Consider the following 272,788-nt stretch of genomic DNA (forward strand, 5'->3'; position numbering starts at 1 on the left):
CTGGGAAAGGTGTTCCAGAAACAGGCAGACGGGGAAAATGTCCCCATGCAGACGAAGCTACCATGAGGAGGACAGAGCGCGGGTTGGGGTCAGGGACAGGGAGGGACACTCTGGGCACTGGGGACAGCAACATCCCTGGATCACAGAGGGGAGTAGAGCGAAGCTTCCCTTGGGGGCTGCGGTGCCAAGAGCCCAGACGCAGCCAGAAATTAAAGTTTTTGACACGGGCAGGTGCTGGTGAATTGCCACATGAATGCCATTGCCACCTGTCAGCACCACGCACGAGGCTGGGCTGGGCAGCGGCTGCCGGCTGCACCTTCAGAGGAGGCTTCGGCATCCCCATCCCACCCCAGGCACAGCTTGGGCACATCCAGCCAGCCCCAGCCCTCCCCAGCAGACAGATCTGTCGGTGCAGATGGAGTGGGGAAGCCGGGACGGGCTCCTGCCACCCTGGAGAAACCTGCCTGGCACGAGCCAAGGACCCACGTGCGGGCAGAAAGCACTGGTTGTTTCCCTGCATTGTGCGCTTCTCAGCTCGACACCGGGCTGGGGCGGGTAAGAATGACTCAGAACAAAGTGAGCAGCTTCTAATCTCTCCTGGGACTTTTTATGTGCATGTGTGTGTGCACGAGAGAGAGAGCAAGAGTGACTCACGGTGGCTTCTCGGGAATACAGCGTGGCTCAGAAGCAGCGGCCGCCCCCGTGTGCGCGCCCTTCCCAGCACTCACATGGGCAGAGGGCAGCGGGACACGGCCGTGCCACCGGAGGTGGCGAGCTGGCAGAAGGACAGGGCACGGCCACTTGTATCAGTGCTTTCAGGACACAGCATTTCCTGCTGCCCATGTCCCATCGGGACCCGCCTGCCCGAGGGCTGGTGAGATGTATCCCTGCTCTTCCATGGACGTGCCCGGGGCTGGTCAGTGCCGCATGGGCTCACAGGGTCCCCCCCAAATGAGGGGCCAGAGCCTTGTGCAGCACCCAGAGCACTCAACCTGCAGTCCTGGGAGCCCATGAAGCAGCAGCTGAGCAGTGCCAGGGGTAGAAACAGCAGCAAATCCAGCTCCGAGCTCCCTCAGCACGGCCCCAGAGCAGAAATGCCACCGTGGAGCAGGTCCGAAAAAGCAGCCGGCTGTCCTCCCCTCTCCCTTCCCCGCATAAGTGGGTCAGCGCAGCGTTTCTCCTTTCTCTCTCGTTTCTCACGCTGGAGGTGTCTCTGAATGACTCAGGCTGTGGGAACGCAACGGCCGCGCTCCTGGCTACAGGCACCCATGGGGCCACACCCGGGGGAGCCGGGGGGCTGCACATCGGGGTGCTCGTGGCTGGAGGGTGCTCCCGATGCCGCTGTCTTCGCAGGGGTGCTGCTGAAAGAGCTCAGCTCCTCATTTCAGAGCAGCCCAGGGAAAAGCAGAGCAGCCTCCAGGCACACAAGTCCTTCGTAAGTCACCTAATTACCCTTGGCTGATTAAATTAAGCTCAGAGCAATTGCTGTGCCGCTTGTTGCTGCTGGGTCAGCCTGGAGAAGGGTTCACGTTCCCTCTGGGTTGTCCGGTTTTTGATGCTTGGCTCAGCCCAGCTGCCACAACCCAGCTACCAAAACAGGAGGCTCCTGGAGTAAGCCCCGAACCGCTGGGGCTGCTGAGATTCAGGCACACCTCCCCTCTGCCCAGGACGTGGCTCTGCCCCATGACTGCTGTGCTCAGGGCACGGGGAAGGGCCCGGCACTGCCCTTCCTCCCCGTCCCCCAGTGCTCAGAGTTGCTCAACTCGGGCATCCCCGCACCAGCACGGCTCCTGGTGAGCCACAAAAAGGGCTAAATTTAACAACAGGAATTTAGCGTCGCTCCACGGGGATGACTGGGTAAGGGAAGCACTGTCCCAGAAAAATCCTCTCTCGATTCTCACAGAGAAGAAGCTGATGCACGGAGCAGATCCTGAACCCCCTGCCCCGCTGGCTCCCATCACTGGGATGCTGCCCTGAGCCAGGGGATGCCACCGTACACAGCACCCACGGGTGCCCCCAGCACCAGCCCCATCTCTTGGGGCTGGCAGGGTGTCTGCTGGCTGGGAAGCAGCCCCACGAGATGAAGAGGGAGATGGACCAGGGCAAGGTGCTGACCAGAGAGGCAGAAAACACGCAAGAGCTGAATGAGCAGAGTGTTGTGCATCCAGTGATTGTTATTTGCCTTCTACAGATGGAGAAACTGATGCAGGACTTGGTCACCTGGACTACAGTGGCAAGTGGGAAGGAGAATGCCTGCATCGCCCAGGTGGCCACTTCGGTGCCATTTGCTGCGCTCTGGGCTGGCGGCACCCAAACCAGCACTTCTCTGCAGGAGGGATGGACGGAGGGGCGGCCGGGGCTCGCTGCAGCTCAGCACAGTGCTCTGCTGTGCCTAGGCTGCTCAGCTCCCATCTGCAGCCAGAGATCCCAGCTGCTGGCCAGAGGGATAACAAAGCCCCTTCCTCTGCGGTGTGGAAGTCAAGGAGGCTGGGGCAGAGCTGAAAATTCCCCCCAGCATCTGGGGGGAGCAAAGGAGAAGGGCTGTTGCCCCCACCCAAAGCAATCGAGTGGCACGAAAAGCTGGAGCCCATGGTTGGTTTCATTTCCAGAAAATGAGAAGAGAGAGAGAGGCATGGGCAGAGAGAGAAACCCCGCTGAAAATCCCCGCGCTCTTGCTTTGACGGGGCTGAGCTGCAAATTTCCTATCCGCGAGCAGCAGCGTGCCCCCGGCCGGCCGTGGTGCCGGGGCTGTCCCTGTGCGTCTGCGTGACACCAGCGCGGATGTCCCAGCCAGGGGAAGGGGAATTCAGGCGTTGCTTCTCGCCGTACTAAAAGCAGCGGCTCCATCACAGCCTCGGCAGAGCATGTGGACCGGGACCACGAGGCTGGCGGCGCCTGGACGTCACCCCGAGCCACCGGGGTAGCAGCCTGGGAGCCCCCCAGGTCCCCGTGTGCTGGGGACATGTGCTTTCAACAGGGGATCCTGGCAGCTGGTGGGCATGGCCAGGTACGGTGCCTCTCTCAGCGGGTCTGGGCATTTTGGGGGGACTTGCTGGGAGCAGATGGGTTTGCTGGGTGCGTTACTGCTGGGTGCGTTACTGCCCGGTGCTGCTGCACGTGGCCGCTGCAGAGCCCACGTAGGCTGTGAGCAGGGGGTCACCGGCCCTGCTGGCTGGGAGGGATGGGAAACATTGGAGATGGGGAAAGGCTTTTGGGGCTCGCACCCCGACCCAAACAGGCTGGTAACTTGCGGGGAGCCCCAATAGCTGTGGGGTGCTCAGGTGCCAGTGCTGGGCTCTGCAGCTGCCCCCCGGCCCCGTAACACCCCCGGTACTGAGCAGGAACACGGCAGCCCCCGGCCCCCGGCAGCACAGCCCCTGCCCTGCCACAGGAGGAAGCTGAGTGCCTGCAGGATGCTGCACGTGGGCTGGGAAGGACGGGGCCATGCTGGGGCAGCGTGTGGGGCTGAACTTGCTGGCACCATGGGGGGAAAGACACAAGGACAAGGCGTGCCGGGACCCGGCCGCCACATCTTGTTTTCCCAGGGGAAGCCGCTCCGCTCGCCGCCAGCCCTGCCCGGAGCCGAGGCCGAGACCCAGTGGAGACACGGTGCCGTTGGCCGCCCAGTAGTCGGTGTAGGATCTGTGCGACCATCCCACTAACAGCTACATCTGATTACTGGGTCACCAACGGGCCGGCACCACCGCACCTGCCCTGGGCGGCGACGGGACAACGGGGACTGATGGGGGGGCTTGGGGTGGGCATGGACGCTGACTGGTGCCACGGTGCTTTGGGGCTCAGCAGTGCAAACACGGGGACTTCACACTGGGCAGAGAATAAATAAACGTTCAGGGCGTGTTAATTCCTTCTCCACACGGTTATTGGGGCGAGAGCCCCCCCCTACACACACACACGGGCACTGAGGGGGGCGCCCGCCCCTCCATCGCCTCACGGCGCTCAGCGGGGCGGGGCGCTGCGCACGCGCAGTGTCAGGCGGAGCGGGAAGATGGCGGCGGCGGGCGGAGGTGGGCGGCGGGGCGCGGGGCGGGCGCGTTGCCATGGCAACGGCGGGGCCGGGGGGCGAGGGTGAGGCCTGGTCCGGCCCGGTTAGGCCCGGCCCGGCCCGTGACGGTGCCGGGGCTGCGTTGTGTGCCCGCAGGCCGACCGGAGGACGCGTTCACCGTGCTGGAGCTGTCCGAGTACGCCAAGAGCCGGCCGTGGTGGCGCAGGGTGTTCGCGCCCAGCTCGGGGTCGAGCGCCGAGAAGTACAACGTGGCCACGCAGCTCGTCATCGGCGGCCTCACCGGCTGGTGAGCGGCACCGGGGGGCGGCAGGCGGCGGGGGGACCCTCCCGGGGCCGGCCACACGCAGGGCTGAGCAGGCCCGGGGCGCTGGTGGCTGCTGTGGTGCCCTTCATATCGCGCGGCCCTGCTGGGGCCGCTCTTGCCTGCTTAAAAAAGGAATAAGGGGTAAAAGTGCTGCTTGTTCGGGCCGCAAAGGAGCTACCCCTGTGCTCTGCCTCCCGTGCTCCCTCCTGGAGTAACGTTGTTTGTGCTGCCCAGTCTCCTCCTGGAGGTGATCCCTGTTAAAGGTACCCCACCGAAATCGCGTGCTGATTTTGGTTTAAACCACGTGTTTCCGACTGCGCTTTTGGGAGATCACGATGTTGAAGAGATAAGAATCAAAGCTGTGAAAGCCTGAGATGCTGTGGTGAGAAGTAGAGAGCTGCAAAGTGCCACATCTGGCCAGGCACAAATTCTCCTCCTTTTTCTCTGCTTGCCTGTGGCCTTCTGCTGTCAGCCCGCCTGGCTGCGGACCTCAAGCAATCAGCACGGAAGGCAGGCCTGTCGGTAGGATAGGATGTGTGATGTGCATGTGTTTGGTGTCGCATTCTCCTCACTGAATCCTGGTTGATTTGCAGGTGCACTGGATTCATCTTCCAGAAAGTTGGAAAGCTGGCAGCAACAGCTGTGGGAGGCGGCTTTTTCCTGCTTCAGGTGTGTATGAAGAGTGGGCCTGGCTTTGTGAGAACGCTGTTGGTGGGGAGGAGGGGTTGTCTTAGTGCTCCTTACTTGCTGGGACGTGTGGGGTCAGCTCTGTGTGCCTGCAGATGCCATGGGCATATGTTCCCTGGCACAGGTCAATGCCCCGTTTTCACAGGTAGCATAAATAAAGCATGTTAGAACTGGAGACATGCTCAAAGGCTGCTCATGGAGTTACTTTAGAGAATCGTAGAAACGCCCTAGATCACCTCAGGGTTATGTCTCAGCTTTTAATAGCCAGGGCTGATCAAGTCTGTTGGTCTGCAAAGACTTGTTAAAGTTTCGTGGCTGATTGCTGCTGACGTCTTAGAGGGCCAATTCAAATCCATGAATAAATTCCCACCCCGTTTTAGTAGCAGCAAAGCAGGAGCATTAGCTTCAGGATCGCCAAAAGGTGCTGTCTGCTTGGGGCTGGCTAACAAAGGCCAGGCCAAGGCACACGGGCACTGTTGCTGCAGAGCCACCTGAGCGAAGTGGAAGCAAGCTTGGGCCATGGCGATCTGCACTGCTGCTGCAGGAGGGGCTGGTCACAGCTGGCTGCTGTAGCTAGGCCGTTTCCTCCAGCCTTTTCTTCTGGTTTCTAAGGATTCAGAAACTGAGGGGAGCCTCTCAGATGCTGAAATCTGGTCCGTACGTCCTGCAGGAGACAGAAAGCTCTCTGACCTCACGCAGGAGTCTTTGCTGGTTTGCTCCTGAGGCGCTGCATCCTCGGTGACTCGTTCTCACTCTTCTGGTTCTACTCGTTCTGCTGAAAGCCAAAGGCTCGCTCTGAGCAGGGAGAGTTTCACCCCGTTGAATCATCCTGACCAGATAAAATACTCAGGGAGGAGCAGGCTATTAATAGCAGCGTCCAGTCCACCCGCAGCAGCAGGAGAGCTGCGGAGCGTCCCAGCGAATACGTGGCAGTTGTGAGGGGGAAGGGGGGGCAGCTTTACGCTGCAGAGGCTGACACAGGCTAAGCTGCAGCGTGTGCCCTTCTGTTAGAGGATTACTGCGGGAGGCAGATGTTGCAGGACAAATGGAACCACGGGCACGGTGCTTTGTCCAGTTCCTGACCTTGTGTGCTCATCTTCTCTCAGCCTGCTGGTCCAGGGCGTGGGGACGGCGTTGGTCAGGGAAGGGGTGGGAGGGGATTCTGTTTAGCCAGGATTTCACTCCAGGAGCTTTCTTTCCACCCCTCAACATTCCAGATCGCAAACCACACGGGATACATCAAAGTGGACTGGAAGCTAGTAGAACGGGATGTGAACAAAGCCAAGCAGCAGCTGAAATTTCACAGCAGCGGTAACAAAATGTCTCCAGAAGTGAAAAGCAGAGTGGATGAGGTGAGACAGTTCTCCCAGGGGGTGTGCAGGTGCCCTGCTGGAGGCACAGCAGGAAACGGGATTGAATTCTGGGCTCCCGTGGATCCTCCGCCATGCAAATACCAGGAGGGAGTGCTTGTGTAAAAGCAAAACTAGTGAGATGGCAAAGCTGCCTACATGAATTTGAGGCAGACAGGGCGTCTTCTAGGCGCGACGCCTACTCACCATTTGTTGCGGCAAAGTCCTTGGGGTTGGAAGAAAACGTGCTGGGGTTGTGGGGAGCTCAAGAAGGCTGAGCAGGAAAGCTGAGCAGGTCTGGCGGCAGAGTGGCCTGGTTACTCCGGGCTCTGCCACAGCGTGATCTGACTCCCACGTGCCATCAGCAGCCCTTCTGTCAGAGGATCTGGGCTGTGCTGGGGTTGTTCCACAGTTCACGTGCCACAGATAGAGCGGGGAGGCCGTTAGGGAGGATGCGGAGCTGGTGCTGAGCAGTGGCCGCTCTCCTGGTGTTGCCCACCTAAAAGAACAGCCTGAGAGGGGCCTCACTGTGGGGAGGGGGGTGAGTGGCTGCGGCTGTTGGAGAACACTCTTGGCTCTTCTCTCCCATGCTTAGGTGATCATATTTCTGAAGAAGAACGTTATCCTGACTGGAGGCTTTGCTGGAGGATTTCTGCTCGGAATGGCCTCCTAGGAACTACAGTTGACTCCCTCTTCGTGCCCAGCCTCCCTTGCCCTCCTCTCCTTCCCGTTCCCTTTAACATAGAAGTCATGTTTCCATGGATGTTTCCAACAGGCTCAGCCCCCTGCTCACAGGTTCCAGCCTTTATTTCTTCCAACACTGCTTCTGACTTCCAGCTTTTACCTGTCTGGGTGCTGGGATTGGCCTGAAAGTTTTTGCCTTGCAATGCATCATTGTGATTTCTTTCCCCTCCACACACACCCAGTCCCACGTTCTCAGATGACGTGCAGCCTCCTAACCATGTAGTGGCAGAGAAATCTCTTAAACGTGCTTCTTTTCAGGTGTCCAGGACCTGTGTGTTTGTCTGCCAGTACATGTGCACAACAGCTGCCAGCTGTTGGCTGTTATTTAGCTTGCACTTTCTCTGCTCCGCTACCTGGAAAGCCTGTGCCTCCCTCTGTGCAGAGCTGGGTGTGAAATGCAGATACTCCTGCATGTCCTGGGGTGGCTGCAGAGGAGTCGGGGGCAGCTTGGGCTGTGGGTAAGGAGCACGTTCGTGCTGTGTGTGGCGGTGGGGTCCTGCCCTCCCCCTGCCCCGCACGGGGGTGGCTGTTTGGCTCCTCGCCTGCTGTTATTTATAGCCCTTACTGGAAGTGCAGCTCTGGCACTGCAGATGGAAACTGAGCACCACGGGTGGCTCTCCAGACTCTCCCCTTATCCCGTGTTCTGAAAGCAGAGCTCCTTTCTCGCTTGCTGGCTGTCAGCCCTGTGCTGAGGCGCTCTTGTTGTGCTGAGCAGGCTCACAGGGTGCTTGCCCTGCCCGTGTCAGCCTGCCTGCTGTGGGCAGCATTTCAGCTGTGCCGCTCTCTGCAAAGCACCCCGGGGCTCAGAGTGGTGTTTGTAAGCCCGTTGTGGCCTTCTCTGGCCACGCTGGGGTTGGTGATGCCCTTACAGACAACCACGTGGGGTAGGATTGTAGATGGCAAGTGTTTAGGGAAGTTGTGCTGGTCCAGGATCCCAGTGGCCAGCTCCATTGCGGTGTGTCTGGGGAGGAAGGAGAAGGTGAAATGTGGTTAGAACTACTCTGAGCGCAGTCCCCTACCTGCTGTGGGGTACAGACTCCACCTGGACTCTTCAGGGCTTCCAGCATCTGTCTGCACCCTGGTGGCTGCCGTGGGCAGGGGGCCAGCTGCCTTCCTGCAGCATCTCCTGGGACTCGCAGAATCCTTTGAGTGCATTTGGCAACAACTCCCATTTGTTTCTTCCCTAACCTGAGGCTGTGGTTACGAAGATGCTGTGCGGAGCAGCTCAGCCTGCCTGCCTACCTGTCACTGCGTACAAAAACAGGGTACTGTACATAACAAAAAGGGTGGGGAAAAAATGGGCATGCCCTTGTAGGAGTAGACCATTTCCGTGCTCTTTGCCTTGGTTTTGTTTCTTTGACTTTACAATTTCCACAAAAAAAAACAAAAAAAAAAACCTGCTTGCTTAATCCCCTTGCTTATTTCCAACAGCTGCAGCCCTTCTTCTGCAGGTGATGAGGCAGCCCAGATGCAGAGCTCAGGTGTTCATGGGATGTCTGGCCAGGTGCAGTTGAGTGCAGAGCAGTACTCTAACCTACAAGAAAAATGAAAAAAAAAAGTAAAAAAAAAAAAAAAAAATCTTAGAGGTGTTCTGCATTGGCTGTGCTTGGTTGGCACTAGCACTTTCCAGAGTGGGGGGACTTGCATGATGTAGGGTGATGCCCTCCAGCAGGTACACGCAGGTGTCCTTGCCCAGGACGTTGATGTGCAGCCCACTTTTCGTGGGGAACACGCTAGAGAACGGTGATGCACGTGGGTGCCTGGGACACAGGTTGGCAGCTGCACCCCATCTCCCACATCGTGTGATGCCCTTCTGAACATAGGTTTTTGGCTCTCGGTGTGGGTACAATGGGGTTTCTTCCTCAAAGAGCTGCTGGAAGGGCTGGCACTGGGGGTTCTGCCACCAGAGGTTTTGGGCTGAGCACAGGCTCTTGTTCCTTTTGCTTCACTTCTGATTGAAGTGTCAGAATGGCAACGCTTTGATTTAGGTGAGGGTTTCTCACCTTCTGGGTATGAAGAGAGGCTGCAGGTAATCAAGAAACATAAATCGGTGTCTTTGCTCCTGTCCTACCCTATGTGGCCAGGGAGAATAAAGGAGCAGCTGGGCTCACAGCCTTTTAACGATGACTTTTAGGAAAGCCATCAGAGGCTGCAGGAGGGATGCGATGCAGCAAATAGGTCCTTGATAAGTCGGTGTCTGGGAGTGGAGTGACAGAAGTGTTTTCTTTTTTTAGTAACCCCGCACAGCTGGATGTGGCTGCATTAACACATTTGCATTGTGGAGTATCTCTTGTTCCTGTAGGGAAACAGCCCTGCTTCCCCCCTGCCTGCTGTGCTGCATAAACCCGCTTCTACCGAGGTGCATCACGAATCTTTCCCAGCAGCAAAGCTCAAAGTAAATCACGAGCAGACCTGAGGGCTGTTTTTCCAGCTCAGATAAGTCGCTTTCTGCCCCTTCCAGGGAGGGGTGTACTGGATTCTGCTCCACAGGGTCCCGACTTGCTGCTATGGAGAGCAGTGGCCCGGAGAGGGAGCCAAAACGTCTCAGTTCCTGCAGGAAGCAAGTGGTTGAGACAAATTCATTTTGTTTAGTGTGAGCACAGGCAGGGAGTGGACAAGGACATCAGCATCTGGCAAATCCTTCTGCTGTGCCAGTGTCGGGCTGACGGCTGGCGCTGTTTGACGCTGTGTGCCCACACTGGAAGGTTTGATGCTCTGTGGGAATGCATTTTCATTGCTGCAGGTGCCAAGATGAGGTGTTCCCCCCCACACTCCCCAACACACTTGCTCCTTTTGGTCTCGTTTCAACAACTTCTGGCATCTGTACCAGTATGGGAAGGTTTAAAACACACTAGGCTTTTGAAGTCTTTTTATATATTGTATGTAAATGCTTGTTGAAGTGATATTTTATTAAACAGTTTTGCTCTAACTTCCGTGTGAGGTCTGGTGGCTTCTCAGGAACCAGCACGCTGTGTCTTCGCCTTGCCCTGCCTGTTGCATTTTACTGGTGGGAGCAGTTGCAGCTGGTGCAGTGGCACAGGGCGCCCAGCCTCCCTCCTCTGCAGGTGACCGTGGCTGAGGGTGAGCTGCCTTAACAAATCCCTCTGCCTGGTGATCCTGGCACCCACTGCCCATGCTCACAGAAGCTGGGATGCCTCGGGAGTAGGAGGTGATTCTGCTGCCAGCGTGGCCTCGGCTTCCTTGCTCACGGAGTTTGTCTTCATGCCCATTCTATTCAGGTAGAGCAAAGACTTTAATTAGGTGCGACAGAAGCCTAAATATTTTTTTGATCATGTGTTGGTGATTTTCTTTCTCATGCTCGGATCAGGCAAGAGGGAAAAATGATCCACCTGTGAAGTGATTGAGCTGCTTCACATCATTGTTATGATTCTTTACTGCTTTTCAAGAGAACTGGCCACCCTGCCACCCCTCTGTTTTGTTGTCCAGTAAGGCCAGCTCCGAAATATTCCGTGCCCAGGCTGTGAAAATACCAAGCAGCTTCTATTTAAACATGATAATGTCACATGTAGCTCTGGATAGCGAACAGCAGCCAAGCTGCCCAGCTTACAGCTATGCTGGGTTCTCAATAAACAACCACACTGAGACTGCAATTTGTTCCAGTCATTTATTTTGTATTATGGTATTTCAGAGCAGTGAATACAGATGGTTTGCTCTTCTAGGCTTCAATACACTCAGCTATTGTGCCTAGACTACAGTGGTATTTTTATAGAAGCTGTATTTTATAATTAATTGTACTTGATCACAGCACAAAAGTCCTTACGGCTAGATCTAATGACAGAGTTAGTGGCCTAGTGGGTTCAAAGTCTGGTATGTGGGTGCCCTGGCTTGGCACCCACTGAGGTGCCTGGACTCCTGCTACAGTGGACGGAGAGACGTGGGCAGCTCTAAAGGGTGATGCAGGAACCTGTCTACCAAGCTCTTCTACAGGTCACAGGAAATTCTGCTGCACAGGTGAGAGCTTCTGAAAAGCCATCTCTCCCTGGGGTCCAGACACAAGACGGTTTGTGTGTGAGTCTGAAGTGCTGTACCAGAAGTGGGTGCCTACAACTGCTTGCTCAGTAAGTGGCACCTAAGTCGATTCTTGGATCTAGCCCAGGGCTTTGTGATAGGCCCCTGGGTACCAGCGTGCTGAGTTACGCTGGGTTTATAACATATTGCTTAAAGGTCTTCAATTAGACAGAAATTTATAAATTTTATATCAACAGTCAGATTTTCCAAATGAATATTGCTTTTTTTAAAAAAATCCTATTCCTGTAGCAATCCCTGAAATAAGGTTCCTGTAACATCTTTATTGTCATGCAAATAGCAGCGTGTAGGCAATTCAAATATAGTAATCAAAACCCTGTCCAGTGGGAAAGTGAGGCACTTAGGCAAAGTGACGTGTTGCCACTCATGAGCTATGCAAAACCTAGGAACGAACCCCGGACCTGATTCCCGTTCTTGAGCTTGAACCACTGGACAGGTGAACGTTGTCTGGAACTACTGCGTGATGGCAGCAATACCTCTGCGGTGTCAAGATGGACTTTGTTTTATGTGTCACGCTTAAACTCACTCTGATGAGCACATTTCCTGTACCTCCTGCTCTAGAAGCCAGAGTAACTTGGTTCCAGCCCTCCATTTTGAGAGCGAGGATGGGTTAGAGTAAGGTAAGCATTCTAAAAACATCGAACCGATTTTTCACAGACACAGTTGCAATGCGAAGACAATGTAGATGATGTTTTGGTACAGAAAATGCAGTCTGTTAACCAGGCCATCTCTTGGTACTGTTATACTTTTTGGTGCACGGGATGGTGTGTTCTGGGAGCCTTCTGGCTTTCCTGAAAGTCTAGAGAAGGCTCAAAAAAAACCACACATGGGCTCCGCAGGTGAGTCCGTGCTCTCGCACCTGCTGGGGCTGCATTGTGTTACTGAGGTGGTGGAGGAATTCTGTCTGAAGTAGTCTTAAGCTTTTCTCTCTCTCTTTCTTCTCTCTCAAAACCTGAACAACAGATGGAGCGGCCCTTGGGGTACCGGGCGCAGCATTTCCGCATCTCCTGGAGCACGGCTGCGCACTTAGACTCCACGTAGTTGTTCGCTGGAAAATAGAAAGGAGACACAAAGTCCACACAGGGGAAGAGGTGCTTTGGTCTCAGTGCCCAGCCTCACCAGTGACTGGCCCTCATCAACTAAATGTAGCAGCTGGGGCTTAGGCCCAGCAGGGTTCTTCCAGGCCCTAGGAAACCAAGACTGATGGATCCAGGTGGCTCGGGAAGGACACCTGCAGCCCCATCCGCCTGCTCAAAGCCCCTGCTGCTCTCCCTTGGGTTTAAGAGGAAGAAGCTGGCAACCTAAACAGTGTGGGAGGTCTGGAAAAGGAAAGCTAAGCTCTGTGCCATAATGATCCTACGATGGGTGCTCCGGGGGCTCTCTTAACCGTTCCTGTGCAGGTTTGTTTCTAGCACTACTGCTACGTTCAGGCACACCCTGCTACCCATCAGGGATGCATTCCTGTAAAGCACAAGGGTTAGTTATACCGTGGACAGCAAAACACAAAAAAAAGAAAACATTTGCAGTGGGCATTCAGCCTCACAGAGGAAGCAGGCAAGATCTTTTGAAGCAATGACCCGCTGCAAACCAGCAGGCTCGGAAAAGCCAGCAGCTCCCAGTGCTCCTGCTCCTGCCCTCATCCTCCGCACGGCACACACTGTGGGTATTAGTCAGCTAATGTTCTGTGTACATCCTCTATTAAATTAATTCTTGCAGGAAGAATTGCTTCGCTGTCTGTCAGCTCAGCTGCTTCATCTGTGCAGCTCAGACAATATCCCAGCAGGGCAACGCACGCACAACAGCAGCGCTCCAGAACGTTAGCTGAAGAAGTGGAGGATGGGGGTGTGCACGTAGCGGCCTCTAGAAGCTTCTCTGCTCACACTTAACCGGTCAGATCAAATCCGTACACAAACCTACGCAGGTACAACGCTTGGAGTAACCTCCACGAGTGTTATGAAAATAACATTGTCATAGCTGGGCCCACAACACTGTTCAACATCAGCTTTTAAGTGCAGTTACTGTGGGGAGTGAAGGCTGCTCTTCCCACAAGAACACTTCAAACTATCAGGACAGTAAGAGCAAATCAGGCAATCTATTCACACGGGGAGAGGATTATTTGAGCCCTTGCTTTGAGCTGAACACAGCTTCCCGAAAACAATCCTGGGAAAAACAGACATCTACCTGGCTGACTGCTGCCTTCCCCCTGTGCCATTCCCCCAGGCAGCAGGGGCTGTTGTGGCTCCTGCACTGGCTGCGATCTCCGTGTCTGCAGCAGGCTGCAAGGCCATCCCTCTGCTTCCCCACAGGTCTCCTACCCAACTCCCTGCATTTCAGCTAACCTGCCTGCGGTCTGCAAACAAATTAAAGGCAGAAATGAGTCGTCGTGGAACTGCCTTGGCTGCCCTGGGCTACTGCAGTGAGTTCCTGAGAGGTTCAGCGCACAGTAAGGGCTCTGCTGGGTGAGTTAGGAAGAACTCTTTTCCACGTGGTGGAGCTGCCTTGGCACATAGAAATGTTTTCTCTTATTTGTTCTATGGGGCAAGTTGTTTTCCAAGAAGCAACCAAGTTTTTTAAGAAATATTTTTCTCTGCAACTCGGGCTCCCGAAGCACATTATCAGGTAATCTCCCCCTTCACTACAAATATTTGGCTAAGCTATTACAAAACAGCTGTGAAAGGTCTCCAGAGGACACCAGTGCATCTCCTACCTTGAGGCCAGATCACATATACCACATCTCTTCCTGCCAGACATCTGTCTGACCTGCTCTTAAGATACGCCTCGAGCTAAACGCTCCGCAGTCTTCTGCAATCCGCCCACAGCCTCGCTACCCACTCTGCAAGGGAGCTTATTATAATGTCTAGCTCTCCCCGCCTACAGCTCGGTCCCAAGTCTACACACAGGCTCTCACTACTGGCAAGGAGAACGCTCCGTCAGAAATAAACACTTTGCTGTTACAAGCGCTCCGTTTTGTACTAATGGTGTCTCGTTGCTTACAACCAAGCACAACGGAACTCTCTTAAAACCAGACTTCTTTATAATTTGTTTCACTTTGCAATCAGGTCACGCTAATGTGCTTGCTTGCTTCCTCCTCAAGGTGAAGGGAGAGCTGGGTTAGGTTAAAAGAATCAAGTTCCACCAAAACTCAAGACACCAAAAAGACAAAATGACATTTGGTACCTTGCAAGCATTTCTGTATTTCACAGGCTTGTTTCTGGCAGGGATCCTTCTGGGACATGTTCAGAGAACTAAAATGATAGGAAAACGTTACTGTAGAAATAATGTTTGGGGGTGGGAGGGAAAGACACTGTCTGAGAGCCAGGGCTTTAAAGAGTTCCCGATTTCCCTCTCTACCACAGACAGTTCAGCAAGTGCCTACTGCTGCCTGCAGGTGCCTGCCGACACGGACAGGGGCTCCCCAGCCTGCCAGTGCACACACAACCTTCACTGCACACCTCTCCCAGGAGCAACTCGTTAGTGGCCTCCTTAGTGACAGCTCTGGGTCTGGCTAAAGGATGTGGGCAGTGAGTACAGGGAGGTTTTACAGTGCTGTGCTTGGAGGCCTTTTCCTTTTCTCTGGTCAGAACGTGTCCTGCTCCACCTGGAAGCACAAAGACTCCAACCACGACTCCCATGAACTCGCCTGTCTTTTTTTTAACAGTTCTGTGCCCCTAAGCCTTATGCTAAAACATGTGTCCGTGTAAAAGCCCTCTCTGTGAGCTCTACACATCCAGGAGTTTGGTTACTCATGTAACTGCATCTGGAGGAGGAGCTTAGGGAAGGAAAAAAAAAAAAAGAACAAAACAACATAGTTACGTGCGTACAGTAAAAATAACAACAATGAAGGGGCTTTTTTGTTGCAGGAGAAATCCTCTCAGAATTCCCCCCAAAAGAAACCACAATCAACCACAATCACATCCCCGAAAAGCAGGATTTCAGACAATCAATGTGACTTTCTGCAGCTGTGACACCTGTAAGCGTGATCTCAAATCAAAAGAGAAGCAGAAGCTGGTGGAGCAGCAGTTGGATGAGAGACCTCTAAGGGAAAGCATGGCTGTGGCTGAAAGCGGTGGTGGGACTCGCGCTCCCTCAGGGCCACAGTTCAGCTCTTGCCCCTGCCCAGAGCTAGGGAGGAGCTGCCTTTCAAACCTCAGCTCATTCAGCACCCAAGTAATGCTAGGACATTACTTCAGCATCCTGGCCAAACTCCACTTAGGGCAATTCCATTCTGCCTACCTAGAAGTCCCCCTGATGTTGCAATGGGACACGATACTCCTCTTCACTGCCTGTCCTAACTCTTGTGTGATGTTGCTGTGTGTTGTTTAAGTGCCTCCACCCCAGGGGTGGCTGCATTTCAGTGGAGAGAGAATCATTTATTGGACAAAACATACAAGGACATCTTCCTAGAGCGACTGCTCCTGAAAGACAAAAATTGGCATTAAAGGATGACTGGGAATAAACAGCACAGCACAAAGCAGGGGTAATGTCTCCACGTACCAGATTAATCACCAGGCACGAGTTTAAGCAGCAGTTCTTCAACACCACCGAGCTGTAAGCGACAAGGAAAAGTTCAATACGTCTACAGTTACCGGGGCTGAGCTAACGGACGTCAATAAAACAACAGTCCTTTGCCGTCCCTCAAGGATCTCAAATGACTTCACAAACAGGAATGACTATGGTCTAGTGTCGCCACCATCCTTACCATGAGATGGTGCTCTATCTCCCAAACGCGAGAGTTACTATCCCTGTACTGCTCACCCTGGGACAGCTGCCACATATGAGGCAGCCGGGATGGGGGGAGCTGGCTGGGTCGCAGCGCCTCACCCAGGGGAACCTGAACTCTTTGGATCCGAGCCCTCAGCATACCTTCCTCCTGGGGGAGAGCAACAGAGAGAGGAGGCAGTTACTGGCAGTGCAGCAGAGGCACCCGCGACAGCAAAGCCACGACCACGGCGAAGCCCGAAGCACACTTGCCTCTTCCGCAGCCACGAGCCACGTTTTGCGGTGCTCATCGCAGTAAACCCCCACGCGGCGCACCCAGAGGCGGACGGGAGGAGCCCCCGCGTGCCCTCCTTCTGCCATGCCCTCGCCGCTCCTCGCCGCTCCCTCCTCAGGCGCGCGGCATCGGCGGGCGCGCGGGCTCCTGAGCTCCGAGCACGCTGGCGGAGAAAGCTCTCCGAAAGGCACCTCGGGGCGGCGGCTGCCGTGCTGGGAGGGATGCTGTGTGCTGAAGGGTCCCTAGAAGGCAGCCTGGGGGGCTAAGGTGATGCCTGTGGGAGAGGAGGTCGCACGGCGGGTTGGGCGCTGGGATGTGCGCGCTGCATGGCGTCTGTAAGGCATTCTGGGGCAAAAGGTGCTATAGGTACACGGTTAAACCCTGTGGATATTGGCTTTGCTTATTCCGCTAACAGTCCTAGTAACAGTCTTCGTGTAAAATAGGGAGGAAAAAAAAAAAAGAAAAAGGAGAAAAGAAGAAAAAAAAAAGTGATTTACGCAGGAGTTCCGTGGCTAATGATGGTCTAAATCCCAAAAACTTGTGACAACGGGTGGAATTAGCTTAACAAGAACGAGGATCACTCTGGAGACAAAGCACGAGACTCCGTACGCTTGACTCTCACATTTGGATCTCGCAGAGCTGTCATTGTGCAGGGGCCTTCGTCTCATCCCTTAAGAGGGTAGCAGCATTGTCCATTCACACACAGGCTTCTCGTGGACAGCTCTTGCGGCTCTGCGTGGTTCAGACTTTGGGTGCTTACTGAGAGCCAAGGATAGCAGCAGGGGCAAAGGAATTTTGGACATGGAGGCGGTTCTTCCTACCAGAACGTTTGCTTAACGGCAAGTTTGTCTGTATGCCAGTTAGAGCAAGCTGAGCCATTAGCAAATGGAGGTCAGGGCAAGTGATTCTCTCTTTGAACCCTAGAAGAGGTAATCAGAACGGTACAGACAGTCTTCATCCTTTATCTAGGTTTAAAGTAGAACAGAATTAGGCTGCGATACATGTAACATCTTCCTGCTATGAAGCAGATGCAATACTCCTATCCCAGTGAAACACAGTGATCTTCCGAAAACTCGCGGAGTTACAAGGCATGTTTCGGACAGAAGCAAGAAAATCTGGGTACAAAATAAAGCAGGGAAGGTCAGGGAGAGAAAAACATCGTTATACATTGGGGTACAAACACAGCAGGACACACACGTCCACGTTGCCTCCTCTGCCTTACCCCAGCGGTTCTCTGCCTTTCCCAACCACAGCAGCACCGAGCGTTTTTGAACACAAAACACCAACCACGGGTCAGCCTGACCAGCACTGACACAGCATTGTAATTTACGCCAAGGAAAACTCTGATCGTTCTCTTATTATTTCTTTTCTCCCATTCTGTTTGTTTCCTTGCTTGACGTGTGGCAATGTGTGTGTGTTACTGAAAGCTCTGAAGACCATCCCGTGGTGTGTTACGGCCCTCCCAGGCACTGAAAGGAACGCGACAGCAGACTGACAAGCCTCACGAGGCCTTCAGCAATGAGCTGTGAGGGTTAAAGTGACACCCCTGGAAGTCCTATTCGTTCTGCTTTATCCTAAGTTGCTTTCCAAATTTAAGCCCACGTGTGGAAATCACTTTGCCCAACAGTGAAGTGCAGCAATCGCCGCTGCTCACTTTCAGTCAGCAGGATGTAATTACCCAGGCTGGAATTTGGCCAGGACACTCTCCTACTCTGTGGTCTGATGCCAAAAGCTCCATCATGTCCAAAAATGCTCACCAACTTGCTTTCGTGCCCCACTCAGAGCTGGAATTTCTACAGCTCATCATCCCCAGGACAAGAAGATGTTGTCAGCTCAATATTGATTCAGGTTTGGAAAAATATCGCTCCATAAGTGAACGCCACTGCTCCTACAGCAAGTAAGCTCTCCCGGAAGGTCTCCTATCCAAATACTAACCTGGTCCAGCCCTGCTGAACCTCACGCAGGAGGACTAAAGCACCACACGGATCTCTGTGTTTCCTGTGCACGAGCATGGTGGCAATGAGAGGTACAGGGCCGACAGAACAGGGTCTCATGCAGAGGACACCGTGCAGAATGGGCAGCAGTTAACAACATTGCCTTTTCACTCTTTGCCCCAGAAATTCGACCCAAACTTCCTCCGAGCTCCACAGCCCTGAGCTCAGTTGCCAGAGTTCACAGGCTCGCTCTGGCCTCGCTTTTCTCCAGCCTCTAAGACTGCTGCGAGGGTGCCCAGTCAGAGCCACGACTAAAATCTCGAGGTCAGGCAAAACCGTCACTTGGGTGTGGAGCACGGCAGGTCTGTCCTTGGAACTCGGACATCCGAGAGGAACAGGAGCTTTGAAAAAGCATGCGCTTAGACATTTGCACCTAAAACATCAAGACGGGAAAAACTTACACGCTTCCTACTTTTTGCTGATTTTATCAGAAAGCAATAAAGGAGCCTGAAGGAAGACAGAGTTGAGAGAAGTCAGCTTACTTACATTCAAAGCAAGTTGTAAAAACTGTTCCTTACACTGCTCGACTCGTTATCTACGCCCTGAAAAACCCATCCAACAAAAACCAATCATCTTAAATTTGCAGGACTGCAGTGTCATGCTTTGACGCTGATTTCAGAGTTGCCATCAACATAATTGCATAAGACTGAGCAGATTGAGGTTTGGGGCTGGGGAGATTTAGAGCCCAGCCCCATGGACACCCCCACGACCTGCAGGTTTTCTGTCCTCCTCGATATCGGGCCTTGAAGTTTGATGCTGTTCTGGGACCTGGTGGCTTCTGAGCCACACAAACACAAACAAATGTGAAGATGGCCAGCGGGAGGACTGAACCTTGTGACGAGGTTAATTTATTTGCTTGTAAAGTGAAAATATTAGAATATTTTACCAAAGCAATGAAAGAAATTGCTCCAGATGCAGTTCGGGCCATCCCCAGAGCTGGAGCTCGGCGTGCTGGCCAGCCCCCGGTTGTGTTTTAGGAGGGGACGGGGTGGGACTGGTAGAGGAGCTCAGCTGCCATGTGGGCACTGAGGGAAGCCGCGATGCTGGGGCTCAGTGCACGGGGCACAGCTGTGCTGACACGGCTCCACGGCTCCGCACCAAAGCCGCCCAGTTCATGCGTGGCTCCCGGGGAGCTAAACGGGAGCCGATCCTCCCCAAAAACCCAACCTGGATCTTGCAGTGAGATGGGGATGGGACGAGCAGTGTGCGGGGCTGAGGGCGCACTGACTTGTGCTGGAGCTTCTTTGTGGGGTTTGGACACTTTGGGGGGTTGGACTCGTGGGGTCTGGACTCTTTGGGGCTTGGGCTTTTGGGGTTTGGACTCTTTGGGACTTGGACTTGTTGGGGTCTGGACTCTTTGGGGCTTGGACTCCTGGGGGTTTGGACGCTTTGGGGCTTGGGCTTTTGGAGTTTGGGCTTTTAGGGTTTGGACTCTTTGGGGGTTTGGACTTTTGGGGTTTGGATGCTTTGGGGCTTGGACTTTTGGGGTATGGACTTGCAGGGTTTGGACTATTGGGGTATTGACTTTTGGGGCTTGGACTCTTTGGGGCTTGGGCTTTTGGTGTTCAGGCTTCTGGGGTATTGGCTTTGGGGGTTTGGACTCTTTGGGGCTTGGACTCCTGGGGGTTTGGACCTGTGGGATTTGGACTTTTGGGGTTTGGACTTTTGGGGCTCGGACGCTTTGGGCTTTGTGTTCTCGGGCTTTGCTCTCCCTGAGGCTCGGCCCCTGCCCTGCCCTGCCCGTGGCGCTGTCCCCCCCCCGCTCCTTCAGCAGCCGGCTCCGGGCCCTCCGGTGGGGCAGGGGCGGCTCGGAGGGGCCCGGCCATGGCTGGGGGGGGGGGGGGCGCAGGGCGGGGTCCCGGTCCCGGTGCCGTTCCCGTTCCCGGCCGGGGGTATTTTGGGTGCGCGCAGCCCGCCCCGCGCCGCCCGCCCGTGACCTACCTGCAGCCCGAGCCGCTGCCAGCCCCGCGCCGTGAGCGCCTCCGCCAGGACGGCCCCGCCCCCTCCCCCCCCCCCCGCCTCCCACCGGCCCCGCCCCGCCCCGCCCCGGCCCCGGTACGGGATGGCGGCGGCGGCAAGAGCCCGGAACCCCGGAGCCGCACCCGCGGGGGCGACACGGAACCTCCGCGGCGGGCGCACCGCCCCGCGCTGATTGGTCGGCGGAGCCGGCGAGGAGCGCGGTGATTGGCCCTCCGTGAGGGGAAGGGGCTACTTCCGGTGTGGGCGGCGAGGAGACAAGATGGCGGTGCAGGCGGTGCACCTGGAGGCCGACGCGTTCCTCGTGTGCCTGAACCACGCGCTCAGCACCGAGAAGGAGGAGGTGATGGGGCTCTGCATCGGGCAGGTACCGCGGGGCGCGCCTGGGGGGCGGCGGGGGTGGCTGGGGGGTTGTGGGGGGTGGTGGGGGGCGGGTAGCACAGGGCCCTGCCCCCCCCCCTCCCCTCCCCTCCCTTCCCCTCCCGTCTCTCCCCTCAGGTGGACGCGGGCCGCGTGGTGCACGTGCAGTCCGTCATCATCCTGCGGCGCTCCGACAAGAGGAAGGACCGCGTCGAGATCTCGCCCGAGCAGCTCTCGGCGGCCTCCACCGAGGCGGAGATATCCTTGGGTGCTGCCCCCCCTCACCCCCCCCCCCCCCCACCACCACCACCAAGGGCTGGGCTGGGCTGAGCCGCGGGGAGCTGTGTCTGGGTGCCCCCCCTGCAGAGCTGCCCCCCCTGCAGAGCTGCCCCCCCTGCAGAGCTGCCCCCCCTGCAGAGCTGCCCCCCCTGCAGAGCTGCCCCCCCTGCATCGTCCTCGGCAGCCTCCCCACCCGCCCCTCACCGCCACCTACAAACCAAATACACCCCCTGCTAGTCCTGGGGGAGAGGACTCCATCGGTTCCTTGTCCCCTCTGTAGGGATGGTTTAAGCTCTGCTCTGCTCGTGCAAAGTTTTTTGTTTTTTTTTTTTTCTCCCCCTTGCTCTGTTGCTTCCAAAAAGCGCCTTGACGCACACACAGGTTGGCTGAGATGACGGGGCGCCCCATGAGGGTGGTGGGCTGGTACCACTCCCACCCCCACATCACCGTCTGGCCGTCACATGTTGGTAAGAGCAGGCTCAGTCTTGGTTCTGTGCAAAAGCTCCTAGCTGGTTAATTATCTTAATTAATAGTGGGCTTTGAGAGCTGCACGTCCCAGCTGTCAATGTTTGGTTTCCCAAATGCCTAGACCATGGGGGTTGTGCTCTGGTGCTCGAGCTGCCCGAGCCCCAGCAGCCCCAGAGAAGCTGGTGCTGGTGCTGCTGCTCTTCCAGGCAGCAGAGCTAGAGCTGGGGCTGGGTAATAGCAAAAAGCTGTGGGAATCGTAGTCCTGCTGTAATGCTTTTTGACGTCTCCAAGTGTTAATGCAAAAACTAACGCTTTTTTGAAAGAAAGATGTATCTTACACCTGCTGGACGCTGTGGTTATATGGCTGATCTGCAGCACCAGGCTTATGTTACGATCCTTTCTTGTCTCATTAACTCATCTTGTGTTTTTAAGACTTGCATTTAATTGTATTTTAAATGGGATCAACATTTTTACATAATATCCTGGAGTAAGTACTTTTAGGCACAGGACTGTTATCAAACTCCAGGGTCACCCTTAGGAACCTGGAAAACCTTTTCCAGGCCTTCAGGTGAACAGTGCAATTCTCCTTGTCTCATTTCTTTGTCTGTAGATGTCCGCACACAAGCCATGTATCAGATGATGGACCAGGGCTTTGTAGGGCTCATCTTCTCCTGCTTCATTGAGGACAAAAACACCAAGGTAGGTAACCTAAGAATGGTGATTAAACCCTCCAGGTGCTGAGGAGAAACGTGGGCCCCAGGGCAAAGCTGAAATCCTGCGCTTGGCCTTGGGTGCAGCCTGCAGCAAGGGCCGAGCTCTGCTTGGAGCACAGTCAAAGCAGGGCTGAGCGGTGGCGTTTGGATCGTACTCCTGATGGCAAAGGAAGGTGCTGTTAATTACTGTGTGCTGAGCAGGGGTGGCTTTCTAGCCTGCAGTTGTGCTGGTGTCAGGGCTCTGGGACCGCATCAGCTGGCTGCAGTGCGTGCACCAAGAGGTTTCAGTGCCCTTCAGGCCAGCAGGCACAGCCTAGTGCAGCCTCCCAAAATGCTGCTGCAGCACGGGGTGAGCTGACAGCCGTGTCTTGGCCAGGCTTTCCTAGCAGCTCTGGTCTAAGATTATTTTTTTTCATACTTAGTGGGTCTATCAATGTTTGCAAAGAGTTCCAGCAGACCAATCCAAGCATAAGGTGTATATTTCTGCAAACTGTTAAATGCTGTTTGAAAATACTCTGCTCCCTGAAGGATTTGGGGGTTCTAGGCGATGTTTTGGTACTTGACATCTGACTTCCTGCTGCCTCTCTTAGACAGGCAGGATTCTCTACACCTGTTTCCAGTCCATTCAGGCCCAGAAGAGCTCAGAGTGAGTACAACAGGAATATTATGTTTAGTTGGGATTTCATTTCATTTCTCCTTTCTGGATTGTCTCAAGTAAGTGGCTTCTGGGTTCACGGTGAGCAACAAATAGGTACAGAGATGCCTGAACGAGGTCTCCTTATCTCTGCTAATGCAGGCTGCTCAAAGAGAATCTGAATTTGACTGATTTAGGCGAGATAATTTAGTAATTTAATTTGAAAGCTGATGTAGAACGCTGTCGTTTGTGTGTGAGTGCTGTACTCTGTCGTGTGAAGGCCCAGCTCCAGAATTCAAAGCTCCAAGGGGTCAGGCCCTGCCAGTTGTATGCGTGCTGTGCATCGTGTTGTCAGTGCTGGCCCTTCAGCTGCTTCAGTATTTCTATCAGTAGAATTTGAAGTAAGAGTGTGGCTGTAAAGGCTTCCATTTGCCTGTCAGTTGTGGCACATGTTCTCAGAAGTAAACCTGCAGTGAGCCCATGAGCCAGACTGTAGGTTTGTAAAGGCTTTTTTAAATTATTATTATTCCTTCTCTGCTGCTTTGCAGTTAATTGTGTCTGATACCCTTGTAGGTACGAAAGGATTGAAATTCCCATTCACGTTGTCCCGCATGAGACCATCGGGAAGGTGTGTCTGGAGTCAGCTGTCGAGCTGCCCAAGATCCTGTGCCAAGAGGAGCAGGATGCCTACAGGAGGATTCACAGGTAACAACCCAGGGCTGCAGCCCTCTGCAGGGCTCTTCACTGACACGTTCTGCTTCTGCTGTACCTCAAGTGCCTCAGCAGGGATATAGAAGTGAGAAGGATCAGCACCTGGTGTGCCTTTGTAGGAGCGCTGAGGGAGCACTCTCATGTTACAGTGTTGACCTTGTACTCCCGCGTGTGACTTGCACGTGAGCTAAGGGAACGGCTCCTCCGATGCAGTGAGAGCTAACGCACGTGTGGGCGAGTGGTGGTGCTTTGCTGATGTGTCTGTGTGTGAATAACTGGTGTTTAACCAGGGTAAGAGTGCTGAGAGGTCAGAAATGAGATTAAATGTAATATTTTTTTTCGTTCTCCTGCCTCTGGTGCTCCCCTGAGTGCCATTTCTGTGCAGGAAGGTCTGTTATCCTTGTGAACGTACGGGGCTTCTACCAAACAATGAGGTTTAGAAGTACGTGCACTGCCAGCTGTAGGTAGCAAGTTCTAGAGCCTGGACCTGCCTGATAAGCACTTCACTGCTGTTGTCACTCATTTGCTTTCTGCTTCTTCTTTCAGCCTCACCCACCTAGACTCCGTGACCAAGATTCACAATGGCTCAGGTAAGGATTCCTTCTGTCTGGGTGTGAGCACCGGGTGCTGTTCTGGGAGCTGGGACACTAGAGCCTTGAGCAGTGGCTGGATGGTGCTGCTTTCGGGGGACAGAGCATGGTTGTGTAACAGCCCTTGTGAGCCCCAGCGCTGCCTTTGCTATAAAGAGCAGTTAGAAATAACTATAAAAGCACCAACTTCTTGGTTTTTCATTTGCTGGGCAGTTGAGTTTCATTCACAGATGCCGTGTAACCAAAAGGCTTCCCTGTTGCATTGCTTTTTGTCTGCTAGACTTTGTAATACTTTAAAGGAAAATACCAAGGGTTGTAAAGTAACTTAATCCTGGGGTTTATAAATGCTGTTCTATCCTTGTGGCTTCCTTAAGGACCCTTGATCAGTCAGCTAAAATTGCCATAAACTTTATTTATTTATTTATTTCCTGCTAGAACAGCAAGGGCTATGTGTATGTAGTTGTGGTGAGTCTTCAAGTAGTGTGTGTGTCTGATCCATGCGTGCTCGTATCTCCTGAACGTGATGTACAGGAAGCATCCAGCATCTCAGCTCTTGCCAGGGAGCTTGGGTGAATTCTAATCCTCTCTCTTCCCTAGAACATGCCCCATTGCGCTCATTGTAGCGTGCAGTCCTGTGTTTGCACTGACATGTGTTCTTGTTTGCAGTGTTCACAAAGAACCTCTGCAGCCAGATGTCTGCCATCAGCGGGCCCCTCCTGCAGTGGCTGGAGGACAGGCTGGAGCAGAACAAGCAGCGGGTACAGGAGCTGCAGCAGGAGAAGGAGCGGCTCCTGGAGGAACTCGCTGCTTTAGAGTGAAGAGGGAAATGCAGACCCTTCAGAAAAGACTTTGAAAAACTCTGTAGGACCTACCTGTGGCTGAAAGGTGGCCCTGCATTGCCTTCCCGTGAAGATATTAGGCTGTGCCTCTTGTCCGGCCCCATGCAGCAGAGCACTGCTGTGGGATAAAGGCTCCTGTCAGCCCCAGCTTAACGGGAAGCAGGGATCTTTAAGTGCTGCATGATGCAGTGTAATTCTAGCTCAGTGTTGGGGTTAGGCAGCATCTCTTGGTAGAAGAGACTTCAGTTGTGGAGGGTGTTGTCTCCCCCCTCCCCTATATTGTGACAGAAGGCCTTTTGCTTTACTTGTATTCCAGGAGCCTAGGACAGGAGGATTAGAGGGGGAAGGAGTTAGTGTCCCCACAGTCGTATCTGATGCTGCCAACTTCTGCCTTTTAGTAGCTTCAGTTGACCGTGATCTTGTATCTAATGATGTTCTGGATTACTGGTTACCCACCCAGGCAGGTAAGCGGTGGGAGGGAGACCTGGAAAGAGACTTGGAAGAGCTTTGACATAGGGTCTGTGCTCAGTGTACTTCAAACCAAATAAATTCCAAAGTAAGAACTACTTGGAGTAGAACTGAAATGGATGCTATGCTAAATTAAATATCAATCAGTACCTGCACTTTTTGGACACTTCTGTCCTATTTCATGTGGTGTTATTGCATATTCAGCATGGAGATTCCTTACAAAATGGACCCTGCAGCTCTCCTGGCAGCCAGGATTGAACCTCACAAGAAGGAGGCAGACCCGCAAGGTGACCCACTGCATGTGAAACTGACAAAAAGAAGAAAGCAGAAGCCTTCACAGACCAAAGGTACACAGCCATGATTAAATTGCAACACAGTAGTCTGTTTTGTTATGACAAATGGTATAAAAAACATTTATTGATTATTCAAAACTTAATAACCACCTGAGCAAACTTGTTCACAGCAGACAAATGTGTGTTGAATCATGTTCTACACGAAAAAATACGTTAGACTAGATCTTGTCATTCTGTGGTCAAAAAAAGCATTTGAAGTTGTTTTTTGTCTACCTTTCCTTTTGCATCTGTTGTAGCTTCAATGAAGTCTCAGTGACAGAGGCACAACTGCAGTCAAAAATTAATCAGAAAGAACTCTGATCTCACAAGGAGCCAGAGAGCTTTGCAAAAACTCACACTTACTATAAAAGAGTTAAGGCACTGTTTAAGAAAAACAGCCAAGGCTTACTTGAACTGTGAGAGAATGCCTGAATTCATACCAAGGTCTTCCTGGATCACTTGGGAGTGATCCAGACAGAATCGGAGGACTTTGCTCACATGCCTGGATTTTTCTCACAGCTGGCAGTCCCAGTCAGACATACACATAGCACACACAGGAATGTACTGAACAGATCAGCTCCTCAGAAGGAACAGTAAATTAATAGTTCACTGGAGTCACTGAATACATGCTACCAAGCACTATGTGTAAATACAGATCAGACAGTTCCAGACAAACACAGCGAGTCTAGCCCAGGAAGGGTCCAGAACTGCATCTTCTAAGAGGAATACCCTGGCTGATTGATTTGCCACAGACATTCTGTCATCATCATTACTTCTGCTCACTTAAGCTTTAGGGTCATCTTTATATTTAAAGTACTTCAAACTAAAGTTTTGAAGTATTAAAATTGTCTGGAATCCTCCAAGACACCTTCTCACAGATCCCATGATAGCCCATCTACCTTACCGCTACATACAAACGTTAATGGCATCAAGAAATTAAGTGCATCAAGCTGTTAAAAGGAATCTTCGAGCCGAGTTTTTAAGGCAAAATCAGCACTGAGTTTCCGCATAACCTCTGCGTGGCTCAACCCCTGCTGTTCTCTTTTAGTAAGTCCGTAATTTTCTTTCACATACTTTGCAAAGGGTGTGAGCTGTGTCCTAGCAGGAGTGCCATCTTTCTGAGTGGGCTGACTCAGGACCAGCCGCCCCCCGCAGAATGCACACACGAAGCGCTCCGTGTCCAGAGACTTGGAATGACGTCCAATCCTGAAAGGGAGAAGTGATTAATTTCTCACTTGTGGTGGTCAGGACTTTTGGGAAAGGGCTCCCTTCTGCCAGCTCCCTATGTCAGACATTTAAGCTAGCATTATAGAACAGGAAACAGACTACATCCTTCACAGAGTGACATGATCAAATCTGTATTAAGCATTTCTCTACCCTAGAACTTTCTCTGCTTTTTAGCTTAGCTCCTTCCTCTGTCTCTTACTTTCAGCCTGGTAGTATGAAGTGCTACACCATTTAGAAGCACCTCCACAGCCCTTCAGAGTTTCCGCTCAGAGGCACAGTATTTTCAGTGCTTTGTTGCATCTAAGCAATTAATGCATTACACAAAGTAAATACTTCAGGAAGATTGTCATGATTTGTGAGTTTTTTAAAAATAGATCAGCACAGATGATTGTGAGAAAAAAATTCCATTCATGCTTTCAGAGCATGCATTTACCCCCTTATTATAAAGGGGAAAAACTGCTACTACTAATATAAATAAATTTATAAATAACAACAAATATAACTGGTAAGTACCATCCTCTACCACAGGGCTTGTAATAGGATCCGTGTCGATCATGAGATAGGGATAACAGGAAAAAAAAAATCCCAAGTTCACTCGATACTAGCACAGCTTAAGAGACTCCTAACTTATAGGGGCAGGAAACTGACAAATTAGAGACAAAATACATAATCATATACAAGATGAAAACATTACTCACGTGGTTTTGCACAGCACACACTCATAGATGAATTTGTATTTAATCTCATAGTTGTGGCATCGTGTTACCATTGGCAGTTCTGGGTGAATCATAGCTGATTTCCTGGCGTAGAATCTCCAGAATCGGCCGTGCCCATCGCGAACACCATTGATCAGCCAGGTGGCTGCATGGCAAACCTCGTGGATTAACGTGTCTCGAAGACGATCTGCAGGCAAAACAAACCAAAGACATTAAGATCAAACATGGGGAAGCACAAACCCCTATCCTTAGCTCACTACTTCACACCTCTGATGCTGCCTTTCTTATCTACCCCCAACCCCCCGATGAAAAACACCAAAACTAGATTCAGTATGGGAAAACTGCAGGCACATCAGGGCCCTGCACAGCAGCTTTTTGACGTTTAATTTGCAGACAGATGTCATCTGGTAGCTGCCAGGAGTAGTTAACAAGAATAAACCCAGAATAAACTCTGTGAAATATGTCTTCAAATCAGTAATGCAAACAAAATAACGAGGTTGACGTGAATAGACCTTTGTTCTCACGTCTTGTAAATTTGCCCAGCCTCTTAGAAGGGTTGTGAGGACAGGTGCTATAATCAATGGATTTATTTGTTTAAGATAATACAAAGTTTCAGACCAGGACCCAGCTCTAAATCTCTTACTCCTGTCCATGTTTTTAACCTCTGGAACATGCTTTCTCACATTAGAATCAACACAGATTTTCTTGTACCAACCTGCAGAATCACAGACTTTCTCAGAAAGCTCTATTCGAGCATAACGCTGTGCTTCAGGACCTTTTGTTTGCCCCGTTACACAATATCCTGCTGTTTTTCTCATTTTCTTGTTCCAGATTATTACCATATTCTCTGGTAACTGAAAAACAAAACAGTACACGTAATCTACCCTCTCCTGTCCCTCCCTTATGTTCCTCAGGCCTTCTGGCTTCCCCAGTACATACTGCAGTCAGTACTGTACGTCTCTATTTGTGCCTTTAACATCGCCATCACCAGCAAACCCTCTCCAGGGCTTCTTACTCCCATCACTCTGTATTTCTATAACCAACTGTGGAGTTTCACAATGCAGGATGAGACAGAGTCCCTTAGGTCCTCTGTTCAGCCTCCAACAATAGCTAACAGTGCTGCTTAAGAGGAAGTACAAGGACAGGTGAGGAACGCAACAGAACTGCCTCTTCAACATACTCTTCCCAACGGCTAGCCATTTGCAATACAATGCCTCGCTGAGACAGAGGTGACTTCTTTGCAAGAAATAGCTTCCCATTTTTTTATTGCCTTTTAAAATACATATGAATTTCTAGCATCCACAGTAGTCTCTGATCAGAAGTTCTACAGCTTAATCATTTACATGTCAAGTACCATCTGCTTCTGATTGTTCTGAACTTGCAATTTGCCATTTTTGCTTCATGTACATTCGCACTGTGAGAGGATGAATAATCACCTTCTGCTTATTCTCTGTGCTGCTCCTGATTTTATAAGCCTTCGTCACACCTCAGTTACCTTTTGTTCTTCTGCCAGTTTTATCTCATTTGAATTAGTTGAATGAGTTTAAGTAATTGTTCCAACAGTGTTAAGTGCCAGCACATATACAGGGCTGAAGCACCGGATTGCATGATCTTTCAGCCTGTTCAGCTCAGTTTTATGTAAAATTATGACCTTAGCCTGTCCTTGGTTAGCTCAACATTTTCCTCAGATACAGACACTTTCCTTCCTGAAGGAAGTTCTGTTGGAATTACTGAGGGCAGCACCCTTCCTTTCATGGACTTTTCCCCCAAGAGGAGGGCCTCCAGCATCCCAGAAGATGCAAAGATCAAGACAGTGGTTCTCTGAAGTTGAACTTTCCATTTGAAACACAATTTAAAACTAAAGTTCATCCGAAACTGTTATTAAAAGAATAATCAGCTTCTTAATCTGTTCAGCAATGACAGACAGGAACATGCAGTAGGAAAGCATGAAGACTGCACGTAGCATGACTAGGCATGAGGCTATAGCTCCTAACACCAAAGGGAAGTGCTTTTATCCTTCAGCTGCCTGATCTCCATGTACATTCCCCACCACTTGCCTTTTGCAGCTGTGAACAGCAAACAGCATTACCGCCCTTTGGTGGCTGTGAACTGTCAGAACAAGGTTACACAAGAATTAAAAAAAAAAAAAAAAAAGCCACAGTTCTAAAGCAGTCTGAACCGAGTGAAGCGTTGTCTGCTGTGGATGTCTCCCAGTTTCCAACTCATTAATTTTATGAGCAGATTGCAGCAACTCAGCTCAGCTCCTGAACTACTTGCAAGTATGTGGCAAGAAGCTGGGAACACAACAACCAGACCAGATACGACAGCCAGCAGATCCGCTTGTGCTACCACGAGCGGCTTGTGGCAATGCTGCAGTCTGCTAGCACATGCTGCTTCCGTAAGGCTGGCTGAGCAGTGATGGTAAACAGCCTTAAGCTTCTTTCAGCAGCAGAAAACCATAGCTGCCTTCACTGAGGCCTGCCACTGCACAGGCAGCTACAGAAACACTCCCGGCAGGCTGAGCTCATGACCATGCAGGTGCTAGAAAATACACAAAGATAAACATCAGTCACCTCTTCAAAGATGAAACTGATCCAATGCAACCTCATGTAGCAGTTTAATCTCATCAAGGACTCTGCTGGACACCATCCAAACTGCTCACTTAAGGATGGTACAGCATTACAGCTGGGAAAGCAAGCCAAGCTGAAAACTGCTGCATCACAGTGGTGAAAAATCCCTTTCAAAGAAATGGCTTGAGCTAACAGAAACAGAAACCATTATTATAACATGTAACTTCTACTAACTGAAGAAAATAAAGAGGCAAAAACATCAAAAACTGAGGAGCAACGTATTAACTAGGTTTTTATAACTGTAAAAATGTGAGTTGCTTTGTGTTTGAGTTCTTTTGTTTGTAAAGCCTACCTTCTGCTCAAAGATGGTGCTGTTATAGAGAGCGTAGAGCTTCTGTGTCAGCTCCTCTTTACTTTTCTTGAAATACTTCACATACTTGGAAGCTGGATTTGAGAGATCTTGCAAGAAACAGCCAGGCACTGAGCACACGTTAAGCCTACAAGAAAAGACATAAAGCAGTTTACTGAAGTTCAGATAACTCATTGAACAATAACGGTCACTTCATAGCCAATAAAGATCCCTGGGATGCTGCCATTGGCACAAACCTCTCCTGACTATTTTCACTGCCCTTGCCTCATGAGGCCAGTGAGGTCCACATGCTTATACTGTCTCCTTACCTCGTTAGGGGTGTGAATGTAAAGATGGAGGAATACTTACTTTTTCTCTGTCTGTGCCGAGCCTGAGCAACTGACTGACTCACTCCTAGGAATTCTCACAGAAGCTGTTACACTGGAAGGTGTTTCTTGAAGTGAAATGGAGTTTGATTTTGGTGTCTTGATTCCGTTCCCTTTTGAAGACTGGGCACCTTCACAGGGTGGCTTGATGTTTTCTAGTTCAACAGAAAAAGTCACAAGATTACGTGCTGTCAAAGAGTCGGGACCATAGACATAAACAATCAGGTAACAGATGATGAAAAAAGTCTTATGTTCCACTTCAGCACACTCTTTCTGTACATACAAAGGCCTTTACAACTGAGAGATAATTTGCTGTTGCTATACTATAAAAACCACCACTCTGCTGATGGAGCAGCAGAGTCCAAAATTGCAAAATGCTGGGTGGCACTTGCAAAGCATGTACCATGCAAATGAACAGAATTAGGTAATTAGCACTACCATTGCTTCTAAAATTTAATTTGCAAGTTAGCTAAGAACTATTTCTTACCTGTTGGGCTTGGCTGGTAGACAGATTTACTTGTGCTTATGAGCGGTTTTCGGGGTACACTTCGTTTCCTTACCCGTTCTATCAATGATTCAAATTCACTGTCTGAACTGTCTGATTCTAACCCTGTACTCAGTCGTAGTGGAACGGTTGGCGTTTTATTTTCTGTACTCTTTTCACAACTTCTTTCTTTCCTTCCAACGAGGAAGTCTGGACTACCTGTGGCAACTGACTCTTTCTGATTTTGTGGGGGTGGGAGTTTCATGCACCTCTGACTCTCTTTCAAGTCTTTCACTCCCCAATTTCGGTAGTCTTGCCATGAACTTTCCACAAAGACACAATCTTCACTGTCACTTAAAACCTCTGAATACTTTTTGGATTTGGACTTCTTTAATTTTTGGGAGCAAGCGTTTTCCTTTCCAGGAGTCATCAACTTCTTTGGGGTCTGAAGATCCTTAGGTGCTGTAATTCAAAGGAAACAGCTTAAAGTTTTGGTAATTTCACTTAGGAGATTCAAATTCGTCTTAACACAAAACGATTCCTTGAAACAGGACGGGGAAACACGAAAGACAGAAAGGCATCTTTGCCCTTTCTGTGTTACACACTGCCCACTTACTGTCATACTGAATGGACAGTCACTGAAAGATGTACTATCATAAGCTTTATTCCTGGTAAGAAAAGCTACACACGTGTGGGAATACAGCTGAACATTTAATATTAGAGTCTTACGAAATTAACAAGTGAAAGATAATTGAAAAAACACTCAGCCTTAGCTGATTAGAACATAGCCTACAGCATAAAGCACACACTTGCCAACAAGGCTTCTGACATCTGTGATGTGATCTGTCACGATCAACAGGTCACGTCAGATCTTAGAGTGATGACTGTTCACTTTTCTGGTCCATGTCACTTTCCCCTGCCTTCTCCCCCACCCCGATAATTCCTCCAGAAATAATTAATTAGCTTTTTGCAGTCTGCAGACGGTATTCATGAGGTCAGCAACGAAGGTTAGCTTTTGACCCAAGAGAATTTCTGCTTTATATTTGCTGTTGGACTATTACTTGCCCTTCTTTGTTGTGCTCCTTCTCACTTCATGGTCCAAGAAGAAATCATCCGAGTCATCAATGAAGTCCTTTAAACTGCAAAACAAGCAGTAAAACAAAGGCATAAGAAGGAAAATTGAGGAGTAAGATTGCCATATTAAAAAGTAACCTCCAAAATAAACATCTACCATAACATGTAGCAGTTGCTCACAAGTGTTACCACCTATATCTGCTAACAGAAATGGCAATACAATATGTACGCCTCCAAATGTCGCATTTTATGTAACCTGAACATATACAGACCAAACACATACCAGTTCCTCTGTTCACACTCACTTCCATACACTATCAGCGTATGAATCACTAAAACTTCTGATCATTTTTCAGTATTCAGAACAGCAGATACGATACTAATCAAAACTAATACATAAATTACTAGTTTGAAGGCTAATACGTAAAGACTGAGAAGTCATTAATTACAGCACCCACCTTGCATGTTCCTTTCTGGAGACTGGTTTGGGAGTTTTCATTCTAGATAAAACTGAATCAAAACGAAGATTAAGAACAAAGTTCTAATGATCATTTTATCACACGTTTTTTTGAGGAAAAACTTGCGACCAATATAAATTTAACCTAGACTTTAAAAAAAACAACAACACAAGAATCTTTTAAAAGTAGCTCCAATTCTTGAATCCTCAAAGCTCACAATAGCATTTCCTTCACTATTCAGTCCTCACCCATATCAGAAATGGGAAAGAAGTACTACTGTTTTGAACCTTGCAGAATCCAATGTATGTCAAAACACATCTCTAGCCAAAAACGTCCCTCCAACTGGTTAACAGTAACAGAACAGATGTTATGAGACATGAGGGAATTCTGACCAATTTAGATGTGTTTGGAACAGATAACGTTTAGAGAAAACGCTTACTGAAAGATACGCAGTAGGCTGAGAAGGTAGCAGGGACCAGACAGAATTGCAGCAACAAGAAACTCTTTGTCATGTCTGGAAGAGTTAACAGCAAACATAGCTGAGAAGAACAGAGAGAGCCTCATATACAATGCAAGGCAAAAGGCACATCCAAGACTGAGACACAAAATTCATGAGCTCTCACTGTGGCACGTAGCTACCAACAGTGCACTGTACAGGAGCAATGAAGCAGAAACAATTTAAGACTAACACCATGGAAGAAAATCATGCTGAAAAACTACTTAGTTATATGCAGATAAAAATACGACCTTTTCACATTCATTTAGAATACAAATGTGTGCTATTACTTACACATTTCAAATTCATCATCACTGCTTGATGAAAAGTACAGGGCAAGGCTGAAAAAAAAAAAAGTGGAATATCATTAAGAACATTAGGTCAACAGCAAGCAGACCTGCATCGCTAGCGCCCTGAAATCCCAGATGTATACTGAACACATACCAAATCTATACTGGAAAAAAACAACACAGTGAACTCCTCAATCGGGCTGTAAAGTTTTAAATTGTTTAAAACAAACATTAAAACTTGTATACTTAAGTTCGTATCAATATGTTTGATATTCAAATAATGATCGATCGCTGTCAAAATCTGAGACTGGACCATTTGGTGACACAAGCTTAGGACGTTATTCTGGTTTAAGCTCAGGTTGGGTAACAGACCTCTAAAAGGACAAAAAGTTGTTTCTTGTCTTATACATGGTACGTAATCAGGCAGAGAACGCTGAATAGAATTAAGTGTGAAACCTCTGAACACACATTGAGAAACGTTAATTTTGGATGAAGTGCACTTTAATGCGGTTGCCATGAATAATTAGTAGCGGTAGTTTTTAGTAAGGATATTTTAAAACTGGACTGCAATTGCCACGCAAACGTAGGCGCAAGCTGCAATGCTCCGCCTTACCAAATGCCTTAACTCATTTGGGGACAAAAAGCAAAAACTAAGAACCTGAAAATACACAACGTGTCTACTTAAAAGACTGCCTAAAAACATTCAGATGGCTTCTTTCAGTTACATTAAAGTTACTCATCCCTTATAAACCCTATGCAACGCGTTAAGGACCGCCCCCAACCCCCCCCCAAAACCAGCGCACGCCGTGCTCGGGCCGGACCCGCTTTCCCTACCCCCGGTCCCCCCTCACCTGCTGCCGAGGGAGGGGCAGCCCCGGGCCGGCCTCAGCGGGGTGGCGACGGACACGGAGCGCCCGGCCCGGTCCCCCCGAGCCCTGGGCTCCGCCATGGCGCCCGGCCCGGCCCCGCGGCCCCCGCTTCCCTTCCGGGGCACGGCCCCGGCCGCATGCGCGCCGCCAGCGCCAGCCCCGAGCCGGGCTCCCCCTCCCGGCCCCGGCCGCTGCTGCACTTGGGGCTGCGGCCCCCCGGGGTGGAGGCACCATGAAAGATGAGAGCAGGGGGCCAGAACGCTTCATGAATGTGTACGCAGCCCTTCTGAGCTTCTGCGCTGTTGGCAGTGAGATCTATACTTACCTGCAATTATTTCTGCTGAAATCAACAGCATTCTTTACAACAAAGCTGCAGGAATGCACGTAAAAGGCCAGAAATCCAGGATGCTCTCCTGACAGCAGCACAGGAAGGGTAGGAGAAAATGCCAAACGCTGGTCAAATCAGTCAAACTGGCAAACCAAAGCTTTATTTTTTGTTTAAAGTCTTTGCTACAGTACCTAGGACTGCGCCTCTATACATAATTAAACATCATTCCTGAAAGATCTGTATTTGGCACCAGTTTGTGTTTACCTCAAACACTTGTGGGGAGGATTAATTTCAAATCGAATTTGGTTTTCAAACAGAACAGGAGCTGCCATCATGAAGCCAATTAGCTGAGTTATTGGAGAAGCTTAAAAACGAAACAAAAAACCCAAAGTCCTTATCTAAACCAACACATTACAGAGAGCTCCAAAACAGAGGTCAAACATTAAAAGGCTGATATAGGCTCAAGTGGTTTATAAAACCTATAAAAAAAGACTACACCAGCAAATATGCCCTTTCAGTCCGCACAGTTTAGAATTTAACGCAGGGAGCAACACTCGCTAGCTGGAAATCTTGTCATGGGAGAACCACACGTATGCCAACAGGAGTACCCCAAAATCAAATGTTAAAAAGCTCCAGTTCCCAATCCGCATAAGAGGAGAGATTCATCAGCAGATTGAATCAATCCCTGAAATCATAACTGGTCGGGCAGTTCAAGCTTCCCCACCAATCACTACATCTCTCATACATACAGGTTCACATGTACACGGCTCAATCCCACTCAAATTCCTCATGGAATAAAAGGATCCCAGGCTCTATAGAGTCTTTCCCTATCATGCAAGAAGTAAGTCTGGCTGTGCTCTAATCACCATCATGTATCACTTCAGCCACAGAGTACCAGGCAGATTAAGTAGAAATGCACAGTTTTTAGCTCATCATCTCTGTAGAAGTGTTTGAGAGGCTCAGTTCCTGGAGAGTTCTGGGTGGGCGTACAGACAGTCTCTTCATGCAGATTCACTGGCCTCTACTGGCTTTATCATGTGGTCTGGTTTGTTGCCGGCAGCATAGTGATCCCACATCTGAAGATAAAGCCGCTCCAGGTCCATTGTGTACTGCTTGGTGTTGAACAAAGGACTGGATATTCTCTGCTTCCAGACTTTGCCACGGATTTTTTTCAGGCTACAAAAAGAGTTAAAGTCAGTCATGAGCAGTTTCAAACACTATTTTTAAATCTATTTCAGCAAACCTGTAACTGCCAGTACAACTGTTTCAAAAATATCTACTCTCCAACTTCCACCAAGTTCACACTGCCATTTCACCCCCTCACTGCCTCTGATCACACTGGCATTACCACTTCAAAAGAGCTGTGACATTAATAGATTAACCTGTCGCATTATCTATACTGCAGGAACGTTTTACTGCACAATTTTACCTTTAAATGACAAACTGACTAATCTTCAGACTGCCTAATCTTCAATTTAAAAAGAACAATAAGTGAACTCTTGCACTTCTTATCAGGTAAGAGCCTGCACTTGCGCAATTTCTTCAGAGTAGGCAGCACTGTTCCTCAGCCTAATTGGAGCACTATTGAATTTACTGTAACAGCAGAAGCCAAGTTAACTGCACAAGAGACCTCTAGATGAGAATTGCCTTGTTATTTTAAACATTAAAGTACCTGCAAGATTATTGGTAAGGCTCAGCGCTGTGCCCAACGACAGCGCTTTATATTCCTGATGTTACCACGTTACATGGTACAAGGTCACTTACTATTCCAGATCAGTTCCCAGTTTCACAGCTATATCTTCATATTCCTGCCTACTTTTTGCAATGAGCTCAAGACAACCAAGGCAAGTAAGCTGGGAGGCAGCAACTCGGGATGCAAGCGTTTCACCTGTAAAAACAAACAAACAAAAAAGATGAAAGAAATCAGCTTATCAAGTAACACGCTACTGAGTATTACTTTCCTTCTGCCTCCAGAAGAGGAAACGAGAAAATCCCTCAGGCCAGCTAGCTGTTATTGTTAAATCATAAATCACGATCAAATTTATCCGCCCTGTCTAGGTTCCCCCTTGCGTTACCTGGCATAGTGACCATAGGAGTCCCAGCCCACAGGACATCCATCCCAGTTGTGTGCCCGTTGCAAAGCGGAGTGTCTAGACAAACATCAGCCAATTGCCCCCTCCTCACGTGTTCTTCTTTGGGGGCAACAGGAGAAAAGATGATTCGGTTTTGGGAAAGACCCAAGTTTTGTGCATACTGCTGAATATTGGGTTCTCCTACAGCCGGGAAACGTAGCAGCCACAGCACACTGTTTGGAACTCTTTTTAGGATCTGTAAAAATAACCAAGAAGAAAATACAAACAGTTCTGTCAGAGACCTTTCTCTTCCTGGGTAATGGCAATGAATTGCCACATATCAAAGTGAAGTAAAAGACACCATCATTCAACATTTGAATCTTCTGAGATAACAGAGCAAGGAAAAAACAAATTACGATTTGGAGTGGAATGGCATTCTATTCCAAATACTGCTGAAACATACAGCAACTCTGAGCAATACTTCACAAAGTAGTACTTGAAGAATAAGTCTTGAAATTGGTTATACCATTTATTCATAGGCTCACACTCTGGAATATAAAATACCCCTCGAAGAACTCTCTGCAATGTACTTCCACACTGCCAAGGCCAGCTCTAACTTAAATATGCAGGCTAGAAAAGACCAGGATTACTTCTCAATGGAGTACCAGCACACTTACGCTGTCCAAGATTTAATTCTCACTGACTAGAAGAACAGATGTGATTTTAAATCAAACTAAAAAAAATAAAAATAAAAAATATCTATATCCTGTTAATGCCAAGCCCTGTAACATGAGCACTGTAAGGATTCAAATGGCTCCAGGTCAGTATTTTCCACAAAACAGTTGAACTTTTAACTTGCATGACATTTCTCTTGATTTTAACAGTAGAACTGCTATGTTCCAGAGGTCCAACCTCAGTCTTCGTATCAGATACACAGACACTCACATTAGCCCACATCTGTAAAGTGGAAGGGTCAATCTTATACAGCTGATTAAAGTTGCAGTATACAACAGCATCCTCTGGCAAGCCATATTGAGAACGGGTAGTAACAATTATAGTTCGTGGAACTTCTTCTCCAGTTGCTGCTTTGTTGTTAATCTAAATTGGAAAAGAGAAAAGGCTACTTGAACGCTGAAATCACAAGAAACAAGCTTATGCTCTATGGAATCTTTCTGAGGCACAGTGCAATGTGTTGGCATCATAACTTACTACAAGCATATCTTTGGCTTCTTCTATGAAAACAAAATTGTCTACTTACCCAGAACAAGAATTTAACTGGTACATGTAACATGCTTGTGACTGCCATGATGTTGCAACCACCAAGGAATAAAACGCTTGGCATTTTCATGCCCTGGCTATGTCTCTCTGAAATTCCAAGTAATTGTAAAGAACCAGCATCTAAAGAGGCATTACACATGGACTCTTCCCCTCCTTAAGGTCCCTTCACTGCCTTGAGACTAAAAATGAAATCAAGACTTCAAGGAAGAAGAAGAAAACAGTATTTAAGAAGCAAAAGATTTTTTGTTTTGAATAAGAGACAATAGGCATAATAGAACAGATAGAAAAAAGACGATTAAGATCAAAGATGCAGGCTAGTACGTAACTGTGAGACTATAAAGAACTGGCTGACAAGGAAACAACCAGCTCCTTTGGACTTAGTTCTGATTAGCCAGGATGGATAAAGGTGCATTTTACCGCAAAAACATACAAGGAGCCATATTTCAGCTGTATGCTTATATAGAACGCTTGTGACCGCACTAGGAAGCTTATAGCTTGTTCCTTCCAGTACCAAAAAACTAAACTGAAGGAAATTCACAAATCACAAGAAGTTATGTCAATGTCCAAACTTGGTGTTTTTTAAAAAAAGGAAAAATGCTCTACAAGGTTAGAGATTTTGAACAAAAATAACAATTGTCACTTTCACTCAAATCCCAGGAGCTGTAAGCACTGAGAGGTGGTGGCACAGTGCATAGTTCAGAAAGATATAAAAAGTAGCTCAATAAGCACTGTTGAATTACAATGAAATAACTTGGCCTATATAACCAAATAAAATCTTTTGATAGGAAAAACAAAACTGAACAACACCTTGTAAACACCCTTTAAGCTACAGGGAATAATCACGTCTTGCCTTCAAGTTCTATACAACTGACAATCTTTAATCTCTTCTACTCAACAAAATTAAATTGTTTTGGACTTCAGATACCTGTTGATATAACCCCTCTATTTTTGGGGAAAGATCATCTTCCAGAACATCTGTGGCTTAAACACATCTGGACTTTCCTTCAGTATGAGAACTAAACAAATCGACATGACAGAAGACAGGCATTTGCTTGGAGGTTTTTTGTTCCTTGTTATGTTAAAATACGCAGATGGTATTATAAAACCCAAGAGGAATGTCTTGAAGTGCCTCACCTGAGTAGTTGCTAGTCCGTTACTAATGTTGAATCCGTTGATAGTTATCTGAATTTGTCCACGATTAATCATCTCAATCACAGCTTCCGCAATTGTATTCATAGGAATGACTGGCATACTGAGGGCAGCATTGCTGTCTGCATTGTCTCCGCTATCAGGACACTTCATCTATGAAAAAAAAAAACAAAAAACTATAAGCATCAGAGAAAATAATAGCTTCTGTGTCTAAGATAGAACACAAACAGGCATAGCTCTCACCTTAACAATCTTGACATCGGGGAGGCTGTCAAGGAAAGCCTTCAAGTCAATACCATTCAAAACAATTCTGTTATCGTAAATGTGACCATTGGACTTGAAATCAATGACTGCTTTTTTCTGTTGAAAACAAAAAACAAATAAAACAGTTACAGGATCCCTTACCAAATACGTCATTTTATCACAACAGCTGATGGAAAACAACAGCTACCAACACCAGCTTTTCTTGCCCTCTCTACTTTCCTACATACCTTCAGATGGGGGAACATGTTGGCATGGTCTCCAATAAAGAAAGTGTTTGGCATGTAAGCTAGTTTCTCTGAATACTGCTCAGCTACCTCAACTGGAGAAGTTTCTTTATCCGTAATGATGTAATCCATGAACAATGCCCCACTGGTTCCAGGATACCCTAACCACATTGCCTAAAAAAAAAATAAAAATAAAAAAGCAAGACTTCAGTCCCAGGTGCACTGCCAAAATAAAGCAAGTTAAAATCACCACATGGTAAGTTAAGCTCAGATCTCAACTCATTTTTGCAAATGTTTCAGACACCTTTTTCCTTGTTTTCATCAATACAAGAAAGCTGTAAACAGGAACCTTACAGAATTAGAGTTCTCTTTTGGGACACAGTCAACTGCACGTGAAGCACAGGGGAAAAAAAACAAATCACAGTGCTTCAACACAAACAATCCTATTTGTCTCACATTTGCTAATCCTCAAAAAGTCTCTCCCCTTTAATAATGCAATATTCAAATTATTAATATTCAAGAGGTCTAGCTAAAAATTTTATCCTAACTAAAACAACACTTCTTTCAACTAGAAAGCAAATAGTCTGTGATTGACTCCAACTCCCCGCTTCTGTGACAATACCACTCCTTTAGACTCCAAGAGACATCTCTCCATATTGTCGCATTCACTATTTGAATCCCTTTTGGAACTGTGGTGATTAGCAAGCTACTTAAGGAGACCATCCTTAAGTTCATCCTGTAACACCCCAGGAGGGACGAATACCTGGCCTTGTTAACATTTTATTCAACTCAACATCAAAATATTAACGTTTTTCAGGGGGGGAAAAAGTGAGGAAAGAGTATAAAGGTTGCATCTCTGCATTCACTTTGTAGAGAACAGGGAAACAGAATGGGTAGACGCTGTCTGAATATTCTCTCACTGTGATTACAATCAACAAAGTCTCCGTCCAACCTGTTCTAAATTGTACTTGCATTATTACACACTTGAGTGTCCCCAGATCTCTGACAGTGATCAAACACGAGCTTTCATTTTTTCCACTCTGCCAGAGAAGAGAGAAATGAAGAAAAAAAAAAAAAGAGACACTCCTACTAAGAATCAGTGTTTTTTTGTTTGTTTGTTTGTTTTTGGAGATACAGTCCTCTTCAACTTAGTTACCTGAATAGGTGCTGGTCTCAAAGCGAATAATTCATTTCGGGCTCCTTTGGTGTAGCCATTCATGTTAATGAGAATGTGTATCCCATCCTGATGGATGCGGTCTGCTGCTTTTCCATTACATGGTATCTGAAGAATAAATAAACAAACTTATTTGTGCTTTCAATAACAAATGCAATTAGTCATTGGTATACCAATGGATAAATGTCAAATGCATAATTTGGTGAGACATAAGTTTTGTCACTCTTGGTTTTACAGAGGCATAAATCCTCAACTCATTCTAAACAAAAGAAAACACCAAAACTGTTGTAACAAGGCAAAACATGATTTTGCTATAGACAAACAACAAACAGGAAAATCTCAACTCTGCCAAACCCATCAAAAAAACGGTTCTGCTAATATCAATGTAGCATCTTTATTTATGAGAGCAGATCCTGAACAATATGAAGTGTTTAAAAACTATGTACAGGTTTTATCCATCATATAGTTTATATATATTATTCCATATACATAAATCCCAAGTTGCTTTAGGTTACTGTCAGTTATCTTGAGATAACGTAACAACTTCCGTGTATACTGAAATCCCTATCACATTTTTCACAAAAACCTAAACAAAAAACAAATACAAGCTTCTGATACAAGGGGAAAGAAGTCCCTCCATCAGGCAAGCCTCTGCCCCACTTTACTTGGGTAAAGTAACCTTAAGCAAGCTTAAATATATTTGCAGTTGTGGTGTCTTGATTTATCCATGACATTCAGGTATGACCATTATTTTAAGACCTAATGTAAAAGCTACTCAATATTGTTTAATATTAATTTTTAATAATATAACACAGGTGATAAGGCTGTATCCCTGTATCCCAGGTTAGGCATAATGCCAATACATCTACAAACCCCCAAATTCTTACAACTAGTGTTGGCCTAATTCAAGAAGTCCTTGCTGCTAAAATCTTAACCTGTAGGCTGATCTCTCTTCCTTTAGGTTTGCTAAGAGCATCAGAAAGCTCACCTGAGATAAGTCAATGAAATGATTTGCTTCAGCCATCACTTTTACACGGAAGTTTGTACCATCATCAGGACTCAGGGCATAACAGAATACCTAGAAGAGAAGGCATCACAAACTGAGTACCTGCAATAATTTATACCTTTGCTATAAAGCTCTTATTGGAAAGTTATTTCACAACAAAGTAATTTTGCTATAAACATATGGTACTGTAGTTTTTAATTATGTAAGTAAAATTGTATCTAGTTCCAGACAAACTACATTATATTTGTGTGGCAGATACCAGTTGAGAAAGAAGTAAAGAAAAAAAGGGCATTGAACGTATTAGCACCAGGCCTCAGCTCTACATAGTTCTGGGACAAGCATAATGCACTACATCTTGCATAAACAAACATACAAAATTCTCACCAATGCCAAATCAAGCAATTTTAATAAATGAATTTGAGCATTCAATTCTCTAAAAATGCCTTTTACAAGACATCTTTGAATTTGTAACCAGTGAGAATCATGTAATTATAACTCAGTTTGAACAGGAAAGTTAAGTCGTGGGAAATTTTTTTAGCAGATTATTTAAAAAGTGAATAGTCCTCTCCATTTAAGAAACTGCAAATGTATCCAAGAAATTCAAAATCTTCATTTTAAATCTTTATAAGCTATAGACAAAACAGAACCAACATGCAGAGAGTTGGTTACCTTGGAAGACAAAAGCATGGTTTTACTAAGACAGCAGATAAGCTTTTATTATTTATATTAAGGTCTGCAGAGCTTTACAAATCTAGAACAAGAAAGGCTGCTCTCAGGCTAATTGAAGGGGAAGTGGTACATTCCCTCCGCCCCACAGATAACTCAGACCGCTAATTTGATTGTTTCATGGAAGAAAACTGCTTCATAGTGACACTTCTGATAAATCAAGCATGCGGCTTCATCACAAGGATCTCAGACTACATAGACTGTGTGACCAGGAAAAAGTAGAGAGGACACAGGGAAAAGGAGAAAAAATACTGCTTGTAAAGCATTTGCAATGCAGAGTTAACACAAAATGGATGCATGTCTGTAACTCTGAAGTAACAAGGCAGTAGCTTGATGTTGAAACACATCTATTAAAAGAACAATAGATGAAGCTTAAATAAAAAGAAAATAAAAAATAATTTCCCATGGCCTTTGAATCCTACCCGCAGTAATTCTATGGATGGTTAATTCCTACCTTCTAAATAACACATTATCTTGTAAAAAGAAGAATTGTTAGGCTGCAGAACTCTCCCATCCCATGAAAAAGATGATCACTAACCAACACATACTACCAACAAAAGATTTGCCCTTCCCTAATTTATCTGCCTGCACCAAGGAAAAGAAGGTGCCTATTTCAGCTGTACTTTAAAAGCTTCAGCATTTAGATTTTTACCTCAAATTTGTCTGGGTTATGCATGCCTGGGATTGACTGCATTAGGTGTGATGTTGGATGGTTTCCAAAATCAGAGCTCACATAGCCAATACGAAGTCGACCTTCACTGGCCTTCAGATCCTTAGGATGCTCATATGGTGGCTTGTGAAGAACATTAATCTGTCAAGAAAATGTAACATAAATGTTTATAAACCCAGGAATAAAACCCAAATGCTAAACGTAGACAAAAAAAAAAAAAAAACACGTTTTTAAAATTAGTTTTATCCAGCATTTAAGTGGGCTATGAGCATCTGCTATTTCAAACCTGCATTACGTATGTTCCACTGCAGCCAAGTGCAATTTTCACAAACTGGGTTACAAGATGTCATGTGCCTATGTTTAGGCAAATAAAGACAGACACGACTGCTGAAAATTATTAACATTTCTGCCTTTCTACCCTCTGCGCATTCTGAAGTACTCCTCCCTGATTATTAAACATAATGATGCCACACCACTACTATCATTTCGCTCTTGAACCACAAACTGCTTGTAACCAGAACAGCGTTCCTGTGAAACATCAAGGCAAGCTTTTTGCTATGCTCACCATCTTCCCCAGGCATCAGTTTGTAACCACTATCTCTGGCAAGATTATGAGGCTGCAGAGACCCTAAATTCAAGCCAGTTTAAAAGTACATTATCTTCTAAGGTTTCATATCCGTACAATCTCTCATGCTAACTGGACCCTTCCACTGGCTGACAGCATTTTCCATTATAACTGGCAACCTGCTCACGCAGTCTGTTTCAACAATCAAAACTGCCAACAGCTGTGACCCTCTGATTCAAAGGGAAAACAAGCTACATTATTTTAATCAAAGAATTTGCCATCAACTGCAATGACACTCTTGGCAGCTTGAGGTGCTGTGCAGTTTTGTGGAAATAGCATAGTTAAGTCTTTACAAGAAAAGAAGACATGTTTAATGAAAGAAACTTTGGAAAAAAATACGTTACTGCACACAAAGTACCCCAGAGCAGAATAAAAAAAATGAAAAAATCTAATACTTCTATTTGAGATGCATCGACCCCGGAACACTGCTGCCACCATGAAGGTGAGTGCATTTGGAAATCCCAGAGACAAGCAAACAAAAAGCTTGCATGTTCCAGCAAGGAACATAAGAGGCAAGGTCAGGTACCAAGCCCTACAGATGCTGGAAAGGAGCAGATTTCAGGAAATACTATCACACAGCTGCCTGGATCTATTTTACTGTTAGGGAAACAATCGTTTATTCATTCTGCATCTCCACAGGTCATTGACTAGTAAGCCTTACAAAGGCTAATACTAACTACGTATTAGATTTTTGATAAGAACAGACAAAAATACTCCAGTCAGAACAGGCCTTTATAAAACCTCCTACCTTGTCCAAGCACAGATTTCCATGTCTCTCAGCAATAGCCTTCCTAAAACTGTGAGAAAGGGGATACAGCATGCTGTGATGAGGGTGGACAGAAGGCAGTCTGTTTTTCTCCAGCTGATCAGCCACAATGCTAACCAGCTTCTTCATTCTTTCATCATAATCTGTCCAGTCACACACGATCTAGAAAAGGTAAAATTAAAAAAGATTATTTCAAGAAGCTGAGACCAATGCTTCTCCCCAAAATGGAAGCAACACCTTCAGTAATTACTGTTGGTAACTGGACAGTCTTCTGATTTAAGACTTGTTTACTCTTTCACTATGCTTATGTAGTCTTTAGTTGAGGTGATCAAGCTTTGTACTTGATACAGAGGAATCTCGAGAATTATGACCAATGTCTCTCCTCTCTCACCTGCAAACAGTGGGCTAAGTTACAGTAGGCATCAGGGAAGTCAGGTTTCAGTTTCAGAGCAGTGCGGTAGGAGGCAATGGCTTCTGGTATATTCCCTGAATCCTGTAAAGACAAGGAATGAGTCAGTAGATACCAACACATTCAGGTTAAGTACCCACAATGCCCCACCGTATTCAAAGAGTGATTCATTCACATGTGTTACCTTGTGAATAGATGCCAGGTTGCTATGGGCATCAGCAAAAGCTGGGTTTATCTGAATGGCACGGGTATAGCACTGTAGAGCTCCTTGAACATCCTGCATTTCCTTCAAAGTATTTCCCATATTAGAATAAGCATCTGCAAATGTGGGGCTGATTCTGAGAAATCAAGATAACATACGTTATGAACAATAAAAGCTTCTCCTCCATTCAGGAAACATACTCATAGCCACACTTTCGGGTTTGCAAAGCAACTATCTGAATTTAAATACGCTACTGTAAGCCACATCCTGTACAGATCTATGGCACTTTCCTGTTATGGAACACTGGGACTATTACTAGAAGTATCCATTTACCTAATAGCCTCTTTGTAATGCATCAGAGCTTCCTGTAACTTTCCTTGCTGTTGCAGAACACTCGCTAAATTTGAATGTGCAGCAGCAAACTCTGGAAACACCTGGAGAGGAAAAAAATAAAAGCATAATCAGGCTTTCAAATCCCCAAATTCTACCATAACAGCGGAAATTCCTGTGCATTTCTTACTCTTCATTTTAGGACTCAGGTCTCTGAGCAGAATTTCCTCTGCTTATGATTAAGAGATGGAAAAAAAAAAAAAAAACACCAAAAAATACCTAAAACCCATACGTCATATTACATGTTCTCAGCTTTAATTCCCCACCTCCCGACCACATTCAACTGTACCTCAAGAGCCTTGCGGTAAAGGCGGACAGCTTCCTCAATGTTCCCCTGCTCCCGTTTGATGTTCGCTAGATTGTTGAGAGAATCTGCATGAGTGGGACAAAGTCGAAGAGCTGTATTGTAGCATTCTTCTGCTTCAGCCACCTTCAAAGGGGAAAAGAATAAAAAAGCAACTGTTGATACCGTAAAATTTATTGTAACAGCACTGTTTATAAGAAGTTATTATACAATCACTTGAACAGGTTCAAGGAGGATATTTCCTGGCTATTATCCTGATGGATATTAAATAACTTAAAAAAAACATAAATAAGGAAAAAAAAGCACTCCTTACACTGCCTTTCTCCTTCAAGGCATTGGCCAAGTTACAATAGGCATCAGGGAAGTGGGGTTGTAGTTCAATAGCCCTCCTGTAGGTGTCTATTGCTAGGTCTATCAGTCCTTGCTCATAATACACACAAGCAAGGTTGCCGTGCACAACTGCATGATTTGGACTCAAACTCAAGGCTCGTAGATAAGCTGCTACAGCTCTGTAAAACAAGAAAAAGAAGGTAAACAATCATCCGTGGAGCAGCAGTCATATTTATCTCATCATAAAAACATGCACAATGAAAACCTTCAAGGGATAGATACCACCATGAACACAAAACCCACGTCCCTGTTCTGCAAGATGTTACTGGAAACACAGATAAGTACTGCCTGAATCAAAAAGCCAATCAAGGAATGAATTATTATGCATGACATTTTAAAACTATGCTCAATTTTGTAATGACTGGCAGGCTAGAAGACAGACTTTGTTCTTTTTAGTTAAACAACCTGAGTTCCAAAACTGTGTTAATAATCAGCATTCACTGCTCCACACGAGACAGCTACTGTCTGAAACGGACTTCAGCCAAAGAGATGTGCAGTACTCCTCTTCAGAACTATTTTAATATGGCCTGTATCTGTATATACTAGAACACTTGTGACCTTTTCTTCATTTGCGAAATTAAAGTTTTATTCAAAAAATATTCTGCAATGATTTATTCTATAGAGGAACATGAAAAGCAAGAATTTCGTGCTTTTGCAATGCTTTTTTGGAGTATTCCAAGGAACTGATCCCATACTTTTCCCAGGCTGCTACTCAAACAAGTCAACAGATGCAATACTGTACACTGCATAGAAACACCACAGCCTGGATCTTCTTCCAGAAACAGACGTAAGATTCATTGTACAGATTAAAGGTCTCGAAACAAGTTAACTCCAAACGACAGCAAACATACTACTACAACCGCATGCAATAACACATTGTGGACACAACAGATACAGAATATTCAGCCAGATGCCAAACTGGAATTCAGCATTTTAGCTTGTCCTACATAAAGGGAAATTTTAGAAACACCTGCAGATCAGAGGTCTAGAAACACATAGTGAAAATGGTAGTTTCATGCCTTTCCTCACATACCTTCTCCTCACTCTTCTCCTGACTTTATTTCAAATCTATTTTTGTCTACACCTTCAGTAGTAAAATCTTAAAAATTAGAATTAAGTACAGGAAAGCAACAAGGGAATACATTCCACAGGGTTTATTTATTTTTAATTCCAGTATCCAGCTTTCCAAAGGCGTTTACTTTCTCAGCTCATGGCACATGTTTTCACTATGTCTGCCCAAAGAGATTTTACATCAGGAACCTAACCTATATCTTGGTATGTCTGACACTTGGCATGTATGATATGTACACCAACAGAGTGATTCTACTTATCTGCTTACCTGTCAAATATCCTTGCTTCCTTCAGGACATTTCCCAGATTGATATAAGCATCCAAAAAGTTTGGGTCAAGCGTTACAGCCTGGAAGTATTTTTAAAGTTTTGAGCATTAGCACAAAAGTTCTCTCTATGATACCTGAAGTTAGTTTTTGTTTATGTATATACACATGATTTATTTTTAAAGCCTGTCAAACTTAATCTGTAAGCACCTAAGACGATCAACAACCTAGTAAGGAAAACTTAAGTTATACAAATCAATCATAGAAGACTGAAGTTACTTATCTGAAGAAGGGACAAAATACGCTACCTTCAGATCATTCATTTGCTTACCTAAGCCATGACCTAGTTCCCTCAAATTCATGCGTATTAGAATAGAAAGTAACTGACATCAGTTGTGACTACTGCAGAATAAAATGTTAAACATTTATTTCATGTTAGGTTGATCACACTTAAGTCTCCTGCCCACCCTTGCTATGCTGTTATTTATTTTTAGGGAAGAAAAACCATAAAAAAAAAAAATTATCTACGTCCCTTATCTACTGCAAAATGAGACCTATTTTTAAAATTTAGGAAATAGATCCTAAGGTAAAAATAGAGCCAATCTCACAGGAACAAGAAGAAAGCAAATACATTGTGTGTATAGGGAAAAAAAATGTAACCATTTGACTAACAAAAAACATTTTCACTCTGCAGTAATAAGCTACAGATGTGTATTTGGAAAGCCACACTCCTACAGTCTTTCCCACGGGAACCATTATTTCCAGATTAAGATACTTGTTAATTATCATTTACTAGATATAGGAACAAAAAACAAGCAGTTAAAATTAGTTTTGTAGATCCGAGTCAAGAATACCAGGAAGAAACTGTCCACCACATCTTAAACGTGGTTTTAGGTCATGTTAGAACTTCAGAGGAATACAAATTGAATTCAGATGCTAACTAAAAGGTATTAGATCTTACTCTAAATCATTGTCTAATGACAAAGATCTAGAAAAGTCTGAAACAACAGTGGTGAAAAATAATCCTGGAGAAGAATGAGTGTCACTTAAAACTGTTCTCCTCAGTTACTCATAGGAAAGTTAAGAAGACCTGAAATAAAAACTGCTACAAAAAATGGTTTTAATCAGAATTGTTTCTCCTTTTTACATACAAAAGGAAAAAACAAAAAACAAACAAAAAAAAACACACATAAAACATTATTCCCAAACTGTACTTGTAAAAATTCTATTCTGGTAAAGGACTGTAAAGCAACTTAATGAATTTCTTATCTTTGACATGTGTGTGAAGTCCTTAGGGCAATTCTAAACATATCTCTTTAGTGGCATACAGGCAGTCTGAAACATCACGAAGTAAATTATTAACACAGGACGTCAACAGGATTATAAGAAATTCTGCTGATCACAATATGTTTTTTACCTACCAAAGTACTCATCCATAAGCAGACAATTAACTGCCTCTGCATTAAAATCTAGCAGTGAAGCTGACTGGCTTAGACAGTTACCTTTTCAAAGTGATGAATCGCAAGCCAGATTTCTCCTTGGGCATTGAAAACACAGCCAAGATTACTCCATGCCACTGCAAAGTTTGGTTGAGTCTCAATTGCTTTTAAGTAACAGGCCTTGGAACAGTTAAAGAAGAGAGATACAAGGGAAGGGGAATATTTGTAAAAAGAAAAAAATGAGAGAAAACAATTGTTAGTATGCATTCTCTAACCAGCCAAAAGTGACCCTGCAGTATAGGCTAGCTTGCGCCAAAACTAATGCGCTGCAAACTGCTGTTGATCCTGCGCCAGCGCAAACCAAAACCCAGGTGCAAGCCCACCATTTTTCAGTTATGCTGATAACAGGTTAACATGCTTTTAGACAACAGGTCACCAGAAAAATCCTCTTCAAAATAATTCACGTAGTTCAGAGGAAGTATCTGTCTCGATGTGCATAAAACCAAAAAAAACTACTATGCAAAAACTACTCAGCTAAGAAATAAAATGATTAAATTGTGACGAATCCTAAACAGGATAGAAATCACTCTGAAAATCAAAAAGACTACTGAAAAAGATGTAGCTTATTTTCAGCTTTTAGTCGTCCTTGTTAAGTGAGATGGCACACCCCATCCCAGGTGCTCCGGAGACATTCCATGAGCTACAGCTTCAAAACCTCAAATGACAGGATTGCATGAAGGTTTAGGTCCCTGTAATGCAAGCGCGAGAAGTCGCTGCGCATCCTAACCAGCACGGCGCCACGCTATCGCTGCGAACTGCTTTGCTAGATTCATCGCCCTAGGTGCAGCGAACGGCCAACCAGAATCATTAATCTACCAGACAGGCCCACACAAAAACTCGCACGTTAAATTTGATGTCTGGAGTCTAAAAGCGTTACAACCCAATTGTGTCCAAAAGGCCAGCGCCTGGAGCTTGGGCAGGCACCCAACCCGAGATTAATCATCCAGTCAACCGTTCGCGAGGGCTTAATCGCACGCAATGCGCGTTACCGCTGCGCAGCCTTTGCGCTACTGCAGGATCACAGCGCATCATCAGAAGAGCAGAACGCTGCAATCCAAACAAAGAAGAAAAAAGGAAAAAAATGAACAACCAGAAGAGTTAGAAGCTTTTACTATTAACTATCTCCAATTACTTCTTTAAAAAAATATTTTAATTTACTTTTACTTTATTTCTTTGAAAGAATTTGTGGCTACTAGTATAAAACATTCTTACATTACTTGCTTGTAATTAAATATTTTAAGCTGTTTCTGAAGCCACAAGACAGAAGATTCAGGCATGGAGGCAAATGGTTTTGCTGTGGCAGTTACAAACCCGTTACCATATTTCTCATCATGTGACTTTTCGGTGCGTTCCTTGCTGGAAGAGGAGGAGGAGGTGTGTGTCTGCCCTAGATCCAGGCCTCGAGCTCCCTTCAGCGAGGCACCTTACGCATGGAATAGGAGGTTTCACCCACCTGAAACCTTCTAAATACAATATCAGTGGTGAAAAACCAAAAACAAGAGAGAAAATAAAACAAGATCATTAGTAAAAGTTCAACAAAGCAATTGCAATTTTTTTGGATATGTCTTAACACATGGGAATGAGGACAATCTGTCTGTAACAAGGGAGACATGCAGAAGGGAGAGGGTTAATCAGGGCAATTGCATACAGCAGGGACTTTTTTTTTGGAAGAAAGGCTCTGAAATATCTACAAAGAAATTAAATTTTAGTTCAAACTGTAAGGAACTTGCTGGCTTGATCTTTCAAATGGACTGATAACCAAAGAAACACATTGCAATTTACTCAAGATGTTTTTCCTCGTTTATTAAGTTCTCACAAAACGGAATAACACTTTCAAACTAGGTGTCTCCAGAGCTCTGAAACAAAGAAGTCAGCAACCTAAGGCAGGCGCAGTGTCTTGGCCTATACCAGTCACACTAAAGCTGCAGTGAAGTGCAATTCGTGTTAGCTGTCCGCTTGGTGGGCTGAGAACCAAGTGTCTCAAAGACTGTTCAGACTCTTAGCGCTACTACGAATCGTTTCCAACCTGGATCTGACCAAATCGGTTACGCTGTGCTAGGATGGTAGGCGCATCCAAGTTGGTAGGAGAAATCAAAAAAAATCATCAACTTTGAACCTAGGCTCCCCTTACCCCATAAAGACCCTGCCCCTCCCCAATGGTGCTGCAGCCAAACAGACAGCTACGCTGTTCATACACTCCACTTTTTAGCATGCGCGTGGGGCTCGGAGCGACAGACGTGGAGTCCAGAGTGTTTCTGATTTCTCCACACTCCTCACCCCTGCAGCGCGGACGCGTAAGGTGGCTTGTAACAAGACAATTTCTTTGTGCAATCCGAGTTTTAACTTGCCAAGAATTTTCAACTCATCTTGGTGTTCAAATTCTCAGTTTAGGAAACGCAAGACTGCTAGAAGCCACCTTTCCACTACAGCAAGTTTTCTTTCGATCAGTTCATTTCCAAACAAACCAGCTTTGTCCTTCTGATTTCTTTATTTTAGGGAGGGGAAAAGGGAAGACATGAAGAAAAGTTATTCGGGGGTTCGCATACTGCAGCTATTGATCATTTACTAGCCTTTCTTCCACTATCAAGGGAAGGGAAAAGTTAAAAAGAATAAAAATCTTTAAAAGCCAATATTACAAGGTAACATTTGGATAAGTTTCTTCTCCACTTACAAGCCACAAAGGACTTTAGAAGAGCAGCATTTTCAATAGCACCTGCATCGTACAGGGATCTCGAGCTAACCACAGGCTCTCTGCTTGGCACCAGCAGGCAAGCCTCAGATTTGAAGGACTGTTACTTATTTCCAGATAAGAGCATGGTGGAGCCCCTGCCCAATACTTCAGAATGGTATCGGATAGTCTAGTTCAGCAGAAAGGCTTGGTAATGTTCCATTTCTTGACTTAAACCAACTTTTAAACATGGACATGCCATATCTTGCCCTGCAACTACTCTGGGGTGTTTCAGTGCCTTCAGTTTTCAGCAGTTTCTCAGACTGTCTGTAGATCAACGCAGATTTGAAGACTTGGTGCAAAGTTCAAGTTTTCAAAACACTGGCGTTTACATGTATTCTACTCAACACCTACCTTGGCTTCTTCCAAGCGACCCAGGGCTTTGAGCAGGTTCCCCAGGTCACTACGAACACAGTACAAGTCCTGAAAAAAATCAAAGTCATACCATCAGCTTTGGGACTTCACAGATGCCCCAAAGATCTTCACACAGGCCCTGCAACAGACCTCCCCAGTCCTCTACAGCTCGATGTAAATTCCCAGTAAATACATTACACACTCAAAATATTTTTTCATGACCTAGCATTATAACCAACAGATCTGACTGATTTTAGTACCATAAAAATACAACAAGAAGGAATTCGGAACCAGTTCGTACAATTTGTCTGTACAGAGATATGAAAGAACAGGAAGTTCAAGTGACCCCACAAGCAGCTTAAATTCTTGTGCCCTATGTTAAGTATTTGAATCCTCTTTTTTAATTTTTTTTTTTTTTTTGGGGGGGGGGGGGGGGCAGGGGAAACACAGTTTTATTTTATTTATTTAAAGCACTACTGCTAACCTGTATTCAATTACACTGTTACCATTATGGCTTTTACCTAGATCTCAAATTATACATATTATATACATATTATATACAAATTATACCTTGCTTCCTGCATCCTCAACAGTTTTACCTCTCTGTTTTCCCCCCATTAATCCATAAGCTTTGCCACTTGCTCTTTTTCTTTCATTTGTAACCACAGCATATACTGCTGGATACTGCAGTTGCAGTCTATTGTAAGACCAGGGAGAATGAGAACAGCTGTGTCAATATTAACAAAGACAGTTTCTAACCTAAGTAAAACTCAACTTTTGTAATAAAAACTATCTTACGGTACTCCTAACCAATGCATCCTCTACTAGTCACAATGCTCAACGTGAATTTGACGAGTTCACATAGGCTGAAGAATACAGCAAAAGATGCCAAGCTCTTGTTGGACTAGTTTTTCATTTGCTTTTGCAAGGAAAAAGGATGTATACACCAGACCAGTGCTGCCTTTTAAAGATTTTTGACAAAACAGGCACTCGTGTTGCAATAGCAAGCAGACACCACTGTGCTGAGTACCACTACAGAGACCATTTGAGCACAATGCAAAACAATCAGAAGATAGCACTCTAACACTATTTTCACTAAAAAAAGTTTTAAACAGTTATAACCCCAAATCTGAACAGCAGATGATTTTGTAGCAGTCACTTATAGACATAAAAGTGACACAGCAGCCAAGTCTGAAGTGCTACTTACAGGGTTGTACTGAAGGGCAGACACATATGCCTGTACTGCTCCTTCCATATCTCCTGCGGCTACCAGTGCAGCAGCCAGATTAATATATCCATCAATGAAATCTGGTTTGAGGCGTAGTGCGTGTCTGTAATGTTCGATAGCTTCTTGTAGCTGTCCACGTTCCTTGTACACATTGCCTAGATTCGAGTAGGCTTCGGCCAACAGCGGATTCTGTTTAATAGCCAAAGTGCTGAAGTGAGCAGACCTGGAAAAAATTACACAAGTTAGCAAAACACCTGACTTCCAGTGCTCGCCTGTTTGCCTAGTTATTTAGTCAACGTTCATGCTTAAGCAAGCCAAACCCACAGCCAACGAATCTGGATTTACAGATTTAGCTTCTCCTAGTTTAAACTATCCTCTCTCCTACTCCTCTGTCAGATTCTGCTGAAGAAAGAGAACTCAGTTGCAACTGGTAGGCTTCGAGTCTCCTCTCCTGCCTGAGCTCAATGCCGCTGGAGAAAGCATTGCAGATGTTCTGCTAAGCCTCTTCCAACAGTTGTATGCTACTTTTCTAAGCAATGTTTCATTCACTTGCCAGTCTTTTTAAGAAACAGGATATAACAGGCAGGTGTAGATGTAAAATTCTGTCCTGTCCTCCTCCATTTTACTTTCCCATATCTGAATTGTTACTGCAACCTCATCTAGAAACCTACCTAGAATAAATCCTGATTTCAAGTTTTTACTTCCTTCCCCACACACACAGATTTACCACTAGAACAGTTACAATTCAAAATGCTTGACAGACAAAATGCAAGGTCAGGAGCAGGCAGGCAGAAAGAGCACAGAGACAACCTTCACAAGACAGAATCCTTATCTAAGCAATACCATTCTGCTGCAAACAATCGGTCTTAGAATTAAAATAAACAAACAAACCCCACGCTGCAAGAGGAATAAAGACTTTTGTTTACTTGTGCAAATAACTCTGGTACATACAAGTGTGGCTGATACTCTGATGTTAAAGCATACAATATGAAAAAGTGAGAGTAACAGCAAGATCTGTTGTTTGTTGCAAAGCTAGCAATTCCCATTGGTATTCCTCTTACCCTGAAGAATTCAAAAAAGCACATTATTTTTGACGAGTCCTTACTGCTACCATGAAGTTAGTCAGCATTTGCATTCAGAGATAAAGCCAATGTTAGATGAGCATTTTTTTTTCAGCTGCGCTCGATGCTATTCCAGGCACAAACTCAAAAGAAAACTTGACAGAACCCCTCAATTCTCCTACCTGTCCAATCTGCGGCACTGGAAGTGAATGGATGATAGTAATAAAAGCACACCAGTATTATCAGGCTCTTGTCTCCAAAGCTGCATGCAGTGTCTCTCTGCTGCTTCAAAGTCTCCTGCCTGATATTCACGATGAGCCAACTCCGCTAACCCTTGGAAGGAAAGCATACGTTTCGTTGGTTCTGGAGAATCACCAAAACATTTAAGGGGGGAAAACAAAAAGTTAGATAATGGAAACAAAACAAAAGAAACAAAACAAAAACAAAACAAATGTGAAAAAAAAAAAGTGTTTCAAACTAAAGGATGAAGATGTCTGAAATTACATAAAACACTACAGCAAGTGACAGTTTGAGCTCTCAGCTCTTCAGGCTCCCACCTACTGCTATGGTATTTCTAACAGTGTGCGTACAAGCGCATGACTTCATCAGTTAATATCTGGAAACACGAATGTTCACAGCTATTACAAGACAGAAATCAACCACATTCCATGAACCTGAAAAACATTTGAAGATATTCCTGACGTTTTACTTCGGTTCATAACAGTAGCAGTGCAAGCAACAGAACAAGGAATTTCCTTACCCTCCCCCCAAATCTGTAAATCTAGTGCTTTGTAATATTAAAAGTTCTAAAAAATTAACAGGAAAATGAAGGACAGCAGACAAAGACTTCAAAGGACTTGAAAAGGAAGTTTTGCTATGCCAGTAGATCAGTATCGTGTAAAAGCCCTTGAAGACAAATGTGTAATGCATAACATTCCTTTAAACCTCTATACTGCCTGCGTTATCTACAACGAATAACAATTCCTCCATCGAATAAAGTGCTGGCCTGAGAAGGGTATCAGGTGAGAGACAAACACAAGCTTCAGTGGTTACGCTGCGGGCCTACAGAAGGAAGCACAAGAAGGAGAGGGTACAGGAAAGCAGTTCCTACTTCAGGAGGCTTAGCTGGAATGGGAGGGACAAAACGTTTTTAATATTTAAGATACATTCACAAAGAACAAAATACTTCAATAAAACACCCCATTTTAGATATAACAACCTCCTGTGCGAAAAGCAAGTTAACTGTCTTACCAAGACAGCTCTGTGTTAGAATACAGACAACTGCAGCCTGAGGAAAAAAACCCTCAACTGTTCATCCTAGAAAGTGCCTTCAATTTCTGCCTTTATACCACTTAGTCGTGCTATTAAAAGCTTTTATTACTGCAAGTATCTATTTTTCCTTCTGAAGTCCAGCATTTCCAGTACTCTGCAGACACTTAATTCCGTTTCCTCAATACTTCCCACCTGCACCTGGGGAGTTCTCTGTTTTTGATGCAGTGAAACAAATAAATCCTACCGAATGAAAGCAAATACCTCAATATCTGAGTACGTAACTTTGCAGTTACATACTACAAGAATCCTCTGAAACTGCTTTTTGAGAATTCTTAAAGAGGGCAAAACAATCACAAAGACATCAGGTTCAGAGTTATCACCTAGAGTTCATTTTATGAACTCAGGATTGACGGCCATTATTTCAATTATTTTCCTTATCTTCTTTTAGCGCTATCTGGTTTTGAAAATTAAAAAAAAAATAAAATATGACATGACCCAACTGAAGTTGTTTTTGCACATAATACTGTCTCTGTGTTATAAACTAAAGGCTCATTTTAAGCTGGAACTAACAAAACTACTGACTGTCAGATACTTGAGACATTACTACCCAAGCACCTGCAAACAGGTGAATCCCTGCTTTCTAGGACCTTGCTTCACAGCTCTCTGAACCACAGACTAAGTGAAAAGCGGACTTCAGAGCCTGGTTAACCTTCAGGGCAATGCACAGCCATAACTGGTACTCAGTGTGGAAGTGACAGCAGCACTGTGAGGGCCGCAGGCGGCTGACAGCAGAAGCCCAGCACACAGCCCTGCTGCTCCTGCTCCCTCCTGCGGCAGCAGCCACAGCACAGACAGGGGCAGGCTGGACAGAGGAAGCACGTGGCCCATGGGCAAGAGTCATTTCTCCTTTAAGTATCAATAGTGGGATTAAATTTCAGTGCTAAAGCAAAAAAAATTCGAAAAAATAAATACTAAAACCCATAGAGGTTTAGACTGGGAGTCTCACGAACACTTGGAAAGAAACTTCCAGCTGCTCCCTGAACAGCACGCCTGGCCAGCTCGAGCACAGAGTGAAACTGAAGTTGCAGCTCCCCAAGCAACAGAGCAAGGACACTGCAGAAATCCTGTATTTAACACACCAGCACCCGGGAATAACAATCACTAGCTGAACTGACAAAACGAGGGTACTAAAATTCTCTCTCGTTTATCGATATCTTCCCAAAACAATCCCTCCCTCGCTCCCCTGAGCGGAGATAAAGCAAATCAATCCCTGGGCATAAAACATCCAGCCATCTACCTCCGAATAAATATTTTAGCAGAAATCCCCTCGAGAAGCACAGTCGATGCTGGGAAGCAAACAGCTGCAGTCCCTGCGTTGCGAAGGAGCTGAACTTTCAATGAGGCTGCTGCAGAGCAGGAGTCACGCTACCCAAAGAATCCATAACGTGGCCACTGGTGGCTGCTCACTGAACCCATTTCTAAAGAAAGCACTAGCAGCAAAGAGCCACAGGCAGAAAAATCCTTTAGCAAGGCTTACTGGCGTGAATTTGTGCACCAATGCTAGCTGCACTACACGCTTTGACCGTGACCTTGGCCAAGCCCGGTGCGTGCAAGCCGCACAGAAGGCCAGCAGATTAACCACCCGCACAGCAGCATCACAGGAGGCTTTTTCTCCCCCACAGCCACCTGAGCTCTCCACTCGGGTGCAAGCTGCAGGCAGGCAGCAGCGGCCGCCCCCAGCCGGGAGGTGCTGGTGCCAAGGAGCAGGTGACAGCGGCGGGCAGGCGCTCGTCCTTCGCAGCTCCTCAAGGAGCTCGGGGCTCCCAGCGCTGCAGGAGCAGCAGCCCCGGCCGAGCTGCCCCCGCGTTACCTGCCTCTTTTTGGCTGCCCAGCCCTGCCGCTGCACCGCTGCCCTTTCCCCACACATCCTGCTCCCCCCAACGCTTTTCCGAGACGCTGTCCCAGATTTCCACGCTCTTCCTTCCCTTACAGCCAGAAGAGACCCTGAAAACCCGCAGGGCGAAGCTGTGCCGCCCTTTCACCCCCTCAGCAAGGCAGCGCACGGCTGTGTGTGTGGGGAGGGGGGCAGAGGGCAGCTCCGCCAGCAGCAGCACGCGTGCGGCCCCCGGGCGGGGGGGGAGCAGCTCGGGGCGGGTCCCTGCCCCCCACAGCCCCCCACAGCCCCCCGGTAAGCACAGCCCGAGGAGCCCCCACAGCCCCCCGAGGGCCGAGCCGGGCACAAAGGCGGCGGGTGCCGGCCGCTTCTGGAAAGTTCCGCCGGGAGCGGCCCCCGCGGGCAGGGAGCGCCGCGCTCCGGCCGAGGCAGGCGCGGCCCCGGGCAGGCGGAGCGGCCCCGGCGGTGCCCGCTGAGGGCAGGGCCCGGCCCGGCGGGGCGGCCCCGAGCGCGGCCCGTACCTGTGCTGTCCGCCACGTTCCCCACGGAGGTCGCCATGGCGGCGAGGCTCTGGCGGCGAGGCTCTAGCGAGGAGAGGGGGGGTGCCGGTGAGGCGGCACCGGGCGGAGCGGGGCCCGGGCTGCGCCCCGGGGGCGGGCGGCGCGCTGAGGCGGCGGCTCCCGAAATGGCGCTGGCGGCGGCGGCCAGCCGAATGGCGGCGGCCGGACCTAGCTCCCCGCCTCAAAGAGTCCGCGCGCCGCGCGGCGGAGGGATCCCGCAGGAACCGCCTCCGTCTCCTTCCGCCCCTCAGGCAGGCAGCGAGGGGAGGGCGGGGAGAGAGACGCGAGGGGAGGTTGGACGCCCGCGTATCCTTCCGCGCGGGGCCATTGCGACAAACGCGGCCGCACTGCGCCTGCGCGCGGGCGGGGCACGCCGGGAAGGCGAGGCCGGGGCGCCTCAGGGCCGCCGCCCGCCCTGAGGGGAGCCCTGAGGGGGGGGCGGGGGGCTCCGCGCCCCTGCCCCAGCCCCAACAGCCCCGAGGGGTGTTAGGAGGTGTCACAATAATAAAAGGAGCGAAGCTTGAGAGCGTCTGGAGTTTTTATTTACATGGCCCGAGCCGGCTCTGTACACGGTCTTTGTTTTGGGAGGGCTAAAAATAAGGAGGCTGGCTCCCGGGAATCATGCACTGAGAGCTATTTTGGGCACGCAAGTAGCCCGAAAAGTGCTGAAGACTCGAATTAGCAAAGTCTGATTTCTGGGACTAATTGCAACTTACAAAAAAAAAAAATAGGGCAGCTGTTCACTGAAGCACTCAAGGCGGTTTAGCAATTACCAAAACCAGCCTGGGATAAGCTGTTAGCGCGTCCGTATTGTGCTCCCAAACAAAAGCTTTCCCTTTAAGATACAAGAAATGTTTTGCAATTGTTTATCAAAACAACAGCAGGAATTTTACTCAGAGCAACCATTTTTTTCCCCCGATGAACAATGCATGAATTCAACAGGCTAGTTTTTATGATAAATTATTTTACATTATTAAAAATGAAGACCAAATTCATGAAGTCTTCATCTGGATTCTGGAACTATGAAAGGGCACAACCCAGTACTTCAGCAGGACGTGCTTATATAAAGATCATTCTTCACCACATACTTACTCAGCCTCACGTTCTGTAACTGATTAAAATATATAAAAAGGCTACTTCTTGTTAACACAGTCTGCACCACATTGCTCCTTGTACCAAACTGGGACAATATAAACATTGGAGCCAAGAGCAGCCTGAGATGACCGTCATCTCAGGGAAAAGGATTTTCCTTAGGTTATTCATCTGAGTCCAAGTCACTGTCTCCTGCAATGGAATGGAAATCTTCACTGTCTTCCTCATCCTCAGACAGATGGACCTGACTTAATACGCTTGGTCCACAACGCTGTTCCTCCTCTTCTTCCTCTTCTTCAGAGATCTCGTATCCTCCGATACTGCTGAAGCTAGTATCTCTTGTGTTGGATTTTGGGTCTGGTTCTTCATAGCTGCCATAGCTAGAAGAAACGATATACACTTATTACACCATAATTTCATATCAGCAATTCTCCATTTAACTTCTATCTAACTTCTGTAAAAGGTCCCTGGCCTCAGGTCCTTGTGGAACACCTGGAACCACTGCCTACTTTAATTCTGTCAATGGCCAGTTTTTAAAAATAAAAACCAGTTCTGACAAAACAATTATCTCCTGGCATTCTCACCCCACTTTGATATACTCAGGGTAGGAAATGCAACTGATTGCTCCAAAACCTTCCATCTGTCACCATTACTGGAGACAAAAAGGCAGACAGCATAACAATCACCACCAGAGCAGAGCCCGTTCACATCCTCTCCAGCCTCTTCTACTGGCTGTTGTCAAGGTACTGGGCTGGACAGATCATTTGCCTGACCCAGCATAACTACTCTTAAGAGCAGGTCTTGATCATTTCTGTTCTGACAGAGCTTGCCCATATAATCATCTTAGGCAAATATCAATAACATTAAAGTACAGAATTCCACGAGTTAAAAAAAGGAACAGAGAATCTAATGCTAATGTGGTACAGAACAGCCAAACAAGGAAGAGTAAGTCAGTACTTTCTCAAGACAGTGCAGAAAATAAAGCTGTCCTTGTCATTTTCTAAGAGTGGAACTCCTTCCAAATTACAGAATATGCATATTCCTGTTCTTTTGGACATGCATATTCCTTTCAAGGAAGGAAATGCTTATTCTTAGTGGAAAAAAACAAACGTGAAGTTAATCAGTTAATCAGCTAAATCACCTTTTAACTTCAAAGGCATCTCAGTTTCTGAGACAATCTATAAAAGGCTTTATTTGCACTGCTTTCAAAAAACACTATGGAAGTTATTTAACTTACAAGAAAAAAACACTATTATTTTAATTAACTAAGTTTTTTCATTAGAGTCTAACAGCAAAAGCAAAGTTCTGTCAATAAGTAGTAAATTGCAATTATGGCTGCAACATTAAAACCAGTAATGGAATAACTTAAACAACAATATATCCTTCAGCTTTTCACAATAAACACTTCAGAAACCTTTAAGAGAAAAATTTTGTTTTGAAGAAAGAATTGCTTTAATAAGATCCTCAGCTCTAATTACCTGATATTACTGTCCTCCATAACCTGAGATGTCTCCCCACCATCACCTTCATAAGACATCATGCTTTCTTCATTGTCCATGCCCATTCGTGTGTTCTCTTGAAGAACGTGAGGTTGTTTTGGTCTCACAGGATTGGTCTCCACATCTGAATCACTGCCACTCTCACTCAGTTGGATAGCTGTGTAATAAACCAACATTTGGTGATAAATCAACAGGTTTGTTCTGTCAGTTACATACCCATCGTCTTTCTGGAAAGGATCCAATATTGACTGTAAGGAATGTATACAAAGCGGTTTATTGAAAATGTACTAGAAATGGTATCCGGGAGGTCATAGCCATTTCTGACATTCAGAAACAACCTAATTTCCCCCACTACTCAAAAGGCCTGGTCTACTTGTCAGTTCTGAACAATTCTCCACTATCATCCCCTAATAATTTTCACTACTAGAACCATAATAATTTTCCTACTAGACCACATAGCCTACATATCCCTATTTTGCTTTCTGCCCTCTGCTGTATGTCTTTGTGATGGTAAGGAAAGAAGATTAGCTGGGTTTGTGAATGACCAGTTCCTATTCAACCTTTTTTATATAGCGAAGGAAACATACACGAGAAAGGATTATCTCCTTCTTCATCACTCCCATCATCATCATCCTCTCCATCTGACATGAGCAAGTCTTCATAGAGGACGCTGGCCTGAGGCTGCTGGGCTGATCCTTCTTCTTCATCAGCAAGGTCACCATCTGCATCTTCAACTTCCTAGGTCATACAGCACAGGGACAGTGAAGATCAAACAACATATAAACTACTGCCACTTCCAGCACATGCCTCCTATTTATCATACAGTTCCCTCCGAAGTATTCTCTCACTTCATAATGCTAACATTTAACACTACAGTTAAGTGTCTAGCTATTGCTATGAATACTGCTGTCTTTCAGGGTGCCAGACACAGAAGACAACCCTTTTTCTATGGAGACTTCCACCACAAGGACACAAGTCAACACATAGACTGGCTGGGTTTCTGGAAATATACTCACTGGGGCTGGAGTCTTAGGTTTCCCATCATCATCCTCATCAAACCCTTCAATATCTACGTCAGAGTCTTCCTCGCCCAGCCTACCTCGCCCCTGGCGCATCTGAATGGGGAACACAAATAGCAATACCATTGAGGAAGGTGCTATTCGACACAAGCCAAAGGGTATGACGGACATCCAGACCACAGTGATGGGTAGGGAAACAAGGGAGGTGGGAGGGTGGGGGGAAGTATGTGTTTATCTCACTCTCAGAGCAAGGATCCTCTCTCTTTATTCCAAGATCAGAGAGCACACAGTCTCCACACACCTTTACCTGATGTGCTCATCTGCAAAAAGGAGATTTCCAGCCTTAAAAGTGTCCAAGTTCTTTGTTTACCTAGCCTATTTCTGGAAAACCTGGAAAAGATCACTAGATCTTAAAAAGTGAATGCTTTTGTGGGATATTTTCAAAACGGACAGCAGTTTCCAACAATTTTTCTCCTGCCCTTCTCTTCCGTTCTTCCCGCAGTCACCACGAGTTCAAGGTAGAAAGGACATGCAGACTCTGTCCTAAAGACTTTAAACTGGAAATCTACAGAAAACTTGAAGAACTTCCAAATCTAGAAGGCATTCTCAAAGCCACAGACAACCGAAATAAAAAATGGAACCATTCATATTAAATATCTATTGGTCTGGATTGCTCAGAACAGCTCCCCTAGTCTTTGTGGTACCAACTTCAATCTCATGGCCCTCCTCACCTCCTTTCTCCTCCTGATCATTTAATTTTCATGTCTGTATTACTTTATCTCCTTCTGCTAGTCCTTCTCCTCTAACATACTTTTTTTTTCTTGTTTAATACAGAGTAACCACTAAGAAAAATACTGTAACCAGTTCATTTGTGTTGATTTAATACCTTTAACCTGTCAATTTTTTTTTATTTTACAACAAGAACGTATCTATAGTGGCAGCCTACACCTATCTCTTCCTAGGTGTTTGTACAGATTGTAATCACCACAGGATGAAACCACAGTAAGCTAATTAACGTCCTCCAAAACTGTAGGATACACTTCACCATTTCCCTATTCAGAATCAATAAGGGATTGCATATTAGCACTCCGCAGTGTGAGTCACCAGGTTTCTACTCCCAGAAGTAGTGAAGCATACAAATATCTGGCCTTAGGCAGATTCTTTTACAGTGTCAAATTTCCCAGTGCTCTTTACTTGTTTGCTTTCCCATCAGAGCACTGAAAATGAAGGAAATTACACAGCTTTGGAAACAGGTTCCCTTTTCTGCTCGGGAAGCCTGCTGATTTTTGTCACCTGTTTCCTACCAAGTAGTTGCCTCCTTTCAGTAATTTCCTTATACAACCCAACTCTCCAAGCACAGGAAAAAATGGAGGATTCTGAGTTCCTCGCTTCTCCGGGGTTGTGAAAGGAGTGTCCATAGCAGGCAAATTGCTCTCATCTTGACAGACTGAACCATCCTGAGGAAAGGGTTGGTATCATACAAATGAGGTGGCCAACACACGGAAACAGAACATATCATGTTCTCAGGCACTGAAGTGGCACTAAAATACTATCTAGAGAGGCAAGACTGGGATTTCAGAACTAAATGCAAAGTGTGTTTGTTTTCCAGTGTTTATATTACTAAACACTGGTTCAACAAAATAAACGTTTATTCTTAGAAGATCAAAGATGGTAAAACGCAATGGCTCTCAACCTCAGGTTTGAAGTTTGCCAAATAACAGATTTTAAAATGGAAAGCAGTACTTCTATGCAGTGCAGCCCTGCAGAGGCCAAAATTGTAAATGGATTCCAGAAGGATTAGACAGTTTATAGAGATAAGGCTCTCTGCAGCTCATAAAGACTGGTCCAGACACAACTCCAGTTTAAGGTGCCTGAGCTGCCAATTGCCAAAAGGGCCTCACTGTAAGAAGAATCACCACCGTACCTTCGCATCCACTTACTTCTGGCCCCTGCCAGAGACAGAAGACTTGATTACATCAACCTTTGGCTTTACTCAGTATGGCCTTTTTTATGTTTCTACAATGGAAGTGGTGTAACCACAAACACTGCTATCGGAACTGGAAAAAAAATACTTTATCACATATTGAAATAATAGAGCTTCAACTTTCAATCGATTCTGTGTAAATCACTGTCGCAAGATTCCCTAAAACTAACACGAGAGATAACCAGAGGTTTGGATAAAGTGCTCTAAAAGCCTGGAGTTTGCATTCAGTCTGACCTTCGAACAGTTAATGAGGAAGTACAGATTAGGATTTTGATGCAATGCCCTTTTAAATACACAGTTTAAATATCACGACAACCCTACAAATGTTAAAAGCAGAAGTAATACCATTTAAATTAGGCAAAACAGGCTTCCTAAGAATTTAAACAGACATGTAAACCATAGACAGCTCTCTACTTGCTGTATTTGCTTTTTATATCCTGGAGTCCAGCTCCTGAAGACACATATGGGGAGATAAGTATTAGTCATCACAACTACACTTGAACGAAAGCCAAGCAACCATCAGCAGACCTGCCATCTGTGACAAGTTTGGGAGTGTGGGAAGCAGGAATGTACCTTCAGCCAAGAAGCACGGGGAAAGGGTGGCCATCAGATGACAAGTTCAGGGGAGGCGCTTGTTTCAGCAAGCAGAGAGAAGGAGCTCTCAGAGACAGAGCAGGAGAAAAGACAACTAATAAGCAATTCACTGCTCAGGCCTCTCTTCCTCTCTCCTGATCACCAACTTGGAAAAAAATCAGAACAGATAACACTGCTCGTGGGAAGGAAACCATCAGACGGAGAGAAGAATGCTATTTTAGCCCCTGTTTCTCTGAGGCATCGGGATAGCTCTCCATTCCGTTTAATCTTGGTTGAAATGCATCAGTATTGCTCCAACAACTTATCTCCAAAGACTCCATTGCTGCCTGGCACTTCGCACTGCCCAGGAGGTCTTTTCTGAGTCATTCAGTTTCAGTATTCCCACCCCATCAAGTAAAATCATCATTCCTAGCAATTTCCTTCTAGCTTCTTGAATGGCACTTACTTTGTTTGTTTTTGTTGGTGACATGGGTTGTGTTTGTATTTTTTGTTGGTTGTTTTGGTGGGAAAGGATCGTTACATTAAATATTGCCCACAAATTTTAGACTGCTATCCTGGCTCCAGCCATGCAACCTTTGTGTATGTATTGCCTACACAAATTTTAAACTTGTTTTTCTTAAAAGTAATCTTTATAGGTCCTTAAATTGTTCTTGAACGTCAAGACCTTCTTTTCTGCTCTGACCTAACTAAAATTAAATGCAACTTTCCAGATGTAATCGCATCAGTCATTCACAGAATAGAAAAATTAGTCATCCACGGTTGGTACATACAGAATAACTACAACGAAAGCTTTGCCTTCCTACACTGGGAATACAACATTCAAATTTTGATCATTCAGATATTAGCAGACCAATCATCCAGGGCTTGTGAACTTCAATAGTTTTTCTGAAGAAACAAAAGACACGCCTCAGACACTAGGATGACATTCCCTGAACTGTTTCCTAATTTATCAGGCAGATTCCAAATCGGAGAAGCAATAAGCATTTTCAGCAATAAGAATTTAAGTCGCCCTTGATACCACAAAGGCAATTTTGTTTTTCAGGAATGAGTCTGTCATTACAAGTGAAAGAAAATTTTTGGTGATGGTTTTAAATACAGCCAAACAGCCCAAGTCAAGAATAAGAACTAAAGAAAAAAAAAAAAGCCTAAAAGATATACTGCAGACTGACTGAGAACAGTAAACAAGAAGCACCTCAAGATCAAATATCCAGGAAACTGAAACTTAAAAACATAGAAACAAACAAAAAAAAAAAAAAAGAAAACTTTGTGTGGTCACTTGCCTGTGGAGTGTAGGGACCAGGGGTCATAGGATCAAGACTTTCCAGATCTGCCTCCTCTAGCGCTGCTTCCTTAGCAGTAGAGATGTCTCTCTCAAGTTGAGTCAGGTGCTCATCGTACTAAGAACAAAGAAGTTTGCTAAGGTTACAGAGCAAAAAACTCAAACATACAAAAATATTACAATAGACTCATCCACATACCTCAGCTAAAGTTTGATAACAGATGTTTACGATCTCCTGGGCTGTTTTTGTGTACTGACTGTCTGGCCCTGTAGTAATAAACAAATCTCTTTATGCATTCTGACATTTGCTCAGTGCCAGCTGGTGAGACAGAAAGACTGTTTTTGGTTACACAGCTCTGATAAGACAGGTCCCTAAATCCCACCACTTTCTGATTTAAGGAGAGACATAAGGCAGGGTTCACATTCCGCTAACAAAGAGCAACCAGTTTGTTCCAGCATTAAAAATATTATTTGGGAAAGTTGTACCATGTCAGCTTCAAGTAAATTCCCAGAAACAAATCACTGAAAGAGAAATGTGTAGTGCACAAGCAGGAAATCCTGTCGAAATGTAACTATCCCAAATCCACAGAGCAAAATAGTAAATAAGGCACCATGTGACAGCAAAAACATTACTGTTTAAACATCTCCTTTCTCATCAAGAAAGGAAAGAAGCAATCAAGCTCAGGATTTATAGTTTCAGGCTTTGACAACACTACAAAACAGGTGCTCAGATATATTCATTTAAAGACAGAAGGCTGAAGCCTTATTTTCACCACCTACCATTGTACTTAATGCTGTTGGCAAGGATGAGGTTAACATCATCCAGGAAAGTCTCCCTGTTCTGGTACTTGTGTTTGGAGATATTCTGCAAGAGATTGTCACCCAGTAAGTAATCAAGTCTAAACATTTCTCAAGTGCCTGTTCAGTTCGTGCTACACACCTTGCAGATGGTCTCCAGATCCATTGGATTGGCAATGACCTTGTAATAATCAGGAACAAACTTTTTATTAACTGGATGATGAAATGGCCAAGACTGAAAGAAAGAAAACAGACAAGGTTAGAAAGCTTCCATGTAAGTTTATCACAGTTTGAGCTACAAATTTCATAAAGCAAGTCTCCAGAACAGATTAACATTCAAAGCATACGGGCAGTATTTATCACATGGCATCTTGAATCCAGTAAATTAACTTCAGGGGAGACACAGAATAAAAATGTACTAGTTGTAACTAGTAACTAGTTTAACTAGGCCCGTTGATACCTGTTTGATAGTGTAATATGTAATACAAAATAATAATCATACAAGAGATTTTTCTATTTACTAGCACTGTTTCTTTCACAATACAACTAGAGTACTCAGCAAGAAAAATCATTGTACAGTAAACAAACAGATCTAATCTCACAACGGGGGGCTATAAATAGTTTGTACAGCTCAGTATGGCATGATGGCACAGGAAAATTCTGAAATATTTTTCTAAACGTCAGAAATGAAATGAACAGAGAATGGAACCAAAGTATTAAAAGGAACAGGCATTCAGGCTAATCACTACAGTCTCTTGCTTTTTACTCCATTCATACAGAGTATACATCATAGATAAATCAGTTTTATTGGTTAAAGTGTTTTTTTTTGGTACAACACTGGGTGGACTTGATCAATGAGAAGTCAGCTTGTGTTTGGTTTGCACCTGCAAACTGCACAGAGCGCTTTGCAATTGACAAAAGAAAGTGCTGAAATCAGTAGGAGAAAAATGTGTTTTACAATGAAAACTGTTAATGAAAGCCAGTAACTTTTTACTAATGAGAGGCATAAGTAGGCATTATTAAGGAGTAAGAGCAGCAGGAAAAAGGACAGGAACCCTGCTTTCCCTTCTGCTCCGTTACTCCAGTGAATGGGGTCAGTACAGGAATGTCTGCCAGCCAGAAAATTACAGGCCAGCACCCTGACACAGCACTTTTTTTTTTTTTTTTTTTTTACAGTGCATTAACAGCCACAAGATGTATATGCCACTGCACTACACAGCCAGTAGACTATAATCAGAATATTTTGCACATCACACGCACACACACACACTCTCTCTCTCTAGTTAAGCTACATACATCTGGAACTGCCATCATCTTTTGAGTGACAATGTTATCCAAAATGAAGGAAAAGGCCACTTGGTCATCATCATCCAGGAGGGGATTAATTGCTTTTTCTAATCGAGCCAGTTTATCTTCCTTCTGCAATAGAAATTCAGAATGCCAATGACTGACCCTAGATTAATAACTGTTAATATCAGAACACTGTTACAAAGAGATTCCCTTTCACCTTTTTATAAAGACCCTTGTACTTAACAGAGGGTAACAGCCTAGATATAAGCCTGCACACAAGATAAAGGAACTAGAGTAACAAATGAACAACTATTTTTTGAGAGAGACTCCAACATGAACTGTTTAAAATTGTAAAAATTCAAATATGCCTTATGAAAAACAAAGTTCCCTTATCGTCTCCTTTTTAAAGCCCCATTTTTTGCCCACTCATGCCCTCTATCTTCAACCACACTGACCACCCCTCCCTCTTCACTCTGATCTCAACTCATTCACAGGACTTGCCTCTTTTAGCTTCTCATCGCACAGGTCCAGCATGGACTGAGATATTTGAGTCAGCGAGTGCTTTGGCCCTGCAAATACACAGCAAGTCCAGTGAGACAACTCTGGCCCTGATGGAAGCTTTAAGAACCCAAAAGGAGAAAAATAAGAAACAAAACACCAAACCAGATCAATGAATACATTCTGACAGTGTAATATTTCAAAGTATTAGAAAGACCAACAATAAGAATTAACCTGTAATGCTTAGGAATAAAGGTTATATTTTAGTCACAGTTAGCAGTCTATTCTCAAATATATTCTCAATATGCTTAATTATCGAAGTTCAGACTGGGTTTTATGACAGGAAACAGTTATTTGTAGCAAATATTTACACTTCCGGTATACATTTTATTAAGTTTTAGAAACCATATGGGAAAGCAGCTGTGGCTATGGAAGACTGGCCACTAAGCCCTCCAACTCTTCTGAGCTTTCAGAGTATAAACCTTAAAATATCTGTTTGTTTCATTAAAACCAGTCAGTAGAGCAGAACTGTTAAGGAAAGTGAGATGGACATTCAAGGAATACTCAGAAAACCACAGATATTTAAATAATTTAATGATTCCTCAGACAGAAAAAAAAAGTATTTGCAACAGAACTATGAAAAAATCTCTGTAATTAGGATAAAGCAGAGACTTAGCTGTCAAAAATAATGACAAGGAAGCAATAAAAGCACAAAACCAGTGCTGTCAGTATCACTCTGACTGCTGTGCAGCCCAGAGAGAGACTCAACACAGCTGGGAGATTTTTAGCTGCCAAATGAATACTTTTTGGACAAAGACTTTTCTATCAGCAGTTGGAATACAGTTGATCTATAGTTGCTCAATGAATCAGCACTTTTTCCCAGCAGCTTCATGCTCTACTGCAGAATCTATGCTTCTAATTTTTTAAGATAGTTTTCTGACCTTCCCAAATAAGGAAAAATTGCAACTAAAAAATGCAAAATCATTACAGTAAGCTATACTCAGAGCTGCATGTTCTAAGGCAACGGCTCCAAAAAGCATGAATTATTCCCACTTCTATTCAAAGATTCAGCATTTGCTTCAATATAGCATAATATTGAGAACATAAGTTGATGCTTTCTTTAGCTTCACCCTATATTAAGGGGATATGCAGAACCTTGCTTCAGTGCAGTTTGACTTAACGCATGCACCGATTTCTTCAGCCATTTGTAGGTCTAATAACTGAACTTCAATTACTACATTACAGTCATAATTCAGATTTTTTTTTTTCAGTGATGGAGCCCACTTTCTTATTTATGATTTAGTCCACTGACAGTTATGAAGTCCTTCAGGTATATCTGGAAAACGTTATTTACTGTTGTCATCTGACAGTTACCTTATTCTGCTCTTCTCTTGTTCTCATTATTTCTAAAAGTAAAAGCATTAGCAGAAACAGACTTCCCCTACGTTGTTAATAGCCTACCATTGTATGTCGCACTGTTCTTCACAATTAGTTCCAGGTGTTCTCTGAACTCTTCCCGTGATGGGTATTGCCGCTTACGAACATTTTCACGCAATGTCTGCAAATCCATAGGCCGAGTAATGATCTTATAATAATCTTTGACAACTTTTGGATTTACTGGTGTGTGGAAGGGATATGTCTGAGGATGAAAAGAGAAAAAGGAACGCTTGTTAACATAGTACTAGCACAGTTAATCTCAGTTTAACTTGCATAGTTGAACAGGTACTAACATATAAAGCTTTTATGCAATCACTTCTTTAATTGCACCAAGGAAAACAGGAGCTCAGCTCCTTGGTGGCTATCATTTTTTTCTTAAAAATGTTCTTTAATACCATTCTGATAAATATTCTCAGATGACTCAGATGAAATTTTTGGTTATGCATAACAGTAGTCAAGAAACTGCACCTTTAAATTCTCATTTCAACACAAATTTTCACTTTAACCTTTTGATTTTGCAAATTTCTGGTAAAATCTGAAGTAAGAAACAGAGCAACACTCTTAACAGCTTTTGCCAGTGCCACACACAAAAAGAAGTCCATATTGCTACAAAGAGTGATGTACATTTTTTTCTAGTTTTGTTGATAAAACACATACCAGGTTTTGAATCCATACAGAACTATTCAACGTTATTTTCTGATATGGACATTTGCATCTCAAAAAGATTCTGAACTGAAATAAATTATAAAGTAACACAAAAGAACTGGAATAAAGTTGTCCTCCAATAAACGGACATAAAGATGCATTAGTTTCTTAGCAATTTGTTTTCATTGATTATGCTACCTTAATGTGAATTGCTCATACGTAAGCAAGCTTTATTCTTGTATATTAAAACAATTTGCCTGTTCTTATAAATGAAAACATAACTCCCTTAATGTGAAACAAATGTAAGCCCATCTACTGACATTAAGAAATAAGTGTTTTTTCTGTAGGTGGAAGACTACAACATGAGTTGCATTTATGAACAAGATTTACAGTGTTCCTGTTAAGCATACGTGGTAAATCAACACTGAGATCTATTTTCTGTCGACTGCAGGAGAAATCAACATGCTCATAATAGCAGAGAGCAATCTGAAAAACGTACAAAGTTCTGAGGAAAAGCTATTTCCCAAATCTATCCAACTGACGCAGAAAGATAAAGCAAATACATGATTCTTTCTGTGCTAAAACACCACAAACACTTTCACAAAGCTCAGAGGCCTTACCTAGTAAACAACTGAGACAACCTACACGATTCAGTTTTCCCAACCACCACTTGCAATAGAGTAACATAGAAAACCGGGAATAAAAACATCAAGCAATACTAGTTTAGAGTCCCCATAGGAAGCACAGCCAGTGCAGGGGAAAAAGGGGTGACACACTCATCTGAGGAAAGGGTAGCATAAGTTTGGTGTCATTTCAGCTGTGCTGCTTAAGGCAGGTTTTTGGCCTCTTAACTTAAACTCACATTAGGAAGATCCCTCATATCGTTGATGATGCCCTCTAAGATGGATGACAGTGTCACCATGGGATCTGTTCGCCGTCGGTGGATGGATTTATGAGGACGCTAAAGAAACCAGAGACAGAACTGTTAAGGCAGCTCTAAAATGCAAAACATTAATATAAAGAAATCTTTATATTTAGTAGGTGTCTGTAGTTGCATGCTGAGGACACACAGGAGTAGTAAAGGAACTGAGCAGCTGATACAAACAGAAACAGATATGCCACAATCAGCTCAGGAACACCTTCACTCACATTCAGATAGTCGCAGTGAACGGTTGTTCCTACTCGCCGCTTCTTCTTTGGAGGAAGCTGCTGTTTAGGAAACTTCAGAACCAGCGATTTCCTGCGAACCTCATCCGCACTAGGTAAAAACAAAACAGCATAGAACTTCCTCTAGCTCTGCTGTGAATCAAGCCCATGAGCCCCCCCTTAGTAGTGGCCATGGTCCCATCTGCCATAACATCAAAGACACAACCAAAATAACACCAAAACCATAATCAAAATCCCACCTGCTGCAACACCAAAAATACGATCAAAATGCTGTGATTAATATGCATGTGTATATTCTGCACTAAGCTCTGAATTGTTTTTTCTTACTACCTATCTGTAACTTTCTTCCCTTACCTCTCAATCAGTTGCTTTCCAAGGACAATTTTTGTTCCTTCTACTTTGATGAGTTCTTCATTATCATTGTGAATGACTGTTTTTTCCAGCTCTTCCTCCTGCTCTTCTGTCATTGCAACAGGATTAGAAGGTGGGGCATTTGTTTGGTAGTAAAGAGGGCAGAACTTATTAGTCCTCATATGGCCAATTGCACCACACGCTCCACATTTCAGCTACAAAGATATAGGAAAGGTGACAGATCAGAATTTATACACAGACTCCCAGTCTAGAGGCAGAGAGGATCATTAAAATCCCCTAGTCAGAACTTTTGTATATCACAGAACAAAACACTTCTCCAATACCCAAGATTCGTTAGCATGCTTAACATGTGGATACGCTTACTTTTAGGTCTGGACGCTCTTTCATTTTCTTGGGCTTCTTTTCTGGAGGGCCCTTCAATTTCTCTTTTTCTTGGTTCCGTTTTAACCGTCTTAATTGTTCCTGGATCCTACGCCGCTCCTTCCGCATTTCCTCACGGTGCTGTTCATCAAATAGAGCAAACTTTCGTCTGAAGAAAAACAAAAACCAAAAATAAACAGAAGTTTTTCAATTGAGTTGATGATTTACCAGGTGTTTTCCTTTGACCTGGTACTGAATTTTCTTGGGACTTAAATCTCTATCACAGAACACTGGAGGAGCCAGGGTATCTAAAGTTAAGTTCTTTAGCTTCCAACATGATTCAAGTTGTTCAGAACTTCAATAAAACACAGTTTTCTAGCATAAACATACTATAAATAACATTAAGGTTACAAAATAATCTCCTTGTTTCATCTATTCAATCTTTAACCAAAACTGCATGGCTTTAGATGCCATACAAATAGAATGCCCAGTGCCACTCTGCACAGTGTTTTGAATTTTATATATCAAAAGTGCAAACTCCAAAGACTTCAGACACAGAAGAGAATGTGCTTCTACATCAGCCTTCCAGTATTTTAAAACTTAGACACAGAAAAGTGAGGCAAGGAGAAAAAAATCTTAGAGGTCTTACATGAACTCTTCATCCTTTGTAGTCCGTATTCGGCAGTAGGCATCAATAACAGAGGGTTTTCGAACTGTCTCACACCTCACATATTCCTTCCCATCCTCATCTCTAAATGTGCGATAGATTTTGAGGCGGCGGCCAGTGGCAGAGGAATTAAGGCTGGTTACAGAGGCAGTGTCATCATCTTTGTGAGAGTTTGCTGAAGCTCCTGAAGCTGATGTTAAAATAGAGTGTTTTATTTGCTTTTAATTTCTTCCATGCTTTAGAAACACTATTGATTAAACATGGTAGACAGTTCTAGCTTAAAAACTTCCAAGATACAAATTCAAGAAAACCTAAGGCAAACCTACGTGTTTCAATCTTCCACAAAGAACAATTACCAATCTGGGTTTTCAATGGCAAAAATAACATTGACCCAGATTCAGCAGAGCTCCACTTCGCTCACACACATACAAAGGAACAGACATTATGAGCACCCTCATACAGATAGCTCACTCACAGGTCACTTCTACTGCCAGCTAGGGAAATGTCAAGTTGTCTCTCAGAACTCACTTAAAATACACAAGTCTACAGTAGATCCAAGTCTGGCAGCTGCCCAACTACCTCATTTACCTCCAATTAACAAATTACACACTGCTACAGCACACAGTATCACAGACACTGCTATCAGCCTACGTACTGTGCCTATCTGTTTGACATATACAGCTGCGTATACACAAGATCCAATTAGAGTACCACAAACTGGTTGCAAGAACACTCTTCTACTTCTGAACCCATCTTCGGAAAATTACTTCAAAAATAAGTGTTGCGGGGGGGAGGAAACAAGGGGACACACACAACAACAACAACGAGCAAAAGTAAATACCTAAAGAAATACCAGAGTGAGCTTATACTTCAAAATAACCAAAGCTACCAGGCAAGGACAACATTTTAAACTTATGTTCAGACAGTAACTGCTCAGGAAAAGGAAAAAGACCTAGATATGCATGTCTGTACATTCACACTGAGGAATCCACACTTTTCTGAGAGGCAGGACCAGCACCCATTGCAGCCTGACAGCATTCAACATCATTTTCAGACATATTCTGGTTGTTGCAGTTACTTACACAGCCCCTTTTTGTCTCTCCTGTCCTTTTTGCCCCTCTCTTTGTCATTCCCACTGTCTTCTCCCAAAAGCATCCTCTGCAATTCCTTTCGTTCCTGTTCTTCTCTTTCCCGAGAGAGCTGAGAACTAGTTTTCTTGTTCTGTAACATATTCTCAATATTCTTTCCCATCTCTTCAAAGTCACTGTCTTCAGCTGAACTGCTGTCTGTGTCTGTTGAGAGGATCTCAGTGGATTCCAGAACCCTGGAACAGGAGGCACCTTGAAAGTCAGTTACTCCAGAAAAATCAGGGACACAAAGTAAAAGTGACACAAAGGTTTCAAAGTTCATGTTGCAAATCACTAATAAGCATAATGTATTCCCATCTCAGACCTCTTGTAATTTCCATGTCCAAATGATCAATTGTTCCAACCCAATCTCTTCATCAAGAGTACTATATTCTCTCTCCAATCTCAGCTTGCCAGAGCAAGGAATAATGAAAGAATTGTCTGGCAGTTCTAAGGAATAGGACATAAAATTGGTAGTTGTTACCCAACAGAGCTATGGCAAAAAAGAAAAGAAAAAAGAAAAAAAGAAGTAAGGAAGAAAGAAAGGAAAATGACCGGTGAACTGATTTGTGGAACATCTCATGCTAATTTATGTGGCAGGCTGTGCATTCTACCTTCTCAAAAGGTCTGTAACAGCCAAACACTACAGCTAACTCTTAAGTTAACAGTAACAACCAAAGCCCTCTTTCTCTGTATTTTGTGAACCCAACCAGATGAATCAACAACATCTATACGACTACATATCAGAGAGCCCCAGGCATTCATAGTTCTGGACTTTTAAGGTGGGGACAGGGTGGGGTTCAAGGCTGTAAGCATCAGATAAGAACTTACTTATTTTGCAAATCAAAAATGCGCTGACACTCCTCTTTGTATCTCTCTTGATGTTCTGCTACAGAAAACCGAGATCCACGTGCAAATTTGCTCATAGGACCTTCCCCTGAACGAGCCTGCTCCGTAGACATTGTGCGTACCACATCAATCACTTCCCACCTGGACAGCTTCTTTATCTGTAAAGAGGAAGACACAACAGAAACGGCCTTAGAGGCATGCATCTGAGGTAACTGACTGTGGATTTCAACTCCTTTCCATGTGAGCAGAAAAGTATATGTCCCTTCCACCATCTACTGCTGAATTCAGCAATGAAGAGAACCACATATTTATTTACTACTGGGTCATGCTCACCTCCTCTTCAGGCACTCCAAATTTACGCAGAAGCTGTTTAGCGTTCTTCAGTGAAAGTCGACGCAGATCAGCATCTGTCCCAGTCACTGTCTTTTTCACTGGCTGGGGTTCCTTGTCATCCTGTTCAGAGAAAGGTACAGCCTGTGAACGTCTTCACATAATAATCTTTCCTAAGATCATTTTCAGATATTTTCTCCTCCCAATACCCCATATTTATCTTGCACAACTTCTCACTTACTGCTTCTTGTCCAACCCAAGCTTGAGAACGATACCTTCTGCTGCGTTGGTTTGTTTGGAATCTTCACATAAGAAAATCCTTCCCCACAGCCAGTAGGATCTGCTACACCAGTCACTTCCAGAAGACACTTGCCCTTCATAGCAGCAATGAAGGCTCGTGTGGTGTTCCACGGGGCTGTGCGCACCTGCCAGCAAGAAGAGAGACATGCTCTCACAATCCTACCACCAAGCATAATTCCTAAGTTTTTTATCTTGGATTTCCCCAGTCATACTAAGAAGTTTTCAACTGATGTAAGGAGAATGAATTCCATGTCTTCATCCTTCAGCTGCCCTTATGGAGAACCAAAGTGCTAGATAATTCCTAACAGGCATTTAAGGCAAAAAGCCTACTCTTAAAAGGATATGGCAAGAAGGATGCCCAAGCAAAGGTGAACTCATGCAAATATGAGTTCCCAGGAGAGCTGCAAGACCATTTGATATACCAAATCCTACGTGAAATTAGTTCTTTAAATACCTCATTTCTCTACTGCCATGCAGACTAATGTATGAGTACACATTCCTATTATATTGTTCTGACAGTACCTCATCATCGATTTTCATTTGGAAATCCTCTTCATTCTCTTCTTCTGGTGCAAAGAAGGATTTCTCCCCATAACCTGCATCCTACAGAAAAATATTAGAGAAAAAAAAAAAAAAAAGAGAACCCGAAGACTTAAAAAGGTTACTGGAGAAAGAAATTAATTATACTTTACTTCAAAACACATTTTTTTCCCCAATCCCATCACATATTGTTTACTTTCTGCTGTAGAGATAGAAAAATAAGCCTGTGCTCCCAACTTCTTTTTCCTACCTTTAAGCATAGCTAACACAACATCTAAATAATAGGCATAAAATCACAATGGCTCACTGAGAACCTCCTTTTTACGCAGCAGAAAATTCAGCAAGTTGCACAGTCGGCTGGGGCCTAATTTGCCCACTGCATAGCAAAAATTAGCTTTAGGTAGGTGTTTCCTAGCAGCATCCTTCACAGAACTACTTGTCAGTAACTTGCCTTATAGCCTACAAGGAATGTTTACCTTCAAGCGCTGCTCAGCTGCAATCATGCTGTAATAAGCACAGCACTGCTCTGGGGATACCATTGCTCTGATCTCTTCCTCTGTTGGCAATCTGAAATCTGGCTTTAAAACCCACCAGTTTGAGTCCATCCCTGAAAAGATGCAGAGATCAAACAGAATAGTTTGCGGTAAGTGTTAAATGCCATCATAATCCTTACTGTAATTCAAGATTTGGTATCTTGTTGCAATGCTGGCAAAAGGAACAAGTATGACAAATCTGTGACACTTAAACCACAAAAAGTGCTGGGTTTATTTGTTCTGCATTTGTCTAAATCAACACCTCCCCTAGCTCAGCAGCTGTTACCCCAAACTCTCATACATTCACATTCATTCAATGCACACATCATTACCCAAGGGGTTACAAAAACTGTCCAAGCTGTAGTCATTCCTTACTATCAAGCACACCTGTGCCAAAAGAAAGTGCACTTTTATAAACTGGAACAACAAAAAAAAATCAGATTACATTTCAGATCTTCAAATAGGTATTTTCATAAATGGTTTATCATGACATGTTGCCTCCTCCTGCTTTGTTTGAAACTCCAAGATCAGCGAAGAATGACCTGGCTGGGAAGCAATTAGCAACAGCCACATGGAATCTCGAAATACCTGTGCGTTTGAAATCAGCACAAAGCTTTAGCCGCTTTCGGATGCTACTCTCCGAGTGCGAGGGAAAGGCTTTCTTGATATCCTCCATGCGAATTCTCCGAGGACGGTCTCTACTTTTCCAAAAGAGGCGATAAATAAAAACCTACAAAACAAAACGTAAGTCTGAAGAAAGAAGACAAAAAAGCTGCAAAGCCAATACTATTTCTATAGGGACTACTTCAGAATTCCTACTTAAAACCCATTGTTTCCTACAAGTTTACCTAGTAAAGTTTTCCAAGCCACACATTTATCTTGAAATTTTCTGCATTATCCCATTAGGAATGTTCATGCTTTGGCACAGAAACTCGAACTCTGAGAATAGCAGGGTTTTTCCAGCTCTGAGAATACCTCGTGTTGTAATTTTTAATTCAATTAACTCAAAATGACTAGATGTTTTTTTTTCCAACATCTAAATTTGGGGATACTTATTTGAATGGTCACTAACAGTCTCAAAGCTTAACTTCCTTTGTTAACTGCCTTAACAAAGGCTGACAAAGCAATTTTAATTCTGTGCTGATAGTACCACAATAATCTCTCATAATCGCCTCTTAGTAAAATCCATGTAATTGTCACTTTACACAGCATAACAATTTCAATGTTTATTCTAATTTCTTCAGTTCCCTATACTTTGATATAATGTTATCAGCTTTTATCTTGGCTAATATCACATATTTAACAGACACAAACAGAAGAATTATGCTATAAATTGTTAGTTAAAAGACAATGAAAATTCTCTGTATGGTTAACATCTCTCACCTCAGAAAAAAAAAAAAAAAACAGCCATAGCAGGCTGAGCTTCTGAAACAAAGGCTGTCCAAGTAAGGCTTACGCTATGGGCTTTCTTCGAAGACCCCCCAGAGTCCCCAAACTGTCCCTGTCACATACCTGCAGAAAATCTCTGATATGGGTGTTGGCACGTTTAGAGTTTGGACCAGGTACTTCATAAAGTGGGCACTCCTGGCCAACTACAAAAATATCCACTAGCTCTCGAACATAATAGCCTTGCCGTGTCCGGATAATCAGGAAATCTGTTTCAGGCATCTTATGTAGATAGATAGGGGCCCGGAAAAGGTTGTTTTCAAATGCCTAACAAAAGAAATAAATCAAAGTTTGAAAGTTGGGTTTTGATCAAATTTTCTTTAACACAGTCTATGAAAAAGATCTCAAAAACAAACACAATCACCCTAATGATACACACACCACCATTTATAACACAAAATACAGAGATGTGCAGTCAGAACATTCCTTGCTTATTCAACAAATAACCAAAGATGAAGCAAGAAAGCATAATATAACCTAGAACAAATGCAGAAAGAGTTTGAAGGGCTCTTTGGACTGACCTTTTAAAAAGGACAGAAAGAACACACATGCAGAAGAATGCTATAACCATGGAATATATCCCAGGATACACTTACAACCTGGGAAAATGAGAAGGCAATAGAAGCAAAACTGAGGAGTATGCTCAGAAACCAAGGTTGTAAGAACCTAACCAGAAAAGCAGAGAGCAGCATATTTCTGCCTTTAAAGGTAAGAAAGCTTTAACAGGCACCAAGGAGGCACCAGACTGAGACTTCAAGAAGTCCTGGCTTATTCACAATGAAGTCCTCTTAGGCTTGAACAATTAACATTGTCAGTTCTGTGATGAATCTCTACCACCAACTTTCACTTCTTTTTTTTTTTTTTTTTTCCTGCGGTACAGTGTGGACAGAATTATTCCTGCAGCAATAGCAGCTAGCAATAACTGGAATTGTTTTATTTTCACATTTATCATGGATTTTGTAACCATGTGGTCCTTAAAACATTTTTAACCCGTCTCCCCATCTCAACTGTATGCATTTCAACAACACAGAAAGGCTCGTGATAGCAGAATTCTCACCTGATTAGTATCCAACTGGCATAAAGCAGAAAATTAACAGTGCAGTTCTCAGAAAGAATGCACAAGGTATTGCTTACACATCCTCAACTATGATAAATCCATGTTTTCTGTCCCCTCTATGACTGACTTAACTGAGCTCCCCAACATTCAAACAGTTTTGGCCTTCTATTAAGGCCTCTATAACAGCAGCATTTCTAATGCCATTACAGAGAAAAACAGGAAAGATTCATTTCTTGCAACTCGTATCATTCCTATAAAATTTTGAAAACCATACAACACAGAGATAAAAAATAAAAGAGAAGAACTGCATTGTTATTAGTAAACAAGGAGACTTAAAACAGGAAATGAAATTCAATCTGGCATGCCTGTATTTCTCACCTGCAGTAGCTGGCCTGGATGCAGAGAACCCAGGAATGGAGAAGTGTGACAATAAACAGTCTCTCCATATTTACAGTCTGGAGCTCCCGGATCTTTGCCAGGTTTCTGCAACATGCAGTGAAAGTGCATTTAGTGCTCAGTAAGAAGCAGAAGAAAATCTGTGTCCAACAGGAAAACTTACATACTTACCCTTTTGTAGTAATTTTTAATCTTTGTTGCCATGCCAACCTGCATCATTAAAGGGGCGTTTTCCTCACTGTATTCAGCAAGGATAAGATCTCCATCCTTGCCAGTTAGGTCCTGTGGTGTGCGCATGAAGAACATTTCACCCCCGCCAGAAGCCTGACGCTCCTGCTCTCTCATCTGTGCCAGTGAAAACACAGCATTAGGGACACAGCACATTCACTAGATCTGCCATGAAAATGGAGCCACAGCAGACATCCCATACAAAGAGCAATAATCGTACCTTAGCTTTCTTTTTTATATGCTTCAGCAGAGGTTGCACAGCGTGGGGTCCTGGTTGGGACAGGGCACCAAAAGAGTATTTCTTCAGGGGAGGCCGATGAAATTGTCGGAGCTTCATAGGACCCATATGGGTGGGAAAGAACGGCTGGCGAAGTTCCACTGCTGGGATAGAGTGCTGACACAGGAACAAATTAGGTATTAAGAATGACACGTATCATCACAAAACCAAGGTCATCTTCTAATCCTGTTGACCTTTATAACAGAACCTAGCAATATTTGTAGGTCTGCGGGTAGTAATAGTACTAATACTAGTGCACTCAAATTCACCCTTTGACAAGAAGTGCTTGGGCCCATATATTCAATCTTTTCTTTCAGGGCAGAGACTATTCTACTTTTGTTTTAAAGGGTACTCAGCGAGATGATTGCAAACCATTATCTGTACCAGTGGCAAAAAAAGCACATTTGGGATTACATACATTTTTTCCATTACAGAACAGCCTCCCTGACTACCACAATTAAGGAGGAAAATATCATGACCTCTTCACCAAAAGCTAGTGAGCAGCAGCTGAAATTCATCATTATCTGAATTATTTTTATAATACCCAGATTAGAAATCACACTAGAAGAAGCACAGCTTCACTTCTTGACTATTTGCATTACTTCTCTCCCTCTCACAAAGGCTTCAGAAAGAATAGTGCAGAAAGAAACACTAAACAGAAGTAAAGACAAGTATGATAATGCAAAATATAGCATATATACCTCAGTTTCATGGGGCAGTCCAGAAAAGTTAGTTCAAACTCCTTTCTAAAAATTGTGATTAACATTAAAAAGTATCTCACATGAACACTGAACTGACCTGCTGTAATCTAAATTCTGTTTTTTCTACAAATCCTCAATCCCACTTTCAGCTAGAAACTTCCTTACCAAGACGTTCCCCCTCTCACTCTATATCCAGTAATACTGTGACTACCTGTATGATGTTGCCTCCAAAAGTTCCTCGAAGCCCCTGCTGTTTGGGGTAGTAAAATTCATCATTGGAGAGGTTCCAGGGATCCTTCACCTCTGGCTGAGACATGTTCTAATTCAATATTAAACAGAGAGAGAGAGTTTAAAAAAATAAATAAATACAGAACAACCCTAAAACAAAGAAACACACTCCTTCCAGGTCATTCCCAACCTGCAAAATGCTAAAGCTTATGCTACCTGCTGTGGTTCTTCCTTGATGACACCAGTTTTTCCCAACAGGATTCGACTCTTCTTTAGAGAAGATTCTTTCTTGTTCTCCTTGGATGGAGAGTTCAAAGTCATTTCTTCCTTCTCATCAGGAATTTCTAAAAGACAAGCAAACGCACTGTAGGGCACTCTTCCTAGGGTTTTCATTTTGACACCACAACTTCATACTAAGCTGGAGCTTGGTCAAGGCCTGTTAGCCTTTTTGTTCAGTTTCTAGGGTGACTATCCTCCTCCTACATTTCTCCCCCTTGCATTTTCCCATTTGAGTCAAATTTCTGGATGCCACAGCCATACCTAGAATTATGTTTTCATCATTTGGATCAAGTGTCAAGACAGGGGGATCCAAGTAGGTTTCCATTGCCTGATCATCCCAGATGATATTATCTTCCCAACGGCCATACACTAACTCTTCATTATCAATTGGGAAAATGGAGTACCAGGGCTTGTCTTCATCCAGGGAAACTGCAACAACCATAAGTCATAGTTTTAGACACTACAATATTTAGAGATTTTGCTCCACTGAAACACAAAATCTCTAAGAATGAAATAACAGGGCCTCTAGCAAGTTTTAGAGCAAACATGCAACCCATTTTATCTACAGCTTGTTACCAAAAAAGTACCCCACTATTACATGAAACACAGCCCTACAGAGAAGTATGTTACATGCACGTATCCATAGGGTGAAGATGAACATCTTCATTACCTTGCTGCTCAGGGGCCTGCTTCTCTTTGCCCTTTGCTATACCTAGAACTCCTGCTACGCTTGGTTTCTGTGCTAGTGGAATAGGTGGATTGAGCAAAGAGCCACTGCGGTTCAACCCTAGAGAAGAGGAAAACAAAAGTAACATTAGCTTGAATCAGAGTGCTAGAGAGGTGTCACATTGCCTTAAATCAGAACTTAAGAGTTGTATTCCAAATGGAGAGAAAAAAGCCAGCGTTGGTATTTTCTTTAACAGTAGGGACCTACTCTGTTTTAAGAAAGAAAGAGAAACTCAGAATTCTGAGCAGAGCTGTGCTTTTGTCAAAAATGTTTCCTGATAGAATTATACTCTGTACTCAAGAAGAAAGCATGCAATGAGACAGCTCAGTTACAGTTCGTATCAGATCATTGTTTACCTTGTTGGGCATTGTATGCAGTGGCATTTCTAGTCATGCTTGATGGCAGCCAGCCTGCCAGACTTGCCCGCTGTGTTTTAGTTCCTTTGTGTTTGACATCTTCTCCATTCCAGATAACATCATCCTCCCACTGGAGCTGTGTCACCATAAGGAAGTGCTCATCAGCTAACAGATCATCCTTCTCATCCATCAACTCTCCATCCTGCAAGAAAAGAATACTTCAAGACCTGTATCGCCCTTATATTCTCAAGCTAGAGAAAAAATAGAAGTCTCATATTGCATGCTGCACAGCCATCCACCAGCCCATCACCAAGCTCTGGCATCAGAAACCCTCAGAGCCACACGTATCTCCGCTCCTTCCCTTACAGTTCCCCTCTTACCCTCTCATCTGCCTGTCCTTTAACCTCCTGCTCTGTCTTCTCTTTCAGCTTGAAACCATAATCAAATCCGCTGCCGTCCTCGGGGATTCCCAGCATGTCATACCAGAGCTGTGCGGGGCCATAGCGCCATTCTGCCACTTTAGGCTTCGTATCTGTCACTTTGTCTGTATCACCAGTTGACTGGGAAAATTTGGACTCTACAGGTGCCATCATGGTAATCTGAAGCACAGCAAAGGAGGGAGCAGTTACACTGATGGTCTATCTAAGTATCAGTTACAGGTTTATCCTTCCGAGTTTCCCAGCTCATTCTCAGCGGAGCAAAGTATTTCTAAGAGGTGCTTTTCCATACTTACTAGCTGTCTTAAGAACGTTCTGCAATTAGACTTCCAAGAACACAGATTTCTTCTCGATACAAAGAGGATAAGCTCTCCTATTGATCCTTTACCATGGACGCGGCCTTCTCAGTAAGAAGCAATCACCTGAAGTCACTGACTAGTATCTGGAGAGGAGCTTCTGCATAGCTGGAATACAAGCCAACCCTGTCCTCCAGTTTTATTTCGGAGGAAAAGCTCTTTACACTAGAAGTTGCTGTCCAATCCACTACTACCCCCAGTGCTAGCTGGCGACCCTCCCTAAGTCTCAGATATCCCACCTCATCATCTGAAAGGCACTGCTCAGGAGGGGGAGGAGCAGCAAACTCATATTCCCAGGGAGATTTTCCTTCCATTCCACTCTCAACTACAACTTCACCCTCCTGTATCTGCACTTCTTGTGCCAACTCCCGATGCTTCTTCTTGCGCTTCCTTCGGGCACTACGCCACACCGATGGAACATTCTTTCCAGGGCCAAAGAGACGGAGGAAACGCAGCACCTAGAATAGGAAAAAAACAGAAGGGGGTCAGAGGAGAAAAAAAACAACACAACAGTGTGGAATGCTTGTCTTTCTTTTCCCCACCTGAAAAACCAATAATGAAGGAAAGCACTCAAATTCAGAGACTTGGCCTGTTCTACAGTTCCAGCTCCTACTGCAAACAACAATCTCATTGTCATACTTGAAAATAAGTTTCTGATCCATCTGTTTGACATTAAGAACAATTACTTTTGAAAATGAAGGTAATTCCAGACACAAAGGAATGTTAACACAGTGCTGATTGCCTTTACATATCGGACATGTGGTACAGTACTACCTGGAAATTCTGATTTTCATCTTGAACAATCACAACCTTCAGAAAGACATATGGAGATTGAAGACGACATGATAAAACGATAAGCAAAACAGATAAAGCTACAAGGCAGTTATATAAAGCAGAGATTTCTTAAGCAACCAGATACAAACAGATACTCCAGAAAAAATGCATTTATTTTTATTTCCATCACAATGCAGCTTCCCTTTATGCATACAGGAACCTCCATAAACCGCACCAATGATAATGATAAACTCTCTTTTTTTTCCTGCTATGATTATGACTGCTGGGTTTTAAGCACCATTTATTTTTTTCTTCAGAGCACTCTTGTAAGGAGGGAAAACATTACCAAATTAACTGACAGATTTAGGAAATGGGAATTAGAACCAGTAAAAACACGTCCTATTAATAATATGACCACTCTGTCCATCTCTGCCCACATCTTTGTTATCTGTCTTCCCAAGACTCCCCCAGATTACTTCTTTACCCTCTGGCCAGTTTCAAAGAGCCAAGGGCTAACATCTCAGAGACAGGTAAGCTGCTAACAGTTTAATGAAACAAAGTGTGCTTCTCTGTCCACACGCTATTTTAAGTGGTTTCATCAAGAAAAACAGTGGTACATCAACACACACCTTCTCACACATCAACCAATCCTCACAGACAAATGTATAGGATTTCAAGCTTTGCTGGTCCTAGTAGTGATCAAGGATTAATTACGAAAATTTTGCAACACTGCCAGCTCGCACTGATTTCTGCACCAACCAGGCATTGAATCAGCCCCCGACATTACATGCTGAGCACCAAATAAATTAATATACAAATAACTGATTTAAAAAAAAAGGTAACACAAAACACCAAATATGCTAAAGCTAAGACAGCATGAAGTGCTTCAGAGAAAGATAAGGTCTAACTTCTGTATTAAAGATTCACATGGATTTCTAATAGACAGAGGTTAGTTATCTAACTCATTAAAACATGATATTTTAATATGTAAATTGCTTGTCTTATACAAAAACTACAATGGAGGCATGCATAAATCCAAGTTATCCCAGCTGACAACCATCTGTTTGGCAATCATAAGCTTGTCTTTACTCTCCTTCCCCGTCCAACTTTTCTTCTCTTGACAGCTTTAAAAGTTTCAAAAATAATTATTGAAAGACATCAACTACATTTGCTATGTGAGAGCATTTTTAAAAGTATTGGAATAAATTTGCTTAGTAATAAAAGGAAAGAGCTTAGATTTTGCAAAGAGTTGAGAGTTAAAAGCAAAGAGTTAAAATCATTCTTTCAACCAACTTGATATTGTTCTCATCTCTGTTCCATACTCAGAGTGGTTTCGAGGGAGAATTAAGTAAAGGATACAGACTTTGCAAATTTTTTTCAAGAAGTCCACAAGTTCAGAATAGCATGAAGGGAGGCACAGATTCGGCAGAAATGCCAGGAAGCAGAAAAACATTTTTCACAAACAGGTCTGAACTGTGGTCTTAGAGAGCAGCAAACATTATTTCACACCCTGATTTATTTGACACTTTTAAAGAGGCTCTTTCAGATGTCAGGAAAAGCATTACGTGTTAAGCAATCTGGAAACAGCATTACACAGAAACAGAAACTGAAACACAAACTACCAAGATGAGCAAGACCATCTAAGCAATTTCCTACTACATACCCTTAATACCATACGATTTATTTTTAGAGGGCTCATATGATAAGAGTTGCTGTCACTTTCACATATTTTTTTACAATACCTTGCCTGGCCGAAATTCCGGGAAGAGCTCTGTAACACTTGGCAACAGTTTGGTAGCATCTCGCTGCATGATTCCTGCAAGAGGAAGTGTGAGTTTGCCTTCCTTGGATTCTGCCTGCCTGGCTTCTTGAGGTCCCATCTCTGACTCAGAATCAGAGCTGCTGCTGAAATCCACCTTGTCGGAGGCAGCAGAGGAAGGAGCAATGATGGAGGGCAAAATGATACCGTCTCCATCTTCAGATACTACAATAGAACAAGCACCTCATAAACAAACAGGTTTCCTCCCTGTCCCCTAGTACAAGCCCATAATGCCACATCTACTTTTTATACCAAGTTATGCAAAAATCAAGCCTCTGTAGGTGTTACGAGTACCATTCTGGTATAACCTTTCATTTTATCCTAAGCGTTCCAGGTGAATTTCCCAGCCACAACTGATAGGATGAGACAAAAAAAAGCAATTTGATTGTGAAAAATCAGTATTTTAACAGTCATTAGAAATATAATACCTTACCCCATATTTTATACATGAGCTCATCTCAGACAGTCCTATAACACTGTGTAACAGGACAAAGACCCACCTTCAGACGCAGTCTGCAGACAGAATTTTGAAGACGGATGGGTCCTTGCCACAGAATGAACTGCTACACAGCAATGTTTGCTTCCTTCAGACATTCACATTGCCAGAGGGAAGAAGAAATTCCTCACTCACCAGTGGAAGCTGCATCCTTTTCATCTTCTTTCTTTCCAGGTACTGGAGGTGGTGGTGGCGGTGGCATCAGCTTGGAATCGATATCTTCACAGTCGGCATCATAATCATCCTCATCTTCATCTAACCAGTCAGAAGACAAGACTGCACATTAAGCTGACAGTAAACGGGAACCAGACAACCTCCCCACCTGTACAATCTCACATGCGTCCCAAACTGTTGAGAAGACCACGTCCCCTCATTAGCTTAGCAAGGAGACCATTCTTATTTCGTACCTAGATGCAAACCTCTTACCAGTTCAGCACATTTATTATACTGGAACTTAAGAAAGAGTGGTACGGGGGAGAAAAAGTTGACAGAAAGCAGGCTGCAGTATTTGTAATACATACATGTATATATATTCTGCTATTCACACTTTGTAGAGAGAAAAATGCTGCTGAAGATGTAAGAAAAATGCGGTCAACCTTACATCCAACCAGCCACAGTATGACACCAGAAAGGTTAAGCATAAAGCAGCTTTCAGGAATAAGCAAGGATTTAGCATTTACACTAGCAGCTCCTAAAAGGGAAAAGCCTGTTTCTGTTAGACAGAGATCTCTGGGACCAACAAAAGAACTCAAGTGCCTTTTGGAGAAAGTCGTTTTAGAAAAAGAAATTGGGGTAAAAGGAGAGAGAGAGGTTAAGGTTGATGTTACTCTCCAAGGGATCAGGACCTCAACTCGTTGATTATCTCTGAGAAACACCTGACCTCCCACATAACTCTTTTCTTAAGAACACAGGTTAAAGAAATATCAGCAGGTATTAGCATTCTCTGCAGGAGACTCCATAGCAAAAGAAGGGCGCTAGTTTCTCTTCAGAGTGTAGTTTAACTCTGATGAAAAACTCATTTCTTAAAAAAGGAAGTCTTAAGCAGTGGCTTTATACAGTGAATACGGTTTCACAAAAGCTTATATTGGATTCTGGAAACAACGAGCAAAAAGTCACAACAACACACATTTAACAGAACCAGTGTTAAACCAATTGCCCCAGAACACACTGTACTAGCTAGAGCTGTACAAGCTAAATGCTAAAGCCATTTACCTGGTCTTCGAACTGGCTGCAGGCTGCCCATTGCCTGCTTATACCTACGGCTTTCATCTTCTGCCACTTCATTAATATCTGAATAATCAACAGCGTCTTCTGTGCTCTTAACCCAACCTATGAAGAAAAACATCTAGTCACACAAAGCTTTATCTTAATGCATATTACTAACACCTGACTTTGCTACATACTTATGAATCCTCCCCCTCTGCTTCTTTTTCTTCGAGGAATAAAAACATTTGATTAACTTTTCCCAAGAGAACATTTCCCCTTTATTCCACCCAAAATCTCCAAGAGCTCTGAGTTTCACCTCAAACTTTGTAAGTAACCAGCTTTAGCAAAGGAAATGCTTTCCAATTACTCAATTAGGCTTAGAGGAGTTTAACGTAGGGGAAAACATAAGTATATTTATGAGCCAGAAGAGACAAAGAGAAGTAAAAATATTAATTATAAGAGACAATGTGTGCACAAGGGGCTGGGAGATGATGTGGGGTTCGCTCAGGTACCCACAGGAAGGCCAGCCCGTTGGCAGAGGACCCGTGAGCAGTGCCCCCCTCCGTGCCCTCCTCCCCCCCGAGCAGGGCCCTGAGCCCGCAGCCCCCCCGGTGCCCGGTGCCCGACCTTCCTCGTCCAGGTGTGCTCCGTCTGCCTCCGGGCTGTCGTCCTCGCTGGCGGTGATCTCGGTGATGAGGTTGCCCAGCCCCAGGGCCCCCAGGCCGGCCAGGTGCTTCTTGGACTCCTGGGGACAGCAGAGGGACACCGACACACAGCTCGCAGCGGCCCCTCCGCCGCCCCGGCCCCCGCCGCCCCGCTCCCCTCAGCGCCGCTCCCCGCCGCACCTTGTCGAGGACGCTGTCCCCCTCCAGCTGCCCCGCCTCGTTGATGTTGCCGAAGAGGAAGCCGGCCAGCGAGAAGGGCTCGGCGCGGCCGCCATCCGCCTCCTCCTCGCTCTCCGAGTCCGACATCGCTGAGGCGGTGGCGGCACCGGGACGGAAACGGAAACCGGGCGCTGAGGGGAGCGGGAGGCACAGCGGCCCCGCGCGGCCCCAACGGGAGCGAGCACAACCCAGAAACAACCCCACACAGCCCCAACCCCACACACAGCCCCAGAAACAACCCCACACACCGCCCCACACACACCCCCAACCCCACACACCCCCAACCCCACACACAGCCCCAGAAACAACCCCACATATCGCCTCACACGCAGCCCCAACCCCACACACAGCCCCAGAAACAACCCCACACACCACCTCACATAGCCCCAACCCCACACACAGCCCCCACACAGCCCCAACCCCCCACACAGCCTCAGAAACAACCCCACACACCACCCCACACAGCCCCAACCCCACACACAACCCCCCCATGAAACCCCAACCCCACACACCCTCCACACCCCTCACACACACACCCAACCCCACATCTCCCCCACACACAACCCCAACCCCACACACGGCCACCCCCAGCCCTGTACCCCCTCCAGGGCAGGGAAGCTGGGTGGGAGAGAGCCGCCCCCACAGCAGCCCTGTTAGGAAGCAAGGAATGAGCTAACAGCAGAGCCACGGAGATGAGGAGAGGTTTTATTACCATTTAATTTCGCATAATTTAAAAAAAAATCTTTTAAAACTGTTAGCTGTAATACAAATTCTTTTATAGTATAAAATCAAGTCGCCAGTGTATGTATCAGTACCACACTTAGTCTTGGGCTCCCGCCGGGACGGGCGGCACCGGGGCGAACCCTTCTTCCAGACATCCTCCGCTCCTCCAGGCGAGCCCAAGCAGCACCAAGGTTCCTACAGAGCAAGGTTTAGCACTCGACAAAGCATGGTGAGGCTTCTCTAGTTTAAATTCCATATAAATAGCGACAGCTGTAAACTGAAGAAAGCACTTACACACCTCAACACGCCTCGTAGCATCCTTCGGACGCAGAATTCCTGAACTGCTCGATGCCGTGCGGATGGCCACAACTGCGTTCTCAAAATGCTTATGTATTTGAGAAATGATTCATAAGCTGAAAGATTAAAACCAGTCTCTTCACAGAGAGCCTCTTCTGTGAATTATGACACACGTGCTGCATTTCCACTAAGAAAACAAACTGAAGAATGTTGAACAGTTCGGGAAACCCTCATGACTTAACTCTGGGGTACCCTGATCTTCTGAACAGACAAAATCTATAGCCACATGATTGTGTGAAGCATTTGTTACCTGTCCACAGGAAAAAAAAAAAATAAAGGGAAGAAGGGGATGGATTGTAGACTGAAGCACTGGGCTACTTACAATGAAATGCACCAGAAATTGTAGGAAAAAAAAAGATTAAACAGAGAATGCCAACTGCATGGAAAAGCTCATTGGATTTGTGCACTCCTGAAGGTCATTCTCATGAAAAACAGATGCTGGAATAAATCAGCTGTCAACCAGCAGGATTTTTGCTCGTGACAGAAAGATACAAATACAAGGCACCTAAATGACTATTGATGAGGTACTCTGAAATCAGTAAAAAGCTTCTGAAGTTGTTCAAAGTTCACTTTCTGCTCATTTTCCTCACTATCGTGTTAATATCCTCAGTACTGCTGTGCGATCTATTTATTAAGTAATCTAGATGGGGATAAAGTGTTCTAGTATCATGTAAGCAATAATGTAATCAATTCAAATGGATTGATTTAGTAGAATTTTATCTCGCCATACCCTCTTCCAGTTAACACCAGGACAGCTGCTCTGTGAGCCTACAGAAACAGGGTGTGTGCAACAATACTTGCTCACAGGACTTCATCTACAAAATTATTGTCATCCAGTTAGGAATAGCCACAAAAGATGCAGAACTATAAGATTTCAGTATGTAAAGAAGTAAAAACTTTTTAAAACAGTAGTAGCTTCAGTACAAAATTGCAAATTTGTGTAGCAAAAAAAAAAAAAAAAAAAGAGGTGCCTGTTGTTGACATCAAAAGCCTATTTAAGAGCAGTTCAAATATATCACAAAGTTTTTAAAGTACATCTCAATTAAGCAGAGGTTATGGGCTTGCACCAGGGTAACCAGACTGTTGATTTAAGCCTGACCTGCATTATAAAAACATGTGCACTGGCTTAAATAAATATATCTTAAACATGATAAATTCTATTTACTCAGTTACTGAAATTTACCTACAGAAAATAATCTTGCATTACAAGGCACAGGATTAATTGCTGCCAGCAAGTCAAGCCCACACTAAAGGCATATTACTGAAGAAAAGGCAGAGCATGGTGAGCAGAGGTTTCCTCACTGAAATACTCCTCCTGCTCCCTCACAGCCTGCAGGGCACTGTGGTAGGAGCCACATCTGGACCGGCACTTCTTCTACGAGTGCAAAAGATGCAACAACACTCCAGACAATGGCACTTGGTAAAGAAAAGCATGCAGAAGTCTCCAGGTTTCTGCAAACATCATTCACTACGGGGGTTTTGGTGTTGCCTGCCATCAGGCAATGTGAAACTCAGTACTGTTTTACTAGCCGCTTATACCGATACCTGAATTCACTGCAGTTTTTATCTACGGGCTGCAGCTTGCTAAAGCAGTACCTGTACGAGCATACAGCCAATACACAGAGATTGTGGTTAGCGTCAGCGACAGTTACAACAGCTGAAGAAAGGCACATCCTCTTCAAAGAGGCGAATAAGGGCACAAATATGAATGTGTTTATCTACCTGTTTTTTGTTGTTGTTGGTTTTTTTTCGTATCAGATAAAGCAAGGTCAAATTAACACAAGATCCCTAACAACCTTGCTGATATATTTTCTGTCCTCTTGCTAAAATGAGGCTTTTTTTTTTTTTCTGACCAGGGTATACACAGTGCAGTTTTGCATGTGTGGGAATCACAAGAAAGCAAGTTCTGAATTACCAATCGAGGCTGCATCTGGACAAAGACAGTACTGTCAACCTCAGACAACAAAGCCCAGTCCAGCACCATTGGTTTCATACAAAGCATCTTTGAAGCATGCTGCTTTCATACTACCAAGCTGGAAGGTTAAGACTAAGGAAGGTTTCATGCGCTCACTCCTCAGCTGGTCCCAGAATCACACACAAAAAACAGTGAACATCCTGAAAATAAAAGCCAGCTGTCACTCACTAGAGCTGCTAGAGAAAGTTAAAAAAAAAAAAAAAAAAGTACGTAAACAGAACTTCAGTTACAACCGTCTATAACAACTGATCACCTTGCAGAGGGGAGAAAATTGCCCAGGTAAATCTATCCAGTGACTGGCTAACCATTACAAACTTAACTGAAACCATCAGAAGAAATAAGCATTTGTTTCCTGCAAACAGAACATCCAACTTTTCTGTCAATGATCTCCCAGAAAAACAACAAAGGAATTGCTGTAAAATCTCAGGTGGTCACTCCAAGAACATTAAAAACTGAAGCAATGAATTCTTCGAGAGAAAATGGGCTTCTACCAAGTCTTTGGAATTCATCAAAGGGACAGTGGGATTACACTGAAAAGCTCACTTGGAGAGTAAGTGTGATCCCAACTATCTCAGTTGGCCCAAGAAGATCATGAAGTTTATTCTCAGGGTGTTAAGTCTCTTTGGAGAGTGAAATAAAACCTTATCTTGGTTTAGAAGATTATGGAAGACTTGCACCTAAACTACTCTTCCACCTCTCCATTTTGACAGCATGAAAATCACTCATTCAAGGGATTCATCGTTATTATCCTAAGTTCCTTACGTTAGGAGAAATCATCTCCTGCTTCTATGAACAAAATAACTGCAGGTGTTCCCTGGGTCTTGCTTTTTGGGTTAAATATGCCTTATGTTAAATCTTCATATGAATGGTCACAGTTCACTTTAAGGTGAGTCTCAGTAATATTTCAGACATTTCTGCATGTAAACAAATTGTTTTCAAGCTCTGAATTGGCAAACAACTGGACAGCCAGATGTGTGTAAAAACCAGTTTGGTCTGTACATAAGGGATGGGAAAAGCAGCAGCTATGCTTAAAGCAAAGTTATCAGAATTTGTGCTTTTCAGCAAGTCTGGTAACTGACAGTTATCTACTAAAGGCATCTGGCTTCAATGACATCCCTTCTTTTATTTTCCTCCGCTAAATAAGTACAGAAGCCAAATGATCCCTGGAGAAGCTGGAGACTGGAACTTTAGAAATTAAGTATATATTTGACCTCTCAGTTGGAAAAAAAAAAAAAACTATTTTGTTTCAGTTTCCCTGAAGCAATAAGACTGCAAGAATATTCTTTGCATAATCCATTTCTGCTTAGAGCTGTTAGTGCAAGATGCAAATCTTCAATTTAACGCGTTAAAAAGCCCTCCAAAACTCTAGTCATTATTCAACTTTGAACATCCACCACCCGAGGTAATTACAATAAGACACATTTTCTTGTGTTCTTCTTTGTCACAGGATACAGAACTGCACGAACAGCTTCAGCAAACACCTCCCGAACACCCTCCTGATTCAACGCCGAGCACTCCAAATATTTGACTGCTCCAATTTGTTTAGCCAGTGAAGTCCCCTGTTGCGGGGTAGTGGGAGCCAAGCTTTGCTCTTTCAACTTTTGAACTGTTTCCAGGTCATTCCTCAAGTCTCTCTTCGTGCCCACTAAAAGAATGGGAACATTAGGACAGTGGTGAGAAACTTCAGGGTGCCATTTGTGCCTCACATTTGCATAGGAAGAGGGGCTACCAATGGAGAAACAGATGACAAATACATTGGTTTGAGGATACGAGAGTGTGCGCAGACGGTCGTATTCCTCCTGGCCTGCAGTGTCCCAGAGATTCAGGCTAACCGTCCGGCCATCAACAGTCATTTGGGCACTATAGTTGTCGAACACAGTAGGGATGTACTCTTCGGGGAAGGCATTGGTGGTATAGCTGATGAGAAGACAAGTTTTTCCCACAGCGCCATCTCCAACAACTACGCACTTTATGGTCTGCATTCTTTACCCAGAAACAAAGTCCTGCACAAAGCAAGAGAACAAGTTAGAAAAAGCACGCTCGACGACAATCATTTTTAAGAGATGCTTTTGCAAGTGTTTTTAATATTGCTAACAATTTCTTATCGCAGCCAGACATACTCAATGTCTCAGAAGCCATTATGAAGAGCTCAGAGGCTAGAAAGACAATAGGGAAAGAGATGCAACAAGTTGAAAGCTCAGTGACAACTGGCTGCTCTCCAACCACATAAGCACAAATTAGCCAAATTCCCACAGTCTTGCCTTACGGCCAGACAGTTTCCCACAGGCAAGAGGGACAAGTCCTTAGGAAATACCTGCAAGCGGAAAAGGATCGTGATCTCACAACCGGTAACAAGATACTCTGTCATCTGTAAGTCCACACACACTCTAAATTGACACTTCTTGTCTATGTGTTCTACTGCCTAGGAAGTTTAGCACAAAGAAAGGTCCGAAAAATGTGCAGTAAGCCAAGATATCAATTGCTGGGTTGCACTGCTACCGTTTACTACAGTAATTCACTCGACTCACAGTCAGAAAACACAGGACAAAAGGTTCAGACAGCAGCACGTACAAGAAAAGCTGTTCTTTGAAATAAAACTAGAAATGGTATCCAGATTAGAATACATACAGAATTTTTCTAAAGAGGCCAAGAACAGATTATTCTCACTAATCGGTGACAGAACAAGCAAAACTTAATAGGCTTGAAGTAAAATAAAGAAAGCTTATATCAAGCATTAGAAAAAACATACGGTGTAAGAGATCAGCAATCAAACAGCCTTCCTGGGCAGGCTGGGGAAATGTTCCCAGAGGTATGTGATGCTTAAAGGCCTTTTTAACCTTTTCTTGAAATGTAAGGAATAGGTTTGATAATCAAGTGGATATAGACTAAAACTTGATTAATTCTAAGCTTTTATTACATGAACAGGAACTTTCCTGTTCATAAACACTATGGAACAACTGCAAGCACAGTCATTTGCTGTTCATTTCTGTGCTAAACCTTCCACTGCTAGCCTGAGCAAGAAGAAACATGCATCTGCCTTCTCACCCAAATGCCTTTGAGGTACTATCAGTAATCCCCAACTTGCAACCAGCACCAAATATGCTGCTTCAAACAGAAGAAACAAATAGTAGGAGGGACTACATTGCACATTCCAGAAAAATCACAACTTTAACAGCATCAAATTCGCAAAGGAAATATAAAAACAAGCAGCAGTGAAGTACTTCGCTAATAAGAAGTCACAAAATCCCTTTCCTCCGAATTCCCCTTCAAGACCATTGAAACAAACAGCTTTTTGACAGAGTCTGTATCTACATACTGTTATCATCCCACTGGGAGCACACATGATTCTTCTGTACTAGGTGAAAAAAAAAATACTTTAAGCTTTGGCATTGCAGCAGGCTACTCAAGTGAGCGATATTGCTTTCGGTCACTACAAAGTACAGTGCTTAAGGAAGTATAAATATATGTACACACTTGCTATTAAAAGGCAGCCAGTTGTGCGAAGCAGTGCTGAAACCTTGCACCGGAAAGACTGAGCAGGATGCGTGAGGGGAGGAATTTGGAAGAAACGAGCAGGAGAAAGATGCAGAAGCAGTTGATCCTTTTTGAAAATGGCAGGAATTAAATTGCTTAAACATCATGAATCACCTGAAACGAAATCTGACAGGTACTTCTGAGCTTTGGCAGAAAAGCATACGTGTGCATTTCATCATACATCAGAAACATCAGTCATCCTTCAAGGCCAGAGTCAAATGTAAAGAGAGAGGCATGCCACTGGAAATTGTAAAGGTAATCCATAAAAAAGAAGAGCACTGACCAGCAATAACCAACAGCAGGACTGCATATATTATTCCAGAACAGTTGCACCAAGATTTTCATTTAAGGGGGCTAGAAGAAAAACAAAAAACAACAACAAAAAAGGGTAAAAATCTAACAAATTAGAGGCTTAGAAACATTAGTTGCATTTTGCAAAACCAAGAGTTGAAATTTTAATATAAAACTACCAAAATCATTACAAATTAAACATTTTCAGTATTTTATTAAGAGGTTGTGCACTGCTCCTAACAGCACACTAGACAAGGTAATATTCCTGAACACAGAAGGTCTAAGGGTTACAAAACTGACAGAAGAGGGGACGGATCCCAATGCCATAACACTGCTGTCTCCATAGGGGCAGCTGTAACTCACTCTCCCAGGCTCTCCCCCTGCCCTCCCTGCAGCTCTGGCATAATGAGGCAGCCTTCAGACCTTTCCAAGCGCCGAGTTCCCTCCCCAGCCAGGCAGGATCCCACCTTCTCAGCCATGACCGCACACTACAACAGGCTGAGAAGTCCTTTCACCCAATTTCCTGAGCATCAGCGGCTGGTGCAGCCAAGCCGGCGGTAGGACACGGTGGGAGTGAATCGCAGAGGAGAGGAGCACCGGCAGCTGCCAAGGGCAGCAGCACTGAACGGCAGCAGAGAGCAGGTCTCAGAGTTAATTCCTACACGCACTTCAAACCACTGAATTAAGTCCTGCATCCCAAACTTTAGCAGTGACCAGCATTTTCAGAGCAGAAGGTGATTTCCAAATGAAAAGTACCTATGTAGCAGCCAGCTGTTCTGATCACTTGATGAAAAGCTATCTCCGTGATGACGCAGAGCTAAGCTGGACACATACATTCAAAAACCAGCACGAGAAGTCTCATGGAGAATGAGACACACAAAGCCTTTTATATGCCCAGTTCCTAGTTTCTAAAATACATAAATCGCAAGGCCTTGGGAACGGCTCTCTTTAAAACACAAACCACGAGCTCCCCCAAGGGCTCACATACCTATTCATTCCCGCACAGGATTTTTCACAGAAAGGCAAGATAACCCAGAATTGCATCACTACCCACGCCTACCAGGCACCAGTACTGTAACACAATGCGGGCAGTTTCTCATATTGGTCCACTACAATGCCACACGTTCCCTGTACAATGGGAAGATATAATAGCTTGGTTCAATCTCATTAAAATTTTCTAAAGAAAGTGTGCTATTGAGAGATTATTTTTGCTGGGTTTTATTTAAGACATCTTTGCAGCTTTTGGTTTGGAACACAACAGTAAAAAAAAAAAATCTGGAATATGAATAATGCTTTTACAGCATTAAGATCTCGAATTACCTGGCTGCAGCTTCACTTTTAAGAGAGCAACAGTTGCAATAGGAAGTAACTCCATGCAAAAATGCCAAAGCACCAGGCTAAGTATGAACTATTCAAATATGATTAAAGAGCCTGTGGGCTCTAAAGTATGCTTCCCTGCAGGGCTCCTTTAAAGTAGGTACTCTTAGCTGAAAGGATTCGTGTGTGGCATATGCAGACTAGAAAAACAAACAGACCGGGATACAAAATTCAGTACTAAAACAAAGCATTTAGAAAATTAATCAAAAGAAAGAGTAGAAAGATGCTCCCACTCTCCAGAAACCTGTAGGCTGCGAGCAGGTGTAGCTTGGTTAAAGATTTACATGTGGAAGACAAAGGATTTTTTAATTTAAGCCACAAGCAAACAAACAGTATTACCTCCACCTAGCCTTTTTTATTAAATCCACAATCTCTGTTCAACACGTTCAGAGTCTCTATTTGTAATTTCTGCTTGTAAACAATTTACATAACAACAAAACTCAAAAGAAAGCAAGAAGCCGAGGTTCAAATTTGAGAGGAAAATTCTTTTTTCTCAAGCACCTTGGAACTTGGCACTGCGTGCTGTATAAATATATGTTGGGAATAAAAAACACCATACTCCCCAATCAATCATCACCAACAAACATCACAAAGAGCAGGAAAAAAGTGTAGGGTTTGCTTTTTTTTTTTTTTAAGCTTTAGAAGAATTCTGGGGGAAAAAAATTTAGAGAGTAAAATATATACAACAGGTAAAAAGGAGAACCAAAAAAAAGAGAAAAATACAGACGACCACATCAACGCATCAAAAGCAAGACTCAGAATTTAGAAACAGAAAGCTAGGCACGAGCTTCAAAGTGAAGTTTAAAGGTTACTTGGCAAGAGAAAGGAGTCAACAGAAAGTCCAAAGTAGTGAGAGGTAATTCTGGTTGCTGAGTCCTGCCAGAGAAAGCACTTTGATTACAGTCAAGGCAGAAGATCATCAGAACATGAAGAGTTCTAACAGCTACAGCAGCATGGGAATAATTTTCAAGAAATTAAAGAAAAATAAAACACGCATTACCCCACAGAGAAACGTTGTACAAAAATACATGGAGAAGTTATTCCTATCTTATCCATCAATGCCTCTGAATTACCAAACTGGCATTCCAGCTGGGGTGAGTTTCCTCCTCAGAGGATGCTGCAAAGTCTGCTTTCACTGTCTGCACACCTGGCGTTTCCTTTGGAATGTGCAAGATTTCGATCGACATGTCGAGACATCGTCAGGAGAGCTGCTCCCGTTCTGACCTAATTACATATTTTTGGGTATCGTTAACACGGGCAGCTTGCTCTCCTGTAACCCAGCAGGACTTCTGCAGGAGAAATTCACTATTTGGGTTCCACCCCCAGCTTCCCTCCAAAGCTATCCTAAGTGAAATTGAGTAACTTCATATTACCTTGAAATATTTTTGAGGGAGAGAGAAAATGTTCTCTTCAACACATCTGAAGGAAACTTCCCGATTGAGAGAAGGGAGAAAACAGTGACAGAAAACAGAATGGAAATACAACTGAATTCACTTACCGATTGAGAGAAGGGAGAAAACACAACGGAAATACAATTGAATTCTCCTGGGGCTTTCTAGATGGGTACTTTCTTATACTTCCTGCACTTTGAAAAATTCTTGGCAGAGGAACTATTTCTTAGCAGGATATGTCTCTGCCCTCGCTCCATTAACACTAGATGCCTCTGTTAGGTGGATTTTAGCTTTGATATTGCTCTTTGATAACCTTGTTTTCAAAGATCTTGTCAGGTTTTCTGCATCTCTCTTTCCAGTTTGGACAGGGCCACATTTTGGCCAAACATGAGCAGAAAAAGCACCAGGAGTTCAGCAGAAGTCACCTGTACTGAGCAGTATTGTTCTATTCAGCCATCACCTTTGATCAATCCCTCCCAGTTTTGCAGGCTCAGAAGTTTGATACTGCTTTATCTGGAGCAAGCAGAAGCTCAGAAATCTAAACAACATAATTGCTCATTTTCCAGTAACAAAAACTTCAGAGATGATTCACGCCGTCCATACATAAAATCAGGCAGAACCTTTCAACAACAAACTGCAGCTCCAACTATATCCTAACATCCTCACCCGTAGAAAGGAGCCTAAAAGATTTTTGATTTGTGCAACTTAGCCGCCAGATCTAACAGGGAAGATAAAGGGGCTTTCAGTAGTCTAATCGAGACTGTGTTACTATTCCATAACAGCTCAGCTTACTCTCCATTGTTTTAGGCAAGCGCTAAACGAATGGACAAGTGCCAAACTTGAGCATGCGTGCCAAGAAAGAGTAAAAAAAAGCTAAATAGGAGACCTCATCCCTAATACCCTGACTATTCCTTCAGCAGTGAATGACCTACTTGGACTTCTGAATGCCTTTCAAAGTTTCCACACTGCTTTCTGTCCTGCCATTTACCTGTACGGCAAGAGAAACAAAACATCCAACAGCCTGAGTGGCAGCAGAGGGGAAAGAAATTAGTGAGCCACGCCGGATTTCAGCAGCACAGCAGAACCACCAGCCCAGGACCCAGAGCTCCATGTTCTGTGAACAGCAGAACCCAGGGAGCTCGCTTCTGTGGAGCTTCAACACATTCAGCTTCCACACACACTGCTGCTGTCTAACAAGAGCACAATTCTCACACCTCACTGCAGACACTATAAAGACCTTCTTATTTTTCACCAAATAAATAAATAAATAAATGTTTCTAAGCTAAAGGAAACTTCCCAAAACCTTTCAAATAGTGTTTTTAAGACTTACAAACAAACAAAACGAAAAAAAAAAAAAAAAAAAAAAAAAAAAAAAACGAAGAAACAAACTTTACCATATAATCAGTATTTCCTTGGGAACCACAGAGAAAACACTGTTCTGCATGAGCCATTCAGGCACCTCACCCACACAAACCTCAATGCATCAATACTGTTATTGCATGCACTCATACCCCAGATCTTATATGAGAGTAGTGATATGAGTGACCAAATATCAATGAACTTAAGCTCTATGAAGAATCCAAGATTGCAGTGCATTAGAAACAAGCCAATGAAACAGCTGCAGGACTGTGAAATAAGACTACACCAAAGTGCAGCTGTACGGGAACTAAAAACTAGAACATCAGTAGGTATCAGCATCCCTACAGCATACGAAAATGAAATGTATCCTGCCATAATCAGAGGCTGCAGAGCATTAAACTTGATGTTCTTGCAACCACATGCAAAAGCATTGACTTGTCACAATGGTGTCCTTCAGAGCTTATTTAAACAAAATGTCCCTAATGTGCTTCAAGGGTGATCACAGTAAAGGAGTAAGACCAGAAGCTGGCACAGAGGGTTCTGCACCCAGATCCACTGCACACCTCCTCAGATGCAGGCAACTTGCAGAGGTCCTGGGTATTGCATGCACTGACCCCTTCTTATAGGTCCTTCCTAGCTTCTACAGATTTATTCAGTACTGACTGTTAAAGGAAAAAAGACAGTACCTCAGTGACTAAGTTCTGCTAGGAGAATTAAGCACATTACAGGATGAATGACAAATCCAGTTAAAGTCACCCTCATTGTGATTTGAGGGGGGGAAAAAAAAAAAAAGAAAAACAAACAGCTGTTAGTCTATCTTCCTATCACCTTGTCACCTGGCATTCCTTGGGAGTATAAACGCTATTTTTAAGAGAAGTTGGAAGACAGCCACTGTTGTATCTGAGGGGTAAAAGGTGTACTGGGAAAATCTGGACTTCTTCCTCAAAAATGAAACCCCCACACTTTTTTGATTCGCTTTTGATTTCTCCTCCTCTTCCCCCAAATTTCACTGGGAAGTAAAACAAACAAAAAATGCCCTTGGTCTATCAATAACAGTTTTCAAAAGTTTCTTTAAGCAGTTTTGATACAATTAAAACACAAGTTAATGCATCCATTCAGTGGGTATTTTATCATGGCTGCTGTGCTACAATATTGCCCCATTTGCCAGTCTCATTTGTATCAAATCCTGTAGTTCTAAACAGTGAGGAGAAGTTATCAGTGACAAAATAGCGCCTCAGCAGTCCACCAGATTTACCATAGGGACATAGGAATGTAAAGTAAAAAAATAAAATACTCCTTTTAATGATACAAGACCTCTGTAATACATGACACCATATTGTGTCAAAACATTAGGACAGAAAAATCACAGCCTCATCATGAAAGCAAATCAAACTGCATTCCCCTACCAATGGCAAACCACATATTTCATTGTTTTTCCAACATGTCTGTAAAGTTCCTCCTAAGAACACTTAAAAGCTTCTTTTCTATGGAAACAGCTCAAAAGCCAAAATGACAAATAATGTCTCATAGCTGTAAGTTCCCTATAGAGACCTGAGTGCAACTGTATGCTGGCAAACTGGCCAAATGCAGTCTTCATGCCAGATGTAAATTACATAGCAGAGAACTTAAAGTTTTTAAAAGCAAAAACCAAGCTTGGGACAAGCAGGACACACCTAGTGAACCGGGCACAAGGAGCGCCGCACTCCAGTGCGAGACACGTGTTGTAAGCACAGGGTACACACAGCGAACAAAAGCATTTAAAGCCTTTTTTTTATAACTCAGGGTAAATACGGTGGAAATCACAAGTGCTTATAAAGAGCAAACAGACACTGACTATTCACCGGCTCTTTTAAAGGGAAGAACAAAGGGATGCCAAATTAAATCAGGAGGGAGGCTCCGAACAAACACAAGGTAGCTGGAGGTGAAGCCAGGAATTCCTGGCTGCGGGCCGTTACCGATACCGAAAGCTTACAGAGAACCACTGAGCTGGTGGCAGATGTGCACAGCCTGCCCCACACCGTACCTGTGCCTCCCCACTGCATGCAGGTGCCGAAAGCTGCGAGAATGATTCCGGACAGCGCCTTCCTCCAGCCTTGTGCTCTTCGAGACAGGAACGTGGCGGGGGTTTTTGGGGGCAGATCACGTCGGACTGCTCCTCGGCGTCCCTGTAAAGGAGCAAAACGCTTCGTGCTGAACCCAGCGAGCCCTGCAAGCGGGGAGCTCGCCCCGTGCCCGCCTGTTGTCGCCCCCCCCCCCCCGTGCACGGAGCCGCCGCTGCCCCGCGGAAGAGGAAAGCCGAGGAGCTGCCGGCGGGGCGGCCGCACTTCCTGCACATCTCCCCGCAGGAAACCGGCCCGGGGACCGGCTCAGCCCCAGCCGTGCCCTCCCCGCACCCCCCAAGCCCCCTTCGGAGCCCCCCCCGCGGCTGCTCCTCGCTGCCCTGAGGGAAGCCGCCGCCCCCGGTACCCCCCCGGTATCCCCCCGGTACCCTCCCGGTACCCCCTTTCCCCTTCCTCCCCCTCCTCCCTGCTCCTATTTCCCCTCAGCAGCCAGGCAAACGCCGTCCTGCCTCCCCTCCCGGCCCAGCGCGGGGCGGGGGCCGCGCTCACCTCAGGGCCGCCCGGTGCCCGCTGCTCCCGGGGCGGCGGCGGCGAACCCGAACCCGGGCGCCGGCCGCACCCCGCCGCGCGCAGGCGCCGGGCGCAGGCGCGGTGATGGCGGCGGGGGGAGGCGGTGCCGCTGTGGGGGAGCCGCCATCTTTCGACAGCTCCCTCCCCCCCCTCTTCTCCTCAGGGGGGTTAAAAGTAATCTTAAATAAAGATTTAAAAATCAAGTTCAAAGGTTAAAAGCAGTCTGCCTGTCTCTGAGCCCGTCTCAGCTTTGTACACGGAGCTATGGCGTGTTGTGTTTTTATTGCTTGCCCCCTGTGAGCTGAGGGGGGTTACACGGTGCTCTGGGTCGGGGCTGCTCCTCCAGGGCCGCTGTCAAAGCCCTTGAGCGGTGCCGTGCTGCTGGGTGCCTCCAGCTCCTCGTCGTCCTCCTCTGACCAGCTCAGGCTGTCGTCAGAGTCCTCCTCTAGCTCCTCCGTGCTGGCAGCCGCCTTCTCCGGTTCCCCCTGGGAGCACGCCCTGCTCTGGGGGTGCTCCAGCCTGGCCCAGGGTCCCGGGCTGGCTTTGCAGAGCGTGATCTCCACCTTGGTAGGGACCATGCTCACAAAGCTCTTCTCCGTTTCGATGACCTGGAGAGAGGGCAGGGCATGTCAAAATGAGCAGGAGAGGGCCGGCAGCACGTGCTCATCCTTCCCACAATCAGTAGAGTCATGATGGAGGTGAAAAGACAAGAGTCCTCCCCTCCTCAGGGCAGAGCAGGATGAGTCCCGGCATCCAGCTGAGTTTGGTGTTACACCTCAACAGCACTTTGGTGCTGGTGCTGGGCTCCACTACAGCCCTTTCCACACAGCTACAAGGCACGGGCCCCTCCACAGCCAGCAGCACGCTCTGCTGCAGGCAGGCACAGGCAGCACACGAGGGGAATAAAGGCAAGAAGGACGCATGCAAATTGCTGAGCCTCGCTGCTCCTCTGCAGCTGGCAAGTGGCTGAGGAATTGGACAGCGAGTCTTGCCCCTTGCACTGCTTCCAAAAGCACGGGGACTGAGCCAGGTTCAGGGAGAGCCAAATCCAGAAGGCCAGGAGAGCCAGCAGCGACACCCAGCTCTGCTCTCAGTCAAGGATCGGCGCAGCCACCACTAAGGCCCTCCTCACAACCCCTGTGATATTTCCTACGTAGCCAGTAGAGATGGGTATAAATGCTGGCACCTGGGTGACCTGGCTCCCAGGCAGCCCCAACAACAAGCCAGCATCATGGCAATATTTAAAAGAGAGCAGCCAGAGTGCTTCAGGTAGAACAGAGCTGCCAGGACAGAGCCCAGGCAGTCCAGGCATGGCTCACAAGGGGTGCTACCCATACAGGATCAATAGAGAAAAACATAATTTCCCCGTCATTTCCCCATCAGCATTTGCTGCTATGGAAAACAGGAGCTCTAAAGATAAACCAGTCCCCTCTGCTGTGACAGCCGTGATGGAGCTGTGTTCTCTGCAGGTCCTCAGGAGCTGGCAGTGAATAACACCGAGAGAGGGACTGTGAAATGGCTGTTTGTTCCACAGATACACCAGCCTGTTCTCGGGAAACAGCAGAATCCCGTGGGCCACACTGTTTTTGCGTGATAATGCAATTAAAGACTCCCTCGTGCTGCATGCACAGGAAGGACTGTGCAGAACTTGTAGCAGCAACCGCTTTGCTGCTTTTTCAGAAGTCTCAGACTATAAAGGGAGTGATTTTCCTTACTGGAAGCCTGTACTTGGGGCTGAAAATACTTCTCTAGCAGCTTGGGCTGCTCTACAGTGTTGCAGCTCATTCCCACACAGATTTCTGGAACAGGGAAATCAAAGTAAACAGGATCTTACCCCCCAGAGATCGAGTTCTGCCTGGAAAATCTTATTCCCTTCAAAGATGACGTGAACCTCAAGCTGAAAGATCAACAGAAAATTATCTTAGTGGGGCGGCACAGCACTTCCAGCGCTGTTCCCTGGACAGCGCAGCTGCCTTCCTGCCCTGTACCGCATCCCACGTCCCAGCTGCAGTGTAACTGCCGATCCCTCAGCAGCTGCCTCTCACCCCTTCCCCATGCTGCAGCTCCACCTCTGCCACCAGCTGAAGGTCTGGAGGCCAACAAAGCCCCATGCTGAGGCTGAAAGCCACTGAGCCAGCGAGGCTGGGCAGCTGCAGCCACAAAGCCACCAGGCTCTCAGCTCAGGAAGCGCCAACCCCAAATGGGTGTTGTAGAGCACCGGGAACCCGGCCGGCTTGTGGCTCGTCGACACAGGGTGCCATGAAAGCCCCAGCCAGCTTGCTGGCCCCACTCACCACGGTGCGGTTGGCCTTCACGCTGCTGAGGGCGGGCAGGGGGTTCTTGGCATAGATTGTCACCACCACTTGGCTGCTGGTTTGGTGCCAGTCCTGTCGGCACGACACCGCCTTCTTGTCCTGCCAGGGAGAAAAACCCATCATGGTGTGGCAGCCCCCAAGATGTTTGTGCCAGAGGGTGCTCTTTGTGTGTCTGTCCTTCGCAGAGAGCAAACTAAGGACAGCATCAGCTGAGCGAGAGCAAACCCTGCATCTTGTTTTGGAGGGGAGGTGGTTTGTGTGAAGGTGGGCAGCCCCTGCTGGACTGCCCCATGCAGCACAGGACATCAGTGCTGTGCTCCAGGATGTGTTAAGAGCAGACATCCCCTTGTTCCAGGGTCACTCTGCTGTGCCCAGGCTCACACCAGGAGCAGGCACAAAGCCTTTGCATCACATCAGAGTTCATTCACTCTGCAGGGACAGCAGAAGATGCCCTCTCAAAGCAGCCTCCCTTACACCCCCTGCGTGTTTTCAGCCCAGGACAAAGAACATCCTGAGCTCCGAGAGGGCTGCTCAGGCAGTCTGGCACTGCTGACTCAGAAGAACACGATGCACTTTCAGAGATATCCTGGGCTGTTTTCTTGTAACTTTCCCAGCTCCAGCATGCTGCCAGCTAAGAGAAACTCTCTCACACACACAATCGTGAATTGGCATCTTCCCCTCGTGGCCCTGCCACAACAGCCAGTGCGGATGAGGTCTCTCCTGAGAAGCAGCTGCAGAGAGAAAGCTTCATGAAAACAACCTCAAGTCATTTGCAGACATCCGCCAAAACTTTTGGGGGATTTTTGCAGGGCTTTTCCTGTGCTCAACTGCCTGTTCCTGTGCGGCAGCCTGCAGCACCAGCCACACCAAGCTCCTGGGGCAGAAGGTAGAGGCAGCCCTCCTTCAGCTTCCCACTGCACCCGTGCCACAGGCGTGAGAGCTGCCAGGTTCTGTGAATGCAGAGGCAGAGTTTTAAAACAACAGATGGGTGAGGATTCAGCGTTCAAACCCTGATGCAATCATCTGCGAGCAATTATGAAAATTAGCAGAATTAAATATGGAAATCCGCGTTAATGCAGAGCAAGGGAAAAAGCAGCCCCGGGTGCCAGTAAAGGTTTTCCCGGAGGCACTTTGCTCAATCATCTCCCCGGGAGCTCCCTTACCGCCTTCCCCATCCAGCAGTGCCGCCCCGTGCTGCAGCCCGGCTGCTCCAGGAAGGCGCTGAAGTCGGTGGTCCTGACCCCGCAGCAGCTCCAGTATTTCATCCTGCAGGGTGTGGGGCTTCCTGAGCAGGCAGCAGGACCCCATCAAGGGCAAGACCCCACAGGACCACTTCCAGCCTGCAGTGAGCTCAGTAAAGGGAGGTTCCTTACCCCTCGTGGAAGACAGGAACACCAGGGTGGAAGGTACAAACCTCTGCGTTGCTCTCTGCACCCCGGTAGACCTGTGGGGCAAGAAGCAGAGGGGAGACTTGGCTGTGCCTCCAGCACGGCATGGCCAGGCATCCGTACATCAGGGTTCATTCCCATCACAGTCACAGCATGTTGCCCGTTGTCACCCTTCCCTCAGGGTCCAGCATCGGAGAGGACTTTTTGGGGACAGCTGCTGGCCCTGCTCCCTGTTGGCAGCACCCAGCCATGGCAGGACACCGCTGCATGCCCCCAGCACCGCCCCACCAAGCCCCTATCCCAGCACAGCACTGCAGCCTTGGGGCGAGGCAGAAAGCGTGCTGCACTGCAGGAGTGAGGAGCAGGCAGGAATTATTCCATTCCGTGCCCATCCTACCCGGGTGAACTGCGGGGCGGTGCAGAGCGTGCGGGGACGCTGGGTACGGGGACGCCGGGTACTCACCGCCTTGCAGGCTGCGTTCTTGCAGGTGGTGCCAGCTCTCACCTGCGCTGCCGCCTCCCCTGCAAGGACAGCACAGCTTTGCTTGGGGACACACACCCCGCCTGTCCCCAGCCCTCCCACAGCCCCTGCTCCGGGCTCGCCAGGCCAGGCCAGGCCCTGCTGCGGACTGAGAAGTACCTGTGCAGCTGCCCTCGGGCACCTTGTCGTGGGGGGACAGGCTTAGTTTCTCCAGCGCCTGCTCCAGAGACCTGGATACTTTAATTGGCAGCAGTTGTCGTGGCTCATCAGAGCTGGAAAACAACAGCAACAAAGGCCGAGCATTGTGGGTTTTTTTGCAATTTAAGTGTTGCTGCTCCTTCCCAGGAGGCAGGCAGGGCAAGGCTCATGCACAAGCAGCAGCGTGGCCAGGCGGTGCCATCAGCTGAGCCTCTCTCACCTTGGTCTTTCCCGCTGCATCATCTCAGCTGATTTTGGTCCTTGGATGATGAATTCTGCCACTGGCTTGGCCTTCGCCTTGTCCGAGCTCTCCTCTTGGAGAGGCTCAGGGGGCTTCTCCTTGCTGTGGAACCCCTTTGTGCATCCCTGAGCAGCAGAGACGAGCCCGATGCCTGCTTTGCCCTTTCTAACCTGGAGGCTGCTCCAGCCCCGGTGAGCTCCCGTGACCCGGTGGCTCTGCGTCCTGCAGGGCCGGGCTCCCACCCTACAGCAGCGCAGGGGCCGTGTCCACAGGGATTCCCTCGTGCAGCCCCACCGGGGGCCGTGTCGGGAAGGCCTCAGCTCTGTCCCACCCCAGCCTGGCAGCAGAGGGACAGCAAAGAGCCTCCCCACCTCCCCGGGCTGCTCAGACACCTCATGGCGTGGGGGGCATGAGCTGCACGGGGTCCCAGCCGCTTTGGTGAGTCGCTCACCTGAATGGAGAGGAACTCGGAGAAGTCCGTCGTGCGCTTCTTGCAGCAGGACCAGCCCTGGGCACCGGGAGAGGATGAGACGGTCGGGGTGGATGTCCCCACCGGGCACACGGTCCCACCCCACGGCTGCGGCCCCTCTTACCTTCAGGGCATCGTGGAAGATGGGGACGCCAGGGTGGTACAGGCAGGCATCTGAAGGGGGAAAAGCATTCGGAGCCTTTCGGGAAGGGCGATCCTGGCCGTGCACCCCCAGCTGCTCCCGAGCTGCCTGCTGGCAGCCGAGGCCGCAGACCAGGAGAGCATCGGGGGGCAGGAACCCGCTTACCCTCGGCGTTGTGCTCGGGATCAAACCTCTGCCCGCAGCCCTTGTTGTAGCACAGCAACGCCATGGCTCAGGCAGACACGCGGCGTCCTTCACTCCAACAAAAACCCCGTCAATCTCATCCCCTCTGTTTCCCCACGGTTCCCAGCACAGGCGCCGCGAGGTGACTTTGCCTGCCTTTGGGGGCAGCTGGAGGAGGCGGCTGGTAACCGGAGAGCTGGCCAAAGATGGACATGGCAGCTGGCGGGACCCGCGTTATCTCCAGAGGCATATTTCTGTCCTGCCCCATGCTCCGGCACACGCAGGCACCCGGCGGAGGGGACACAAGCTGCGGGGTGCCCTGGGGTGGGCTGGTGCTTGTGCTCGGATCTGTGGAGCCACAGCTCCTGAGCAGCTGCTGGGAGAGCTCTCGATTTATTTATCATCCAGAGAAGGGGCTGAAAGTTTACTGGAAAGGGAAGGAAGAGACTTCTTCGCAGGGTCCCAGGGCAAAACCTGTGCACATGGCACCAGAGGACCAGAGCAGGGAATGTGCCCAGACATCCCTGATCCCCACCAGGGCCTTGTGCAGCCCAGGGATGAAATCTGTCCCCAGCAGCTTTCCCTGCTTCCACCATCACCACAGAAGTTTGCAAAATGTTACGTGGGCTTCCAGTGAGCAGGAGGGGTTTGCTGAAGCTCCCCGTTCTCATCCGAACACCCCGTGTTTTTCTTCCTACAGACGAGAAGCCCTCTTGAGATCAAAGATTTTACGTAGTTCCTACGAATATCTAAAACAAAAGTTTCTTTTTATTGTTCCTGTTTGCAGAGGCAGATGTTTCCTGGGTGTCTCTCCGACCTGTGGGATCCCACTGCAGCCAGCGAGCACTTCTGCTGCGGAACTGGGTCTGAGAGAAGCCCACGAAGGGCAGGTCCTGTGGGCAGCAGCTGCCCTGGGAGGCAGCCCGGATGCCACTGCTGCTCCTCTCAGAGCAAACCCTCAACGCAAAGGTACAGCAGCCCCAAAGCCTGCCCTACCTGCGGTGCAATATCCCCAGGAAAGCTCTGCAGGAGTGCCAGCAGCTTGTCTTTGAGCTGATGCCACCCCATAAAGAACTGCATGCCCCAAGGCACGGTAACAGGCAGCAGTGTGAAGGGCGGGTGGAGAAGCAGGAGGGATCACACAGGTCCCAGGGAGTCCGTCAGAGCCCTGTGACGGGTCTGCGTGGTGCTCTAGGGTTTCAGGTCTCCTCGTCCTTTCTGCAAGCCGTCAGCAAGGCCGCAGCTGTTGCCATCCTCGTGCCAGGGAGGGTTTGGAGCTCGGGTTACTTTGCAGAGGAAACGCCGAGGCGATGCGGAGGGTACTGAGGCTCGGTTTGGAAGGACCTGCAGGTTTGAGGTCAGGGTTTCAGCCCTGGGGACAGGCACAGCACACCCAGGGTGCAACAGGGACAAGCCCCGTGCTAGGGCTGGCACTTTCTGAATGAGAGAAAGGAGGAGATGAGGTACTTGTAATAGGAAGGCCGTGGTGTGGGGCAGCATGCCTGTCACCCAGCCCCTGGTTGGGAGCTGTGGCTGCCAGCAGCCGTGGCCCCACGTGGCTGGGTCCAGCCCTGCCCCAGGGCAGAGCTCCAAGTAAAGCACAAGTCCCTGTCGTGTGGGCTGGCTGTGGGCAGCACCTTTGGAACGGCGTGCAAGGAACGGCCAGCTGGGAATTACAAATAAAGCCTCTCTGCTTCATCTGCAGTCAATTTGGTCTAACAGAACAAAAAGGAGATAGAAAAAATGGAGCCAATCGCTCTCAAACGACTTCCACAGTCGTTTCTTGGGGAAAGCCCTGTTATCACCTTAGACCTTGGACCAAGGAGCACGGGATGCAGCTGCAGACGAGGCCAGCACAGAGCTGGGCTTCCAGACCCCAAGCACTGAGCATGAAAGCAAATGTCACCTCTTGAGGCTGCCGTGTGCCAAGGACATGCAGGTCTGTGAACAAAGAGGAGCGAGAGGGCAGCTTGAGGAAGGAGGTGACTTCACCACAGGGACACCTACCTGTGCATGCAGGTGCTGAAGGGCTCCTCACACAGAGAGGCACAGGGGAGGCACAGCACTTCTCCATGGAGCGAGAAAGCTTTGCACGTGTAATCCAGTCACAGCAATCCTGCAAAGCCTTTCAGCAAGGAGCCAGTCCAGAAGTCCTCTCCGAACACGCAGTTTCCTTGTCTTCAGCTGGCACCCTCGTGAAAGCCTGCAGCCAGAATTAGCAGCGTGGGGTTTTACAGGTTTTCCTTTTGGGGGCGCCACAGCCTAGAGGCACAGCCACCCCGAGCAGGCAGACTGCACCGAGGGAGGGAGCGTCCCAAAGGCACAGTAAGGTAACAGTAAGACTGCTCATCAGTCCTGGTAGGGAACATCTGCCAGTCACGTTCCAGGTAAAAGCCCCAGGAACAGCCACATCCCCTTCACAAGGCAACAGAAGGGCTGATCAGCATTCTAGCCACCTTACTCGGCATTTTGCAGCGTGTAGTTACCTTAGCAAATTGACAGGTGAAAAACATCAAGCTCCTCACACTGTACCTACAGGTGTCGCAATCCCTCTGATAATCACCACTAAATACTGCCAGCTACTCATACAGATGATGCCAAACACTGAAATAAAACAAGCAAAAGAAACAAGACCAGCAGCTGCAGTCTCTCTCCAATACAACTTACCAATCGTGCCATTACAAGCTAATTATAAATATTCAATGAACAGCCGTAAACTAGTAAAAGCCTCCAGAATGACTATTTCATCTCTTTTAACAGGGTACCCACGGGCCAATTCATAATTTTTAAAAGCTATTGCTTTGGTAACATCAGGCACCTGAAAATGTTTTCATCTTCCCTATTATTTCTCAGGTTTATAAGGCAGCTCCTTATGCTCCTACACGGTAACTTTCTCCCTCCCAAAGTCTCTTCCTAAGCTCCCCCTTTCTGCTCCCTCCTTCCCAGTCTCACCTCAAGCTTCAATACAAGAGTGTAAATCAGGACTCCTGTCCTTACAGATTCCCTCAGGTATTACATAGGATTAATTGTTATTGTCACCACTGACACTTACAGTCCCTCCGCTTCCTGCCCCAGCAGAGTTCAGAGCCCCAGAGGAACGTCTGCATCCTACTCAGAGGCAACTGCAACGTGGAGCAGAGACAGCTTTGTATGAGACAGATCAGACAAACATTCAACTCTGTGCTCCCAGTGACTCACAGACAAGTCTTCCACTTTGCTTCTCTGTGCCTGCAATGTAGACGTAACCTAGGTGCATCAGGACTTCCCCTTATTTTACTCTTAAATGCTGAAGTTAAGGTTCTTATTCCAAAAACCATACAAAACTCATTCTGTGACAAGAACTGTTAGAAAATTCCCAGGGGTTACACCCTGTTTACAGAGCTATGCAAGAACAACTTTTACTCCAGAATCTGATGCTTGATTTACTTCAATACGTAGGTACATATTTTAGTAAAAAAAAAATAGAAGAGACAGCACACCAGATAAAAAAGGCTTAAAATCCACTTTAATAATAATGCATTCCTGTAACATTCCTCAGACAAACTCAAACTTGTTAGTGGGACAATTACAGCTTGTGTTCAAACAGTTTACACTAAATGAAAAATCTTGTAGTACTTCTACACAAAAGACAGGCAAGGTTAAGATTATACAAACATTTGTTTCAGTTAAATCTTCAGCATGAGATACAGTATCTTTGTCCAATAGATTGTACTTTACTACCAGTAAAAATAAACAGCGATACAACACATTATCAAAAAATTCATCCGAACAAGAGCCTTCCAGCCATTCCGGCTGCACATGACGGTCAACTACTTTAAAGAAACAGATGGTCCAGATAAAAAGAGTAACTACAAGTTAGGATAAAAAAAAAAAAGAAAAAAAGAAAAAAATGAACATAAAATCTCCCCAATTCACTACATGATGGATCATTTGGAGCTATGTAAATTTACAGAATCATGGGAGCTGCAAAGTACCCAGATGCTGCCCTAGTTCTCCAGAGACTTCTTCCCTGTGCTCTTAAGCAAGGTACGCTACACTAAAATTAAAAAAATGCCAAGACAATTTTATCTCGTTTAGTCTCAGGGCTCCGGCTGCAAATAGGAAACCTGGAACGGTCAAGGCATTGAGGTCCTTGCCAGATTTTACCGTTACTGAACAACCACGGCAGCCTCCCAGAATTCATTTTCACATTGAAATTATAGGAATGCACCACATGAAATTTTCTAAAACCTTTACCAGTCAGACTGCACTCCCCTTTTCCTAGAGTGGCTTAACCAAAGCAGGCCCTAACGAACTAATTTGAACATCCACCCCCTGAGAAGAACCCTGTGTGGCCTGCCAAGATTCCTTTTCTCTTTGGGGCACGTGCAGGGGGCAGCTTAATCCTGTTAGTATCTGCGACGCTTGTTGGGGCCAAATTCCCCCCCTGGATTTCCTCTGTTGAAGGCAGGTGGGTTCCCACCCATCGCTCCGAGTCCTTCCATCGCGCTGCCCTGGCCGAAGCGATCTGCAGGCGGCGGTGGAGTCTTGTAACGAAGACGAGTGCAGAAGAGGCAGAAGGAAAAATAGAGAACAGCAGTTAAAAGCCATTTGAGTAGATTCGAATCCTGTCAGGATCCCACAATTACAGTTCACCTTGCTATAAACCCACCACCCTACCAAAACCAACCCCAAAGCCCCAAAACCAGGCTGATAGGACTGTGGTTACAGTTAAGCATTGTAGGATAAAGCCTCTTTCCCCACATAACTTGGAGTCAAGCAAACTGGAAAACAGCTTATGTGATCTCCACAGTAGTGCCTTGCTGTGGAGCACATAAGAAATGCAGTCTGGGAAAGGAATTCCACGTTTCCACCATATTTCCCCACCCAAACTGAATGTAAACGAGGAGCAGCACACTTATAACACAGCAGTGTCACGATCCAGGCGTATGCAACGCTACAATTCCAAGGTAAGTCTGAGATACTTGTCTTGTGCCTTGGTCATATCCTGTCACTTCCATTCCTTTGGCTCTCCCATCTCCCAGCTAGAGTAGTGCTATTGCACAGCCTCTTCCTTCCAGCATGGAGATGAGATGAAAGGGTAATTCAGCTTGGAAGGTACCTTAGGAGATCCCTCATCCAACCTCCTGCTCAAAGCTGAGTCAGCTATGAGGCAGATACATGGCAGGCATGTGCTTTCACAAAACACTGTGAAGCCACCGCATCTTCCTTCCCCCTCAACATCAGACTCATGGGTTCCATTCATTCTTCATCCACATGCTTACATTACTACATACTATTTACAGCATAATACAGCACTCCTTCCATCTTTTTCCCTTCCCAATAGATGAACTCTAAGCAATTGTGGACTTCCCCTGTAGGACACATTACATCACATTAGGGAAGTCACTGCAGTCACTAACCAACTGGAGCAAACATGCAAAGCAAGTGCTACGTACATGAATAAAGAGCTGGAACACACTGAACTAGTAACACAAACTAAGCATCTAGCCAGGATAAAGAGTTTCCAAAAAAAACTCTATGCATACATGTATATCTGGCCATTAAAGAAGCAGCTTATTGCTTTTTGGTCTAAGTGGTATTACTTCATCATCCTGATCTGAACTCCTTCCCCTTTCCATTCCTCTCTTCATCTTCTCCCCCATAAATTTCCTTGCGTAGTACACGTTCCTTGAACCACAGCCTCCCTACTGTCCCTACCAGTCAGGTAAAAAAGCTCACAGCCAAATAAAACTGTTCTTTATGACAAAAAGACTTCCATGAAGCAGTCATGCTAGATTAAGAATTAGGAAGGTTTGCAGGAAAATTGCTCATGACACCAAGTACTAGGAACTGCTGAAGATAAACTTTCAGGACAAACTTCAATATGACTGCTGCTGTTACTGCAACTGATCCTGTATGAGATTTCATCCTCTGACAGATAGGATCAACATGCAAAGAAGCCATCACCTATTGTAAAGCTCTGCAGTGAAGCTGTAACTGTGCATCACCAAAGCTTGAATCCTTTAGAGGCATCCCTCTCCTGAGTTCAGCTACCAGATCATCCCCACACCCACATCATTTGCTTTACTAGACTTAATTTTACTTGCAAACTAAGGAAACTCCCAAACTGAAAGTTACAAGCAGCAGTCACCAACTTTCACAGCGATATTCATTTTCTATTCCTTCCATTACTTTCATAAAAACCGTAACAAACAGCAAGCAATTCAGTTCTTTCATGTTGACAAGTTACCTCTCACCACAGTAACTACATGCAGACCCTGAGCTCGCGGTTTCCACATTAGATGTGACACCTTCAACAACTCCTCCAGCAGTATGAAGTAGCACTCCATTTCACATTTATAACAAGCTAAAACACGCCACTACCATTCACCAACTAAATCACTAATGCAGCAACCATAATTCCTGTCTAAACACCCTTGTTTTTCAATTTATCCCACTAGTAGCTCAATAACCTTTAAGTTAGAGAGTATTCTTAAAAGCATTTTTCCCTCCCAATCCCATGGAAGTTTAATAAATGGGCTTTTTGCAAGCTGGTCACAGCATGTTGAATAAAGTCTGTACAGCTACTACATGTTTTATGGCAACCTATTTCAGTTCACTACCAGTACCAGAATTAAATATATGAAGAAATTAATTTCTCATCTCACTATTACAGAAACTGAGACAAGTTCTGTGTTTTCTAAGAAAAACAAACAAACAAAACAAAAAAAAAACAAGCCAACTTTTAAAATCTTTTAAGAAGGATTTCTAATAAACAGAACTTCTAGATTTCCATTACTTGTATTTGAAAATTAGATTTGTATTTAGAATTTTCCTTAGCGCTTTCTCTTTAGAATTCTTTGGTGACATATATTCAATGATGAGGATGCCTAAAACGGTTTTGAGCTGTCTAAGGTCCATCAGGGTGGGGATGACTGTGGATGGATGGGGTGCAAAACTGAGGAACTGTCTGGTCATACAGCTTTGTAGATAGAATGTCAGCCTTGAGTTTTGCTGATCAAGCATTTAAACTTCCTTTGCCCTACAAGTAGAGTCTCAGAGACCCTTTGCAGACAAAAGCTACTGTTTAAAATTCAATTAAATGTAAAAATTTAAAAAGGCAAATAAGCAAGCATAAACTTCACTGATTCTTTGTTATTTACTTCCTAAGCAAATCAGCTGAACTCATTTTTGCATACTTATTACCATATTCCTTTTAGCATAGAAGAGCATTGTTTTAAAAAACTAGTGATGGACAGAACATTTCTGAAAGCTTGGCTTTATGCCAGCAAGAACATAACATCTCCAGATACTCTCACTCAAAGCGCTTTCCAATATGCCATTTAAAAAACAACCATGTAGTACTGGTTGATTGCTAAGATCCTTCTAACAAAGGGTTTAGTATCTTCAAAGTAAAGAAAGAAGTATTAGACTTGGCTCAATTTCAAAAATACCAACTAACATTGAGGCAAGATTAACTTCACAGCAGGTCTAGGGTGACAAACAAGACTCAACTTTAACAGTGTCCTCCTTTACACAGGAAACACCACAATCTACATTTGAAAGGTGTGCAGGAAAAGCAGATGGAGATACATTACCATTCCCATGGCTCCGTCAGGTATCATAGCTCCAGGACCAGCTGCAGGAGGTGCAGCAGCTGGGACGTTGGTACCACCCATAGCTCCTCTATTGTTCATTCCAATGGTACCTGGAAAAGAACCAGAAAAACCATGAACCAGAACCACAAAACACCACATAAGCTCCCTGTAGGATTATATCCCAGGACAGAGTTCTAATCTATTAACCATCAGTGCACTACCAGGTCAAGACAAACTGATCTCGCATTCCACTATTATCTGAAACCTCGGCAGGTCCTAACGCTCACTGCCTTTGTTAAGCACTGAGCCTGATGGTCTTGTCACTCACTGTTGTGCATGTGGCCTCAAGCTCTAGGTCATGTAGCCAAAATATGGAAATCTAGTAACTGAGATTTCTTTCTGGAATCAAGGTCTAGTACCACATGTTGTACCAGCTTCCGTATCACTACGAACTTCTTAACCACATTATGGCTCTAACAGCAATTTCAACCATCTTCTGCTTACTGAACTTTCACGTACGTACAGCACTGCCTCATACCCATACGTTTCCTGTCATATGACAGCTTCCTGTCACTGAAATGGGAGAAAGTTACTATGACGGTTTCTAAATAAGGAGCTGATAAAATACAAGAGCTCAAAAAAAAGAAACAAAACACATGGATTTTGCAGAGGACACAACCGTGCACAGGAATTAAGAAGACTACAAAAAATTCTTACCTCCCATACCCATCTGCCCCATTCGCATGTCTGGTGGCTCCCTCTGGAAAAGAGATGCTCATTTCAAATGATAAAGATCCAAGTATTTTGTAATGTAATTACACAAATTCATTGAGATCTGGGGTTTTATTACCAGATAGAATTACTGGGTAAATTTCAAAAGCAGATCTGAGCTACTGCTACTGCTATTAACTGCTGAACAAACAGCTCTTATTTAAAGCATCTCATTCTGCAAGACAATATTCAACAGCGAAGCAATCCTGGTACAGCATCAAGCCACAAAGCTGTGTGTGCAGATTTTACCAAAGAGCAGCATAAAGTTATCCAATACCTGGATGGAAAGATCTGCTGAGCAGCAGTAACACATTGGAAAAAATTAGTTTTTATTACTTCCTCAGTGTAGCTAAGTAGCTTTTCCTGCTGAAAGGAATGCAAGCTTACACAACAAAACACGCAGCACTGGATCATTTCCAGACTTCCAGCTAGTGAACGTCAGGCACACACCACAGATCTCCCTTGCTGAAAAACTGGAAGCACCTCCTCACCAGTGAGGATACTGCTTTTCCAGGATGGGAACTGAACAGATATCACTTGACTTCACCTGTAGTCTCAGTGCCACTATTTATCAGGTGAATGCACTATTACTTAGAGAACTCAGGAGTTCTGCTAGGTAATATTTGCATTTAGAGGTCAGTCACAGTTTTGATCTTTTGTCTTTACAGTTAGCTATTTTGCTTAGCAGCCAATTTTTTGCTAAAATGCATAAACAATTGTCACCTAGTTGCACTGACATTATTATAGCATCTCCATAGCATGAGAGCTGGTTCCACAATAGAAAATTGCCAGGACTGAAAATGAACTGCTAACAGCTCATTACAGAGCTAGCATTACTGCTATTAAAAAGTAGACTATCACACATTTTACATTCCAAAGAAATGCTTGACCAACACAGACTTTCAAGTATAAGCAAATTATTGTGCCTGCAGCAGTGTCTCGAGCTGGGATCGTTCCACCTGAGGAAGACTAAGAACAACTGCAGGCTAGGGATATAGATGGATACATGACCACAACAGGGCTCTGCAATAGGACTTCAGAAGAGTACATCTTTGTTACTACTCTTAGAATATAATTAGTTAGTGTATGTTCTTCTGAACAGCAAGACAGCCACTGAGGACAGCAGTGGGACAACAGTAACTGTGTTAATTTACATTTTCCAGACAAAATGTTATTATGACAGACAGGAATCTATAACTGGCTGTAGAATGCATTGAACAGGTATGTAGAGTCCCTCAACCAACACATTAAGCATCCACTGGAAGCCCTGTGCTAGGGAAGAGAAAAAAAAAAAAAATCTAATATCCATCTCCAGATGCAATGGAAAGGTAGGAATATTCATACCGCATCAGTGAAGTTCCCCTTGAAGCCTTCCTGCTGGCGTCTCATCATCTCTTCTTGTTGCCTTCTCATTTCCTCCTCACGGCGCCTGCGTTCTTCCTCTTGCCTGCAAAGAAGTGGCAAGGATGCTCAGCACAACACAAAGTGACCGCTTGCATCAGAGCGTTGTAGTGCTGCCTAGTGGGCTCTTGTTTTGGAAACCTACAACTTGGAAAGCACTATTCTGCTGAGGTTGTGAAATATCAGGCACCTCATGATGAAAGCAAACATCTACGAGCAGGACATTTTCAACACTGAATTTTAAGGAGTTCATTATAGAACTCATCCTGAGCACACCCACATACACAGCCGCTCTCAAGTACATGCTGACTACGTTATACTGCGTATAATGCATAGAAGCCAGACAGTTCTCAAGCTCCTCGTATTACAGAAGTAATCTGGAGATCTTCCTGGAGTTTCTCACAATGACCCTGAGACAAGGAAGAGCTGGAAGGGAGAGAGAAATCTCTGAGACTAAGTTACCTCTCAAAGGAGAAGCTAGAATGGGGTTTCCCAACCTGCAGCACTAAAGCTGCTGCACAGATCCTGACCTTTGTATCTGCCTCGGTCAAGGAACTAAACTGAGACAGAACTGTAAAAAAACAAATACTAGTCAGTGTCCTTCAATGTCAGCAGAAGAAACTCCTAACTCCTCCATCTTAAACCAAGCGTACACTCTCCCTATGAACAAAAAGGCCCAAAACAACAGCTACTCTTTAGGTAGCAATTAAATTGTCACCCTGAACAATAAGTGAACTGAAGAAGTGCTTTGTTCCATAACGTTATGGATTCACAGTTTCAGAACCTGCCACCTTACCTGATTTCCAACTGTTTACGTTTTTGTACTTCTTGGTTATGTAATTCTTCCATCCTCCTCAGCTCTTCCTGGCGTCTCATTAAATCTATATAAGATAACAGTTAAAAAAATAAAACAAAATCAACCTTGTCTCCTCTACCACCCCCCATCAGTTCCTGAATTAGAACCACAGCACAAAGGAAGAGTAAGACAATAGAACTTCCAGCAATACAGCAACATCTGTTTGGTTGTTGCTGCCACAGTTGGTTAAAAGTTATGCAGCTTTGCCATAGCCCAACCTCGGTGGGCTCTGGCCAGTCTGAGCTACCCACCCCGGGTGCTGAAGGGCCCTGTTCTGATTATCCTTGGTTGTTACCTTGCCGCATGAGCATAACTTGGTGCTCATGGCGAGCTGCTTCCATTTCCATTTCCAGCTTCTCTCGAGCTTCCTTGATGTTGCGGTCTACCTGTTCTTGCTGCTGCTTCTCCATTTCTATTAGAGCCTTCCAGCGCATGGCATATTCATACTCAAAGCTGCCAGGCTGTGCGAATCGAGGAGGCTGCTCACGCTCCCTGTCAAGCAAGAAAGACCTAGTGAATGCTTCAACAGAGCAAAGAGGATCTAAGAAAAATACAGTATGTGTGTAAATGCAATGGCAGAGCCTTCTGACAGTTGGAAAAACATTTCACTGCAATAAATAAATCACTAAGTACACTTTTTTGCACAAATAGCTGTGCCTGATACCGCTTTGTCTGTTCCTCGGGATGCATTCTACTGAAAGGAGAAACTTAAGACAGAAAACTGTGTCCTGTCCTCACACCCAGCAACAACACTGCACTCCTAACACACCAAGATACTGGGCAAAAGACATTTAGAAATACTCTCGACAGAAACAGCTCCTGCTGCACAACTCATGAACAGCTTCACTCCAGAAACATACCCAGCCCAAACATGCACGCTCACCTCGCTGGTCTCTGCAGCCCCCGCAACCGGAGCATGTGACTGCTCCTAACACAGCCCCCGGGCTCCTGAAGCTCTCATCCTCCCTGCTTCATTCAACATTCATGACCTCACATGCTGTACTAATACCCAATGCTCTAATCATATGGCAGCTGTTTACTGTGGGAAGTCCTCAAATACCGTGGCCTTACACCTGGATAGCTCTACAATGCCTCACTGCTGTTCACATCATTCGGACCATTTTCACTGTGAGTTCGTCTGCTTCCTCCACAGACTGTCCCTAACACCTCGAGCACAGAATTTACACCTTTTGTTTCAGCTTCTCATCCCAGCAAGGGGAAAGCACACATTATCTCAAACTGCCACCAATTTTTATCCCAACAACGGAAGCAGACAAACACAACAAAATATGTGGAGCCTGCCAGCCTTACCCAGCAGAGTGGATCCAAACCCACTGCTTTCTTTCAGCTAACTAATTTCAAGGGAACAGCGTAAGCAATTCTTTTTCTGGATTCAGGTCACGTATTCAGAAAAAAGGAGGATCTCTAGAAGCACTGATGAGCCACCCTCCTAAGGCTCAGGCACTAGCTGATACCCCGGAGCCCCCAGGCAGTCTCATCTCGTGTCTTATGGCAGCCACATACTTGTGATATTGCTGGTTTTTGATGACCAGTTTCTCTGGTAGTCCCTCTTCATCATCATACTGATCCATGGGCTCCACAGTGACAGGCCGAGGGAATCTGTGAAGAAAAAATGAGGTGCTTTGAGGATAATTCAGGAATGAGCTTGCAGTGTAGGAAAGCCTGTGTGCTATGTCTGAAGCTATGAAATATTGCTTTTAGCACTGCTCAAAGAAATTGAGTGCAGCCAGGGTTCTGAAGCAAAGTGAAAACAGTAATTACTTTTCACAGCATTTTTTTTTCCACCCCCCTTTAGACTAGGAGCTGAACTGTTAATTGAAAATCTTGATCCAAACCAAAAATGTACTCAAAGAAGAATGCTTTCAGTTACTTGTTTAAATTAACAACTTCACTGGAAACTTGACTTCCTGGAGTAGGCACAGCACAGTAGTACCAGAGTCTGTTTTTTTCACCCCTTTCCTCCCTTGCTTCATGAGCAACCACAGGCTGCACAAGCTCTTTTTACAACAGTCTAAAGTGAGGAGTAACACTGCTCTTCACTGGAGATCCCTGGCTGCATCACTCGTATTCTCTTGGTGAGACCACCGCTTCCTGTTACTGCCAGACAGCAGTGCTCTGCAAGTTCCTGGTGGGCCCTGCCTCAATTTCCTAAATAATCCTCTGGCACGCTTTGCAACACAGACACTGAGGATGTGTGCTTCTGTGTGCAAAAGAGAACTACTTAGCAGAAGCGTCCCCATCTCTGCAACAAGTCCCCAGCACAGCACTGAGAGTGCTCACACCCTCAGCGCAAAGCAGCGTCACAATTCAGCTTTAGCTCCTTAATCCATTTGCCATAGCTGGGGAAGTGACAATCATGCCATGCCAAGGAGCAAGCAGTGCCCAAACTCCAACAGGAAGGCAGGACGTGAGAGGCTGAGGGTCCACAACACAGCTTTGCACTTTTGTGTGTTACTAATCATCTCATTTTCCAATGTGAGACTAATTATCTCAAGTTTCCAATGTGACAGTCTATTCCAAGCAGTTTATCCATCCGCTTCTGTCACAGACTAGGACAAAGCAGAACAGCTTCAATCAAAACTAAACCTCGAGTAGAAATAAGCACCACACTGTTTTGCTGTCCCAAATGTCAAAAGCTGATGTGCAGACAGCCAGAGAAAGAGTGAATGTTGCCCTCAGGTGCTCTCAGTTATACACTGGTAGTGCTTAGCTTTGCATGCTCACTTTTCAAATGTTGTTTTCATGATTCTTTCAGGCTATATGGTTCTGAGTCAGCAAAAGGGCACAAAGTAAATAATCCCAAGAAACTAAAATAGCCCAAAAGCTCCCTACCAGCAACCCTACTGCAGAGCACTACACATTGCTGGCTACTCCCGAAGTCTCTCAGGCAGGAAAATAGCAATGAAAAAAAAAAAAAAAAAAGCAAGCTGCTTTTTGAACCAGAATGTGCTGTGTACTGCCATGCCATGTGCAGCCTCTCCCCAAAAAGGAGCAGGGCGAGAAGCACAAAGCTTAAAAAAAAAACTTTAATAATAAAACACTTCCTGAAATCGGGGCTATATTGCTAATTTCTAAATTCTAAGAGCATGCATACAAAATATACTTTAGTATTTTTCACTCAAAATAGACCATAAATGGTTCCCCTAGCTATTAAAGCAACAAGCCATGCTCTGTGGAAGCTATTTAGAATTAATCATTTGCTTGAGCATGTTCACATAATTATCCAGGAATACACTTTGTTGCCTTACGATATCCAAGCAAAGGGAGAACAAGCTTCTGAGGGAAAAAACCCCAAACAACCCAGTGCATCTGATCCGCTTCCCAAACACCTCGTGCCCCAGAAGGTGGATCAGCACTGCACTCAGCAGCACACCTCACCGAGTGTGGCCCCATCCCTAGACTCAGCGTGCACAATTAACGCACTCGAGCTTTGTTTCCAGCCAATGGATGGGTCTCTGATACAGCTCCTGTTTCTTAGAAGCTGCTTTAATTGCCCTAAGGCAGCTTTAGTGAGAAAGAGTTTACTGGACAGCCTTACACTGACCCCACCTGCAGCTTCCCAGAAGGAAGCTTTGAGTTTCAGCACAGACTTGCTCTTAGCCTCACTCCTGTTGGAAAGGAAGCTCGGTTCTCCCTGGGCAAAGCACCTCCTGCCCTGCTACACCAAGAAATGTCGCTCACAAGCCAACGCCACCCACCAGCCTGCACACAACAGCACAGCAATTCTCGTCCTCCGCACTTACGTAGTCAGCAGGAAAGACCCATCACTACATCTATCCAGGGCTTTCCTAGCAGCAGGCTTCCCTGAGAACTCCACAATGCCTTTTCCAGAGGATCGTCCTCTGTCATCCACAATAACCACAGCCCTTTCCACCTGGCCAAACACTGAGAAGGCTTCCTCCAGGAGCTCATTGGACACAAACTGAGGCAGGTTCCTGACTGTCAGCGATGCGCTGTGGCATGCAAAACGCACTCTTAGCTGCTTCCCACGGAGAGGCATGTTGTCTAATTCCACCTTTGCAATCTCTGCCAGAGTGCGAGTTTCCTGAAGATAAAAAAAGTCATCATTAAAACTCTCAATGCAGCATGGAATCAGCTACGTACACAACAGAGTCACAAGTGTTATTTCCCCTGAACAAGTACTTCACAGAGAGGAACAAATGAACCTCCCACAGAGTGTTAAAAAATGCCCTGACCAACCACAGCTGCTCTCCATTACCAATGACTTTACCTGAATACACACGTAGAAAGTTTGGAGGAGGAAAAAGAAATGTATCGGACATAAACCTAATCCGACAGCCAGTGAAAACTAAGCAAACAATGATCATTATCTATCAGATATATCAGTACATTAAGGCTACAGAACAAGTTGCTCTTTTTTCTTTTAAAAAAATAAATACATTAAAAACCTCATGCTCCAGCCACTGTTATTGGGGCTTTAAGACATGTAACACCTAAGCCAATAACATCTGAGAACCACGGCACCATGTCAGTAACCACACTTCAGTGTGATCACTTGGAGACTCTCCCCTGCCACAAGAGCACTCATCACCCCAGCAGTACCGAGTGGTTACCTATGGTCACAGAAATGTCTCGTTCACACCCTCCCAGGAGATGTCTACCTGGTCTGTAACAGCATCAGGTGCGTGTTTTCCTTCTCTTTTCTCTCAGCTGATTCCAGAATGCCTTTACCAGGTATCTCAAACCCTGCCACACGCTGCCCCAATTGACTTTCCTTCCTATACCAGGCTCTAGACAAACCACTTGTAGAAGCTGATCTGTGACTGTAATCCAGGTCACTTAAAATCAACAGTGGGCTTAATTACCTGAAGATACCTGAACATTTACTACTTCCAGTTAGCAGCACTCCTCTAGCATAGGTCACTGCCACAAAAACATGCCTAAGGTAGCAAGTCACTCACCAGCCTGATAAAGCCAAAGCCTTTGTCCTTGTGTATGAAGACTTCCCCTGCCTTGCCATACTTCTCAAACAACTTTCTCATCTCTTCCTCTGTAATGTCTGGGGGCAGATTCCCCACAAACAGGCGGCTTCTCTGAGTGAAGGTCTTTTCACCGGGTTTCCGGAAATTCTTCAGGTCAATAGTCAGGCCTTCATCTGAGGGGAATAAGGTACACAGCTGCTCTACAGTTGGGGGGATAAATTCTATTAGGTTTCATCACAGTGAACGCAGAGACATAGGACAATACAGGTAATACCACCCCTTCGCTTAGACCTCAAACCTCCCCAGCCATCTCTACAGCAATGATTTTACTTCAGAATGGTCACTCGGGCTTCAGCTTTTGGGTAACTGCTCAAGATAACCGACCCACAATAAGATCTGTGGTCACAATACAAAGTTTTGCTATTACAACCCGAATAAGGACAGGAAAGCTGCAGCTTGGCCAGCAATCAGATTTTTACTGAGGGGAAGAAAAAAAAGTTTTAAAAAAATATGCAAAAAAGAGTTAATTTTGCCCAGACAAGTAACATTTTAATTGGCTGGTATTCTATGAGATGGGATTTGGGTTCTAGAGTCTTGGGTTCCAAATTGAAGAGAAGACTGGAATGGCAAAAATGGAAAAAAAAATAAGAATAGCCACGTAGGTAAGACCTCAAAAATTAAAAAAAAAAATCTGTATTCAGTAAGTAATGCTACATCTAAACTAACAAATGGGACTTGTTACAGCAACCCCCTCAAACCCCCACGTGCACAATTCGCTTAAGCCCACAGTTTAGCTGAAGCCCAGCACGATCTGGAAGCCCTGCTACAGGCGGACGGCTTTATGACCTCTTTACCTCCCTCCGTCCCCTTTTCTTAAAGGGACCCAAAACCTCCCTGCACAGCAAGCTGTAAAAAGCAATTCCGCTTTTTTTTTTTGTTTGTTTTGCTTCCGTCTTTTATTCCCTTTGCAGTTTTTCCTCTTTTCTATTTGACCCAAGCAGCAGATCCATTCCTATCCCATCTGCTGTGCACAGGCTCCACCTCAGGGCCACGTGTCTGCAGTAAACTCAAGCGGTTCGATTCAGACTACAAAGCAGGGTTCTAACCAGGAAGATCTATTCATGCAAAGGCAACCGTTAAAGACAAGCCTTTCGTGAGTACAAGCACACCTCCACAGCTAACTCTTAAAAAAAATCGGGCTGACAGCATATAGAAGGGTAGCGTAAGGACAGTAAGTGATTTACTGCACACCGCTCAGTCACTTGGGTGAAGCGTTTGTCTCGCAAACGACTCCAGGCTGTTACCACAAGTATTCGGGGGTCAATTGCAAGGCCTGCAAATACCCTAAGCGGGACTTAGGGCAGCGTTAACCAGCATCGCTGCTCCACCGTAAGCAGATCCCCTCAAAGGAGTCTGAAGTACAGCCTGTCACTCCGAGCTGATCCCTCGGAGAACACAACAATGCTGCTCCTGTGCTGTATTGTTCCCAACCTGACTGGAAACAAACTCCTCGGCCACCCTTTTCTGTGATCCCCCACGAACCTGTTTAGCAGGATCGCTTAATGAAAACACCCGTGAGTTTTACACCAGGCAAGCATCTGCATGTGGGCGCACTTAAACATGCAGCTGAGAGCGAAAACCACAGAGGAGCCACGCACAAGGAGCACAGCCAGAAGCGCATTTAGCTCAGGAAAAAGCCTTTGAGAAAGCCAGCAAAGCGCGCATGCAACTTTTCTCCTCTTTTGCTTTGAAAAGTCGGCAGCGAGACTTCGAAAACAAAAGGAAATAAAAGAGAAGAGATTTTTAACACCAGCAGAGAACTTTCCCTCTGTCTGGGGGCGGGGGGGGGCAGCGCCCTGCCTCCCTAGCTGCGAACCATGCAGCTGGATCAGCCGCAGCCCCGGGGGCCTTCACCCTGCGATCCCTCCTCCTGCCCCCGAGCAGCAGAGCCGCGACCCGGGCCCGTGAGGATCCGAGCGGCGCCCGGAGCCGCCCCCCCCCCCCCGCGCCCCGCCCCGCACTCACTCTGGCTGTTGGCCTGCTGCCCGTTGGCGGGCCCGGCGGGCGGCGGGTGCGGCGGGTGCTGGTGCTGCTTCCGCGGCGCGTGGTTCTGCTTCTCCATGCCGAAGCCCTTGTTGCCCTGCATCTTCCCCACCTGCGGGGCACAACGCGAGGCTCAGCACAAGGGGGGAGGGTGTGGGGGGGGCACAGGCCCGGCCTCACCGGGACCCCCCCCCCGCTCCCCCACTCCCCCTCCGCCCGCCTCAGGGGCCGCGCGTGGCGGCGGGGCGGGGCCCGGCGGTGGCCGCTGAGGCGCGGGGCGGCCCCGAGGCGGTCCCGGCCTCACCTGGCGGCGCCGGGGCGGCTCGCGGCCTGCTGGGCCCGCTGCAGCCCGGAGCCCAACGCGCGCGCGGCCGGAACTGGCGCACCCTACCCCGCTGCTCCCGCCGCCCGCCCGCCTATTGGCTGCCCCGCCGCGCTGCCCCGCGCTCCTATTGGCCGCTTTCCCCGTCACTCACCGGCCGGCCGCGGCGGGGCGGGCCGAGGCGGGCGTGCGGCCCTCTGCGCGGCGCCGATTGGCCGCGAGGCGGCGGCGGCCCCCCGCGCGCTCCGCCAATCAGCGCGGCGGGCATCAGGCTGGGTTGAGAGGCGAGCGAGGGGACAAAGGAGCCGAGCGAGCCGCCGGCGGCCGCCGCGCAGGCGCAGTGAGGGCCGGGCGCCGCGCATGCGCGGTGCTGCCGGGAGGGAGGGGAGGGAGGGGAGGGGGGGTGCCCGCGCTGCCTCTTAAAGGGGCCGCGTCCCGCTCCGAGCGCGTGCAGCGCCGTGCGCGCCCCCGCCCCGCAGTGCCCGCGCGCGCGTGCACGGGGCCGGCAGGGGCGGGAAGGGCGTGAGGGGAGCGCGGGGGGGCGGGGCGTGAGGGTGGGGGTGTGGGGGGGGTGAAGCCTCGTGAGGGGGGCGTGAGGGGGCGCTGAGGGGGGGGCGTGTGAGGGCGGGGCGCGGGGGCGGGGCGCGGGCCGGGGGCCGGGGGAGCCCCTCCCGGGGGCGGCGCCGCGTCCCGGGCCCCCGCGAAGCCCCGCCCGGCCGCGCTGTCACTCACCGCCCCGGGGAGACGGCTCCAGCTCCGGGGAGGCGGCGGCGGTGGCGACGGCGGCCGGGCCGGGCCGCTCCCCCCCCCCCTCCTCCCCCTCCCCCTCCGCTTCCCCCTCCCCTCCCCACCCCGCCGGTGCGCAGGTAGAGGCCGGGGGCGGCGGCGAAAGGGTTAACGGGGGGTGTGTGGGGGGGCAGCGTCCCGCTCCGTGAAATCCGCCCCGCGCTTTGCGGGCGGCCCCGCGGGCAGCGGGGGGCTCGGGGTGCCCCGTCCCGACCCCCGGGGCTCGGCTCCGCGCGGTGCCGCTCCGGGATCCGCTCCGGGTTTTCCGTGCGGCCGGCACGGTGCGGGCTGCGCGCTCCGCTCCGCTCCGGAGCCGCCACTCCCGCTCCGCGTTTTGGAGGCCGCCGCCTGCCAGCGAGTCTCGCGAGCCCCAGCCGCGGCGCGGCCAATGGGGACGCGTCCCTCGCTCGGCGCGGCCAATGGGGAGCTGCCCCCGCCCCCTCCCGGGCCCGCAGCGCGCTGAGGGCTCCGAGCGGCGCCTCCATTTAAAGGGGCCGCGACCCCGCAGCGGGGCTGGGGGCAGAGCGGGCGGCGCGGCGCCGGGCGGCCAGGTGCGGGCGGCGCCGCCTCCAGGGGGCCCCTCCCTGCGGGCAGCGCGGGGCGGGAGGGGGGGGGAGGGAGGGGTGGGAGGGGGGGGGCGCGCGGCGGTGGGCGCGGGGAGGGGGGGGGCGGGGCGGGCGCGTGCGGAGCGGGGCCCCCGCAGGATGGGGGGCGGGGCCTGGAAAAGGGGCGTGGTTTGTAAAGGGGGCGTGACCTAGGGAAATGGGCGTGGCTAAAGGAAAGGGGCGGGGCTTGTGGGGAGGGGGCGTGGCCTGGAGAGGGGCGGGGCCGCTGGGGGGCGCCACTGGGGCTGGGGCTGGGGCTGGGGCTGGGGCTGGGGCTGGGGTGGTCCCGGTCCCGGTCCTGGTCCTGGTCCTGGTCCTGGTCGCGGTGTTGGGGCCGTGCTCGGGGCCGTCATTACCAGCCCCGTGGGGCTGCCCGGCTGGATCGCTCACCTCGCGTCCCCTGTTTGGGACCCGATGGGCACCCCCCCTGAGACCCCGCGGTCTTCTCCCACTTTCCCCAGCAGCAAGGCTTGGTCGAAGAACCCTAGGAAGAAGGATCCAGGTTGGGAGGGACCTCGGGAGGTGTTGGGAAGCGATGTGAGTGCCCCTGATGGGTGGGCACGCTCCTGATGTTTGGGTGTTTGCTGCTAGTGCAGCAGTGCTGGAGCACCAGCACGTAGCGCTGAGACCCCAGCAGCATGGGCAAGTCTCTTTGGAGCCTTCTGGTCAACCCAAAGCCAAGTTCGGCAAGAAGTCAGCAACCCGTCCTTCCTTTAGCATGGAGCTGAGATGAAGTTCCTCAAAGGCAAGCTCAAAATCTGGCTCAGTTGGCCGTGCCATTGGGGAATTTCGGGGACCCCGAAATTGTGCAGCACCATCTGCTCTGTGTCAGGGGGTTTGGCGTTCTGATCACTGCTGCTGGTTGCTGTGGGTGAACCGAGAGAACCGGTAACACGCAGGGAGAGCACAGCGGGCAGCTGTCCCCTGAGCCCTGCCTGCAAAGGGCAGGCTGAGGAGCTTGTCCAGGGACACTGGCAGTAGCTGCGGCTGACTTGAGAACTGCTGAACGCTGCCCTAAACCCTCTGACTTGCAGTTTTACGTACCGCTGGGTCAGTCGTTTAAGCAGGCGATTGTCTGTGGTGGTGACCGTGTAAGAGCTATCTCTGGGTTTGTCGAACCTTGACTTCCAGCCTTCGGAGCATTCCTGTGCGATTGCCTGTTTCTCCAGAGTCCTTTGCTATCTTGGTGGTTTTATTGAGATGGGTCATGTTGCATCTCCCCGTTTCTTTCTATAATCAAACAGGTTTATCAATGGAACGTGCTTTCTAAGCAATGATTGAGTCTTGAAACAGTGGGGTTCTCCTATTACAGGGTCAGCTGTGTTTCGGTTCTGTTTTTTAAGCACCTCAACTCCTCCAGTCTCTGTCTGCACGTGCAGACACACCACCAAGAAGGCAATGGTCATGGTCTGTCGTGGCAGTGATGGACTGCACGGCACCAGAGGCGTTGTGCTCTCTGAATGCCTTTTGGGCTGCCAGGTGGGAGGCAGAGCCGCCTCTCCAAAACCACCAGTGAATAATGAAATCATTTCTGCCCCTTTCCAGAGAATTTTGTCTGGCCCGCAGTAGTGCACTCGGTTCCCCGGTGATCCTTCATGAATTAATTTGCTTTAAAACGAGTTAGGCAATCTGTAATAAATGTTTGCAGTGCTTAAATCTGGAAGGCTAGAAGCTGCCCAGGTAAACTCGGATAGATTGCCACAATGAAGTTAGCCTTTGCCGCATTTGTCATCTATCCTTAATGAAGATGTGTTGCCTAGAACCATGCTGGTAGGACATTGTATTATTTCCTTAATTTTTTATGGATGGAGCCATGTATTGACTGTCATTGTTTTTGTCAGGAAATACTAGTTTGGATGCTACAGTTTATTCTAAAATTTGGTGCCAAAATGAGAATTTCCTTCAGAGCTCTCTGCTCAGGTCTTACAGAACTGGTAGGTAAGAGCTAGCCGGAATGTCGATGAAGTGTCTTAATTGTGGCAGTTCTCATTTAATGCTTTCTGTGTACCAAATGATCTCGAGTGAAAAAGGTAAATACTTCAGCCTTCGAAATCTTTAAAACCTGAATCCGCATCCAGCGACAAGCCTGGGAGAGGCACCCAGGCAGGCGCTTGCTGGGGGAAGGCAGCCGGTCGCTGTGCTCTTCTCTGGGCACCGGAGACCTCCGAGGCCCTCGCCTCACGGTGAGGGAGCACCAGCAGGATTTTTTTTCTCGCTGATTTTAATTAAATCCTTGATGGTAGCTCCACGGTTTTGCAGGTAGGCCGTGCATTCCCCTGCTAACAGGCAGCTGAGTAAGGACACTCGGATGTGGAAGATGCGTGCAGGTACAGCACCAGTGGTGCCTTGAGCAAGGTGCATAAAGCCCCAGCCAGTCGCTTGGAGACTTGTGTGTCCCAGCAGAGATGGATGTGACGGTCAGAGCTGTGCCTGGGTGCTCCTGGAGGACCCTCAGCAGTCCCTGTGCCTCCCTGGAAACTCTTGCACCTGAGAAGCACTGTGCTTTGGGCTGTCGTGCAGGGGGCTTCGCTCTGAACCTCATCTTCCCAGGGATATCTCTTGCTGAATGTTCTGGAGGGGATGGTGCCGAGTCCCAAGGGAGGCGTTTCCAAACATCTGATTGTGGGCAGATTGTGAAAATGTGCAGGATTTCGGCATGCTGTCTCCTGTTTTTTTTTTTTTTTATTGAGTAATCTTGCAGTGTAGTCCCCTCCTTGCCAGGTATGGCTGTAAAAGGGGGAGGTTTCAGGCAGACCGATGACCAGAGCCCAGTGAGTGATCTGCGCGTTAGGTAGTCCTGGAATAAAAAGGAGATGAAATGTAGTGGATCAGTTCAGCATCTGCCAGAAACAATAAGCTGTTATCCATCCGTCAGAGGTAGTGAGAAGAGACCTTACCAGGAGGTAAAGCTCACATTCAGCTGGCAGCATAACTCGCTGTGAAGCTCGCAGAAAGTCCAGACGAATCTGAAAGCCTGGGGCAAGCGAAAGAAGCAGGGTTTCTTACCTTGCTGCCTGCAGCTGGGCAGCTCTAATTTTCTCGGGTTGAGTTCAGCTTCAGAGCAACCCACGGAGCTGTAAAGCATCCTTCTCTCCTGTTCTAGGGGCTGCCTTCTTGATCCTGATCAGCCGGCAGTTGGAAGTCGCTGTAAAGACTTTGCTGTCAGGGAAACAGCATTGCAGTGATGGGCAGAAGCATTCCTTGCTTTCCCACCCAAACTGCTTGCGGCATCATCACCTCCTGGGGTCCATCTCAACATGAACTCTATCAGCTCTTCCAGATTTTGATAAGTACATGAGAAGTCAGCGCCCATCTGTTTCTGCATCTACTTGTCACGGAGCTCTGCTGCAGCAGGAAAAAATATTTTTTAAAACAAAATGTTAGGCTGCAGGAGGTGTTAGAATGGGAGCTTTTGGAGGCCCAAAATATAAATTGGTCCAAAGGGGGATTAGTCAAATTCGCTGAGGATTTGTCCAGTACAGCCTCCTAGCAGCGACAGTCTCAGTGCAGCTCGAGCCAAGCAGTTCTTCAGCAGCTGATATGGGAGGATGCCCTGAAGAGGAATTGCCCAGTTAGTTCTGTTTCTCATTCTCTCTCCCCAGCTTTCCACTCCTGGTGTGAATAGGGATGGGAAGCTCGAGTAGATGGACATTTTGCTTGACTGACTGCGGCAGTCCGTAGCTTTGCACACCCTGCGAAGATGTTTCGGGCTGCTCACCAGAATGTGGGCTGTCCTGCTGGGGGGTTCGGACAGAGCTGCTGAAAGAGGACAGGAGCTTGAGCACACAGGGCAAGCACTGTGCTTCCAGCCAGGACTTGCGAGTGAGTGCTCCTGCTGTGGGCTCTCAGGTCTTTCTTGTCCACATATCTCTCCCCCCACATACCAGTATTTTGGAGTTTACTCAACCTGCAGGATACTTGTTCCCTTTAAGACCGTTGTGCTGGTCGGTGTCGTCACCAGTGAGTTTTGTCAGAGTCTTGTCTTGCATCATAACGTCCTCCTGCACAGAGCTGGAAAGCCAGCGTTAAGGTAGGCTCTGTTGGAACCAGCTGCTTTCGTTTGTTTGGCAGGGCACGCAAATAGCATGGCGAGTTCGTAGGTTTTCCTAGATTGCTGCTTGGGTTATCCTCTAGGAAGGAATGCCAAAATGGATTTCGTATGCTCCAAAATTGTTCCCAGGGTCTCTTGCTACTAGGCAAAGCCTAGGCCAGCTGCAGGTAGCAAGTGCTGTAGGAGTATCACCTCTCTGGTTCCTTGCAGACTTGCACAAAAGTGTGTAAATGAGTTTTCCTTCCTCGTCTGAGGGGCTCAGCCCTTCTGCTGCTTGTTGTTCTGAGGTCTGTTGTCCCGCGCCCAGGTTTCCAGAGAGACACCTTTGAGAAGGAGGCGTTGTTTGTGTTCAGAGCAGCTGAAAACAGGTTTGTCTTGAGGGGATTCAACTTCTTACGACCTTTCTTTCAAATGTCTTTACTTCTGCTTTACTCTGTTCTCCTCCCTGTCACCCACCCTAAAACTCACGTTAGGCTGTGCATTGCTCTAGAATTAGCTCTTTCTGGAAGCTTTGTCTCTTTGTAACTGAAGAAAATGAATGGAATAATCAGTCTTTATTGGTGAGACTTGCTGAGACTGTGAAGATGACAATTTCTGTAGTTTCTGTTTGTGACTGGGGGAACAGTACTTATCTGGAACAGAAAATGTTGCAGTGTTTTTAGATAAAAGGAAGGAGATAATGACTTTCAACTCCAGCTGTAAGGTATGATTTCTTCAACTCCTGCTTAAATGAGGCTCAGAAGTTGGGTACCTTCTCTGTCCAAATATTTCTTGTGTAGTTCTGAGTAAACCCTTTGTGAGTAAGATTTGTTTGTCCTTTCAGAGGATGTAATGGAAGCACTTGCTCAGCTATCACAGTGAAATTGCTTCAGGCCTCCTCCTTCATAGCTATGGGTGTGTTATGCTCATGGTAAGCCCAAACGGGCAGGAATACTGAATGTCCAGGGTTCAAAACAGTGCCAAATTCAGGATTAGGATGATTCTAATAGGGGAACAGGTTGGTGCCACATCTTTTGATTACAGCGCCTTCCCTGTAGCGTCTAGTTGCAGCCTGTTTTGGGGACGTGATGCTGCATCAAGTCAGGCTCCAGCTCCCTTTCCCTCTTTAGGCTTTTCACCTTCTGTCCCGTTGCAGGGGTACGTTTTGTCGTTAGCCACAAGAATACAAACGCCTTCTGGCCTCACCTCATGGTCTTGCCCTTCCTGCCTTGCGGTGGCGTTGGCTGGAGGAGCTGGGCTGCAGCTTTGTCCGTCTGGTGGTGGTAGATGGCAGCACACCTCCCCGCGGAAAAAAATTCATTATTTTTTTTCTGGTTGTTCTCTGAGTGTTGGCCCCCATCGCTATGGCCCCAGGCTGTAGCTGTAGTTAGGGGGTAACGTGGTTCGTGTCTGTCCTCTGACAAAACTCCTGCATTTTGTCATGTTGCATCTCCTTCAAGGACCAGACTGTAGAGCTATAATCAAGTTCTTTCTGTTTCTGTGCTTAAGAGAAGAGATATTTTAAAAATAAAAGATGGGTTAGCTGTGTGCTAGCAGATGAGGAGAAAGGACAGGCCAGATTATTCGGGTCTGCTGAGATACAGAGGAAGGCAGCGAAAGGCTTATTACGCGTTGCAGAACAGCTGCGTGGAGCCTCCTGAACTGGTGCTCAAATCATTTCTGATATCCCACTGTGTCCTTTAGCATAAGCACGTCTGTTTGCCACGCTGCGGCGAGGGGTGTGGATGCTATAGAGAATTCTGAAAGGTTTGCTTTGCCGAACGGCTGCATCTCGCTGCTGCTGCTCGGCCTCAGAGCTCTGTAACCCCACGAGCAGATGCGATTGACTTTTTGGGATGCTGGGTGTTGCGAGAATCTTACCGGGCCTCCAGTTACTCCAGCAATGTTCAGAGGAGTGGGCAATTCATGCACCATTAGTCTATTTTCCATTAACTTGCAAGTGTCTCTCTCGTTTCCAGTTGTCATCTTCTAAATGGATTCCAGTGAGTTTTCGGGCTCGTTGGACCCCCTGTCTCTGCCTGACAAACCACTTATTGGCGATCTTCCTGCTGACATGGAGTTTGGGGAAGATCTCCTGGGCTCCCAAACAGCTTCTACCCAGGAGGCTTCCGTTCTTCAGCCCCCTGACTGGGATCAATCCAAGCAGGTGACCGCAGACGGGGACTTGGACCTTCTAGTGAAGGGGGACAGCCTGTCTGAACTAAACAAATCAAGTGACCTCAGTCTAGATAAACCTAGTGTCTTGGACATGCTGGAGAAACCCGGTGTCTTAGATGACCTGGATAAAACTGCTGGCTTGATGGAGCTAGATAAATCGGAGGGTCTGGACGGGCTGTATAAGGCACGGCCTTCCCAGGACGCAGAGGATGGGCCGGGGGACTCCTCTGCCCCCTCTAGAGAAGCCCTCGTTCCAGAAACGTGGAAAGAAGGGGAAGACGCACCAAAAAAAGACTCTGGGGACCTAAAGGAAGATGGTGCTGCTGCTATTCCTGCGCCGTCTGATGACAATGCCCCCGAATCGCCCCCACAGCCCGTCCCTCACTCTGGAGACCTCGGCAGTGCCCCAGCCACAGAAGAAACCACAGCACAATCCTCAGCTCCGCCAGCGGCCCCTGCACAGCTCAGTCTTAAACAGTCAAAAAAGACGAGGTTGAAGGCACCAAGGAAAAGCTCGCCTGTGCAGAGGGAAGGGCCTGCAGGGGAAGCAGAGGTGGAGCTGAGCCCGGACAATAATGCAGCAGCTCTGCCCCATGAGCCCACGGAGGAAAACCAGGCGGAGGAAGGAGATGACAACGGGAACAACCCCCTTAAAGAAAGTAGCGTACCGAAGGCACAGGAAGCTGTGCCACCAGCAGGTAGGTTGTTGGCTCTGCAGGACTCGGCTTCCTGTAGCTCAGAGGGCTGCCGGCTGAAGTTGGAGGCTGTTCTCCACTCCAGCTTTCCCCATCTTCCCCTGCCATGGAAATCATTGGGGCTGCTGATGGGCTAGATGTGGAAAAAGTGTCTTGCCTATTAGGAATAACGTTCTGGAAGCTGTTCCTTTGGTGCACACAAGCTCTTGCTCTGGTTTTCGTAGCTTTAACTTTGATTTTTAATGTTTGTGGCAGCTAGGAGCTCCCCTGATAAAGCTGCTGCTGTACATCATCCTAAGTCACGCTCCTCATCATTGGAGTCCTTCCTGGAGATGAGGGTGACCAGAAGATGTTTCCCACAGCCTGCCTCCCCTCGTGCAGGGAGGTCTCTCTTCTGTTGGAGAAAACCAAGACGTGAGATTCAAGTTTCTTTGTGCTTCTGTTGCAGGAGAAGGCCTGTCTGGGAAGGGAAGCGAGACGCCAGCTGAGAAGGTGAGGAGAATGCAGTCAAGTACGTATGCTGCTGGAGAACTGGGGGTGTCTGGCTGCTGCCAAACTCACTGAGATGCTGGCTGTCTGGTCACCCCTCTGGGAAGGAGCTTGCATGTCTCCAGTGATGGAGTGGTCCCTGCGTGTGCTGCCACTGTGCTGTACATGTGGCTTCAGCATCTCTCTCCCTGCCACCCCCAGGTGGAATGTCATTCCCATAGGCCTGCCTGCCCCTCTACTCCCCCCCTTGCCATCTCTGGTCAGGTATCCGTGGAGTTTTTTCCTTTTTCAGCCTGGTCATTGGGAATTCAAAACCCAGAGGTTGAAACTGTGCTGTGATCTGAGATATTTACCCATGGTCGTCCCAGCAGATGGTTAGTCTAAGTATTTTCTGAATGTCTTCTAGGAACAGAAAAGAAGTGAACGAGCCAGAAGATCAGAAACTACCAGGCCTGAAACTGTGAACTCCTCTGAGAGCAGTGAGTAACCAGGGCTGGCCGGTGCCTGCCTTCAGCCAGAGCGTGAGGCCTAGGCCCAGCACGGGCAGGCAGACTGTGTTGTGAATAGGATGGGGGTAGGGACTCTGGAGCTTTCGTGCAGCCTTTCCTGTTACACAGGATAGGTCCCTTCGCCCGTGAGTTTTCATTTCAGGGTTCTTGCCTTGATTTCTCAGCGCCTTTAAGTTGAGGAGAGGGTTGTAGTGTTTTTACAGTGGTTTGTGGACAAGCAGCAAGTAGTAATAGGATGAGACTCTGGGGGTGTTCCCAGGAAATCCATCTTCCATCTCCTTAGCCAGAACCTTTCTTCCTTTGCCTCTAAGCCATAAGGCTGTCTGGAGGAAGGTTGTGTTTGGGGGACTTCCCTGTAAAAGTACTTGAGATCTCTGTTCTTTGAGATGCTGAAAGTTGCACTGACATCCCCTAGCATTTTTTGGTTGGTCCTTCCTTGTCTGCCTATGCTGGAGAAGTGTCTGGCAATCCAGCTTGTTCTTTTTAAGGTTTACTGGTCCTTTTAAGGTTTACTGGGTCCCTTTATCTTGCTAACAAGGAAGGTAGAAAGCAGAGAGAGACTGCAGCAAGATGACCACGGAAAGCCCCAGCATGCCTCTCATGGAATGACTTTGTGTCTCAGTTCCTAATGGGGAATTTCTCTGCGTCTTCTGCCTCTGCTTTGCAGTTCCAGTCTCTGATGAAGATTCTGATGCGATGGTGGACGATCCCAATGACGAGGATTTTGTTCCTTTTCGTACCCGACGCTCGACTCGCATGTCCTTACGCACGCAGATGGCTCAGCGAGCCGCCCGCTCTACGGTCACCAAGATGACGTGTGCCAACTGCCGGACCCCTCTGCAGAAGGGCCAGACTGCCTACCAGCGTAAAGGGCTCCCTCAGCTCTTTTGCTCCAGCTCCTGCCTCACCACCTTCTCAAAAAGACCACCTGGCAAGAAAATATGCACCTTCTGTAAAAAGTGAGTGGTCATTGCCCTTTCCTCAGCGATCCCGTGCTTGTGACCCCCCTCACTTGCCCCACAGCCCTGCCTGCCAGTACCCATCCCTGTGATCCTCATGCTTCCTTTGTCTCCCACATCGTTCTTGTCCACTGCCAGGTGTTGCCCCATGTCTTCTGTCACTCGCTGTGTATCCCATCTTCCTTTCACCTCCTTCACATTATTTTTTGTCTCTCTCTGCCAGGCTTAATGCCCCATATCCCTGCCTCCCCTCAAAACAACCCCCTGCATGCTTCACCTTCAGGCACCGCCGCTCTGGGCTGGAGCAGAGGCTGCTGTGGGCCAGTTCTTGCCACCTCCTTGCGATAGCAAAGTCCCTGCACCACAGGATGTCACCCCATTCTTTTGTGGCAGGACTGGTGTGTCCCTGCACTAATGTATTCCTTTTGATCCACAGGGAGATCTGGAACACCAAGGACTCTGTGGTTGCCCAGATTGGTTCAGGAGGCTCTTTCCATGAGTTCTGCACCTCCGTCTGCCTCTCCCTCTATGAGGCCCAGCAGCAGAGACCAGCACCTCAGTCTGCTGACCCCTCAGACACCATCCGTTGCAGCGTCTGCCATAAACCTGGTGAGGTAAGCAAATCCCTTGTATTTTTCTTGTCCCAGATCAGGAGCTTGTGACCTGCAGACCTTGTCCCTGCCTGGAACCGTTGCTGAGCATTTGCTGAGTTCTCCTGTCGTGTGAGGCCTCAGTCCCTGAGCTGCCTCGGGCTCACTCCCAGGCTCTGCCTTGCTGCTGTGAACTAGCCCTTATTCCCAGAAATACAGCTTCTGCTTCTCCCCACCCTGCAGACTGCTACTTTCTGCCACTTCACTCTCCCAGTTGCTCTGCTGGCTCCTGGCAAGAAGCCAGCTTGAGTTGACAGCAGCTTCCAGTAGGGAACTCGCCTGGGTTTTAGTGTAACAGCCCATTCTCCCAAGGGCTGTGTGTGGCATGCATGTGGGAGGGAAACCCGTGGTGTTCTGAGGGAGTGACAGCAGCGGTGTCTCTGCAGATCCAGCACGAGGTCAGCAATGGGAACGTGGTTCACCGCATTTGCAGCGATGCCTGCTTCACCAAGTTCCGAGCCACCAAGGGGCTGAAAACCAACTGTTGTGATAACTGTGGACTTTATATCTACAACAAGGGCTTGCCCCTGGAGTACCTCTTCCACGAAGGCCAGCAAAAGCGCTTCTGCAACTCTGCCTGTCTCAACAGTTACAAGAAGGTGTGTGGAGTCAGCTGCTGGGGGCGAGGGGAGAGGGGGCTCCTCGGTGGGTACACATCTCCCTCGTTCAGTTTGGCACAGGACACTTGATGCAATAAATAGCAGGCAGCTTCAACCCCCTTGGCCTTTTATTGCTGACAGAACAGCTTTAAGAGACTGCTGTGGAGAAACTCTGAAGCAGGCAAATAGAAGTTAGTTGTACTGCTTGGGGCCCATCTTGGAGCACAGGTCAAACACTCAGATACAGGTGGACTGTGCAGTTACACTGGGAAATGCAGTTAGCATGAGATGGCTTCTTTTGGATGCCTCCCCAAAGCTTGGCTGTATCTGTTCCTCTGTGGTCTGAGCAGGCTTTGCTTAACTGTCCTGATAGGACTGCCAGCTTCTGTGTTCCTGCCAGGGTACCCTTGAAATGAGAAGCAGAGGAGCCAAAGGTGGCTTTTATGTACCACCACCTGAACCTGCAGACTGTGAGCCTGGCTCTCACACTGAGTGTTCCCTGTGGTGGATGCTGTAGTGGGGTGGAGTGTGAGGGTAGGACCTCAGCGGCTGTGATGGGCTCCCTGGCAGCTCTGCTCTGCTCTGCTCTGTCTTTGCAGAAGAACACCCGAGTTTACCCGTGCATGTGGTGCAAGACGCTGTGCAAAAACTTCGACATGCTGCCCAACGTGGATCGCAGTGGCAAGATGGGACTGTTCTGCTCCATTTGCTGCACTACCTCCCACAAAGTGAAGCAGTCAGGCTTGGTTGGTAAGGGCGCTCACAGGGATTCAGTCACCTCTCCACTCTTAACTCCTTCCTTTGTGCTATTTATGCCTTGTGGATGAGACTGGAAAGAAGGCATGGTGCTCACCTGGGAAGGTGTCTGGGGAGGAGTCCAGGGAGGCAAGTGGAAGGAGATGTGGAGAGGGAGTGACCCTGCAGTACGTAGCCATTGTAATGCTGAGGGGGTAGTGTCCATTGCTGTTCTTGAGAACGCAGGAAGCAGTTGTAGTACTGTGTTGTGCTGGAATTGCACAGAGTACCAGGGTGTCCAGGACTGCGTATGGTCTCTGTTGACTGGTACAAGTATTGCAGTCTGTTTTGTCCAAATTCCTGTAGAGCCAGGATCGCTTCCTTGAACCAGTCTGCTTTCCATCCTTGTTTGATATTTCTGTCCTAGCAGAAGCTGGTGCTCTTAGTTCCCTGGTGTTCTTGTCCCTTCCCTTCTGGTAATAGCTTTCCAGACTGAGGATGTGTGAGTAGCTTGCATGCCATCCTCAGAATCCAGTCCTTTGCTGCTGGCCTCACCAATTCCTGTCTGTTTCATCAGGTCCCCCTAGACCCTGCAGCTTCTGCAGAAAGAGTTTATCTGAACCCTGCTATTACAACAAGACAGACCGGGTTGTCTACCAGTTCTGCAGCCCCAGCTGCTGGACCAAATTCCAGGTACTGAAAAATCCTTCATGCTGGGCTGGGCCCTAGAGCTCCTGCCTCTTTTCACACTTAGCAGAGGCTGCAGCTTCTTCAGGCTCCTCAGGGAGGGTCCATAAGAAAGTCTCTGCTGGAGCACAGGAGTTCCAGTGCCTGTAGCTGTCGCTTTCTTATTCTTGGCCCTACCTCCCCTCTCTTCAGCCGAGATAAGGCTGGCTGTAATTATGTCCTGTCTAGCAGCTTATGCCCAGTGGGAGTGCAGCACAGAACTGCGCTGCATGAGTGGTTTGGGACATAGTGGCCTTACAAAGGTACAAGCAAAAGCACAAATAAGCTAGCAAAGCACCATCAGCACCTGCTAGCATGGAAAGAGGCGGAGCTGCACTCTGAGCCAGGTATCACCAAGGAACATAAGTCACCCAGGTCATGTTGTCTAAGAATTTACAGCCAGCAGGCTTGGAGACCTCATGTCCTAATAGTCCTCAAAGGCTTGGCTGATACTTTTCAGATTTCTGGTGTTGAGTTTTAGCATTTGTGAAATGTTCATGGTATTCAAAGGCAACTGGGAGAATATTAGTTTTGTACTGTTGTCAAAGAACAAAGCAACAGCCAGGAAGACCTGGGAAACTTAGGCCAAGACATGCCTTGGGCAATGGAGAAAACTTAGAGCATCTAGAGGTAGAGAGTTAGTTACTGACAGTTGCAGTGTTTTGTTTTGTGTGTTGTTTTTTTTTTCTATTTCCTCTTCTTTTTCTTTTTTTTTTTTAATAAATCCTTGATATCACAAACAAAAAAAATCCTTGATATCACAAAAAAAATAAAAATCCTTTGAGATCACAAACTGTGGGCAAGGGTAGCTGAAGAGTCTGTACAGGTGTAGACTTCATGAAACACTTGATTTCTTGCCATGTAAAATCAGCATTGTAGTAAATGTGAGTACATGTGAGTAAAGCCATGCATAACCTGGATTAGGTGACGTCTTACTGTCAGATCTCAGAAAAAAACACACTGAAGGGAGTGTTTCATGATGTCGTCTTGGGGATCAGTATTGATATCAATAATATCAACACCTTCATTAGTCATCTGGAAATAATGTCGAAGTAAGCAAGATAAAATTCTGCAGATGAAACAAAAAACGGTGAAGTGTTAACTCATGCTGAGGTCAGAGCAATGCACAGCCATTGGGTTCCTCCTAACGTGTACTTAAATACAGCTCAGTGCAAGATCCTGTATCAGCCTTACCCAGATAATGTGAGGTTGTAAGTCCTGGAACGTAAGGACTTTGAAAAGGCTCTGTGATTGCAGCAGATAAGCTACTAAGCTTGAGTGCCTTGGTCTACAGTTAAAAGTTTGGGGCCTAGGGAGGGAGCAAAAGATCTACCTAGAATGAGGCACAGATAGGAGGGATATTCATCCAATGTCCACGTTTTTAATGCTGAAGAAAAATAGGGAGAGTACTGAAAGAAGCTGCAAAACTACAGGGAGCCTTGAAAATTGTATGTACAGAGGCACTTGCAGAGCACCTTATCAGCAACATAAACAGATTATTTTATTAATAAGGTATCTGTGTTGACAAGACCTCAAGTGCTAAATGGCTCTTTAATCTAGCAGAGGAAGGTGGCATGAGAATGCCTACTTCAATTCTGAAGTTACGTTACCCTGAAAATAGGAACCAGGCACATGTGCTTTGAGATCTTGCAGAGGAAGTCCCAGCAGAGGTAGCAGAGCCCCTATCCCTTAACGTTTTCAAATGCAGAGGGGTGGCAGCCTGAAAGCTCGCCTCCCTGAGCTGCACCCAGTACAAAGGAAGCAAAGTGACATTACTCAGGAGTCTGCTCTCCAGGAGCTTGAGACAACATCTGAGGGACTGACTGAGTCACTGACAGTGGCAGGCAGCACGGGTCTGAGCGGGGCCGGTGGACTGCTGTGATCAGTGGAGCAGGCGGCACGACTGGAGGCAGTGCAGGTCGGGTGCTTGCTGCCCTCCGTGTGCCTCTCCCTCCGTCAGCTGTCTTTGTTTCCTGCAGCGCACCAGCCCGGAAGGTGGGATCCACCTGAACTGCCATTACTGCCACAACCTTTTCAGTGGGAAGCCGGAGATCCTTGACTGGCAGGTGAGGACTTTCCCCGGGGAGCACGTTGAGGCTGAGGCCAACCCCAGCGAGGACCACAGAGCTCTTCCTCTCCTTGCTCAAAGCAGAGCCCCTTCTGAGCCAGTGCCACGAATGCCCCGGCTGCAGAGACCCACGGTCTTGCCCTCGCTTCCCCGGGAAGCCTGGGGACCTCCTGCCAGCCTGGCTGACCTGGTGGCGGTCTCTTTGGCAGGACAAGGTGTATCAGTTCTGCTGCAAGGACTGCTGCGAGGATTTCAAGCGGCTGCGTGGGGTAGTGTCTCAGTGTGAGCACTGCAAGCAGGAGAAGCTGCTGCACGAGAAGATCCGCTTCTCAGGGGTGGAGAAGAACTTCTGCAGCGAAGGTACTTGGGGAAGGCACGGGAGAGGCAGAGCCCCCATGCCAGCCCTTGCTGGGGGAGGAGAAGAGAGCATGGAGTGGAGCAGAGGGGAGACTCTAGCCAGGCCCTGGGGCGAGAGCCTCGCCATGCAGTGAAAAGGGAGGACTGTCAGTGGGGATGGCTTGCTGTCCAGCCAGGCCCGAGGGCAAGATCTTTACCATTCATTGTGTCCTTGGGGAGGGCTTTCTCACAGCTTTTCTCTCTCTGGGGGCTGGGGAGACAGCAGGTGGCAGCTCCGCTCCTCCTGTCATCATGCACTTCTACGCTCTTGCGTCTGGGCTGGCCTGACCTGGCCTTGCCCTGCCTGCTGGGTTCCTGCACACAGGAGGTTGGAGTCAGACTCTTCCTAGAAGCATAGAGGTGAGAGATGGCAAGTCCCCATGAGGTCCCATCTTATCCCAGCCCCAGGGGCCAGTGCTGGATTGTTCCCTACAGTGTGTTGCGCGTGCTCTGTTGTCTCCGCAGACCTGGATTCTGGTCATGTTTGGGTCAGGGAGGCCCCCAGTTCATCCTGGGAAGGTTTCACTCCTATTGTTTCTCCGCAGGGTGTGTGCTTCTTTACAAACAGGATTTCACCAAGAACCTGGGCCTGTGCTGCATCACCTGCACCTACTGTTCTCAGACCTGCCAGCGGGCGGTCACCGAGCAGCTGGAGGGCAGCACCTGGGACTTCTGTAGTGAAGACTGCAAAAGCAAATACTTGCTCTGGTACTTCAAGGTCAGTATTGGCACTGGCAGCTTGTGCTAAGTGCTGTGGTGGGCACGGCACCCAGATAAGTGGGCATTGCGCTGAGGAAGCTCGCACTGCTGGAGTCTGGCTGGCACTGCTGCGGAGAACCTGGCACTGCTGGAGTCCTGCCTGGCAATGACGGGACACTGCTACGGGGAAGCTCACGTAGCTGGAGTCCCCAGCTGATCCTGCCAGAGCACTGCACTGAGGAAGCTCACAGTGCTGGATCCGCGGCTAGTGCTGCTGTGAGAAGTTCGCACCGCTGGAGACCCCGGCTGGCACTGGCAGGGCACTGCTGTGGGGAAGCTCACAGCACCTTGCCATGTGCACCGTTCACTGGAGAGTTGTGTTGCACTCGGAGGGGGTGTGGTTAGTTACTCCTTGTTTCTCTCCTGCTGATGCGGGCTTTAGGCAGCTCGGTGCCATGCCTGCAAGCGTCAGGGGAAGCTGCTGGAAACCATCCACTGGCGAGGGCAAATCAAACACTTCTGCAACCAGCAGTGTCTGCTGCGATTTTACAACCAACAGAACCAGCCCAACCTGGACACGCAGAAGGGGCCCGAGAGCCTGCTGAACAGTGAGTAGGAGGGAGGGAGGGGACCTGCATAGCTCAGTCTGAGAGACACAGGGAAGACTGAACAGCGAGGGGTGGAAGCTTCCTGCCTGGGACTGGATGAGACGCTAGGGAACAATCCTGCACTGGCCCTTGGGGGGGAAAGGACGGAGTGGGACCTAATGGGGCTTCTCCATCTCTAACGTCTATGGTTCTATGACACACAGGGCCCAGACGGGAGGAGCCGGTGCCAGCGTGCTGCCTGTAGCTCACACTTAGCGAGGATACTCAGGGATTTAACGGGCGACTCCATCCTCATGTTGCCAGCGGAGAGCTCGATTTACAGGGTTAGGGGACAGCGTGGCTTGGCATGATAATCCACCTGCAGCCCCACACCACCTCCGAGCTGTGACCTTCTCAGATCTCATAAACTAATCAGGATTGGGCCAGGTCAGTGCTTGGATGGGAAGCATTCAAGGAAAACGCAGGGTGCTGCAGGAAGTGGTGCTGGTGATGCTGTAGGTGGGCTCTCCTCAGCCAGAGCTGAACCTAGGCCGATCTTGAGGGAGCGCAGAGCCGCTGGAGGCTCTGTCTTGCGCTGTTAGATTGGAGTCCTACCACTTACCCAAAGATCGCTGCAGCTTGGGGGAGTTGCCAACCCCGTGTCCCGGATAACCCCATTCTGCATCTGTGGAGTTCCCGCTGGAGAGGAGATTCTCACTGCCTGTTGCCCCATTTCCTATCATTAACTTGAGCCAGTTGCTTCTGGAAGATTGCAAAGTGCTTTGGGGTCCCTCAGGACGGAAGGTGCTCGTAGTGAGAGTGACAAGACATCGCGTGGCCCTCGGACACTCGCATAGTCTCACTTTGCTCGGTCTGTGGTAGGCCATGATCTTCTAGGTGATCTGATGTAGGTAACAAAATGCCAGCAGCTTGTGGTGTGACTTCCTTCAGCGCATCAAGCTTCGACAGATGCCTCTATCGCAGGCTTCGCTGCCCCCTGGAATTTCGTGAGGTGTAAAACCCTGAGTAGGGTGCGCTGAGGAGGGGAAACCAAGAGGAAGACCTTCCGTGAGAGACCTCATCCTCCGTCCCCAGGCTCTTCCTGGTGCCTCTCTCCTCACAGCAGTGAGCTAATCGCGAGATGGGGAAACCCTGGATGCCATCACTGCTTGGAGAGCACAGCAGAGCTGTTCTGCCAGAAGCAGGAGGTTCCCCCAGGCAGGGGAGTCCTGACCTGCCCTCCAAGAGCCATGCTCTGTAAAATGCCGTGTGAGGTGACAGCTCAAGTGACAGCACGTTGGGGTGACCTGGATGAAAATCTGCCAGTTTCAGCTGGCATTGGGGTGTCCAGAGAGAGACTGCTTGATGGGACACAGAGTGTCCTGCTGCCCCAGTGGAGGAAGAGGCATTGAGCTTGCCAGCCCCTGTAGCTCACCGAGTGATTTTACAACCCTAGCTGTGCTGCTTGGTTTGTGCTCTGCTTTCAAGGCATCCTACCTGTGAGGCACCAGTAACACTGCTCTGGGGACACAGGCACAGCAAACAAGCCACTGCCTGCCAAGGGAAGCATCTACTTCACACCATTTGGCCCTTACCTCTTGGAGACACGGACCATGAGACTCTCTTGAGTACCTTCTCCAACACCACCGGGAACTTTGCTGTTAAGCGTGCGGGGCATTGCCCTTCACTGTGTCACAGCTCGCTGTGTTCACTGTGCCAGCTGCGGGACAGCTGTAGACAGCCTTGCCCAGGGACTGTGCCATCCTGGCCAGCTTGCAGTGGAAGGATGCTGGAGCCAGAGCTGCTGTGTGCTTACACAGAGCTTTCCAGCCCCGTGTGCTGTGCAGGGTGTTGCAGGAGGAGCAGCTTGCCTCCACTGGTGAGGAACTGCTTCTGCCTGCTCCAGTCAGGGTCTTCTGTGCATCTGGCAGTGGTGTCATAAGCTTCTGAGGGACTACCTGGATTTTAGGCCCAGCTGGGGCTGGGCTGCTGACTACTTGCTTGTTTTGTAGCCAGTGTTGCCTAAAAGCATTCATTCCTGCGATCCAGTGGCTGCTGCCAGCCTGGTGATCCTGAGGGTGCTTGCTGACCATGAAAGTGACCGTTCCTTTGCTGGGAACACAGTCTGTGTAAGAAGTGATTGAGGAGCTCCTGCCACAGAACCGTGCCCAAAGAATTCAAAGGGAACGGGCTCTGTATAGGGCTATCCATCTGGAGAGGAGAGGGCCAGTCGCCTTGGTTGGTGCAGTTGAGACCTTGACAGTTCCTTGCTGGTGTTAGGATGAGAGTAAAGAACAAGCTGCAGCTTTCTTGAGAGCCTGGACATGTAGCGTGTAGAGCTTTGTGGTGTGAGGATCTTGTTTCCTGCTGTCCTAAATCCTTGGCCTGTGAGACAATGACCTTTGCTTTTATTCTGCTTCAGCAGACTCTGCTCGTACCCTTCTCCATAGCTTCTTTCCCCATCCGTGTCTCCTGCTGCCCGTCCACTTCGGACTGGTCACGGGAAGCTCTTGGACCCACTGAGCCGTGGCAGGTGTGTGGCTGAACGTCCAGCTGGAGGCTAGGGAGTTTGCTTGGGCTGGAACTTGCCTGTCCCCTCGGTGGCAGTCACCAAATGGCTTTTGCTGTGCCTCTGTTTGCTGAAGAGCAAAGTTCTTGGGATTTCCTCACGATGCAGGAAATTGCATGGTATGAATGCCAGTGTGCTGATCCTTTGGGAGTCTGGGTTTTTCCCGGAGAGCCTATCTGTAGGAGGAGCAAATGGACCTGCCACTCCGTTTGGGTGCTGATGCCTGCTGCTTTCCTTGTGGGCATCTCCTTTGTGCATGGCCCACGGTTAGTCAGTGCTGCAGAAGGAATTCTTTTTCCCAGCCACATGGGTAGCCAGGGTTCACAGGAGACTTGGATGAAGGTGCTTGTAGCTCGGCAGCCTCTGAGATGGGTGCTCTGCAAAGCGAGTGGGACAGAATTATCATCCGAGGCAGGATGATACGGTTACCATCTGAGACTGGTGTCTGCCACGTGTGCCTCTTACCTGCTGGTGATCCGCTCTCTCCTGCATCCCTAGCGCTGGGCAAAGCTGTCTCTGTACTTTCTGGGATACCTTACAGCAAGCTATTACCTCTGTCACCTTCTTCCTAGGGATCTCGAAGCACTTTGCCAAGATATTTGTAGCAGGGAGATGGAGGCACAGGGAGGGGCCATGGCTCGGTACAGCAAGCCAGTAGGCAGAGCTGGGAATGGAGCCCTGGATTCCTCTCTCCACAAGGGGCTGGGATTTCTCCTGACCTGCTGTGATGGGAATGGGGTGGACTGCAAGGGAACTCAAAATGACATGGCAATGACTTGATTTTGGAGTTGTAGTGCCTTCGGAGGTGCTAGGGCTAGAGATTTTTGGAATGACTGTTCCTGGAGCGGCCAGGAGCAGTTTCTGGGGAGCCCGTCACTGCCCTCTGGCCTGTGGCTGTTGCCACCTCCAGTCCCAGCAGTGGGACCTGTTAGCTGAGGAGCTCTTAAACTAAGAGGCTTTGCTTTTTCTTGCAGGTCAGTCTTCAGAACCAAAACCACCTGCCTCTTCCCCACAGAAGGCAGAGACTAACACGGTAAGGCCCGCTGGAGGTAGGAATTTGCAAGGTAGCATAAAGTGTTTGTCCCCAAAGAGAACAGATCTGCCATTGCTTGCGGAGATTTCGTTTTACAGCCAGTGCATTTTAAGACGGTGGTGGCCTGGGCAGTGGGAGCTGATGCAAGCTGCTGGGGAGGGCAACTTCAGCACATCTCCTGCACGGGGGATAAATAACTTCCCCGACAATGAAACAGACACCAGAGCAGTCTGCCACTGTGGTGCTGGCTCTTTTTTGCATGGTGCTCCCCTGTGCCTGGGCATTATCACTGTCCCTCTGAGTTCCCTGCTGGCTCTTGCAGGGATCTCACACAGGTTTGCTGCCCACCAACATCAGCTTGGCAGCCCTTTGGCCAAATGTGGCCGTGGGAGCATGTGTACGTGTGCTGCGGGCTGCCAGGCTGCAGGAGGCTGTACCTGAGGTTGAGGAGAGGTGGTGCTGCTTTTGCTGGACACCAACCTCCTGCTTTCTGCGTTTCCTAGTTGTCAGCAAAGACCTCCTCAGCACAGATGTCTCCAGCCGCGCCGCCTCCCCCGCCCCCTCCAGTTCCAGCCACCCCTCGGAAGAACAAAGCTGCCATGTGTAAACCACTGATGCAGAACCGGGGTGTTTCCTGCAAGATAGAAATGAAGTCCAAAGGATGTCAGACAGGTAGGAAAGTAAGACATGACTCCAGGACTGAAGGGGCGTTTTGGAAAGGCAGGTAGCATGTCCCTGCTCCAGACGGAGTGTGAATCCAGCTTGAAATGCTCTTACAGAGCTGCTGGGTGTTCAGCATTACGCTGAGGAGAGTTAGGGATGTATGGGGAACGCATGGAAAGGCTGGAGGTAGGGCACCCATTTCCAACAGCAGCAGGAGGAAAACAGCAGAGAGTGCTGCAGCATGACCCCACCTCTCTTATGGTATTTGGGACAACTTGTTTCCCTCTAGAGATCATCAGCTTGCTTGAGGGGCTGTCTGCTGAACAGGTTGCACTGTGGAGCTGCTGTTGGGCACGTGTGTGCGTGCGGTCTCTAGCACGTACAAAGCAACTAGACCTCTTGGCAGGGCCACATAAGAGCAGGGCTTGCACCTTTGGCTAAGGCAAGCCCCGCGGGTTGCAGGGCTGCCTGGCTTGCTGCTGCTCCAGCTCTGCCCGTAAGTCACAGGCGCTGGTGGCTGGAAAGGCTGTGGTGCTGGATGGCTGCGTGGGCATGGCAGTGCAGAGCTCGGCTGGGTGGAGGAGCTGCTGGGAGCGAGCTCACTGACATACTTTTGCTCTTGTCAGAGGCTGACTGGAAGCCCCAGGTGATTGTGTTGCCAATCCCAGTCCCGATCTTCGTGCCTGTGCCTATGCATATGTACTGCCAGAAAGTACCTGTGCCTTTCTCCATGCCTGTCCCGGTAAGCGACACACTTCACCTGCTTGTGTTCTCTTACTGTCTTGGTCCTGCCTCGCTGCAGCCTTCCTGCTTCTCTGTCTGTCCTCTACTCCTGCCTCTGCTTTTACAGCAGTTGGCCGAGCCAGAGCTCCCTGCGGGCGCAGCATGTGTCTGATCTTTGCCTGCTGTGCTGCTGTCAACAGGTGCCTGTGCCAATGTTCCTGCCCACCACACTGGAGAGCACAGATAAGATTGTGGAGACCATTGAGGAGCTGAAGGTGAAGATCCCCTCCAATCCTCTGGAGGCTGACATCCTGGCCATGGCAGAGATGATTGCGGAGGCTGAGGAGCTGGACAAGGCCTCCTCAGACCTGTGCGGTAGGTTCTGCCGTGCCTTGAGCTGGCCCAACAGCTGCTGTCGCGTGGGGTTTGCCTGCTTTGGGAGCCAGAGCATCTGCCCAGATTGCAGCTCTCCCAAAGCCTTTGAGAAGGAGAAGAGCAGAGCAAGCCCTCAACTACTGCTGAGGAAATACTAGGAGCTGGGAGCAGTGCTAGCCACTGACCCTTGTGGGGGTGCCAGGCTCTTGGCTGTTCAGGCTCTTAGCTAAAGCAGCTGCCCGGCCAGACCAGCAGTCCTGACCTCACAGATGTTTTTAGCTGGGGACTGCATTCCTTAAGCTCCAGTGACTAGAGCCATGGCTAGGGCTCTAGGGAGAGGACAGAGGTGCAATTTCTTGCAGTTTCAGCCATTGTGGGGCTGTTCTGAGCCCAGGACTGTGCCCCGGGGAGCCTGACTTCGTTTTCCAGCTGTCACAGGGAAAACAGACCAAAGACTTTTTTTTGAAAATTGTGTTTCTGATCTGCTTTTGCATTGCAGACCTGGTGAGTAACCAGAGTGCAGAGGGTCTCCTGGAGGACTGCGATCTGTTCGGACCAGCGCGGGACGACGTGTTGGCTATGGCTGTCAAGATGGCAAACGTCCTCGATGAGCCAGGCCAGGACCTGGAGGCTGACTTCCCTAAGAGTAAGAGCTAGGTGAAGCAGGCACACGGGGCTGCTCGTGCTGCAGCAGGGTCCTCCTGCTGCCCTCAGCCCACCTTTGCCAACAGCGTTAAGACCTGTGTGAACTTACCTCCCCATGCCCTCTGACTGACCCCACTTGAGGCCAGGAACTGAGGGTCTTGCAGATGACTGCCCACAGCGGGGGTGAGACCACCACTTTTGAACAAGTCTCTGTTTTCTGACTAACTGACCTGCTGCAGACATAGAGAAGGGGGAATGAGAAGCTGATTTTAACAGCACAAAGAGCATGGCAAAGGGGCTGGTATGTTTACGGATAATGATTCCAGAGGATCCAGAAAGGCCTGAAAGACCTGGACAGGGCACGATGTCTTGGGAGATGGCAGAGTTGCTGAGTGTGTCTGTCGAAGGGCAGGAGGTGGGAAGGAGGAGCAGGGACATACATGGCAGTTCGGAGGCAGTTTACTAGCGGCAGAGGACAGAGAACCGGGGTGCTGTGCCAGGCTGTCACCAGGGCTGGCCTGGTGTGAGGGGATGAGGAATGTTCCTGAAGTGTAAAAAAAAACAAAAACTGTCAGAAGGGGGAATTTTGGGTTCTGGTTAATCTGAGAAAGCTTGCGGCTCTGGCAGGTAAAGCTGTTTCCTTTGCTGGGCTGGGGCTAAATGTTCGTGCCAAGCAGGGGTGGGGGTGTGAATTGTTGGGCTACGTGTTGCCTTTACCTCTGGCTAAGAACCAGGCCAGAACAGTCATCTGGCTGAGACGTCTGCCTGCCTCTTACCTCTGCTGGGGACAGGATGAGGTGTCTCAGCTGAGCTTTTCCACCTCTGTTTCCTTTCAGACCCTCTGGACATCAACCCCAGTGTGGATTTCCTCTTTGACTGTGGGCTGGTGGGGCCAGATGATGTGTCCACAGAGCAAGAGCTGCCTCGTGCTGTCCGAAAGGTGAGCTCTTAGTGGGTGCTGCCTGCTCAAAGCCGCGTGGATTTGGAGTGGGAGCTGCCCTCTGGGACATACTCGGAGGTGAGGTGTGCTGGGGAGGTTGTACCCTCTCCCTTCAGGGAGATGGAAGTACTTGTATGGGGCCCTGGGTGCGAGCTGGCCTCTTTCCTGCCTGTGATCCTCATAACTGATGGGTCTTGGCTTGGCTGTCAGCAGGAGGATGCCTGCTGGCGTGGGTATAGGCACGGTGGGAGGGAGCTGGCTGTCAGCAGGCCCGAGGAGCGGCTGGGAGCCTTGCCTCTGTCCCAGGTACACGTCTCATCTCATGACACATCTTTCTGCAGGGGCAGAAGCGTCTGGTGCTCTCTGAAAGCTGTTCCCGGGACTCGATGAGCAGTCAGCCCAGCTGCACAGCACTCAACTACTCGTACGGTGTGAATGCCTGGAAGTCCTGGGTGCAAGCCAAGTATGCAGGGGGAGAGACCAGCAAGGGAGAGGAGCTGCGCTTCGGCCGTAAGTGCCCTGGCTCTACGGGGTGGAGTGGCAGAAACCTTGCAGCAGCTGGGCGTTGAGGTGCTCCTGACCTCGCAGGCTATTGTCTGAGGCTGCCGTGCTTGTTTCCACAGCCAAGCCCATGAGGATCAAGGAGGACATCCTGGCCTGCACAGCAGCTGAGCTCAACTACGGCCTGGCTCAGTTTGTCAAGGAGATAACACGGCCCAATGGGGAGCGCTACGAACCGGACAGCATCTATTACCTCTGCCTAGGCATCCAGCAGGTGAGGGAGGGCTTTTTGTCTTCAAGTCCTTCCCAGCCAGACCTGGGGCTCAGATCTGGTGAGGGGAGCTCATTCCCTTTGTTCTGCCTTCTGGTGACCTAGGACAACCCACCTGGTTCAGTCTTTGAGTGCAGTGGGTAGGGTGACAGCTACGCCCTGGCTTTGCACCCTTCCTGCACATCCTTGAGGAAGGCTGGGAGATCTCCCAAACTCTGTCCCTTCTTCAGCACCACGTCTGCTTTGTTGTCGTGTCCTGGGGTTTCCCTCACAACTTTCAGGAGTGGGTGGTCTTGGGATTCTGCTCTGTAGCTCTGGCTGTACAAGGAGGGGCTCTGTGTGCGCACCCTGGGCTCTCTGGGGAGGGTTTGCACTCCAGGTGCTACCGTGTCTCTCCTGACTGTGTGTTCTGTCCTTTCTAGTACCTGCTCGAGAACAATCGTATGGTGAATATATTTACAGACCTCTACTACCTGACCTTCGTGCAAGAGCTCAACAAGTCCCTGAGCGGCTGGCAACCCACGATCTTACCAAACAGTACGTGTCTCCAGATTACCTTGGAGCACCATGCACATACCCTGTTTCTGCTTCTAGCATTGGATCCTGCGGTCAGATTGTGCTCCTCCAGCCTCAGTTCTCTTTCTTGGCGTAGGCAGTGCTGTCCTGCTGTGTTTTGGGGTCTTACTGTCCCACACTGACAGCAGAGCCAGCTGGTTTATGCCTCAGCAGCTTCTGTTTCCCAGAGTGAGGTTGGCTGGCAGCAGAGTATGGCTGCTGTGTTTCCTGGGTCAGTTTGAATTTTTACAATAGTTCACTTCACAGTGATGTCTGAAGCTCTGGCAAAGAGCACACCAAACCCAACAGGTGCAGCGGCCCATGCCTTTCCCTTCCCAGTCCGTGGGCAAGCCCTGCACACTGCCGAGTGCTGGCCATGGCTGCTGTGCTGCTACCTTGGGAGCAGACTGCCACAAAGCTCTGCAGAAGCTTTTCATGATGCTGTGATCTGGGCTCCCTTCCCTGCAGCGCTTTGTCAAGTGCTAGTTCCCAGATGCAGCCTCTCCCTCTGCACGTTGGCTGTTGAGGCAGAGGCCTTTGGCTCCAGACCCGTGTGTCTAGACAGGAACTGGCTTTTCTTTCACCTCACCCAGTGTGGTGGAGCACTGACCTGCAGTCCTCTTTGTGGCCGTCTATAGAGCCGAGCTGTTAGGACTGATTCGGTTCTAGCTTGTGTTTTGCCTGTGCTATGGGACGGCTCGTGGCTGGGCAGAGCCAGCATCTAGATCCACTAACGGCTCTGGAGAATAACCTCGTGGGGCAGTGGGTGTTGTGAAGCGTCAGCACCGAGCCGAGCTTGCCGGCGCAGGGTGAAGGGATTGCTCCAGGCCCACGATCTCCAGATGCGTGGGGCTGGCTCCCAGCCATTGCTGGCAGGCACATTGTTCTAGTTCCCTCCTGAAAGAACACGAGGCCACCGTGGGTGTTGACCTGGTTCTTCCTCTGTGTTGCAGACACGGTTTTCTCACGTGTTGAGGAGGAGCACCTCTGGGAGTGCAAGCAGCTGGGCGTTTACTCACCCTTTGTGCTCCTCAACACCCTCATGTTCTTCAACACCAAGTTCTTCGGGCTGCAGACAGCGGAGGAGCACATGCAGCTCTCCTTCACCAACGTCGTGCGCCAGTCCCGCAAGTGTACCACAGCCCGGGGCATGACAAAGGTAGTGAGCATTCGCTACTATGCTCCTGCCAAGCAGAAGAAAGGCCGAGGTAGGGTCTGACAAAACAAACATCTCTCTGTCCCTCCCTGTCCCCCTGCCCCCCATCATGTTCCAGCCATGATCCTATTCTCTGCCCCTTTGCAGACGGTGGCACTGGAAAGCGGAAGCGTGAGGAGGAGGTACCGGTGCTGGAGCAGCGGGAGAACAGGATGAACCCACTCCGATGCCCAGTCAAATTCTATGAATTTTATCTCTCCAAATGGTGAGTCTTCGGAGAAGAGGCATGAGATGTTTTGGGGGCCACCTCTCAGTTTCAGGGTGACCCTGTGGAGTAGCTGCTGCCTTCGAGGGCTAACCGAGAGGGCAGGCCAGGCTTTCTGAGTGCCTTCTGTTCGTACCCTGGGGCTCACCTTCCTTTCTCTCTGCAGTCCTGAGAGCCTGCGGAACCGCAACGACATCTTCTACCTGCAGCCTGAGCGGTCGTGCATCGCCGAGTCCCCGCTTTGGTACTCGGTCATCCCCATGGACCGGAGCATGCTGGAGAGCATGCTGAACCGCATTCTGGCAGTGAGGGAGATCTACGAGGAGCACAGCCGGCTCGGTGGCCTGGAGGACGATATGGACTAAGCACAAGGTGCTGCTGGGCTGGTTCCGCTCCAGCCCTGGACACCTCATCTCCCTGCCTCCTGCTGCGGGGGCCGTGCAGCGCAGGGTGGGGCCGGGGCTGCAGCAGTGCTGTCCCCTCATCGTTACGGGACTCAGACATCCCATCCTGCTCCTAACAGGCCTGTCCTACCGCGTCCCAGAGCCGTGTGGGCCATCTTCCCCCAGGCCAGGCCCTGCAGCACAGAGGTGGCAAAGCCCCCAGGGCGGTGGCCCCGGCTTGGCTCTGTCCTCCTGTTCCCCAGGGCTGCGGCCCCTTCCCCTGACACTAACCCCTTCTCCCCCTGCCCCGGGGCAGGAACCGCACAATACGGCAGAGTGCTGCCTGGGACCAGCAGCCCCTGAGGCTTTTAATTCCCCTTTCCCTTGGCATCAGCTCTTGGAGGCTGCAGGTGGCGTGGCAGGAACAGCTCTGCTGCAGTGGGACAGGGTTTTCAAGGCAGCAGGGAAGGACCACGGGCGGCACGTGAGCTGCTGGGCAGGGCAAGGGCCGATTTCAAGGGCGGGAGGTGGCTGTGGGGAGCAGATGGAGTCGGTGCTGGAACGCGAGGGCTGAGACCCAGCTGGGCTGCCTCCCTCAATTTTGTCGACGTTTTCTGAGTCAGCAGAAAACTGACTGACACGGGTCTGTGCCAGTGCTGCCCCTCTTCCCCCCCGTCCCCGTGTGAGGTGCCACCAGCAGTGCAAGCCGGCCGGGGTGCTGGCGGCGGTGGCAGGTCCCTCCGCTCCTGCTCTGGGCTCGGGCAGCTGCTGGCAGAAGCCAGGGGCTCTGCCTGGCCTCTCCCCTCCCTCCCAAAGCTGCAGGGCCCCCGTGCCCTGCCTGGAGCAGGCTTGGCTCCGGCCGTGCTCTTCCCTGCTGCCTCCTGCCCCTCCTCGTGTTCTGGTTGGTTTTCCTGAGCTGTACATGGGTCTCGGCACTGTTGAGCCTGTATATATTGTTCTGGGCCTTGGCCCGGGGCCCTCTGTCCTCTGTGTCCATGTGGAGAGTGAGCCACTCACCAGTCTTGTTGTAGTGATAACAGGGCGGTAGGACTAACCCTGTGTCTCTGGAAACCATTCATTTCAAATAAAGATGCAGAAACCTGCGGGCAGCCCCTGCTTTCCCCTGGGGGCAGGGTGGGCCCTGCCGTGCAGCCCCTCATGCACCCCCAGCCCCAAGCAGTGCTGTGGGGCTGGGGCCTTCCCTTCTGCAGGCTTGGCCTCTCCCAAAGGTGCTTTAAGGCTCTGCTGGGCACGAAGGCCCTGGGTGGAAGAGCCCGGTGAGTGTCCTGCTGCTGCCACCCATCTCCCTCCTCTCCATCCCACCCCTGCTCTGCTGCCTGTGCTTCCTCCTGCCCCCTCCTCAGCTATGGGGCCACATCCCAGTGTGGTGGTGGTGGTGGTGGTGGCCCTGTCCAACCCTTGTGGCCACTCGGTGCCCCTGGGGGACAGTCAGAGAACAATGCCGCGGTGCCCACGGGCAGAGCACGAGTCAGACGAGTTGCATTGAGTGTTTATTTGCTCCCCAGGGCTGATGGGCAGGGGGGTGGTGTTTGCCCCTGCCCCAGCCTGGTCCTGCTGCTCCTGGGTCATGCCCAGCTCTTGCGTTGGGGTCTGTGCTATGGGGCTTGGCAGGTCCTGGAGATGGAACCACAACCGTGGCCACCACGGCGGCCTGCACATCACCCATCCCGACACCCCGGCTGCCTTCACACCGCCAAGTCCCCCACATGCGCCTTCCCGCGGGACCCTCTGGCCACCCCCAGCCACACGCCAGCCTTCCCCAGGGGTGCCAGGCCACGGTGGGGTCCGCTGGCCTCCGCGAGGCTGCCACCACCAGGCAAGGTGACACGGGCGCTGCGGGGCTCTGTAGGGCCACTGGGGACGGGCAGGACTTGGGACCTGGGGCGTGGCCTCTGCCGGCACTTGGTGAAGCCCAGGTGGTAGATCTCCACCAGGTTCAGCAGCAGGGACACGCAGGCCACCCCCAGCATGAAGAGGATGAAGATGGTCTTCTCGGTGGGCCGGGAGATGTAGCAGTTGACAGTGTTGGGGCAGGGCCAGCGGCTGCAGGTGTAGAGGGGCTTCAGCTCCAACCCGTACAAGGCGTACTGACCCGCGATGAAGCCCATCTCAAAGAGAGCCTTGAAGACAACGTTGCAGACGTACGTCCTCAGGATGGCCCCCCGCATCTGGACCCGGCCCCGCACGTCCCCCCTGTGGAGCGGGGGCTGCCCGGGGCGCTGCCGCCTGGCCCCGCTGCCAGCCCGTGCCACCGCTCGCTGCTGCGCCTTCTCCTCCAGGTGCACCAGGTGCAGGATGTGTCCCAGGTACACGAGGCTGGGGGTGGAGACGAAGATGATCTGCAGGACCCAGAAGCGGAGGTGGGAGAGGGGGAAGGTGCTGTCGTAGCAGGCGTTCTGGCAGCCGGGCTGCTGCGTGTCGCAGGAGAAGCCGGCCAGCTCGTCGCCCCAGACCCGTTCGGCGGCCGCCCCCAGCACCAGGATGCGGAAGACGAAGAGGACGGTGAGCCACACCTTCCCCACCACCGTGGAGTGCTCCTGGGCACTCTCCAGCAGCCTCCCCAGCAGGCTCCAGTCCCCCATGGTGAGCGGCGCTGCGCCCTGCAAGACAGCCGCCCTCCAGACACACGGACACCTCCCGGACACCACCCTGCCCCCGGGCGGGCATGCGGGGCCCTGAGCTGGGGCTGTCCCCACCTCGCGTCCCACGGGACACCCTGACCTGGCTGGGGAGGGCAATGGGAGCAAAGGCTTCCATCAGAAAGCAACCCCCAGCGAGGTGGCCATGGCCACCACAGGGCACGGCGCGGGGACCCCTCACCGTTGCGGGTGCGCGGGGCACAGCCCGGTGCTCCCACGCCGTCGGCTCCTGCGCAGGGGTGCAGGGTGCTGCCAGGCCCCTTCCCAGAGCGCAGCGGGGTGCAGACAGATCCACACGGCTCCGTCTGTCCGTCTGTCCACCCGACAGCGGGCACAGGGTTATCGGGGCGTGATGCAGCTGCGGGCCCCATTGGCTTTCTTTGTGACTGGCAGATGAAGCAGCCACTGGGGGAAATTTTTCCCCTCTATTTTTGGTCCGGGTACCTTTCTAAATATACTTGGGGCTGCAGGGGCTAGTGCTCAATGCCACCAGAGGGTCACTGCTCCCGCACGCGTGCTGCCAGGGCTCCATGCAGGGACCACAGGGCCCCACACCACAGCATCCCCCACCCACCTATGGGGCCGGCCGGCCCCGTGCATGGGGAAGCATCCCCGGAGGTGGGTGGCAGGAGCCTGGCTGCACCCAGACCCTGTCCTCTCCTCTCTGCCTGGCCGGGCAGGGGCGGGCACCCCACGCTGGCACCGTGGCCCCCGGCACATCCCAGCCGGAGCAGAAAGCAGGGAGGCAGCGCCTGAGAACGGAGATTTAATGGCCCGAGCGCGCAGCAGCGGCTGTGCCCTCCTCGCCGCCCAGGAGGACAGGCACTGGGGGGTGCCGAACTCAGGATGGGGGCGGCGTGGGGTCCCCCCGGGGCTGCAGGGAGGCTGCGGGGCAGGGCCGAGGGCTGCAGCCCCTGCGGCGTGGGCCTTAGCAGGCGGAGCAGCGGTCGCCCTTCTCCTGCAGCCCGGGGTTGCGGCGCAGCATGTCCTTGAGGGAGCCGTCCTGCTCCGTCAGCAGCTGGTTGATCTCGTTCTGCTTGTACTCGGAGAGCTTGTGGCCGTAGAAGGAGCCCTTCCCCGACGAGGGGTTGGAGTTGTGGCGGCTGCGGCGGGCGCAGGCCCGCACCACCAGGTAGACCAGCTCGGCCATGTTGAGCACGATGCAGATGCTGGAGGTGACCAGCATGAAGACGGTGAAGATGGTCTTCTCGGTGGGCCGCGAGATGAAGCAGTCGACGGTGTTGGGGCAGGGGTAGGCCTCGCACTTGACCAGCCGCACCATCTGGTAGCCCGGGTAGATCATGTAGAAGATGTACATGAAGACCGCCTCGAAGAGCAGCCTGAAGACCACGCTGCACATGTACGTCCACCACAGCGAGCCCGCGATGCGGATCTTGTGCTTCTTCACCTCCTCCAGGTGCTTGGCGTCCCCGTGGCCCGTCATCATCAGCAGCTTCTTCTCCTGGTGCTGCTGGTAGGCCACGTGCATGGCCACCAGCAGGGCCGGCGTGGTGACGAGGATGAGCTGCAGGGCCCACAGGCGGATGTGCGAGATGGGGAAGAAGTGGTCGTAGCAGACGCTGTTGCAGCCCGGCTGCTGCGTGTTGCAGGTGAAGGCGGACTTCTCGTCCCCCCAGACGCTCTCGGCCGCCACCACCAGCACCATTATCCTGAAGATGAAGATGACGGAGAGCCAGATGCGCCCGATGGCCGTGGAGTGGCGGTTCACCCCGCTCAGCACCGCGTAGAGGCCGGCCCAGTTCATCGTTCCTCACGCCTGCGGGAGCGAGAAGCGGCGTTAGGAGGGGGAAGGGGCCGAGAGGGACAGCAGGATGGCAGCTCGGGGCAGCGTTTTGCCTGCAGCAGGCAGGAGATCAGCCTCGTGGCTCTGCCGTCCCCGTGCCACCAGCCCCGCCTGGGGTGGCAGCGGGCAGAGCCAGGCAGAGCGGGGCTGGGACGAGGGAGCAGGCAGAAGGCGCTGCGTGCTGCCGGGACAGCAAATTGCCCCGGCTGCCCCGTGTCTGCATGGGGGAGGGCTGCACCGCCACTCCAGTCATGGCTGGGGGGCAAAGGGCTCCCAGCTGGCGGCCAAGAGCTGCTGCTGGCTCCGGCTGCGGGGCCTCTCTGCCTAACCCTGCGAGGGCTGGGGACAGAAGAGCCCCTGTCACCTCTGCCACGGAGCAGACCAGGGGCCTGCTCCTGCCCTGCCACCCCATGCTGGCTTCAGGATCCCCACCTCCAGCTGCAGCAGAGGATGGGGGCAATCTCACAGACCCCCACCCACACCCAATGCTGAGTTCTGCCCCAGCACCTCCCTGCCCTGCGCTGCCACAGCCCTGGGCACGGTGTCCCCATGGGCAGCCACGCATTGCCTCCCTCCTCCAGCACCATCCCTGCCTGGGGTGACCCCGCACCCCAAATGCTGGCACCAAGCAGCCCCGGGGGCTGCTCCCCACCTGGGCACGAGGCCAGCCCAAGGCTGGGGGCCGGGACCCGCCAGCTGGCCCTGGTGCAAAGGGCCCCACGGTGCCTACCTGCTGGTGAGGAAGGGTCCTCGTGAGCTGCCCCCAAAGTCCCCTCTAAGGTCTCATGTCTCCAGCAGGAGAGCTCTGCTCCGCCTGCCCTCGTCTCTGTCCACCACTGCCCTGCACTGGCAGTCATATGCTGCTTTATAAACTATTTACATACAATGGGGCCTTTATGGGCCCCTGAACAACACACTTTAGCATTCAGATCCAACGCCCTGACTTCCGCCCACCCCAGCCAAACAAAGTGCCTGTGTGCTGCGTTCCCGCTCCCACCTTGCCCCGCGCCGAGCACGGATGTGGACCCACGGCTGCTGGCCGGGGGGGTGCCCACTGCCACGGGCATCGCACGGGCTGGCAGCCACCTGCATGGCCGGGTGCCACCGAGGGGACAGCAAGGACCCTGTGCTGGTGGTGACTGTGGTGGGAGTCCCACCGTGGCCTTGGGGATGGTCACTTCTCTGGATGGCGAGCAGGGAAGAGCCTGAGACACGTGCCAGGACGCAGAGCTGAGCCCATCCACGTGCCTGTCCGCATGGATGGCACCACAGCCTGGGCTGGGGTTGGGGTCTGGCTGCTCCCCAACGCAGCACTGAGCGTCCGTGGGACCCATGGGGTTGTGTATGGCCCCCGTGGGCAGCCCCAGGTGGGGAGCAGCCACACACAGCGAAAGCTTCCAGCTCAGAGCCCCGTGGCACTGCTGGCATGACCGGGGCAAAGGAGGTGGCAGGCAGCAAAGCCACCCTTCATGGCTCCTATCCCGCAGCGCAGGGTGCGAGCACTCAGACCTGGAGCTGTGCAAATCATGGTGGGCAAAGGCCCTGCTCTGCTCCTCACCCTGCTCCCCCTGTCCCACCCTAAATCTGCTCCTTCCCCCCGTGGTGTGACCCCAACATCTCCGCTGGGGTCCCCAGCTGGGGGCCGTGGAGGCCACCCCAGTGCGGTGCCCACCCGGCTCTCACCTCCACGCGGGGCTCGCTCCCAGAAAGGTTCCTGGCGCTGTGTCCTCCGCACACAGCAAACACCTGGACTTTATACTGACCCGCTGCGCCACCCGCCCCCTCCCAAACAGCTCCGTGCTTTCCAGGACCTGCTCCCTGCTGAGCAAACACCACAGGTGTGTCCAGCTCACTCCCACGAGGCACCCACCCCGCCGCCGCCACCGAGCATCCCCAGAGGGTGTTCCAGGGGCCACCGTGGCACCCTGGGGGAGCTGAAACCCCCCTGTGGGGTCCCCTTGGCTGCACCTTTTGGCTGGGAGCATCCTCCCTGCCACGCGTGCGAGCCAGGCACACGCACCGTGATGCCACGATGCTGTGACACCGCGGCACCGTGTCCCCGTCCCGCTCTCCCCACGGGGACACGGCACCCACCCCGCACCATGTGGGGTTGTCGGCTGTTCCTGGGGAGCAGGGGGGGCGGTGAGCAGCCAGGTTAGCAGCGTAAAAGTGCAGCCGGGGCAGGCAAACAGCCTGTCAACCATTAACCGGGCTGGCAGCCCCACTCCAAGGTCCCGACGCCGAGCGCGGAGCGAGGCCACGAGGCGCGCTGGGACGCGGCGACCCCGCGGGGCTGCGGGGCTGGGGGAACGGGGCGCGGGGTGCGGGGTGCGGGGTGCGGGGTGCGGGGTGCGGGGTGCGGGGTGCTGGGTTGCGGGGGGGCTGCCCCGAGCCGCTGCCGCAATCTCGGCCCCCGATAAGCGGCTGAGTCAGCGCGGCTCGGCACGGCGCCGCCGGGGAGGGAGCGGGCAGGGAGGCGGCAGGTGGCGCTGCGGGGCCGGGCCGAGCCGAGCCGGGCCAGGTCCAGGCCGAACCGGGCCAAACTGGGCCAGGTCCGGGCCAGGGGAACCGCGGGGATGGGAGAGCGGCGGGGCCGGAGGCAAGCGGGTGAGGGGGATGCGCAGGGCGCTCAGCTGCTGCCGGGGAGCCCGGCAAAGACGTTAAAAATATAATGAATGAATTAATTAGCAAAGAAAAAATGAGAATAGATGCAAAGAAATAAAAATTGGGGAAGTAAATTGGGGAGAAGGGGCTCGGGGGCGTTGCTCGTCCCGAGGATGCGGTGGGGGCTCTGCGGCTGCTGCCCTTTGCGCCCAGCCTCTGGCCCCTGCTGCTGTTTGCGGTGCAGAAGCCTCGTGCCAAAGCCTGCGGGCAAGGACAGGCTGTACCTGCGGGGACAGGAGCAGGCGCAGCCAGCACCGTCCCCTGCCTCCAGAAAACCGCCCCGTCGGGTGAGTGCCCGGAGCAAAAACGAACTCTTAGCTAATGACGTTAATCACCAGGTGAGCGTGGCGGCGGCTGTGTGAGGCCATGGGCACGGCGAGCTGACGAGACGGGCTGGGGTGAGCCAACATCCGTGGGGCTGGACGGGGTGACGCAGCGCTGCCGGCAGCCCTGGCACCCCGCTGGGGTCAGAGGTCTCCGAGCCCAGCAGTCCACGCCGAAACGGTGATGCACGAAGCCTCTGACACAACGTCGGGTACCAGGAGGAGAAGGGTGGCTCCAGAGCCACCTTTGCCCGGGCTGATGGCGACACAGGCGTCCCCAGATGCCACCCCCTAAGAGACAAACCCCCTTGTCTGCGTCAGCCCTGCTGGGAAGGGCCGGGGCAGCGGGCGAGCACAGAAATGTTTTGTGCTGCCAGAGCGGGGTCAGGGGGGAGCGCGGCGCTCTCAGGCAGGTTGTGTGCCCTCACAAAGCCACAGCTCATCCTGTGCCCTGCTGCATCAGGGCTGTGGGAACCAGGACCAGGAGCAGGGCAGGGCACTGTCCTAGGGATGCTGCTGTGCACAGCCCTGTGCTCCTGCTGGCTGTGTCTCCCGGAGCGGGCAGGGACCAGACACAGGTCACTCGTATCACTCGTACCTTCCCCGTGCCAGGCTGTCCTTGCAGGTCATTTCCCTTTTGCTTTTTGCCGGCAGCCCTAAACGTGTCCCCTGGAGCTGAGGATGTCCCTCATCGCCACACAGATGTTAACCGCAAATACCCCCGGGGACACGGTGTCCCCTGGGCTTTGCCAGGTCTCCAAAGAAACGCTGCTGATGGTCAAGGACACCCGGAGCAGATGGCAGGCTTGGGAGTTCTGCGAAGGCAGTAGCTTAATAGCAGCGTGTCCCCTGTCACCAGCCAGCACGTGGGGTCCTGGCTGGGGGGGCAGGCAGGGACAGCGGGCAGTGGGGCTGTGTGAGGATGGGGCGCAGAAGGGCAGGGCAGAAACCATCTCCCCTTCAGGGAGGGGACTGCAGGGTGGGCAGCTGGCAGCGGTGCTGGTGTCACCGGGATGGGGGCCACCAGCCCCCGGGCAGGGCTGGCCCCGCTGCTCGAATTGTGGCGAGCGGGCTGCGGCTGGAGCTGTGCTGCAGAGCACTGCCATTTCCATGGCAACCCATCCCCCGTGGGCCGATGTGGGTTTCCATCCCGCTGCGGGTTCCCATCCCCGTTCCTCTTGCAGCTGGATCCCTGGGCAGGGTGAGGGAGTGCCCTGGGTGTGTCCGACCGGAGGGGATGCTCTTGGGGCAGTGCTGGATGGGACAGTGGGGTCAGAGTTTGGGCTGCAGGCTGGGCAGCCAACCCCATCCCTGACCCCGAGCTTTTGGGAACACCGCTGCTTCCAGCGAGCGATATTCCTGGGGGAGGCACAGCCCCGGGCCCCTTTGGGTGCCCCTGCATCACGCAGCGGGGCCCGGCACGCTGCCTGCCTTCCCACCTCCATCCTCCCCTTGGCGAAGGGTCTGCCGCCCCCATCCCATGCTCCCTGCCTTGTGCCGGATTTCGGGACGAGGCCACCCCCAAGTGAGGCACAGCACCCCGCACAGCACCCAGGAAGCACCCGCCTATCCCCAGCCCCCCCCCCCGGCCCCAGCCCTCGGCCCTGGCTCCGCTGCGTGCGCGCTGCCTGGAGGCGATTCAGGCCCCATGCCTGGTTTCCATGGCAACCCCAGCTGAAATTACATTAAAAAGAAATGAAACCAGCAGCTTTTCTGGTTGGCAAGCAGGGGGAGGGGAGGGGAGCGGGGCTGGGCAGGGCAGGGGGCTCGGAGGGAGGGGACCCGCGGTGCCAATGGGGTGGATGAGGTCCTGTGCAGGACCCCGGTGCCGTGGGGACACAGCAGGGCTGGGACTTGCAGGGCCCCCCAGCCATGTCCCCAAACGCTGGTAATCCTGGGGGCAGGGTGCACGCACCCAGCCTGGGGTGGGTGCTGGGATCCTGGGGACCTCCTGGCTGGGGTGGCCCCGTGCTGCACCCCTCAACCCCTCCCGGGCTGCACCCAGCCTCTGCCCCTGGCACGCTCCAAGGAGAGGCGAGACACACCGCTATTAAAAATATCACTTCTGTTTTATTTGGAATTTGTTACTCTGCGCGGGTGACAGGGTATAAATACATTCTCCAACGAGCATCCTCACCCCCCAGCCGGGGCGGGCTGCGGGGCCACGCGGGGCCAGGCGGCACCGGTGCGTCACGGCCGCCAGCACGGGCAGCGTCTGCCAGCCGGACCGGCTCGCGCAGGGCGAGGGATGGCGGCCCCACAAGGACACAGGAGATGTCCCCAGCTGCCAGACCCGTCCCCCTCCTCCTGCTTCCCCACACCCAAGGTGCCAGGGACCGTGCTGGCGGCTGACACACTCCCTGCCCTCACTGGGATGCCCCGGGTGGGCTCCCGGGCAGCTCCTTCTCTGTGCCCAGCTGCTCTGGAGCCCCCACCAGCCCTGCGGGTGCCCCAGCCCCGGGATGGGTGCCCTGTCCCCACGCAGGCTGCGTCACCCCCCGGGGCCCCGCTGCGAGCACATCCAGGTGCCGGGAGGCAGAAAGCACCCTCGGTGCAGCTGGCTCGCCCTCCGAGCTGCCGGCCCGCTGCAATCCACAGCTGGGGCAGGAATTGCAGCACGGCCCCGGCAGCGGGCACGAGGGGGTGGCAGGGTGGGAATCAGATGGGGAGCAGGGCAGGGAGGCCGTGGGGAGCACCGGGTGCTGCCCTGGGTGGCCGCGCTTCAGCTGTGGGTGTCCCTGGTGGGTGACACCCAGGAGAGGCTGGGGGTGGCACTGGACAGTGCTGGCAGCAGGGTGGGATGGGTCAAAGGGGGCCGTGGGGTGCTCGCGGCCAGGCCCTGGAGTAGGCTATTTGGCTGAGATCCGTGGGCACGGGTGACAGAAGAGGGAGAATATCAAAAATACAAAAGAGCGCGGCCTCGCGGCGCGGGAGGCAGGGCCCTGCCTGGCGCCCGCCGGCCCCGTGCGGGCAGTGGGGCCGCGGGGCCGCGTTGGGGCCGGCACCGTGCACACACGCTGGGGTTCTTCTAACTGGCTTTTTATTTTATATCAAGAACACTTGGTTTAAAATCTTTACAAAGGACAAAACGCGGAGACTCCGTTAGTGTGTAAAGAACTAAAGATCTGCTTAAAAAACGTCTCTGCAAAGAGAAACGACTGACACAAAAGAGGTTCTCTGCAGCGCAAAGAGGGGCAGAGGTGCCAAGTCCCCAGCTCGGGGCCAGCTCCCCGGCTCCCAGCGCCCCGGCACCGGCCCCAGCGCCCGCACCCAGCGCGAGGCCAGGCCCCGGGCCCCTGCCCGCTGCCTCTGCCTATAGCACCATGGCCCGGGGCCGCCGCTCGGAGCCTTATCCACAGCGCTCCAGATGCCAAACCTCCCGGGGAGCCCCGGCACCGGCCGAGGGGGATGCCCGGCACCACTGCGCACCCATCCCGGGGTGCTCGGCGGGCGCTGGGGACGCCGTGTCCCCGCGGGGAGGCACAGCCCCAGCACAAGGAGCCCTGTGGCTGCTGTCGGCTGGACCGGAGGGGCCCTCCTGCCGGGAGCCGGGAGAGTCGAAGCACTTCTCAAGAGTTAGAAAGGAACGAAAGAAAGCGCCGAGGGGAGCGGGACGGCCAGCGGCGTTGGGTCCCACAGGTCCGGGCTCGGTGCCGCACCGTCCGTGTGCGCTGCCCATCCATCCGGGGCGCCCGCCGGTCCCTCTGCCAGTGTCTGCTGCGTGCGTGTGCGTGCGTGCGTGCGTGGGTGTGCGCCGGCCGCGGGCGGCTATACCCTGGTGGTGGAGTGTGAGTGCGGGAGCCCCGTGCTGTTGAAGCCGGCGGCGAAGGTGTTGTAGGGGTGCAGGGTCTGCAGCCCCACCAGCGAGTTGGGGATCATGGTGATGGTGTTGGGGGTCATGAGCGGGATGTCGTCCGGGGACCGGCGCAGCGTCAGCGTGTAGTCGGGCAGGGCAGCGAGGCGCAGGGCGTCGTGGGGCGGCACGGCCTCGCACTCGTGGTGCGCCTGGCTCGCCTGCAGCGACGGCATCTCCTCGTCGGGCGCGTGGGCGATGTCGTTGGCGGCGCCGCGCTGGGGACTGGGCTGCCGGTGCGTGTCCTGCCGCCGCTTGTCCTTGCGGTAGTAGAGGGCGGCGAAGGCCAGCACGTTGAGGAAGAGGAGGGAGGCGCCCACGGCGATGGTGACGCTCAGCTCGGTGGAGTAGTCGCGGGGGCTCTCGAGCAGGGTGCCCGCCTCCTGCTCCGGGCTCCACTTCTCCTTCCCGTTCTCGCTGTTGTAGGCGGGTGAGATGGCGGGGCGCTTGGTGGTCCAGATCTTGCCGTTGGGCCGGCGGGTGATGTGGGAGTTCTGCGTGGTGTCGGGTGGCGGCACTTTGGTGGTGGTGGAGGTGTAGTGGAACATGTCGTGCAGGTTGTACAGGTGGGGGACCAGGTGCTTCCAGAAAGCCACCTTGGTGGCCCGGTAGTGGTCGCGCACCCGCGGCTTCAGCCCGATGTGCAGGTACAGCTGGTCGCGGGGGTTGTACTTGGACCAGGCCACTTCTTCAAAGCGGTTGGCCTTGGTGTGGATGAACTTGGTGTCCTGGGGGACGGGCTTGTTGGGGTCCCTGCAAGACACAGGCAAAACAGAGCTAGAGCCAGGGAGAGCCAAAGTGTTCAGGAGGGAGAGCTGGATAAACCTCTGGATAAACAGAGGAGGGCACAGATGGGAACCACCCCAAACCCTGAGTCAAGCCTGACCTGTGATAACTGCAGCCAAAGTGGCTCCCACACCCCTGTGCTTGGCTGTGGCCCGAGCCTGTCCTCAGCTGGCCACAGCCCGTGTCATGCTGCGAGAAGCCCTGCCCTGGGTGTGAGCACAGGGAGCCAGGTCCTTGGGGCTGGCCATGCTCTCAGCTTCTCGTTGTGTGGCTGATGACCCCAGTTAGGGCACAGCACATAGACCCACACCAGGCATCCTATCCCACCCTCCCCTCACCCCAAATGCAGCCCCGCAGCGAGGCACCGCCCCCCAGGCCCTGCTCACCCCGTCTTGGCAAAGTTGGTCCAGTAGGTCATCACCACAGCACTGAGCATGACGTCGTTCTTGGAGAAGTTGCAGGGAAAGAGGTCTGTGGGGCCGATCATGGGGATCCCGAACACGTAAGGCACCTCATCCCCGTGGGCCGCGTCGGACCACGCGGGCTTCATCAGGCTCTGGCAGTGGTGGTAGAAGGCGTAGAAGTAGGTGGGGGAGCCGTAGCGGGCGTGCAGGTCGGCCGTCACCACCGACGGCTCTACCCACTGGTGGTCGGTGAAGAGGGCCACCAAGGTCTTGCGGCGTGTCTCGGGGTTGTCCCGGTCGGCCCAGTCCGTGTACATGAACTTGATGGTCTCCCGCAAGGTGTCCTTGCCCTCGGGGTAGCCGTACAGGTTGTCTACAAAGTTGGAGACCGAGTAGTCAAAGTCGCTGCCCGACACGCCGTCCTCGGGGTCCACCACGCCCTCCACGAACTTCAGCCCCTCGCCCTGGTTGACACCCAGCATGATATCGTAATTGAGGAACTCGCCCTGCTCCATCAGGATCTCTGGGTCGTCTGGGATCACGTCACCGTCGATGACCGGTCCAAAGGCCACGTGGTAGCGTGCCGGCTGGATGTCTTGCTCCACCAGCTCCTTGGCACTCTTCTGCCGCAGGCAGTCCACCATGTCCACCGTGTCCAGCACGTTGCAGCCCACCTTGTCGGCCAGCATGCTGGTGTACTTCACGGGCTGGTAGTTCACTGCCCAGCTGGAGAGCGCGGAGCCGCTCTGGATGATGGCTCTCTGGAAGAGACCTGCAAGAGAAGCGAGGAGCGGAGGAAGCTTGCAGCGGGGAGAGCTCGGAGTTGCCCCAGTACCCCACGGCTACAATGCAGGACGAGGCGTGGAGGAGGCACCGGTGCCCTCAAGCTCCTGAAAGGACCCCAATCTCCCAAGTGTGCACCATATCGCCCCGTGCCGTGCTCCCTGTGGTGCTGGGCTGGCACGGGGCCTCAGCTCATGGGCGCTGCGCTCCCCCAGGATCCCACAGCTGGCATTTCATGGGGAAGGCCTGGCAGCAGCGGGAGGGTTAACGCCTGCTCGGGGACACTTAACCCTGCATGTCCCACCCGCCGCTTTGTCAGGGCCCCCCTCGCCCCCCTCCCCGCCACTTCCTGCCCAGCTGGGGCTGCTCGGTGCCAATCCGGCCCCGCGGGAGCACGCTGCCAGACGCACAAAGAGGGCCTTTCTGCCACCGGGAACACAGAGGGAGTGGACTTTCGCCCTGGAAAGCGGGGCCACAAAGGCCCTGGCCCAGGCGGAGGAATGCGTGGCTGGGCTCCAGCCCCATGTCAATGGCGCTTGTGCTCGGAATACAAAGGGCTGCGAGGAAGCGGAGCCTCCGGGGCGGTGAAAGCGGCCGGGCTCGGGGTGCACCCTGGGGTCTCTGCTCTCCGGCCGGCCCTCTCCCGCGGCCCCGCGCGCTGCTGCGCCTGGCCGGACTCTGGCGTTTGATTGCTGCCAGGGACCGTTTCGTGCACGGTGCAGGGAGCAGCACGGCGGCATCGCTGCACGCAGAGGCCGCCGGGCTGAGCCCACTGATGCACAAAGTGCTGCGAGAGTGGTGGTTGCACACCTGAGCCCGTGCGGCTCTGATGGGAGCGTGCCCCTGCCTGCAGCAGCAGTGTTTGGAGGATCCTGGCTACCAGCCACCGTGCCCGTAGCTCTGTCTGCACGCACTGTCCTTGCTCTGCCAAGTACCTGACGTACAGTCCCACGCGCTGGGACAAAGAGAAGTCACAAGCTCTGTTTGTCACCTCCCGGTGCCCTAGAAAGCAGCGCCCAGCCCACAGGCACAGCGGGCAGAGCACTGCCCGTTCCCCTCCGAGGTGAGCATCCCCTGGCACCCTGGCAGGGCTGGGTGGGAAGAGGAGCAGCCCCCGGCCCCTTGGCGAGGAACCCACCCACCTGCGCGCGCCGGGGCTGGCAGGGGAGCCGCGGGTCTCCCCGGCAGCCAGACACAGCGTGCGCGGCACCAGCCTCCCGTGTCTGCCTCTTGCCGTGCCTGGCAGAGCAGGCACAAATTAGCAGCTTCATTAATAGCTCTTGATCACTACGAGTTTTATTTTGATCCGATAAAAACAAACCCGCCTGGTCTACAGGCTGTGTCTCGGCGTGCCTCCCCTGCCGCGCTGCGGAGCCGGCTGCCGGCCCCAGCCCCGGGGAGATGGGTGCTTTGGAGCAGGTTTAGGTGAGGGCGTCCTGTGTACGTGTGTTCTGACACCATAGCCTAATGGGGCAGCAAGGGACCACTCTTTACCTTCCCTTTACCTTTTACCCACACTTTGCCTTCCTTGTTTCCAAGCTTTCTCTACACTTGGGCTTTAGCATTTTGCTTTGCCCTGCATTACTCCAGGCTGGCAGGGTGCAGGTGATGGTGACGGCAGAGCAAGCAGGCTTGGGGGCAGCCTGGCCCTGAATTCCCCAGATCCTGGAGCAGGACCGGCCCGGCAGGACCAGGCAGCACGGTACGCTTTGCCCCTCTCCATGTTCAGCCTGAAGTTTCTGAAGGTTTTTCTTCACGCAGTGTTCCCAGGCTCCCCAGCAGGGCTGCAGCTCTTCTCAGTATTGTAATTTTTCATATTTGCCTGGGTTTCTGTGGGGCAGATGCAGGGCAGTGCCCACTGCCCCAGCATGGCCTGTGCCCCTTCTCCCCTGCACCACGCACAGGGCTGCGGCACTGCCTGAGCTCAGTGCCTGTGCCCCATGTAACCCCCTGTGACCATGCCCACCGTGCTCCCTGGCAGCCTGGTGCCCTGTGGACCATGCTCAGCTCAGGTTTTCCTCCTGCTGTTTCCTTCAGGAAGTTTAGGCAGAACAGCTCTGCTCTGATTGCTGAAAATCTTTTTTTTTTTTTTTTTTCCAATTTTCAATGTAAATTTATTCACAGGTGGTTTATATGCATCTGCTCTTATGCCAACACAATCTTGTAGCATAAACAATTCCTTTCTTTATCTAGAGTAAACATTCTGCTGTATTTACACCACGATATCAATCACATCACCTCCACAAGCGCCGTGCCAGTCTCCACACTCCCAGACCTCCTCTCCGCGACGAGGGGGCCTCGCTCCCTCCCCGGGCTCACGCTCGCTTTTGCCCCTGCTCCCGCGTGGATTGCTTGGCAGCTCAGGCAGGGCCAGCACCTACCTTCCGAGTGGTGGGACAGGGTGAGCAGGCTGACGCAGGAGGCGCCGATGCCGGAGCCGAAGACGGTGATCCGCAGGGGATCCCCGCCGAAGAAGGCGATGTTCTCGCTGACCCAGCGCAGCGCCTGGATCTGGTCCAGCAGCCCGTAGTTGCCCTTAGCAGCCTGGTCCCCCGTGCTCAGGAACCCTGCAGCAGGTGAAATGGAGCCCGGTTAGGGACAGGGGAAGCAGGCTGCCCTCCCACCCCTCCCTGAGCCTGGGGGAGCTCTATGGGACCCCATCCCAGTGGGACCAGCAGTGCCGTGGGTGCTGTGGGGACACTGCGGCCCTACACATGTAGGGGAGAGAGGCTGGGAGTGCTGCCTGTGGGGCAATGGGCACGGACACTGCCCTGCCCCGACCACCGCCCGTGCCAACAGCCTGATGCACGCTCGGAGGGAGGCTGGGGAAGCACAGGGAGCGCAGGCAGGCTGAGCGCACGCAGCCAATGCTTCCCGTGGAATAGCGTGGTCCGGAGGAGGCTCTATAAATGTAAGGAGGTGGGCTGGGCAGAGAGGAACTGACTGCAGCTTAAAACACAAAGGCTCTCAGTGAGGAAGATGCTAAGAAATGCTTTCAGCAGCAGAGGTAACACCCAAGATAAGCTATCGATGTTTTATCTGCCTTGACTCAACGCAGGAAGCTCGAGCCATGGCACGGGGGCTGACTGCGGGCAGGTAACACGGTGGCAGGGAGTGGCACGGCGCTGCGCCGGCACCGCGGTGCTGCTGGCACTCGGCAGCTCTTCAGTGGGGATGCCAAAGGCACCATATAAGTTTTATTTCAGGCTGTGTTTTATACCTCTTAAATTAGCGCTACCAATCTTAAAGGCCTGACTTTTCATACTGAGAGGTCTCAAATAGGCTGCTTTTTGCGGAAAAGCCCATTTCCTACCGGCTAAATCCAGGCACGACTGCTGACCTACGGCTGCCTTTCCAAGAGGGTGTGGGCATGGGGGTGTCAGAGGGACGTGGTGCCCAGGTGTGGGACGAGGAGCCCCTGTCCCAGCTGGGGTGCGAGCAGCAGAGCCTGTGGGGTGGCTCGGGTGGGCTCTTCCCCAGCAAACCCCTGGGAGGGCCGAGCACGTCTCCATGCAAATTGTGGGAGGCCACGGTGTGAGCAAAGCCACCCTTACACCGCTCCTGTTCCCTTCCCCAGGGGATGCATCTGGGATTGTGCATTTCCCATGCAGGGCAAAGGGAGCTCTCAGGGCCTGCCCTGGTTCCTGCTGGAGCACGGCGCTGCCTGGCCAGCTCGGACAGCATCCACGGAGCAGTGAGGCAGCTTCTGCAGGGAGGGGGAGAGCTGATCTGTCCCCCGGGGGCAGCCAGGCAGCACCCGCTGGCAGCTCAGCGCTCCGAGCCCTCTCAGGAGGTGATGCTGGGTAAACACATTTATTATTTATTTAACCGCAGACCAATATTTGCTTTCAGCTGAGCCGGGTTGTGTAAATGAGCCTGGGTGGCTGGTGCCAGGAGCCTGACCACGCCGTTGTGGCTGCTGTGGGCTCTGCCACGTGGCACCGTGCTCGGCCGGAGCGCAGACCCCGTCCCTTCCCGTCCCCCTGCCCCCCGTCCCGCCGTACCCAGCACTCCAACGCGGTAGTTGAGGGTGATGACAATCACGTTCCCGTAGCTGGCCAGGACGCTGCCGTCTATCATGTTCCCCGTGCCCTCCATGTAGGAGCCCCCGTGGATGTACACCATCACCGGCTTGGCCCCGCTGTCCCGGATGTCTGGAAGGAGAGGAGGTTAACCACAGGACCCCGCCAGCAGCCGCGGCACCCTGCCGAGAGGCAGACCATGGAGGAGGAAGGCAATGCCAGCTGCCAGGACTGGGGAGGGGGCTGCAGCAGCCAAACCCAGAACCCAAAGCCTCGGCAGAGACCTGAGAACCACCCATCACCACCCCAAACCCTCCAGCCCCTCTCCAGGTGGTGGCAGCCCCTGTTCCTGTCCCAGCACTGCTGTCCCCTTGCTGGGAGCTGCCTGGGGTCTCAGCACATGCAGGAGAGGCACGGGCTGGATCCAGCTGCTGTTCCCCAGAGCCAGGCTCTGGCCGCGGGCAGGAGCTGGCACCTCCGTGGTGGCACCGGCAGCGTGGGGTGCCCCCGGAGCTTGTCCCCGTGTCCCTTCTTCAGCTGGCCCCAAGCCCTCGGCTCCGGGAGTGCTGGCAGCTGGCATTGCGGAGGGGCAGGGACGGGGTGTGCAGGACCTGGAGGGCGGGGGGGCACTGGTGGGCGCTCCCACCTCTGTCTCTCCCGTCCCCCCCCACCCCTTCCAATTCCCTGGGAAGGCAGAAACCTGCCGGCTGCCGGGATGCGAGCCCATGGCACCCCAGTGCCCGGACACAGACATGGCGATGAGCAGACAGTGCGTGCGCGTGTGCGTGGCGGGAGGTGAGCGCCGAGGCCGGGCGAGGACAGGTCATGAGGCATGGAGTGAGGATGGGGAATGGGACCCGAGGGACGCGGAGGGAGAGGGCTGGGGGAGCCTAGGGCAGGGAGCAGCCACGCGCTCCCTCTCTTGCCTGCTCTTATCCCGGGGAAAGTCCCTGCTGGTGCTCAGCACCTGGCACATCTCCACCGCGTTGCACCCATCGCAGCAGTGGTGCCAGCTCCGCACGGTGCCCAGCCCTCCCCCATGCTGGCGAGCCGGTGCTGACGGACTTTGCCCTCCCCTGTGCTCGCCCACACTCAGTGCCTTGCACGGGTGGGCATGGCTGGCTCCAGACACAGCCCTCACCCCCCTCGGCTGCCCCGACCCCTGCCCCATCCCTGCCTCCCTCGCCCCCCGCACCCCATCGCCACCGGCTGCCCTGCCCGGGGCCGTCCCGGTGCCAGCCCTGCTCTGGCAGGAGAACTCTTGCTGGGGCCGCCTGCGTGAAATCCCAACAGCTGAAACGCCGAGCCCGCGGCTCTGAACTCTCCTCCCTGCCACGCGTTGTCACCGAAATGCAAAGGGACATCCCTGTATCTGACCGGCAGCAACGGCGTAACAGGGAAAAAAAAATGGTTCTTAATCTTCGCAGCACATCTTGGTGTGCAGGGATTTACTGCAGTCAAATCACTTAGCGTGGATGCCAGTTTACACCCTGGTACAAGAGATCCTGGGGCACAGGTTACTGGGAGACAACAACAGGTTTTGATACTGCCAATGAACGGGCTTTTCATCTGCTGCCCAGAACCCAAATGCCATCTGTCAGGACAGGCTCGAGCTGCCCCAGGACTCCCGCAGACCGCGAGGTCTCGGTGCCCTCGCCGTGTTACAGCTGCGTCCTGGCAGACCTTTCCTCCCGCCTCCTCCTCACATCCCTGCAACAAAGCAGGCCGAGTCCAGACCCTGCAGACGAGCAGCCCCGTTTTACCCCAAATCGCCTGCTCTGCAGCTTTCTGAAGCCTGGTGTAGATCCTGAATCACACCCATCTGAAGCCGCTCTTGCTCTACCTCAGCTGGCACGGATGCCGTGGCCACAAGCAGGATCTCACTCACGTTGGGAAAAGAGCGGGCGCAGCATCCCCAGCACTGGGGTACAAATCCTGCTCTGGGTGCGGGGGACAGCGAGCCAGGGGCACCGCTACCCCATGGCACGGCACCTAGAGCTGTGTGGGGCCGCCCCTCGCCAGCACCTGCAGCGTGGAGCGAGGAGTGGGCGAGGGCACGAGGGGAGGGCGCAGGCTCCCGCTGCGCATCGCTGAGTCCGGAGGGATGAGGCTGGAGGTGGAATATGACCGGGCTCGGGGTGAAATGGGCCCAGGTGCCCGAGGGCTCCCTTGCTCCCAAGCTGCCATGCTTCCTCCCGGCCCTCGCTCGAGCGGAGCGGGGCAGCCAGCAACCTTCTCCTGAAGCACAACCCCACAAGCTTCCCCCGGAGGAGAGGAAGGGCCTGAGCCCTGCACAGCCGGCCCCCCGGCCCCCCGCCCCGCGCAGCTGCCCAGCGCCGAGACAGACACACACGGGGCTCCCTGGGGATGGCAGCGGATGGCGGGCAAACGGAGTTGCTTTGCGTGTCATGCAGTGGCAGCCTCGAGCACAGAAATACCTTCGTCTTCATCCCCGTCATTATCCGCTAAGTCCTCTCCCTGTTTCTTAGCGCTGGCTCCTAGGGACCAAACACGAGGAGACAGAACAGAAAGGAAAACAAAACAAAACAACAACAACAAAATAAAAAAAAAAAAGAAAGAAAGAAAGAAAAAAAAAAAAACAACAAAAGAGAATTCAAAAATAGCATGATAGCAGAGACGGTGGGGCCAGGCCTGCGCCCCACAGCACTGCTGGCTACTCACACTGCACCTCTCCCAGAGCCACGGCAGGGCAGGGGCAAGGCTGCCCCGGCACCGCGATGCCGCTCCCCGGGGCCCTTCCCAGATCCTCCCCGGGGCGCTGGGGGCAGCGAGCATCCCCGAGCATCCCCGAGCATCCCCGAGCCGTGTCCCCGCCTGCCCCTGCGGCCCCGTCAGGCAGCACAGCCATGGGGTGCACACAGGGGGCCCCACCGCTGGCTGTCCTCTGCCACCAGCACGGCCAAAATGCCATGGTGCCCTGCAGCCCTGCTCGTCGCACCACAAACCACTGGACTGTAATGGGAGCATCCCCATGCCACAAAAAAACATCGGTTTCTGTAAGGTCCTGCAAAACTCGGAGGTCCCGCCAAGCACCAGCATGGTCCCAGTGCCCTGTTCCTATCAGCCCAGCTCTGTCCCAGCAAGGGGCAGCTCCATCAGCGAGGTGCAGCCTTGGGTAAGGATTAGATGAAGTGAAAGTGGGTGCAAGAGTGGCTGGGAAGCCAAAATTGGGGAGTCACTCCCACTGCCACCCCGGGAGGTGACAGAGTGGCACTGTCCCACCTGCAGATGGCAGGGATGAGGGGACAGGATTTGAGTGTGACAGCAATCAGTGATACGGGCAGCTCCGTGGGGCCAGGTGCAAACACCCATCCTCAGCAGGGATAACCCGCGGTGCTGGCCGAAGCCCTGGCCGGGGACAGCAGCCCCGTCCCGCTCAGAAGACAAGAGCAGGGCGTGAGGGGGAGCGGCGAGGCGCAGCCGCTGCTGGTGAGCTGCACGGCACCCTGTGCTGTGACCTTCTGCTGGCAGCCCACCGAGCTGCCAGGACCAGGAGTCTGGAAAATCCGTCAGCAAGTGAAGTTTGAGGGAGACAAGGTCACCCAAATGCTGACAGCAGGAAGCTGAAGGGAGCTGTGCTCACGGCCTCCCCAGGCAGGACAGGACGCGGGGCAGCGGTGACACGGGAAAGTGGCTCCTGCTGCACGGGGCAGGGTTAAGCTGGGCAAATAGAAAACCTTTCTGGCAGATAGGGCTGAAAAGCAGTGGAAGTGATGGCCTGGGGAGGGGGTTAAGGAGATGTGTGACAAATGCTGGGCACACGTTAGGCGGAGCAGCTCCTGTCCTGGGGCAGGGACATCTCCAGAGCCAGCCCGGTGATCTCCGAGTTCACCTCCCAACCCACTGCTCTGTGTCCTGCCTCCTCACAGCCGTCCGGTTCCAGCACCCCTCCAGCCTCACCCCAGGAGCCCCTGCCCTCTGCCCTGGTGCCCCAGCATCCCCCTCCTGCTGTGTCCCCTTCCCCAGGCGGCACACACAGCCCCAGCCTGCCTGCAGACAGGCGCCGTGGGCTTGACCGGCTGCATCTTCGACAGGGAGAGCTGCGAGCCCAGAAAGCACTCAAATGACAAAGTACCCGTGCAGTGTTTGCTACGCAGAGCTCCTCTCCAGCTTCCCTGGTAATGCACGGGGAGAGGGATTTTCTCTAATGACTGCTGCAGGCAGCAATCCTTCACCCGCCCCGTGCTTCGGAGCTGTGGCTGGGAGAGGTGGCACAGCGTGGGGAGGGAGCTGGCTGGGGCAGCCGCAGCTGTAGCGAGTCCAGCCGTGCTGCTCACCCCACAACTACACCGATGCCCCGCAATCCCACAAGAAACAACACAGTAGGTGCTCTCACACCTCACTGTTTGCTCGGTTGCCTCCCAGCACCTGCTATTGCAGTGCCACCGCAGCAGGAGATGCTGCTCTGCTCCAGCACGGGCTGCAGCCCACAGCCCAGCGCTGCCCTCCTGGCCCACGAGCTCCATGGGCTCGTCTGAGCTTGGTTCACAGCCGGGGAAACCAAAGGACTTGTGGCTCCTGCTCTCCTCACCCATCAAAAATTCATTCTGCTCACCCAGTGCCAGTGCCTGTTACGCTGCTTGACTGCGCGCTGACTGCGGAGTGACACTGTGCGGGGTGATAGGAGGGATGCACGTGCGCTTAGCTGAAGTCCCTAGGAAGACTTAAGCCCAAGTTCAGAAAAAACAAAATCAGTTTTCCTTAAACAGGAGCATCCGCACCGGATTTATACTATCTTAAGCAAACTGTTCCAGTAGCACCGACGCCAGTGCAAACAGTGATAAAGAGGGCAGGGATCCCAGCTCCTTGCAGCCGTCGTGGTGCAGATAAGAGAGGAGCAGGAGCAGGACCCAGTCCTTCTCCGGCTCCAGCAGCCGGGCAGGAGCCTTTCCTCCCTGCTGCCCGGCGCCTCCCTGCCCCTGGGCGATGCTGAGGAGCCATCTCCATCCTCCTGGGGCTCCACAAAAGCGACAGACTCCTCGTGCCCTGGTGCCTGCCAGCACTGACGCTGCCCCTCACCTTTGTACATCATGTCCTGGCACAGTAGCAGAGCACAGGGGTGGCCACGTGCCCCCAGCCACGCCACAGCGGCCAGGCTGGTCCCTAATAAAAACCAGGGGGTCTGAGAGGAGCATCCATAGGCCCTGTGCTGTGTGCACGTACACGCTCCTCCGGTGGGCAGAGCTTTATTTTCACAGTAAAACACGAGCAGCAGCTGAACCTAGACGGTTCAACAGATCCTCCTGCGCTGTGCATGGCGAATTAGTCCCAAAGCGCTGCTGCCCTGCCCTGTCCCAGGAGAGGGGAGCGATGTGCACCCAAGCAGGAATTAGGGCAGAGAGACAGGGATGTTTTTGTGTCTCGTGGAGACGGGGATGATTTCTGATAAAATCTTAGCCCTTTGGCCGCTATGAGATGAAAACAACAGCGAGGTGAGAGCCAAGGCATTTCAAACCACCAAAATACTAGACAGGCTCTCGCTCTGCGAGAGGAGAGCTCGTTGACCAGTCATAGACAAAATGGCCTTAGAAATAGTAATCAGGAGCATTGCTGGACAAGATGATGTTCAAATGACACCAAGTCCGAACAAACAAGCGCTGCAGGTGTGTTATCCTCGCCCTAAGCACTACTAACCCAGGACATTCAGAGCTAAGTGCCTCTTCACAAGTGATTCAATTAATTCGAGTCAACAGACACCAGCTCAGCGGCCGGAGCTGAAGGGCAGCGGCAGCAGCTGGGCGCTTTAATCCTCTGCACATCACGCCTGGATGCCCAGATCCCTGGCTCTGCCAGCACGGGGCAGGAGGCACAGGGCAGGAGGCACATCCCCGCCGCCTCCCCGGGAGCTGCCACCGCATGGCACAGCCACCAAAGGCATCCTCAGAGCCACTGCAGGGGAACTGCTGGCGGGCAGAGCTGGTGGGGGGGCAGAACAAGGAGGAGAAGGCACCCGAGGTGGTTCATTGTGCCCTCTGCCACCCCTTCTCCTGCCCTACCCCAAGCCCCTCTGCTCTGCCCGGGCTGCGGGGGGCTCCCACGGGGACCCCAGCCCCAGAGGGCCGGGAGAGGAAGCGCTTTGAAGTGTCTCGGTGTCGCTGGCACAGCCTGCGCCGGAGGCGGCGTGCGGAGACTCCCTAATGCGCCAGCCCTTTCAGGGGCAGCCTTGGCACTCGGAGAGATGGCGTGTGAATAGCCAGGACAGCCACAGGAAAAGCAAAGCAAAGAAACCAAACGACAGAACTCAGGGAGGGGGGGGAAAGAAAAACAACAACAACAAAAAAAATAGTCGCTGGAAGGAAAAGAGCTCCCCAAACCTCTGAGCCCAGCTGCGCCAGCCCCGTGAAACGCGGGGGCACGAAGAGAAAAGCGGCAGAGCCGGGGCCCCCTGCGCGGGGTGCCCGGCACGGCGGTGCGGAGGCGGCGGCAGGCGGGGAGGGCAGCTCCAGCCCGGCAGGACACCTCCTCCTGAGCCTTTCAGAAGAGCTGCTCGGCCCGGCCGCGGGCACCTCGGGGTGGCGAGGAGGATGGGGTGATGCAGGGAGCAGCCTGGGCTCTGCCTGCCTGCGTGGGGCTGGGCGGTGGGATGGAGGGAGCATCCTCCAGGGATTGAGGGAGACAGGAGGGGTCTGGTTTGTGCATCTCTGCTCCCCGGCTCGTGGCACTGGGGTTGGATCGGGATTATTTTGGGTGCCCAAGCTGCAGTGCAGCGGGAGGAGCCCCGCACAGCCCTGGAGACAGCGACGAGACAAAGCGGAGCTGTGTCTGTGCTGGAGATGCTCTGCCGCCTCCGGGGAGGCTGCAGCTTAGGGAGGGTGCGATTTGAGGAGGTGGAGAGCACATCCTGAGCTCGCACAGCCGTGTCTGGGAGTGTCTGTATGCGTGTGCATGGATGAATATAGGGATGCACACAGCCCTGCCAGCACAGCCGAGGGCAGAAAGGGGGCTGGGGCAGAACATGGCAGTGTTTACATGGCCAGGCCAGGACTGATGCTTTAACCACAGGGCTCTGGCTGCTAACGACAAAGAGGGGAAGAGCTCAGGCCCCATCTACAGCCAGGTGCCCCCCTGAGCGGGTCGGTACCCATGGGTGGGAGGGAGCCCCTTGCTCTGTGAACAGGCGCATTTATGCGTTCCCCATGACCAAAGGGACCGGGAAGCAGGGGCTCAGCCTGCCAGCAGCTGTTCTGAAAGGCCTGGGAGCACAGGAGCATCCTGCTCTGCCCTCAGCCCGGCCGCGGGGCAGGAGCCCAGGCGGCCGCAGCACCCGCGGGTCCCTGCGTGCGGGGAGCGGGCGGCAGCGGGGCAGGGCTGCTCGGGGCCCGCGGGCGGTCGCGGCACAGAGAGGCGCTGGAGGAGCACGCCGCGGGGCCAGAGAGAACCGACAGGCACCCTCTCACTCTCTCTCACTCTCTCTCTCTTTCCTCTCTGTGCCTCTCTGCCGGTCGGCTTGCTACATACCTCCTTTCCTACATATTTTCTTGTTGGGCTTTCGGGTGCATTCCTTGGAAATCCGTTTTACTGTAAAATGAATAAAAGACTACAAAATAACAGGAGGCTCCACCGGCTGGAGGGGGGCATGCAATCACAACCACGCTGCCGCCCACCCGCCGCCCCGGGACCGCGGGAGGTGGGGAGGGAGCGGCGCCGTGGGAGGAAAACTCTGGGCCAGCCGTGCTGGGCGGGTGGGAAGGGGCGGCCGAGAGCCCACCGGGACGGAGGGGCAGAGCCGGCGAGGCTGCCCTGAGCGGGGCAGAGCTGCCCCGTGTCCCATCCAGCCCCCTGCAGCCCCCCGGGGCTCCCGCGGTGGTGAGGCTGTGGCGGGCACGTGGGCAAGGTGCTGCCTCCTCCACCCTCTACTTATGGTTCAGGTGGGGTGCCCTGCGAAGGAAAAGGTTAGCCAGGAGGCAGCCGGTGCTGCTCGGCCTCACCACCGCGGGACCGTGCCCCCCAAATGCTCGGCTGCAGCTGCAGAGCGATGCCCCCAACCTCCCGCCTGCACCAGGATCCCCCAAAAGGGCTTCTGCGGCCCCAAAAAGGGCTCTGTGGCCCCTTCCTGGCCCGAGCAGCCCGGCCCCGGGAGAGGCAGAGTGTTCCTCCCAGCGGCGGCCGCAGCCCGTGCCCACGGCTAGCGCATGGACCTGGGGGTGGGAAGGGGGGAGGAAGGACAAACCCAAACCAACTCAAGACAGAACCTGGCACTCGGCGCCTGGGGAGCACAAACCAGCTCGTCGCTCTGTGGATCTGCGGTCAGAGAGTCTGATTCAGATTTAGCAACACAAGAGAGGAACCCGTGACGATGCCATGGAGGTGGAAGGGAGAGAGGGGAGGGGGGGGACCAAGAGGCGTGGAGGGGCGGGAGCACGCGAGACAGAGATGGCAGCTGAGGGCGAGCTGAGTGGCCAGAGGAAGCTTTCCACGAACAGACAGCATGCTGCAGGGTCCACAACCACATGCGGCAAACACAACACCCAGGTGAGACCAACCGCTGCTGGGCAGGGGCAGGGGCAGGGGCAGGGCGGCCCCCCCTGCCCTCCCAGAGCGCTCGCTCCTGCGGGCGCCCCGGCGGGGACTCACCATCCTCCGTGGGGATGTAGATGTTGAGGTACAGACAGTCCTCATTGGGGTCCTGGATGTAGGTGGCCACGATGTCCAGGTTGGAGGTAAACCAGATGGGCAGCATGATCTCGGGAACGGCGTTGTGGATGTTCTGGGGGCAGACCGGCGAGAAGTGGGTAGCGTTCCTGATGCCCGACCAGGAGGGCGGCGGCTCGGGGGGCATGAACCTCTTCTCCCCGACGGGGGGGGCGGCGTAAGGCACCCCCAAGTACTGGTCCACGGGTCCCAAAATCTCGCTGGGCAGCGGCACGCGCACCCCCCGCAGCTTCCCATAGTGCGTGTTGACGGTGGGAGAGTAGACCTGGCCCTCCATGCGCACGACGGCCGAGGCGAAGCTCAGGACCCACAGGGCGAGACGCAGGTCCCAGCCGGCCACCAGCTCAGGCACTTGGAGAACAGGGGGCAAGAGAGGGCTTCTCCAGAGTATCAGCCACATCGTCCGGGAGGAGCAGCACCAACATCCAGGCCTGAAGCTACCTGGGGCGAGGGCTCAGCGCATCCCCATCACCGCAAGCCTCCGGTTTTCCCAGCAGGAACGGCCAGATCCGTGGGGCGGGAGAGCCCGGAGACTCAGGGACAGAGCCCCGGAGCGACGTGCCACCGTGCCTCAGAGCCTGCGAGCTGCCTGCTGCGGTCCCCCTTCGAACGGCCCGGCCCGGCTGGGATTGCTGATGCTGCGGAGAGACGGAGGGAATTAACAGCAGACACCCTGCAAAGAGCCACAGGGCTGCAGCACCCGGGGGTGCCCGCTCCTACCTGGGCGCAGAGCGCTCCCCGTGCTCAAGAAGGGGCTGACGTTCACCCCCCCGGGGCAGGAGCCTGGGCTGGGATGCTGGGGAACACCCGAGGTGCTCCAGGAGACGGAGCCCCGAGCACGTGCAGACACACAGACAGCACCCGGCCGCACACGCTGAGCCCACCCATGGCACAGAGGGACCCCCGGCACCGGCTGCTGGGTGGGCAGGGGTCCATGGCCACGTCCCCCCCCACTCTGCTGCCCCACACAGGGTGGTGGGGGGCACGGACACCGGGCAGGTGGCTGGGGACGGGGACCTGAGGCCGCGTGTCAGCGTGCAGGGCTGCGGCGGGGAGCCCTGGCTGGAGGCTGCATGGATTTCCAGCGCTCTGCCCTTCCCCTCCCTGCTCCGCCTGCCGCATTCAGGGCTTATGTAAGGGCCCCCCCTCGCCTCCCCCCGGCTCCCGGGGACGGGCACACCGTGGCCACGCTCGCTCGTGGGCTCCTGGCCTCGGTGAGCCGGTCCCTGCTGAAGGCACTGCTCGGGGAGGGGGTCAGAGGCTGCCGCCCGTCTCAGCCACACGTGCTTACCCTGGCGGGGACGGCGGCAGGGCACCTCCATTTGGCCCCAGAGCATCCTTAGGTGCCCACCTGGTAAAAGCTCTCCGAAGCTCGGAGGGGAGCAGAACTGCACTGGAATTACTGGAGCACAAAATAAGGGCTGTGTGCAGATGGGAGGAAGAGGCTCTGCTCAAGGCTCAGCTGGGCAGGGACTCCACTAATGGAGAACACCTCATCCAACGAGGAAAATCCGCAGAGAAAAAAAAAAAAAAATACACGGAGGGCGTCTCAAATCTGCACTGCACATGTGCAGGCAATTCACTGCCGGTCATTAAGGAAATGGGCCTGTGCTGTGCCTGCCCTCCTGGTATGCCCAGGGAACACAGCAGGCTCAGAAATCAGTGTCTGACAGGCGTAATAAGAAGCACTCAGCCCAGAAAATCACGTTGCTGCATCCGGTCCACCCGAGCAGTGAGGCTGTGCAGGGCTGGGAATGCAGATGTGCTTCCAGAGCCCACAGACAGCAGCGGTGTGAGACAGGGATGGCACCAGGAGCGATGGGCAAGGAGCAGCAGCAATATCCAGGGCCTGGGCATGGCCTGGGGACACCCGGCTGGGGACAGCCCTGAGGGGTGAGGTGTCACGGCTGGGGGCATCCTGCTCTGTGCCCCCGCCTGCTGCCTGACCAGGGGAGGTGGCACCAGACAAGCACGCACTGCAGGATGCTGACACTGCTGCGTTACCCCAAAACAGGTGCTGGAGCCTACAAAATGCAATGCGAGGGCAAAAGAAGCGTACCAAGGGCAGAAAGGCAGCCAAGGCACCCCAGCACCCCGAGCTCTGCGGTCACACCACTGCTGCTGCTGCCCCAGCTCCGGAGAAAAACCATCGCTCATCTGCTGAGCACGGCGCTGCTGGAAGGCAAAGCATCCAGCCCACATCATCTGTCCTCGTCCTTTGGATGCCGCGGGTTAGGATGAAGCCAAATTATTAATGAGTGTCGTATCTGGTTGGCACGCCTGGGCGCTACGGGCAGCCTCGATACTGCCCGTAGCTCCCGGCAGAGCCATTCGCTGCCAGCCCTCGTTCCTGCTCTGCAGGAGCACGCCGCAGCCCTTTGGCTTACCAGAGGATTCCCTGGCTCCGAGCTCTCCCAGAGCCGTGGCCGTGCATCGCCTTGAGCATGGCAGCTCCGGCACTGCCTCAGCCAAGGGATTTCACAGCGTGAGGCACACCGGGCACCACAAAATTAGGGCCGAATTCACCCCCTGCTTCCCATCCTTGGGGTGGCTGCACACCTGGCATAGCCGCTGTGTCGTTGTGTACTGCACAACAAAGAAGAGGTCGTTTTATTTTTTTTTTTAAGTAAAACAGAGCCCAAAACAGCTTCTTGCTATATCTCCTCTGGATTATGCTATCATGATATCCTTTTGGGTTGCTTAATCCTCACCTATGGCTCTTCCAACAGCTCTGTAAAACACGGGGAAATCTGAAGACAAAAAACTGTCTGTTATGGTAGAATTAAAGTTCCAAGTACACTTCCATAATGCAAATAAAATCATACTACGGGATTTGCAGTTGTCTCAAATTATGAGCTGTGTGAAGCATCACAGACGGAGGTGAGTTACGTTGGCAACAGCCAACTGTGTCCGGATAGAGATGCACAGTCAAGACCCAACAACCCTAATGTTACCTCGGAGAGCCACAGAGTGCTGACAATAAAATCCACATCACGCTATTTGAACATTTGTAATTCCAGATTTGGTTCCATCGTTTTTTTACAGACTTTTCTCCTCCATCTGCCGATGCCCCTGCAGCACAGAATAAAGGCACCCAAACAATCTCAGCAACATGCTCCTAAACCCTCCTATATTTGGATTGGTTTTCAATTACAAAAACAAAAACAACGCAAGCCCTAAATCTGGAACTCCCTGGGTTTCAAACGCCTCATTTGGGATGATTACAATCCCCCCGAAACACATCTTACCCGCATATTGCTGTTCTGCGCTCTGCGCTCCCTGCTGTAACTTCGTGTTAGCGTAACATTTAGTAGGGGAATTTAGCCTTAATTTAATATCGACGGGCTGCCACCAACACCAGCGCCCAGCCCTCTCCACCGAGGCGCTCCCGGGGGCAGCTGCAGGAGCCCTGCATCGCTGCGCTCACCCCAGCGGGGCTGAAGGCTCCTTCCCCCAGCCTGCCCAGGCGCACGCAGTAATGAAGGAGAAGATCCAGGAGAGGACGTTTCGTTCGGGAAGCTATTCCCTCGCATCCCACGGGAGGTGGGAGCGAAGCGTCCCCAGGATGAGCCGCCTACGGCTCCTCCCGCTGCTCCCGGCCAGCCCAGCTCTTCCCCCGGCAAAGGTGGCTGCTGCCTCCCCGCAGCCCTCGCGAGCGCTGGAGGCTGCCAGTAGGAAATGGAGGCTGCCAACTGGAAGTGAAACCCGGCTCGCCCGGGCAGATACGGCCAAGCTGGGGACACCGAGACGAGCGCACGAGCGAGGAGCCGGGAGAATAAAGCCGCTGCAGGCATCCTGGGTCGTCCTGCCAGACCGCGGAGGGCGGCTGGTGCGAGCGGAGGAAGTGAGGCTGCTAACTGTTAATGATTTTATTCATGCATCTTGGAAAACAAACGCTGTATCGGTATTTCCACGACTGTACTGTCTGCCAGGCTGCTCCCTCCCCAACAACAAGACGCTCTCCATGGAAACCTGAGCAGGCGGATCCCGCGAAGCCGCGGTTGCAGATGCACAGCGAGGCGTCCCCGCGCCAGCCACAAGAGTCGGATCCACACCTCTGCTGGCTGAGAGCTGTGGGCGAGCGCTGCCAGGCCGGGCCCTCGCATCGGATCTCCGCTCCCCTCCCAGCAATCCGCACCCCGCTGCTTCCCTCCCCGCCAGCCCTCTCGCTGCTCTCCTCCTGCACGCAGCGATTTCGGCTCTTGCCAGCCGCCGGTGCCTTCTGCCTGGCTGGCGGTGCTGCACAAACCTCAGGAGCACAGGAGCTGCAGCAGCACCGGGCTGATGTGCCCGTGTCCCTGGGCCCCAGCATTTCTCTGCCAGCCATCCTCTGCTCTCACCCTCCGAGGGTTTTGGCCAGGATTGGTGCTGGAGGGTAACACTACGGAGCAGTGGTTAAGCACAACGGGTTGTGCCCAGCGGGTCTTTCTGACACCAGGTTTCTCATCCATGCTGCAGGCAGACGTTTCCCTGTCCTGCAGTGCTGGGGGAGCAGTTCTGGGAATTCAATCCATCACACAGCCTGTGCACAGCAATAAATGGTACCAGCGGCACTCAGTTACGCTGAGCGGGGACAAGCAGGGTTTCAGCAAGGTCTGCTGGTACAGCTCAGCGTTTCTCTGGGTGACCTAAATGACAGGACGAGGTATGTTTTAAAATCTGCACACGACACCCAGGGCTTTGGAGGCCAGGGCTGGAAGTTGACGTGCTCCTGACAAACTGGAGAGAGGGCTGAGCGGTGATGGGCAGGGCTGAGAGGCGCTGGCAGGAGAAAGCAGCAGCACAAATGCGGGCTGGGGAAGAAAAGGCAACAGTGCTTCTGCCAGGGGGGTCAAAAGGGCTACAGGGGAGTACAACCTGAGCGTGAGCCAGCATGTCATTGTCACAGGAACGGGCAAGTACTGGAGGATGTGTAGGACAGCTTATAAAGGCACACGAACTGCCTCTCGTTATTCTGCTCTCCTCCAGCTCATAACGATACATCAAGCAATGATGCTGTTCTCCTCTAGAGAACTGCTTCATCCCCCAAAAGATTTGGGCCAACCAAGAGAGGCCACAGGAGACCAGCAAGGCCACAAAAAGCCTGGGAAGCATGGCCTTGAACAGAAGCCTGGAAGACAAGTCCTGTCAGCAGGCGCAGTTTTACAACGTGGAAAGGATGCTGCAAAAAAACGCCCAGAAGTCTGATGCTGAACTCAGTGCTAGGCAGTCATGGCAGCGTCCTTCCCCTGCCCTAAAGCCTGACCCTCCGTGGGCGAGAGCCATCGGTGGTGACCCTGATGGACACATCCCATCATGGTAGCCGAGCTGGGTTCAAGGTGGACTCGGGGGAGACAGATCCAAGGGCTAAAGGTGCATGCACCACCCAAACCCGGCTGGCATGCAGATATGGCTAGTCATCAGTCGTCCTACCCCATAAACAGAGGACAGCCCAGAGCCTGCTGCATACAGTCCTCCAGGCATAAACTGTTAAGCCTGGGATTGGGATAGGATCCGGTCATATCTAGGCTCCTCGGAGTTTGGACAGCAAAAGGAACTCTGTGCTGAACCTCCTGGCTCACCGTGAGGGTCTCCCTGAGGCTTGCAGTCTGACCCTCTCCTCTGTGCAGTAAATAATGAAGTGGCCTTGCCATCACGAATCTTGTTAATGTCACATTTACCATTAGAAAATTGTTAAATCGCTGTCTCGCTCACAATTAAGCACTGCTAAATCACTATTTTCATCAATAAATATATTGCTGCTTCGCTCGTGTGAGTGAAGTGCGGAATTCCTTTTGTGGCAGGAGGAGACGCTTCCACGTTAAGAAAGGAGAGCCAGGTGTACACCAGGGAAGGGTAAAGGTAAGCTCATCAGTAAAGGGTGCTCCAAGGCAGGTGGACAGAGCAAATGACACCTCAGTGTCCCCTCCAGCCCAGTCCCCTCCACTTCTCATTCCCCTGGCTGGCAGCTCTGTCCCTGCCCTTGGTGGCTCAGCATCTAGTGAAAGAAGAGCCATCTCGGCCATGAAACCATCAGTGTTTCGGAGGCTCTGAGGGAGCAGAGCACTCTGGAAGCTTCCCAGCAGCATGGAGCCCACCACAGCTGTCCCCTGCTCTGCAGGTCTCCCTGAGAGCCCCGTGCCCCCATCTCGTCCTCCTCCCAGCGGCACATCTGCAACACCTCCGATAGCACGGCACCACAGTCACTCTGGTGGTACAGAGGGAAAAACAGCCACAAACCTCACCCTCATCCACTTCAATTGCCAGATGCTTCCCTGTGACCCGCCTTTTCTAACTTCTACCCACAGTATCACCAGTACTTAAGCAAAGCTGAATGCCAGGAGCCGATGAGACACTCAGCTGTGCATCCAATGCCCTGGGGAGAAGAAAGATAAGAGACCTCAAGAGAAGCCTCGGTTAAGTTCCTCAGTGCTGCAGGAACATATGTGGGACAGAAGCTCTTAGACAACTCCCAGACACATGCCGAGATCCTCGAGAGCTCCCATTCAGAACAGCAAAAATGTTGCCCCAAATCCCTAGAAATTTCGGTGCCACTTCTGCTGCCGTGCCAACGGCCCCCTGCTGCGATCTGGCCCGGCCCCATTTCCTCCACGCCTGGTGAAAGGTCCTTCAGGAAGAAGCAGATCCTGCCCGCCTCGGGAAGGACTCCAGGAGCAAGGCAGACCTTTCCCTTGCCCACACTCCTGCCTTTCCAGACTTTCTTTTTCACTGGAACTGGCCTCCCCGAGAAGCTGCGGGTGACCCGTACCTTGAAGGTGTTCGAGACCAGGTGGATGAGGCGCTGGGCAACCTGATCTAGTGGGTGGCATCCCTGACCATGGCAGGGGGGGATGGAAGTGGATGGGCTTTAAGGGCCCTTCCAACCCAAGCCATTCTGTGCTTCTGTGATTTTTGGTGTTGATCCCAGTGCACTGTTCGACGCCCTGCTCCTGCCTCCTCCAGAAGGCACACAACCCAGCGGGTGACATAACCTGGCTCCCTTCCAACTCCCATTTAGCATCAGAAGCTCCAAAAACGCAGGCAGTATCTCAGTGTCACTGTGCAGGGAGCGGTGATGCTGCTGAAGGACAGCCGGTGAGCACTGCAGCAGGGACAGTGGTGGGGTAAGCACCCAATACTGCCGATGCAAGTGCAGGGTGGCCTCCGTAGAGGATCCAAGGACAACCGTGTTCGACAGCCTGGGCTGTCTGGGCGTGGGCCACACGTTCACCTTGAGCCGGTCTCCATTTCGACTGACCTTCCCGCTCACTGCTTGCCAGGAGCGTGCAGAAAGCTGGGGGAGGGCCGCACGGCACAGCAAGCAGCTGCTGTGCGAGCAAGAGGCTGTGGGACAGATCCCTGGCTGTGAAGAGGGCAGCGGCAGCAGCCTCTTGGTGGGCTGCCGGACTTCCACGCCGCTCGCAGACAGCTGCTGGAAGTAGGCCGTTCAGTGCCACGTTCTAGGTAGAAATAATCTGGATTATCTCACGTTGCAGCTTCCCTGACCTCAGCACAAAGAAACGACAGCAGCTTTTCTCTCCCTCACCTTGCCGCTTGCATGGATTCAGTTCACAAACGCTTCCCTGCAGGGGCAGAGGCTAATGAGAACCACTGTCTAAACAGCAAACACAGTGCCACGGCCTTGGCACGGATACACACGCGCTTGCTCCCCAGCCAGAACAACTGGCAGCGAAGGAAGAGCGCCTGACCCAGCCTGGCAGATCAGAGAGCCCCGGAGGATTGTCCAGAAGCCCCTGCAATAGGGCTGCACATGCTGCGCCCTGCGCCCTTAGCAATAGCCAGATGGGGCATTGCTGTACGGCAGCTTAAATGGGCCCTGTCCAGGCTGGCAAGAGAGGCAGAGTGGTGTAAAGTAGGGTAGAGCAGTAGTGCCAGTTGGAAGGGGTCCACAGAGATCACTGAGACCGAGACTCAGAGTCAGAATACCTCAGGGCAGACCCCAGGTTAAAACTTAGCTCCTCGAGTGTTATCCAAATACATCAAACACGGACAGGTGCTGGGCATCTACCAGCTCCCTAGGAGGCTCTTCCCTTGCCAACTACCTTCTTGGTAAAGGAGATTTTGCTAATGTCTAGTCTGAACCTCCCCTGGTGCAGCTGTGAGACATTCCCACATCCTGTCACTACATACCCGGAGAAGGGAGGAGCACCTCCCTCCCCGCATCCCCTCCTCAGGACGATGTAGGGTGCCATGAGGACACTCCCAACCTCTTGTCCTCCAGTCCTGAGAAACCCAAGTGTCCTCAGCTGCTCCTAGAGCCATCGAATGGGAAGGGACCCACAGGATCACTGAGTCCAACTCCTGGCTCCATACAGAACCACCCCAAAAACAAACTCTACATCTGAGAGCGTTGTCCAAACACTTCTTGAACTCTACCAGGCTCAGTGCCATGACCACTGCCCTGGGGAGCCTAGACCCTGCCTGCAACCCTTCCAGCACCCGGCCACCCCTTCAGCACCCAACGGGCTGAGCCCAGCACCGGGCCCACCGCCAAGGCCACCTGAAGGGCACCGGGCTGGTTAGTGCCAGCTAGTGACCTGTGGGGCATCGACCACCTTGGCCATGCTAGGGAAATAGCTCTGTGAGCTAAGATCCACGCTCTGCAGCTAGCAACTGGTGCAAACCTCACCCAGCAAAGAGCACGCTGCCGGCACAAGCAGCGCTCCCCTTCCCCGCGCTTCCTTCCCCAGCTCTCAAGCTGCACGCTGACATTATCCCAGCTGCTCGTCGCCATCCCCCTCACATCTGCCAGAGCAGCGGCTTCTGTGTCCTCTCCCGAACAACCGCCTCCGAAACAACCGTGCCTAGCAGGGCCCCCGGTTTTTCCTCCAACACTAATTGTTATGACTGAACCACTTTAGGGAGCAATTACACAAACACGAGACTCTTTTCAGAGGAACAACCTTCCGAAACTCTGTGTCCAAATATGTTTGTATTTCCTGAGTTAGCAACAGCAGGATTGAAATTCAATAAAGAAAGGAGACCAGTGCCAGAGAGGCTGGTTTCGTGCAGTGACACCCCCACTTCTGAAAGGCCCCAAACCAAACAGCAAATATGCAACCCAGCTCTGATGGCATGTCCTTCTCCAAAATGTCTCGTATCCCAGTCCCCCACACTCCTTTCTAGCACCCAGTTGCACCAAGGCCAGGGACCCCCCTCTGGCCACCGGGCCATGGGCAGCTTGCACGGGACACTGCCCTGCCCTGCCCAGCGCCCGTGCCAACAGCCTGATGCACGCTCGGAGGGAGGCTGGGGAAGCACAGGGAGCGCAGGCAGGCTGAGCGCACGCAGCCAATGCTTCCCGTGGAATAGCGTGGTCCGGAGGAGGCTCTATAAATGTAAGGAGGTGGGCTGGGCAGAGAGGAACCGACTGCAGCTTAAAATACAAAGACTTCCTGCGAATGCGACTGGAGAGGGTGGACAACAAAATCCAAGAGTGCTTTGAACAGGAACAGCTACACCAAAATAAGCCATCAGCGTTTCATTTTTACTGACTCAAAGCAGGAAGCCAAAAGCACTTAATCACAGGTTGTAATCTGGAATGCGGTTGTGAGAACCTCCGGTTTCAACAGCAGAGCTGATAAAGGATTGTTTCCTTTACTGACACCTGTCCCAGTCACCTATTTCTTCTGATATCACTATCCATCACTTCGTCAGCCGAGCAAAGTTTCATGGGGCTGAACGGTAAGCCAGGTCATGGGGATGATACAGCGCGAAGGTAATCAGTAATGGGGCAAAGAACAAATATAAGGAAAATGGTTGGAGAGAAGCAGGAACTAGCTTTTCCATGGAAGCTGAATGACAACGTAACTAGTCTGTTTCCCTGTGCAGAGATAATGTTCCAAGTTATCTGGCAGTGTCCAGCCACCACCTTCCTGCACCGCCCTGTCTTGCACTGCCAGACACCAAGTCAGCCAGCGAGGCAGCGAGGATACGGAGCACAGCGGCTCCACAAGGACAGCACATCCCTGTGCAAGGGGCGTGCAGGTGATCCGCATGGAGCCACCCCTCTAGGATCACAGAGCAGGCAGCAGGGCTAGGCTCACTCCCTCAGGAAGCTGGAAAGCCACGACTGGCAAGGAACAGCAGGACAGGCTGATCGCCCTAATACCACCACGCTGGTGCCTGTTCAGACCCAGTGGCACCAGCAGCCACCCACTGCCTTGCAGCTCTGTGGCTTTCCCCGGGCTGCACCGCTGGAGGCAGCTCCTGCAGAGCACCAGGGCACTGCTCAGTGCTCAGGGGACCGCGCTGCCCTGCTCACAGCAGCATTGTCTTCACCCACGGCAGGGGCTGTGCTGCTGCTCTGCAGAGCGCTCAGGGAGGGGAGATCCAGATGCTACTGGAGTGGGGTAGAAAAAAGGGATTTGCAAGCACTGGTTCCAACGCACGGGATGAACAGAACAGCACGAGCATTTACTGAGACTGTAATGCCCGTTCCCTCTGTGTCCGCCAGCAAGCAGGGCTCGCGGAAAACATCAGGAAGGGAATTCGAGAAGATGGAGGTGGGAAAATGCCACGCGCTGCTGGAAGCGCCAGCCCCGCTCACAGCGCCTGTCCTTGCCAGCCGCCCAGCTCACCTGCAGCATCATAACCCCCCCGCTGCCAGCTGTGCCCCGGCCCCGTGCAGGGATGGGGGACAAGCTGGGGGCTGCAGACCCCGGGAGAACACGAGACAGCTTCGAGCAGCCACGTCCTGCAGCAGCCAGCGCTCTGCGAGGTGACGTCAGCCTGGCCAGGAGCTGGCAGGCAGGACACGCCGTGCATGCAGGCTGTGCTGCTCCAGACACTGCCTGCCTCCCGCAGACGCCAGGCCCCGCGCTCCTCGCCCGCTACGGCTTATCTACAAATTGAATTTCACACTTGTGCGCCCCCGGAGCAGGCACGCAGGTGCTGCAGAAGCCGCCCTGCCCCTCCGCATCCTCGCCCCACCCCACCACCGAGGGTAACTGCTGCTGGCGAAGCTTTGTCTGGGGGCACCGGGAGAGCCAAGCTGAGCTCCTGTGCCTTGCAGGGGTGGAGGCAGGCTGACAGCCCAGCCCTAGCGCACGGCAGCCTCCGCTCAGCCTCCACCTGCAGCAAGAGCCATTGGCCACCCGTGTTCCCAAAACAAAGCCAAAGCTGGCACGACCGAGAAGGAGACCACAGAGAACACGCGGGCTGGAGGGTCAGCCGGCAGCAGGGCAGCTCTGCAAAATCCCTCTCGCTCGTGCTGCTAAGGCATGCTGAGGACTTGAGGCCATGCAAGCCAGCAGCTAGGAAAGAAGCCTGTTTAAATTTAATCCAAAATGTACTTTATATTTTTCCCTTGTAGCTTTCTCCTCCCATATTTTCTATCTTCGAGCACAAAAAGCAGAAAGCCTTAAACCTCTGGCAAAAATCCTTTAATGTGTTTTACTGTAAAGGCTGCCTAGTGTTAAGAAATAAGCTGAACCGGAGCAAATCAGGCAGCCTGCGGATGCCCTGGAAGGCGAGGATGAAGCAGGACAAGCAGGCGGGCTGCAGGGACCAGCAGTGCCAAGGAAAGGCGGCCCCGGTGCCAGGAGCGCACCCGTGCTCCCTGCCCAGGTCCCCGAGCACAGCTCTGCCTTGGCAGATGCCCGCTTTGAAGCCTTGCTCCCTGCGGGGGCCGGAGGAGGTTTCTGTGGCCAGGAGGTGACCGTGTGGCTCCCCTGAAGGCTGTGAGCATCCAAACAACCTCAGCGTGCGAGCGTCTGAGCGGGAGGGCCCAGTGGCAGTGGTGAACAAAATGGCAGCGAGGCGGAGATGGAGATCACGTTGCCATCAGCAGCTTGGCAGCACCACGGCCACCCAGCTCCCCAGGGCCTGTCCCCTTACAGCCCAGCCCCGTGCCCTGGTCTCGCAGCCCAGCACAGGCTCTCCTCCCACGAGACCTCTCCCAGGCCCAGCCTCGTGGCTCCCCGCTGTCCCTGCGATGCCACCGTGCCCCCCACACGCAGCGAGCTCTGGGGCAGCGCCGGGGCAGGAGCCCAGCTGCTAGAGGGGAGAGCATCCTGCACTCAGCAAGGGCCTGCCCCGTGCCAGCTCAGAGCTGGGCAGGGATAAACCCAGTGCAGAGCCCAGAGCTTCTGCTGGCTGCAGCCTTCCCACGGGCACGCCACGGAAATCACGGCTCAAAGCAGAGGTGCGCCCTGCCCTGCACGCTTCCCTGCCGCTAGCCTGAAGTACGAGCAATTTGCAGCTCAGGAGCTGTCCGAGTGTATCTCCGTGTATTTATTGGTCCTCAGGGAACCTCTCGTCCTTCTTGAACTTGTCCCATTTCTCCTGGAGCCAGCGTAAGGTTTTGCTGTTCGCAACACCTTGTTCTGAGGACTTGTGTGCTCTGGCAGCACGTCTGTGAGCGGCAGCTCCCCTCCTCCTGGTTTGCACCTCCTGCTAGCGGCGTTTGATGTGACCTTGTACTTGCATGGCAAGAATCAGGGAGCAGTTAACCTCCATCCTTTCTCTCCTGGCCTCCTGTGATTTCTGTAGCTCTATCTGATCCATCCTCTGTTGTTTCTTTCCCAGCCCGAAGATCCTTGCCTTGTTCAGTCGTGGCCACCCCCATGCCAGCAACCTGCAGGTCACACCACACCCTGGGGCGCGCTTCTCGTGCTCCTGCAGGGTGGCAGCTCTCCGTGAGGGGCTGCGTTGGGCAAATCTCTGCAGCGCCCTGCACAGAAGGGACCGTGATGCCAAGGGTGTTCTCAGAAGTCTCCTCCCCGTGCCCGTCTCAGAAACCTTCCTGAGGCTCTGCCAAACGGCCTCGCCTTCGGAGAGCCCCAGCAGCCCCGGCCCAAACCCAAACAAGGCTCAGGCACAGCCAGAGCCCTGTAATGCTCCCTAACGCAACCTTCCCCAAACTTTGCCACCTGCTCCGCTGGCACGGCCAGAGCATCTGTCCACAAGGCAGAGCTTCAGCTCCGCTTGCCAGGCACCTCGCAGGGTATGCTCACGCTGGGATGCAGTTTGAAAATAACAGATGTTACTACACTGCTCTGCATTTTGCAGTGTCAGGAACAAGGCTTCTTTACCAACAATCCCCAGAGCTCCTTGCCAAGGCAGTCCCAGCCCAAACAGCGCTGCCCGGCACAAAGCCCTGCTCACAGACATCGCCCCACGCCCTGAGCCCTGCAGGACAGACAACGCAGCAAGGACAGGGGTTCCTCACGTGCCTGCAAGAAGCAGGAGCACGGTTTCATCACGCACCACAATATCACCTCTCGTGAGCCCAGACAAGTGACCGAACAACTGGCACGTATCCCCAGCAGGCAAAACTTCCAAGCGCCGCACGCAGCGGGCAGGACGTGGCAGTGCCCCCAAGCTCCTGCTCCCTCCCGCAGCTCCTGCTCCCCCCAGCTCCCCCTCAGTCAGACTCCCTCCAGGGGCCAAGTGATGTGGGTTCAAACCACCAGCACTGGCGGTGGCAGGACCTTTTATTCATTCCCCTCACACGCCCTGCAGAATCCTGCTGAGGACAGCACACAGAGTGCCGGGCAGAGCCCGCTCCCTGCCCCCTGTCCCCTGTCACATTGCATTAGGAGACCACCAGAGCTTCTCGGCCGGTGTGCGGCACCACACAGCTCTGCCTCTGCCACGGCTTCCCCCTGAGCACCCGGCACCAGGACGCATCCTGCTTGCTTCTGCTGCCGTGCCCTTGCCAGACTCTGTGCCACGGACCTGCACACGCCCTGGCTTTGGCTGGGGATGCAGGTCCAAGTGCCAGACCCTGGTTTAGAAGAGCCTTCCGAAACGCTCTGTCAGCAGCAGCAGATAACCACAGCTTATCAGCAGAGGAATCGCTGTCTGGGATGCCACAGGGAGAAAATGACTGTCCCATCCTAGCGGCACTAAAGCCCTAAGGACAGAGCCAAGCTGTCCCTGTCCATCGCTCCTGGGTGCCCATCTCTGCACGGGGGCACAGACCTCGTGGGTGCTCAGCCCTCCTGTGCCGTGCGTGAAACTCCTCAGGGTCTTCTGTGGCTCCTCCGCAGGCCATGCCCAGAAAGCAGCTCGCCACGCTCCGTGCCCCATCCACACCGACTCCCACCATCCCTCCACACTTCCACCCGGGTTCCTCACCACTGCGACTGCCACCAGTGCCACCTGGACATACCACGGAGGTCTGTCCGAGGCCACAGTTGGCTCTGGATGGCTCCGAGGGTTTCCCTTCTCACCCACCTGCCACACAGAGGTGGCTCCTGGCAGGGAGGGGAAGGGAAGGCTGCAGCAAGGTGCTGGGGAGGCGGCAGAACCGCGGTCACGGGGGGGGATCGGGAGCTGGCAGAGCTGCTGTTGGTCAGGGATGGCTTAGGTGGAGCTGAAAGGACTCGATGACCTCCAGATCCCTTCCAAACAAGGTGTCCTAAAATCCCTCCTCCCTTGACCCAACGGCAAAGCCAACAGGGACCTGTCGGAAGGGTCTGGACGTCACCATCTCCTTGCTCTCCCTCTGGGGAGAGCCAGGGAAGCCGCCACCTCCACAGCTGCAACCTCAGTGAGCGCCCTGCCAATTCCCAAACCACCTTCTGGAGCCCCGGCAGGCTGCTGGGCATGGGGCAAAGCAGCACCAACCTTCCCGGCACCTCCATGGGTGCAGAGCCTGCGCACGGGGGCTGCAAAAGGGGCAGATCCAGATGTGAGGGGCAGGGCAGCATCCTGGGCAGGGGCTCAGCCTTCCTCTCCAGCAGGGCTGCCCCAAACGCGTGCTGCAGGGTTTGTAAGGCTGCAGGAGGCGGCGGCACGCAGCCCCTGCCAAGATGGGCACCGGGGCTCCATTTCCCGAGCACACGGCTGCGCGGCGCCCACGTGCCTGCGGCCGGAGCCTGCCCCGCGTCTCCCACCCGGTGCTCGGGAGGTTCGGAGCCGCACGTCTGCAGGTGTCCAACCCAGCTCCCCATCCCGACTGTACCGTGTAACCATGGCAACTGCACATGCGAGCGGCAAAGCGAGGATCTGGGCTAACTGCAAATGCAAATGAAGCAAACACATGCACAATGCTAAAAGCGTGACCTCTAAATGTCAGCCTTTAACCATTTTGCAGACACCGGCTCCGGTGGCTGCCGCCCGCAGAGCCCTGCTCCCACGGGGACCTGGGGGCACCCAGCCCTGCCCAGGAGGGTGCCGAGGATGCTCTGGTCCAGCACGGGGAGGTCAAGGGGTAAACGTGCTCCCCGAGAGCACTGCGTGATGGGCAACGGGGGCACCTCCAGCCCTGCTGCTGCACGGCACAGCCACCTGCAGCCTGGGGACGGGCTGCGAGCAGGGGCACCGGGATGCGCTGCCATCGGGGACATGCGGAGAGCTGGCTGGAGGGCGTTGGGTGCGGACCGGGGCTGCCTTGTCGGGAGCACCCTGCCCGCCTGCAGCACGCCCCTCGGTGCTGCCCCTGGTCCCGCCGCACGGCCTCGAGCCCTGCCCAAGGCGCACGGTGCCGGAGCCCCCGGGAGCGCCCCGTGCGCCCTGCCCGGGACCGGGCGCAGCCGGCGCGGCGGAGCCCGCTGGGCACAGGGGGCCGGGAACGGCAGCTCCGAGCCGGGCCGGGCCGAACCGGGCCGGGCTGGGGCCGGCGGCGCGGGGCCGAGCCGCGATGGCCTGGGCCGTGCCGGGCCGGGCCGGGCTGGAGCGGATCGAGCCGAGGCGGGGGGGCCGCGCAGCTGGGCGGGCGCACAATCCCCCTTTCAGCCCGTCGCCATGGCAACCCGCCGGCTCGCCGCGGCCGCTCATCCGGCCCCGTTAACCCCCGCCGTTACCGCCGCCCCGCCCGTTAACCCCCGACACACCGCGCGGGACGGCGGCCACGGCACGGCCACGGCACGGCCCCCCCGGCACCGGCACCGGCACCGGCCCCGGCCCCCGCCCTCCCTTGGGAGCCCCATCCCGGCCGCCCGGTGCCCCCCCTCCCGGTGCCCCCCTCCCCGCCCGCCCGGTGGGTGCCGGCCGGGGCCGTCGGGGCGCACTCACCGTCGGGGGCGGCGGCGCGGCTGGGCCATGCCGGGGGCGGCGGCGGCGGCGGCGGCTGCTCCGCGCCCCGCGCTCCGCTCAGTCCGGCCCCGACCCCGCACCGGGAGCGCGCGGCGCGTGCACGGCGGGGGCGGGCGGGGGAGGGGCCGCCGCCGCAGCACCCCTTCGGTGCCGCCGCCGGTATCACCGAGGGGCCCCCGGGACCCGCCCCGCTCCCGAGGGATGCGCGGAGAGGGGCACCGGGTCCTGGCGGGGCTCTGCGACCTCGGGAGCGCACCCCCGGGACCGCACCGGCACCGGGGACCCCTCCCGGGCACCGGCACCGGCAGACCCCCGGGAGGGGGGCACCGGCAGCGGCACCGCCCGGGGCACCCCGCAGCGCCCCGAGCATCCCGGTGTGGCCGTGAGCATCCCGCTCCTGGGGGGCCCTGCGGTGTCCCGGGGGTCCCACCCGGCCCAGGAAGCCCCCGTAGGGCCCCGAGCACCCCCAACCCCCCCGGGCATCCCCGCAGCGCCCCAGCAGCCCGTCCCGCCGTGCCCTGTGCCCACCCTGGGCGCTCCGCACAAGCCCCTCTCCACCCACCCGCAGCCCCGTGGTGCCCTGGCACAGCCCTGCCCGTCGGAACATCCCCCCAAAAAGAATTTTGCCTCTGCCCTGGGAGCAGCCCCCGCCTCTCCAGTGCCCCGCAGCACCCAGCCGGGCCGGGGGAGTCCATCAGGTACCAGGATGGGATGCCCCGCTCCCAGCATCAGCCCTGGGGCCAGGCACAGCCGTCCCACCCCATTCCACTCGTGGAGTTTCGGGTTCAGCAGACACAGCCCCGCAGCCCCAGCAGCACTCCCGGCCCCCCCAGCCCCTCTGTCACCCCCAATTTCTCCCTGTGTGCCCTCTCCCAGCCCGGGGACATTCTCCCTGCTGCGCTCAGCCTCCTGGCACAGCGCCTCTCCCCCAGCCTGCCCGTGCCGGGGCTACCTTGCTGCTTCATTCCTGCCTGATGGGATTACAGAAATCATTTGAAACAGGGCACGGATTTGGGTCCTGCTGGATGTGTCTGTGTTCTCTGCAGCTCTCTGCCATTGCCAGGGCAGCATCAGCCGCGGCGCCTGATCAAAGAGAAGGACGTGCAATTACCAGCAGACACCTCCACGCGTTCCAGTCTGGGGCTGGGAGCTGGGCTCTGCCTCCCTCCCGCTGCCAGAGCTGCAGCCCAGACCCGACACGGGCTCTGCGGAGCAGCCACCGCTTCCCATTTCAGATGCTTGTGCGGCAGCATGTGAAGGGCAGGCATTTATTTCAGCTCTCCCGATGCCACTGAGGCAGTGAGCGTGCAGCCGAGGGGATCCCAGCACTCGGATGCTGCAGGGCAGCTCGGAGCCTTCCTGCCCCACTGCTCGTTGGTGGGTGGCAGCTCGAGCAGCTTCACTGCTGACCCCTTACACCCAGGAGCTGTCCCTGTCACCCCGTGCACCACCAGAGCCCTGTGCCCACCGGGATGGATGCACCAGCCCTGCCCTGAGCCCCTGGGCACCACCAGCAGCAGCACCCAAGCTCCTGGTGGACCATCTGCCCCCAGCAGCATCTCAGAGGCTCCCTGGGCTGACCCCACAGGTGCATGGCTCCGGGCACAGCCCCCCACATCTTACTGCCCTGGGGGGGCTGTGCTGGGGGCTGCAGCTGTGGCTCGTCACCCGCTCCCACCACCGGCACCGCACAGAGAGCGTTGGGCACTCGCAGGGCTGCTCAGCCCCCGGCTGCAGCTGCTGGAGCAGGCAGCGATTGATTTTCTTGCACAACACCGGTTCTCGTGGTGCCTGACAAGCTGCCTCTGCCCCCGGCAGGCTGCTGGTGCCGGGTGGGGTGGGTGCACGGGGCAGGACCTGTTGCTGCCTATCTGCTGCCCCGGCTGTGCCGAGCCTCCCGTGACCTCAGGCCCCTTCCCATGCCCTGGGTACCTGCTGTGCATCACCCACACGCTGCCCTTGGGCCCCTGCAGGCACCCCTGGGGCTGGCCTTGAGCCCCGCAGAGCCCAGTGACCCTCACGCAGCTCCAGCATCAGCCCCCCAGCCTGATTGAAGGCCACAGGGAGGCTGCGTGCGTTGGTCAATGGTCAATGTGATAAAAATCCCCCCCGTCGCCTCTGGCTGTGTCTTAAGCAGCATTTAGCTGCGACTCAGAGAAGGAGCAGAAGGGCTGGAAGCTGTCAGAGCTACTTAAAACTGCCACTGCTCAGTGCTAGCACCCAGCACAGCAACGGGGGGGCTGCGAGGCAGGCGGCCAGGCTGGGCAGAGCAGCCGTGCCCTGAGCCCTGCCCAGGTCTTGCTCCAGTCCCTGTGTCCCCCGCTGCCAACCTTGGGGCAGCCTGCGGGTAGCCACTGGGAGGAGCAGCCCCTGCACTGGGCTGTGCAGCAAAGCGGGGTCAAGCGGCAGCGGGAACCCAGAGAGGGACGAGGCATCTCCTTCCCCATGGGGAGACGTGGAGAGCCCTTGGCACCAGTCCCCGGGCCCCTGAAAGGGAACAAAACGAGAGGCTGACCCCCAGCTCGGTGCTGTGCCGCCGCCGCCTGCTCCGGCTGCTGCTGCAGAGCCGCCCTCCTCCCAGCAGCAGCGCGGCGGCGATGCAGAAGGCAGCCTCCAAGATGCCGCCTGGCGCAGGCTCAGCCGCCTCCCAGGGCCTGCAGAGGAGGGGGCCGCACACGGCACAGAGAGAGGGGCTCTGCACGCCCAGGGGCAGCCCCCAGCCCACCCAACAGGGCTCGATTTTTGGCACCTGGCCCCAGGGAAGATGAGGACAGGGGCACGGCCATCTCCTGCCCCAGCCGTAGGTCCCTTGGTGGCTGCTGAGAGCACGCTGCGGGCGAGCAGAGCCCCACGGCCCAGGGGATGGGGGCCCAGGCAGGCTGCTCCTTCCAGCCGGGGGGGGCTGCGCCCCGGCCTGATCCTCATTGAAGGGGACAAGCAGCCGTGCCCAGAGGAAGTCGCCCCACACACAGCTGTCTGTTCTCATTAGGCAGGGAGCCCGTCTCCATCACTCCTGGCCAGCAGCACCTTCCCCCCACCACGCAGCACAGCAGGAGGCCGGGCCAGGTGCAGGGAAGCTGCAGGGTAGGGGTGAGCAGGGTGCACAGCTCCCCCCCTGCGAGGGAAGCGCTCAGCTCCAGCTCTTGCAGCAGCAGGAGCTGGGCACAGGGAGGCTCTGGCAGGTCAGGCTCCCTCCTGCCCATCAGCCTGAGCACAGCTGAGGGCATCCCCCTTCCTCCTCCTTCTTCCCAGCTCCCACAGCCGGCCGCCTTCTTGTCCTCACGCTGCTGTGGCCCACCCTACATACTGGTAACAAACCAGTTTTGTGTATTTTTCCTTATAACTGGCGCTCTTTCATGAGGCCCTGCAAGCCTCACAAGCTCCCACCCTCCTAGGGCAGAAGGAAAATACTGGTCCAGAAAATGTACTCAAGGAACTACCGCAGGTCAAGGGTGGCTCCCAGGTCCAACAGACAGCAGGAGGGGAGAGAACCAGCACTGCAACTAAGTGAAGCCAAAGCAGCCTGCCACACACAGACAGATGAGACTCCAGAGCAGCAGGCTTCATGAGCTGGGTCTGCAGGTGAGAATGCAGAACGCTACCCACCCAGAAAAGCACCAGGGCTGTCAGGAAGGAGCTAACAGATGAGCCTTGGTGCTTACAAGCAAAACCGTGCTGAGAGAAGTACTGATCTGAGTGCATTCAGGCTGCAGCTCCTCCTAGATTGCAGAGGTGCCAGCTTGAGCGTCTCTGATACTGCTGTGGCTGGGAAGCTGGGCTTGTTAGGGCTCAGAACTTCCCTCATTTACCTCCCTCTTTGCTCTTAAACCTCTGTCCATTGTCCACATGCCAGAGACTGCTAGCAAAGCTCTAAATCAACATACAAAGCCTATGAAGTTTGCACAAACCCCAGAAAGCAGGTGAACGCCAGCTTATGAAACAAATAAGGAAGAAAGGCTTTCCTTCCCAAACCAAAAGGCTTTGCCTCAGCAACACCCCCATTCACAAAAGCTGAAAATGCAGACATCAGTTCTGCTGAGAAAGAGATAAAGACCATGCGCAGGGTGCTGCTGGGCTGTACTGGGAAGCTGGGAGGAGCTCGAAGGAGGAAAAGCAGGCTCTGAATACACACTCCTTTTGCAAAGTAAGCTCTCTGTATTCATCCGAGAATGTCTGCAGTACAGGGTTCATCTGGTATAAATAAAGTACAAAATTTTACAATGTCTTAATCATTATTTTAACAAAAATACTAAAAACGGAGTAAAAACTGAAACCAAAGTGGGAAGGGAGACTATCGGCCACAAGGGATCTCCATAAATGTTTGTAGAAATCGGATAGTAAAAACACTTTCTCTGTACAATAAAACCATCCTCCTGGCATCTCCCTGTGAGACGGGCAGCGGCGGCACACAGCACTCGGGGCACGAGCCCCAGGACAGAGGCCGGGAGCAGTCCTGGTTTGCAGGTCAGGCTGAAGAGGCTGTATCCAGTCCACAGTGATGTCTCCCTCCTGGAGCAGGCTGAAGTGCCCCAGATCAGTAGCGTCCAAAGGGGTTGTTGTTCTGCTGCGGCTGCGTATCTGTTGGGGTCAAGAGTTAGACAGTCACAAGGTCTGTTTGGCAAGCAGATTCCCCTCCTGTCACCAGTGCAGCTCCTAGAGGCATGTTGCAGCGTATGAGCAAAACCAAACATAACACGCTTACATCCTTTATGGCACGCCCTGTTCTGCTCACTTGTCTGAGGCTTTAGACAGGAGCACAGTCAGGACCCCACTTTCTTTGAGGAAGAGACAGATGTGCACCAGTCCCAATCCCAAAGCTTCTCCAGAAGAGACCTCTCAAGGCACACTTGGTGCACCACAACAAAGCTCTGAAAGATGGCAGCAAGTCAGGATGATGAGGCTGTGTGCAAATTATTTGTGTACTTTGAAAGAAAATCTGCCCTACAAGATTGCACAACACCAGGAGGCAAACAAGCTGTTCAGACAGCCAGTGTCAAATATTCATCCTGAGGTACACCCAGAAACCAGACTTAGCAAAGGTTTCAGGAACTCTTCTGACTCCCTAACAGTACATAGGTACAAATGAACAACATACCCGAAGGACTTCCAGGTGGCACAAAAGGGATAGGAAACCCAGCAAGGTTTTATTAAAGAACCTCACAAACTTCCCGACTGCTGGGACCGATGCTTGGTGACGCACACTGCTCAGAAGTGTACTTGGGCACTATGTGATTAATAAAATCTGTGAGCCTTTTCTTGAAGCACGTCAGCACGTCTTATGCTGCAGACTAAGTAAAAGGAGACCAGTGTAACCCGAGGCTAGCCTGCCCTCTTTCTGTCTCAACTCTGCTGGACAGCAGCATATTTAGGAATATCCTGGAGCCTCCTGACCCACCGTGAGCCCAAGGTATTCTTGTCCCCCTCCTACAAGATGTTCTTGGTTATGTCCTGCTTTCTGCTGCACCCCGGACACTGCAGGCAAGAACTCCAGATGGCTCTTGGTGGAGCTGATGCAAGCCCAGTGAGGTGGCATGGAAGCTGCACGCTGACACATGGCTGCATCGGACCCACGCATCCGTTCCATATAAAAACCCGTTTGCTACACAGACAGGATAGGAAAATATGGCTATTCTGCTATATTCGGATACTTATATGAGATATTCCTCTACTTGAATGTCCTGGCTGGGATCCTTGCACAGACTTGTGGTTTGTGAAGCTGGCGAGCAGGAAATTTAGCACATTAAAACTTCTATTTGCTTTTTTTTGTTTGTTTTTGTCACAAGGATTAAGAACTTTATCAAGGAACAAGTGTAAGCACTATTGTTTGGCCATTATTTGTTGCAGACATCTGTTACATGTGAAAGTTATGCACAGAGGAAAGAAACACCTCCACCCGTGATTGTATCAAGCTTTCCCCAAGCACAAGCCTACTCTGAGGAATAACCAATTTAAGAAACTGAATTAACCAAGCAGATAGATCAAAATCTGCCAAATGTATTTTTACTTGACATCGAGCTGTAGGCATTCACATCCTTGACTACCATGGAAATGGTGGCCCAGCAAGAAAAAAGGAGGGTTGTCAGCTCCCAACCACCAAGTTCCCAGCCCCCACCACACACACGTACAGCCAGCACACTGCAAAAACCCCGTGCAGCCCATTCGTAGGCATTTTCATAGCATTGCTGCCATTTTTTGTGGCACAAAAGCCAGTAAGGTGACAGCAAAACAGCAGGTGGTTCAGAGGGGAACAGCACAGGCACTGAGTTCTGTTTCTAGCCCCCCAGCCAGCAGTTAAATACAGATTATAGGAATAGCTGCACAGTGCCAGACTACAAACATCATCTGTGCCATTACCCTGTCTGTGACAGCCGCCACAGAAGCCCACAGAACACAGCAGGTATGAAGCAGTGCTTCCTGGAGTACCCTCCTTGCCTACAAGAAGTCTTGTCCTGATCACATCTCTGGGTCACCCACCATGTGAATGCAGCAGGATTACAGCCTCCCTGAGCCCCTCAGAGGTCACCACAGCAGAGGAAGCATCTCTGAATGCTTTAAAGCTGCAGACTGAATCCTTCTGAGGAAACTGCACGACAGCCCCTACAAAGGCTCAGCTCTCTCATCCCTCTGCATGCAGCAGGTCTGGAAGGTTGTTCACATGCTGGCAGCACTGCCTGCCCTGCTGTCGTGCCCCTTTGGGCCAGGAGCTCAAAGTCCTGATGCCATTTCCCTGCCAACATCATTTATGGCCTCAGACAGACAGTTTGGCTTGGCCCAGCTTCCCTACACCAGGGTACCTGCAATGGGGAATGGCAGGGGAGAAGATTAGGGACAGGATCAAGAACACTAAGGCTTACTGGAAAGCTGCTGCTGAAGTTGTCGAACCAAAGCAGCCGTTTGCTGCTGCTGCTGTGTCTGCTGAAGGCCCTGGCGCTGGAACTGCAACGAGAGAAACGTGGTTACAGCCACACCACCTGGCTGGCACTCGCAGCATTCACACCAGCCACAGGAAGTGCAGGGGAGGGAGCAGGGAGTTGGGGGGAGGACGCAGGTAAAGCACGGCTGGATTTGTGCTGGACTATCACATCCCTCTGTCTCTGAGGGAACACTCACAATGGGCTGCTGGGGGGGAAGAGCCTGCATCCCCAGCCCTGGGGGCTGGCCCTGCGCCTGTGGCTGAGGCACTGTGGAGACCTGGGGTTGCTGCTGCGGCTGTGGTTGCGGCGGAGGCGGCTGCTGCTGCTGTTGTTGTTGCTGTTGTTGCTGTTGCTGCTGCTGTTGTTGCTGCTGCTGCTGTTGCTGCTGGGAAGACAAAAGAGAAGGGGCCGTCAGGGACCTGTCTGGGCAACGCACAGGCAGGGCTGAAGGGAAAAGGGCGTTCTACCGCAGTAACAAACTCTTACACCACTTTCTTGACAAGTGCCTAAATTACACAAATTTCACCAGGGCCCTGCCCCAGGCTGAGAAATTGCATGAAACACAGTGACAGTAACAAAATTCTGTAAGATGAGTTTTTGGCAGATGGCAGGAAGAGAACTACAAGTCTACTTGTCAGCTGGGGAACGACTAGGAGTAAACACAATACGAGAATGGAAAACAACTACAAGCTATCTCCGGAGGTTGGCCAGTTCATCTCTTGCCTCCTGGTAAGATCAGCAATACCTGCTTCACTGAGTATTTCCCTGACCTGTTCTCAAAATGTTTCCAGACATACCAGCACAGCTCCTGTAACCTCTCAATTCAATCCATTTCATGTTGCACACCTGGCTACTCCTACTGGATTCTTCCTAGTCTATCTTGAATCTTGTACATTAAGATTTACGATCATTTCTTGTCCTACAGCCAAGGAACATGAACAGGTAAGATTTTTGTGTTTTTTTTTGTGCATTTGTTTGTTTTAAAAAGACAAAATCTGGGGACTCCCCTTGTCTCTCCTTCTCTAAGTTGAAGCCCAGCTATTATCAGCCTTTCCTCCTCAGAAACATTCCCCAACTCTTCAAGCCATCTTACTGCCCTTCTCTGCCACTCCTGGCAGTGATGTTACATTTCAGTAACAGGACGTAGATAAAACTGGATGCAATGCTCCAACCTAGATGTTGACAGAACTAGATAAAGAAAGAAGAATACAGAGAGACAGAATATTCTGTTGAGGTAGTTTTAAACTCTCTAGGTCAACAGAGAGTTTCTAGCAGAAACAGAACACCACTAAAACTATCATAAAAAAACATGGTGCTGATAGGTACAGTTCTGATCACTGGCTCAAAAGGGTAAGGTTCAAAGCTTGAACAGACTCAGAAAACAGACAAAAGTGTATCAGAAGGGATGGTATCTTATGAGAGGAGGTCAGAAAAAACTGACCTACGAAAGATGCAAGTGCTCCCAAGGAATACGCTGGGTAAACAGCAGAGAGAAAGAACAGACAGTAAACAAGGACAAAAGAGCCAGGACACAGCAGAGAGTAATAACTGGGTACAAGAACCACTCACAAACACAATGAAGCTTGAATCAAGGATTCTACCCGTCAAAGGGAGTGAGTTTCTAGACCAGCCTCCTAACTTTCATCTTCAGCCAATTTGGTCCCTTAGGTTCATGAAATGGATACTGTGACCTCAATAAGCAGGTAACTAACTCAATGAGCCTGGAGACCCTCCTCCTGATTTCATGTCCTGCCTCCTTGCAACAGCTGACTACTGCCCATGGAAAACAGAAGGCCATGCTTCCTTTCTACAAGCTACTGCATGTGACAGTCAACTCAAGCATCAGGAGTCTGTTCTGCATCTGGTATGCTCCTGATAATACAGCAAGAGTCACTGTAACTGCAGAGATTTTGGGCACTCCACATTTTTTGAGTAACCAAGCAACGTCAGCTAAAAGCTGAAGGTACACGTTAAGTTACTGAGCTAGGAAAACTGCTAGCAACTTGTCTGAGTATGTTCTTTTCCTAAATACAAGCGATGGAGAATGCTAAAAGAAACCCACTGAATAGTCAGAAGGTGCTACTCATCAAAAGCTGCTGACCACGCTACAGGCAGTCTCTTGTCCAGTACAAGGCAGCAATTCTCAAATACCGCTGACTGTGGCACTCTGCAGAAACCACTGTCTTGCTCAGGCTCCCCTCAGAAAACTAAGTGTCATCACTACATTTGTGAAAACATAGACATGCCCCTAAAACTGATCTTATAAAGAATGACTGCCTGCCCTGGTATGGGCAGAGGGAGGGAGGTTCATTTTGTTTCTAGCTCCTGCAACACTTAATTTCTAATACAGTTAGCATTTTGCACGATCTTATGGGCCCAAACTGAGCAGGAAGAGGTAGGATGCAAGCCACAGAGGACTAAACAGATCTTTTGTGCTCTTAACTTTCTTTTAACCTCACACTGGGTGACTGGCAAGAGGCAGTGCATCTGGAGCGGCCAACTCCACGGAAGGGAGAACTGCCTAGCAAAGCATTATAGGCAGGCCCCAAGAGCTGACATCCCTCTGGGCACACCGGGGCAGAGCACAGTGTTACTGACAGAGGACAGCATTTGGCAAGTCCCCTCCAGCTCCAGTGGCCTTTGTCCCAGCAGCAACCACTCACCCTCAGCATCTGCTGCTGCTGTTGCTGCTGCTGCCTCAGGTACTGCTGCTGCTGCTGGTCAGGCAGTATCTGGCTGGGTCGAATTCCTGAGGGGACTCCTTGTGGACCCAAATGGTTCATCCCACTCATCATGGGGGCTTGCTGTATGGACTGGTGAGGGAATCTGCAAAAGAAAAGGACAAGCCCATGGAGTATAAGATTCATAGGCAGCTAGCTTATCTAATTGAAACCCAACTGCTGCCATCAAGACAGACAGCTCAAACAGCTGCTTGCAACCCGTGCTGCTTCTCTGCAGAAAGGTGAGGGACACCAGGGACCTTCAAGGGCTCCATCCAACCTGCTTTTCCAGAAGCCCTGATAATGGTATATGGCCCACTGTTCTGCACTGTCTCACTGACAGATTTATGCCTGCCCAGGAGCAATGGAACTACCATATCACACCTTCAGAAAGCAAGCTCCTGGCTAGATTTAAATTCAAAAAAATTGTGACTTTCCCAGGTCATTTACTTCATACTTCACAATTTCATCTTTCTCTGGTTAGTGACACCAACTCCTGCCTGCAGCTAGCATCTCTGAATTTCATCCTATCTCTCTGTTTCTTCTTGGGACTGAAAGCTGGATAAAGATGCTCCCCGAGGGTGTAAAGGACTCGGATGCTGTGTAACACAGCATGGAGAATAGGCTTTTCACAGATTGCTGTTCAAGTTGTCTGGACAGAACAGGGAAGCCCTTGATGAAATACAGCTTATTAACATCCAGTAGGGTGGGAGGTACCTCTGTGTGTTGCCCAAGGTGTGCCCATAGCCTGGAGCCTGCTGGTGCACATAGCCACTTGGTCTCTGCTGCATCTGTCTAACAGGATCCACCAGGGCAGGATTAGAGCTGGGGTGGGAATTTTGATAGGGCTGGCCAGAGTACGTAGGAGGTACCATCGTGCCTGACTGGGAGGGGTGCTGCTGAAGGCCTATGTGGGAGACGTAAGATGTGTAACCCTGAAATGAAATAAACAAAACCTTTGTTAGTCATGGAGCAGCATCTATTCTCCTGTAAAGGCAGTCACAAGACAGTTCATCTCTGGGATTCAGATTTGTGCTGGCCAGAAAATGAGTGAAAAGAGCCAAGAGATTCCAGGACTTAACAGCAGAAATACAGACACTGCTGTGTGCCGTAGCAAGACTCCAGTTTTACCTGTGGTCACTGCCGCTTACCTGGGAGGGCTGCAGTGTTCCATAGGATGGGGTTGGAGCCATCTGGCGTACTGGCTGCTGTCCCATTATGCCTTGGCCCTGCTGGAAGGCAACATAGGAACAGTTTTTTCAACTTCTCCAAAGGCCAGGACGCTGCTGTCCTCTCCTCAGCAGTCCCGCCATACCAGACAAGGAGCTTCACTGCTGAAACTACAAGGCTGCTTCGTGGCACCCAGATGCTAATGACATTTGCCTCACCCTGACTTGGGGCAAACAGGCTGCTACCATCCCACCTCTCACTGCCCAACAGCTGCAAGATGTCCCCGGTGCACCTCACTCAGTCTCCACCAACTGTTGGACAAATGGATCCAACAAAACCACTGGCAAACACAGAGCTGCCCAGATGAACAAACACCTTTTGAGGGCAGAAACAGATAGGGTTGGAGAGTTCTGGCTAGAGTGGGCAGTGGCAGCCAACAGCTAGGACTTGCCGTGCTATGGGGCCCAACAAGAGCACATCTCTGACTTACCAACTTTGCTTGAAGCTGCTGCCTCAGTATCTGTCCCTGGGACACTGGAGGTTGTTGTCTATACACCGCTGGCTTGTAGGAGGGGTCAATGCCCATCATGCTCCCCATCCCTGAAGGCAGCACCCCACTATATGGAGGACGACTCTGAACAAGTTTCCCCAAGGGCATGCGCACAGGTCTGTAGGATGTATCCAGGCGAGGGCCACCTGCAAGAGGAAAAGAAACAGACTGACTAGGCACATGGTGTCCTTGAGCCTAGCAGCTCCAGAATAACCGTTCATCACTATATCTGGATACATGACAGGCAGAAGGGCAAGTGTGCGTAGAACCATCTCACAAGAAGGGTTCTTACAAGAGGTTCCCAAAGACTTGCCCCACTCTCACCTCCCCTGCACACCTACCTGCTGGAAGAGGCTGATTCTGGGCATAGAGACCCACTGGTGATTGCCCATAGGCTAGCCTAGACATAGTGCTTCCTGCCTGGTGATGCAAGAGGTCTGTAGGCATGCCAACTCCATAGGAAACCCCTCGGCTGGGACCCAGCACAAAATCCTGCAAGGATCAAGAAGGGAGTAAGAGATCAGCATGCACTGCAAATTCATGAACGGATCAAGCATATTAAAGACTTGCAAAGTTCACAGGAAGCAGACAGGGTCAGTCACTGCCTGAGTTGAAAGCATCCTTCCCACCCATCAGGGATTAAGGAAATGCTTGCCCTGCCCCAGGCTAGTAGCAACAGGACAGAGCTCCAGCACTCCCATCTGAGAGGAAACATATCCCATCTTCACCACCACTGCTTTCAGGCTCCTTCGAAAGACTAAAGGGAGTGCTCAGGGTTGGACTAATGGGGCTGGACACAGGAGATTTGTATCTGTTGGGCAGTCATTTACCTCACTTTTGCTGGCAGACTGGTTGCGTTTCTTGGTTTTGCTCTGTTTCTTCTTGCGTTCTTCAGTAGAGGTGGCAGGATTGGAGCTGGTTTTATCAGCCTTGGTTGGTTCCACAGCTTTCTTCTCCGGCTCTAAAGTCACAGGTGTAGGAGGCTCCTCCTCTTCAGGAGGCAATGGCAATGGCTCCAGGTAATAACTGCGGGGCTTGGGTTTCAAGTGCGTGTGGTACAGAAGAAGTCTCTGCTGCTCCTCAAATCTAGACACCTTGCGGTCCACCCGGACTGTCCCAAACCATCCCCAGGACAACGGGGCTGAGTGCTTTAAGCCCTCAAACAGATCCCAAGGGGAAATTTTCTGCTTTGTAGAGACTTGCAAACCCTTGAAATCAAAAGAAATAAGAACCACTAAGCCCCTATTCTTTCTCCTACTACAGGAAACTACACTTTCATCAGACTCCATTCCACATGTTCCAGGACAAAAAAAGAAAAAAAAAAAAAAGACAACCTGAGCCCTTACTAGTGGTAAGGGTTTACTAGGGGGGGTTTGCTCTTCCTCAGGGCAAAGCAGTCATTTCTAAAAACCTTCATCAAAAACTGCCATTCTCCTTCATCCCACCTCTGACAGTCTCCTGCCACACACTGACAGTACCCGTTATGCCATGTGACAGGGATTATAGATTTTTTTTGCTTCATACAGCCACGAGCACAAAACAAAAGTTTAAATAATTTCTCAGGCCATAGCAGCAGGTATTGCTGAGCATTAACAGCCAGCCTTGCCCTTTTCAGACATAGTTATGCGCCAGCTTGCCTGTGTGCAGCCAGCCATTTCAAGCTCGGCAGGCAACAAGGTGCTGCATACTGATGCCTCCCAAGCAGCAGAGACTCATGGCATCAGAAGACAAGGCAAAACCTGCGCTCAGGAGCTGTGAGGCAGACAGCAAAGCTTCACTTACCTCCTTCTTGAATATGGAGTCAAATCCAGCTATTTTATTGCCTTTGGTGTCAATGAGGGATCCCTGAGGTTCGCAGGTGATGACATCTCGGGTCTGCTTGGGAAGTGGCAGGAGCTGTCGTACCTTCTCCAGGCTGTCAGACTGCCGGTCCCCCAGCTCTTTCTGCACGAGTGGAGTAGAGAAAACTTCAAGAATTGCTCAATAAAAAACAACACCCAAAGCCGACCTGTGCCTTTAGCCTTGTCAGCCTCCACTCCTACATTCCCTGTCATTTCTGTATTGTTCAGCCCAAGGCCCACAGAACCACTAGGGCAACTCTTACTGCTTTTCAAAACAGCAACAGCACTAATACAATATGAGACAGGTAAATCTACAGAGTTGGATGACCACGACGCAGCACACAGCTCCCCGTACAAGGCCTGGTGTCTCTCACCCTGAGTTTCTTGACGAGATTCATGTATGCCCGCTTGTTTTCCTCCATGCTGCCCTGAGAAATGCTGGACATATCAGCAGCCAGGGTGCCATTGATGAGAACACTCAACATGTCCAAGACAGTAGTGAAGAGCTCGCTGTTGGTCAGAGCAGAAAGGCCAAAGTCACAGAAGAACCAGACAAAGCCCCGGCCATCACACTAACACCAAACACTATTAGACTGCTAGGAATTCTGCCTACAGCCAGAAGCAGCAAGCACTCTTCAGCCCCCCACAGTAATCCTCCTTTTGGTTATATGCTGCCAGGTGTCCACACTTCAGTCAAGTGCAGTATCACAGATTAAGAATGGCCTCCTGCCCACCCCTTCAGCTTATCTGAAAAGCAGATCCAGACTCAGCTCACGCCAGCTTCTCTCTCTGCATCTGGAAAGCAGAGTTTGCTCTGGGTACGTTGGAAGAGTATACTTGGACACTAGGACCTAAGTTACAGCCTGCTATTACTCCGAAGTCTCCTTCACCTGTCACAGTGCTTCCAACATAGAGTCTAGAGAGACAGCTACCTCACACAGGGAAAGGGGCTGTGCTAATGAATGCCTGAATGCCTCCCTAGGGAACCATACGGATCAGAAGTCAGCCAGAAAGTTACTTGTTTGACTGCATGTCCACGGTGCCACTGCTGATGATGTCCAGGAGCAGCACAGCCCATTCGGTTGTCTGCTGCGTACTGCGTTGAACCGTGTCAAACATGCCTCCCACCTGACAGAGAAGAGCAGTTTAGTCAAAAATACACCAAAAAGAAACACTAAGACTTAAAAAGTCAGAAAGAAGCCTAAACCAAAGCAACTCCTGGGCTACGGCAACTCCCTCTGAGAGCTCAAGGAGACTGCAGTCAACAGGGCAAACCTCAGATACAAGCAGTCACAATGGGGAGCACAAAAGCATTACAATGAGAAGGCAATACTGGGAGCAGCCTGCATGGCACGTCTCTGAAATGGAGACCATGATTGTGGATTTCATCCTGGTTCACTAGAACAAGGAAGTTTTTCCACACATCCTATACCACTCAGGGTTTAAAACCCAGCAGCAGGGGTGACCCTCACTTCAAGACATTTATAGCCCTGCCAGTGTGTGCGCGCTCCAAAAAAAGGGGGGAAAAAAAGGCACCAAACTATTCACTTCATATGGTTAACCTCTTTTTTGCAACTGCTCACCAAGTTCAGTCGTAACTTCAGGGCTTCATGCATCAGCTGCTTGGCTTTGCAGTCATCTTGATACTGATCTTCCCGCCAATTTGTAACAATCTAAGATTTAGAAGAGAGGACAGACCTCATGTGTTGTATGCTGAAGTTTATAGAGAGCAGCTTGTGCTATTCAATGACTGGTGACTCAGAGAGGTCAGCTGAAGCACCCTGTATCAACCCTGGTAAGATCTTTGCCTTACCGAGCACAAAGACAGACAGACGTCTCCAAGGACACGTCAATAGCCTGTCTGCTCAGGAGTGAGCCTTTGAGGAAAGTGAAGGGAGAAGAAAGACACCTACCTGCTGGACCTGACTGTACAGAGAGGTGAGGAGGCCTTCCCGCTGCTCATCCTGTCCCTTCAAGCAAGTTAGCACCAGAGACAGAAACGGCTGCTGGCTCAGGAGGGACATGCTGCAGAGAGGACAGTGATGTAACTACGCTGCCAGGCTGGGGGATCAGCACAGCAAGCAAAGCCTGCCCTCTCCCCACGACTCACCTTTTCTGCTTCTGGCGGTCCCGTTCTTTGCGGGATGATGACCCCAGATGCTGTCCTTTCTCCAGTTCTTCTCCAGCAGCTTTCAGCACATGGCCCTGCACTGACGTTGGAAGCTTGGCAATCAGAGGGGCCACCAACCACACTCCTGATCTCTCCAGGGAACTGTGACAACACAAAAGTGAAAAGCAGTTTGTAATCCAACCTATGATTCAAGTTGTCTACAAGACAACTTCATGCTGAGACTACACCTACCTGAGGATGGGTTTGGATTTGTTGCTGGCTGGCGTAGCACTTGCTGAGCTACTGAGATTGTTGACTCCATTGCCAGCAGAACTAGCAGAGCTGGTCTCTGCTGACTGCTGGAATACCTCAATAGTGGCCTTGGCTATATTTTCCAACAAGGAGTTCATCTCCTGGAGATAGCGAAGAAAAGAGAGCTAAGTCCTGCTCTGAAAGCACCCACTGATAGGGCTTCCACATTTAAACACATTTAAACTCGGTAGAAATCTAGATTGCCAGCTCCCCCATGAATGCTTCTCTTTGAGTCTCAGGCTCCTCACATCCAACTCATGCTTCGTTTTCACTAGCCAGACTCACCAACGCATGCTCTTTCTTTTCTCCCTATTCTCACTTCTGCCAGGTCACCAACCTCCCACCTCACCAGCAGCCACTTCACTGCTGGCAGCACCCATCCCTGCATGGTCGCACTGAACAGAAACTCACGTTGTTTGCAGTCTGCTTGATCATCAGCTGCAGCTCCAGCGAGGACTGCCTCATGGTCCACTGGTCCAGATTCTGCAACACGCACACACGCTTCGTATGAGTCCCTATCTCAGTTCAAACCATGTCCTCAACCCATGCCCTCAGCTCCCATGATAACGAGTCTCAGACCCCTCGGAGAGGGGTGCACCACTCAGATAGTGCTGACCCCACCATCCTGATGCCACATCAGGCAGTTACTAGATCATTCTTGGACTCTGGCAGAAGCCTGCACCTGTAAGATGCGTTTAATCCTCTGCCGCTGAGGATTTTCTCCTTCCTCGTTGTCCAGCAATCGGTGTGGATAACAGATCAGCTGCATCAGCCTCTGGGCCTGTGTGCTGCTCAGGACGGGATCCTGCAAGTCATTGCTGTCTTCACAGAGGGACTTGAGACATCGCTCCCCTACCCACTCCTGCAGGATGAAGGCAGAGTTAGAACAGTTAAACTCATTTCTGATACCAAACTGGTGCTTCTGCTTTCAGTATCAGATAGATGTAGGGAAAACAAACTCCTAAGAACCTTATTAGTACGCCGTAATGCCTAATAATCATTTTTCTTCATGAACTGCACTATCCTGATTCAGCAGGCATCAGGCACAGCACAGCAATCATGACAAAGAAAATATCAACTCTGACAAATCAGCTGTTGAGAAGCACAGTAGCTGCTGTTTCCTTTGATGAAGTATTAGCATGATTTAACACTACACAGTCACTGCCATGCCCAGGCTTTATTGACTGCCACTTGGGCTCAAAGGTCAGAAGGGATCACTTAAATTTATTTAGTCCATTTCTTGTGCAAAAACCCTAGGACTGTGCTAAATTAAATAATTCAGGGCTGCAGCTAAGGCTAAACTAGAATGTGTCTTAAGGAAAAGCACATCCCTTAACTCTCAGATGGTAATGGAAAACACACTGCCATCCTCAGTGAAAAACATTCACCTTGCTTCTCACTGCCTGGAAGGGAAAATAACTGACTGGATACAAGATGTTTATAAAGTCACTAATCATGAGGAGAAGGTGGACAGAAAACTATTATTGTCAGCCTCTCAATTTCAGTTGGTGGCCTCTAAACATATTATCAGGTGGCAATTTCCAAAACAAATATGAGGTAGATACTTCTTTATGTAATTCACAGTTAACCTGAAGCATTCATTACTGCAGGATTTTTTCATATTGAAAATCAATTAGGCTAATTCATGAAAATTAAAATCTACAGAGGACTGCTATGTAAGCACTTCTGCAGCTGCATATCAAGCCGGATCAGAGAATTCTTCCACTGAGAAGTGACAGCCAGAGGAGATTAGAGGAGTAATGAGGACCCAGTTCATGAAGCACAGGTGCTGATGCTAAGCCTAGAAAGCTGGGAATGGCCCCTCTTTCCAGTAGGCAGTAGTCTGAGCACTAAGTAGAGCACGAAGACTGGAAAGACTAAGTCTGACTCGAAACCCTTGTGAAAGCACAGCCTAAGTCTTCAGTGACCTCACCCCAAAATACAACTCTGCTTTGCCAGTGCATATGGATCTGGTGATTCCTCCAACGCCTATCACATTTTTTCTCTTCACTACACCATTCTTCTCAAAATTTCGCTTCCTTGTATACGTAATATACACATCCTTGGGAAGACCCTTTTGCCACTTGCCTACCTTTCTAAAAGAATTCAGTGGGACTTGTCTGCAATCATCCCTTTATCGGGATAATCTTACAAGTAGGTATTAAGTCACCTACCATTTTTGTCCTCAAGGGACTAACAGCCTCTTTCTCACCAAGATTTTTTTTTCTTTAAATAGGACAGTCACCTCCACAGGCTCCATGCTACTGAAACGGAGTCCTTCATCTCTCCCTTCACAGGAGAGCACAATGAACACCTTTTCCAAGCACTCCGGACAACTCTACTATCCCAACCACCAGACTCAAGTTAGCAGCTGTGTCTCAAGCTTCCCTCTTGGCTTCCACTTGTGACTCTGTGTCTTATCACAGTTAAAATGTAATTAACCTTTTCAAAGGGAAAATCATCATTACGTGTACTAATCTGAATAGGCTAAAGGGCAGGCCGATAATTTGGTTACAAACATTAGCACCTATGAAACCTTTAACTTAATTCTATAATCTACTCCTTTTCCCTACACCATCATGACAATGTCTAATATAAAATACATACCTGAATATGCTTTTTTTTTTTTGAGTTTGAGAAGTCACCATCTATAGCTTAAGGCATTCTATAGGCATTTCAGAATGGATACTGTGAGTTCTACAGCTCACACTGTAGAACTCACAGTATGCTAATGATAAATGTAATATTTTACCCACCCTTCACAGCTGCAGGAGCTCTGGCACAACTCGGTGGTATTCACTGTTGTCTGCTCAAATACCTGCTCCTATATAACCAGTTCTGCCAACCATTGCTGTATTGATACCTGACATGCTGCTATTCCTTTCCATACACGTTCTATTTGCTGTGGGTCCTTCCTACATAAGACTGGGACCAGTAAGGGAAGATTACTTCTGTTAATGTTATAGTCAGGTTTCAGCAGCACCAAGTATGTTGTATTTGTGCTCCTAAATAGGCAGCTCCAATTCTTCTTTGGTCAGCTGGTAATGCTGCTATATATTGAGCCATTTAACAAAAACAACAGCATCACAAAGCACAAGGATTACACAGTACTAAGTGGAATGTGCACTTCAAATTGCAACACTGCATCTTCCCCGTTGACAGAATAAATTTGTAACCACGGCCAAAGACACCCTTCAACACCCATTTTCATACAGCAGTAGTAACAGGCACTCCAGTCTGGAACTAAGTATCTTATTAGCCAGGTTTCAGTTCCTCAAATGTCAATTTTCCTCAAAGGAACAGAAATACTGGTGCTGTCAGATTGGGGCTGAGCAAAAGATTTTTGGTTTTGTTTCTTTAATTAACTGAACAGGGCACTGCAAAGCCCAGGGATACATTAACAGCCTAGCTGCTAGCAACACTTAAGCTGTTTTCTGAGAGGCACCATTTATCACTTCAACAAGCTGTCTGTCTTATTCTTATCTTCTCTGCCTCCGGCACACATCTCAGCAAACCACTCCCAGCACTCCCCTCCTTGGACACGAGCCTTGTGCCATTGCCAGAGCAAAGGGGATGTGCAGTCCCTGCATACTGCAACACCTACTTCTTGACAGCTGTTTGCCTTTTTCTTTTCCCCTAATGGTGAGCAATCCTTAGCGCCATCACGTGGCAGAACCCCAGCTGGTTCTTTACTGATATTTCAAAGAAATACCTGCCAAACACAAGCTGCAGAAAGCCACATGGAATGTATCTATCTACAGAAGAGATAAGGACAAGCGCAGGGATGGGACAGACTCACCTGTTGACAGATACTCCTTAGTACATACTTGGCATAAATATCCAGGCTAGCTGTTTCTACAGTTACTACCCGACCACCAGCCTTCCTGGTGCCCATCTCATCGTCCATGAGATCATCGACACCTCCAGGGTGGGAAAAGCCAGAGCCTTTCAGTTCTGCATCTCCTACAAGGAAAGAGCAAGTGGTATTTAATCATTAATGCCAAACCCAAAGCCTGACCCACAAAACATCCTGAGCTTTTGAAGAATGCTCCCTGTGACCAGTGATCTCTCTGAAGTTAAGAGATACAAAAAAGCAGGCTTATAGCTCAGCCAGAGGGCTTCAGACAGACAAGCCACACACCCACCAAAACAGATCTCCTCTCAGTCCTTCTGCACAGCCAGCACACGTGTACCCCCGTGCAATACAGTACTGGCTCCCTCTGCCCCAGAAGACATTCTTACAGGTGCAGGCTAACACGAGCAGGTACACACCCAGAACAAAGACAGCTTTCAGTACTGCAAAGACTGCTCCATCCACAATACGGTTCTGGGAAGCTGCCAGTAAGTGACGGTCACAAGAAGAACGGATTCCCACCGTGGGTTTGTCTGCAAAGAGGACAATAAGGAAGGGCAATACTCATCAAGAGAGAAAGGCACAGACTTCAGAGCTGCCTGTATTATGTGCCAGCCAGTACCACAGAATCAAGCTCAGAGAATCCTGAGGCTAGTCCTTTTCCCAGCTGTAACATGGGGTCAATTTAATTAAGCTTCATGCAGCACAGTGCCAATCATGCTGTGACAACTGAACCATGAAATCCAAATGGGGAGCAGTGCCTGTGTCATGAACTCTAAGCTCCAACAGTACCCTAACCTAGAATACGGGCTGGATTTAGAGATCTGAGCTATCAGGATACTGATGAGGAGCCAAAAACAGAGCTTCCTGGACTCATTCCATTATCAGACAAAAAGGGAGTGCTGTAAAATAACAGCTTCTGGCACCGAGCTAAGAAGCTGTACAAAGCTCTAGACAAAAAGAAAAAAAAGTGATCATTACTCTAATGGCTTAGTGACAGCAAGGCCACCTCTACTGGTGGGTTCCTGGCCTCCAGAGCTTCCTCCCCCAACATGCCAGGCTACCAGAGGGTGACATAAATGGAAGGATATTGTTCTTTGTCCTCTGCAGAAAGCAGTCTATCATGCTTTGCCTGCTTTATTCAAAGCGAGCAGGTCATCTCTAATCATAGGGTCCAGCATTTCTTTTCTTGGGGTGCAAGAGCCTCAGTACTTTCACAATAAAGAAAGGCTCTACTTCCATTCACTTACTGCCATCTTGCTGGCATGGGTTCAGCTGTGGAGTCTTAAACAGATGGAGTAAAATCCGGCAGGTCAGACGTGCCCCTGGTTCTGAGTCCTGTTCACTGCAGGCTATGTAAAGAAAACAGTCAACTGAGATTTCTTAAGTACTGGGACAGCTGACTCTCAATCCAAAAGCTATTCACAGTGCACTGCCCTGGAGCAGCCAGTTGAGAAGCTGCAGCAGCCTCATTGTATTTACAGATACAGAGCATGTGCAGCAATTAACATGCAAGTGAGCAAATACATCAGTATTATTCCCAGTGACATGCGCTGCATTCTGCTTGCTCTCTTCCCAACTTCACCCTGCCAGAGTCTGGACGTTGCAACCCCCAGAGCAAAGCTAGGAAGGCTGGTGTCAGAATAAGGCAGGGTGACCCAAGAGGTCAGCTGGCTGCTGTAGCCAAAACGCTAACCCAAATCATCAGCAGGAACTGCACTGCTGGCATTCAGAGCTGAGCACACTGGTCAGACAGTGTGGCTGATCACATCTCTCTCTGCTTATTTCAGCTTTCACACAAACTCCGGATAGCGAGACATTGAAAAACCTTAGCATAACCATTTTTTTGATGGAAAACAAAAGGTCAGACTCTCTAAAGCAAAGTGTTCAGTTCTTAAGTACCATGCTATAAAGTAAGAATCAGAAGCAGGTTTCACAGCTATGGGGTTCATCAAGTATTCATTAAGAACAGCCCCTTGGGCTAGCACTGGGAGTAAGACCAGCTTTCTGCGGGGATGCACTTACCAGCATTGAGGAGTGAGGGGATAGCAGCACAGCGAATCAGGTCCTCCAGCAGCAAGCACTGCCGGGCAATGAGAATGGCAACAAAGGTGGCCAAGGAATCATGGAAAGATAAGTCACTGACCTGGAAGAGAGGATATCAGCCAGTGATCACAACAGCCTCTGCCTCATTCTCTCTATCAGCAATTCCTCAGCTTGACTAGGAGCTGCGGGGTAGAGGTGCCCATAACCCCAGGTCAACATTCATGATCAGCCCAGGCTGCAACAAGCACCAAAAGGTAGCCCTGGCATTCAAGGCCTTCCCCCATCCTCAGAAGACAAAGCTTCCATCCCTCCACCATTCCTGCCTCCTCCCAATGGATCCCTCCACTCCTGCTTCAGTTCTGTTCCCCCCTTTTGAATGGTTGCACTTGCATCAACGTTGCAGAGGAGATCATTGAATCCACAGGTCCCATTGTTGGAGGAACAACACAAAGCTTTGAGCACACCCAGCCACTCGGCACTTAGAGACTTGCAGTAGCCTGTCAGCTCAGCACACAGGATGGCAATGTCATTCACCCTGGTAAATAAATAAATAAAAAAGCAGAGGGTTGGCGTTGCTTCTCATGCACACAGTTAGGTCAGTGATTCTCTAAGGCACCACAGCTTTGGCTCCTTCTTCCTGCCACCCCAAGACAGCCAAGCAAGGGCTACTAGCTTTCTTAGCCTCAACTAAAAAAGTTACTGTCTCGATAGAATGATGAAAGCTCTGCCACTCACTCACCTGTCTGGATCGTGGTGCCCCACACACACGTGCATAAGTGCATTACAGACAAAACTGTAGCGGTTGGCTGGATTTTCATTGAGGCTCTTGCCCAGGTTGGTGTACGTAAAGTTATGTGCAGATGGATTTTCAATAGTGTCAATCATGAACTCCGGTTCCCAGAGCATGTTGGAGTCAGATGGCTCAACATTGCAGTAGATTGTGTTCTTCACCTTGGAGCAGAAGTCACTAAATGGGATAGGAAAGAGATTAGAAACAAAGAAAAAAACACCCTGCTTCTACTGAACTCCGATAAGCAAAGCAATCCTGTGTAAGATAAACCCAGCCCTGGGCAAGAACGTGTGGAGATTTGAGATCAGTTTGTATGAGAAAGACTCTCCCAGAAGACTGAGGACGGTTCTTTCTTCAGGAAGCACCTGAAAGTTACTGGGGGTGGGGCTCAGCAAACACAGCATGAGAATGGGCATTCCAGGTCAGACCACAGCAACTCCTAGCTCAGACTTTGGTGCCAAGACAGTTGATGCCCAGATAAAACCTTAAGAACAAGGAAGGTATGTGGCAATAGTGCCCCAGCATCCTTCCCGACCCTGCTGCAATTTATGGCTCAGAAACCTTCGGAGTTAGAGATAACGCTCGCCTCAACAGATTATCCTCCTACAAATTATCCACCTGCTTTTTGAATTCAGCAGATTTTTGGTGTTTACAACACGGCACGAGTTCCACGGTTACCTATGAGAACAATGAAGTTTATTCTTTTGCTCAGAACCTACCCCTTGTTATTTTCTAATCACACCTTTTTGTGCTTTTTATGTAAGACATATTGAACACTCAGTTTCTTTTCCATATGAACCAAAACTTCTGTCAGTTCCCCTAGTTCTCTTCTACAGGGAGGAGACTCACTCTACTAAGCAGATCCTTGCAGATGTGTAATTCCAAACCACTGGTCATCCACCGCTCACCATCCTTCAGACTTAAGTCCACCACATGCTTTTTGGAATCAGGTGCCCAAAGCCGCAAGGCACAGCTGCACCATGACTCATATTATGGCTCAATGACGCCCTCTGTTCTGTTCTCCATTCCTTTCCAAACTATACCTAACATTTAATTTGCTTTTTCACTGCTACTGAACATCTAGAGAATATTTTTATTGATGTATCTACTACAAGTACGAGACAGTTCACCTGATCGGTAGCATATATCCATCACTATGTAGAGTTTGGAAGGCAATGAGGACAATCCTACGTGCACTGCTTTTACAATGATGCTAAGCTTCATCTGTCAATTTATCGTCCAGTCATGATCGCTGGGCCCTACTAACTTGCAGACACCTTCAATTTTATATGTTGATTAAAAGTTATATGAAAAGTTTTGATGTCGCCACTCACACAGCCTTTGATAAGCTGAACAATACAAGCACTAGCAGAGCCCTGTGGGGCTTCTTCAGAGAGGGATCACCCTCAAAAAGAAACTTTTTCCTACTCTTTGTATCAATCTCTAACCTACTGTTTGCCTGCAAAAGGATATTCCCTTTTATCTGTGGCCATTTAAAGCCTTGCTGAATAGCTTTTGGGAATTCAGTTACACCAATATCATGTTTCTCGTTCCTGTACGTGTGACAGCTCCTACAAAGAACTCCAGTGCAATTGCTCCTGCTCTCAATTTTGTCAAGAGAGAAACTTCAAAGGTGCTTAGCAGCCAGGAGCCTCACCAGCTGACACTAAGGCACGAGTAACTCTGACAGCCCCTTGACAGGGTAATACCTAGGGTCGGACACCCCTCCTGTATGCCTGCACAGGAAACACTAATAGGGAGCTGCGAAAGAAGACAGAGTGAAGCATTGGATGGGGAAACAGACCTGTTGAGGTCAACTGCCCATTCACAGGATCACCTGAGTAAAGAGCCAGAGAGACTGGTGGATTCCATCTCTGTGCTGCTGAGGAAGGAGTCCCACAGGAGCTGCTGGGGGACGGTTCCCAAGAAAAAGCACAGGGCAGAAGGCCACAGAGCCCACAGGACACAACAGAGATGGGACAACAACAGCAGGATGGAATCTGAAGAGCCAACAGGGGCAGAACAAGGCCAAAGAGTGGAGAGCGGCACAGGAACGAACCCAGAACCAAGCAAAGTGGCCCAAAGATTACCAGGGAGCTGAGCACGAGCAAAGAACAACCTTTAAGATCATCTGCTTGGTCAGACAAGGCTTTTGGCTTTAACACAGCAGAGTTTGGTAGGGAAGGACTTCTCTACACTCTAGGAGTGGAGTAAGAACAGACCTGTGGAAGTGCAGGGTACTGCTGAAGGGAATTTAACAAAGAACCTGAAGATCTAACAGCCAAGGTGATACAGCGGGTCATTACTGCCTGCAAAACCAGCACTCCTCCCAAGACTTCCAGCCCCCAATGAGAGGATCTCAGGGATAATCCCATCAAACATGATGACAAGCAAAGCTTACACCGATGTTCTATACTCATAGGCACCCACTGCACTCCGCCTGCCACACACTCACCTGAAGAGCTCCCCAAATTTACTTTTCAGATGACTGCAGGAGGTATACAGGTCATAGAGATAGGCCAGGATACAGCGCTCTGCTGAGGAGCCATCTGAGCGGTTCATGCCGTGTTTCACTACCCCACACAGACTGCATAGAAAGAAAAAAAGCTGCAGCAACATAAAAAGAAAATCTGAAGGAATATCATCATCTCATCACACAGAGCCCACAGCAACAGTGCTCACTGGGTAACACATCCCTTTCCCCTCAAATTCTGTGAGCTGAACCCTCAGGCACAATGTTGCTACATTTTAGAACACAGATATATCCCTGCCCCTCACAATCCCCTTCCAGGTAGTGAGGGGAATATTCCCTTACCCTTCAAAGACCTGAGCCATCTGGTCCTGGTTCAATATAAGGCAGGAGTGGTAGTGCCGCAGCACAGCCACGATGCACAGGCACAAGCTGGTGGTGTAGCTGCCAACAAGGTCGGAGGATTTCAACAGCAGTTCTGCCTCCACCACGCTCAGTTCATTCAGCAACTGCACCCAATGACAGAAAAACCCTTCAACAGCCACAGGGGTAAGGTATGGTCAGAGATGGAGCAGGCACACGACACCCACAGCCTATAGGGCCTGCCAGGAAGAGGGACTGGCAGGCACTTTCTGCCTAGAAATATAACCCTGGAACAGTCAGTGCTCAATATTTAGGCACAACGTCTCACTTAACCAGTACAAACGGCCTGACAGTGCTTGGGTGTCAAGAAGGAGATTGGTATATGGCCACAGACTGTAGCAGGCACCCTTTTTTGGTACTTCTGTCCAGTACAAATCACTCTGTGGAGGGAGATCCTCCCCCCTGTTAAAGGCTAATAACCTCAATTTCATCAGCAATCATAGCAAGGCTTCAAAAAGGTAAGTGTCATGGCCTGCAAAAACAGCAACAAAATTTTAGCAGGATCCAGAAGTCTGCATTGCCACGTGCCAAGGGTCCTTCCAGGGGAGAAAGGCAGGAGGCTTGCCAGAGAAAGACATCCCCCTTTCTCACCCAGAACCAGGCCTTGCTGCCGCCAGGGACAGAGATGCAATGCAAATCCTCCAAAGACAATCCTGAAGTCTCTGGAAGAATAATCCCCCCAAGGGACATGTCAGACTACCTGCCACAAACAACTTATTCCAAGCAGCTGCAACCCAGGAGCACCACAATGCCCACCTAATCTGACCACCCCCGTGACACAAGCATCACAGCACAGATCTTCTGCCTTTCAGGCTGATGCACCAATCCCATTAAATGCTGAAGCACACTGCGCTTACCTGGATGGCAAAGTCGATAAGACCACTAATATTGAGTGAATACTCCATCAAGTCAAAGATGAACTGCACGTGCTGTACCAGAGGCAGGTGGTAGGACATTCCCAAGGCAAAGCTGGTGATCTGTTCCAAGACATTGCGAGATACCTGCAAGCACAAGACAACACACAGTGCTATCTCCCCTTGCAGAAGTCCCTCAGCAGTTCCATCTCTTTTCCCTCCTCTAGGAAGCTGCCCTCAGAAATACAGAGGGACACAATCAGGACCCAAAGAAGACAGCTGTCTTTAAAGTTTCATACCTGAGACGTGACTTGGTGCTGATCAAAGTGAGAAAGGTGCTGGAACTTTGCAAAAATATCTTCAGCTGTTGGGAATGCTTCTGGCTTGCTCTTTTTCCTCTTCTGGCCTTCCTCTCCACCTACCAAAGTTAGGAGGACCAGCAAACAGCATTAGGCTACTTTCCTCATCAGAAGAGGACTACACAGCAATCATCAACACCTGCCAGTCCCTCAGCAACACCAGCCCCTGCCAAGGAGCACAGCCAAAGAGCCAGAGTTCCCATCCTTAAGATAAGGACCATCCTGAATTCAAAACAATAAATTGGTGAGGAAGGACTTCCTAGGCTGAAAATGACAGCATGCTTAACATCTAGTTTATGCCAAGTGAAGGTACTCCTTGGAGAGGGAAGATATTCTCTCTCCTGATTTAGACATAACACTGACTCCCTGCTGAGAACAACTATTCTAGACTGGGCATGGTTCCGCCTCAAAATTTGTCAGAGCATCTCGTGTTTTAAAATATGGCATAAGGAAGATTCTGTAAGTAGCCTTTCAGGAATTACACTAACCAAGAGAGGAAAAAGAAATGTAGCCAGATTCTCAACCGATAGAATCAGATTTTTTCCATGGATACCGACACAGCTATCCAAATCTGCCATTCTGCAAGTGTAATACATTCTGCAAGCATAATACAATTAATAAAGGCTTTGCCTAACATTCATAGGCAAAATTCTCTTTGCTTCTGTGCAAAGATCTAAGTGGAAGAAAAAAAAAAAGTTTGAAAATTCCACATTTTGGTCTCACTCTGAACTTGCTATGACTTAATTGCCTTCTGAAGAAAAGTACGTTCAATTAAAGGTACAGAGTCAGAAGGAAATTGATCTTCTTACTTGCTGCTCAGTATATTTGAGACTAGAGCACCATTCCAGGCTGTCAGTGACTGATACAGCCAACCAGGCACTGTAGTTTACATGAAATCCTTCCATTGTGAAACTCCAGACAAAGGAGGCAGCCAAGAGGAAAGGCTCCTTTTTCAGAAAGGAGTGGCTCAAACAATACTGACCTGTCTCTGCAGTGCTCTTTCTGTTTAAAACTTTTAGAATGTCTTTGGTTATTTTCTTGATTGTATGCCGAGCATCGTCCCGTTGTTTTCCGACCCCAAAAAGAACTACCAACCGTTGGTTACATTCGTGACTGCATGACTCCTCCTGGGAAACCGAGAGAGAACTGCATTAGCAACTATCGGGCTGAATGCCTTAATATCATTTCATATCTGCATCTCTTAAAAGCAAAAAGAAAGCTTCATCTCAGAAGTTGTTCTGGGAGTAAGCAAAGAGGCATCTTAAGTAGATCACTCTCCTGCAGCAGTGCAGGAAAGCGTAAGTGCAGTAAAGCATAAGTAAAGCACAGTCGTGCTCCTTACCCACTCAGTACTGAAAGACATCGGGTTCAACGCCAGTCAGACTTACAACAGTGCAGCAGGGAAACACAGCAGCCTCGTGACTGGAGCACAAGACAGCAGCAGGAGAGGGGTTATGAGCAGGTCTCATACCTGAGGAATAGGAAAGTGTGTTGCATACTGGATGTGCCGAGGCTGATCATACAGAGATGCTAGCATTCCTTCTGCAGACTTGTCCTTCAGCAGAGGTTTGGTTTCCTTTTCAGGATCCGGTTTCTCAGGGGAAGGGCTGGCTTTAGATTCACAATGCATTGGCGGAGAAAACATCTAGGGAAGCATAAAAAGATTTTTAGAAAAAGCATTTAGGGAACATGGGAATGCAAAAAAGCCACATTTGCTCAGGCCTAAAAGGAACAGGAAGAGGGAGGGTAGGAAACATCCAGATCTTAGGGCACTGACCTAAGGCACTGTGCTAAGACACTATTTCCATTTCTGCTTCTGGTTCAAATTTTATATTGCGTAATAAAGAAGAGGAAATAAATAACCACATCTCAGGATTTTGGGAGCAATCACCTCCACGGAAGAGGTGAGGATCCTGGGAAAACAATAGATCTCTCTGCATCGCACCTGCCTAGCAAGTACTTTGAAAATCCATTAACAGGTGGAAGAAAGTAGGTACTCGTAAATTTTCGTAAATCAACACAAATTATTTTTATTACAAATTAAGTGCTTCAAAGCATTCTGCAATTATGATCTAGCCCACAAATATCATGAAGAACTGTGAAGCTGAAGAAGTATTGAAGGCCACACAGTACAATGACAGCAGACCTGTGTCTTTTCCCATGTGATCAGGAAACTCCCCGCCAACAGCATCTGGCCACCCTCAGCCTCCAGTTGCTATTATGGTCATCCATTTTCTACCCGCTTTCAAGCAGCTCATTTCCTACCCAGCCCAAATACTGGGCTGTCAGTGGACAGAAGATAAAAAAAAAATAATCCCAGGAGTGACAGGGACTGAGTCTGATTGACAGCATCTGAATCATTCTGACTTACCTGAACAGATTATCTGAACCTTTTTACAGCATCAGCTGCCTTACAAGCTAGCCACTTCCAGCACACTGGCTCTGCAGTACAGAGAGAGCACTCACACAAAAGCGAGGCAGCTGCTGTCCCTGGTCGCAGTACAACATACTGACCTACTTACTGAGAAGCAGCTGGAAAATGCAGACACATACCGAAAAATCTGTCTTCTCCATGTCATCAAAGAGCGCACTGGAGTTGTGGTCAATGTCCATGGGCTCAGAAAGACCTGTGTCCTGGGAAGAGACAGAGCAGCTTTACACCTCGCTGATACACCAGTGAACAAAACAAGATTCATTTACTGCAGCACTCCACTTCCATGTTGGGCAATGCCAACACCCACAGGGCCTCGCAAAAGAAACCCAGCTGCAATCAAATACCCTACAAACACCTGACATCACATACAGGCTTTGCACAGCAGTTAATGCTACGCTGCTCAGCTCTGAGCAGAGCAAGATTTTCCTGTCTGCCCCTTTACATTCTGCAGGACCTTTCCACACACTCAGAACACAACCTTCTATTTTTGCAACTGAAGTGGTAAGGAAATAGCTCAGGGGAATTAGAAGCATAAATCACCAATACATCCTCCAGCAGGTAATAGCAAGGAGGCTGCAAAGCTGGTAAAAACAGGAAAGTATAACCAAAGGAAACAGCACATAGGAGAGCCACGGTGCTTGTATTCTCACCTCTAGCTTGATGCCACTGTTACCCTCTGTCTCCTTCCTGTCATGCTCCTCAGCAGGGTCGTCAAAGGGTGAGGGCGGGCGAGGCCCATGAGAATCCATGGCAAGATCACCCCGAGAGATGAGTGTGCACATGTAGATGTTGTGAGAGAAGACATCATGTCTGATTAGCTCACAGAATAGCAGCACCAGGTTAAAAAATTCCACCTTCTCATTTTCCTTCCCAGGATCAGCTGAAAGGACAGCAGAGACGGTCAGTACTTATCAGAGCTCTTCTGTAAAACTAAAAAGCCACCCAACCTAGAGTCAGAAAATGCTTTTCTAGAAATCTCAACATAGTAAGTGACTGCTACATAGTTCTGAGGTTATAGCAGAAGCTAGAACCAGAAAACCCACCTTCAACAGCTGGCAATTCAGTGAAAACCTCTCCAGTTAGTATCACAGACCAGAGGTGTGGGACTTTAGACTGGAGGTGCCATTCCTGGGTATACAAACCACAGTCCCCCACATTGTTCAGAATTGAATCCTGTCCCTGTTAGTTTATCCATTTGCAGTATTTACACCAACAGGTTATTCCAGAGTTTTGTCACCTACTACTTAGAAATCTTCTAGTTCTCAACCTGAATCAATTACAGGTTAGCTTATACTCATTTATTCTTGGCCAACACTCTGTTAAAAGAGGTACTTTTGCACGATCATCCTGTCATCTGACCCTCCAGGCTGCTATCCCTCCCTCCCCAGGATATGCTCTGGATTGCAAGGAAGCCAGAGAGAAAATTTGGGTACTTACATATAGAATAGACTTAGATATAGAATAGCGTGCTAGTTCGGAGTTTGCAGAAGAGGGAAAGCTAAAAACTGGGAGAGCACAAGTTCTTGTTACATACTTAGCATAGGAGCTTGAGTGTCAAGGAACTGCATAAGGACATCCTGAAAGACAGGCGCACTGGCTGCCGAGAGAGATCCTGAGGAAATGGAGCCCTTCTCATCCACGACTTCAGAGTCCCCACATCTCTGTAGAAACAGACAGAAGTACCAACCACTGTCCCAGAGGAGAAACTCAATGTCCATAAAAAAAAGAAGCCTTCACTAGATTATTCCTAGCTTGCACTTAGGGAAAGCCACCACACAGGTTTCTGTAAGCTGCTTCATAGTCTCTAAGTAGGCCAGTGCTTCTGCACCACGAGCACCTAACTGTCTTCAGAATCATCCAAGAAATGGAATACACACAAAGCAACACTTATGACCTACTTTGGGTTAGACAGAGCAAAAACCATAATCTACGGTACCAGTGTTAAGCGATGTTGTGCTGATCCGTCTTTGCTGTTCACTGTTGCAACAATCTGAAGTTAGTTAACCTCTGCTCTGCTTTACTGCTGCTAGCTTTCCAAGAATAAGAACATACCTCAGCCTCTATCTCTGCTTGACGCTTCTCCAGGAGCTTGGCCACGACCATAGCTCTGTGGCGTCCAGAGCGTTTGTAGCTGACAGCCCATTCACACAGCAAGGCCACCACTGCATCATCATCTGGGGAGATCTGGGCAGACACAAGCACTATTGTGAGAAGGTGACCCAAACAAAAAAGGTGAGCAGCCCTAAGGCCTCAGGTAACCAAGAGCACAGCCTGAAGCCTGCTACATGCCCCTCTTCCTAACATGCACCGCAGATGTCAAGGTGAGGTCTTCCTGCTTTGTCTCTGTTTGACTCCGCTTTGTGACATGAGGTGAAACACAGCCCCTGACAATACTGCAGGCTTGTGCTGCTTCAGAAAATAATCTCTTTCAGCAGCACATCTATGAAGTGTCAATTTTAGCACACAGTGAAACAGTTTGTCAACAGCATTATAGCAAATATACAAATTACCAGCCACACAGCTCACCTCCAGGAACCAATGGAGTACCAGTTCCTCTGTGGCCCCATGCATCATAAATAGGTCACCCTCTTCAGCCAGCTGTGGGGACTGTCTCAGGCTTATGCGCATTTCTTAGCATAGACCAGTGCGCAGACCCCCCTGTTCTCACTTTAATACCTCCCTAACTTACGGCTGCACAAAATACTTGTCAATGGGGATCACATCTCTCGGCCATAGGCCACTACCTCGTCAATGATCTCCAGACACAGGACAGTAACCAGAGAACATAAACAAGAACACAGCCACATCCAGGACCAGGGCCCAGCCGCAAAGTCCAAGGTACCTCATGACTGTCTTTGGTTGGACCCAGCCCAAATATCCTGTTATACAAGGAATCCAAAGAGTTGCTGAAGTCAGATCTTTCAAAGCTGTGACTGTCCAGAACTTCTAAAGTGTGCAAGACACGGCCAATAGTGAAACCTGGAAGAGAAGACAAAAGAAATCTATGTCTGGCAACTGCTACAACTCTTGAACAAAAGTTTTTATGAGCTCACTGCTCAGGAGACTGCCTGAAGAAAGCTGTACCAGTCAGGCAAGGGTCCATCTAGCTTAATATCCTGACTATCCATAGCCAACAGTAGATGTTAGGGGAAAACATTAAAGCATGGCATGTGTACAGGACTACAGTTCTCTGGTACACACTTTCAGTTTCCACTCAAGCTATACCCAGGGAAACTGACCCATGCAAGATTTTGCACTGGAAAGAAAAAGAGCCATTTGGTTCTCTTTACTGTTGAGAGTAAACACCAATGCCAGCATGTAAGAAAAACAAAGAAACAGACAGGAAACTTCTCAGGGAAACATATGGAACATGGCAGAAAAACTTAAACCTACAGCAAGTTACCTGCTGTGGTTTCTTGGCACTTGTCAAACGACCAACGAACCTCCACAGCCTGGCCACGCTCTTTTATCTGCTGCTCAATTTCACGGAGCTTTGCCCGAACCTAAAAGCAACAGACTTGTGTAAACATCCAAGAGGATGCCTTAGAAGTCCTGTGTAAAAAAATTATCAGAAAACAAAGAACATGACAGTAGCTCTACTTGATGTTAGATTTTGTCCATCTTCCAAGCACACCACAATCTTGCTTATGGCAGAATGGGAGCAGTAAATTCCTTGGGAGTGAGGGAGCACCTCTGGCTGCACTTATCACACAATGTGAAAAGAAAATCCTGAAAGAGCTATGACGCAGCTATTATCCTGGAGCACCAGATCTCCCTGTTCCGAAGGCTGCTCACCTGCTGTGTAAAGGCCGAATTCCCTCCTGGCATAGGCAAGTTCGACGGGGCTATGGGCAGGTGATCCAATGGGGAACCAGTCTTTATCCTGCTATCAGTCAATGAGTAATGCCACACAAGGGCGCTTGGGCAACACAAAATTATACTCTGCAACAGATAGAAAAATGAGTATCATTCAGCAAATTAAGGTCAAAATAGTCAAAATTAAATTACTTTCTACAGAAAGAGCCACTCATTTGTTCTACTGCCTAGATTCATCATCTTGTGCATGTACCTACTATTTCGGTTTGTTTTTTTTGGTGGTTGTTCTAAGCTTCAAAAGACTCTTCCGACCATATGAGGGTAGAAAGGAGTAGACCAGTACTTTTGCCGTATTAAATGTCTTAGTCTAGGTATGCTTAAGAAGCCAGGAGCAGAATTCCATGTTATCCAAAAGCATTAACACGTTGCTGCAGAGCTTCCTGCTTTTTAAAAACAGACCTTATTTTCTTATGACTCACACTGTCAATGCACAGTCCGACCCTCCTGGCCCAGGAGCAGCATTTACATTACTCTTGATGCGGACTGTAAATCAGCAAAGTGTGAGAAGAAATACAAGTCAACAGCCCCAAACTTATTATACTGTATTATTTAATAACGGTACTTGTGATTATAATATCAATACTATTACATGTTTTCGTTCTTTTTTGATCTTGTACAGACACCCACAAACACAGGCAAATCTTCACTGAATGATTCCTGGTGTACACCTCTCCACCCTCTGGATCATGAGGAACCAGACATTAAGATGGACAACCAAGGTTGCTACAAATCCTCAAACCAAAGAATCCATCATCTCTCTGGGACATTTGAGCAAAGGTTAATTACACACACTGATAGAAACGCATCTGTTTCCAGCCTGACCTTAACCAGCTCCAGCCACTAGATCTTACTGTGCTGTAGCCTAACCTACTGTCTGCAGACAGAAAATCTGTACATCTTCTCTCAGAAGGGCTCTTCTGATACATACTATAAATATAATTCGACCATCATTAACCAATTTGAACTTTTTAAGCAGGCTGTTCAGACCCCAAATCAGCCAAATCTGAGTAGTATACACTCCTATATTTTCTCTAAAGTGAGCTTCCCCCAAAAAGGATTTTTATATTCAAAAAGTCATGCTTTACCATAAACTAAAAGAATAATGTTTTAAATTGAAAGTGACTAAGAAAGGCTTAACAAATACAAAGGGGTTATTTATAACCCCCCACCTTGCTCTCTAGGCCCTTGCAGAGGCAATCTTACTTCTAGCCAGCTGTACCCTAGGAATTTTCTTTCTATCCTGTTTGAGAGCTGGCAGGCTGCTTCTTGATCCTGTCAGGGCTCCTTGATCTCAATTTTTCTGTTGAGCTGCAGGTTCCCAAGCTCTGTGTGTTCTTCCTCTCCAGCTCCTGCTCCATCCTGCACTCTCTGGAATCTTCTCTGCTTCAGCATGCTCCTGGAAGGGGCAATCTCCAGTGCTTGCACAGGGATCTACCTGACTTAGCCACTCTTCTCTTGAAGGAGAAAAACACAACCATGAACACACTGAACAGAACTCACCTATCTCCCTCTGACACAAGCACGGTCTGGACTGAGTCCCACAGTGACACAACAGCACCTGCCCTTCAAACATCTACGAGTAAGGCTTCAGCATCCTTGCCCTTTTACTGCAGCCTAAGGCTTATTCAATTCCACGTATAAAGACTGTAAGTTTAGAGTCACTTCTTTTGGCAGTTGCATGTTTCTGTTGTTGTTTGTTTTTTCTTTTGAAGAGCTCACAAAATTATGAAGTGCTCTTCTTCATATCTGGTGTACCTTCCTTTCCTAGATGACAACTTCTTAAATGATACACATAACGTTTAGGCGAAACGTCCCTTTTTTCCCCCTTCCTCTCTCTTCTGCAAAGCATTCCCAGACATCTGAGGCACACGTGAATAGAGCAAAAGGCTCTGTTTCCAACCCATTTTTCTTATGTAATTCAGTCAAGGACACTGCTACAGCACTGAAGTCTGGTACCAAACTCTCTTAACACATCAGCAAGCACTTACGCTTTGACAATCATGGCTTGAAACTTCTATACTCAGGAAGTTATTGTCTCAAGCTGTAATGATTTTTTCTGCAATGGCATACAGTACGAACTGTTCCTGCTGACCCTCCTGTCGTCAGCTATTACTCGGACCTACCTGAAGGATGCAACTGAGTCCATATACCACTGGCCGGTGCTGAGGGCACAGAAGTAAGTCACTGAAAGGGCTGGGAGGAGGATTCCCAGCAGCTGGCTGAGGGGTGGGAGTTGAAGGAAGAGCATTCCCTGTCTGTGTAGACAGGATGTGGGGTGGGTGCCCGCCAGCACCATCCAGCTGCATGGCAAGCCTGCGGGTGCAGAAGTAGGCCAGACGTCTGGACAGGTACGCAGACTGCACAAACTCTCCAGAGTACTGCAGGGTAAAAAAAAAAAAAAACAAAAAAAAAAAAACGTCCTCATTACAAGCAACATGGAGGAAACCCTTTATCCTCCCAACGCTGAATACAGCATAGCACTGCCCTGCAGAAACAGTCCCTTCACACAGCACACCTTGGCATCATCTACCACCCACTGGTTACTAAGCATCAGAGAAATTCCTTAAATGCTCTCCTATGACAATGAATTCATGCATCAAAATGTACCCACACCCAGCCTTCCCAGGGCTTCAAGAGTCTAAAATCTATTGTGACAAAAAGAGAGAAAGAAAGAAAAGCGGTTTCCAAGCAGGGGTGCACAATGAGTACCGGGAGTCCCACTATCGCAATTATGAGATGGACAGGGATAGCCAGGTCTAATGAAGGGCAACAGGATAAAGGAGAGAGACAGACAAAAGCAGAACTCAGAAAGGTTTCCTTGCATCAGCTAAGAATAATGCTCTAGCAGGAGGACATTCTCCAGCATTCACAGTGCGAAACAGCTCATCATGCCTTAGGCAGTCTGGAGGGGACTGACAACAGACAAAACAGAGCTGTCCTAAAACAGCAGGTATTTCTTACCCGTAGCAGCAAGGGTAGGAGCATTTTGAGAAATTCATCTTCTCCTGACCGTATCTTCTCGAAGCACTCAAGGACCCATGTCAGGAATTCATGCCGGTCCAGCATGCCATCCTGCACACAGATAAAGGCAGAGCAAATGGACGAGAGTTGAGTCAAGGCTCACTAAGGTAAAACAAAACAGCAGCAGCTGCTTCCTTTCTGATCATGGAAATAACTCTAGGAGTTCCCACAATCCTGTACTACTCTGTCCTACTACTACGCTCATCCTGCCTTGGAAGAACTAGAACTGCATCCAGACCTGAAGGTCTATTCATAAAGAGAATATTCTCCAAAAATAAATCACTTTGGGTACACATCCTCTAGCCCTCCTCTGCTCCACAGCCACCCAGCAGTCCCTTCCACAGTCCCTCACCTGGAACATGAACATGGCTAGTTTCTCGTTGTAGTCCCACTGCTTCAAAGCTTGTTCCACCTCCTGAGGCATCGGCCCAGATGGCGAACCACAGCCTTGCCCTGGGAGCTGCCTGTAGAACTCCGCAATCTTCTGCAGCTGCTCTGACAGGTACTTGGTGATGATCTGCGTCCATTCTGAAGGAAAGGAACACGTTAACAACGAGCACGGTGGTGAACAAAAGGAAAAGAACCAACACTTAGGCTAGCCTATGTGTGGAAAACCAGAAAAGTTCCTGTCATTTGAAAAGTAGAAAAAGACAGAGAAAAAAGTAAATATCACACTATTAGTTTTGTTTTTGGCTGGGGGTGGCAGTGAGGCCGGGGGAACCACAGAAATGCAAGGTTAGGCCAGCCTGACTGAACATCCTCAATCACTTTCCAGACAGCAGAAACACTGCAAACACTTCAGCTCTGAATTTGTCTTTAATTTATTTCAGACACTGGTGCAAAGCCATGATCACCAATTTCTAAACGTTATATATATATATAATTTTTTTTTTTTTTTTTTTTACTAAAATCTAACTGCATGAAAGACAAACTCAGTACACAAAATAACAATACAACTACACTCCCCTGGGACAACGCAAATGACAAAACTCAAGGCAAAAACATACAGCAACTTGGGTCAGCAGTAGGACAAATATCCAAAGGAACAGGAAAGAAATTAGAATCAATATATCCAGCAACCTGACCAACCTCAAAAAAAATTAAGAAAATTCTGCAATTTTTAAACCAAAGGTAAACAAGAAAGAAAAGTATCCATGGATACCAGCTGCTAATACTGCTTTTCAAGGGAGTGTGGTCAGGTCCTGTAGTGACAGCCACAAGAACCAGCAAACAGACATTGGAGTTCCTCTAGACTGCAGTAATCTGGAGCAGGCCAGAACACAAAGGATGTTAGATGTGGGATCCAGGAAGGCTTAATGAAACTGGAAACACAGAATAATATATGGAAATTCTCTGGGAAAGATACTTACTCAGGAAGAAGCTAATCACTCATAGCTAAGCAATAACATTTGCAGTCTTTGTAGGGTAAGGAAAAAAACAGGTAATGCTGCAGAGGAGCACAGTAAAACTTAACGGGGAGTTTTGAAAAAGAAGTAGGTGCTGAGGAAGGATTTCTGGGTGCCAAGACTTATTTTTCAACAGAGGACTCTCACAAGTGTTATTTTAGACAGTTATGCACATCAAAGCACCAGGATTTATCAGCAGGAAACAAGTTTATGTTGATTTCCAGGCTACCTCTCACTGCTCAAGAGCAGGCTGTGCAGGAAACACCTGGGATGGACAAAAGCAGAGCTCCACACAAATGCTTACCGATGAAGGGATCAATGACATGCCGCTTCTTCACCTTGGTTTCCGTGATGGCTGCATAATAGGCACAAGTCATTTTGATGAGCCACGCCGCTCTCATCACTGGAACAGTGTATTTTGCCAAATAACCAAAGACCTCTTCCTTCTTGCTGAAGATGGGTACCTGCAACAGAACGGAGAGGGGGAATCGCAACCACGGACTTGGACAGGAACTATTCCGAAGCAATCCTGCACGCCGCAGGCACTACGACCACCTGTGTAGGGAAAAAAGGTCCCGTGCTGCTCTGTCTCGAGAAACCTACTGCAAGAATTTGTCTCTGGTCAGAAAGCAACAGCATCAGAGCTGCATTTCAGTATAAACAGAAACAAAACAAATCGAAAGAAGACAGAAAGCACGATTACATCGCTGTAAATCCACACCCCGAATCCTGCAAACAGCTCTGAGGATATCCTCCAGAGAGGATGTAAACAACTACAAAAGGTGCAGGCGAAGGACTGAGTCAGGAACGAGCATGAGGACAGACTGAAGACAGGAATCTTCACGTTGTAAACAAAACAGAATGGTTACAAAAGTCTTGTAATAATATCACAAGCGGCCAACAGAAGACTGCGAGAAACAGGGAATTGAATACCACAGTAGGAAGGAATTCATTAATCCAAGACTCAAAAATTCAAGAGAAAGCATGGGAGGATACCAGTGAAATCATCAGCCTGCAGATTTATGAAGCAGGAAGTGGTAACACAACACAGCAAAACACACAGCTGCGGGGCTCACTTGCACGGGATTCTATGGAGAGCACAAGTATTTGTGGGTTTACAGAGCTACGAGAAATTCAAAGGGAACAGGTACATTTTGTAGGTATCAAGTTCCCTAACCTACTGACTGTTGAATCACTTACTCGCTGTGTTTCTTACATTCTGCCCAATTATTCTCTGATGCTTCACTGTCACGGACTGCTCGGCTACCAACTGCAGCTGTTTTCACATGTAAGTCCATTAAAACTGATGGAGCAGATTGCAGAAAACTGGGAGAGGCCTTGAAAGGCTCAAATTTTCACAGTGATCTCAAGAACCTGACAGCTGATGTGCAAAGGAAGATATACAGACTAAATTCATTAAGAGACTGGAGACAGATTGTGGGGAAAAACAATGATTTTATTTTCCCACGGCTGACTCAGAATTCCAAGGGCCAGGCAAATTCCAGCTTCTAAACTCCGTGCTCTGCTTCTATTTCGCAACTGGAAGTTATATTTTTCCACACTGCACAGTAGAGCCCTAGGTTCCATCTTTATTGGCCCAGCACGATGGGCCGTTAGCTCCCCTTGTTATTGGGCCCTAGGAAATGGCAGAGTAGGACCCTTCTTCCTTCTCACATACCCTAAAGCATTCAGTGCTGCCAGGGTAATCCCTAGCCCTATCCCCCACAGCACAGAAATGCTTTACAGTTTGGTCTCAGCCAGGCTAACACGCGCACTGGTCTCGGCTTAAAACCAGAAACACGTGTCACTGCAACTGCAGTCTGGGAAGTAACTCAGCTGATCACTTCCAGTAATTCCCACTGCAACTTTGGAGAAGTTGGAAACCCCCACAATAGGAAAGGTCCTCATCTAAACAACAGGCCAAAGGCAACAGCAGCAGCTCTTCTGAGAAACATCAGAACCTCAGCAGAAATCAGCCACGCCACACGAGGCAGGAAACAGAGCTGAACCCAGCCTCCAAATAAAAGACAAGGGACCAAAGGATTGAGCAAGGAGACCACAAGTAGTGCAATGCACATCCTGGATATGCTCTTCGAGCTGGAAACTTCAAGAGATGTAGATGGAAGAAACTCCTCCAAGCAGTAAAACCTTCTATTAAGCAAACACTTCAGAAGGAAGCACAGATAAAATGCTCTGCCCTGCCGGGCAGCCTCCCCTGCCACATACCTTCTTGGCCAGGTGAGTGAGAGGCTTAGTCCCAGCCAGATCGGTGAACCAGTTGTTTATGGCACTCTGCGAACGCGCTGTCACCAGCCAGAAGTTATCCTTCTGATTCACCTGGGGTTTCCGTCTTCCCGTGTCCGGCAGGGTATTGCACCGCAGCTTTTCTGCAATAATACTACTAAAATTTGAACTGATCTGGAGGAAGGAAAGAAAGAAAAAGGACAAATTACATTTCATGGCTGAAAACTCTGCTCTGTTCGCTTAAAATCCCATCTATCCTTCCTGCCAGAAGTCCCACCGGTTATGAACTTCTGAAACACACACACACAAAAATGCCAATAATTTCCGTTACTATCCTCGCAAAGAGGAATGCTTCTAGATGACAATACAATAACTGAGCAAAGACTCCAGCTGAGCTGGACACAACTTCTTATAAACACTTAAGTCAAACCAGACCGAGGGCTTCTGGGACAGAGGTGAGCCAAAGAAAACAAAACCACCGTGCTTATCAATTGCCTTCCACCCCAGGTCACTGCCAGTCCCTTCAGAAGGGAGCCCAAGCAGTTAACGCCTTAATATCAGAAAAATGAAGCCGAAGCCTGTTTTGCAACCCCTGCGTTTAAATTGCCAGATGTTTCAACAAACCTTACATCTCTTCCACCATCACAATGATCTAACCAGGCCTATTCTGAACAAGTTTCTCGCTACCAGTACCGTGGCCTCCTGCTTTAACTGCAGAATATCAGGACAGATCTACCAACCAGAGATAAAGCCACTTGGCTGTACCAGGCCAGACAAGGATCTGCTCTCAGAGCTGGGAACCGCAGCTGCTGCCCAACACCAAACTCTGACCGTGCAGGGGCAGCTCCCGCAGCACCATCGCGAATACAAGGAGGCCACCAGCAGACCCACGGCCACCAGGAACAGCCCAGCCCAGCCCCGTGACCTGCCAGGGGGGCTGCTCCAGCAGGCTCTCACCTTGGCGGGGTTGAAATTGACGTTTTTGGCGCTGCCGTGTTCATCCCCAGAGACGGCAGGCTGGTTGTTGAAGCCTTGCTTGACGTTCAGGGCGGTCAGCTCATCCTGAGGGGGGGGAGGCGGTCAGTGTGCCCTGAGGGGTCCCGGGGGGTCCCTTGGGTGTCCCTGAGGGGTCCCTATGGGTCCCTTAGAGGTCCATGGGGGATTCTTGGGGGTCCCTGAAGGGTTCCTAGGGGGTCCCTTGGAGATCCATGAAAGGTCTTTGGGGGTCCCTGAAGGGTTCCTAGGGGGTTACTAGGGGGTCTCTAGGGGTCCCTTGGAGGTCCATGGAGGGCCCTTGGGAGTCCCTGAGGGGTCCCGGGGGGTCCCTGAGGGATTCCTAGGGGGGTTCTTGGGGGTTCCTTGGGGGTCCCTGAGGGGTCCCCGTGGGCCGAGGCCTGTCCCGGCCTCCCCCCTCCCTCCCCCCCCCCCCGGTCAGGGCCGGGTCCCCCCCCAACGGGGCCTGGCCCTGAGGGGCTGCCCCCTACACCCCATCAGCCGCCCCCCTCAGCACCTCCTTCTGCTTGGGGTCCTGCGGGTAGACGTCGGGCGGGCCGAGGCGCGGCCGCTTGAGCGGGCGGTGCTCGTAGCTGAGCACTCCGAAGGCCGCCATCCCGGGCTGCCGGCGGGCAGCGGCGGCCGGGCCACAACAAGGACCGCCGGGGGCCGCCCGCCACTGCGCCTGCGCCGACGGCCCGGCAAGGCCCGAACGCTTCCGGACGGACCCGAGCGGCGCCGGAGTTCCCCGAAGCGCAGCCGAAAGCGGACGGAGAAGCCCGAAGGGGAGGGCCCGAGCCTGCGCCGGGCGGAGGCGGAAAGTGCCGAAGGGCGGCCGAGGGGCGAGCGGCGCCCCCTGGCGGACGCGGCGGGGTCACGTGGTTGCGCCCCCCCCTCCCAAGCCGCACCCCGGGGCCGCTCCTCGGCGCCCCGCCACGTGCCCGCCCCGACGGCACCCCCGGGACACCCCCAGGGATCCCGTGGGACCCCCACAGGACCCCCAGGGATCCTATGGGACCCCCAGGGATCCCGTGGGACCCCCAGGGCACCCCCAGGGATCCCACAGGACCCCCAGGAGACCCCACGGGACCCCCACAGAACCCCCGAGGGACCCCCACAGCACCCCCAGGGCACCCCACAGGACCCCCAAGACACCCCAGGATACCCCAGAACACCCCAGGACACCCCCATGGCACCCCCAGGAACCCCATGGGACTCTGCAGGACCCCCCAGGACCCCTAAGGGGACCCCCACTGCACCCCCATGGCACCCCATGGAACCCCAGGGGACCCCCATGGAACCTCCAGTTATCCCACAGCACCCCCACAGGACCCCACAGCACCCCCAGGGGACCCCACGGGACCCCCATGCCATCCTTACCCCATCTTTACCCCGTCCCACCACTCCCAGCCCACCCCCCGTTACCTGCCCACTGCCCAGCCCCATGACCGCCCCCCACCACAGCCCCCTCCCCACCACAGCCCCCATATGACCACCACCCCATATGTGCCCACGGGCCTGCCCACAGTTCAGGACCCCCACAGCAGCCCTGATCCCAAGGGGCCGAGCTGTGGGGTCCCAGCAGGGCCCCAGAGCTGCGGGGGCCAGGCAGGAAGAGCGGTGGGGCCCCGTCGGGGCGTCATATAGGGTGGGCCCTCGGCGGCGGGCGGCGCCGTGTGGCAGGAAGCGGCGGCGGGTGCGGAAGCCATCGGCGGAGCAAGGTGGGCTGCGCGGGGCCGTCGCACGCCAGCCACGCCATGGCGGTGCCCATGGCTTTCTTCGCGCCCGTCCTGCTGTTCATCGGGCTGGGCCCCCACCTCGCCACTGCCCATGGCCCCACAGGTAATGGGGGGGAGCCTGGTGGGTGGTGGGGTCAGGGACAGCACGCCCCAGTGATGGCGGCCAAGGGGAGGATGCGGGGCCATGTGCCGTGCCTTGGGGCCGCCAGCAATGGGGCTGTGGGGAGAGCCGGGCTGTGCCGGGACATCCCCCTGGCTGTCTGGGGTCCCAGCTGGGAGCTGGAGCACTGCTGGCCCTGTGGGTGCCAGCCCCACGCTCTCCCACCCCACAGCCTCCAGCCCCACATCTCGGGTAGCCACGGGGCTCCCAGCACTGAGGGCAGAGGGAGCCTGGCCATTGGGGCAGCCCCACGGCTCCCAGCCAAGGCCCAGCTCCGAGCCCCCAGGAGATGCCAAACGAGGCCCTGCGGGTGCCGGGGGGCTGCGGGAGGGCTGGGCCGTGGGCACCCCGTGCCTGTCCTGTGCGGTCGCCTCCATTTCCATCCCCATGGCAGTGCCACACGTATGTAGGGCCCGGGGGTGGCCGGCTCCTCGCTCGCATCGGTGCCCCTGCAGCTGCTGCTGCGTTCGGAAAGCCCAGCTGCGGGCTGCCCAGTGGCCAAATATCTGGTTTCCAAATCAACGCCGCCCCTCTGCTATCTCCGGGCCTTGCCGCCGGCCCTCCATTTCCACACGCCGAAGCAACCAGAGTTCGGCACACGGTTGCTCGGCTTCATGATTTATCTGGGGTTACAAAATGGCAAACCCACGTTTCCTCTGGAAAAACATGCTCACAGCGGGCCCGCTGGCGCAGCATCCTGCACAGGCAACCACAGCCGGCACCGAGCGGGGCACCGGGCTGCGCCGGGCGGGTTTTGTGCCTTGAACCAGACTTTGTTTTGTTTTGTTTTGTTTTTTTAACCAGTTTGGGGTGCAGACCCTGGCAGAGCCCCGCAGAAGCCAGCGGTGCCGCCAGGCGCGCGGTGCCGCGGTTCGATCAGGGCAGGAAGAGCCGAGCACGGATGCGGGAGGGAGAGGCGCTGAGCTCGCACTTCTCCAGAGGAAGACGTGGGGCTGGCATGGGCCGTGGGCAACGCGAAAGCGGAAAGTGACCGGTGGTTTCTGTCCCTGCAGGGGTGGAGTGCGTCCTGTTCAACGAGGAGTACATGACCTGCAAGTGGGGCAGCAGGGAGACGCTCACCGCCAACTACTCCCTCTACTACTGGTAGGTGCCCCCGCCCCACGCCAGCCCCCCGCAGGGTTTCCAGCCCCCACTGGCACCTCTGTGCCGAGCCCGGGGCTGGAGGCTTCGTCTGTGGGCTCGCTGGGGTGGGATGCACCTGGAGAGGGCTCCAGGAAGGGTTGGGGTCCCGGGGAGCCCCCGTAACCCTCTGCGCACAGGTACGAGACCAGGTTGCCCATGCTGGAGTGCAAGCACTACCTGTGGGACCAGGGGGTCAGCGTCGGCTGCCACTTCAACAAGAGCGAGATCATCCAGTTCCAGCCTTTCCACGTCCTCCTCAACGCCAGTGTCAACGGCCAGACCCTGGAGATCCGCAGCAAGCGCATGGAGCTGCAGGACCTCGGTACGGAGCGGGGCAGGGGGTCCCCAGGGCTCCCCAGGGCCACCGGGGCGCGGGGACGGCGCTCACCGGGCTCTGTCTGTGCTGCGCAGTGAAACCGGGGGCTCCCGTCAACCTGACCATCCGCAACATGAGCAGCAACCAGCTGCAGCTGACCTGGAGCTCCCCGTACCCCAAGGCGCAGTGCCTGGAGCACGCCGTCAAGTACAAGAGCAACAAGGACACCAGCTGGATCGTAAGAGGCACTGGGGAGGAGGGCACCAATCCCCTGCCCGTCCCCACAGCGCTGGCACTCACCGCCTCTCCCTTTTCTCTCCCCAGGAGCACGGGGTGAAGGGAGACATCTTCTCCTTCCCCAGCGTGGACTACGAGAAGTACTACACCTTCTACGTGCGCAGCAAGATCAACAGCTACTGCGGCAGCACCCAGCTCTGGAGCGAGTGGAGCGTCCCTGTGGTCTGGGGCAGAAACACCACCAGCAAGGGTAGGGACGTGCCCACGGCGCCGGCTCCTTCCCCTGCCCCGCGGTGGCTGTGCGCCGGCTGGGTCCCCACCACCAGGGCTCCTCACAGGTCTCGCGGAGGAGCAGCTGCAGAGGTTCTGGATCCACACGGTTCTCGTCCCCATCGCCTCCTGCCTGCTGCTGCTGGTCCTCGTCGTCCTGCTGGTGCGCATGGAGAGGTGAGTGGCCGGCCGGGGGGCGCGGGGGGTGGGTGTGGGGCAGCGCCTGCCCCTCCGACACTTGTGTCCCGCGCAGGGTTTGGGTCATCCTCATGCCCCGGATCCCCAACCCCAGCAAGAACTTCGACGAGCTCTTCATCACCCACAACGGGAACTTTCAGGTAAGTCGCCCCATCCCGTGGTGGGGCCGGGCTGAGCTGGGTGGCACCTCCTGACCCCACTCACCCTGCTCTGCCCCCTGAGGAATGGGCTGGAGTCCCCAAAGACATGCTGGAGAGCTTCAAGCCCAACTACAGCGAGAGCATCTGCCACGTGAGCGAGCTGCCCTCCAAGGAGAGCCACGAGCCCCAGTGGGATGGCAGCAACCGCCCGCCGGGGGGGCCCGGGGCCCCGGCTGGGCCCCGTGAGCACAGCCCCTACCAGAACAACTACGTGGGGGTGTGACGCTGCCAGCAGCGCTGCCCAAACCCATCCTGCCCCCTGCTCCCTCCCTGCCCCTGCCAAATGCCCCCAGTCCCGCTCCCTGCCACGGTGTGCCAGCACCCGTCCCGTCCTCAGCGCTGGGTGTCCAGCCGGGCACAGCCCCGGGGGGGATCCCTTTTGGGGGATCCCTTGCTCCGTGGTGCCCATGAGCACACCGGGGATGTGTCCCTGTGTGGGGCAGCCCCGGTGGCACCCGGTGACGCCCAGCGGGGACAGCCAGGCTGTGCTCCCAGCCCCCGTGGTGGTGCAGCAGGGCTGGCTGGTGGGGACATGCAGCCGAAGGAGCACCGAGGGACGGGTGCTGCACTGAGGGACCCCAAGGGGACAAGCCACCGGGCCACCCCGCTGTCATCGGGCACCGGGCGAGCACAGCCTGGCCTCTTGCTTGCTTGCACCGCGGGTTTCCAGCTGCAATAAAGCTCTGCTGCACTTTGTTTTGGGTCGGGCTCATTCCTGGGGTCTTGGGGCGGGGAATTTGGGTTCACCAGCACCCCAGCACCCCCGTTCCGACCTCACAAACGCCACGGGGCAGGGAGCAGCCCCACGGTTCCATCCCGCAGCAGCATGTTCATCTGCATCAACCATGGTGGTGAGTCCCCTCCCGGCCCCGAGGACATGGCAGGGGGACACTGCGGGTCTCCAGGACGTCCCCTTGGCCACCGCCACTGTCCCCACAGACAACCAGAGCTTCCTGGTCAACACCGACTGCCCCGTCCTGCTGCTGCTCTCCCACCTGAGGAGCAAGGTGGGGGTCCCCGCCACCGGTGAGCTCAGGGGGCAGCGGGCGGGACCCCACAGGGGCTCCCCATGCGGGCTGGCACCACTGGGACGTGCACCCCGGCTTTTCCAGACGTCATCGATGTGTGCGACAAGCTGGGCACCCCCAAGCTGCTCTTCCAGGTCAAGACCCTACGGGAGAGGGCCAGCGAGTTCCTGCCAGCGCCCGGCACCTACTACGTGTGCAGGGTGGAGTTGGGCACCCCCGGTAGGCGCAGAGCCCCCCCTGTCCCTGTGGTCCCCGCAGGGCACTGCAGTGGGTGTGACGGCAGTGCCCGCAGGCACCGCGCAGGAGCTGGCATCGCGGACCTTCACGCCCCTGCTGAAGGACCCCAGCGTGGCGCTGATCGGTGGGTGAGGAATGGGGACCTGCGGGGTGCACACTTTGGGGTTATTCCCCCCTGGGGGCCACCATGAGCCCCCAGCCCTGTCCCCGGTGCAGAGGGACTGCGGCACCACGGGCAGCACACGCACAGGAGGCTCCAGCGCTCGCTGAAGGCTGCGGAGGGCAGGAGGGCGCCGGCCACCGAGGCACTGCCCGCTGGCACCTACAGCCAGGGAGCGGTAAGGGGTGGCCCTGCGGGACCGGGTGGCGCTGGCACTGCCACCTCCCACAGGGCCACCTCCACCCTGGGGACGGGGACACCGCCACCACGTCCAGGGGCCTTCCTCACCTCTCCAGCTCCCGGCATCTCCTGGGTGCCGGGTGGTGGGAGCTGCCCAGTGCCCACACCCGCTGTCCCCACGCCCGCTGTCCCCACACCGTGCCACCCCTCCTCCCTGTCCCACTGCCCCATTGTCCCCCTGCGTGTCCCCATGCCACCCCATATCCACCCCATCCCCATGTCCCCAGCACCATTGCGTGGCCACATCCTTGTCCCGGTACCCCTGTCCCTGTCCTGGTACCCCCGTCCCCATCCCCGTCCCTGTCCCCATCCCCATGCCACCCCCGTCCCCGTGTCACCCCCGTCCCTCCCTGCAGGGCAAGGCAGCGGCACGAGGCGCGGCGCGACCCAGCGAGGAGCAGGAGGGGGCTCCCCGCAGGACCCCGCAGCCCCCGGGGGGGCGGCAGCAGCGGCCGAGGCAGCGCTGAGCCCAATAAAGCCGCGGGGCCGCCGGCACCGGGACACCGGGACCGGGACCGCGCCACGTGGCGCCCCCCGCCGGCGGGGCAGCACAAGCCACGCCCCCTTTTCCTTTTATGGGCGGGGCTCCCTCAAGCCACGCCCCCTTTCTGGGAGTGGGCGTGGCCAGCCCCGGTAACTTTCCACCCGGCCACGCGGTGCCGCCCCCTCGAGGCCACGCCCCCCGGCGGTGATTGGCGGAGGCGGCGCCGAGGCCACGCCCCCCGCCCCGCACCGGGCTGCCGCGGTGCCCGGCTCAGCGGGGCCGGCGGCCGGGACGGGACCGGCCGGGACGGGGCGGGCGGGGCCGGCACCGGGACCGGCACCGGCACCGGGCGGCGGCGCACGGCGTGGGCTCACCATGATCGTGTGTCCCCAGAGCATGGAGCACCCCCGAGGAAGCCGGTGCCAGCGGCTGCCGGGGCAGGTAGGACCCGCCCCGCCGCTACCGGAGCCCCCAGCGGAGCCCCGGGCTCGGCTCTGCACCGGAGCTGCCCACCGGCACCCGCCCGCCGCTACCGGCAGCTCGCGGCCCTGCCCTGCCCCGCATTGCCCTGCCCTGCCCGCAGCCGGGCGGCGCCGTCCCAGCGCGGGGCCCGGTGTCCCGGTGTCCCGGTGCCGGTGCCGGTACCGGTGCGGCGGCGCCGTCCCCTTTGTGCGGGATGCGGGAGGCGCCGTGCCTCCATCACTGCCAATCAAAGTTGTTTTTCTCTCTCTCCGCCTGCACTGCCCGCGCCGCGCACCGGGGGCGCTGCCGCTGCCGCCGCCCGCACAATGGGGCCCCGGTTACCGGCGGCCGGCACCGGGCACGGAACCGCTGTGGGTCCCCCCCCCACGCCCCCGGTCCGGGTCTCGGCACCGGCACTTCTCTCGTTCCTCGGGACAACCGGGCGGGGGCCGGGCTGCCCGCGGTCCCGGGAGCATCACCGGCACCGGGGAGGGCCGGGGGGAGCCCCCCGCGGGGCCGCGCACCGGGAGCGGGGGGGCCGAGGCGGGTGCCGGCCCCGACGGCTGCCGTCGAGGGGCAGCGGGCACGGGTATCCCGGGAGAGAAACCGGGGGGCGACCGCGGAGGGCAACGACCGCGGTCCGAGGGACCGGCACGGGAGAGACGGGGCCGGGGGGGGGACGCACGGGGGGCGGCGGCAGCCCCGGGGGGCGCAGGCGGGGGAGCCCCGGGCCGGGTCAGCCCCGTCCCCCCGCACCCCGGCCCGGGGGCTGTCCGTGGGTCCGTCTGCACCCGGAGGTGCCCGGTGAGAAGAAGCCGCCCGGAGCCGTCGGGAGCCCCTTGGGGGGCTGCGGGAGCCGCGGGGGGCTCTGGGCTCGCACCCTCGCCCTTGGGCCGGAGAGGCTGGCGCTCCTCTGGCGCTCCTCGTCCCTCCCTGCCCGTTCTGCTCTGCGCACCCCTTTTGGCTGAAGAGGAAGCTCCGATCGCAGCCGAGCCAAGCTCTTGACACCTGAGCGAGCGTGCGTTCGTCACCAGAGGCAGGGTGGTAGAAAATAGCCGGAGCCGCTTCCTGTGCTGCTCCGGGGGTGTGAGCGCTGCGCGCAGCTCGGCCTCGCTCAGCCTCCCGGCACCCCGGGGTGCTGCGCCCGGAGCAGGCTTTGCGTTGCCTTGCCGAAAACCAGGCGGGCCCCAGCTCCCATGGGCAAGGCGGTTGCGGAGTGGGGGGACCTCCGAGCCCCCCTCCTTGTGCTCCTGACCGAGCTCACACAGGCACGAGCCCGGAGCAGCTCAGCGGCTCCACTGGCACCTTGCTCCTCCTGGTCCTGCGTGGGTGCACTCGGGTGCTGCCTCCCCGGGGCACCCCGAGCCCGCTGCGGTGGCTTCTGGCCTGGCGGGGTCACTTTGGGAGGAGGGAGCCCCTTGTAGAGCCCGGGGGGCGGCCGGGCTCCCCGTGCCGAGCCGTGCACTTCCCCGCAGGTGGTGAAGATGTCCGGCAGCGAGCCCGAGCGCCCGCAGTTCCTCTTCGTGAAGGCGCTGGCGAGCCGGGGGCGGCTGGAGGCGGTGACCCAGCAGATGGGCTACCACCCGCGCTACCTCGACAGCTTCCTGAAGACGCAGCACTACCTGCTGCACATGGACGGCCCGCTGCCCTTCGACTGCCGCCACTACATCGCCATCATGGTGAGCCCCCGCCGCAGCCGCCCGGGTGCTCCCCGTGCCGCGGGTTTCCCCGCAGAAGCCAAAGCGGGCTGGCCCCGAGGCGAGGTGGATGCACAGGGTCCCCGCTGGCTGCTCCCCACCCGGGGCTGACGCCGCGTTCTTGCAGGCGGCCGCCCGGCACCAGTGCCGGTACCTGGTGAACCTGCACGTGCTGCAGTTCCTGCGGGCGGGGGGCGATCCCCAGTGGCTGCGCGGCCTCGACTTCATCCCCCCCAAACTCCGCAACCTCAACGAGATCAACAAGATCCTGGCCCACCGGCCCTGGCTCATCACCAAGGAGCACATCGAGGTAGCGGGGGGTGCTCTGCCCGGGGATCGGGGAGGTGCTGGGGACGGCGGCCCCAGCGGTGTCCCAGTGGGGCCGGGTGGGTGCCGTGGCCCCCTGCTCGCCCTTGACGCCTCGCTGCCCTGCCCATGTCCTGCAGAAGCTGCTGAAAATCAGCGAGTGGAGCTGGTCGCTGGCGGAGCTGGTGCACGCCGTCGTCCTCCTGGCGCACTGCCACGCGCTCGCCAGCTTTGTCTTCGGCTGCGGCTGCGAGCAGGAAGAGGGGCTGGGGGGCCGGGGGTCGCTGAAGGCCTCTCCGCCTGGGAACCAGTGCTTCTGCGAGGCCGCCACCGGGAACGGCTGCAGCCAGGAGCTGCTGCGCATCAACCGCAAGAGGGTGAGCGCTGGGGTGGGACCGTGGGGATGGGGATGGGGTCGGGGACGGGCAGCGCCCTGCCCTCACGGCACGCTGTGCTCCTGTGCAGTCCCTGGACTCCTGCATGGAGCTGGACTCTCTCCGGGAGCGCATTCAGCGGATCCACGTAGAGACGGAGGGCAGGGAGGAGACGAGGCTGCTGCCACCGGACCGTGAGGAAGGTGAGGGAAGGGGGGGTGCAGGGTGGGAGCACCCTGCCAGAGAGGTGCTCCTGGGATGCCGGCACTGGGGACCCAGCTCTGGCTGCCTGGGAACGGGGCAGCTGAGCCACCCTGAGCTGCCCGCGGTCTCTCCCCTCTCCCAGATACCATCGGGGAAGTCACTGGCGCCGCCAACCTGGCGTGCTACATGCAGGACCCCGACTTTGGCTACCAGGACTTTGCCCGGCGCGATGAGGACCAGACGCAGGTATTCAGAGTCCAGGTGAGGCTCCTCGCGCTCCCTGCTGCCGGGGAGTGGTGGTTGTGGGGTGCCCGTGTGGCCCCAAGCGGGGCTACCCCGGCCTCACTGCACCCTTGGGAGGCTCTGCCTCACGAGGGGACCCATCCGACAAGGGCTGGGGGGGGGGAAGCGACTGCCTTCTGTCCTCAAGAACCGCTGTAGGTCCCCTCTGGGCCTGCTGTGGGTGAACACGGAGGTGGGGGGTTAAAATTTGTTCCAAAATTGTTCCAAAGCTGCCTGATGAGGCGTGTTGGGACTTGTGGCAGAGCAAACCCACTGATTCCTGCTGCATCCCGGATCTTCGGCAGCCGTTCTCCCTGGGAACATGCCCCAGGCTCTTTCCTGCAGTGGCGAAAGCCTCTCGCTGTGCTCCACAGGATTACTCCTGGGAAGACCACGGCTTCTCGCTGGTGAACCGCCTCTACTCGGACATCGGGCACCTCCTGGATGAGAAGTTCCGGATGGTGGGTGGCCTGCAGAGCAGTGCCATGGCCAAGAGACAGGGCTGCGAACCCTCAGTCTTCAAGCGGGGCATCTGGAACTACATCCACTGCATGTTTGGCATCAGGTAACGAAGCCAACCTCGCGCTCCGAGGGAGAAAGCTGAGCTGATCCGGGCGGGAGGAGCGCAGGCTGCTTCTGCTGTGTCCCCGAATGCTCAGGGATGTCTTGCACCGGGCTTCAGTGCCCGGTGGCCGCTGGTGGCCCTGTCCCGTGCCTGCGGCATGGCCGGGGTGGAGCAGGGGAGAGGTGCTTGGTTTGGGGCCGGGTGGCGGCGGTGCCCAGCCCCTGCGCTCCCCGCAGGTACGACGACTATGACTACGCAGAGGTGAATCACCTCCTGGAGCGAATGCTCAAAGTCTACATTAAGACTGTAACCTGCTACCCAGAGAAGACAAACCCCGAAATGTTCGACAGGTTCTGGAAGCAGTTCAAGCACAGTGAAAAGGTAGGGCAGCACCCCCTGCCTCTGACCGCCCGTGGCTGGGCTGGGAGCGAGCAGGGGCCAGGGGCTGGGATGCTCGGGGGAGCACAGGAGAAACCTTTGAGCCCCCAAACCACACGGAGGGAGGGGAAAATGGAAACCTGCTGTCTGTAGGTAGTTGCACGCAGCAGGGTGTGGGCAGCGTGGCCACCAGCATCACGGGGTGCTCCGAGGTGGTCACCCCCATCCGTGAGCACCTTGGGGTGAGCCCCTGGCCCAGCCGCAAGCCGGAGCAGTGTCCCGTGCCAAAAGACTCCCTCGTCTGGGTGGGCACGCTGCTGGCACGGCTGCCAGTTGACCTCCTCTTGCCTCCCTCAGGTGCACGTGAACCTGCTCATCCTGGAAGCCCGCATGCAGGCGGAGCTGCTGTACGCGCTGCAGGCCATCACCCAGTACATGGTCTCGTAGGCGCTGGGGAGCTGCGCGGCGGCGGGGCCGGCCAGCATCCTCTCCATCCTCTCCCTGGACTCGTGTGTGAGCTGCCGTGCTGGGACGGGCGGCGAGGGATTACTCAACTTAGTTTACTTGACTGTCTTGTTCCTTTTTTTTTTTTTTTCTCCTCCTTCTCCTTGTGGGGCACGCCGAGTGGCCCTGTTACGTGCAATTACCAAACTGTGAGGCAAGTCCGTGCTGCTGAGATGTCCGTGTGATGCTGAAGACTTGAAGCCGGCCGAGGAGGACTGCCAAAGACACAAGAGGGGGGAAAAAAGGGGGCGGGATGGGACCAGAGGGAAGCTCTGCAATGCCCTGCGCTGCGTGCTCAGGAAGGGAGGTGTGCTGGGTCCTCTGCGTCCCCGCCTGGGACTGGACGGGGATGCGCTCGCTGGGTCCGTGTCCTGCCGTTCGTGCCCACGTGCCAAACCCCTGCGGGACGGACGAGCGATGACCCGTGCAAACTCCAAACTGTGAAGCTGCTGCAGGTGGGTGCCTTAGCACTCTGCCATCCTTGGCAGCAGGGTGAGAAGGGCCTCAAGCAGTGTTCAGGCTCCAAGGTTTTGTGCAGAAGACTTCTGGCTGTCCCCTGGGGCTAGCCCCAGACCCCCCCTTGTCTCCTGTTGGTGGACGGGCAGGAGGAACGAGGGCAGGGCTTGCATTTTCTTCCCACAGCGAGGGCTGGGGCCCTGTGCCCAGCCACTTGCTGCTTGAACAGCCCAGGTGAGCTAAGGGAACCCCAATACCTTGGCTGGGGGACTCCTGGGGCTGTCCCCACACGAGCAGCATCAGGCCGTGCACCAGCCTGGCCCCTGCCAGGAGCAGGCACCAACCACCCCATGCCCCCATCCCGGGGCTGCTCTGTGCATGCTGCCAGCCCCGAGCTGGGGCAGGGGACGAGGGTCCCTGGCTGCCAGGCACAGGAGAGCACCCACAGTAGGGGCACGGGGCCACCCAGCATCGGAGGGGGGGGGGGGATCTGAAGCGAGGGCAGCTCGAACGTCAGCCCAGCGCACGCTGCTTCGGTCGACCTGTTTACTGCGTAAATGTACGGGGAAAAAACCTTGTGTATGGAAGCTACAGAAAAAGCCTATTTTTGCTATAAATATATTATGTTTGACATGGATGCGTGCTTGCTCTCTGCCCAGAGAGGCTGGGCTGGTTGTACAGGGACAAGCTGGCACCAAGACAGCCCCAGGCAGCGCTGGTACCTGGAGAGCTGGCGCTGGGTCTGGGCACTAAAACGCCAGGTCTGGCAGTACTGGGGAGGACTGGTGGTACTGGGTAGGACTGGTGGTGCTGGGCAGGACTGGCTGTGCTGGTACAGCAGCCCTGTGGCTACTGCTGGAGAAAGCGGCAGTCACCTACTCCCCTCTGAGCAGCCAGCAGTTGCTCTAGCACCCCGAGCAGGCTTTGCAGCAGGTACCCCCATTAGGACAGCACACGGCAGGGCTCGGTGACTGTTGCAGACGCCGTCACACCAGCCAAAAGCAAGCCCCAGGCAAGGCGTCCGAGTCCCTCGCTGGCACCTGCTCTGCGTGCTGCTCTCCTTGGCACTGCTCACGTGGCACAGATCGGCATAAAGCATGGTCACAGCTGCTGGGCAGGACTGAATGCTCCCCTGCTGCATGTCAAATGCTGAATGCATCCACTCCAAGCCAATCCAACAACTGCTAAGCCTACCCTGGGCTTTTTTTTTTTCCACCAAGTACCGCTGCGCGCTTGTAGGAAGCCCCACGAAGTAGCACAGCAGCAGATGAGGGACGGTCAGATCCCATGAGGACCTCCTCCTAAAGCCTCATTTTTGGAGATCAGCTTAAGTCTTGAAGCAGGAAGCTTAACACCCCTTCCAGAGTTATTTGCATCAACTGATCTCACACTTTTCCAATGGCATTTTCCCAGACCTTACTGAGCATCAAGGTACCCCAGCTTTTTCATACAAGTTTCTGGCCATTAGCACCGTGCAATTTCATTAACGAGAATTTCTCCTCAGCTTAAAACCACCCCCATCCCACAGCACAGTGCTCCAGCCACGCAGGCAGCCCTGCTGGGATGACATCCCGGTTGGAGACAAGGGCCCCACCACGTTCCTTGCAAGCTGCTGTGCTGGCTCCGCTTCCATCATCATTCCTACGTGCCTCACACCAAGGAGGGACCCCATAAGGCACCGACCTGAAGCCTTCTCCTTCCCAGAGAAGCCTCTTACCTGCTTGAAAGTAGGAAGCTGAAGGTAAGGAAAAAAAAAAAAAAAAAACAAAAACCCAACTGGGCCCCACCAATGAAACGGAACAAACTGCAGGAGACACAGCGCAGAGGATTACAGGTTTTTATTTGTCAAACGTTCCCCCCTAGTCTAGCACATTCTACAGTCTTGCTAGCACAGATGGTAACAAAGAGCCTGTAATGGTTCAGAAGTTACACTGCTACAGAGAGCAAACAAAAGCAGAGATTATGTTAAAAAAAAAAATCCTTGTCAGAAAGGGGTGAAAGTGCAGAGGGGACGGGGTGGAAGCTGCAGCAGCTGGAGGTGCCTGCCCCGAACGCAGCAGGCGATGTGCTAGCGCTGCAGAAAGCCCTCCCGTGGTCACCCCAGGCAAAGCCCCCACGGTGCTGGGAACACTTCCACAGAGCCCCCGGTGCCTGCTGAGGGCTCCTTTTGGGAGCAGTCACCCGGCACCCACGCGGCACAAACAGAGCCCCGAAGGGCAGCACCAGGGCACCAGCTGCAGCCACCCCCTCCAAGCACACACCCGGAGAACCCAACCCTTCATCCACCCAACCTGCAGCTCTCCCACCGCCTCTCCTCCCTGCTCTGCCGCGATGCCAGCTGGAGATTTGATTCCATCGGCGAGTTTTCCATCCTCTACAGACACATCCTGGTGTGATGCAAAGGCTAATGAGAAGAGGGGATCCCTTCCTTGAGGGTTACAAACTGTAGTGCTGTGTTATCGCATGCTCCTGAGCTTTCACACGGACAGATCTTTCAGGCATCTGGAGTCACCTCATTTGCTTTTCCCCACGTTAATTACAACAAGTTTCTCATTAGGCATGCAGCTGAGGCAAACCTGAAGCCAAAGCCATCCCCGTTCACGCTCACATCCCCAAACCGATTTTTTTGTTGCTGCTAATGGGTCCATACTTGCACATTACCTCGGTGACAGCCCAGGACACCACTCCCAAGGCACTCCTACCCGCGGCACCAGACAGGTTTCTCATTCCTGGAGCAAGGCTAGCCCTGGAGCATTTGAGTGTGGCTATAAATAAGCAACTAAGTAAGAAAATGAACAAATCATGAACTATATAAAAGCTTTCTAGGCATTTCCTTTGGAAAAAGTTGATTAGTGCTACTTGCTTCTAGTGTGAGCCTCGCTGATGGGTACACACAGGCTCTGGAACGCTCCCACTGCTTTTATTCCTCTCCCCAGAACAATTCAGCCGCAGTTTTTAAAGCAGCACAGGGTAGGGGATGCCACACTTTCAGACACGCCAGCTACAAAAATTAAGGGCTCCGAGAAACTTCCAACATCCCAAGCTTTTCCAGGAAGCTGGTAGTAGTAAAATACGCTCAAGTTGTAAAGGCTCAAGCCATTAGCTAAAGCCAGGAGTAAATAAAAGCAACAAGCCTGCCTCCTACCAGGCTCCACGGGCAGCTGTGAGCAGAATCCTTCAGCACCCAGAGCTGTGAGGTGGCCTCACACCACATTTGATCCCCCGGAGGTGAAGGAACTTGGTACCAAGCTCAGCGAGGGCAAGGAAAGCGCACGCAGCACAGCCTAAGGCCTCGAGCCAACAGTCCCCTGCCCACCCCTCTCAGGCACTTGTCCAGGAGCACCGCTCCCCACCACGCTCAGAGCTGCTCTCTAAACCCCAGCCCAACCCCTCATTAGAGAAAAAAGTACCCGTAAGCACAGGGCCTGCTGCTGCTGACTCAGAACAAAAGACCCACCGAGACACTACGCCGAACCCAGCAGCAAACGCTTTGGGAAAGAACACAAAAACCAGGGTAAGTAGCGGGGAAGCCCCCTCCCAGGTCCATCCTTTCAGCAAGCAGCAGTTCAAGAACTTGAAAGTCTCTTGTGTCACTTGAGGAAACGTCCCAGGCTCCGAAAGGTCAAGGCTTATAAAGAGGAAGTTACCCGAGAAGGGGTTGGAGAACTCCCAACTCCTCTGCATCCCTGCCCTCCGCGCCTGCCATCCAAACCCTCCTGTCACCCAAACGAGGAGTGAGGCTGCCTGAGCCCACAACGTCCCATTTGTTGTCCCACAACGTCCCGTTCACTGTTCGCTGAGCTCTCCTGGAGCACCAGTGGTCTTCCCAGCACCATCCTCGCCACTCGTGCGCTCTCCAGCACCTTCAGCTCCTGGAGTGCTGCGGGGGCAGCGGCTCCTGCACAAGCTGTAGGGCTCCGTTTCCATGCTAAAGGCGTTAGGGTCGCATTTAGCAGCTCCATGCGTGCTGGGATCCTGTCCTTTGGTACTGAGCTGGGAAGCAGCGTAACCAACCTGCTTGCACTTGCAGCCAGCACGCCGGTTGTGCTTGCGAAGCCCGGGCAGCCTCTCAGCTTGCTCTGGAGCTCCTGGGACTCATCCCCCCTCAGGGTCCGAGCAAACAGAGTGGCACACGATGTGCCAAAAAGCACAAGTCCTGCCACATCTGTGAGCTGAATCAGCATCACTGCTGATCCTTGCGTGCAGTGCGTGCCATGTGCAGCACAAGGGGTGCGTGGAAGGGCTACCTGACAATTAGTGTAACGAACTAATCACAGTGAGCACGCACATCCCTGCTTCGAGCCGGCAGAGCATGGGCTGGGATGCCAGGTCTTCAACTTTTTAATTTTTTGGTTTTGTTTTGGTGGCGGTGAGGTGTGGCCAGACATGCAGATGGTGGGGAAGCGTTGAACGTCTCACCGCGAGGGCTGCCACGAAGGCAGCCTTCAAAGCCAAGGTTATCAAATTGCTCGAGGGCTCTCACGGCAGGGCACGCTGACGATAAGGCTGCTGGAGGCTCCTCGTCGCAGGTAGCCAGACAAACCGCTCCTGTTCCAATCTCCAAATGAAAACGAAATGAAACCCAGGAGAACAGAGCAGACAAGGTGGTAAGAGAACACGGCTAATTGCACTGCACGATAGGAGCCTCAGCAGAAGCCACCACCGCCTTCAGGAAGGATTTGGGAGGCTTTCTGCCAGACCAAGATTACTGGAACATGGGAAAAGCACCGCATCTCCCACAGCTCCTACCCCTGCGAACGCCAATACGGTGACAGGAACACGCCAGCTAATGCTCTCAGCTAATCTCCTGACTCCCAGCTTCTGTCTCGCAAGAACAAAGCCGGGGCAGAACACGACACACATCCTCAGGGGGATGCCTACGGGCCCCAAGTCCCCCAGCAGCAGCAACTTCAGCAACAAAACCCCACAGAAACCAAAAAGGCAGCTACCAAATACAGCCGAGTGCCCTCCCTGAGGGCTACCCAGGGCGTCAGCAGATCCAACGTGATCCAGCCCACGCCATCCCCTCGGCAGAGCAGGGAATCTCCTGGTGCATCAGCTACGGCCCTACCACTTAAGGGATTAGCTGAGAAGCAGCGTGCTGTTAATGGTGAGCGTTCCCTACCCTCGTGCCCTGCCCACTTTTTCGAACGTTTTCAGCTTCTTGGCCCAAAACGCCCTCGGCCTGTCCCTCCCACGCTGTAGTGTTATCTGGTATCAAGGGGACAGATGCAGCAAGTGTGGTTTGTTTTTTTTTATCCAATAATCTCATTTTCAATTAAAATATATATAATATATATTTAAAAAGGTTTAGAAAAGCTTCTATGTAATTTGCAGCTACTTTTACATATAGATTACAATAATGTACAACCCTTCCCCAAGGTGGCTGAAACTGCGGGGATTTGCCAATTCTTTCCCCCCCATCGCACACATTACCAAACAGCAAACGTGTTTGTTCCTAATGCAGCTCTGAAAAAGAAGTCTGTCACTGGTACCTCCGCGGAGGGAGAGATGCCCAATACGCCTAAAAGGGGACACACTCAACATTGGCTTCATGTTCGCTGTAGAAAGTTCCCGGATTAGTAAAAAAATATTTCATCTATAGAAAATGCCCTTCTGAAAAGCAACCAGGGCTCTGTTAAGGCCACACCCAGGCTCTCCTTTCCTCTGCTGTAGCAAGGGAGATCAGAAACAAACCCCAGCTGATGGTTTTGTGTCCCAGAAACAGCTATTAGCACCTGTGCCTATTTCACAGCAGCCTGGTGTATTGGGAATGTGCTGAGAACAGCATAGGGACTTCTCTAAACGTGCTTCTCACTCAACGGGGCTTAGTTGGCACAGGGAAAAACTCAACGTCCCCCCCCGTTCCACTTGGATGAACGAGAGGAAGCCTTCTGCACCGCCACCACCACCCTTCCCTGCAGGACAACGAGGGGCAGGCTGCAAACACCGAGGCCGACCCCTGGAGCAGCACGCCCTCTTCCCAGCAGGGTTTCCACCGGCACGCTCCTTCCGATTCCTCTGCGAGTCTGCGGGATACCAAGTGCACATCTGGTGGCTGAATGGAAACGTCCAACTACTCCGTCCCGGAGGGCGAGCCAGCAGAGCGGGCCCTCCGCCAGTCCGAGGCACTGGGAGACTTTCTGCCAGAGCAGAGAGAGGATGGCCATCGGGATGCTCCTCCAGCAAACCCAACTCTTCACGTGGGAAAACATCGCCCAGCCCAGAGGCTTCTGGCCAAGGCTTCTACCAGGGCTCCTCTTTGGACCTGTACAGCCCAGGGTTTCCCCAGAAGATCCAAGGCAGGGTCAGGTTTGTAGGAAGAGACGTGGCACGTAACAGGATTATTTTTAAACTCTTCCTGTTGCAGCCAGATGCAGGCTGCCCTTTCTTCCCAGGTGGGCAGCCCCTTCTGCCCAAGGTGTGGCGTGCAGGGAAACTGAATCCAACATGCTCCGTTCTTTTCTCTGCCAGGGGTGGGAAGCGAAGTCAGAACCCGATGTTCAAAACCTGAAGGACACTAGGAAGAAGAAAAAGAGCGAATGGTTAGATCTCAGCTCCACTGGGAACCCTGGGTGCAGAGAGGAGGAGTTAACTGCTATCAGCCAGCCTTGTGCTGCTCGAAGTATGCCCACTTCCACCAGGGAACAAACACAGATCACGAGAGGCCTTGGTCAGAGTCAAGCGGAGGATGAGGATGCGACTGCTCAGCTCCCAGCTTCAGAATACAATCGAGACAAGAGACAAAACAAAACACAAAGGGCAGAAGTGAGCACTCCTCGGCAAGCTGATGGCACCATCAAAGCTGTGCGAGATAAGCACATTTAAAGGACTTTGCTAACACCAGAAGCGCTGTGGGAAAGCAGGGAGGAAGAGCAAGTCACTCCCCACCTTAAGCAGCCACAGATGTGAATTGGGAGGGAAGAGATGAAGAAATGGCTTTTTTTTTTTTTTGAGATCACACATGAGAACTGCTTATACTCAGCCACTTAAAGAAATCCCATATCTACCTACAAAAAAAATACGTATTTGTAGACTCATTACCCCAAAAGTCTCAGATATCCCTTCTCAGGCTTTCTGCCTCACTCTGGCCAGAGTCATTTTGCAGCGGCAAAGCAGCAGCTGCAACTCCCTCAAACAAGCCCTGGCAGACATCTGAGCTGGTTTAAGACACTGACATAACACCTCCACTGCAGGTCCACGGTCCTCTTGGGAAGGCAGAACAGCAAGGCATGCTATAGAAGTACAGGGTATCAAAGCAGGAGCACTGCTGAGTACGAAATAAACTCGTGGCAAAGGAAAACTACAAAGGGGAGGGAGCCCTGAACAAGAAAACACACTTGCTTAAATGAAAAGCCAGAGCAACAGGCTTTGGGCAGCTGCAAGATGATGGGGGGAAGGGGTTATTCATTTATTAGCTTTCTGGTAGATGGAAATGCAGCGTTGGGACCAAAGGGAAATAGAGCACAGCAAGAAAAGGCAGGGTCCAGGCCAAGCTGGGCACAGGACAAAGGGGCTGTGAAGCTACGCAGAGCTCAGCTGAACAACTGAAGGCTGCAAACCGATCTCTGGAGGAGCAGAATGACCACGCTGAAGCAGGACAAACCGCACCAGTGCACAGAAGAGGCAGGTCTGTCCCCAGGTGTCCCTCACCACAGGCTTTGCTCACAGCCTTGCTCACGAAGGCTGCGTTTGGTGCCGTGCTGCTCACACACCCGGTGCCCGAACCAGCGAGTGGCGAGCAGCAGCCACGGGAGCAGCAGCCGCAGGAATTTGTTCTCCCGCGTGCTGAGGACAGACCAAGGATTTATCTGGTTTCTGTTTCATCCTGGCTGCTTGCTGATCCCGTTCTGGGATCCGATGCTCAGCTTTTGCTCAGCGTTACGCCCGTACCTGACCCAGCAGGGCAGAGACAAAGCCCTCAGACACTACTCCGGATGGCTGCAGGTTTGCAGTCATTTACAGTAGCTTTCACCAACGTCAACTTCACAGGGGGAAAAAGCACGGTTTCCGAGCAGGGACACAGCTCTTTACAGTAACAGATCCAAAGGAAGGACAGATGATCCAAATCCTGACCTCTTCGCAGACGCTGATGTCTGCAGTATTTTATTTGTTTTTAAACTCCTAAATTTGAAATTTGAGAAAGCATTCTGCTTTCTTTTCCCAGGGTTATTCATGGTCTCCAGGAACTCTCCTGTTTCTCGCCACGCACATCCTGTTCCCCTTTTCTTACAACCCTGATGCACTCCTGACCCACACCTCCCTGCCTCGGCAGCACTTTGCAACATGTCTGCCTTCCTTTGGGGAAAAAACTCCCCTTCATCTCACCCCACGGAGACAGGCAACACTTAAAAGCTTTGCAAAGCCCAGAAAAAGCAAACAATCAAAGGGCAGAATAAAAGACTTGGAGGAAAAAAGCACAGTGAGCAGGCAGGCTTCTCCAAGAGCAGTTCTGCAGCTCAGGGCTGCTCGCCCAGAAGCACGGAGGAGCCCCCTTTGTGCTGGTGCACAACCTTATTTAAGGACTCACTCAACATCTTGCTCTTTCCTCAGTGAGGATGTGCCCAGCACATTCCCCAGAGGGTAACACTTCAAACTCACGCCATGAAGAAAGCAGATCCAAGGGTTTTAATCTCAAGCAACTCCTCTGCCTCGATAAGCAAGGCACACACCAGGTATCAACACGGACGAAGACCCCAGCTGCTGCGGAGAACATCCCTTCTCCCCCTTCAGCACATGATTACAAGTCACACCTTCACCTTTTGATAACCACGTCATCAGCTTCCCTGTTTTATACCCTTAAAAAAAAAAAAATCTACACCTGATATTCCATAGACAGAGCTCTTGCCTATCCAGGCCAGGTGAGTGATGCACCCAGGACTGCGGGATATTTCCATCTGCCCTGTTTTGAACATCCTATGAAGAACGTTTCACCCCACAAACCCAATGTATTCCTCTAATGTGACGACCCGCCCTGGCACAGCACACAAAAAGCACCGAAGTTCACAGCAATATCCAGTGGGGTTCAGAGCAGCATCCAGTGCTGGAACAGCCCCAGCCTGTCACTATCTCACAAACCATCCTTGGGCAGATGAACACTGCGAATGTTTTGTCAACTAAATTGGGCTTTGAAATCCGAACTGAGTTTCCCCATTGCACCTGAAGTGTGGGTATCTGGTTTAAGACAGACATTCTGTAATTTGGCAAGGGAACACCTAAATGCACAAGACTATAAAAAGCCATAAGGAAACAGGGGAAAGCTTGATGGATCCTCCTTCTCTCTACAGGAAAGAGATCTTCTAAGTATGGAGAGAAGAATATCACTAACAAATGAAGTCCTAAGCAGTGTGCTGGGATTTGGAATAACAGGGCATTAACTTGTGTTTAAAAAGTCCATATACAATAGGGTATCAGTACGCTCACAGGGTTCAAGTACCACAAAGGCCAGCGTTCCACTTTGTCTGGTCCCAAGCGCTTGTCTGGAACAGCTGCGCTGGGGCAGAGCAGAAAAATATTTACCCTAGAACCAGGTCTCCAGCATGCCCAGCAGCAATCAGCAGGAAATTCAGGCTGAAAGGGACCTCCAGAGGTCACTCAGTCCAAACCCCCGCTGAAAGCAGGACTACCTTCAGGTTACTCAGGTGCCTTGGAAATAGCAGTAAGGTCAAGCACACAATAATTCCGCTCCTCCTCCATCATCACCTTGAAGCTCAAGGGCTTCCCACAAGTGAAGCAGGACCTGCAGTACGCCCGTACTTCTGCCTGCTCAGCTGGCCACGAGTACTAACCAAACTTGCAACACTAACACCACATCTGCACAGGAAATAATCCTGGCAAGGCTTCCAGTTTCCAACTAACACCCAGTCTGTGCTCTAGTCCCTAAAAGAAGCTGCCCATACTGTTAGCTAACTGAGCTCCAAGCATGAAACATGCCTTCAGCTCCAGTTCTCTACTTCTCTGACTGCATCAGTGGTTAAAGAGCTTCAGATCAGGATGACAGAGAATAAGATGTTTTTAACTCTGTTTCTCGTACATTTTATTTGTGAATTTTATTTATTCAAGGAATTTCTGAGCACGAAAGATCACCAGAAAGGCAGCTGTGCTGCTACTGAAAGCATAAGCATGTGATACCTTCCTCCTTCCATCTCATTCATGCCACACTCCCATTTTCTCTTCCTTTCCCATTTTAATGGCTGCATAAGCAATTCAGTAGTTGATGCTGACAAACAGGCTCACCAGACTTTACAGACACTCTCCCCAGATAAGGGAAGGGCAGAAGGTCTGATAAGAGAGTGATTGTCCTGCTGCATGCAGGGCAAAGCAGGCAGTCATGAAGCAGACATACTTTGCAACCTCATATACTAGAAAATTTTGCAAGCATAATCATAACCTGGGCAGAACAGTGTGTGCCTGCTCAATTAACCCGCTCTGTATACACAGCATCACGTCTTTATGGCATCAGCATATGCTCTCATGTCAAATTCAGAGCTACAGACACCATGTGACAGAGACCAACGTCCTGTAGAGCAGTCATCTCTGGGAAGAGACAGCAGGAGTTCCTTCCAGGTTGCTGTTCTACCCCATTAAGGAGTTTATGGCCTGGTAGATTAACTTTATCTGCCTTTTTCTCCTTCTAAAAGGGAATGCAGTTTCCCAGAAACTTTTAACTCAAAGAGCAGTTGCTCTTCCAAAGAGTTACCTGTCTGTAGCTACTGCAGAGTGGGGCACAGGAGAATTCTCAGAGATGATCCCGATACAGCGCTGGAGCATTTGACAGAACTACACCTACCTTTTTGTGCTCCTGAAGTTAACTTGGTACCCAGGTATGGTTGGAGGCCTGCGAGGTGCTGGGATAGCTGGGAGTAGACAGAACAGGTTCAAAATTAAAGTCCAGTCCTTCTCCATCCATGAGTTCGCTGTTGATTATGTAATCCATATCACATTCAAGGTTCTCCATGTACATGTCAATGTCCAGGTCAATGGGCAGCCTGTCCTGGTTCAAGCCCAGGGGAGCAGGGCTAGCTGAAGCAAGCAGTGGTGGACTGCCCAGCTGGACTGACTGGGCAGTCCCTGCAGAAACTGGAGCCTTCAAACTGTTGATGCTGCCAGCGTTTTGAGGAGATGCTGCTATGGGAAGCGTCGATGGCAAAACACTGGCACCAACTGGTTCTGCCTGCTGCTCCGCAGGCTTTCCTCGTGGATTGCCCGAGCTCATCTTACTCTGGGTGGCTTGTCCACCCAGGAGCAGAAGAGTTCGGCTGCTCATCCTGCTGCCAGTCTGTGGGAGAACTGGATCCACCTGAGTCATCAGAACATCCCTCGGAGGCGGGGAGCTGGGTGTCAGAAGAGCTTCCAAGGTCTGAGGGCCGGAGAAATGGCCAACAGAACTTTGCAGTGAAATATCAACAGGGTTAAAAAGGGAATTGCCAAAAGTAGTGCTCTGCCCAGCCGCGTTGGGGCTCCGCAAGGAAAAGCTGGACTCTCTTTGGATCTGACCACCGGAGGCAGATTGCTGGGTGGATAGCACAGATGAGCTGGGAGACATCAGATTTAACCCATCGATGAGCTCAAGCTCCTCAGTCACGGTTGGTGGAACGTTGCTGGATGCACTGGAGTACACCATAGACGGGAGAAGCTCTTCGTCGTGGAGGTCATCCTGATCAGTCACGATCGGAGAAAGCCTGGCACTAATGGTGCTTGCATTGGAACTGGTTCGAGGCCGGAAGGTGTTCCACACATCAGAGTCCTCGTTGCTTCTCGAGGACGGGCTCCCCGGCCACTTCGGGAACTGGGAGCCAGGGCTGTCAGCAGTGGCTTCTGGAGCGGACTGGAGAGAGGGCTTCTTTTTGGATGCTTTACCTCTGACTTTTGCGAGCTTGCTGCTGTTGTCCATGGAGGCAGCTCTTCTTCTCGGTGCTTTTCCACTTTTACCGCCTTCGGGATTGAGCATCCACCAAGAACTCTTCCCAGTGGCTTCATTATGAACTTTGATGAACTTGCTGTGCAGGGACAGGTTGTGCCTAATGGAGTTCTGAAAAAGATAAGAAAGAGGAGCTGTGAGGAGCTGGCAGTCTACACCACGGCTCCACCTGGAAACCTCACAAGCACAAATGCATTCAGACAGCATCCAGAGCAGAAAGGTAGAACAAAGACCCGCACAAACCAAACCTGCCATCGCAGCTCCAACACGCCCGACAGCACAAGCAGGCAGAGCAAAGTCTCCCTGATGCACCAGGGGTAAAGCTGCCACGACAGCTAGCAGCTTCCAAGTGGCATGGCCAACACTGACACGCAAAGAACTCTTCAAGACTGTGTGCCACTGCTACAAAGGCTGCAGCAGCTGAACGTACCGCAGGGCAAGTAAGCAAATTCCCAAATACAAGTTCAACATTAGCCCAATGGACTTTGAGCCAAGGCTGCTGCTTGAGTGGCACCTTCACCATCTCTCCTGCTCCCACCCTTCTGTTAACCCCGTTAGCCACCGAGCAGAAACCTGGCTGGAGATTTTTAGTTTTTGTACAGTGAGCTTTCAGCAGGATCAGAGCATGACATGGAATTGTATTGGTTGAACAGCCTGGAAGAAGAGAAATGACAAACCCCACCCAATTCAGCATGCCTTTCACTATCTCCATCCCCAAAACAAGATAGGATCTGTGGAGCAAGAGTCCCGGTAAGTCTGGGGGCTGCCAGGGCACTCCACACGGAGGCAGCATGCTCTGTGTGCGTTTCTGATGGGGTACGATGTTCAGGCTGGTAATGCCCTCCCACACTGTACGTGCCAGTTTTAGCTGCTCCCATCTTTCCATCTGGCAAGGCACGCGTTCCTTGTCCCTCCTAACACCCTTCCCTTTGCTAGGAACTGCAAGCTAAAATGTCTGTACCCCAACAAACTGGATTTCAGTCCTGCAACTGTGCTGATAACCCCCAGTACTTTGGGATCAGCGAGCACTAACCTCATTGTTTGAGCAGAGCCCCCCAAAGATCCCTCTGAAGCCTGTGCTGTGCATTTGCTTCATATTTGCATTTAATTTGTTCAGATAGTCAAATTACACGTAATTAAAAGGTGCTACGCCGGCAGCCCAACAGCGGTCCCAGAGCAACACCTTTTTCGTATCAACTGAAAGGTTCACAGCAGCCTTCAACTTCCCTGCACAGTCCCAATTCTGAGCCACGTTAACCGTGCTTTTATCATCCTTTTCCAGTGCTTCTGAAGGCAGTTCTTTCCTGCCCGCTGCCTTCCCTCTCCCCACCCTTTTCCTCTCGGCCAAGCCCTTACCATGCTAATTTTGTCCACCTTACCAAAAGGACTGTCCTCAAGTGAGGCAGAGCCAGCACAGCAGAGTGGAAAGTTTTCACAGAGGTGGAAGGAGACGCGTGAATTGCTCTGAATTAGCTCTCGTTTTAACCTTTGGCTGCTGAGGATTTGGACAAGGCTGGCTGCTTGTGATCACTATCTACGGAGACGCAAGCTCCTACTTGGAGAGCACCCCAAGGGTTACTGCGGAGCCAGAGCCTGCAGGAACACGTGCGAGCCAGGGCTCTTACAGAGATCTGTGATGGGAGGTATTCACACTAACAGCTACGGCAACGCTCCTGTCTAGCATATTCTTTAAGTAAGGCTCTTTCCCTTCCAGCACGAACACCGAGCGGGCACAGATCCTTCATTTATCCTCCTGAAAGCGACCTGTGAGCTCCTGAGGACACCCAGTCCTGTCAGGCATGCCCTGCTAGCTTGCATGGAGCATACACTGAGAGTTTCAGAACCGTTTTTAGTGCCATTTACCAAAATGAAGCTTTAAACCAACAGGTTTGAGGCTTCAAAATTTCCCAACTACAAGCTATTTTCTGCTAGAGCTGGGTTTTGAGTCCTCCGTTAGCAAAAGCACGCTGCACTGCTGCGAGCATTTCAGTGACACTGCAGCCTGCAGAAAAGTGACCTCACTTCTCGTATCTAAGTGAAAGTCCCAGGGCCTCATTTTCTGGCTAAAAAGAAGCCTGAAACAAGGCATCTTGAAACAAGTCTACGAATTACATCAAGATTTGGGAAGCCTGCTACCTTTTGTGCAACAGTCTCAAAGTGCTTGTACATGTCAGTGCTCAGCTGACACGATGGTAAATGGCTAGAGCCACAGGTAGCTGCTGTACTGCTCCTTCCTGCCTTGCCTTCCAGCTCTCCGCCTCCCGTAACAAGCATCTGCAACTCGAAGCTGCTTCAGGGAGCTGATCTGACCAAAAAGCAGCCCCAGCCTTCCTGGAAAATGATTCCTGCCTCTTGGAGCTCTGCCTGTTTTCTGAGCTACCTCGGTGGGGAGGGTCGGGCACCTCAGTGCTGGCAGAGGCACAGAACGTATGGTTGGAGGCAAGAGGAAGAAAAAAAAACAAAACACAGAACGCTTCTTATGCGACAGTTAGCTGCTGTCAGAAGTGCAATGTCTAAATTATGACTTTCACACCTCTCTCTGCGAGGCAGCTCACCGCTGCAGCCACAGCACCCGGGGTCATCACATATCTGCATGCCTGAGCTTGTCTGTGTGCTGAAATACTCGGTCCTGAGCGTCCCAAAATAGATCTGAGCCAGCTCCCCTGCCAGGCCCTGTGTTTGGAGGCAGAGGGGTGTCAGGGAAGGGAGGACCGGCCAGCACAAGGAGCTGCTTCATGTCACACAGGTGCTAAACCTTACCACAGGTACAAGGGAAGCTCCTTTGCTGTTAGCTTTGTCAGGCTCCCACATGCTGTGCTCCCTGGCACAGGGATGCAGCCACCAGCGTGATTTAATGTGCCCAACGCGTGGTGGGCAGCCTCAGATCTCGCTGAGAGAGTGAGTGGAAAACTAACGATGCTAAAATAATCACAGAACTCCAAGTCAAACCTTGCAGGAGGGGAAATGACAGAATTCGGTCACCCAGGCAACCCTGACGTATTTCCTTTCTCAAAGTTAAGCAACTCCAACCAAAAGCGGAGAGATGGAATTAACTTTTTAGCTGCTCAGCTTCAGAGCAGCCTGGATCGTCCCGCGACGCAGAGCTCCCGGCATCCACTCCCCCAGCTCTTACCGCTGGGATGCCTCTGAGCAGACTGCAGCCCGAGCTGGAGGAAGAAGCTGTTAGGAAAGGAAAGCCTGGGTGCAAATCCTTACGAGTCCCCTCAGCACCTGGCTGGGAGGGGAGGGGGACAGGTTACTGCATCCTATAGCGGTTCCTACAGAGCGCTGCTGTATGCTAGGTACTGAAGTGGAAAAAAGCCGGTCCGGGTCTCTAAGTCATCACAGAGCTAAGATGATTCCCATAAATCACACATTCAGACAAAACCATTGTGAAATTAATGGCAGACATTATGCAAAGGTAAGGCCCAGCCAGAAGCATTTCGGGTACGCTGACCACCGAAGCGCTCAGCAGGCCCAACAGCCTCACGTGTGGGACAGCCATAGCACAGCGGCTAACGGCAGCCCCAAACTGCTTCCTAATTCCCAAGAAGTCACCAAAACGTTAAATCTTCCCCTTTGATAGCATCCCCTAAAGGCAAGCAACCCTCCTTGCCCTCGTACCAGCCAGGCCAGGCCTGGCCCCATGCAGCATGGGGTGCGCTTTGCCCTGAAGGAGAGGCGAGAGCCACCCGAGCTATGGAGCTGCCATACGGGAACGCTGTCTGAGGGGCACGAGTGCTTCTCCCAGAAGACAGAAAGCCGGTGAGAGCCTTCCCGAGGGACTCCGGGGCTTCCCAGCAAGGCTGAGGCTGCCTACCATAAAATCAGAGTTGTACTCGCATCAAGTCGGAGCCTTCAGGACAGCGTGTTCAGACAAAGGCTCCTCACAGAGCAGAGCAGAAACAAGCTGGGACGCAGCGTCCTGTGACACAGCTTTTCCAAAGCTGGGAGAGGGCAGAAGAGGAGGCTCCTTTGTGCCGGGCCGGGATCAGGAGGCACACGGAGCCGTGGTGCAAGAGCCGTGCGAACGAAGTGCTCGGGGCCAAGCCAAGCACAAGATACGTGAGGAAAAACACAAAACAACGCCTGTCCTTGAGAGCTGTGAGCTTGCACATGTTCACATGGATTTCAGGGTCTGGCCATGACTACTCCCAAGCACCAGTGCCATTCTCCTGGGAAATTTCAAGTTCCTGATACCAATCATGGAGGCACCTGAATTCCTAGCAAAAAAAAATGTCTCTGAAGAATCGGGGAGGGACAAAGCTGGATGAACAATCACTGCAGCTCCCTGCAACGTGTTCTCACTGCCTCGGAGGCACACAAAGAACATGGTCACATCCCAGCGCAGGGCCATGTTCCAAAGCAAGGCCTGTAATTGTGCAGAATTATAATTTGCCACCACATTCTTCGGAGGCTGCAAGGGAGGAGGCCCCGCCTTCCGCATTTGTCAGTGCCTGTCTCTGCACTCACCCAGGCGCTTGGCTCCAGAAGCTTTAGGAAAAGTCTTCGTTGCAGAGATTTTGCAAAGCTACGCTCCAGCAAGTAAACAACTGCTCCCCAGCCAGAGCTCGAGCATTGCTCCAGCAGCCTCCTTCCAGAAAGCACACGTGAGCACGGACGTCAAGCTTGGGAGACACAAAGCCACGGCTTATGAGGAACATTTTCCTTTCTGTAATCTTTCAATCGGAGTTCAGAAGAAGAAAATCCTCGCTCTCAGAAAAGCAAACACCGTGGCAATTGACACGCTTACCGAGGCAGGCAGCTGAAGCCACGCAGGATTAGATAGAGCAGAAGAAACTTGTTGGAACAAGTAGCGCCAGCATCCCGGGAGCTGCCTTCTTTGAGGGCTGACTGGAAAATTAAGCTGTGCCATAAAGAATAATCTTTCAGCAAAGCAGCTTTCCAAAACAGACTGACGGGGAACAGGAAAGAGCAGCAGCAAAAGCTCCAGGTAATTTGCCTGACGCTGCACGGGGCAGACAGACTTTTGCCAAAAGGAGAGCTCCCCCCTGCTTCAGAGGGAGGACGCTCTGCGAGGCTTCAAGTGAAGGAAAACCAAAAGCCAAGAAACCCCACCACTGCTCTGTCACGCTCCTGTTCATTACTTCTGGGCTGGCTTCTGTTTGTGATTCCCCCCACACTTTAAGAAAATCCAGCGAGGTTGCTGGCTGCCGAGACAACGTCTCCCTGCGCTGCTAACGCCAGACAAACACAGCGGGGTTGTAAGAGGTAACAGCAAGCAGCAACAAGTCCTTTCCACCCAGCCAGCGCTGCTCCAGATACAAACAGCCCCTCTCCCTCCCCTCCTGGTACAGCAGCTTCAAAGGACCCAAACCAACCCTGCTTACCAGCCAGCAGCACCCACAGCTCTGCCACAACTCCTGAGGATTAAGGGGACTTGTGTTTTGTTCAGTGCCATGATGGCAGCAATGACACCAGCGTTCAGACTGAATTTAAGAGGTGCACCTCCTCGTTTTCACTGCCAGAACAGTTAACAGAGAGTGTCACCGTGCCACGCACACCAACTCACAGCCCTCCTCGGGACACCCAGCAGAAAGCTGCTGGTTTTCCTCACCAAATGAAGTCAATGCTGTGGGCAATCAGGCCCTGGGTGAGCCTCCCCTACAAACGTGCACCGGCCTGAAATTCAGGCAGGTTTATGCTTTGGTCAGAGCTACGATGCTGAGTTTAAGTTTTGTGTTTCCTTTTGTGTTGCAGCTTTTTGGCATAAAGTCGGTTATGCCTCAGCGAGCAACAACAGGGAAATCCTTTGAATGTCTTCTCAAATCATCATCTAGAAGTCACCGTTACCAAAAGTCAAAAGCAAACCTGTGCAAATATTCCCACCAGGACACGTTCCTTCCCAGACAAAGGCTTCCTTCATGAAATAAAAGAAAAATCAGCTACCGACTTGGGCCCTCACCTGTGCACGTTGAGAAGCCACAATTCTGACAAGTCTAAGCCAAAAAAAGCTTCGAGGACACCAGAACGCTGCGGCACAGTCCAGATGGACACAAACAGTTAGCACGACTATTTTAAGGAACCGTCCGTTGCTTTCTTCTAGATCTGCATACAGAAAAAGCAAAAATTGGCTGGGCAGCAGTCAACAAGCCAATGACTGATGAACTTTTCGCCTTTACCAACACAAGCCCTCACTTCATGTCGTATCATGCTGTGGCAGCGGGGGAGTCACTGTAATGCTGGGCAGAGCTGCAGGGGACACGCCAGGAAGCAGCTGAGAGCCATCAGGTCACATACACAATGTGTGAGCACGCAGAGACAACTGCGTGGAAGATTTTTAAGCAAAAAGTTAGCTTGGCTGTCCAGAGAGATGACACCTGCTTCGAGCAGAATGCCCAGTAAATTTTTAATTAGTGCTGCAGCTACCTGCTTGTAGTAGGTACACACACACACACACACACACACACACTTGAATCAAAGTGAACGCGAAGTACCAGAACACAGATGTGACCTCAGCCTCCTCTAAACTAATGCAATGCAGCAGGGAAATGTAATTGGGAAATTTCCAATTGGAAATATCTCGGGTTTGCTACAGTAAAATGCCTTTGGAGGGAGAAAAGGGTGGTTTTAAGCTCACTCTGTTCCTGCAAAAGAGGAGACAACAGGTTTGGGAGAATATTCAGCGTTTCACAGAGAAAGCCCAGTCCTCAGCATTGCTCAGCACAGCGTCAAACTTGCTCACACTCCTGGATGCACGAAACACAACGAGCAGTGCACGCAAACTGCTCCAGAGGGTTTTATGTGCTCCTGCTGGATCCAGCGGAGCTTTGCTCAAAACGCTCGCTGCCCTCCTCTCCCAAAGTCTGAAAGCCGGAAGGAATTATCCTCTTATCCACAGAGCAGCTCACAGAGCGCAGAGGAGAGGATTACAAAGGAGTCTGGGGACACACCCCTGCGGGGACACTTCTGCCTTTCAGCCTGGTTAATTCTTAACTCCAGCTGAATTATTGCAGGGGAAAGAGCCTGCGCGTCCTGCCAGCCCTCCCTTTAACGAAGTACTTCAGGCAGTTCAGGAACAGCACCCATCACCTTCCTCGAAAACAGATTTTTCCGGATTTCAGGTTACACCCTGGCTGTCCGTAACAGCTGCATTTCCCTCTATTGTACATCGGAGCGAGACAGCTGGAAAGTAATCATGAAGTAATAACAGGTTTATGGGCTTTACACTAACTGAAGCAGGTAGAAATAAAAGTGTTCTGAAATACTCACTGCTTAAATTCTCTACTGGAGGTGTGCTGCGCACGAACAGAACATACTACACGATCAGAGTATTTTTGCCAAAAGGCAGAAGCCCCAGAACTCCAGGAGCTGCGGTGCTATCTTAAAAGGCACCAAGATGTTCTAGCAGCATTTAGCAGCAGCCCTGCACTCGTTTCCTTCATCCAAACTCATTCGGTTCCAAACTGACAAACCCGTAAAAGCTAAGACAACCAGAGAAGTTTTCCTTTTACTTTATAAGTTTAAAAAGATGGAAGCACAGCTTCGCAGTTCTAAAAATACCAAAGAGCAGTGGAAACAGAAAAATAGGCAAGGCGCATTCCTCCGCAGAGGATACATCTTTTGTTTATTCACTTTGCCCTAAATACAAAACACGAACCTATCCAATTTACTCCCAACCCACAAAAAACAGATTGAGCTGCCGTGATTGCTTCAGGATCATTGAAACTGTGTCTAACACGCCTTCTTCTAATGCACCTCGATGCAAGCAGATTAAGGAAATCTTCACCAGAAGAATTCTCCATGTAAGCAGAACAAAGCAGCGCTCCCTGCCAGGCTGCGTGCCCGTGCCAGCGCTGAGGAGGGCTGGAGCTGGAGCTCCACGGTCACTGCAGGAGCGCCGCGCACCACCCACGCACCCACCCTAACGGACAATGCCCTGAGAACGAAAAGCTTCTGCTGGGAATTTCCCCTGGCAGCCGAACAGCTTTCAGCTGTGTTTCCACCATGGTTTTCTGTTTGCTGGTTAAAGTCAACAGCGCTGAACGGCCCTAATGACAAGGCGGGCTGCCTCCGACCACAGCTGCTGCCATGCTGCCCTCCCTCACCTCTCCCAGCAGGAAGTTTCAGTTCTCTCCCCAGCCTGCGAGACTACAAATAAACCCTGGCACTAAAAAAATCTCCGCAGAACGGCTACGGCAGCGCTATCTGAGTGAGGGCCGATTGTGCAGATTGTCATCTCCACCTTTCCACAGGTCAAATCCAACCGCACATATCCCAAAAGGGATCCCCAATGGAAACTCTGACCAAAACCCAGACTGAAGGTCCCCTTATACAGCAATGACTATAAAAGAGAACATCCAAACATCCACACTGGAGCAAGCCCGCAGTACGCCTGTTTTAGCATCCAGCCTGGCAGGATACTTCACAACATCCCAACTTCCACATCTTGGGACACATTTAAGAAGACACATTCAACTTTGGTCTCAAGTACCGTTGCCAAACAGATGCTGACAGGAATGCTGACGAGAAATGACACCAGTTCCATGACCCATTTGCCAAAATAAAACTATCCTATACGGCAGCAGGACCAGGACAGCATGCCTAGACAGAGGAAGCAAGGAGCTACCTTCCAGTGAGACCACCAATCTACCAAAAAGAAAGCAAATGCACCCCCCACACTGCCCCAAATCAAAACTTCACAATGAGAACTCAACCCGCACACAGGGGAAAAGGAAAAGAAAGCAAGATGGACAGGGGATTTTAGTCAAATGACAGGTGCTCTCTGGGAGCTGTCAGCAAGCCAGAAGAAGGGCGATTGTGAGAAGCTGTCTGCCAGCCCATGCCAACCTCAGCTGTGACAGCTGCGTCCCTCTCACCATGTCCCTACCCTCTCTCGAGCAAACATCAGCACTCCTCACGTAGCCACACAGTGTGCCCCTTAAGAGAGGGGAGCCAGCTGAAAGCTAACCTCACAGAAAAAGCTGCTTTTTTTCAAAATTAACTTCCTGCATTGACTTAATGCAGGCAGAGGAACGCATGGCTGGAGCTGTGGAAGTCCCAAACCTCCCTGGCTCAAGCTCAGAAGAGCTGCCGACCAGCCCTGTGAACAGCCAGCAGCGTGGCACACGTCCCGCTCCAGTCTGCTGCCAGACTGACAGATCCCGCTCCTCAGATCCCACTCTCGTGGCTCCACCACCACACACGTCTATGAATATGCACACGCACGAGGACAGCCCGAGGGGCTCTTTCACCAGCCACGTCTCACACCTCCCTTTCTCTTTACCAGAGCTGGTTTGGCTGACCAGGACAGGGCCACCAGGCTGCCACCTGCAGAGGACGGAAAGAGCAGGGAGAGCTTTTAATAGATCCTAGCGGCTGCCTCTTCTACAAGAAGGGAGAGAACAACATTGAGGCTTTGGAGCTGCGCGTCCTGGGCTCTACTTTCCCTTCCCTACACTCCAGCAGAGGTCCTCAGCCACCGCGGCGAGAAAACACCGGCACCGCTCTAGCTCCGCAGCCCCCTTTTTTTTTTTTTTTTTTTTTTTTTTTTTTTTTTTTAAAGGGAGCTGCTGGGAACCGCCGCCGGCGCTCACCTTCCAGCCGGCCGAGCTGTTGCTGTCGCCCTTGTCCTTGAAGTAGGGCACGGAGCGCACCATCCACTCGTAGATCTGCGCCAGCGTCAGCCGCTTCTCGGGGGCGCTCTCGATGGCCTGGCTGATCAGCTCGGCGTACGACTGATTGCCCCAGGCGTTGCGCCGGGAGCCGCCCTTCCGTGAGGCCGCCGCCGCCGCCGCCCCGCCCGCCCCCCGCGCCCCCTCGGCCCGCCCGGGCCCCGAGGCCGCCCCCGAGGCCGCCGCCGCCGCCCCCGCTCCGCCCGCGGCCTCCTCAGGGCCCGGCAGCTCGGGCCGGGGCAGCGGCCAGGTGCAGGAGCGCGGCCGGCTCTGCGGCTCGAAGTCGGGGTCGATGTCCGGAGCCGCGGTGCCGCCTCCTCCGCTTCCACCGCCGCCGCCTCCCCCCCCGCCGCCGCCGCCGCCGCCGCCGCCCGGCTCGGCCATGGGCACGGCCCCGGCCCCTTTGTGAGCCCCGGGCCCCGCCGCCGCCGCCGCGCCGCTCTGTTTACCAGGCAGCGGCGCCGCGCTCTGCGCCTGCGCGCGCGGGGCACGCCGGGACTCGTAGTTCCGGCGGGGAGGTGGAGAATAGGCCGGGTGCGGTGGGTGGACTACAAGTCCCGGCAGGCACCGCGGAGGAGGGGAGGGGGGAACGGGGCGCGGCGCCGACAGGGGAGCGTGGCAGGCGGCGCGGCGGCGAGACTACAACTCCCAGCAGGCACCGCGGCGGCCCGGGCTTACATAACCACCGCCCCCGCGGTGTTTTTAAGGGCTGTGCCCCGCTTCTGGGCCCAGCCTCGTACCCCTCCCGGCCCGGCCTCGCACCCCGCGCGGCCCCACCGGGTCCCCGCCGTTTTGGTGCGGGCGCTGCGCGGGGAACCGGCGAGCGTGTTATCTCCATGCAGATTCCGGGGCCGCGGTGCGGGGCTGCCCCGCGCCATGAATAGCTATAAACGGGCGGTGGGTGGCGGCCCCGCAACCTGAATAACCACCGCGTTATGCTGGCAGCCTACGGACAGCAGGCCGCTATGCGCGGGCGGGGCGGCGGAGCCCGCGGCCCGGGACCATGGATAAGGGCGGATTTATGCAGGCGGCCTATGGGCGGCGGGGCGCAGTGCGCGGGCGGGGCCGCGCGGGCTGCGGCAGGGAGCGGGCCGAGGAGGAGGCTGAGGCGGCTCCACCATGTCGGAGGCGGCGGTGGCCGACACCCGGCGCCTGAACGCCAAGCCGCAGGACCTGACGGACGCGTACGGGCCGCCCAGCAACTTCCTGGAGATCGACATCTTCAACCCGCAGACCGTGGGCATGGGCCGCGCCAGATACACCAGCTACGAGCTCCGCATGAGGGTGCGGCCCCCGCCGGGCGGCGGGCACCGGGCCGGGGACGAGGCCCCGGGGAGGGCCGGGGGTCGGGGCAGGGCCTGAAGGGGGGGCTCGGGGCCTCGTCAGGGGCTCGCCCGGCCTCAAGGTCAGCGAGGCGGGGCCGTGGGGGCCTCCTGTGAGGGTGTGGGGGGGGTTATGGGGGGGCTATGGGGGGGTGGGGGTGGGTCCGGCCCCTGCGCCTCTCCCCTCACACAGCCCCGGGGGTGCTGCAGGCCGCGGCTGTTCTCTCGGGCAGGTCCTGGGACGTGTGGGCAGGGCCGTCTGCCCAGCCCTGGGCGTGAACTCGGTCGATTTACCCAAATTTTGTGGTTCTGGGGAGTGCGGGGCAGGTGGAGGGCCTGGCCGGGCTGAGCTGGTGAGCCCTCCGAGGTATCTGACAGCTGAGCAAGTGAAACTGAGCGTCCCCCGAAGAGAAACTTGCTTGCAGTGGCTGTCATGGTGCTGGCACAGGCCTGTGCTCGCAGCATGATTTATAACTGCTGAGTCTCCGCTGCCTAACGGAAGAATTGGATGTTTACTTTTCTTTCTGTCCTGATTCTTGGTCCCCGCCAGCCTGTTGGCAGATGGCAGTGAGAACCTCGTAGTCTCACTGAAACCAGCTCTTGTGGACAGACTCTGAAGGCAGACAGCTTTATTTTGCAGATCTGACCCTGAACATAGTTAACTGTGTTGCAGTGGTACCTGCATATGGGGCTGTGTGTCAGGCTGTGCTGCCTTAATCCCCTTCATGTTTCAGAGTGTCTCAGTAGTGCAGAGATGAAGTCCCTGTAGCTGCCAGTCTTTAGACTTTTTGGCAGGAGGAAGGGGAATTGCTGCAAGTTGCTCTGGTGGCACAGGCCCACCAGAAAAAAAGCTGCTCATCCGTTAGGGTGTGACGGTCTGTTCTGAGAGGAGATTGTAGCACCAGGTCTGGCCTTGGGCAGTCATAGGGACAAGATTTCATCCCTCATTTCTTCCATGGAAATGCCACTGTCGGGTAGGAGGTTCTTCTGCTCTGCAGGCTGCCATGAAGCTGTCTCGTAGATCACCTCAAAATGGAGTGAACTCAGGAGAAAAAAAAAATAAAAAATCAGCCTTGTCTGCATTTGTAAGCCCTGGTTTCAGTGTGCGCCCCTGGGTGGGGTGCGTGTTCCTGAAATAGTAACTTGAGGGGGAGGGAATGGCTGGCTCCAAGTAGCCTGGCAAGTGCTTGCTTGATTCTGAAGGGCTTCGGTGCTTGTGCTCTGTCCTGAATAATGAAGCTGGGTGTTCTTGTGATGCGTTCTTCTCTGGGGGCTTGGTTTTCTAAGCACAGCTTCAGGTTTCAGTTGCATGTTGAAACGCTATCTGGCTTCCGAAGCAACCTGCAAATTAACTGCTGCTCTTCGTTACAGACAAACCTCCCGATCTTCAAATTGAAGGAGTCATGTGTGAGGAGAAGATACAGTGACTTTGAATGGCTGAAGAACGAGCTGGAGCGAGACAGTAAGGTGAGGTCCAGCTCAGACCTGCCTGTCCCTGCCAGTGGGTCACATAGGAGCAGTTGTAGTGACAAGAGGCTGTGGTGGGGCAGCTTCGGGGCTTGATCTCTGGCCATGTGGTGGTGGGAGATGAGTGTGAAATGCTTTAGGATGCCCTCTCACAGGTGGCACTTCTGCTGACAGGAGTGGTTCTTTGCTTTCAGATTGTAGTGCCACCGCTGCCTGGAAAAGCTTTGAAACGACAGCTTCCCTTCCGAGGAGACGAAGGCATCTTTGAGGAGTCCTTCATCGAGGAGCGGAGACAGGGCCTAGAACAGTTTATTAACAAGTAAGCTTGGTGTCCTGGGCTTGCCGTGTGCCTGCCCTCCCAGCTACTGCTGGCAGAAGAGGGTTGTGGGTTCACCAGGAAGGAGTCTTGATCATGCAAGGGCTGTGCTAAAGGATGGTGTCTGCTGCCAGGTGATGAAACCACAGCTGTGAAGTGAATCCTACCTCCGGTGTAGGTTGTGCTCAATGCTCTGTTCTGAGAGGGAAGCAGATATTAGCAAAATGGCTGTTAGAGACCTGCTGCCTGGGCAGTGTTGGCTCAGGATGTTTGTGATCTGCTGCAGTGCATGCTGTGGGGTGTGTGCTCTGTTTAAGCAGCTGTTTCTGGCCCTGCTGTACTGACCTGCTGACCTTGGCCGGAGCCCAGCAGGGCTGTGCTCGGAGCTGGCTGCCCGTGAATGAGGCCTGCCTTGCTCTCTCCCCACAGAAGTGGGAGTGTGGGGTTCTCGGCGGTGCCTTTGCTAACCTCCACATCTGATTTTCTTCCAGAATTGCTGGACACCCACTGGCACAGAACGAGCGCTGCTTACATATGTTCCTGCAAGAGGAGACTATTGATAGGAATTACGTCCCAGGGAAAGTGCGCCAGTAGGAGCACCTGGCACTGTCTTCCTCCATTCCACCCTCCCTCCTGCAAAAATGACATTTATTTTTACACTAAATCTGTCTTCTCTGAACCAGCTTTTCCTCTCTTGAACCTCCCAGTTTGTTCAGTATTTTCCTCTTTTGTAACTGGCAGCAGCTTGTTCTACTGGGCTGTGGTCTTGGCCTAAAGCTATGAAGATTTATGCAAGTGAATGTGTTGTCCCGCACCTAGCGGCAGGTGTGAATAGGTGTGGAGCAGGAACTTGCTTATGGCATTATGGTGTAGGAGCTGCCTCTCTCCCTGTACAGAAAGGTATGAGATGACCTTCACTCCCCTGTCCATGCAGCCCCAAGCATCTCTGCAGGAGACTCTGAAGAATAGCAGTTGTCATGTTGGTCAGTGATTGCATCAGGTATTAGAGTTTTAGTAAGGCTTATCCAAAACAGTGAGTAGGTGCCTGGGTGTGTTGGTCCCTCGTCCACCCCGTTCGCCCTGCATGAAATCCCCATTCTTCACTGTCTGGAAGTGCTGAGACCCAAGACTTACTCTAACCCTGCTCTCAGCCTCCTGCGTACAGACCTGTTTGGTGTATTAGTGTTACTCCCCCTCCTTTCTTGCGTGCTGCTGGCAGCTCGGGGGGTTTCCACGCCGTGCGCTCTCCCGATGCTCCGTGAGAGCGGTTTGGTGCGTGGAAGCTGGGCTAGCCCGGGCTGTCGCAGCGTGAGCTGCGGTGCCACGGCCCAGGCTTTAAAAACGCCACAGCCAGCTCTGCTGCGGGCTGCTGCCGTGGCATTTCCAGCAGCACCCGGTTCAGCCGAGCTGCGCTGACCTTATCCCGTGCCCCAGCTGCGGAGGGGAGGGGAAGGGACCAGCCTGGCCGAGGAGCAGGAGGAGGCCGGGGGCTGTTGCAGCTGCAGGAGGAGCCTGGTGCGAAGCGAGGGTGGCACCACCTCTCCAGAAAGGGATGGCAGAAAGTTGCTGGGTCAGTCCTGGGCTAGAGGCTTGTGTGTGGAGCAGGGTTAAGGACTGATAGGTTTTGTTTGTGTTCTGTTTTTTTCTCTCCGATGAGCTAGGTGGTCACTAATGTGGAAGGGAAGGCACAAGGCTGGTCAGGGAACCGTCCAGAGCTCGGGAGAGACCACGAGGCTGTGACTTGTTGCACCAGAGCCGTCCTTTGGAGACTCCTCTGGCTGTCACAGCTGCATCGAGCAAGGCTTGGCCTCTGCTCGGGGAGCTCCTCGGGTCAACACTCGGTCACTTTGTGGCAGCGTGGTTGAGCCTTTCTCGGGGCACAGGCCTGCGGTGGCTGACCTCCCGTCCCTGCCAGGCTTCCTGCCCAGCACGTCCCCCAAGGTCTCTGTCACATCTCCTGGGCTTTCTGCTGAGGAC

General features: G+C 51.4%; 20 protein-coding genes and 1 long non-coding RNA gene across 56 annotated transcripts in view; 8 read left to right on the forward strand and 13 right to left on the reverse strand.

The window, feature by feature from the left end:
• Nucleotides 1-3,869: 3,869 nt before the first annotated feature.
• On the forward strand, nt 3,870-10,037 carry FUNDC2 (FUN14 domain containing 2). Its single transcript, XM_027465530.3, has 5 exons — nt 3,870-4,025; nt 4,160-4,310; nt 4,922-4,997; nt 6,233-6,367; nt 6,960-10,037. The coding sequence occupies exons 1-5, from the start codon at nt 4,007-4,009 to the stop codon at nt 7,035-7,037; spliced, it is 459 nt and encodes a 152-aa protein (XP_027321331.3). The 5' UTR covers nt 3,870-4,006; the 3' UTR covers nt 7,038-10,037.
• A 682-nt stretch (nt 10,038-10,719) lies between these two features.
• On the reverse strand, nt 10,720-20,171 carry CMC4 (C-X9-C motif containing 4). 4 transcript variants are annotated; one of them, XM_072043073.1, is made up of 4 exons: nt 20,084-20,159; nt 18,544-18,589; nt 14,333-14,400; nt 10,720-12,203 (listed from the first exon to the last, which is right to left on the reverse strand). In XM_072043073.1, exons 3-4 carry the CDS (start codon nt 14,388-14,390, stop codon nt 12,034-12,036), a joined length of 228 nt encoding a protein of 75 aa, XP_071899174.1. In that variant the 5' UTR covers nt 14,391-14,400; nt 18,544-18,589; nt 20,084-20,159; the 3' UTR covers nt 10,720-12,033. The 4 variants fall into 4 exon arrangements, with proteins under 4 accessions (XP_071899174.1, XP_071899173.1, XP_071899175.1 ...); XM_072043072.1 differs by lacking the exon at nt 18,544-18,589 and having other exon boundaries at nt 20,084-20,171; XM_072043074.1 differs by lacking the exons at nt 18,544-18,589; nt 20,084-20,159 and adding an exon at nt 18,629-18,684.
• Nucleotides 12,076-16,260, reverse strand: MTCP1 (mature T cell proliferation 1). Of its 3 annotated transcripts, none has more exons than XM_072043070.1 (4): nt 16,127-16,260; nt 15,855-16,025; nt 15,650-15,701; nt 12,076-12,203 (listed from the first exon to the last, which is right to left on the reverse strand). In XM_072043070.1, the coding sequence occupies exons 1-3, from the start codon at nt 16,232-16,234 to the stop codon at nt 15,654-15,656; spliced, it is 327 nt and encodes a 108-aa protein (XP_071899171.1). In that variant the 5' UTR covers nt 16,235-16,260; the 3' UTR covers nt 12,076-12,203; nt 15,650-15,653. The 3 variants fall into 3 exon arrangements, with proteins under 3 accessions (XP_071899171.1, XP_038040094.1, XP_071899170.1); XM_038184166.2 differs by lacking the exon at nt 12,076-12,203 and adding an exon at nt 14,341-14,400; XM_072043069.1 differs by lacking the exon at nt 12,076-12,203 and adding an exon at nt 15,430-15,570.
• On the forward strand, nt 12,203-14,969 carry LOC140003342 (uncharacterized). The gene is made up of 2 exons (XR_011811840.1): nt 12,203-12,555; nt 13,462-14,969. It is a non-coding gene; the product is annotated as an uncharacterized lncRNA (long non-coding RNA).
• A 155-nt stretch (nt 20,172-20,326) lies between the features above and the next one.
• BRCC3 (BRCA1/BRCA2-containing complex subunit 3) lies at nt 20,327-25,279 on the forward strand. Its single transcript, XM_038184165.2, has 8 exons — nt 20,327-20,486; nt 20,618-20,737; nt 21,138-21,225; nt 21,837-21,925; nt 22,530-22,585; nt 23,147-23,278; nt 23,831-23,874; nt 24,541-25,279. The coding sequence occupies exons 1-8, from the start codon at nt 20,382-20,384 to the stop codon at nt 24,690-24,692; spliced, it is 786 nt and encodes a 261-aa protein (XP_038040093.1). The 5' UTR covers nt 20,327-20,381; the 3' UTR covers nt 24,693-25,279.
• A 282-nt stretch (nt 25,280-25,561) lies between these two features.
• Nucleotides 25,562-34,573, reverse strand: GCNA (germ cell nuclear acidic peptidase). Its single transcript, XM_027465216.3, has 10 exons — nt 34,415-34,573; nt 33,568-33,614; nt 32,778-32,829; nt 32,311-32,384; nt 31,249-31,707; nt 30,745-30,916; nt 30,379-30,523; nt 28,172-28,310; nt 27,439-27,643; nt 25,562-26,719 (listed from the first exon to the last, which is right to left on the reverse strand). Exons 1-10 carry the CDS (start codon nt 34,510-34,512, stop codon nt 26,467-26,469), a joined length of 1,644 nt encoding a protein of 547 aa, XP_027321017.1. The 5' UTR covers nt 34,513-34,573; the 3' UTR covers nt 25,562-26,466.
• Nucleotides 34,574-34,894: 321 nt separating this feature from the next.
• Nucleotides 34,895-58,527, reverse strand: OGT (O-linked N-acetylglucosamine (GlcNAc) transferase). Of its 4 annotated transcripts, none has more exons than XM_038184162.2 (22): nt 58,303-58,527; nt 54,798-54,948; nt 53,534-53,777; nt 52,327-52,395; nt 49,248-49,364; nt 47,749-47,828; nt 46,333-46,528; nt 46,005-46,145; nt 45,659-45,759; nt 45,308-45,461; nt 45,106-45,207; nt 44,697-44,876; nt 43,306-43,464; nt 41,910-41,999; nt 40,904-41,029; nt 39,751-39,921; nt 39,503-39,619; nt 39,245-39,412; nt 37,778-37,930; nt 36,836-37,088; nt 36,525-36,648; nt 34,895-35,936 (listed from the first exon to the last, which is right to left on the reverse strand). In XM_038184162.2, exons 1-22 carry the CDS (start codon nt 58,337-58,339, stop codon nt 35,762-35,764), a joined length of 3,108 nt encoding a protein of 1,035 aa, XP_038040090.1. In that variant the 5' UTR covers nt 58,340-58,527; the 3' UTR covers nt 34,895-35,761. The 4 variants fall into 4 exon arrangements, with proteins under 4 accessions (XP_038040090.1, XP_027321014.1, XP_038040092.1 ...); XM_027465213.3 differs by having other exon boundaries at nt 54,798-54,978; XM_038184164.2 differs by lacking the exons at nt 54,798-54,948; nt 58,303-58,527 and having other exon boundaries at nt 50,563-52,395; nt 53,534-53,614.
• A 334-nt stretch (nt 58,528-58,861) lies between these two features.
• On the reverse strand, nt 58,862-88,532 carry TAF1 (TATA-box binding protein associated factor 1). 4 transcript variants are annotated; one of them, XM_027465210.3, is made up of 39 exons: nt 88,350-88,532; nt 88,132-88,249; nt 87,511-87,627; nt 86,434-86,553; nt 85,726-85,799; nt 83,449-83,667; nt 82,797-83,015; nt 82,417-82,618; nt 82,004-82,120; nt 81,595-81,762; nt 81,271-81,398; nt 81,038-81,145; nt 80,069-80,242; nt 79,792-79,965; nt 79,603-79,707; nt 78,234-78,434; nt 77,310-77,451; nt 76,665-76,795; nt 76,171-76,251; nt 75,624-75,773; nt 75,352-75,471; nt 75,001-75,176; nt 74,125-74,366; nt 73,025-73,232; nt 72,379-72,544; nt 71,998-72,209; nt 71,626-71,734; nt 71,339-71,437; nt 69,856-70,033; nt 68,398-68,465; nt 67,903-68,025; nt 66,749-66,841; nt 66,589-66,673; nt 66,008-66,075; nt 65,810-65,926; nt 61,949-62,047; nt 61,520-61,670; nt 60,912-61,089; nt 58,862-59,813 (listed from the first exon to the last, which is right to left on the reverse strand). In XM_027465210.3, exons 1-39 carry the CDS (start codon nt 88,473-88,475, stop codon nt 59,597-59,599), a joined length of 5,583 nt encoding a protein of 1,860 aa, XP_027321011.1. In that variant the 5' UTR covers nt 88,476-88,532; the 3' UTR covers nt 58,862-59,596. The 4 variants fall into 4 exon arrangements, with proteins under 4 accessions (XP_027321011.1, XP_027321009.1, XP_027321010.1 ...); XM_027465208.3 differs by having other exon boundaries at nt 85,726-85,967; XM_027465209.3 differs by lacking the exon at nt 61,949-62,047 and having other exon boundaries at nt 85,726-85,967.
• Nucleotides 88,533-89,073: 541 nt separating this feature from the next.
• Nucleotides 89,074-102,257, reverse strand: LOC101795517 (rho-related GTP-binding protein RhoG). 2 transcript variants are annotated; one of them, XM_027465489.3, is made up of 4 exons: nt 102,005-102,251; nt 101,419-101,560; nt 95,261-95,331; nt 89,074-93,446 (listed from the first exon to the last, which is right to left on the reverse strand). In XM_027465489.3, the coding sequence occupies exon 4, from the start codon at nt 93,423-93,425 to the stop codon at nt 92,850-92,852; it is 576 nt and encodes a 191-aa protein (XP_027321290.1). In that variant the 5' UTR covers nt 93,426-93,446; nt 95,261-95,331; nt 101,419-101,560; nt 102,005-102,251; the 3' UTR covers nt 89,074-92,849. The 2 variants fall into 2 exon arrangements, with proteins under 2 accessions (XP_027321290.1, XP_027321291.1); XM_027465490.3 differs by lacking the exon at nt 95,261-95,331 and having other exon boundaries at nt 102,005-102,257.
• A 2,188-nt stretch (nt 102,258-104,445) lies between these two features.
• On the reverse strand, nt 104,446-107,657 carry ITGB1BP2 (integrin subunit beta 1 binding protein 2). Its single transcript, XM_072043065.1, has 10 exons — nt 107,425-107,657; nt 107,242-107,291; nt 107,100-107,156; nt 106,628-106,773; nt 106,369-106,481; nt 106,192-106,250; nt 105,714-105,784; nt 105,504-105,606; nt 105,169-105,290; nt 104,446-105,071 (listed from the first exon to the last, which is right to left on the reverse strand). The coding sequence occupies exons 1-10, from the start codon at nt 107,486-107,488 to the stop codon at nt 104,987-104,989; spliced, it is 870 nt and encodes a 289-aa protein (XP_071899166.1). The 5' UTR covers nt 107,489-107,657; the 3' UTR covers nt 104,446-104,986.
• A 3,270-nt stretch (nt 107,658-110,927) lies between these two features.
• On the reverse strand, nt 110,928-125,675 carry NONO (non-POU domain containing octamer binding). 4 transcript variants are annotated; one of them, XM_027465487.3, is made up of 11 exons: nt 125,534-125,675; nt 125,040-125,169; nt 122,994-123,187; nt 121,815-122,116; nt 119,575-119,670; nt 118,346-118,542; nt 117,991-118,075; nt 117,138-117,240; nt 115,740-115,782; nt 115,023-115,132; nt 110,928-111,968 (listed from the first exon to the last, which is right to left on the reverse strand). In XM_027465487.3, exons 1-11 carry the CDS (start codon nt 125,645-125,647, stop codon nt 111,831-111,833), a joined length of 1,512 nt encoding a protein of 503 aa, XP_027321288.1. In that variant the 5' UTR covers nt 125,648-125,675; the 3' UTR covers nt 110,928-111,830. The 4 variants fall into 4 exon arrangements, with proteins under 4 accessions (XP_027321288.1, XP_027321286.1, XP_038039957.1 ...); XM_027465485.3 differs by having other exon boundaries at nt 122,994-123,214; XM_038184029.2 differs by lacking the exon at nt 125,534-125,675 and adding an exon at nt 125,362-125,481.
• A 300-nt stretch (nt 125,676-125,975) lies between these two features.
• ZMYM3 (zinc finger MYM-type containing 3) lies at nt 125,976-153,272 on the forward strand. Of its 5 annotated transcripts, none has more exons than XM_038184026.2 (25): nt 125,976-126,245; nt 132,780-133,676; nt 134,122-134,165; nt 134,569-134,641; nt 135,339-135,630; nt 136,067-136,244; nt 136,667-136,879; nt 137,479-137,629; nt 138,192-138,307; nt 140,320-140,406; nt 140,618-140,768; nt 141,350-141,522; nt 141,946-142,111; nt 145,634-145,692; nt 146,196-146,364; nt 146,982-147,097; nt 147,279-147,453; nt 147,953-148,099; nt 148,935-149,038; nt 149,380-149,548; nt 149,662-149,813; nt 150,233-150,347; nt 151,319-151,573; nt 151,669-151,786; nt 151,953-153,272. In XM_038184026.2, exons 2-25 carry the CDS (start codon nt 132,794-132,796, stop codon nt 152,149-152,151), a joined length of 4,305 nt encoding a protein of 1,434 aa, XP_038039954.1. In that variant the 5' UTR covers nt 125,976-126,245; nt 132,780-132,793; the 3' UTR covers nt 152,152-153,272. The 5 variants fall into 5 exon arrangements, with proteins under 5 accessions (XP_038039954.1, XP_038039952.1, XP_071899154.1 ...); XM_038184024.2 differs by lacking the exon at nt 125,976-126,245 and adding an exon at nt 126,365-126,716; XM_072043053.1 differs by lacking the exon at nt 125,976-126,245 and adding an exon at nt 126,962-127,515.
• A 395-nt stretch (nt 153,273-153,667) lies between these two features.
• Nucleotides 153,668-155,438, reverse strand: LOC101799667 (gap junction alpha-3 protein-like). Its single transcript, XM_038184030.2, has one exon. It carries the CDS (start codon nt 154,770-154,772, stop codon nt 153,876-153,878), a length of 897 nt encoding a protein of 298 aa, XP_038039958.1. The 5' UTR covers nt 154,773-155,438; the 3' UTR covers nt 153,668-153,875.
• Nucleotides 155,439-155,580: 142 nt separating this feature from the next.
• Nucleotides 155,581-158,677, reverse strand: GJB1 (gap junction protein beta 1). Of its 4 annotated transcripts, none has more exons than XM_072043068.1 (2): nt 158,654-158,677; nt 155,581-156,606 (listed from the first exon to the last, which is right to left on the reverse strand). In XM_072043068.1, the coding sequence occupies exon 2, from the start codon at nt 156,592-156,594 to the stop codon at nt 155,758-155,760; it is 837 nt and encodes a 278-aa protein (XP_071899169.1). In that variant the 5' UTR covers nt 156,595-156,606; nt 158,654-158,677; the 3' UTR covers nt 155,581-155,757. The 4 variants fall into 4 exon arrangements, with proteins under 4 accessions (XP_071899169.1, XP_005016663.2, XP_027320990.1 ...); XM_005016606.6 differs by lacking the exon at nt 158,654-158,677 and adding an exon at nt 158,317-158,471; XM_027465189.2 differs by lacking the exon at nt 158,654-158,677 and adding an exon at nt 158,306-158,390.
• Nucleotides 158,678-161,670: 2,993 nt separating this feature from the next.
• NLGN3 (neuroligin 3) lies at nt 161,671-195,213 on the reverse strand. 8 transcript variants are annotated; one of them, XM_072042907.1, is made up of 8 exons: nt 195,078-195,213; nt 178,064-178,779; nt 176,948-177,007; nt 171,907-171,966; nt 169,451-169,600; nt 167,828-168,013; nt 164,646-165,435; nt 161,671-164,226 (listed from the first exon to the last, which is right to left on the reverse strand). In XM_072042907.1, exons 2-8 carry the CDS (start codon nt 178,539-178,541, stop codon nt 163,389-163,391), a joined length of 2,562 nt encoding a protein of 853 aa, XP_071899008.1. In that variant the 5' UTR covers nt 178,542-178,779; nt 195,078-195,213; the 3' UTR covers nt 161,671-163,388. The 8 variants fall into 8 exon arrangements, with proteins under 8 accessions (XP_071899008.1, XP_038040445.1, XP_038040446.1 ...); XM_038184517.2 differs by lacking the exon at nt 195,078-195,213 and adding an exon at nt 194,105-194,258; XM_038184518.2 differs by lacking the exon at nt 195,078-195,213 and adding an exon at nt 181,390-181,755.
• Nucleotides 195,214-198,260: 3,047 nt separating this feature from the next.
• Nucleotides 198,261-235,253, reverse strand: MED12 (mediator complex subunit 12). Of its 3 annotated transcripts, none has more exons than XM_027465050.3 (44): nt 235,029-235,253; nt 234,476-234,580; nt 233,501-233,692; nt 231,579-231,738; nt 230,221-230,396; nt 229,809-229,919; nt 228,971-229,225; nt 226,767-226,913; nt 226,375-226,474; nt 225,814-225,950; nt 225,024-225,155; nt 224,506-224,632; nt 223,622-223,851; nt 223,091-223,171; nt 222,009-222,182; nt 221,520-221,664; nt 220,478-220,596; nt 220,182-220,325; nt 219,247-219,410; nt 218,887-219,018; nt 216,381-216,608; nt 216,032-216,176; nt 215,621-215,741; nt 214,846-214,947; nt 214,015-214,128; nt 213,542-213,705; nt 210,425-210,604; nt 210,154-210,225; nt 209,683-209,843; nt 209,431-209,592; nt 209,234-209,345; nt 208,904-208,993; nt 208,339-208,448; nt 207,695-207,830; nt 207,262-207,423; nt 206,310-206,687; nt 205,821-205,971; nt 205,420-205,625; nt 204,911-204,991; nt 204,477-204,694; nt 203,703-203,865; nt 201,236-201,421; nt 200,980-201,061; nt 198,261-198,703 (listed from the first exon to the last, which is right to left on the reverse strand). In XM_027465050.3, exons 1-44 carry the CDS (start codon nt 235,125-235,127, stop codon nt 198,660-198,662), a joined length of 6,498 nt encoding a protein of 2,165 aa, XP_027320851.1. In that variant the 5' UTR covers nt 235,128-235,253; the 3' UTR covers nt 198,261-198,659. The 3 variants fall into 3 exon arrangements, with proteins under 3 accessions (XP_027320851.1, XP_027320850.1, XP_071898933.1); XM_027465049.3 differs by having other exon boundaries at nt 201,236-201,424; nt 235,029-235,252; XM_072042832.1 differs by lacking the exons at nt 228,971-229,225; nt 229,809-229,919; nt 230,221-230,396; ... (2 more) ...; nt 234,476-234,580; nt 235,029-235,253 and adding an exon at nt 228,051-228,182 and having other exon boundaries at nt 201,236-201,424.
• Nucleotides 235,254-236,175: 922 nt separating this feature from the next.
• IL2RG (interleukin 2 receptor subunit gamma) lies at nt 236,176-239,470 on the forward strand. Of its 2 annotated transcripts, XM_027464860.3 has the most exons (8): nt 236,176-236,353; nt 237,424-237,514; nt 237,691-237,875; nt 237,965-238,107; nt 238,194-238,356; nt 238,445-238,553; nt 238,630-238,714; nt 238,797-239,470. In XM_027464860.3, exons 1-8 carry the CDS (start codon nt 236,269-236,271, stop codon nt 238,995-238,997), a joined length of 1,062 nt encoding a protein of 353 aa, XP_027320661.2. In that variant the 5' UTR covers nt 236,176-236,268; the 3' UTR covers nt 238,998-239,470.
• A 26-nt stretch (nt 239,471-239,496) lies between these two features.
• C10HXorf65 (chromosome 10 CXorf65 homolog) lies at nt 239,497-241,090 on the forward strand. Of its 2 annotated transcripts, none has more exons than XM_072042846.1 (6): nt 239,497-239,625; nt 239,714-239,800; nt 239,887-240,021; nt 240,095-240,167; nt 240,256-240,377; nt 240,796-241,090. In XM_072042846.1, exons 1-6 carry the CDS (start codon nt 239,601-239,603, stop codon nt 241,074-241,076), a joined length of 723 nt encoding a protein of 240 aa, XP_071898947.1. In that variant the 5' UTR covers nt 239,497-239,600; the 3' UTR covers nt 241,077-241,090. The 2 variants fall into 2 exon arrangements, with proteins under 2 accessions (XP_071898947.1, XP_027320950.3); XM_027465149.3 differs by having other exon boundaries at nt 240,095-240,163; nt 240,796-241,034.
• A 75-nt stretch (nt 241,091-241,165) lies between these two features.
• On the forward strand, nt 241,166-246,788 carry LOC101794001 (sestrin-3). 3 transcript variants are annotated; one of them, XM_072042843.1, is made up of 9 exons: nt 241,166-241,364; nt 242,861-243,064; nt 243,210-243,392; nt 243,529-243,765; nt 243,854-243,965; nt 244,109-244,227; nt 244,623-244,813; nt 245,050-245,194; nt 245,549-246,788. In XM_072042843.1, the coding sequence occupies exons 1-9, from the start codon at nt 241,299-241,301 to the stop codon at nt 245,636-245,638; spliced, it is 1,347 nt and encodes a 448-aa protein (XP_071898944.1). In that variant the 5' UTR covers nt 241,166-241,298; the 3' UTR covers nt 245,639-246,788. The 3 variants fall into 3 exon arrangements, with proteins under 3 accessions (XP_071898944.1, XP_071898945.1, XP_071898946.1); XM_072042844.1 differs by having other exon boundaries at nt 244,109-244,212; XM_072042845.1 differs by lacking the exon at nt 241,166-241,364 and adding an exon at nt 242,272-242,403.
• Nucleotides 246,789-247,974: 1,186 nt separating this feature from the next.
• Nucleotides 247,975-268,155, reverse strand: FOXO4 (forkhead box O4). The gene is made up of 3 exons (XM_038184325.2): nt 267,629-268,155; nt 256,941-258,182; nt 247,975-252,671 (listed from the first exon to the last, which is right to left on the reverse strand). The coding sequence occupies exons 1-2, from the start codon at nt 268,088-268,090 to the stop codon at nt 256,959-256,961; spliced, it is 1,686 nt and encodes a 561-aa protein (XP_038040253.2). The 5' UTR covers nt 268,091-268,155; the 3' UTR covers nt 247,975-252,671; nt 256,941-256,958.
• A 595-nt stretch (nt 268,156-268,750) lies between these two features.
• SNX12 (sorting nexin 12) overlaps nt 268,751-272,788 on the forward strand; it is a 4,272-nt gene continuing 234 nt past the window's right edge. Inside the window, exons 1-4 of the mRNA XM_027465155.3 lie at nt 268,751-268,990; nt 270,400-270,495; nt 270,690-270,814; nt 271,303-272,788. The exon at nt 271,303-272,788 is cut by the window's right edge and continues 234 nt beyond it. Of these exons, the coding sequence (XP_027320956.2) occupies nt 268,826-268,990; nt 270,400-270,495; nt 270,690-270,814; nt 271,303-271,405 (489 nt within the window). The 5' untranslated portion in view covers nt 268,751-268,825 and the 3' untranslated portion in view covers nt 271,406-272,788. The remainder of the gene's footprint in view (nt 268,991-270,399; nt 270,496-270,689; nt 270,815-271,302) is intronic.

Source organism: Anas platyrhynchos, chromosome 10, assembly GCF_047663525.1.
Source record: "Anas platyrhynchos isolate ZD024472 breed Pekin duck chromosome 10, IASCAAS_PekinDuck_T2T, whole genome shotgun sequence".
NCBI classification, from domain to species: Eukaryota; Metazoa; Chordata; class Aves; order Anseriformes; family Anatidae; genus Anas; species Anas platyrhynchos.

Coding starts and splice junctions, on each gene's coding strand:
- FUNDC2 (XM_027465530.3), top strand. Junction 4,998..6,232: donor GCGGCTTTTTCCTGCTTCAG/GTGTGTATGAAG, acceptor TCAACATTCCAG/ATCGCAAACCACACGGGATA. Junction 6,368..6,959: donor TGAAAAGCAGAGTGGATGAG/GTGAGACAGTTC, acceptor TCCCATGCTTAG/GTGATCATATTTCTGAAGAA.
- CMC4 (XM_072043072.1), bottom strand. CDS start 14,390: ATGTCCCAGAAGGATCCCTGCCAGAAACAAGCCTGTGAAATACAGAAA. Junction 12,204..14,332: donor AATACAGAAATGCTTGCAAG/GTACCAAATGTC, acceptor TCTATTTTCCAG/CGAACAACTACGTGGAGTCT.
- MTCP1 (XM_072043070.1), bottom strand. CDS start 16,234: ATGGCAGAAGGAGGGCACGCGGGGGCTCCTCCCGTCCGCCTCTGGGTG. Junction 16,026..16,126: donor GGCTCGTGGCTGCGGAAGAG/GCAAGTGTGCTT, acceptor GCTCTCCCCCAG/GAGGAAGGTATGCTGAGGGC. Junction 15,702..15,854: donor AGATAGAGCACCATCTCATG/GTAAGGATGGTG, acceptor TGTCGCTTACAG/CTCGGTGGTGTTGAAGAACT.
- BRCC3 (XM_038184165.2), top strand. CDS start 20,382: ATGGCGGTGCAGGCGGTGCACCTGGAGGCCGACGCGTTCCTCGTGTGC. Junction 21,926..22,529: donor TTGAGGACAAAAACACCAAG/GTAGGTAACCTA, acceptor TGCCTCTCTTAG/ACAGGCAGGATTCTCTACAC. Junction 22,586..23,146: donor CAGGCCCAGAAGAGCTCAGA/GTGAGTACAACA, acceptor ATACCCTTGTAG/GTACGAAAGGATTGAAATTC.
- GCNA (XM_027465216.3), bottom strand. CDS start 34,512: ATGGCGGAGCCCAGGGCTCGGGGGGACCGGGCCGGGCGCTCCGTGTCC. Junction 32,385..32,777: donor TCCAGAAAGGAACATGCAAG/GTGGGTGCTGTA, acceptor CTTGTTTTGCAG/TTTAAAGGACTTCATTGATG. Junction 31,708..32,310: donor AAGGAGCACAACAAAGAAGG/GCAAGTAATAGT, acceptor TTTGAATTACAG/CACCTAAGGATCTTCAGACC.
- OGT (XM_027465213.3), bottom strand. CDS start 58,339: ATGGCGACCTCCGTGGGGAACGTGGCGGACAGCACAG. Junction 43,465..44,696: donor GAAATCTGTGCTTGGACAAG/GTAGGAGGTTTT, acceptor TTTTCTTGACAG/ATTAATGTTCTTCACAAGCC. Junction 39,922..40,903: donor TGAGACCAGCACCTATTCAG/GTAACTAAGTTG, acceptor TTTTTTTTTTAG/GCAATGTGGTTAGGGTATCC.
- TAF1 (XM_027465208.3), bottom strand. CDS start 88,475: ATGTCGGACTCGGAGAGCGAGGAGGAGGCGGATGGCGGCCGCGCCGAG. Junction 76,252..76,664: donor CAGCTGAGCAGCGCTTGAAG/GTAAACATTCCT, acceptor ATTTTTCTGTAG/GATGCAGGTTATGGGGAGAA. Junction 68,466..69,855: donor GAACAGTGCGACATACAATG/GTAGGCTATTAA, acceptor GTGTATTTGCAG/GGCCAAAGCACTCGCTGACT.
- LOC101795517 (XM_027465490.3), bottom strand. CDS start 93,425: ATGCAGACCATAAAGTGCGTAGTTGTTGGAGATGGCGCTGTGGGAAAA.
- ITGB1BP2 (XM_072043065.1), bottom strand. CDS start 107,488: ATGGCGTTGCTGTGCTACAACAAGGGCTGCGGGCAGAGGTTTGATCCC. Junction 105,291..105,503: donor ACTGCTGGATGGGGAAGGCG/GTAAGGGAGCTC, acceptor CTGCATTCACAG/AACCTGGCAGCTCTCACGCC. Junction 105,072..105,168: donor CTGCCGCACAGGAACAGGCA/GTTGAGCACAGG, acceptor TTCTCTCTGCAG/CTGCTTCTCAGGAGAGACCT.
- NONO (XM_027465485.3), bottom strand. CDS start 125,647: ATGCCCGCCGCGCTGATTGGCGGAGCGCGCGGGGGGCCGCCGCCGCCT. Junction 118,076..118,345: donor AGTTATGCTCATGCGGCAAG/GTAACAACCAAG, acceptor TATCTTATATAG/ATTTAATGAGACGCCAGGAA. Junction 111,969..115,022: donor CTGACGGAGCCATGGGAATG/GTAATGTATCTC, acceptor CTTCGTTACAAG/ACTCCACCGCCGCCTGCAGA.
- ZMYM3 (XM_038184026.2), top strand. CDS start 132,794: ATGGATTCCAGTGAGTTTTCGGGCTCGTTGGACCCCCTGTCTCTGCCT. Junction 133,677..134,121: donor GGAAGCTGTGCCACCAGCAG/GTAGGTTGTTGG, acceptor CTTCTGTTGCAG/GAGAAGGCCTGTCTGGGAAG. Junction 134,166..134,568: donor GCGAGACGCCAGCTGAGAAG/GTGAGGAGAATG, acceptor AATGTCTTCTAG/GAACAGAAAAGAAGTGAACG.
- LOC101799667 (XM_038184030.2), bottom strand. CDS start 154,772: ATGGGGGACTGGAGCCTGCTGGGGAGGCTGCTGGAGAGTGCCCAGGAG.
- GJB1 (XM_072043068.1), bottom strand. CDS start 156,594: ATGAACTGGGCCGGCCTCTACGCGGTGCTGAGCGGGGTGAACCGCCAC.
- NLGN3 (XM_072042907.1), bottom strand. CDS start 178,541: ATGTGGCTGATACTCTGGAGAAGCCCTCTCTTGCCCCCTGTTCTCCAA. Junction 171,967..176,947: donor GAAAATATGTAGGAAAGGAG/GTATGTAGCAAG, acceptor TTTGGTCCCTAG/GAGCCAGCGCTAAGAAACAG. Junction 168,014..169,450: donor CTACCGCGTTGGAGTGCTGG/GTACGGCGGGAC, acceptor CACCTGCTGCAG/GGTTCCTGAGCACGGGGGAC.
- MED12 (XM_027465049.3), bottom strand. CDS start 235,127: ATGGCGGCCTTCGGAGTGCTCAGCTACGAGCACCGCCCGCTCAAGCGG. Junction 221,665..222,008: donor CACACTTTCCTATTCCTCAG/GTATGAGACCTG, acceptor TCGGTTTCCCAG/GAGGAGTCATGCAGTCACGA. Junction 209,346..209,430: donor GACCGCCAGAAGCAGAAAAG/GTGAGTCGTGGG, acceptor TCCTCTCTGCAG/CATGTCCCTCCTGAGCCAGC.
- IL2RG (XM_027464860.3), top strand. CDS start 236,269: ATGGCGGTGCCCATGGCTTTCTTCGCGCCCGTCCTGCTGTTCATCGGG. Junction 237,515..237,690: donor AACTACTCCCTCTACTACTG/GTAGGTGCCCCC, acceptor CTCTGCGCACAG/GTACGAGACCAGGTTGCCCA. Junction 238,554..238,629: donor CTGCTGGTGCGCATGGAGAG/GTGAGTGGCCGG, acceptor TGTCCCGCGCAG/GGTTTGGGTCATCCTCATGC.
- C10HXorf65 (XM_072042846.1), top strand. CDS start 239,601: ATGTTCATCTGCATCAACCATGGTG. Junction 239,801..239,886: donor GGTGGGGGTCCCCGCCACCG/GTGAGCTCAGGG, acceptor CGGCTTTTCCAG/ACGTCATCGATGTGTGCGAC. Junction 240,168..240,255: donor AGCGTGGCGCTGATCGGTGG/GTGAGGAATGGG, acceptor TCCCCGGTGCAG/AGGGACTGCGGCACCACGGG.
- LOC101794001 (XM_072042843.1), top strand. CDS start 241,299: ATGATCGTGTGTCCCCAGAGCATGGAGCACCCCCGAGGAAGCCGGTGC. Junction 243,766..243,853: donor TGCGCATCAACCGCAAGAGG/GTGAGCGCTGGG, acceptor GCTCCTGTGCAG/TCCCTGGACTCCTGCATGGA. Junction 244,228..244,622: donor CGCAGGTATTCAGAGTCCAG/GTGAGGCTCCTC, acceptor TGTGCTCCACAG/GATTACTCCTGGGAAGACCA.
- FOXO4 (XM_038184325.2), bottom strand. CDS start 268,090: ATGGCCGAGCCGGGCGGCGGCGGCGGCGGCGGCGGCGGGGGGGGAGGC. Junction 258,183..267,628: donor ACAGCTCGGCCGGCTGGAAG/GTGAGCGCCGGC, acceptor TATCTTTTTCAG/AACTCCATTAGGCACAACCT.